We start from the raw sequence: 288,358 nt of genomic DNA on the forward strand, positions 1-288,358 counted from the left end.
ACTAATTTAAAGGGGGTGAAACAGGACTGAGGTTCTACCATGGAAGAGAGGTGGTGGTCACAGTTCAGATATGCGACATTTCTGGCTTCTGAATGCGCCCATTCCCAATCTAATGCAGAGCGCTCTGGGCCTCTTCAACCATCCTATAAGTGCTCTTGCTAAAGCAGGGCTGCTTACTTTCTAATCAATCGCTACCCCCCATTAAGGGAGTCAGTCTCCTACATTCACATTGTAATTCACCAGCAGACATAAAAGCTCAGGCAGCTGAGGCCTGCAGTTGGTACAAGGTGAACACTCATTGCTGGCAGCAAGGCTGAGCCGCTGGAGACAACATGTGCCTAAACCGAAAAGCAACTGCTGACCTCACTTTCCCTCGTCCTGATCTGATTCTGAAATGCAAAGGTGTGGGGTCTGCCCCCTTCTGTAGAAGGCAAAAGTGTATCAGGGAAGCAATGCGTGAGAGAAGGCTGAGAGTGAAACGAAGAGCCAATCTCTCCTGAAGGACCCCAGTGCCCTCTTACCACCTCTGTTTTCCAGGGAAATCCCCATCTAACCTTAAAGGAGCATTTTCTGTATGAGGCCAACCTGTCACAAGCAATCACTGCTTCAGTTGGGATGCACTGAGTGGAATCCAAATTCATTTGGATCAGTGCAGCGCAGCCAGGGTCCCTGAAGAGACTCACCTCATTTAGCTTAGGGAGGGGCAGAACGAAAGTTAGATGGAGAGAGACTCATTGCTTCCGCTGCCTCTTTGGATCTACGTATCCCCAGCCTGAGCTATTCTGAATGTTCGTGTGCTTTCAGAAGGACAGGGAGCACATAAAAAAGCAGACTGGTGGCTGCCATGCACAACCAATGCCTTCTTTTTTATAGCTAGGTTTCTATAGAACACCTGGGGATCTTTTCCTTCTGCAAACAAATCCCCTCTCACACACGTCCAGTACAGCCCATCCACCCTGAAAGCAGGTAAGCAGTGCAGCGTATGCAAGGCTTACAAGATTAACATCTGGATCTGTGGACAGCAGCGCTACATGGATTCATGCATGTCTTCTTGCTGTCTGTGTGCATCCATTTCCAAAGCTGGGAGAAAGACCGGAATCAGCAAAAGGATGAACGGCAATCACACCAAGTGATCTTTACAATTATTCCACTGTTGTGACATACATGACTTTAAACACGAAATCTTGATACAGCTACAGAAGCAATTTACAAGTAGTGGTTGGCGAAAGCAAACCTTCCTGTGTACAGACACACAACTCACACAGGCGGGGTGAGAGGCTTTCAGGACATTTCCATACGCACCAATGCAGCACTAGGCCTAAACCATCAGCTTCACGTTACACTCACGTTACAAATGAGACACGGAAACACCGCCATCGCAGTCTGAGCACCTCTCCTACCAGGTGCCCACGTGTCACCTGTTCACCACCACTCAGTGCTGGCTAAAAGCACTGAGAGCCCGTTTCATTGGAACAGCTTCCTGCGTTTACAGGGATCCCTGCTGCACTTCTGCCTCGTTTCCATGATCACAGAAAATTATGTTAAAAAAAAAGGCAAAACAGTTTGAAGCACAAAGTGCTTTGCATGAACTCTGCTGCTAGGGAAAGACACGAGCAAAACACTGAAAATGGCACGTGGGCAAAATGATTGCTTGGTGGAGCAACAAGGGCTTTTGGTATGCACGTGCCAGGAGGCATCACTGCATCTCAAAGAGGATGTTCAAAGCAGAATGCAAGCAGCTGAAACTTGCTAAGCTTAGTGAAAACTTACTGGAAAAGAGAGGTAGAAATCCCTAAGGTGGTCTCTCTTTGGAAAGAAAAAAAAGAGTTCATTATTTCCTGCAGCGTGCAGCTCACATCCATACAGCCAAACTACACCTAATGAAGGGAAACTTAATGAAGTACCTTTCAGAGCCCTCCACTTCTCCTCCAGAGTGAAGGCATTCTGCGCGTCAGGTCTCAAGTGAGCAAAGCATGGACTGCATTGCAGAACGCTACATTTCCACAGCCTTTTTGCTCACTTGCTTACAAAAAGCAGTTCGTACTTGGCAGTTTTCTCCCATGCATATTAATGCAAGCAATCAGGCTTCCACTGCTCTGCAGTTCTGTCAACTATCAGAATAGCTGCATTCAATTTCTCTTCCAGGCTTGCCTTTTTTCCTTCTTCCCCTGCATCCCTTATTTACTTATTTATGTATTTTCCACTGCTGACAAACCGTAGTGGAGCTGCAGAGCAGCAACGTGCTCACTTGCAGCCTGCGCTGCCCCCCCGTGCCACCTGGCTGCACAGCCCCGAGTACTCCACCCCAGGGCTTTTGTGCTCACAAGCATAACGCTACGCTGCAGAGCTAAAGGGGGAAGATCAGGGTAGGGCAGTAACTGCTCAGAAAAGCTCCCTTTCAGTCCCATCCAAAGTGTGAAGCCCGCACAGCGCAACATAAAGAACAAGTGGGAAGAATCTGGGTTCTCTCATAGTCACAGCTTTTACAGAAGACTCTGTCTTTTCCAAATGAATGTTCGTTGAAGCAAAAAGCCTTTGCACGACATCAAATCTTCCTCTGTCGGTGAGAGTTGCCACCAAAGGACTGCTCAGTGCCAAGATGCCATCAGCTGAAGCGATGTAAGGCTGTATTTATGAGAGAGAGAAAAAGACAGAAACAAAGACATTAAAAAGGCCTTTCAAGCAGTGCTGTTTGGTGTCGCACAGCTCAGTTCTTTCTTACAAAGCCACTGGAGAGCTTACAAGGCAGTGTGAAAGGGAAAGATCCTCAGTTCCATCAGCCTTGACAAGTACAACATACTCATCCCCAAGCAAAGCTCACCTCCCACAGCCATATTTCAAATGCTTCATTCATTTGTGAGGCCCCCACCCCAGTACCACCCAGTGGGGCACCCTTGGATGCTGGGCGTACTGGCACCCAAGGGCCAGACCTGGGATTTACAGCACCAAGGAAACCCAAATGCCAAGAGTTTAAGTGTCCTGGTGCAGGTACCAGAACCTGCAGCTGTTTTAAGGGATTCCCAAATACCCCTCCAGATGCCAGCCATAATCAAGTACGTGACTCACTAATGCCTAGAAAGCCAGTTTTGATTTACTATGGCAAAGAGCCGCTCCACAGACTACATTTAACCCTCTTATTCCAAACAAACAGCAGCATTCATCTTCTCCCTACGCATCTAAAGGGTTTTACTCTATTTTTTAACACTGACCTTAAGAAACTCAGAGCAAATACCAACCCTGTGCCTTCTTCAAATCGTTTTAATGAATGGCCTCTGAGATTTGGAACTTCAGAATCTGCCAAGGCCCAAGCAGTGCCGGTACCAAAGTAGTTTGTGCTCCCCAAGGGCAGGTGATTATTGTTAGTGCGATGTTTAAATGGGCCATGGAGAACTACTGGTAAATTCTAATTCAAGTTCCAATTCATTTTTCTTTTTGCTCATAGCTCCCAGAGTCACCAAAATGCAGAAATGCTTCAGCAGCGAGGTACCCAGCTGCACTAAATGACCCACACTGTTCGCCATCGTCAGGCTCTGACCTCGCCTAAGCCATGCTTAAAGCTGAAATTCACACTGGAGCCTGACATCTGCTTTATTGGGTGGGAACACAATGAACCAGGGAATGCAGCCATTAGTGCTGCTGGTGCCCACATGCTACACGGGCACGCTTTGATTACTCACCAAGCAACACAATGCCGGAACAACCTGTAGATCAGAGCAGGCACGCAGCAGGACAAGAGTGTAATCAGACAGCTCTGTGAAGGAGACATTAATAGGGAAAGATTGTTTCCAGTGCACACGGTACAAGGCTGGCTGCTGGAGCTCTGCTATGGGGCTCTCCTGCTGAGCAGCAACAGCGGGCTGCATTTCTGAAGCCCACACGTAGGTACAGAGACCTGGGAAAAAGGAATGAAGAGATTCTACGCCAAGGAGAGCTGTGACAAAGTGCTCTGCTGGACACAGGGAAGAGGCTGATCCAGACCTTTTCCATCTGCTTCCTAGACTGCAGAATTGAGGGGGATGGGCAGTGGGTACAAGCAAACCCCGCACTGCCTGTCCTTGCCCTTGACAGAAGGGTAGTGGTAGGAAATACCTGGTCTTTTTTTCTTTCCCCTGGTGTTTCTGGGAGCCCACAGGTAGGTGAACAATTCAGGCTCTGATTGAAACAAGAACCTCTGTTCTCCAAACCTGTTGGAGATGCTGACCTCAGCCAAAACATGGTTTGAGAGTAACAATATAGCTTCGATTTGAGAGGAATGATATAGCTGACTCTGCCCTGGGGCAGGGAGATGGACTGAATGGTCCCTGTGGTGCCCTTCAACTCTGTAACTGAAATCCCTAAGAGAAGCAACAGGCATAAAACAGCTCTTGGCTCTTAATCCAGTTATGGTTATGTCTGGACATGAGCAGGAGACATCAAGTCCAAAGCCAGGTGATAATGCAGCACGCTCAATTAACTGCACGCTGCTGTTAATAGCATCTGGCAAGCACTACCACACCAGGGGCTGTCTGTTTTCTATCTCTTTTCCCTATCTAGAAATAAGTTAAGCTTTCCTATCTGTGTACGGTTCATATATGGATGCAAACTGATACTCTGCATGGAGTCACATCTAGCGAATGCTCCTCTGTACCAAATCTAGCCTACATTGGACTGGATTCATTTGTTACCTTCATGTCAGGCAAGCCGTTATATATAACAGGGAGAAGAAAAAGACAGGAAAGAATCTATCTTGGATTCTGCAGGTGACTTGTAATTAACACCGTGGTGTCAAATAAATGCCATCCTCACCACCTAGTTGGTATTTATGTTTAATCTCCTCTTTCAGTGGCTGCAGAATAACTCTAATTGCAATGTCTCCATGTTAAATTCATCTGCTAAATATAGTTTGCCCCTCCACTATATATGCTGTTACAAAGGAGACACCGCCTCATTTCTAATTCTCAGCATTTGGGCAGGAAGAACTCTGGCATGCAGCGAGAACAGAAATGAGCTTGTCAAATGGGAAATGCCCACTTTCAGCAGAAACTAGAGTAGAGTAATCTTGAGGGAATGTGTATTTTACAGGCAAAATCTGCCAGAGATCAAGGGCTGAATTTAATTCACAGCTAGGAATGCTTAGCGTTGTACAGATCCCAGAAAGAGGAACAGAACCAATGACATTCCCTAAGCTCACCAACTGCTCAAAAGTAGCCACAAACATTTTACACAGAGGAATTTTCTAGAATGGATAGAACAAAAAGGTTCTCTCTTCTTCATTCACAACATACCAGAGATAGCACTGATGAGGAGGTGAGCAGCTAAAAGCAGTTCTTCATCCTGAAGCTGATAGTTCTGCAACAACAGCTCATCCCCTACACAGCACCCCACCAGCTGCAGGAAGTCAGCCAGGTCCTGCTGCTGCACAGGTTTTAACTCCTTCAGGTCTGGCTTGTTTCCTGTGCAGAGAGCATCCAACTGGAAGCCAAAGAAAAAGCACAACTTCCTGAGAGGGCTCCGGGGAAGGGGAGACCTCATTGTGGCCTTCCAATATTTGAAAGGAGTATACAAACAGGAGGAGGAATGGCTGTTTACAAGGGTGGATAGTGATAGGACAAAGGAGAATGTTTTTAAACTGAGACAGGGGAGGTTTAGGTTGGGTGGTGACACACTGGAACAGGTTGCCCAAGGAGGTTGTGCCTCGAGGCATTCAAGGCCAGGCTGGATGTGGCTCTGGGCAGCCTGGTCTGGTTGGCTGGCAACCCTGCACATAGCAGGGGGGTTGAAACTACATGATCAGTGTGGTCCTTTTCAACCCAGGCCATGCTGTGATTCTATGAAAAGAGAAAAGTTTGATTGCAAGGTAACTCTTGCTCTGTTCTGAAATTACTTTTAGGAAGCAAGGAAAAGTTTCTTTATCTTACCACATCTTCCAGGGCTGTTAATGTTTCTTCGTGCAGCAGGAGTTCAAGCAGACTTTTATATAAAGCTCTTTGCTTGTCTGCTGGCAGCTTCACAAAGGGTTGGAACTGAGCCTTCAGCTGTGACAGATCTTTCCCAAGAAAGCAGTAAAAAGTAAAACTAAGTACTGCTACACCAGTGCCAGTAAAAACAGTTAATGTTTTTGCTATGCGTTTCATAAGCTAGTTTATCACCACATCTTGTCATCCCGATTTCCATCAGTGCAAGTTATAATGAAAGGCTGGAACACATCCGAATATATTTCCCTAATTAGCCAACGGAACGGCCATGAAAATTCTGAGGAAAAAAATACTGCTTCTAAGGATCGACATTCCATACATTCTGTATTTTAGTAGTCAGCATTTTAATATTAACTGAGTTAACCATATATTAAGTGCACGGCCTGGATGTTCACCTCCAGACCATGTTCATTTTGAGGCAGAACGAAGTGCTCTGCTCATAACCTTACTTTTATTTAACAAAACCAGAAACCAGCTCACCCACCGGCAGATGGTTTTTTGCATCTGAGGCAATATGATGCATTTGGATGTAACTGACTATCCGAATAACAGCGTTAAGAAACCTGCTTTACATTGTGCTGGTGGAAATATTTTCCACTTTGCATCTAATTCAGGTTAATTAATTAAAGGAAACCTCCAAGTCTTCAAAAGAAGGCAAGAAGATGCATCAGGCTGAAACAAACTGCAAGAGCGGCATACTATTTTCTTCACAGAATGTTTTGGGTTTTCTTACAAAACACACAGAGAAATTTATTCCTTTGTGACAACTCAATGCTAGATAATAAGAAGAGATCCTTCAGGACAACAGACATCTATTTTGGTAGATATCAGTCTATAGAAGAGTCATGAACAAAGGGTGAAATTCAGAGCTAACAAAAGTAATGCTCAGCACCAGAAACAGCTGTAAGAGCTCAGCCCAGAACTGATGAAAAGCAAAGTGTGTTCAGAGAATGTTACCCCCCATTTTCCATTCCTCGTGTGCTAACCTCGCCCCTCCTGCACCCCTACAAAAAGCACATTGTGCCTGGCACGTTGCATCCATTTGCAAACTTCCACTTGTAGCATATTTAAATTTCATCGGCTTTAGTTGTTATGAAACAAACCTATCAGGCTTGTCAGAAAATAAGCATAGAATTATAGAATGGCTTGGGTTGGAAAGGACCTCAAGGATCATGAATCTCCAACCACCCTGCCAAGCAGGGCCACCAACCTCCACATGTAATACTAGACCAGGCTGCCCAGGGCCCCATCCAACCTGGCCTTGAACACCTCCAGGGATGGGGCATCCACAACCTCCCTGGGCAGCCTGTTCCAGCACCTCACCACTCTCATAGTAAAGAACTTCCCCCTGGCATCCAACCGAAATCTTCCCTCCCTCAACATAAAACCATTTCCCCTTGTCCTGCTGTTACCTACCCTTTACAAGAATTGTCTCCCCTCCTGTTTATAGGCTCCCTTTAGGTACTGGAAGGAGCATAACATGATGGAGGAAGAGTGGATGCCTTGGTAATTTTTGAGACTTTAGCTGAGGAATTTACTGAGAGTACTTTCCAAATCATGAACAGATATTTTCAGTGAAATCTTCTGTATGAAAGCACAAATTATCACTGATTTCATAGAGATTATGAAGAATATAACAGAACTGACATAAATACAATCATAAAATATTAGGGTTCTATGGCAAAGGGATTCAGTCATTCCTAGGGAGCAGTTCCCTGCATGTATCCATGTAAATCTTTCTGTTCTTTCAGTGCCTTCTCCCAGGACTTCCCGATAAGGGCTACAAAAATGAACTAACATCATTTCTTATGTACTGTCCTACCAGATTATTTCCTTCTATCACGTTGCTTAACTCTCTGTAATGTAATCAGTTAAAACATTTCTGACAATACCTTCTTTCAACACACGTAAAGAAGCGTGGCTGGGAATGGGGTTTTCAGCCCCAGAGTACATCCCACTATCAACAGCATCTGGGTGATAGAGGAACAAAGTATCTCTGAACAGCACTGAGTGGGGTGACATCGGACCTTCGGTGCTTTCTCTTTCAAAACCTCCCTGCTGTTCATCCAGCAGACAGAATTCTGCAATCAGAAATACAATTAAAAATATCATGAAATACACAAGCAATAACTGAATGAGATGCTCGCTTACATCATCAAGTGTTCTCACACATAATTGCTCCACACATCATCACTTCTAAATGGAAATAATGCCAGTGGTTGCTTGCTGCATGCTGTTACTGCAGCCCTAATGCACCAGCAAAGGCCCCGTGCTGCAGCTATCAGCCACAAAACGTGACATCAGTTTTCATGAATTCAAGTACCGAAGCCAGCAAGTAACACAAAAGCTTCTCATAGACACTGTGAACCCAAGTGCTGCGTGCAAGAGATGCAGATAGGGTTTTTCTGGTGATTTCTATCATTAAGAGATCAACTGGAATACAGGATCCACTCACAATGGAGGCACATGAAAGCACTTTCTGGGATTTATAATAAGCTCTCAGAGCGTCCCTCTCACAGCTTCTTCTGGTCATGGAATTGACAGACACCTCCTTTTGAGTCAAGACACAGATCCACACTCAAGACAAGTGAAACTCCATGGGCTCTTCTGGGTCTCTGAAGAACTTCTCCTAGGCACACTCACTAACCCTTCAACATACCGTCTCTTATGCAAGAGGATGGAGAAAATAACGTATTCTTGCTGGATTCCCCTTTCTGATGCACGTTTGTAACATTCTCTTGGAATTACGAGCACTACTCTACCTTACACAAGCAGGATTGCCTATGTCTTGCCGCTGGACTGTTTCCCACTGCCCCAGCTTTGTGAAGCTGTGGGACTCCTGGAAAGGAAGGAGCCTTTGTAAAAGTTCTGCTGAGAAATTTACAATATCAGCTTCTGCGCTCATGTGTCCAACTCTCTGAGTCTTTGGGGCATGACATAATCAAAGCCCTGTGTATTATTTGGATAATTTTTTAGCACCTTAAACGCAAGATGTTAAACCGCAGCCCTGGCACTGTGAGGCAGGTCTAAGGAGAGCACAGGCAGGTTAGCAAGAGAAAGTCAATTTTGAAGTAGTACCTGACAGCAAAGGGAAAAACGTAACTAATCAAGCACAGTGCTCACATGTACCAGGCACAGAACCTAAATATAACCTTCCTGCAGTTGTAACAGTCTGTCTCACCAAATTAAGGACATTCAAAGCAGATGAGAAAGCACGGAGAGCACTCCATCAGCAAAAAGCTTTTTCAAAGGGAGAGCAGACAAAGAAATCTCTGCCACGGAAAATGAAAGAGACCTTTATGCCTGCATAACCCTTCACAGAGAAAAGCAAGCTACAGAGGAACAGAAAGCGATTAACCCAAATTAATGAACTTCCCAAAGCAACAAGTCTCAGGACAGTGGCAAAGGCACCACAAGGCCAACACGCTCATGTATCTTTCATTGATAACGATGAGGCTTTCACATGAACCCTGAAGGAGGAAGATAGGGCTAATAAACTGCCTGCCCTGAAAAAGGAAGACGACAGTGAGGGAAATCAACACACAGTATCATGCCAAATGTATATCTGCTGTTGAATCTTGTAATAGGATTGTTTTGTTTCGTATTAACAAGGCTGTTAATTAATTTTATAACCTACTGATTTTATCAGAGAAGGAAAAGACATGAATGAAAGAACACATCTAATGATGTGCTATTTTTTTCTGTTGGATCCTATTGCAGATGTCACTGACAAATCTCCACTGGCACGGATGGATCTTGGCAGTTACTCAGAAACATCAGCAAAAAATAGAAGAAATACAAAGATGACCAATAAAAACGCACTGATGATGCACTGAGATGCTGTAAAGATTAGGACTGTTTAATTCACAGGCAGTGAATAAGAACATCACATATATATAGCAACGAAGAGACCAATGCTGGTCAGCCAGGGTGCCACATCCTGTTTTGAGAAGGGAGAGAACAAGAGGGCTCGCGGTGAAATGAAGAGAGAGAGAACTGCACAGCCTTTAATGGGAACAGTTCTTAGCTCAAGGAGAAAATTAGCCTGCAGAAATCAAATGTGCACAGAATGAGTGTAGGAAAACACTGTGCTAAAGAGATTGGAAAGGGATCAGACTTTTTTTTCCCCCTCTTTATGCTCAACAATGTCCAGTCACATTAGCCAGGGTATTTTTAAGAAAGCTTACACACCATTCTTCCATACCAAATAACTCCAACACCGCCTGTCAGTGACAAAGAGAAAGGAACAAGGAAACATAGGTACACCTTATTCCACAATTACCTGTGAAGAGAACCCCACTACGGTACACCTGCTATTGGCCACTCTCAATCCCACGAGAAAGGACTACATCATTTCCTAGCTTTAACTTCAAAGACCAATGTTATTTCCATAAACAGACACCAGCCACTGCCACTTGCTACAAACCCCCTACTTATGATGTCAGCTCCTCCACTTAACCTTCTCAGTGACACTGGAGCAAGGGAAGGCAGTGCTAATTGAAAAGTCAGGCGGACGTTGTTTGAGAGAAAACACGAAACAAGTGGTGATGTTTCTGAAGCTTGAGATATAACATTGAGTGTAAGAGGAAATGGCAAAAAAAACAGAAGAAAAAAAAAAAAGCAGAGAAATACAGAACATTAACAACACGTATTAATTATCAGCTAGAAAGACACGGGAATTTCCATCTTGAAATCATGTAAGTAGGCTATCAGCTATAACTTCATGGTTGTATATCAGCTGTCAGCTATACAACCGTGCTATCTTACTACTGCTTTAACTGCACCTGATTTCTATGAATTAGAGTTCTGTTATGACTGTGAAGTCAATGCCCTCTAGTGTATCTCTGTGTTCACTGTATGCCAGAGCAATTCCACAGATATATTTTTTAAAAGGTTATGTGATATTTACACATATTCCTGAACCTACTTCCTTCCTGAATATCAGAATTCACCTGAAGGAGAATGATGGAGACTATCATCTGCATTTCTTATAAAGTACACCCTGGATTTAAGTCTCTCAACTGTATCTCATGTTTCTACCTACACAACTCCCTTCTAACTTCCAGCCCTACACAGCCCATCCCACTCCTCTGCTTTTTGTGTAACATCCCCTGAAACCTCCTTTAAGTCAGGGAGTTTAACTGAAGACAGGCAAGAAAGAAAAACCCATCTGACACCACAGAGTTACCACCTCATCTACTCACCAAACCAGTTAAGATATACATTTAAAATAAGCAAAGCACAACCAAAAGACACGGCAAGGGAATTTCTGCAATCATTTAGTGAACAATCAATATACAAAAGTGTAAACTAGACAAAGAAAGTCTGAATTCTAGTGCTAGATTTTATGAGTAATTCTTCTCTTAGCGTGACTGCTGTTGTGATTCCTGGTTGACTCCACATTTAGATGAAATCTGAAAGGATTTCCAGGTGCCTTTGCAGCTCCTGAGGTTCCCTGCTACTGGGCTGTACTAGCAAGAGCGTAGTCAGGGGACAGATCAAAGTGGCATTTGAGCAACTTCATTTAGAGTGCTATGTCCAGTACAAGAAAGACATTTATATAGGAGCAAGTGTATTAGGCTGTCGATGACCCTGGAGGCATTCAAGGTCAGGCTGGATGTGGCTCTGGGCAGCCTGGTCTGGTGGTTGGCGACCCTACACATACTAAGGGGGCTGAAACTGGATGATCACTGTGGTCCTTTCCAACCCAGGCCATTCTATGATTCTGTGATTAAGTGTAGCAATGCCATCAAGACTGCTGGGAGGTGGAGAACATCATTGATAAAAGACAAACTGGGTTTGTTCAGCCTCAAGGAAATATAGATATGGGATAACCTTTCTGCTACCTACAGCAGACAGACTACTCCATATGATGGCAGGACAAGCACACAAGAGAGGAAAATTAAAGAAATTCTTGTTGGATATTAAGGGGAAAAAGAAAGTTCATCCTGATGGTGGTCAGATATGAGAAGAGGCCACCCAGAGGGGCTATGGAATCTGTCTCTGGAGATATTCCAAACTCCAATAGACAAGGACACAAACAATCTGATCTAATACTGAACTTGGATCAAACCTTAAAAGTTGGCCGTACCTTAGGGCTGGGCTACATGACTGCCTGTGGTTTCCTGAATTACTTAATGAGCCTGTAATTTAGGTAAACAAATAAGAAACCATTAGCAAATCAGAAGAGTTGCATTTCGAAACGGAAGTAACTACCAAGGCAGAGGAGACTATATAACATCATCACAGGGGAATGCAAAAACCAATGCCTAACAGTTTTTTCCCTAAAGCTCAATGGTGTGTCATAGAAAACAAGCTTTTACTTACCAAACTGCCCATCACACTTTATAAACAGTTCAATTACACCATAGGCAATAGCGGTTGCAGGAGGGATCTCAAGAATCACGCTGGAATCCTTCATCATACTCCCACTGTCACTCACTGAAACCTAAAATACATGAATTCACTGATTATTTCACTTAGCTGTCGTGCAGCTTAAACACAAAAACGAGTAAGGAAGAAAAACAACAGAGAAAGGACACACATTACTCTTCATGATGCCCAACCCACAGCACACATCTGATATCTGAAAAAAGAACAAAATCAGCAGCAGGGTAGGAGCACCAAAGTGCCAAGCTCAGGTCTCAAACTTAGACACGCTGTTCCAAGTTGAGTCCTGGGTGCAGCTTTTGCCACGTGAGGCTCCATCACTGAAACTGTCATGCTCTTTGGTATCCTGCCCTACCCTCTCCTATCCTGATATCCCTTTGCCCAACTAGCGACCGGTGCCAGGAAGATGGCACTTGCACAGAGTGTTGCTGAAATGCATTTCCCGGGTGTCTGCCACTGAAGATCTTGTACACAGAAGTGATTTGTTTGCACCTCTGAAAACATGATGAAGAATGAGCATATCTTTCAGCTTTGGCAATTTCTTCTCAATTCACAGCGTCCTCACTATGCAGTTAATCTCCTCTCCCATGATCAAAAATACAGTAGTTTCCCAAGAAATATTATTAAACTTGCTAACGCTGCAAACATTTCTGATAAATCATTCCTTGGCTGTTCAAATGAATTTGCTTCAGCAATGCTTTCTGCTCTTCGACTTTCACTGAACTGTCGGTTTATATTTTGCTGTAGACAGGATTCTGCAGAGAAACTGAATCATAAGGTTGTAACATTGATGGAAATCCCATTTCCACACTAAGAGACGACAATTTTTGCCAGTGAGGCAGTGAGAAATACGTTTCACATTTGTAAAGTTTCACAACTAAGTCATGTAGCGAGTTCTTGCAACTGGCAGAGTTTAAAATGTTAAAGTAAAATACTCTGAAATTTATGTGCCACAGAGAGATCAATCGCTACTCAGATGATCTGCAGATTTAACGAGACAAATGTTCTATTCCTTACAGATTGAAGACATTTTACCTTTACTATCTTCATGCTGCATCCCAGCAGACTGCCGACTTTTTCTTCTGTCTGGATATGTTCAGATATTGTACACCTTTGTGTTGTTATTATCTTTTCTCTCAAGATGCACAGCACTTCACGTTTTCGTTCTATTACTTGTTGCAGTAGACTGCTATCTAAATTTATCATTCTGAAACAACAAAAAAAGACACCATTAACAACAAATACCAGAATGGAGGCAACACGTCTTCTTTTGTTTCAAGAAGCTTTTAGGAAAAAATAACAATGGTTTCTGTATGAACAGTCTGCACAAAATAATTACGTCCCCTTTTGTTATTTGGTAGCAGCAAGACTGTAAATGTCAGTACAGCGCAGCAAGCCCTAAAATACATACTGAATTCCTGACCTCCTCCTCCAAAGAAAAATGTCATCTGGCTACTTTCTAAGCAATAATTTGATTAAAATATGCCCATTATATTATACTTTTTGCAAAATACCCACCAGAAAGGTCTTCACATGGGATCAAGTATTTTCTATGAGCACAGAATTCCATCAAGACATCCGGAAGGTCAGAAGATTGCTATCCCTGGCTGAAGTCTTATTTTTTTTAATGTCTATTTTACTGTAAGCGGCCATTCATGGGGCTAAATGGCAATTCCCCAGAAATATGACAGAAAGATTCTGCTTTATTTAAATCAAGATATCTCCACTTTTAATTAAAAAGTTTGAGATTTATTACATTGTGGAGTTTGGGATTTATGTGGTCTGTAAAAGCCTGAAGTCAGCTCGGCTCTTTATTAAATTAAAAATATCCCGAGGCAATTTTTGATCTTTGGAGAGTTACATGCTTGTATGAAAGTTCAATCAGTTGGAATGAACTGTCTGGAAACCTTAAAGTTGATTGTTTAAACACGGGAAAGAAAATACCTCTGAAGCAATGCAGCAGCCACCAGAAAAGTACCCCCAAACATTCCTGAGATTATTAATAGAACTTACTTTCTTTTGGTGAAAAGCCACGCTTTATGCTTGGAATGCAATGAATCTTTGGATTAAGAGAAACTGAAGAAATGTCACACAACCACAAACACCGCTGCTCTTAGAAGCGTCTGCCAAACGGCGGCTATTAATTACACTGCATCTTGCAGAAGACCATCAAGCCTATCATATACTTCACAATAATTATTTATGACTCTGAAGAGGTGTGCTAGGCATCCTGAAAACATAAATTAAGGCAGAGAGAGCTTGCAATTTTAATATTCGACATAAGAAACCACAGGTGAAGAAATATAATGAAGAAACAAGCGCAAAGGCCATTTGTCACTTGCTTTCATATGATGTGCTTTTGCCGGCTTTAAATCATAAACCAAAAACAGGAGCAAAATAAACAAAATACTCAAAGGCAGAAAATGAAACAGGTTTGCAGTTACTGAATGAGCGTGAAAAAGCGGTGAGGCATTGGAATGGGCTGTCCAAGGAAGTGGCAGAGTCACTGCCCCTGGAGGTGTACAAGAACTGTGTGTATGTGGCACTGAGGGGCATGGTTAGTGGGCATGGTGGGGATGGGTTGACAGTTGGATTAGGTTATCTTAAAGGTCTTTTCCAACCTTAATGATTCTATGAACCTAGGAGGCATATCTAAGCCTGATTCAATCATATCCAAATGAAAGACTGAAATAATTTTGAGACCTTTTCTTCCACTTATTTCTACAGTATTCTTTCTGAGGTAGATCTGGCTCAGTCCTCCTCATGCTCCTGGCTCTGAAGTTCAGCTGAAAAACCAACAGCAGAGCAGTGATGCGAGTGCCTCAGAATAGATGTCTCAGCTCACTGTGGTTCAGTGAAGTTTCTGAGCTGCTGCTGGATAAGCCACACCAACAGCACCGGGTACAGGCCTGCTTCAGTCCCTAGGATAGCACACCTCCAGGGACACAGCCTCAGACGTGATTCCAGGTACCTCGTGTGGATCTGCATTGCGTGCCAGATGCATGGCCACAGTCTCAGGTCCACGTGACTTCAGTGGGATGTGTTCAGCTGTAAAGCTGGCAGAAATGCCTCATCCCGTTGTGTTTGGAGAGTACAGGACAGCCAGTTTAAAAACCACATACCCTTAAAAACAGTCACACCTTTTCTTTCAAAACTCTTTCCATGACTTCTGGCAGCAAGCTTTCTTCCCTAGATGACCTCAGGCCTTGGTGTGACATGTGAGGGCACATCATGGGCATCACAGCACAGCCTGGAGAAGGCAGAACACTCCGTCCTCCTCACAGGAAGGCACAGGACAGTGACTCAAACAGGAGACAACACGAGGTAAACAAGTAACTGGCTTATCTAAATTAGCACTGAAAACAGTCACTGAGGGCAAACTGCAACTGGGTTAAAGTTTGACCATAACAGGAAGGCTGAAAGTATTGCAGGGCAATGGCTGCTCCATCTGAACCTATTTTTGCAAGGGCTGAACTCAGGTGCTAGCACAACACTCTGAATACCCAGAACAGAAAGATGATTGGGTTAAATCCCTGAGAACACAGGCATGTGGGTGCATGGAAATGCTTTTCTTTTATTTTGCAGGTCACACTTTAGAACTCTTATTCCTGCTCTGCATCACTCTTCCCATCTCTGTGACCATCTATGACACAGCAATCCTGAGTGACTCGTACTGTTGCTGCACTCATTCCACACTTGAGAAGCTGAGCTAAGGTGCGCGAAGGGAAATGCTATGAAATAAAATGAGATGCTGATTTCCTGTTATCAACACGCAGCATAAGTAGGTATAAAAAAGACCAATTCAAAAGATAAGGATGACGGGGGTTTTGTTTCATTATTTGTTTTTCTTAAATAACCTTCCTGAGGTCAATGATTTACTATGCCAGTCAAACATGAGCAGAAAGTTTAAGTTTTGGTCTCACTCACTTCACATCTAATTGGATTTAACACTTTCACTGACCCATAATGCAGAGGCTTTTTTCACTTTTATTATGTTTTTTTTTTCTTCTTGGATGAGGAAAGAAGCAGAGAAAGAAAGAACTGACACAAAGGCAATTTGCTGCAAGGGATAAACAGGAAAGGAGAACAGCAGAAACGAACAGACGATAAAAGAAAGCAGACAACACCTAGCACCACAGCAGGTGGTTTAAGTCTCACACTTCTCAAACTCAAGAGCTGAGACCTTGTTCTACCCTTGTGTAGAACACACTGGACTAGGCACAAACAGTGTATCTTAGAACTGTTTCTTCATCGAAACCTATCCCACAGATCCTCTAAGTAAGGTGTTTATCACCTTGCCCAAACACCACTTCTTCCCTGGCACCCACACCTCGTGGACTTGTGCCCTCCAGAACATCTCTCAGCTGCTTTGACAGAATTCCTTCGCTTGTTCAGTGTTCTCCACTTCCACCAGCAGTCTGACTTCTTCCATCCAACTGCTGCTTGTTGCAGTGTCAGCCCTTGCTCCACTTTGTTCCTTTTCAGGTAAAGACCTCTAGATCAGTGCCAGAGAGTAAAATCCACCAACGCTTCACTCCGCACTTTACACCAAGCAGAGACAAGTATTTCTTTTGTTAATCTGCTTCAGACATCACCTCTCTGACCTGCTTTTGCTCACACCAGAACCCAGGATCTGCTGTAGTCAGCTTATTGATGGCATTTCACAATTTTTCCTACAGAATAACCTGACAATTACTTTACAAAACAAGTTACCCAAGAATACCAAATACTTCAGAGAGTACAAGTGACGAGATAGTTCCTGTGTTTTCTGGTCAGCATCTTCCTTATGTTTTAAATCACAATAATTCAATGCTGTTTCGTAACTGTGACTTCATACAGCCTGTGTAGCACATTAAAGAAAGCTGATGAATGACTGTCTCATCATACTCATAAATGCTCGAGGAGTTGTCATGAATAAATAACAAAAGGTCTGCACTAGAATGAGGCTGCAAGAATGCCTGGACAGGTCAAGCCAGTGAAAACTGGGTGAGAGCATGATTAGTTAATGGGCAGAATTTTTACCACACTCAGATCAGGAACAGGCACCTATTTCTGTCTCAGTGTGAACAACAACTGGTCAAATCAATGAAAGCACAAAATAAAAGGCAATCTGCGACAGTACAAAAATATTTATTTTCAACCATGCCATATTTTATTACTATTTATCCTGTTTTTCTAATATGCTAATGAGCGCTAGGAATCATTCACAGGAGATGATGGAAGTGTGAAAGGCAAAAAAAGCCTTCTGCATCTGATGTGCACCGAATGCCTGCCATATGCTGCCACTACATCCTATTTCTTTCTCTTCTCTCACTGTCCTCCCAAAGCTTGTTTCCATCACCCAACACAACTTCATGAGATGGTAAAAGCAAATGAATAAATGGAATGCTCAGCTAGAGCGGACTGACCACTGCTCTGTCACCCACACAGTTAAAGTGCATGCCCTGACATTCAAACAGAGCCTCCTCTGTTCTGGTTTGTGCCCACTGTCTCTTGTCCTGTCACTGGGCACCACTGAAAAGAGCTTGGCTCCATCTTTACACTCTTCCTTTACATATTTGTTCACATTGATGAGAATCCATCCTCAGCTGAGCCTTTTCTTCTCCAGGATGCACAGACCCAGGCCTCTCAGCCTTTTTTCAGAGGAGACGCGCTTCTGTCTCTTCAACATCTTTGTGGCCTTTTGTTGGACTCTCTCCAATACATCTGCATCTCTATTTACTGGGCAGACAAGAACGGGATCCAATACTTCAGGTATGACCTAACTCAGCCCCCAACGTGTACTGGTGCATATGAGGTTACTCCTCCCCCTGCACAGAACTTTGAACTTCTTGTTTAACTTCATATGGCTTCTGTCAGCCCATTTATCTTGTCAAGGTCCTCCTAGATGGCATCACAACCCTCTGCTCTATCAGCCACTCCTCCCAACTGGGTGTTGTCTGCAAAGTGACTGACCTTGTAGCATTGATCATCTTCTTCCAGGACCAACAAGTTTTCAAAACACCTGCCTGCTCATCTACCCGTACTTCATCTGCCTCACTGTGAGGATCTTATGGGAGAAGGTATTGATAGCGTGTATTATTCCTTCTCTAACACTAAAACCCACAACAATCTCAGTGAGTTAAAGGCTAAGACAGCCCTAAACTCAGTACATTTCAGTACTTTGACCTAGCGACAAGGTAATACAAACAGCAAGAACAATGCATCACAAAATATATCAAGATCATATCCCTAAAAGAACCCGTTATTTCCGTACCACACACTACGTCAGTAAATGCATTCTGCATTCAGAATGTCACTGCTTTTGCAAATGAGGAGGGATGTCATCCCACACCCTTCAGCTGTCAGCCCCATTCTGAAAAGGAGAGCCAGTGCAGCATCTGGAATCTAATTAAAGATCAGCAGGTTTCTCCTTTATAGGGTTCACCTGAGAAGCAACAGGAAACTGATTTGCTGCCACTCAGCACTTCTGCTTTCTGAATCTCGAAGGCTGTATCAGCATTAACATTTTTTAATGTGTGCTTTCTGCTATTTATATGCAACCTTGACTTAAGCAGCCTAATACAAGAACAACAATTTCGACTGTATTTTGATTAGGTTATAGAAATAATACAGAAAATAATAATTGCTCTAAAAAGCACAAGCAATGAACGTCATCAGATGAAATCAAGAACACTTAACTGACTCTCATCCCACAAGGACTGACTGATAAACATTAGCACCATAATGCATTGCATCTAAAATCACTTGCTTCTAAGCACCACTATTCCCAAATACTGAATTCTGCAGCATGTTCCATGGAGATGACAAAAGCCAGAAGCCACAGACAGGATCTCTCACAAATCACAGATCATAGAGTATTAACCAATTAGTAACCAGGCTGGTTTTTTTGTAAAGGAAGGATGCCATTTCCAGTGGGAAATGTGATGCAGAAGCTGGGCTTACTGGATATCAATTATACAGTTCGCACTGTAAGTTTTAAATAATCTGTGAGCACAAAACATGCTGTTTGAATTAAGGAACTCGCTCCTTGTGTAAAGATGCACACACATTGAACTGGACTGTTTCACTGCCACAACCACTAAGCACCCCAGTGGGATTGTGCATGTGCCTACCTCCTGAATAAGAAGCCAGCATCTCAATGTGTTTCCAACTCCAGCATGCAAACACACTACAGATCTCTTTCAAGTCCTTACACAAACAAGTAACGAGATTCTTAGTCTTGGCTGATGATATTTCTCTGATAGTAGATACATACTAATTTTACAGGCCTGGTCTACATGCTTACCCCAGCTATTTTTTGCTTTTAATAGGGCATTTTGTACAAAGACAACAAAGTGCCTTTTCAAAACGAGTTGGGTGACTTGGAAAGGCTCAAGAGAAAAAGAATATCTGTCTCTCATTTATGTGGAAATAGAAAGTCGAATGTTTCTAGAACATCAGTGGTACTAAAGAAAATTGCACTGCTTCCAACAACTGTTATGCTAACATCAAAAAGCTATCATCTTTATCTTCAGAGCATCAAAGGCTATCTAAACTCCTTACACCACCTCCTACAGACAATGCTGTACAATGCAGCCACAAACGAACCACCTTCAACTCCCTGAGGGGGAGAACTCCAACTACAGAGCAGACCTCTGGCTTCTCAGCTGCTTGCCGGATAGTCTTCTGCCCATGACTTACTGCAGGACAAAAGCAATCAGATTTCAGAGGAGCACGTGAAGCGTTGCATTATTTCCTAAAATTAAAATGATCATTTGGAATGTCTGTTTTTTTCCTCTGTTATTACACCGTATAGCAGCGATCAATCGATCTGTGAACTGTATTTTGTTCAACAACTGGAATGTGCATTGATCACACTTACTCATCTTTCTCTCTTAATGTTTTCTACAGAAATATATTACAATGCTAAAGCTTCCATACAAGAATATTGCTAGTTCTGAATTCAGTTTCCACACCGTTTATCTCAGTAACATACTGGTTTCAAACCACTTTTTTCCTTCTTCAGTACAGTTCCCCCAAGCAGGAAGGACTCGACCCTCATTTCACCTTGTAATTCATGCCAGTGTGGATGGTGAAACTGCAGAGAGATGTTTATAAAATGAAAAGGAAAGATCTGACCATCCAGATTTCAAAATCTGGAAACTTTCATTTTGGTGGATGGCATTTTTCACCTACAAATGAGAGTTTAAGATGAAAGTAATTATTGAAATATGCCAGTGCTACAGAATCAGCTGGTCAGTGATCACAGCTGACTCAAGTATTTTATCTAATCTTTTTCATCTCAGTCATCTTTCTTGGCCATTGCAACGCCCACATTTAAAGCATACCTGTCCTTGACGTCTTTCATAAGCTGCTGCAAGTCAACCTCCTGTTTCCTCAGGTTCCCAAAGGAGGACTGACTTTCAACACAGCCCTTCGCTCCGGCTCCCAGGCTGATCTTTCCAAATGAAGCTTCAATATTTCCCTGGACAACATCTTCAAATTTTCCCATATATTTTGCAAAGTCGGATTCCACAATGACTAGGAAAACAATAAAAGTAATTTCTTACCACTAAGGCAAGTGCTAAAACAATCCTGAAGTCATCAGATTAAAAAAAACAACAACAAAACAACTTAGATAAAACACAAAGGTTTAATGTCAGTGAAGGCAAGAACATCAATGGGCAGGTAAATGGATAAGTTTACAGCTACGCAACTTCTGCTTCCTCTGTGTTTTCAGCTTTGATGAGCTATCTTTTATGTTTTGCCATTTTAGGAAAACATCTGAGAAGTGCTGAACTCAAATATTAAATTAGACTTGAAAAGCACGATGGAAATTCACTTCAGCTACAAGGAAAAACTGAAGTATACCAGCTTGTGCAACAGACTTATCTATGTTCAGAATTATGACATGCCCAGAAATACAGGATTCCAGATCATTGCTCCCACTAGCTGGTACAGCTGGATGGTGAGAAAAGTACAAGGATCAAATATTAACAGTATCTACAAGAAGAAAGGAAGTCACAGTAGGACTTGTAAGCATTCTCTGGGCTACTATCACCAGCAGAAAGAACAACTTGTCCAGTGCTTTTTCACCTGGAGCACAGTACAGTTTCATGCCATTACCGTGTACTAAAAACTCACAGCAATATTCCAGGGCAACTCCTGAGGCTGCAGAGAGCGTTGTTACAAATACCAGCACCGGGTGGCTTGACAACCTTCAGCACTCAGTTGCAGTAGCCCATCTAGATCTTTTTTAATTGAATATTTAATAGTACCGTTCTTAGCTAAATGAATAGCCAAGTGAGAAAACGATCCAGTCATCTCATTTCTAAAGAGGGAAAACACTTCAGAGCAAAGAAGCCCTCTAGTAACAGCACTGAGAATAACAATGAAAAGAAGTTAGGCTTTGTATTCTTTTCATGTGCAGTAATAGCGCTGCCTGAGTACGGCTTTACCTGGTTTTATAGGTCTGTCTTCAGTAAGCACATCACTCAACGAGACTGCCAAGAAATGATACTTAGGCTTCTGCCAGCACCAGAACTTCTTCCTCTTTGTAACTAAGCCCAGAAGCTGCAGCTTGTCTGAGGCGTTCAAGTGGGAGACAGGGATCAGGTCACCTCCGCTGTCCGTTTCTCTCACAAAATTCCTTGTTGCTTTTGCAAACATCTTGGTGAATCATTTGCAGCCTGAAAGAATAAATCTGTTTTTCAAATCTACAGTCAGAAAATACAAATATTTACATCTGCACTTTAAGGTGCACTTCACAGTACCGGTATTAATACAGGAAAATAGTGTTTTCATTCCACCATCTCCACTCTAAGCTGGGAATCGTGACAGTTGCCACCACTTCCCCCCAAAAGGTTTTCACAGTAACAGATGATGGAATTTGGGTTGAAAATTTAAATAAGCAGTAGTGAATAAGTAAAGAACAACGCAATGCAGGCATGATATAGGACACTTAAACACCTCAGTAATCACGAAATTCATGAGCACACAAATAGCAAAGAAAGAAATGTATAAGAAAAGAAGCAACCCAATTTAAAGCTGAACAAACTCCTTGACAGAACACCCACGGGTAATTAATCTGCTAGGGAGGAAAAAAAACCTACACGACTTACCTGAAGTTCTAAGAAAAAGCATCTCCTAATGAGCACCCTGTGGAGACTGGCTGGGCTCACAGGAACACAGGTGCAGCAGCAGAGCGCTCCTGCCTCCCCACGGGCTCCTTCTTTTATGACCTACCATAAAATCACCTTACTCCATAGAAGGTAACTGGGTATTATTCATACAAATTATCTTGTTTTAACAGTGCGTAAACACATGCAGGGTTAATAGAAGTTATTCTATAAGAAGAAACAAGTATTTCCACTGGTGGCATTGTGACTAAGTTTGCTTTCTGAACTTCACCCATGGAAAGCTCCAATTCTTCTGAACCATTTTTAAATATATATATATATTTATTTTTGCCTCCAATGCTTTCCAATTTTCTATTTCCTTTCTGCCCTCCAGCTGACACTGGAAGGTCCAACTACGGGCACAAGCTGCCCCAGGCGCCCATTTCTCTTCTTTGAACTAGGGCGCACGCACATTCTCCATTAATTACCTGTCCTGCTGAAACAGATGCTGGATTTGTCCGTCACAAACACAGGCCAGAATAAGGTAAGGCAGACTTCAAAAGGACAAATAGGAAAAGATATTGTAGTTGACACCTAAGACTGTGGGAAAATGGAAAAGTAAGTAAAGATATTAGCGGCTGGACTGCAGGGTTTGTGTTTTACCATCATCTGGGGAAAAGAAAACCACTCTTTGTAGACAGAAATTCAGCTTTCCATTAGCTTTTCCCAAATCCCATTTCAGATAATATTTCATGCAGCGTTTACCAATCCCCACTGAGATAGCTGCCTTCCTAGGAAACCTCTGTGGCCTACTCTCAGTTCCCCATGTAAACAAGCAAAGGGCATTACCTGACAGCACCTGCAGGGGAAGGAACTGACCAACACCATTCTGTGCTTCCAACATTTTGCTGAAGTCCACTCAGGCTTTCATGGTAAACTAGGGCTGCAACAAACTTGGAACTACACTGGGAGTATTTGGACTGACTTCTACCCAGTGCATCAGCTGCTGTTCCCCACCATAACCTCCTGCAGACATTTCTGTGCTTTATGTGATTGCTCACCCATTCTGATCCCATTCCCACACAACAGCCTCACGCTTGTACTCTCTTAAATGAAAGAGGCCCACCAGTTTCTAAGGAGAAACTGCGACAGAAAGTTCTTGCCATCTGTCTTCCTGTTTACACTCTCACTAAATCTCATCTGAAAAACCAGTGACACCATTCTATGAAACTCCATTCTGACTCATGGTGGTTTGACTTCGCTCCCAGCTATGAGGCTTCTGATGGGCAAAAAAGAACCTCTGGGAAAGACTACAAAGAGCCTATGAAGGCTGCAGAGACTCACAGAGATTCAGCCATCACCCACAGGATAAGAATATTAACACCTCCTATCCTCCACTGTGCTGGGAACATCTTTGCAAGGAGCTTATTTGCTGGTTCACCAATACCTGCAAAGTATTAATATTCTGTCCAAATTATCTCTTTTATCTCTTTGTGCATAGTGCTTTTAACATAAACTCTCCAATGCACTCCAGTATCTTTTGTACCACTAGTTCACAAAAAGACAGAGAGAAAGAGGAAATTCCCCACAGTCAACATCAGGGAGATAACACAGTGACAGGACTGAGGGCATCCTGACCACACGGTCACAGACGTAGCACTAAGAAAATGCTCCTTTTGGAACCCCTTGCTCTGAAGTTTTGTTGAGCCACGTCTGGATTTGGCAGAACTAGAAGGAAAGGTATCAGAGCTGGAAGGCCTGTCAGACTGAATTCACTCCTGCAGACTGACAGCGAGGTGTGAAGGAGGGAAAGGAAGGAGCGGGCTCTTTGCCCACCCGGGAATTTAAACTTAGCCTGAACCTGAGCTACAGGCAGGTTATTCAATGAAGAAGATGAGATCAAGCTAAGATATTTACAGCAACTTCATCGTTTATTGCAGCTGTAAAGGAATCCACTGGAAGGCCAGCGCCTGCAGGCAGCCATGCAGAGGACTTCGACCGACCTTATGCCACTCTTCTCATCCTAAGAACTGTAGAATCATGCAATCGCTTGAGCTGGAAAGGCCCTTTAAAGGCCATCCGTTCCAACTCCCCTGCAACAAGCAGGGAGACAAACAGCCCCATCAGCCAGGACTCACGCTGAAGGATGCCTAAGGGAGCGAGCAATAGCAAGCAGCGCGTGGATCATATTACAAAGCCTTGTTTTCTTCTCCTTTCTAGACAATTCAAACAAAAAGTCATAAAATCCCACTGATTTTCAGTCCCTGACCGGGCTGGGCCTGACCAGAGCCCAGACGAGGCGCCGGTCAGGAGGAGCGGGCACTGAGGCAGCTCGAGCGGGCGGCCAAGCACCGGGCTTCTCCTCAAACGCCACCCTGGGTCATCCTCAGCTTGATGTGGGGGTTTTGGTGTCTCCCCCCACCCAAAGAAGCCGGAGAGCACACAAGCACACAGCAACGCTCTCGGGCCTAAGAGCTCAGCGCGGGCTGTGCGCGCCCCGCCCTCCCGGCGGCGAGCAGCGCTCAGCGGGGACACCGCCCGCCTTACCGCCCCCCCGTGCCCGCCCCGGACTCACGGCCGCCCCGGCGATCGCCGAGGATGTGATGCTCTGCGCCACAAGGCCAAACCCCGCCAGGATCTCGGAGGAGAGCCGAGAGGAGGGGGCTGCGGACCGGCACTGAGGCGCGGCAGGGCCGGGCGGCAGCGCGGGGACAGGCGGGGGGAGCAAGGCCCCGCCCGGCAGCACGCCGCCTGTGGAGGGAGCGCCGGGCTCTGCGCCTCCGCCATGTTGTCTCCGGCACATGGCTGTGGGGTGCTGCCGTCGTCCAGAATAAAATACCGTAGGGATTGCAACAGCACCCATCCGGTGAGACGTTCGTGAGCCTACAGAAATACAGCGAGTAGTTCTTCAAAGCGTCGAAGAAGTGTTTTTGAGTGAGCCGTACCAACGAGAGCATTTGGGCGAGCAGCCACAAGGGTTGAATCACCAGAGCTTAATGCAGGAGAGCCCAGCTGGTCTTTGGAAAGAAAAGGATCCTAAACTTCCAATTAGCTTCAGTGGGTTTCAATCTATAAACCCTTTCCGATTCCCATAAGGGACATCCTACCCAGACTTCAACGCTTTGTCCCAAATACTTTTCTCCAAGAAATATTCCTTTCTCCTTTTCCGAGGAAGGGCAATGGAGGTGTGAAGGGTCTGGAGCACAAGTTGAATGGGGAGCAGCTGAGGGAACTGGGATTGTTGAGTGTGCTGATGGGCATGGGCTGATGGTTGCACTAGATGATCTTAGTGGTCTTTCCAGCCTTAGCAGTTCTGTGATGCTCAGTGAATCAATGATAAACAGATGACTTACGCTGTACCTGCTTTCAGGACTTCAAACAAAAAGCCTGATTGTAACTAAGTATCTGCATATGTGACAATTTACTTTCTATAAAAAGAAAAACTTTCTTTCTCCAGCCTCACCCTGAGAAAAGCACCTAGGAGTCCTCAGGAGATCTCTTTATAGGGTCAGCACCGAGCTGCAGGATTAATGCTCCAGGCATAATCTCCAGTGGCTGGTAACAGCACGTTTCATTAGCAGTCCTCATGTGCTTTTCCAAGGAGTGGCAGCCTGTGATTCACTTCCAATGCAAGTGTCTGCTTAAGCAGATTTTGAGAAATCAGGCCAGGAAGTGACACTGAAACACATTGCCATGGAAATGTTCGCTAGGGAGGGAGGAGGCAAGAACAGTGAAACTTGCCAGTCAGCTTAAGGAAGTCACTGTTGGTTAAGCGTGCACCAATTAAGGGGTGTCTGCACCAAGGGCATTTTCATGTTTTCAAGAGAAAACGTCAAACAGACACTTTTTATCCACTTAACAGACACAAGCCAACATAAGGCAGTTTTAAGGTGCCTCGCGTTAATTAGAAGAGACTGAAACAGGTCTGGACACTATCAGTTTTGAGGCGACGTGGCAATTAACGTAAAGGTTTCAAACACTGATATTGAAATTGGCTTAAAGTGGGAGACATTTAGGATTGAATACCTGCCTTGATCCTCCATTATTCATTCCCATGAATAATGAAGGATAAAAGTGATGAGAAGCTGGAGATGAGCCAGCAGTGTGCACTACTATATTCTGGGCTGCAGTAAAAGGGGAGCCCAGCAGGGAGAGGGAGGCGACTGTCCCCTTCTACTCAGCTCTTGTGAGGCCCCATCTGGAGTATTGCGTTCAGGCCTGGAGATGCCAGCATGAGAAAGACACAGAGCTCTTGAAGAAGGTTTGGAGGAGGGCTACTAAATAATCAGAGGGCTGGGGCAACTCTCCTGTGAAGAATGCTTAAGGGAACTGGGCTTGTTTAGCTTGGAGAAGAGAAGGCTCCATGGAGACCTCATCGCAGCCTTCCACTATTTGAAAGGAGCATATAAGCAGGAGGGGGAATGACTGTTCACGTGGGTTGATAGTGTTAAAAAAAAACTGAGTAATACACGTCCCCTGTGAGTAATTTCCTCTGTAGAATGGCTTGAAAAGAACCTTAAAGATTTTGTTGTACTACGGGACATGGTTTAGTGGGACAGGTGAATGGTTGGACTGGGTCATCTTGGAGGTCTTTTCCAATCTTGGTGATTCTGTGATCATCTAGTTTTTATCCCCCTGCTGTGGCGTCAGGTTTTCCACTCTCTATGTCAGGCTAACCAAGGCCCCATCCAACCATGCCTTGAATGCCTCCAGGGACAGTGCAGCCATAACTTATCTTGGCAACACCTTTTGATGCTGTTGCTCCATCACAGAAGGCCACCAGATTGATCAGGCGTTTTCCACGTTTTGGAACCTGTGCGTTTAGTTTGAAAGGAAAAACAAACAAGCAGAAAAGCAGGCAGTAGTTGTGTGCTCTTCATGTATTTCTATGGAATTCCTCTGACATTGTATTATGGAAAGAAATCATTGAGCACCACCAGATGTCAGCATTGCAGAATGGTTATTCCTACCCAGTACTGAAGGGGTCTGTGCACCCCGTCAATATTATATATTAGATCTTTATTATTCTTTTCATTGCGATAGCATAATCTGTCCTATATTTTCCAGTCACTGACATTAGGATAGAGTGTAAGACCGAAACTGTCTGCAAAGGGGAATTTCTTAATGGTTATTTTTTGTCTTATATCTTCAAAATGTTTAAGACTGCTTTCATGAGGGCAGCATCAGCAACTGCACTAATGGTGTACAACGCCTCAGAGCAGTCACAGCGTTGTTTCAGGATGCAGCCAGCCCGGCTAGAGAGCACTTGCTTAAATCCAGCCTCTACATTGGAAGGTCAGGAGCTGTTCAGAGTTCTCTGTTGCTGTATGCCTGTCTGCTAGGCTTTATTTAAACCCTCATGCTGGCTGGGAAAGGGTCTGCTGGCTTCAGTTCTGTGGAGGAAATGCAGAGAATAAAGTGTGAAATTATTTTACGCTTCCATTTGAGGGGGAGGTGGGGGGGAAGGACAGTTGGTAAAGCAACTGCTTTTGAAGGTGTCCAGCAACATAAGCCAAATCACCATTGAAAGGGTGAAATTGTTCCCCCCGTTTCCTGTTGCAAGAATAAAAGACCCGAACAGATTTTTTGTTTCTTTCAAACCAACTAACCAGCCTCATTTATATTGGACATTAGATAGGAATTGTGTAGTTTATACAGTTTTCACTGGTGCCAGTCGGTCCCGAGAAACATTTCCTGCTGCAAACAACAGCTTTCTCACTCTCCTGCTGGCAGAGCTGTCACCAGCCCCTTGGCAAAGCACCAGCAGCCAGGGACAGGCTCCACAAACAGCAAGTTACTGGATCCTGCTTAGTGGAGGACAGTCAGTTCACTCAGTCAGCTGGAAGGGACTGGGTCCATCAGAAGTAGCCACAAAGCCATTTGGCTGCATTTCTACACCTGTTTCTGTGAGCTGCTGCCCATGAAGCTCTTTTAGAAGGCAACAGGAAGGCACCCACTTTAAGCACTGGAGATTTTGACTGTGAGATTAGTTTGGCCACTGTTTAGAGGTGACCTGTTTTATTGTCAGTTTTATCTCTATTGCTTTTGTGGACCAGAATGAAAAGTGTTCAGTAGCGGATCTCTTAGTCCCATGAAAGGAAACTGGGGAGTGCCATGCTGAGAGCTGCAGAAATGTGGCAGACAGACATACATGTTCAGTGTAACTCGGTATTGCCTGTGCCAAAACTCAGATCATGGTGTCAGCGTGTTGATGTGCACATGTGAGACGTGACACTGTTCACCCTTCTGTAGTGAATATCCTCTGGCAATAGGGCTCACTTCTCTTGCTGTAAAAGCTTTCTTGTCTCCGCCATGACTTTGCTTTAAAGTAGCTGTAACTTTCTTAACATCTTCCCATGAAAACCTTGTGATTGTTCGATGATTTTCCCATCACCTTAAGAAAAATGGTAGAAATGGTAGGCTAGGATCTTTGTGGTTATCTGACCAATCATCTAGTGACATCTGTGACTATGACTGGGAAGGCAGCTTGCGTGAAGATGCACAAAGTGGTTCTAACTTAAACATGTAGATTAGATGATGGCCGCAGAATTTTGCTTCTTTTACAGTAACGGTAAATGAAGATATAGGGATAGATGATGTTTCTTGCGTGCCTCAAAATTCTTTTTCCATAGTAGTTTATTATGAACCATCTGGCCTCATTAAGGTTTTATCAGAGACCATCTGGCTGTTGTATTGTTCAGACTACTCGGCAGCAGAACTTGATCATAAGCTAACCGAATGGAATGGCTATCAAATTCTGCGCAAGAGCCCCAAACATTTACGCAGGTCCTACATACACACAGTACTTTTAAAAGCACATTATTCTACATTAGTCTACATGAACAGGTACATTGCTTTAAAATATAACTGTGCACCACAGAGCACTATTGAAAGGACAGTTGTACAGTACCTAGTACTAATTGCAGCTAAGTAGAATTGCTTCTAAATGATTACACGATATGCATTGATGTAATCGATTATACTCCAGTTAACAACTGTTTCACTGTTACATTTTCAGATCAGTGAAAACATGATCTTAAAAGTAGTGCTGCTCACGTTGTTACGGGGGGGTGGAAGAATCATCAGTCATCATCGAAGGTTGGAGAAGACCTCTAAGCTCATCAGGTCCAACCGTCAGTCCATCAGCACCATTCCCATTGAGCCATGGCCCTCGGTGCCACATACACAGAAAGTGCAGGACAGAACTGGGAAACCAAGAGGAGTTAAAGGATCCCTGGGAAAGAGCCTGTGATGAAGCTGCCTGGAGAGAGCGAGGCTGACTGTAAGGAGGAAATTCCTTGGATCAACTCCTAACTTTTCTCCTGGCTCACACAATTGCTCTTAACATCCTCTGAAAGGACGTGTGTGCACAAGCACTCTGAGATCCAGCTCTGAGAGCAGATCATTTGGGTGGAATTTTCCAAAGGAGCTGCAGAAGTTGGCAATTTCTCACCAGGCAACAGGCCGGATGGTGTTTGTGTTACAGTGGAACACAACTGGAGCACAGCCGCAGTCAAACCTTGCAAAATGTCCAGAAGCTAACATTAATATTTCATTGAACGACGCCAGACGGATGTTTTCATCTCTCGCAATGTTTGTAGCTATAGCTTTATTAGGATTTAAAACAAATTCTGTCCATCTTGGTTTTCGTGGCTCCTTTGTTATATTTCTCAATTATTATGCAATTCCTTAACCTTCATTCTCATTATGTGTTAACCGTCAGCTCGGTCTCTCTTTCTGAACTGAATTATGACTAGCGTTCCTTTTGCAGGGCAAAAATACAAAGGCGTCTCTCTAGGAGAATCAAGTAAATGCATTTTTTAGTACCTACAGAGCTGGAAATGGAGAAATTGGTTTTGAGAGCTTTGAAGCAGGCCACGGCTCATATATAAAGTGGATGTGCTGAGATGACTGCAAATGGCAAAAGAAAAACAAAGGGTTTTGAGGAGCTGTGAGGCTGCCACAATGGGGCGAGATGGGGCTCCTGGGGCTTCTCAGGGTCGCTGCAACAGGAACTGTCAGCAACCATCTTCATCATCTGCTGCAGGAAGGCACACGGCAAGTGGGGACTGAAGGTAAAAACAGACCCCACTTTGCACAGGGCTGATCATTGAGACACTGTGGTAGGAACATGCTTAGTTGTTCCACTCTAACACAAAGCAGGGTGAGAAAAGCACAGTTCTTGTCAAAACAAGGAGTAAGGGCTGGCAAGCAGCTCAAAAATGCGTGGGCTGCTAAGTGTGGATATTTATGCTATTTGTTATATAACAATTACATTGTAGACCAGGTATTAATTGTGCTGCAAATGAAGTCAGATATGAAATAGTGTTGCTCTGTTCTCTCACTGTTAAAAATACATTTTTCTGCACTCTGTCACAGGAAAAACTGGTGTCCTTGCTCCTTGCACTGCCCTTGTTTGTCTGAATGGCACACTGATTTGGATGAGCAGCTTCTGAAAGGGACAATGCAAGTGACCTGGGGTGGATGACTTTCTTATTCCCAGATCCATCTTCCTGGCAATTGGGAGACAAGGACATGTTTCCCTTCTACAGAATTGCTCAGTCAGCTTGAGCTGGGTTTTACTTGGCTTTTATGTGTCTGCGGTCCAGCTTCACCAGTACAAATATACTACAGTGTGAGCAATGCAAGTTGAAAGAGAGAAGTAAGGCCAGCTGTGTCCTGAGAGGAAATGGCAGCGCAAAGGGAAGCCAGTACCATAAACACATGAACTGCAGTCATTCTTTCAGCTAGGACCTCATGACGGCACACTAAAGTATTGCGGATCTTATTTCAACAATATATACTCCTCCCCCTCGTCCCTTCTCCCATTGCTTCAAACAAAGTCATTCCTATTGGCATCTATATTGGAGCCAGTGTCAAAGAACAAAGCATGCATACGAGCATCAGTTTTTTGAAGCTTTGTGGCTAGATAAAATACAATGGAGCTCCTACCATTGCCTTTCATGCAATGTGGCACATCTTCCCCAATTTCTGATATCCACAGAAGGTAAAAATACAACATCCCTGAGTTAAGGATGAGCTATGCTTGCAACTTCTTGTTACCTACAGAACTCAGACAGAAAAAGTCAGGTTTGCCCTCACTGACCCATTGCAGTGCTCTCTTTCAGGCAAAGTGCAAGCAGCAAACAATTAATACAAGTAGGATGATCTCTTGATTTCACTCCACCTCCCGTTTGACAACAGCTGAGATGATAACAAACAGTAAACAAAACAGTACATCTTTCTCTCAGTTATTGGACAGGTTCTCATCCATTGATCAACCTACATCGTCTGCCTTGCTCTAGGCAGCAATCAGTGCATTTCAGACATACCCTCATAACATCTCAAAAGGAAAAGATTGTTCAAGGCTTGTGCCGCAATAATTGAGTGTGGTTTCACTGCAGCCTTTATCATGGAGCTTTTTTTCCATATGAATTAAAAAAAAAAAAGCGAGTTTGTAATTTAGGAAATACAGTTTATTAAATAAATTCTTCATAAAGAAAAGCAATGTTAACTATGCAAAACAAAACAAAACAACCCCACATGTTTTCCAGTTCTGACAGCTGATCCTGTTAAAACAGAAACTGAACTATTGGTTCAAACAAAATCCGTGAAGAGGGACAGTACCTAATAGAGAAAGCCAAGTAATTCCCTGAGTCAATGATGTTACAAACAGGAACTGCAGCTGATGCATTTCTATGTGATGTCCTAGCTTACAGGAATTTATCATTGTTCCAAGAGCCACCAAAGATACACATCAGTGAATCCGAAGACTCAACTCGCAGTTAAATCAAGACACTGCTATACCCCACTCAGCAGAGGAACCTTGATTTATCTCAGAGGAAGGTTTACACACAGCAATTTCAATTATTTCCCTTGGAGCAGAGTAAGCAAATACAGAAATTCATAACTACACAGCAGAACTTGGTACCTGCGTAGCATTTAACATCCTTAAAAACCTGGACTGACCCTATGAGTTTCTACGTATCCTGCACTAGAAGTGGGGGAAAAGGGCCTAAGTTAAATATCAACAAATTGAGCATGGAAGGCAATGTATGCAAGAAATGTAATGGAGGCATTATAAAAAAAGGAAGAAGCAGCCAATATGTGACAGTTACTGTGCAGAGCAAACTTTGCCCAGCTGTCATTGTTTTTCCTCACGCTGCGGTGCTTTGAACCGTTTCGCGGTAAGCACTGACTTTTAAGTAGAGATTACTGTAAATGAACAGACAGCTGAGGTGAAGCATCAGTTGGATGCAGGTCTCCATAAGCCACGTTCACCTTACACTTCTGTGAAGCACAACAACACCCTCAGCCTGGGAAGCACTGACCACAAAGAGGGAAGCTGGCAACCACGAGGAGTTCACCTGTATCCAGAGATGTTCCTATTGCCTGAGGTCTTTTATGTTCAAGAGCATAAGAAACAAGGATCCCTTGCCATCTTCCTCTCCCTTTTATCATAATGGGAAAAAACCCATCACTAACTCTGTAAAATGATGGGCTTTTTTCTCTCTTTTATTTCCCCCAATGACCTGCTCTAGATGCCAGCTGTTTCAGGTACAATTAAAGCAGATTAGATCTCATTGAAATTAATTGGTAATGAAGTGATTCCACTGACAACACGAGTAAGTTCTAAATTAGAAACTCGATACACAATCAAAATGGATGGATTTCACAGAACAGGAGGCAATTCCTGCGCTCCATAAAGGCTGCATTTCTTGTGGCCTCTCTCCTTTTTCTGCTTCATAACGCAGCTGGGGATGTTTTGTGAGGTAACAGATTCCTTGATCCAATTTTCCCATCTCTTCCTGGAACATCCATGTTTCCACCTACCAAACCTTTTTTACACGTTGAAACTGGGAAGCACTACAGAACTGCAGTCTGCAATTACAGCTTCGTCAGGGACTATTCTTCGTGTATTTCCACCTTCCTCAAGACCCTAATCCATCCGTATTGCATCTTATATACACATGGTGGGACGTAGCTGACTAGCAGAGTTGTACCAAACCACCATTCTCTGAGGGAGAAAACATCACATCGATAGTTTCCTTCCAGCTATTTCTTTTAAATAGCAAACAGTCTGTTTCCTTGTTTTAGAAGTTGTTTTCTGGAGAGTGTGCAGTTTGTGGTCTGCACTTTCATGCTGATACACAACATTTGCGTTGCACATCTGTCTACTAAAAACTGCTTACAACTTAGTGCTGTAATTGAATTTTTCCTGCTCCGCTGTCTGGCGTAACAGCCATGCAAGTGTACCGTGCATGCAGGTAACCTGCAAACAACTGGAAAACTGCTGGAGTTGACTACTAGACAGATTGTAAGAGTAATAAATAAGACTTTTAGCAGATGGAATCTCTTTTGTACTCGCCATTTTAGAAGGCGTAAAAACCACAGCTAAGAAACAGTAAAAAAGCTACAGCAGCTCGCCTGGTTTCAGCTGTCACTACCAGCCACTGCAGAAAGATGCTTACAACTCCTGGGAAAAAGTGAGGGTGCTCTGTGGCCTTTTGCAAGTACGATTTATTCACATCCAACTAAATCGGTTACAGAGACAAAAATGTGAATGGAACTGTGCATCAAGGCGCTCTAAGGTTGTTACAGATTCCTGCAGTAACTGAAGCTGAAAACAGGAACGGTGCTGACCACAGAAAATATTCTCAAAAACCTGCAAGCTGGTGGTGACTCTAACACAGAGGATAACTGTCTGCACCCACAAAGCATTAATGCCTATCAAAACATACAACAAAGTCAGTACTTAGCAGCATTGCATATGTAATACCTTATACACGTGGCATGTTTTTCCAGTACTGGAACAATTTAAACACTCAATATAAACACAGTTCTCTGGAATACCACGTATTCTCACCATCACCCCAGAGATGTGGAGGTGAAAGAGCTCAGCATTCCTAGTGGATCAGCCTCCAAAACTTTCCCATAAGTTGTAATACAGTTTTGTTTTATACAGCAGTAACACCAACTTGTATCTGTAAGGAAAAGGGTTACTTAAATTATGTTTTTAACATACAGCAGCTACTTATGTGGGAAATTTCTCTTATTGCTTTCAAAAACCACAGCAAGAACAGCATCAAGAACTGAGCAGCACAGTAATGTGTTTGGTGATGAGTTACAGCACTTAATTAGTTTCGATAGGTAAGACAGATTTGAAAGTCCTCAGCGACTCCAGCTGCTGGACTAAGCTGCACCCACCAGTAGCTAGAAGATAGAAAGGATGAGGCAAAATCCTTGGATGAAAACATACCTAATCTAAAGAGCCTTGCAGTTTAGCATTTGAATAGCACCATCCAACTCCAGCTCGTGCAAGGTGAACTCAGTTGTGTGGAGAAGATGGATTTCACCCTTCACTGTTACATAGGTGTGGTAGTCTGGGTTTTGGATTCCTCTTCAGCACGCCCCCACTTCCTATAAGTTACATACAAAATCTGAACAAAATAAGATACGCTGAACATTTTCTGCTCTGAACTGCTGATCATCCGGAGACATTACTGAACAGATTCACACAAAAGCAGATGCAAAAACATGAACTAGGAGTATGTGGAGCAGATGTAGCTGCACGTTTACCAGGCTGTGGTCTGACACCAGAGCTGGCGCTATGAAGAAAAGCCCCATCCGCAGTCAATGGAAAAGTACAGAAATAGGCCACAATGCTTATGGAAAAAAAAGTAACTACATTTTGTCATTTAAAAGCTTGTCAGAATGGGATGGTCTACTACTTTCCAGGCTTTTCTTATTAATAGAGAAAATGGGACATTGAATAAGGACCTTTAGATGGCAGGGGGCCTAAAAGCAGTGTAAAAACAGCTGAGGGAAATTAAAGGGCAGAGACTTTATTGTTTTATTTAAGAACAGCACAGAACCTTTCCCCAACCCCAAGGCTGCCCCCAGTTGTATGTTTATTGTGTTCCTTTCCGTCCAGTGGCCTCACCTCAACAGCCTGAAACTCTTGCAGGGAAACTAAACAGTTAACTGCCAAATAATAAGGTGACTGTGTCTGCAACCACCACCTCCTCCAGGGGCTGGGTCTGAAAGGAAACCAGAAACCTGCTTCAAATTCTTCAGAGGACTCTAAGTTATGCATAAATGTAGGTTATCCAAGCTCTGCATGAAGAAACTAAGTACTTGACTGGATCTGTATTTCAAAAGCACTCCAAAAAAATAGATTATTGCAGGCAAATTAACACAAAACATATATCAGAGATTAAGAACGGGATGCAATGATGAATGGTACACACTACTTCCACTCAGTCTATACAGCACTTTGTACTACCAAGAGCAGCGTCCTGGACAAGTTACACTGTTTCGTAGCACCAAACTTTGCACCAAAATCTGATTCTAAATGTCAAACCTGTAAATCTGGAAGTACAGCTGTGGGTTTCTGTCCCTATGAAGGCTATTTCCCTCGTTTTTTTTCTCTCTTTGCTGTGCAATCTGAAAATTGAGTCAGCATTGCAACACTCAAATGCATGAGCTGCTCCATTACCTTGATGTGAATTTGTAGTTAACCTTTTTGCTCTGTGAAGGGGTGCACGGAGAAGGGGAGAGCTGGATGAGTGGCGCTCAAACTGTCCCGTTAACTGTTTGTTGTCTTAATCAATACTCACAAAGTCATCAAGTAAGAGTGCTAAAACAGGAGGCAGTGGTGTACTGAGTGGAACAGTGTGGGAATCACTGCTGTGCAGGAAAGAAAACAGTCAGTCACCTAATACTTTATTTCTGCTACAGCAGATCTCCCCTGGTGCATTGCTGGAAGAGAATGGAAGTTATGCACTGTAAAACATCCAGAGTTTTTTTGGGGAAACCCAAATTTCACATTTCACCAAGAATAACTATAGAGTATATCAAAGTTTGTGAACGATTAATATATTTTTATACAGAAATACAGAAATAACATCGAGACAATTTCTTTCCACTTCTTAATATACAGCTGACAGAAGCTTAGCGATTAAACCCAATTCTTTCATACAAACATAGGCTGGGACAACCGTACTGCAGCTGGAAACACTGGTCAGAGGATCATTCACCACTGGTTACACCAGATTGTCAAAAGGAGCTCCTACTCGTGCAACTATTTTTCTTTATCTAAGGAAAAAAAAAATAATGCCTAGTATAATCTTGGGCATTATTTAACTTATAAAAGTAGTGAAATTCTGATGTTCGCTTCTTGATATGGGAATTTTACTAAAGGAAACGATGTTTTCTATAAGGCACTTCCCAGCTTACTGCTCCTTGTCTTTAACTAAGTGTCTTTTAGACATTTCACATTGTAAGATACAGGAAAACAATGCCAGTTGGATTTCTCAAAACTCATGACTCAAACATCAAAATGAGATTAGTTTTTATCACCCACAGACTTTAATGCATTACAGCTCTTTATCTTTGCTTTTTTTTTTTCCCTCTAATCCCTTTATTTTGAATGCTATTAACTACTAGTTCATACAACAAAGTACGGGGAATCCCACTCCATACATAGAAAAACCAGCAGTCAGATCAGACAATAATCACAACAGCTGCCAAATACAACAATGTGCAAGTTCAATGCATCCACTACCAATGCTACTCCTTTACTTAAAAGCATGTTTCCTCTCCTTTCTCCTACCCTTCTTTGTTGCTAAATGCACGTAATTATTAGTTATAGATGGTAACTGCAAACAACAAGGATAATTACAAACATCCACTCATTTCTGTGTCAAGTTTTGGTAATACGAGAATAAAACAAGAAGGATTCGAGTCATGAAGAGATCTTCATTTTCCTTGAAAAGCCGAACAGTTCCCAAAGGTTAAGATTCCCTTCTGAAAATAAAAGCCCAGATTTTGTTTTCATGCTGACTTGAACCGCGCCTTGTTGCAAGCTGTTGGAGTGCTAGCTGAGTTTTTAAAAGACACGGTAAGTATAAGAAAATATACTAACATTTTTGGTGATAAATTACAGAAATGATAGTAAGCCCAGAGTTCATGGGCAAAGCGAGTAATAGTGAGAAAACATGTATCTGTGTGTGACACAATGAAGCTTCATGGTAGCAGAAAGCAAAACTTAAACGTACATCTAAACTGATACCACAGATTTGGTTTAAAATGGAAGTTTTCATAGTATTTACTTCATGTTACAAGTATTACATTGATCAATTTGAATGGGTTTTCTTTAGAACAAAGCAGCACACAGTAAGCTGTAAGCTTTTCTAAGAGTCACTCTTATCCACGCATCGTCCAACTGTTCCAGTCATAAGTCACATAAACAATGTTTATCGTAGACAGGGTTTACTTTTTGAAATGGTATGTAAGGAAAGAGAGTGATGGTGGACACAGATCTAAACCTGAAATCCGTGTTGATGCCAGACAGTCACAGACACACACAACAGATGTGAAGAATCACGAGGCAGGCTTAAACTGCGGATGGGTAGGAATGCAAATTATTCTGTTAATGAACACAGCATTGTGATTTCATGGGAAAATAAGATACTGCCCACCACTCTAATCCTGACTCAAAGCGAGACTTCTGCTATGCTTTTTTTCCTGTTATATTTTAATCAGCGACTTAGTGCTTTCACACATCTATCCAAATGTATAACACTACAGGAAAGAGATGCAACTGATTTAGTGCAAGACACTTGAATCTTTATCTGAATATAACAAACAAACAGAGGAAGATCAACGATTCCATACATTTCTCCATAAGGCAGATGGTCGTTTTTTAAATATAAGATCTTAAATATGTCGTTTATTTCTTAAGAGGTAGAAAATATCAAAATACTAAGAAAAAATTTCCAGCTTAAAACAATCAGTTAATTTGCTTACTTTTTAAAAAGTCTTACTGTTGCAGTTTTTAGGTTAATAAAAACAAATGAAGCTATGGAAGCACAGGATTTCGTGCTCTGTATACGTATTTCTTCCTGCAAAAAGAGAGAGCTGCTTCATCTAGACAGTGCTCAAACATTATATACAAAAGACCTCCTCGTGCCCTGCTGGCGACTATAAATTGGAAGATTCTCAGTGGAAAGTTTTGGCGATTCCTGAATTTCTAGCACTACTTTTAGCCAGGTGCAGCTTATGTTTATGACTTGATCCACTGATGTAACTGCAGAACTCCCTCGTCCAATAATGCTAGTAAGAAAGCTAATAGAAAGATAAACTTATTTAAATCTTTTCCGCAAGCAGCAAAAGATTATACTCAGATTTCAGCACTGGCTGATAATCTGTTTTAGCAATTTAGACCAGTCCATTGACAGCTGAATTACTCACTGAACTGTGGAAGCCTACTTACAGTTTGAGTCACTAAGGCTTGACGCTCATTTCTCAGCACAGCTAGGAGATGCTGATGCTACTGTCTTCAATGCAACTCGATAAGGCATAAGTTAACTCTTAACTGACATTATTACACATTGGAAAAGTAGTGTAAAGGCTCCTCTTTTCCCTCTACTTGTTAACATTCAGTGCTATTTATTAAATGTTTTATAAAAAGACGTTAGGGTATTTGTACATTCAAGCAATCATTGAAACAGAGTAGAGAAAACGAATTATCAGGTTCTAAATTAAGCACAACTCTGGAGATATGCACACTTGCACACATACACACTCCCCACACATATATTATATGTGTGTATAAATATATATATATATATATACACTTCTTTTAAATCAGATCCAGGAATACAGCATGGGATATCTTCACTTGGCTCCTCTTTCACCAAAGGACAGGATTGTCCAATTTGGAAAAACCCGGTTCTTTCCTAAGGTCCATGTAGGTTCCATTGCTCACCCAGGAGTCATCTTTGGATTTCCTATCAAAGATTAAACAGTTCTCTTTCAAATGTAAAGCTTATATTATCTATGTATTTGCTGTGTGATACAGAATATACTACTACGTGCAGGTACCTAATCCAGCCCATAAACCAGATGCAATGAAGTTCAGTAATACATTCAAACAAGGAGACATAGCTTGGTGAACTTAACTGGTATGTTTGGGCCTTGGGGAAATACAAAATACCCTTGTTTCACTGTCCTTAGCACTGAATACTACACTGCAGGTTTACTTCATGGTCTCAGATGCCATCAGGCAGATTTGCATAAGTTTCTACAAGAATGTGCCTTTTTTAAAACCTGAACAGTCATTGTCTCTGTCCTGACTGAGATGGGATTTGAAAGTTTCCTTTTTCCTCTCCAAAAGTAGCTCACCACAGTTATTGCAGCTCTCAGCCAAGAAGCGAGGCTCACCATTCTATGCACTGTAACCCTGAATGTATCAGTCTGTTGAACGCAGTGTGCAACATTTTTGACAAAACAACAACAAATTAATCTATTAACTAAACCAGAACCTGTGATTTATTGAAGGAAGAGATCACTATTGGAAAGCAAAATGCGTAATTCACATCTACTCTAATACTTGTTCACATTTTTACTACATAGTATTTTTTATTCTGTTATTTAAACATACAGCACTAATCTCAGCTTTCAAATCCTCATTGTAAGAATTCAAATCCTCGTCCTTATTTACAGTCCTCGTTGTGAATATACAATAACATAGTATTAGACCTTGCTTCTCTTCTGTCTGTGTAGCCTCCTGGTTTAGCCTCCTGGAAGAAAAGTGTGTCTCCATTTCCTTAGCTCATCAGCTCTTCTGACAGGCAGAGGTCTAAGCCCTTTTCTTTTTGCATCTATTGTCAACATTTCTGTGTTTCTCAAAGTCTCGCTCCTCATTACTACTGTGTCTATCTAGAAAAACAATTAGTAACCCAGATCTGTTAATTATGACACCTCTGCCCATACAGCACTCATCTTGGATCTAACTCTTTCACTGCATCCTGAACAGAGAAGCTGAAGGGCACAAGGCCATGTTGTCACTAGCATTCATTCTTGTCTTTCAACAGCTGAAGTCCCCTGTTATTTGATTTACAAAAGGAAGAAATAAAGTGACCTCTAAATCACCAATCTCTTGCCTTTAGATAGGGGAAATGTTCAAAACCAGCCCTCAAAATGAAAGATTCTAGCTCCAAACACTGCTGCGCAAGGCAGTCCCACTGAATTCAGCAGTTCAGCAGAGCTGACTAAGCTAAAACCACCTACACTTCACCTTGCTTGAAAGAATCAGCGATGCTACATTCTCTTCTCAGGCAAATCCAGACTGAGACCAAGTACCATTTACCTTTGGAGCGAAAATTTAGAAAATCAAAAGATCCAAAAATCAGGGATGTGGTAATAAAAAAGTGCATCCTGTATTCCTTAACTAAGTCTGGAGGGCTCCACATTGCTTAAGCGTAAAAATCAAGAATATGGAAGAAACCTGCGAGAAACTGGAGCCTTCTTTATGGCAGATCAGAACCAGATCTGTAGTAAACATTTCAATAACTGATGGCATATACTAATTATTACATATACCTGAAGAATCTAGGCTGATGCTCTAGATTGTTTTCTTCCAGCACTTTCCGCCGTTCCCTCTGTAGCTGCTCAATTCTCTGTTTTTGCATTTCAGCTGCTTCAATATTCCCTTCTTCTAGAAACCTGTAGCACCAGCAATGATAAAAGACACAGTTGGTGCTTCAGTCCATTATTTTTATTAGGTTCTCTAGAACTCCAGAATCTAATCTTTGCAGAAGACAGCTTGGTGTTTGAAAGATAAACAACTGTATCTATAGACAATAACTGCATTACCAAAAAGCACTTATGGAAAGGTAACTTACAACAAGCTCAAAGTAATGTCTGTATTAGATTTTTTTTCCCCTGAAAATTAGCAATGGTAGAAGTTCCCATCTAGAAAATAGAACATCCAAAACGAGTTCCAGGAAACACTGGTCTATAATGTCTAGACCATCTCTTGATAAGTGATTAAAACTCTGTTTCAGATGCAGAATTAATGTAGAAAGGGGAACATTCTGCAGGCACCTAAACAAATTAGCCTGAGCGTAGGGATAAAGTGAATGTAGAGATGCTGAGGATGATACTTAAGAGGGAACAGTTCTTACCTTTGGTCTGGTCTAAAGCGTGTGTCAGTGGATGGGAGTAACGACCGTGTTTGCAAGTCCAGTTCATTTAACTCCAATGCAAACTGAGTAAATCCATACCACTGTTCATAACCTTTAGGCATTGGGTCTACAGCAGAAAGAAGAACATTTAGAATTCCAGTAAAATGTTACTATCTTTAGAAGGACAATACCAAACTCCCCTCAATCTTGTTAAAAATCTCTGAATCATGACCTCAATTTAAGGGAATAAGTTGAATCAAAGCATAACAGTGATGAAACGCATTCTACAGTCATAGTGGTTTTTCAGACTGCAGTAGAAAAATCCCCACAAGGTTTGGGAGAACTTCAGATATGGTCCTCATTATAGAACTGAGCTATGTGTACAATTCTCCAATGCTTAATATACATGAAAACCACCACAGTTCTCTGCACACACAATAAAGTGTTTTTTTGTTTGTTGTTTTTTCTTTGCTTTTAGAGTCCTCGATACTTTCTTCATAGCCAGATATGAAAAGGAGGGAGAATGAGGAAAATACGGGAAGCCATGGGATTAAGTTCCCAACATGATTTGAATGGTTGATTTTTCTGGTCTACATTTTAAATCCTTGAAAAATTATATTATTCTTTGCAGGTGGCGCACAGTGTTAGAACCGCCGCTTGCAACACTGGAGGCCCGGGTTCGAATCCCCCCTGTGGCACAAGTGGTACAAGTGCTGCTCTGCTACACTAGAGGGCTCGAATCCCGGGAGTTGGACTCGATGATCTCTAAGGTCCCTTCCAACTCGCACAATACTATGATACTATGATGATATTAAAATAGAAAAGACATTCTCAAGCATATTCTAAGTTCTGTACATTAGCCATTCTGGTCACTAACTTGCTCTCCATATGCAATTTGAAGATGAAGTTGTCCCACAGTACAAACTTTCGTGCCACTTCCCAAAGAGTCGATGCACAACATTCCCGGTTTTATCCATGACACTGCCTTCTATCTCATGTGCATTTGGATTCCAATACTTTGCCTAGAATCAAAAGGTGCATAAGAGATCAAGTGAGAGTGATATCGCCATGCTGTAGGGTATTTTTTCTGAATTGAAAGCTATTAATTTAGGTGCATATTACAACATCATACACAAAGAACTGCTGTTAATACTATAAATCAGCCTACTAAAATGGGCTGTTGAGAATTATATCTGTTCTCCCTTTCTTTGAGGCAGCACTAGGTGAAGCACAGCTGACTTTCAACTTTGTCCAATGACAGATAACACTGATTCCTGACTTGGTTACCTAAATGCTCCCCGGATTTGCAGAACAGGAAGAGAAGGAACTGTTACTGCAGTGACCTCAATTTTAGCCAATTTATATTATCAAATATAAACTTGCAGTCTCTCCACCTCCAAACATCTACTACAACTCTGCGAATACATTACAGAACTTTGAATGAAATACCTAAAAAGATTACTCTAACGCTTCTTAGAAAGCATACAGTATTCAGAAAGACAAGCAAGAAAAGGAAAATGATGATACTCACTTTCCTTCTGCTGCTGAGTGCACCATGGTGCACAGGCATTCTGAAGTACTTACAGATAGACCATGCAGCCATGCAGATACAAGTTATGAAAAGCAGAGCCTTGCTTCAGCAGTCAAATACAGAAAACTCGGGTTAAGGTAAGTTTCTTACAATGCTGAGCAAAACTGTTTCTCGGGTTTTCAATTTTGGCATTTTGGCTTTCAATTAAATTTTCTTTTCTAGAAGAAGTCATCTACTGCCAAAAGTAAATTTTAATTTCAGTTATGAGGGCATTTCTTGAGGTAGTTATATATCAATGCCTTATACTGAAGCAAAAGCTCTGAACAATACAATCCCTCACTTAGCCTCCTCAAAGCACCTGAAGAGGGCTAGAAAGGTGCCCTGCTTGAAACACTCCGTGTAAGCACTGTTTCCATAGCTGCTGGATGAATGCAACCATAGCACATGCCAATGGATTAGTAGACACCTTGTGCCTAGTTCTCTTGTCAAACACAGACCAGGGTTTTGATGATATTTCTTCCTTTCCCTCCTTCTTATTTTTTTTCCCCTGCATCTCAGTTAGAATCACCTGAGAAGGCTGTTACTTTTCTTTTCTGTCTGGCTCTACCTAGTGAGCTGCAGTCCCTTTATAGTTCATGTTTCTCAAAGAATCACAGGTAATTACAGAACTACATGAAAACACAGCTTGTAAGCAGTTGTGCTGAGTTTCAGCAGAGAGCATCCATCCCCTGCTGTGTTTGCTGGATAGGACACTGCCAAAGTTGCTGTTACTGAAAGTCACCTTTATGAAGGTCAATTTGCAGTAACAAGTGTTGTCATTAAGATTTTTGATGATGATCTCTCCATAGTGTTCAATCCATCTTTGCCCACTTAAGATGTTATGGATGCAAGATGTCACCTTGTTCCATGCAAAATGGTCTCTAAAACTGTAACAAAATAAATACAGGAGAAGTCTTACGCCATATTTAAGGTAGCTTATCAAATCCTGAAAGAAACTGAAAGAAAACTCAAAAAAAAAGAACCCCAAAAAACAATTATCATTTTTTTAAAATAAAGTGTTAATATTCTTTAATACCTGTTTATTGTTATTAAAGCCTATGACAACAATTCAGATATTTTTTTCCACAGGGATACAAATAGACACATGAAAACCACGCGTGAATCAGAAAATTTTCCAGTTCATCAGCCTTAATGGGGACAATGGACACTAATCCATAGGTTACTTTACCTCTGAACCTTCACTCATATTCTAAAGACCCTGGAATGCACAGCTCAGTCTAGCCACTATGAACAAGAGAACACAATATCTTTTATACACGCTGCCTTTTGGATACTTTATTGCGTTGTTTCTCTAATTTTTTAAATTTGGCAGAATAATTAAATTCGTGGACTCTCTTTGGAAAACCAATTTAATTAGAACACTGCTTCACCTTTAGACCTGTGTTTCTGTTACCATGCTGGATACAGGGTAGTTTTTGAGAGATTCTATTTGTTGATCTATAGTGGACAATTTGACCAGCCAGCATAGGAAACATTGCAGATTTTTAGTTTTAAAAATCAGCTTAAACTGTAGTGGTTGTGAGCGCTTACTTCCTTGGATAATAAATACCAGATATGCTGCTGGTGCTATTTGTCACTTACAATTATTTTAGCAGTGAGGACAGCTATCAGCCTCAGCTACAGACCTACACCCCCACAGGGTTAGGGTCTGTACAAGTGTAGACACAAAAGAGCAACAACATCCCAACCTCAAATTCATATTCAAGCAAAAAAAAACATTGCAGCTTCCTTTACAATGCAGCTTTTCCATGTAACTAAAAAATGCGCTAAGCTTGAAATTCAACCCAAGTATGAAAATACAAACTGTGCTTTTTCACTAAAGCATATGAAAGTGATGGCTTTTATCTCATCATTGGTTTTACAGCATTTGAAAGATTTAGAGCTTGACCTCTGAAAGATTTAGAGATTCTGCTTTGTTTTTTTCCCCCTTTTTATTTCTAATCTTAATTGCTAATTCTTCTAAAGGTCTCATCTGCACAGTACGGGTTGTTCTCATCTGCAAAAATGAAGCTTTGGTACAGGTGAGCAAACATATGTGTCTGTGTGTGAACAGCAATGCGTGATCGCAGCACTTACGCTGGAAGAGTTACATGTGTTGTTCCAACTGGAACAATTTCCATGGACTTCCCCCAGAATTTATTTTTCCATCTTACATCTGAAAAAGGATGAGGGAAAGAAAAAACAAGAGGCAGGTTTAGTCATCAGCTTGGGTGAATCAGTCTACACCTGGGTTCTACTTTAAGAAACACAAAATAATGAAGCGTAACACAATAAGGAGTGTCCAAAATAATGCTGCCCTTCAAACAGTTAAATGTCTATTCACAATATTACTGGTTATTTAAATAGAGAAGCACCAGAGTTGTCTCTTAAAAACTTTTTCAAAAGAGAGGAATTTAAATAAGCTGTAGGCAGTGTACATTTATATCTGTAATTCAATTGCTTGTGAATGAATGCAGACATTTCAAAAGCCATAAATAAAATTCCAAATACAAACAGATAACAACTAACAACATCCACAGGGCAGGAAATCGGACAGGAATTTAGTCTGACTTCCACTAGAAGTTTAATTGGCCTTTTAAAATCTGGTCTGAATCAGAAGAACTGTCCAAGTCTCACATTATTTCCTCCAAAAATAGATGATGATAAATCTCAATGAAAGTTTATATAAATATCCCAAGGAAGCAGTTAAATTAGCGATTTATTTCACTTCAGAGTGAAATAAACATGGACAGAGAAGCACAGCATAAGGGGTATGGAGTTTAATTAGGCTAGACAATCAGACAGTAACTTTCACAGTGACTTCAGTGCTTGCAAGGTAGTATCCTTGCTGTGCTAGACACCAGGACCTCCAATTCCATTCATGGATTCATTTGAAAATAAAGGAAAAGATCATCTCTAGTCTCAAAAAGATGATAAGGCGGAAAGAAAACCAAACTACAGCTTCCAATGCAACTGCCCTTTGCAAACATGTCCTACAAAAGTAGTGTTAGTTTCTTAAGTAAGGGAAAAGAGTTTCTGAAATAACTTCCCCTGTCAGAACCCACTCTCCTGGCTTTCTATAAATGATCCAGAGATTACTTGATGTTGAAACAGGAACTAAGGTCACTCAGTATCTGGTGGGATGACATCAGTATTCTAGCAGAGTAGCTGAGGGCTGACTCCTTTCAGCAGAGGAGACAATATGATAGGTGGACGACAGATGTTTGCACAGAAAGAACTTATCTCATTGACAGATATCTTTATGATTAGCATAATGCTAATCTTTCCACATAAGTTAATACAGCCCTCTAGCAAGAGGCCATTTACAGACTGCATTTATATTAGAAAGAATCATTGTTTCTCCAACAAGCTCAGACAGACACATTTAAAAACACAACAAAAACCAAACCAAAACAAACCCTGCTGCAACCTGACTGAGTTTTCTGGGGCCACTGGGACCAGACCTCAGACTTTCTCTAGTTGACCAGATTCTGTCCTTGTCCTTACAGAACAACTTTGCTCTCTAAGTGCATGTTACAATAGCTAAGTGACATTAGCTTTCCAAGATCTGTTAAAGAAACGTATCTTCAGTTTTTAAGATAGGCTGTTAACTAGTCTTGTATACAAAGTACTCAGCAAATGGATACATTTTTGGTCATCTTTGCTTTTCAGCTAAGAACAGAAGGGTTCTTGCCCTGTATGTGTTTACAAAGCAAAGGATTAGACTAATAACGAAGTTGCAACTTCTGTTCAATGCAATTCCACCTGTAATAGCTCTAATCAAGTCAGCAAAGTCGATCCTAACAGAATTCAAGGCTATAATATGCTACATAGTAAATTGATGAAAGTCTGGGCAAAGGATTTTAACTGAGTTAGAAGGCTTAGTTATGTTCTGTGTACACTCCAAAAATACTGGATTGTTCAGGTATTGTAACTGGCCGACATCTTCACTAGACTTGCACAGCAAACAAAGCTCCAACACACCATATTTTGAAAGACAATGTTAGTAGTGGAACAGCAGGAAATCTTATGCACTGCAATAACACTAAAAGAGAGTGACACGGTGAATGTGCTGTCCCTGCTGTTACACTTATTTCTGGAAATTATTTTCAGAACAGAACTGCAAGATCAGTCACGTCTCAGGATTCAATACATAGTTTTCCAAGTTCTATTCTAGGTCGTCTTTATAAATATCTTCCCTTGTAAACAAACCTCTCACCAAAAACAAACATAAAAACCCAAGATAGTTATTTGATAGATTTTCAATACATGCAGATAATTGTACATGTAAGGGATCCTAAATAATATTAGAAAACACTTGTAGATTTTTGTAATGGCAGAAGATCCAGGTAAAAAACATACCAGTAAGCAAAGGATTTCTTAAAGCCATTCTGTTATGATTTAAGCACAGAAATTCACCTTTTCCATATTTCTGGATGTTTCATGTTAAACATACAGTGAATTATTATCAAGGCTGTGAAAGTAAATGATAGACTGAATATTTACCTTGCCAAAAAGCAAAATTCACAGATTCAGCATGGCATGCAGAAATGGGTGGATGGTGACTGACCTAAGAGCAAGACATGAAAGAAGGGGAAAAAAAAAAAAAGATAAGAATGTTAACCCTTGAAGAACCATTTTGTTTTGTTCTCTCCTTTTTCTTCCCTTTCATTTTTCATTCATTTCTTCATTTATCTCATTCATTTACAATTTGAACATTTACTTTCCTTTCGCAGTTGTTACCTTAAGGGGGAGCCAGTGAGATTTGTAATGTACTGAGACCTAAGAAGCCTTGAAAGAAAAGGTAAGAGCTGTTTAAAAGGCCTGAACATTAGTTTGTTGAAAGAAATTAACTATAGATTTTGTACACTGTATCTAATGTAATAATTACACTTCACCCAAAGGCCTCATTCATATAATAACAGAAGACGCACTTTAAGCAGAAAGATAAAAATTACCCACCAACCAAACAAAAACCAAAGGCCAAAAAGTTCTGTACAGCAGATCCTTACTACACCCTGACTATGGGGAAGGGACAACAATCAGCATCACTGAAGAGGACAAATGGTGGAGAAATAAAACCATGAAATTCTGTCTGCCAACTTCTAAGACTGCACGAGAGACACATCCCATTTTTCTTGTGTGTAGCTCTAACCACACACACTGCATTTTATCAGATTTGGGTAATAATAGCACATACATGGTAAGGCAAGGACTGAAACAACAAAGTGAGTGTTGTTAAGTAAATAAATAAATACACTATGCATACTGTTCAAAGAAAATAGTAAATAAAGTGACTGCACAAAGCAAAAGCTCTACATTCACCCTTCTGGGTGAGTAAAATCTGACCAGGACCAACGCCTTGATGTGTAACGTTCTTCAGACAAAGACAACTTTATTTTCAAGTCAAGTTGCTAATTCCAGCTACGGATTTCATTCTATAATCACCCACAGGTCTCAAATGCAGTTTTACAGTCTTCTTTGTTTCTCATTTTGCAATTTGGTTATTTTCTGCAGTTCCCCTGAGCAACCTCTACATAGTTAAAAAAGAAATAAAGTAGTCCTAATTACTCTCAGCTATGTCCTAATCCACTGAGAGCAACACTCTCTCACATACTGCACTCAGATTAACCCCAGATGTCACTATAATTCCTAGGTTAAACTTGGCTCTCACTTAAACTGTGATAATTCCAGAGTAAGGTCATGGAGCTAAGTAGTGTTATTCTGAATATATCCTAATAATAGAACAGATCTCTATAACTTTATACATTCTGCGTACCTATTCCACACATTACGTGGTATCTGCACTAACAAGTTATCTAGGGCAAGCATCAAAATGCTTGCACAAACAAGCAATAAAAAAGAGCTCCCGAAATATTTAATACTTGCAAGCTGCATGAAATTTCTTTCCTTCTATGCCACCCTCCTTCCCAAATATTCCTCCACCCCATAGTAATATAGTAAAACTTTACCACTCATGTCACTTACTGCATATATTTGAACAACAGTTATTAACAAAACAAGAACACTCATATTTTAAAAATCTCCTTTAGGAAAAGTGGCCTTTGTAGCGATTTGCCTAATATTTAGGGGAAAATCTTCTCCTTTAATTCAAACTTATATTAAACTAAGTACCAAACTTTATTAGCTGCTTTGCTACTCCAAGTTGATGTTACACTGGTAACTCCGCTGCTCTAAGAACTAACTCATAACTAAACACTGCAAAGATTCAGACACACTGCTTGAACTTTAGACTTGATTCCTACTTTGACTGTTCTGCTTTTTTCCCCTCATTTTTACTTTTGTCTGTGATACTTCCTAGGCTAAGGAAAGATCACATAGTGCAGCTTCTTGTCCTTTGTAGAACATGATGTACAAAGTGCATCAAAAACACTTTTCATTTACTAATAGAAGTCTCTTACAAAGCTTTTACTGATCAAATTTCTAGGTTGCACAGCCTTGCCTACTTTGCTTTTCTAATGTTTGTTGTTGCAATGTCTAGACTGAATAAGACAGCTTTCAATCCTTCTTACATTCTGATAGGAACCAGACTCTTTAAATTTTACCTCACTTTATCTAATATCATAAGATTAGCAATTCTGGTGTCTGGACTGGTTCAAATATTATACTTATTTTACCCACATTTAATAATCATAGTACAGGGAGACTATTCTCAGCAACACTCAGATCTTGATGTGTTGTATGCATCCTTCAGCTACTAAGCTGTGGTACCAGATTTGACAGGCTTAGCCCACAAAGTATTTGAACAGGGAGAATAAATACTCATAGAATCATAGAATTACTCAGTTTGGAAAAGACCTTAAAGATCATCAAGTCTAACCACAGCCTAACCATAGTACCCTAACTCTAACAACCCTCTGCTAAATCATATCTCTGAGCACCGCATCCAAACGGCTCTTAAGCAGATCCAGTAATGGTGACTCAACCACCTCCCTGGGGAGCCTATTCCAGTGTTTAACTACCCTTTCTGTAAAGAAGTGCTTCCTAATGTCCAACCTAAACTTACCTTGGCACAACTTGAGGTCCTCCTGTCACTTGTCACCAGTGAGAAGAGACCAACCCCGCTCTCACTGTAAGCACCTTTCAGATGCTGGAAGAGAGCGATAAGGTCTCCCCTCAGACTCCTTTTCCCCAGACTAAACAGCCCCAGCTCCCTCAGCCTCTCCTCATAGGGCTGATTTTCCCTTCTCTGGACCTGCTCCAGTACCTCCATGTCTTTTTTGTACTGAGGTGCCCAAAACTGAACACAGTACTCGAGGTGATGCCTCACCAATGCTGAGTACAGGGGCAGGATGACTTCCCTAGTCCTGCTCACCACACCATTCCTGATTCAAGCCAAGATGCCAGTGACCTGGGCCACCTGGCCACACTGCTGGCTCATATTCAGCTGACTATCCATCAGCACACCAAGGTCCCTTTCCATCAGGCAGCTTTCCAGCCACAACTCCCCAAGCCTGTAGGGTTACCTGGGGTTGATCAGAAACTGTGCTCTGGTTAAACAAGTTACCTAGTTACTGGAGTAACAGCCTGCCAGCCTTTGCTTCTGACTGTCAGTGACTGGTTTTCACATTCTATCCCAGCATTAGCTGCCTTTCCTCAAAAAACAAAGCCATTTCCTTCGTTTATAATTCTGTAACATCCCTCGAGTTTTGCTGGGCTAAGGTTACACAAAGTAATTTTGTATTTTGCTATTAGCTCTGGGGGATACCAGCCATGCATTCAGAATTAAGTAGTCCATCAAATAGCAAAATAAGTGTTGTAGCATACAGTACCTGCTCTGCAAAGAACTGGAAACCCTTATCTTCACGAATACATTCATAGGTTTCTCCAAGAACAGGATTAAACGGTTTACTTCCAGCTCGGTAGTAACTGGATGCATATGCAGATACTGCAAATGCAGCTATATATACCTGGGAATAACACAGAGAGAATTCTGATTACTTTATCACACTCATGCACTTTTTTCCCTATAGATTCTGACATAAGAGATATACGAAAAAAGGCCTTATCCTGACACCAGACACCTATTTTTTCCATTATCTGCAGACTATAAATTTGTATGCCTCCTCCTGGGAGTTAACCATTAGCTCATACGTTATAGAATGTTTCAGTTTTCAATGAATCATTCAAGAGGCCAGTGATGGACTTAATAGCATCAAACTCTGCAAACTAATCAACTGAAAACAGCGTCTCTGAAAACAGTTTGAAACAATTCAGTATGTTGGAAACACAGAATTGAAAGCAGTGAACTTAAAAAACACTGATAGATTTGGCACTGTAATTGGCTTTTACAGTTACGGTCCATTATTCTATGGATCTACTCACTATCCTTTTCCTAAACATGGCACAGGAAACACTGTGAGAGTATTCATGAAATTTGCTATGTTCAATGCAATTTGTATCATTTTTCTTCCTTTTCATTTTCTTTTTCACATCCGGTAAAGAAGTAGGTGCTTTCCTTTCACAAATTCAGAAACTGAGTTAATAAAAGAGCTACTCTGAAGTAAAATGTTGCAATTACTACACAACAGCTAATGACAATTTTACCTCAAGAGTTTTTCAGAGTCAAAGAATACTACATTCTGACTCAATTTCCAGATGCTTGGTGTGGGAAGGAGTGAAAAGGTTTATTTTCATTCCCATGCAAAGACCCACTGTTCATTTTCTTTTATGGTGTATTCTTAACAAAAACAAAAAAGAGTTCTGCACCTAAGAACAAATTAGCAGCCACAATCTCTATAGCAGAAATGCTGTCGTGGCTCCAAGCAGTGATTGAGTAGCCGGTAGGAAGACAGAGCCAATCCAAGGGAGTTCAGGTGCATGCAATGGACCTAAGTGACTGGAAGGGCTGGATCCACCCCTTCTCAGACCTCATTTAAGGGCTGGCAGTGAAGGCAAGGGTCTATATCTATGATCATGACTGTTGCATTTGAGCAAATCCTCACCTGCCCTAGCCTAGGACCTTGCTATTTTGCTGTTGTTACTGTGCTTTCCATTGTATTGCACCCTCTAAATCTTGAAGACAGACACGAAGTAATGATCCTCGTAGAGTTTGTCAGGGTGGAGCCAAGTGTCTTTTCAAGCAGTATTTACAACATAATTATTTACTTTCATTAATAGCCTCATTTTAAAGTAAGAAATATTGATCAAAAGACTTAATTTAGTGTAAGGTGCAATCCATAACTTCTATTTAAAAGAATGCAGGGAGCTTTAAAATCCTTTATTTATAGGCATACACATTAAGTAGCTCTTGTGAATCTGGAAGCAAACAACTGAAATCAATATTTTCTTGTTATTTGTCAAATTCTGAATTCAGGAGTCCATGCTGGAGGAAGATGACATCAATATAGTAACCAACATATATAAGTATTACCTAGGTTTGAGGTCTGTAGCATCCCCAGAATTACAGAAAATCAGCTGGAGATCACTTAATTAACATGAAGTTATCACAGTAACGTAGGACTGGAAGACCCACTGTCTTCCATGGAAAACCGTGTCCAGATTAAGCAACTTTACATTGCAAAGATACATTGCATTGCAACTTCCATACTCATGAGAGAAGCACTCCTCTTTGCTCCAAGCTTTTAATCTTGGAAAATTAGAAGAGGGAGGAAAAGATGCAAACCAGATTTCAACTCGTACTTCATTTAACCTTGTAGGACAGGGCACTTTAGGAGATACACTTCCTTACAGAGTAACAGAAATTAGGCAGAAGAATAAAAGTCAGTGGGTACAGAAACAAACACAAACGTGTAAAGCCTGCCTCTTTCAGCTGGGTGGAAAAAAAAATGGAACAGAACACTTTCATGTATTTGACAGATTGATTTTTTACATTGTACTCTTCTGGTTATACTGATTATTACTAAGAATTTGGAATAAACTGTTTACCATCCGTTCAAACGGGTTAGGTGTATGAGCTGCTTTATCTAGTAGCTCACTGTATTCCAGCTCCTCACAGAGACGCTGAAGGGTGTTAAGTGGCTCATTCAATTCCACAGGCATGGCCACTTTGGAGAGATCCTTTCCTATGTTGTTTCTTAGGATATTCCACAGGCTGATGTTACTAGTATTGGGACATGGAGCTGGTAAACATGTTCTCCGTTTAGAATGGCATCCAATTCCACTTTCAGAAATACAGTCTGAAAATATACATGCAGAACAAGTTAATACACTGTTTACTTCCATTTTATCCCACTTACAAATTATATATAAAAATGTAACTTTTTGTTTTTCTTGTCAAAACCATCTTTCACTTTCACATTTCAGTCAAATAATTTCACTTGTGGTTTGAAGATAGCCTGCTACAAAGGGGTAAAGAATAAACACGATTTTAATACCTCTAAGTTAACTGAAGTAAACTGAAGGTAGGAAAGCAGCATGAAAAATTACCTCCTTTCCCTTATAGGCTAGGAGAGAGACTCAGGCTTTCTGCTGAATTTGAAAGAGTAAATATTATTGCTATCTTAGTTGTAACAGAGATGGATTCCTATCTGTTTAAGTGACATAAAACCTCCCTCCTTGACAGAGCTTCAATTAAGCTGCCACTTCTCAGAAGACAAGGAATAAATTACAGATCTAAGCACAAATATAACATTTTTTTTTTAATTTTTTTTTTTAAATAATGCTTCCAAGGAAATTCAGTGTAGCACAGATTTACATGAAGGCTTTTCTACAGTGCTTGTCATAGCACTGAGCATTTAACAAATTTTAAACCACATTGGCTTTTAGATGCATCCAAATATTGGTAGAGAAATGACCCCCTTAGCAGGTAGAAAAACTGAAGCAATTCTGGACCTCTGGGTTTGCTAATGATTCAAAAAAAAAATGATTTAAATAACAACAAGAACATCTGAGGCGGCCAGAGTTGTTATCAAAGCAGTCAGAACAGGATAAATAGTTCAAAGTTTGCATTGAGATTATATGTATTAAAATAGAGCTATGAACTTCTGCAACAGGTACACTGCTTAGTTATACATCAATTTTGATTCAGAGAGGAATACAGTTACTACTACACAAACGTATTCTACACATCCTCAGAAGCACCTAGAAAGCTCCTGTCTTACAATCCATTGCCATTTGTAAACCTTTGGGTATACCATCAGACCACCAACTCCCCTCCCCATCAGGCTTCCTTCTGAAAGCTTTGTCTTAGGGCAGCACACAGACCTCCAAACACTTTGAACTACCCAAATTTAAAGGGATCCATTGGTCCTTGGAGATGATCAGGTAACACTTGCAAGTAAGAAACAACTGGTCACCATTATTGAATGTAACATATTGATAGAGTGGAAAGAACAGTGTGATTAGCTGAAATGCATTGAAAGCAAAAGCCAATTAGTTTATTATGAGCCTCCATTTTTTTATTCTAATTAGTAAGACTTAAATAAGTGTACCCAGTAACAAGCCCATCATAATTAAAACAGGAAGAAAAGAAATGTGTAAGGTCACACACGAGGTGTGACAGTAAATAATTCTCATGTTCTTTTAAATAATAAAATCTGCTAAAAATGACAAAACTTTGAACACGTTTGTTGTATTGCAGCAAGTTACCTTCTAGAGAAAAATGAAACAATAAAGCAACTGAAAGCAGCTAAGCCTTCCTAGTTTGAAAACTCCTGTGGCCATGACAGGATCTAAAGGAGATGAAGCTGAGAGTACTACACCGGTGTTTCTCTGCTGATATTGAACCATCACAGAATCATAGAATGGCCTGGGTTGAAAAGGACCATAATGATCATATAGTTTCAACCCCCTGCTATGTGCAGGGTCATAGAATGGCCTGACCATCCTGCTTAATTGATGGTGCCCTGGCCTTTTTAATCAGATTAACCAGAATGTGCTGCACACTAAGGTGATAAGAGGAAAAAAAACAACCCCAAGCTGTTTACATCACAAAATCTGTAATACCAGATGTTTTCTATCAAAACAAGAAAAAATACCCCAAACAAGACACACAATTCCCAAAACATGATACAATAAAACCCTGAACTTACCTAAAGTTTGTCTTTCATTCTCTATGTCATTGCTTAGGTTATCTTCTGAGACATTATCACTGATATCACTTACGTATGAGTCATCATCTGATACCTATGTACAGAATGGAGTAATAAGACCGACACGTTACTCACTAACATACCCATTAAAGTAAATCCATGTGCACATAAAAATTGTTACTTTCTGCTGCAATTAATATTTTTTGCAGATCTGAACTTTTTAAGCTGTGCTTCAGTATTGGAGAAAAGTACTAAGTGGGCCTAAGAATTAGATACTTTGGGAATAAGTACCATTAGTGAGAATTCAGTTTTTATTTTAGTTAAAATGTGCTTCATCATCTTGGCTTCAGAGCTAAAAGGGCTTTCACCACATCAAACACCAAGAGTTTAGGGAGTCCCAGAGAAGTGAGCTATTAAATTTTAGTACGTGTGGTCTTGGCCCCAAGGTATACCTACAGGGCAGGTATAAATATATATTTCTATGATACAGTTTCCTTTATCTCCTGCATAATGACTCAAGGTAGATGACACAATATATGCTGTATCTGCATATTAGCTACCTGTTGGCCATTTTCCTCAATGCACATATAAGATTCTCCATAATAATTATTTACATTCAACTGCGAAGAGATAACAAATGAACACAAGCAGCATATTAACTTTATTTTTTTGTCATACCATCTGATGTGCAATTAGCACACTGAAAGGCCACATGTCGAGTAGCAGATAATGAACTAGATAAGAATGGTGTCAACCTTAATGCTCAGACCTCATTTTCTGAAGAGCTGGCAGACAGTAGGACTTCCTGCGCATCAAAAAATTCTGTGAGAGAGTCAGCAATAGACAGTCTGCTTTCATTGGAGATCTGGTGAACCAGACCTCTGTTTTCTTCTCTCGAATTTTCCTGTTTAAAAGAAATACAAAGTTATGAGGGGAAAAATACTACAAATAGCATTCATGCATACAAATCCAGTCATGTAAGTTAAAGGGTTGTAAAGCACTTGGGAGAAGATTACACATGCTCCTTTTCTAATGTAGTGAAAGGCAGCATGTTCTGAGGGGGGCATTAGAACCAAAGGAAAACAGACTAAAAAGAAGAAATAAAAATGTATGATTGAGTAGATCGGTTTATACTGTGCCATGTACCATTTCCTCTGACAAAAAATGTAAAAATGCATTGATACTTGAGAGGTTCAGCCAGATGTATATGCAAGCATTGCACTAAGAAAGCCCTTCACAGAAGAAAACTCAAACTTTTACATACTACATACTGGATCCTCATTCTTTGCTGATCTTAACAAACACAGAAGTCTTCTCCTTTCCTAGACCTTGTTTAATGCAAATCTGGTCAAGCAGTAGCATACAAAATTCAGAGGCACAAAGTTATTTTCTATACAACAGCAATGTTTTCCGAACTATCTCCACTAGGCTATTTTCCATGCTATGCTTTGGAAAGCTTCATGTTCACATCCAGGACCTGTGTGTCAACCCAAGTCAGCATATCATCTAAGCCACATCAATGATATTGCTTTTGCTGCTGCAGTTCTGTTTGAATGTTGTACAAATTTCATGACCCCCACCTACGGAAACCCCAGGTTTTCTCTATAGGTAGTTGGCATAAGCAGAGTTGCCAAATGTAGTCTAGTAAAGGTGGGACTCCCAGTGAGTACCCAGTGGGTCCCTCATATCTCCATCAGTACTGAAAGGGGCTGGCTGGTCCAAATTAGCATATTAGCTGCTCTAAAGCTTCTTCCTGCATGAGATGCATTCGTAACTTGTAATCATGGCTGTCCTTGCTATCACAATTTTGTAGGAATTGCAAAATGAAAACATTTTAGAAGCTTTACTTTCAGAACTCAATGAATAATCTGGTAAGTCTGCAATCAAACTGACAAATCTTTTGAGGCTTTTCTGCTGGTAGGTTTTACTACAGTATAGAATGTTATTCACTGTGTGCTGATAATGGTGACACTGATAACAGTTCAGTTTGTCACTTACAGAAGATTTCTGCTTTTTTAACTGCATAATCCCAATAAAGCTGCAAGAAAGAAGTAACCTCAAAATCAAATCTTCTGGGGGAAGGCAGTTACATTGGTCTGAAAGTCAAAAAAAAACCTTCCTATGTGCATGAGCAGTGCTACTGGGATTGTTTCCAACTCTATTTTGAATCTCAGAAGCAAAATGAGCAGAAGAGGCTCATAAAAGAACAGTTGGTTTTTATATTTAATCACATGAGAGCTTCACTTTGTCTTCGTTCGTGTTCCAATTGTGGCATGATAAACTACACCATAAACCACTCAAAATATAAACTAAATGTTTATTTTATGCAAAGGCTTGAAAAACTAGTTAATGCTGCTTCAGTTTTCAGAGGTCTATTATAGCACCTGATATATCATCTAGAGCCAAGCTTTGTGCAGTGACCTCACAGCAGCAGTGCTGTATCACAGTCCTCAGACAAATCTAAGAAGAAAATTTTCTAGTATAAGTGAATTCGTCTAGAAGTTCCATTCCAAACCATGCCAGAGGGAATCATCAACAAATATCCTAAAGGGCATTTTGAAAGCTAATTTTGTCACATATATATGCAGTGCATACAGCATGTTTGAGAAAAAACTCAATGTCTTCACAAGGTCCTCCACTAAACAGGAAGATTACCCTTGAAATTAAAAACCAATGTACTCATTCATTAATGTCTGTCTGTATAGCAGTGTTATTCAAAAATCCTCTGGGACTACAAGTAAAAGGCATTGGAATGATCAATTACCTTAAAAAAAAAAAAAAAAGAAAGAAAGAAAAGAAAAAAAAAAAAAAAGGAGGCTAAATATGACCAAAATCAGTACTTCTAAAATCGAACTAAAATAGAAATGAACAGACTGAATGACTAAACTGCCTTTAAAAATGAAAGGAAATAGTATGTTATATAAAACCCCCAACACTACATCCATTCAAGTTCTAATGCAGGATTTATTACACAAGCACGGCAGAAGTTTCCATATCAAAGAGCACGTAGGAAAATCCATCAGAAATAACAGTTTTTGCTTCCCCTACTAGAATCTAAAGCATCCAGATCCTACGATCTATAAATACACCATATTCATATGCATTCTGAAGGGAGCCAAAAAACTGTCAGTACTTCAGTGTATCTCAAACTGGCTAACCGGATATGCAGAAGACTCCCCTTCTTCAAACACACAAAATTAAATGGCTAAAGATCCTATATATTTCTTTTTTTCTTTATTCTTTCATGCTAAGTCTAATAATGGCTCTAAACCTTAAATCAGTCATACCAGTAGCTAGTGATTTGGGCTAACAGTATTCAGACAGGCATGAAAGTTAACAGGGGAATGCAAGGAGAGAAAACCACTGGCAGCAAGGTGACAAGACAGCTTTGTTCATGCTGAATGGGAAGTGGGAAGGAGGTGAGGGAGAACACCAAGAGCCATTAGCAAAAGCAATGGTGGTATGCTCAGGAAAACTGCTCACAAGGAAAATCTTTGAAATTAAATATAACACAATGCATCACCAGAAATGATTCATAATCACAAAAGCGGACTCATTTTGCTAACACAATACACTGTAGGGAGACATGAAGAACAGGACAAGATGTAACACCATCTAGATGTAGGAGCTGGAGGAAAAGACATCACTGAAAGAGGAAATCCATACCCACCTTCACCAAATCTGGACTTGATTTTGCATTAGATGCTGAATCAAGGATCATAGATTCGGCATGTATTCTGCGTAACCGGTCTTTTAGATCTGTGTTTTGTGCTATTGCCTGGAATATTTAACAAAAATATTGGGTATATAAAGTTCTCTCAGCTAATTTGAATGGTGGTTTCATTGTGTTTAAAAGAAAGGGAAGGAGTATTTTAAATGCAGTACTAAACACACAATTGGTTACTGGTAGCAAATTATTTGTTAGGAATGGTTCAAATCTTGTACCTTGTCTCTAAAAGTAAAATTATTTTTGTCCAGTATGAGGGAATAGACAAGTGGAGAACAAAAGCCAGGATGGCAGTTTCAAGTTACAAGGTCATGCTAGGTGATATAACAATTTAAGAATGAATGAATTTTGTGCATCTTCTTTTTTAGCACCCTTCCCTCACCTCTACCTCGTATCTCTAAACATTCTCACTCTTGCCACACTGAAGAATGATTGATTTTTCATCAAGCTGGTGTACTGTTTCCTTTGCCTTCCAATAGCAGAGAAGTAAGATTTTACTCCAGACTAATTAGTAAGACAAATTTCCACTTTTTTCTTGTTGCTGCACCCCAACTGATGTGATGCTACTGCACTAGGCAAGGAAACAGAAAATGCAGTCTGAATGAGTATAAGACAACCCTTGTATGTGACATTGTTTTCCCAGAGACAATTCCAGAAATGGCAGGGGGCAAGTTTCACTGGATATAATGAGGCCCTAGGGGAGAAAGACTTCTCCAAACCATACAGAAAAGCTATGAACAAATAACATAATTAAGAACAAAACAAACAAGAAAACATCTTAGCTCTGTTTCTTGCTGAGAAAAGTTCTGCATTTGTATTTACTACAGTTGTACTATATTTGTTTTTTAATATTGCATTGCAATACTAGTTCCTATTCCATTGATTTATAAATATGTATAAGCATAACAAGCATCGTTTTAAACACACTCTGTTAAAAAATAACCCTCTAAAGATATCGATAGTAAAACAGCCCTTTCTTTGTTCCATTTCATAAACTGGGATGCTTATGAACAAAAATGAACCCAATTCTTCAGTTTTACAAGTACATGTGGCATTGTAAGACCAACCGTACTTATGGTAACACACTTTTTTTTGCAAGTGCATGGAGCAGAAAGTTACACTGAAGCAGTTACCCAGCTGTACAGCACAATTCAAACATCACACTCTCTGTGAAGACTGCAGGAAATCCTCCAGCCACAGCTGGACACACTGCAATCCTTTAGACAGTACTTCTGAGATCAGGTGAGTTTCCCCTCATGCTCTGTTAGATTTACTGAAGGTGCAGAAGTTCTAGGAGCAAGTTCATTGCTTGGCGATTAGCCTGAGTCAGGAGTTTGACTAGATTTCACTCTGCTGGGGTGTTTGGATGGCCCCATCTAAGATCTTATTTATTCCCTGAAACCAGGGATTTCTTTTGTTACGGTGTATTACATGCTTCCCTGTTTCTTTGGCTGTGTCTATAATTCCTGAACATTTACTCAACCTCTGAAAGGCTCCTGTCTCCTCTTAGTGACTGTCAACCATGAAATCACAGAATGGTATGGGATCTTAAACACTATATTGTTTCAACCACTTTACCACAGGATCCTTCCACTATATCAGGCTGCTCAGGGTCCCATCCCACCTCCAACAGTTCCTGGGATGGAGCATGCTCAGCTTCTCTAAGCAACCTGTTCTAGAGCCTTATTCATCCTCATAGTAGAGGTATTCTTCTTTATATCTGACCTAAAATCTACCTTCTCATTTAAAAACATTATTATCAAGACATACCCCAGTAAAGAGTCTCCCCTCATCTCTCGTGGCCCTCCCTCTTAAGTATCAGAAGACTGCAATAAGATCTCCCCAGTGACTAAATCCCAGCTCTGACGGCCTCTCTTCATAGAAGAGATGTTCCAGCCCCAGCCCTCTGATCATCCGTAAGGACTTCACAGATGAAGTTCAATTTAATCACACAGGGAAGCAAATATAGGAATAAGCATAAAACCGTAAGTTTTTTTGTCTCATCTTCTTCAAGAGAACCAAGAAGGTCACTTAAGTTTCTACTGCATCAACTGGGGCTATGTAGACTACTCTGACTGCTTATTTCAACACCATGTGCTTTAAAAGCTGATACAGAAGAGGTCACTTCCACCTAATCATCTTCACATTTCTTCTGTAAGGACAGAAGAACAACAGTGTGAAGTAGAATCTTCTTCCTAAGATCCATCTGAAATACATTCCACCACAGAGCATGAATGGTTTGATGTAGAGCTGAAGGAAAGGGGTGACTTTGGATAAGAGTCTGAGGAATAATTTTAGTGCTTATTCATCCTGCAAAGTCTAAAAAATCTGTGTAAATTCTTAGATCGCTAGATGTGTCCAGGAGCATGAGACATATTCTCAAGTATTTGGTCTCAGCTTTGTATCAAAGTAAAAATGGGAATGAAGAAAAGATTCCCATGTAATATTCTTGTCCCAGGATTTGTTCCTTCCATACCAAATCTCTTCTCAAGTAGGCTGCTTTAAGCTGTATTCCAAATAAAGCATATTTTGACTACTTTGAAATATTTCTTCTGGCAAAAGTAGACAAGGGTAATCTGAACATTTCACGTCATTCTCTACAGCTAGCAGAGTTGCACAACTCTTTCTAACACTAAATCAAAGAACAGCTACCATGTGTGTCCTGACAGCCTTTTATTGGAAATAAATAGGAAAAAAACAAACAAACTCTGAAGCAAACTCTAGTAGCTAGTTACTCATGTTGAATGCATTTGATGGTCATATGTCCCTTAGGAGGAAGAGAACGTAGCCCTGCTGCAATGAAAATAACCTGTGTTACTAACTTTAACCTTAAAAGGAATAAGATAAAAAACCTCTGAGTCATAGTTCCTGTACTGCAATGCAAGTCTAGCCAAGCTCATCATTTTAAATAATTACAGTACAGAAGTGAAGATGGTCCCACAGCCCTTACAAAACACTGTTTCCCTATTTGTGTCTACTGAGTTGGGTAGAAAATCAAAATTAAAAGAAACAATCCATCCTGATGGCTGGAACAAAAACTGAAGACTTACTGCCTGCTTCTGCTATCTGAATCAAAACTAGAACATTGAGAATGCTGCAGCTTACACACTCACTCACTTTGTCCAAGTCTGATATTTATTAATTTATTTTTGGTGTTGGGAGTAGGTAAAACAGTAGGTCTGAAGTGACCGTGAATGGGGGGAAAGAGTATTCTCTGGCTTTACATTTTTGTGGTCTGGATTCAACATACTAGCATTTATCACTCCTCTTTCAAGTGCTCAAGTGGACAATCTTATGTATTATACCCACATCATCAAATAAACACAACAAACAATTTATATAGCCTTCCTGTATAGCATGCTAAATTTTTCTTCCTTTTCTTGTATTTATCTTCTTCTATTGTGCTTTCTTCACTTACTTTTTCTGTTCACTTTTGTCTATTCGCTGTGTGTAGGTCAAAGAGAGAATGTTGATAAGTGAAAAGCAAAGGCAGAGATGCTTATTTTTTAAAATATGTCTTATGCAGTTTAAATCTATTTTGATTTATTCCCCTGCCAGCTCAATAAGAGCCTAATAGTTGATAGCTTTCAACCCGTATGACTTTTGTTCCTTATTCAGTTGTGAACTGAGTAAGAATTGAAATTAAAAAAAACTAACTTAAAGTCCTCAGTACAAGGCTCTCTTGAAAGGAACAGTCCTAGAGTTTATCGTATCTGTGCTTCCAGAGCTCTTCAAAGGAAGCTTATTCTTTTCTCCTACAGGATTCTCTGCTGTGCATGGTGAGAAAATTTCTGTTGGCATCACAGCTTTACAGATCTAAAGGCTAAGGAATAGCTTTCACATAGATGTTAACTTCTGCTGAAACTGCCAGAGTTCAGAAATGACATCTGGATGGGTTACAGAAGGGTTATTAAATAACATAAGAGCAAAGAGCATAATTTCTAAAATACATTTAGAGGATGAACAGAATTTCAGCACTCAGAAAAAGAATCCAGGTTTAGCTGAACGTTCACTCAGTTTACAAACCTTATAACTGATTTTTTTAATGTAAAATAGTAAGCAAATAACATTGAAAAAGTGGAAGTCGCCCAATTAGATGTTCCAAGTGGAACAGCTGAAAGCCAAAAACAGACGAGCAAACACAGTTTTATGCAACAAGCTTCAGTTTTCTCCAAATTCACATCATAACATCTACAGGTCTAGGGAAAGAAATATTTCAAACTAAAATGCTATAACCATACACAGCTTTTGTAAAACAAAGCACAAGTTTTTATACTGAACTAATTCTACAATGATCTATACCACATTTAACCAGAGTCACTCCTGCCTCTGATTAGCAATTTGAAACATAGACTGAGATTTTAAGGGCATGGTAGTGATGGCCCTCATTGTTCTGATATCCGGCCACTGTTTACTTGATGTATTTCAGCATGAACTGGTCTGAAACTGTTTCAAAAAGTGTACCAACAGAATCCAACCGACTTTTTAACGAGCACAATCTTTTGTCATTTAGAATTTTGTTCTAATTGTTCCATTGCTGGTTTTAGATGACTAACAGATGAAGGTGGAAGCCAATATAAACAAGCTGTTCTTGAGTTTGTTTTTCAGTGTTTTGGTGCAGAGCAGCAAAGCTCTCCAATAGAAAGGAGAGCCGAGTGCCTTCAGCTGCTCCTTCTTTATTTAGTGCCAAGTTACAGTGAATATTTGGTGCTACTTAGGAAAAGAAAATTCACAGCCTACCAGAATGGAATGACTGATCCAGACAAAGTAGACTCAGTCACAGAACAACCCTCATACTTAGCATCAAATAATACAGATTTATTTAGGGGCACAGTGTGATCTGTCAGGTCTTCATGATTTCCCAGTACCTTCACCATTTAGAAAAGAGAGCCTTTGTAAAATACCATGTATAATCACGACTTGTTATGCTTCAATGCTGTAAATTTTAGAGCAGACACTACGAAAACAGAAATAAACTACTATAAAATTTGAAGGTAATAACTGATGATCATGAAACTTGCTGAAGTTCAGCATATCACTTACAGACGTTAAGGCATTCTTCAAGCCAACTATTTGTGCAGATGGAGATGATGATGCCTCATGCTCCAGCATCTGCTTCAGCTTTTCTCTCTCTGTAGATATGCTGCTGAAAGCTGACTTCAAGGTGAAGTAAACTAGAACCATTTTGTAAAAAAACAAGGTTAAAAACAGCTAATACATAATACACCAAATTTCAATGTAACATCATTAATAGTGACAGAACAAGAATTTAGCTTGAGAGATCCACGACAGCATATTATTCAAGGTTATCAGATTTCTTTTTTTAAACCAGGAGAAATGTTTATGGTAAACGCTAACACGATGACTATATTAGCCACAGTCAAAACTGCTTTGATTAATTTGTGACAGATGGCAACAAAGCTAACTAACCACGTCTGCTCTTCACTTGCTTTTGTTTCCCAATTAGCTTGAATCTTCAGATGGTCATGATTCTACTCCACATTCCTTTATGAATCCAGTGGGGGAGGAGAGAGAAGGAAAAAAATAAATCAATCAAGAAGGCAGCTATAACACATACAGTGTCACAGCTATAGGGTTAGTAATTTCACCACAAGTTAACAGTGGTGATTCATTTTGGATACAATGACATTTCAGCTTGTTAGATGATGTACTGACTTAACGGCCCAGATCCCGAATGTGTTGGTACTTCCACTTCTTTCTGAGTCCATTTCACTAGTCCAAAACAGCTTGCATGGTCTATTGTCTGATTTGCCTGTTTTTGAGGCATTTGATCTTTTACATAACTATGAGGAATAAAAATTTAGCTAGGCACATGTAGTATTTCAACATTCATTTTTCTGCAGAGCTAGCAGATTTTTGAGGGACAACTTAAGTCCTACAATAAAGTCACAAGAATAGGCAACACAAAAAGTTACTAGGGAATTTTTTCAGTGAAATGGAGATAAAATCTGAGTGTGGATATGTCTTGTTCTTTACTTTTTCCATATCTTCTTCTTATCTCTCAGATTTCACCTGAACAATTATTACCTCTTCTAGAATCTCAAGTAACACGGCAACCTTATAAACAAAATAATCCCTATGTATAATTCAGCATCAGAAACCATTATCAAAGCTAATTTTCCTAATTTAATCTACATGAAGAAATCTAACAACATCTCAGGGGGTGACGAGGAAGATGTGTCTGTTACGACCTATTTTACAGCAGCGTTTCACATGTAGGAAACATGCCCACAACCCTCAATGAACTTAGGTCTCATTTAATAGCTGGTATACTGACATAAATTTTCACAAACTTTTTACAGAATAAAGTACTAATGATACATTTTGGCTGTATCAAACATTAAAGCATAAGTCTTCTTTTTTCCAGAGAGGTGGTGGAATAAAGTAGCTTTTGTATTCTTAATAAAATGATACTGTATTAAGTATTATGAAGTCCTTTGTCCCCTTAGTGCATAGTTGAACCCAACCAAAACACAGACAGTTAAAATCATCTTGAACAGGAGAATTCCAGTGCTCCTGTAGGTAGCAACTTTACTAACTGTACCCCAACCTTCTTTTCTACTTTCAGAAAATATGCATCAGTTTTCATTACAATTTATTTTATAAAGCTTACTGCTAAGCCAGATACACTCCTTCCATAATGGAGTTAAGATGAATCGGCACCAGAGGGCAAAAACAAGGAGAGAATGCATACTGATAACATCAACTCATCCTGTGCAAAAAGGGACAACACCTAAATTCCCAAAGTCTTTCAGACATAAATGTACTTAAACAATAAAAATGTTTCTGGTGTGAGGGTGACAGGGCAAAGTATTGATAATGAAGAATGACAAAACATTTACAGTCAAGCTGCCCCTCCTGCAGCTTTACATGATTTTTCTCTTATGTATTCACTAAAAATAGGTTACTACCATAGCAACCTTTGCATCACCAGCAAATGGTGAACTCCAAAATACAGTGAGCCAACTTTAGTATATATACATACTTGTGCTCATCTACACATGTAAATACAACAGCAGTTTATACTCTTCTGTGCATCTGTATACAATAGTGGGGATTTTCACCTTTTGGCAACAAACAGAATCTTGGTTTAACATGTTAAATAAAGGGAGGTCCTTCATAAAAAACAAAAGTAGGATGATTAAGTCATTTTTTTTCCCTAAAGACTCAAGACATCAACATTCACAATTCCACAAGGGAATTAAAGGGAGGGTGTTTTGCTCTTTTTCTAAATATTAAACAGGACCTGTTTTCAGAAATCACATTAAATTGTGATGACATAAAATATTAAAGACAGACTTTATTTACCTTTATGTGCAATATGAAATAAGTCCTCCTGCATTTTAGTAAATTCTGATGATGTTTCAGAGCCATCAGAGTAGTTTTTCTCTTCTACAAAATCTATTGTAGATAAGTTAGGATTGGAAGCATGTAGTCTCATAGGGGCAGAAAACACAGAAGGCACCTGTAAGGATAACAATAAATTTGTGATTGTCTCTGTTTCATATTTAAAACAAACTATAAAGAATTTATATTGTTTGTATCTGGGACGCCAAAGCTAACAGAACTACTGTCCGTTACCAATAGGCTCGGAATAGATGAAAACACTGATAAAATTTTGCCCAAGATTTCATAGTTGAAGATTTGGCAAAACTCCAAGAAACCAGCCCATTGAGAGTTGTAACATATGCAATAGAATTTCTTCCTTTGCTTGTAAGTATGTAAGGACAAACACACTGCACGCAAATATGAGCAAAACTGCCTGGAGAATTTGCAAAAATAGGTATTGCTAAAAAGAGAAAAAACTGCCAGATATGCCTCCCATGGCCCTGACTGGGGACAAACTGGAAAAAATGGGTGAGAGGTTCATTTCCTGAACAAATTAGTACAGATCCTACTGCAGATTTTAACAAGGACGTGTTTGTGTTTTGTCTATTATATTACTGCTTAAAATGAGTCAGTGTAGGACAGTACTTCAAGAGGATTCTTATTTCCTAAACTGGTTATGCCAAGAAATTACCAATAAGTGAGAACTGAAGAAAAGATACTGAAAGGACTGAAGTCACCTGTAATGTTCCTTTAGCCTCTTTCCCAACAACTCTAGATCGCCACCTCCTATGTGTTCTCTTTTCCTTCTTTGGGCTTTCAAAAGGTCCAACCTTTTAATAACAAGCAAGACAAAATATGGATTGTCATAAAAGTAGCAAAGTTAAGAATAAATAACTTGATCATTTAGACCTTGGGGTTGGTTTTTGGAATAGCAAGGGAAAAGGGCATGGTTTGGTTTTCAAACAACAAACCTGCATAGCATTAATAGCAGGCGCTGAACAGGTCCTGTGAAGGACATCCATGCTCTGTAACAGCTGGTTCATTTCCAGTAAATATGCATGACAAGTGGAGAGATCTGCTTTGAACAAGAAAATATTTTCAGTTGCTCTGAAGTAACAAACATAATGTTTTTTTGTTTATAGGTTAAATTTGCTTGTAGCTGGTTTAAGTTATTAATTGGCAAAAAAAAAAAAAAGAGTAGTGGACAGTGGCTAAAATAGCTTGTATCCTTCTGTCTTAAAAATATTAAAATGCCTCTATAGAGCCTGTACGGTGATATACGGTGTTCTGTCATAGTTGGTTGTAGAAATAAAAGATAAAGTGGGTTACTGCCATCTGGGTCTAGTTACCTAAACTAGTTACTCATGGAGTGGGGAACAATGCCATGGGCTTTGAGACTGAACAGTTTATGCAGAGCTAGAGATGAGATGCCTCCTGGTAGGCAGAAAACATGCATCATACAGACACTTTCACCAACATTAAAACGATCATTATTTCAGGAAAGCAGGAGGTGATTTTGAACCTAGCTTAAGGCAGTTCAAGTTTTACTAAAAAGTGTGATGTTCATAGAAGAAAATATATTGGAATATACAGGTTCCTCTAAGAGATCCTCAAAAGTGGTACCCTCTTCGTTCACTGGCTCTTTTGAAACCAAGCAAATAGGAAGGAAATCAACAACTACCCCTTTCCTCCCTCTTGTTTCAGAAAAAAGCTGTAATGGCTATTTATGCTATTGTAGTGTCATTGCCAAGAAGAAGGAGGGGAAATATTAGTTCATTTTCATCTTCCTTCAAATGGAATTACCTCTTGAGCATTTTTCCATGTCTTCAGAAGACTGTAGCCAAGAAGGAATCCTGGACTCATTACTCGAAAAGGAAAACGACAAGTTACCACCAGCTGACAGCGAGTTTTGTTTGGTCAAGCTTCCTGACTGTTCCAGAGTAAAACAAGAAAATTAACAAATAACATTATAAAGTTGTAAGAATACATTTTGATAAGCAACAATTGAGATCCACAATCAGTGACAAGGACTGAAGGCATTAATAGCACAGTGGTAAAAAATAAATAAATAAAAAGTATATGACTAGATTATGCATTGAAGTCATAAAAGCATACTGTTAGGAAGTACAACACACAAAAGCAGATACAAAAGTAACAATAACATTTTGATGAAAACTGAAATTTGAAGAAAAGTGGAGCTCTGCATCAATTAAATCAATTTAATAGATTTAAAAAACCAAATACATTTAAAGAACCAAAACAATACATTTTATTCCTTTTATATGCCCCCTGAAGAAGCCCAGAAGTAACTGAAATGTAAGATGCATACATTTGTTTAGAGCTGTTTTTCAACGAAGAAAGCATGATCCTAGATGCTTTACTCTAGGTCACATGACTTTAGTATGGATTTAGCTTGACAGACCTTAATACATGTATGACACACATCTTACTTTGGTAAAGACTAACATTTTGCAGTGTCACAGTAATCCTTTTCAAAATTCCAGGAGCGCTCACTATCAGACGCTACAAGAAATGCTGGAATCTATGAGTAAGAACTAATTGAGCTGCACAATTAAGTAGTTTCCAATGGAAATAAATTTCCTCTCAATACTGGCTATACCAGTGCACAGTGGCTTATAAAGCTGTTTCCTTCTCTAATGTAATGACAAATAGTAGCCATAAAAACATGTAACTATTTTATAAACCTTATTAAACCTTTTGTCTTTTACTAATATATACATCAGGAAGTTGTGCAAAGCAATTAAATACTCTTATTTAAAATTAATAAATCTTAATTAAAATCAGTTCTTAAAACGTTGTTACATCTTAACTGCCGTTACGTGGCCACTTCACTGATGATGAGAAGAGCTGAATAAGTTGTTTGGCTCTTTTCTAACGGGCCCATCTTTTATCAAAGCTGAGGTAATACTCAATTTAAAGTTATTCATATGAAACATCATCTGTATCTCATTCTGTTGCTGTTTTCATAGTTAGTTTTCTAAAGTTTGTAATTCATGCTTCAGTTTGAGTTGCAGAATACTGTCCAGGTGATGTAATTCAGTACCATATCAATTTATATATCATGGAATAACAGGAAGAATTAATAAGCATAATTGTTTTTAAATTAACCTGCACAGTTCAGCTGTTTTATTCCTACATAAAACAGTATGAGTTGCAGTCATTTACATATGTAAACACAAATTATTCCAGTACCCTTAGAGCTCAAGTACACTGAATTTAAATATAAGCAATGTATTGACGTTAGGAGAAAAATCCCATGTTTATCTCATGCAAAGTAATTCTTCCAGAATATATATATGTGAAGGGCATAATTAAGAACAAAGAAACAAGAAGACACTGTAAAGAAACAGTCAAGAGAGTTTGTGAAGCTTCAGTTAGCATAATTTCTATTGTAATCAGTATGGTTATGCATTAGAATCCAAGAACTGCACATAAATATACATAGATACATAGATACGTTCATCCCCCAAGAACTATTTAAAAAGTGTGAAAACTGACCAGGTGTCTCTAAAGGCAAATTAAATGCAATGCAGAGTTCACTTGTGATGTTTTTCCCAAAATATTCATCTGCTGGATTGATATCAACGACCATTAACCTAGGGCTGGTGTAAACTGGCAAACCTCCATTTAGCTTCAGCAGAGCTAAGGTGATTAACTGGAGCTTAAGAACTATCCCCTTCTATTTTTCACATGAAAATAAGTAGGGCTTCTTTGCAGTGCAAATCTGGATTAATAAATTAAAAGTGAATTACAGTCCCTCATGCTAAAGAAGAAATGGTTAATATCCTGACAGCAAGCACAGATTTTAGATATACTAGTCACACAGATCCATTGTATATTTTCTATTATTTTTTGAGAGCAAAGGCATAGAGATATAATGGGCACTGCCATGTTCTATTTTTGCTCTCAATCTTGTACTCCCCCTTCTATCCAAGTTCTCTTGTGGGAGAAAATAACTAGAGTGCCCCAGAAGGTTTTCCATTTCCTTGCAGATACAGAAGAGATAGCTGTCAGAGACACAGAGGTGCTGGCTCCAGAAAGCCACACAGACTGCCCTTTGCAGAACATTGCTGTTACCACAGGGCAAGTCTGCTCTTTCAGCTGCCATTTTGCACAGATCCCCTCCCTCTCAGCCACTAGCAAAAAGCAGTTCTGGCATGTGCTTGTGCCTGGTAAAAAACACTGTCATTCAGCTACAGCATTGTCCTGCCAAAGCAGGTTCTCAGATGAGAGAAGGTTTGCTTTTAGACAGACTATAAGCTCCATGTTGCTACAGTCAAACTTCAGAATGACATTGGTCCAAATGATACTACAGCTATCCGGCCCCCATTCTAATGCAGCACAGATTTAGTCTTACGCAGCTGTTATACTTTTACCAAGCCAGAGACACATGTTTAGCTAAATAAGAGATGCTGTCTCATCTTTAAGGGTCAGAAGGGGTAGAGTCAACACTCCACATTTGTTTCCTACACTTTGTTTTGTTGTTTTTCTTTTCTTCCTGTTAGCAGCAGAGGATACACTCTACTTTGCATCTTTGAAGGCAACGAAGATGTGTGAGAAAGAATACCGGGTAAGTTGACAAAGCACTCCCAAACATCCACCTAAAATTTGACAGTTGGAGACTCCTCAGCACACAATGATAAATGTGCTGCTGACTGCTCAGGAGGAGTCCCATCAAAACAGTAGGAAGAAAATTCTCGAACTATAGGTAGTGTGAAATGAGCCCACTCAGACTGTACGGCAGTTTAGTCAGGAAAAAGAATACTTTAGGCATTAGGACAACAAAGAAGCAACTGCTGCAGAAGAGGCATCTGTGGAGTTGACAGAAACAGAAAACGGTTACAGTAAGTATAGCACAGTATTGCTAAAAAAAAACCAAAAGCATTTTCTCAAGAGAGGTCTGGTTCTACACTACAGCAGAAGCGTCTGTTTGGGTGAACATCAGCCAGTCGATATGCAAACCATTGGAGACAGTCTGTGTTCAGGTGCTGAATAAAATCACTGTTTTGTGAGGCTACCTCACAAAATGTAAATAGTAGTCATAGGTTACAGCTGTTCAGTAATTCCTGTCTACTAGTTAAGCACAGTCAGATGTATTAGTGTACAAAGGGAGAAGTTTTATTAGCTAGAGGAAAAGTATATAGACACAGCTGAGTGCTCTTATGTGACTCACATTAACATTCACCAGCACGTATCAGACAAATAATGGTATATTGTCAAAAATTATGAGGATTCTACTTTAATATCCAGTTTTAAAAGTCACTGTGAAAATATAATGTACTTCTTTAGAACACTGGGATAACATTAAAAAAATAACCAGCATTACAGAGAAAAATACTTGGGAGCAAATTTATAGATAATATTGTTTTGCTCTTCATAGAGCAAAATGTTTTACACCACAACTTAAACCCATACAAATTTTCATCACGCCCTTTACTTCAAAACAAATCAGTCTAATTTAATCACTGATAAAAGCTCATTGTTTATAACTCATCACTATTACCTTTCTACTTGGAGTCAAATCACACAGACCAGGGCCAGAGTCCACTGTAGTAGATACTGGGAAGAAAAGATTATTGACGTCATGAGGAAACATGGAGATTTCATTCTGACGATACATTCTGTGATGACGAAGCTTTGATACCCATTCATCAAACAGCTCCTGAGATTTCACCTACACAAAATATCAGATATTATAACACCCATATTCAAAATTGCTAGCAAAGAAACTAAGACACCTTGTACTCATCAGACAGCTATGCCGGCTGACTTTTATAGGTACAATACCAGGAAAGTTTTTCTAAATATGCGCCTACTAGAAGATACTACGCATGAGCTTAAGAATGACAAAGTCAGTCACTGGATAAAGTAGAAACAAAAAAGAAACTTCAGTTATCAGAGCTATGACTGTAATGCGAAACCCGCTGCTTAGCAATTTCTAGAGGAAAAAAAAAGCAGTATAAGCAAAAATTGTCACCTCTTAGTTACAAGTTTTAAGGTTTTGTCAAGGTTCAACTACCACTAAATGTAATGGGGTACCCAACTTTGGAACAGTATGGTAAAGCCTCTCAAGTCATAAAGTGTAAAAACTAGTCTGCTGAGACTAAAAATTAAGCTATTAGTGAAATTAACAGACCTCCTGCTGTTAAAAATAAACACGGTCTCCATCATACAGACTCCATGTTGTTATGCTCCTACAGTTTGGGGAGCCAAGTTTGAGCAACGTTAAAGACTTACCTTCAGATGATATATCTGCTCTTCGGTATCTAAATCTATACATTTTGTTGATTTCTTTACAGACATGACAGAAAGTCCAACATCAATACAGCCATGAAGTTTCCCTCTCTCTATCTGCAGAAAGAAAGAAAAGAACACCATAACCCTACAATAAAGCAAGATGGACATTATCTACTCCGATCATCATTCTTCTGCATTCAATCTACTGTTAAGAGCTGCTGAAACGCTACTTCTCTTTACTATCAATATGGAATTACTGTTTTTTCAGATAAAATACTATTGTTATCTTATACTGGCTTTAAAGGGTTTTAAACCACTTACATCAGCTTGGCATTTCGAATACTTCAAAATCCCTCTGTCCAAAAAGAAGTATCTCTGCAAACAGGAAATGAAGAAAATTAAAAGAAAAAAATAAATTATCACATGAACAGCCAAAAAAACAAACAACCAAACCAAACAAAATCAAAAAACACCACCTCAAACACCCATACACATTTATTCAGAGAACATTTTTCCCTGCCCTTAATATTTATTTTCCCACCCCAAGAGTAACAACACACTCAGTATGTCACATTTACATGGTACCAGATTTTCATACAGACATTCCTTTATTACCTTGTGCCAGCCCTTCAAAGGCCATTTTCTTTTTTTCAGCAAGCAGCCTTCTTGTTTCTGTGGTTCCTGGGTACAATTCATTGCTCCCCGGAGTCCTTCTACAATTTCCCAGCTGTCCTGCTTAAACAGAAAATATAAATCTAGATCTCATTTCTTCCAACTAACAGAACTGTTAAGACAGATCTGAGATGAGGAATAAAAAGTCAAACTATAGGGTTTCCAACATCAGTAACAACTGTTTCAGCACCTCGTTACGTGGATGTCTACAGTAGTAAAGGTAAGAAACTGTAACTAATAACAATGCAATAGTAAAATAAACACATGATGAAAAATAAAAAAGGCTTATTAAATTAGTCTTTTTTCTACTAGATAAGAAATTAAAAGACTTACATACTTATACATACTTATACACATCCACAGCCTTGTCACAATTTACCACAAAAAGATTTCTGCTGTCACATGTACAAACAGCCTATTGTAGATTATGAAAACAAAATAAAAGACTCTAAAGACTGTAGCACTTTTTAGTCTATACTAGGTAACTCAAGGTTCTGTATTTTCTTACAAACTGCAGCCCTCCTAGGAAAAAAAAAAACTGAAAAAGAAACAGAAAGCTAAGAACCTATCTAACTATCTGAAATATTTGAGGAGTATAATGAAAAGGAAAGAGTATAAGAAAAGATTCTCCTCCAGATTAATCACGTACACCTCTAGTTAAGAGTGTCTCTTGCCATCAACAAGTCTTGTATGAAGTATTCTGCAACAACACAGCAGAAAAGAGAGAGTATTTTTTACAATTCTTTTTTTGTGGAAAAACTGCTAATGACCACATAAAACAAATTTCAAGATGTCTGATCATTAACCTTGTGAATGATTTATCAGCAGTTACCATGGGATTTCATAGATCCATAGTTAGTGAAAACTCAGAAAATTTCATGTGCTTGTACATAGGAATGGTATATATATATATATATATAGGAATGGTACAAGCACATGAAATTTTCTGAGTTTTCACTAACTATATATATATACATATATGAAAAGGAGAAATACTGAAATCTGTAGAAATTAACAATATGAAAGATCCCTGTGAAACACGTAGGTGAAAACAGAATACTACACGAGTGAGTACTTGAGTACTTGTGGTTGTGGTCCTTTTCATTTAAGCTAAAATGAAGTATTCTCTTTTCCCCCTTCCCAGATCTGACTGACTCAAAAACTTTAAAACAAAAATTAACAAAGGCACCAGATGTGCTCATTTAACCCCTCCAAAATCATTCCAGTTCAACCCAAAAAATAATAAAACAATCCCACAACAGGAGTTACATCAGGTTATGCATACCTACTACAGGAGTAAAAAGACAAAATGGCAAACCATCTTCAAAAAGACATTCATTAAACGGCTTAAGCAACGTGATCTCTCATTCCAAGATGTCACTGGCAGCATTCCACTATTTTGTCATTCTCTTCCTTGCATTGGACTTCATGGAACAAACTGCAAAGCTGGTCAGCTTCTCTGACTTGAGTTCACTCTACCAACCCTACACAATAGAGCTCAAGCATTAGAAACTTGCGTTGCCCAGCTCTTATCAATCAACACTCTACAGATCACCCACTGATCACAAAATCAAGACATCCAAGATCACCCAAGTCCAATTGTTCACCTGCCACCAATATCTCCCACTAAATGATGTCCCTCAGTACAACATCTAAACACCTCTGGTGTTGGTGACTCCACCACCTCACTGGACAGCCTGCTCCAGCACCTGACCACTCATTCTCAGAAACAGTATTTGCTAACAACCAATCTAAATCTCCCTGGGACAACCTGAGGCCACTTTCTCTAGTTCTACCACCAGTTACACAGGAGAAGAAGCCAACTACCATCTTGTCACAACGTCCCTTTTGGTAGTTGTAGAGAGCAATAAGGTCTCCCTGAGCCTCCTCTTCTCCAGACTAAAGTTCTGCCACCTGAAGGTAAGTCAAAACTACAGTCACTCTAAATGAAGCTATTATAGCATGGTTCTTTAATTCCCCCAACCTAGAATATTCTGAGAGCTGGTTAAATATCATGATTTCATGGCTACTATTTAGAAATAATATTTCTAAAAAATAAAACCAAACCAAAAATTATGCTCTGTATTCTTTATTCATTTTTGTTGACTTGGAATTCACTTAGGACTCTGAATAATCAGGGATTTTCTCCTGCTTAGGGGTGAATTACTAGGTCAGGGAAGAGAAAAGGTACTCAAACATGAGGAGTTAATGCGCTGAATGTCAAGCAGAAGGCTCCCTGGGCTGCTGCCAGCATATCAGCTCATCACGAACCACAACAGTGCACATTCTGCTGCAAGACACCAGCAGAGCGAGTCTTTTGTGGGGTGAAGCCGTCAGAGAATGAAGCAGAGCCAGCTTGTGCCCTTATAGTGACAGTTAGCTACAGCTTGCTAGCTGCAGCTTGACAGCTATTGAAGTACAAAGGCAGCTACAAGCCTCCACAATTAAGGACTTTTTTTTCTTTTTTGAGGGAGCCTTTCAACCTTGAAAGCAAAAAAGCAATGATATTCCACCAACTCTTTTACCATAAATGGAAATGCTTGGCCATCAAATGCTTTCTACAGTGAGCTTAGAATTCTTTTTCTAGTTAAAGATTACTTAATTAACACTTCCATAATTGCTAGCATTAGGAATCTATGATGCCTGAGTAGCCTCTTAAAATATCAAGTATAGTGTAATGCTATCATTTATTTTAAGTCAGTAACTGCTGAACTTACTGCTGCTCGCTATCCACAGGTGGATAAAATTCCCCCTCCTTAGGAAATATGTTCTGCAAATGAGCCAATAAAAAACTAATATTGACATGAGACGTTTTCAATCTGGGGACTTGAAAAGAGGTAAACATTAAAATGTAATGAAACCTGATGGAACAAGTGAAAGATGATTCTAATTAAGAACTAATAGGAACATTTAGAAGATTAAGAATAATGGCATGTTCACGGTTGTTTCTTCCTTCTTGAAATTAGCCAGAAGAGTTTAAAAACTGTATTATTACACGATTACCAAGCCTGTTATTTCCACTGCCTCATCCAAAATATATTAAATTGCAGTATGCAAACAATTTTTCCATTGAAAACCAACCTGATAGCAGTCAAGACTAGCAAACAGTATTCTTATTGTTATGCCTAATGAATCACATTTCTTGAACTTTGGATCCAGTTCTCAAAGTCTTTGCTTAAGGTTAAACACAGTATATTGTCAATAGAGCAGTCTACTTGCAGGAGACAAGAACAAATTTGAGCACAGTCGAAAAGCAAGAATCCAGATTCACCTCCTTTTCATAGGGATAAATTTGGAAAGAAAAAGACTGCTGAAATTAGACAGATCCACTGTACATTGAGCATATGAGGTAAAGACAAAGGAAGCAGCTGAGATATAGTAGAGCTGTAGTACAGCCATCTGGAATATATGCTGTGTCAACAGTTTGGGTAAAAGGTTTAAATATAGAGCACATCCTGGGCTGTATTTCAAATAAGGGTTACTTTGAGCTGCTTCTGCAGTCCAGGCGTAAGAGGTATCCCCTATTCCTGAAGAAGATCTGCATTTCTCACTGTTCCTTCTGGTCAGCGAGCTGGTAAAAAAAAAGGCTTTCACAATGATGAAGTGTGAAAATGGAAAGAAAAGCAGAAGTAGGAGCACCATTTCCCTTTGAGTGGGACCAACAGCTTGCCAAATCTCAGGGAATGGCAAGGTTCCTACTCTCATTTCTGTTAATCTGGGAACCTCACATTTTGACTGCATACTTTGCATAAAAAGGTAGCTTTAGCTGACCTGGAAATAGGTCCAGAACTTTTAAAAGCACAGGACTATTTAATCAACTTTATTACCCAAGGAAATGCAATGAATATTTCAGAGAATTAACAGCTTGGAGAAGTACTGGATAACTACAAGACAACACTGCAATAACAGCAAGCATTTGTTTCTCTCAGCCTCTTCTGGCTAGAGCCTTTCCCACCCAAGCCTCTGAACTCCCACAGTTTCCACAACATTGCACTGTGACTTATTTTTGTCCTTAGATCTGTTCAGGATCTAAACCCTACCAAGACTTTCATCAGTATTTTGTTCTTCTGGGTATCTGATGCTACGTTTAATGAGTAAAAAGTATCAGCTGGCTATTGCTGGGAGCAGCTGCAGAAGCAAGAAAACAACAACTGCTTGCTCTAAAATGAAGACAAATTACTCAAACTGGTCAATTATCATCTGTTCTCATCTGTCTGAAATAGCTGAGGAGCAAAATGGAAATACAGGATTTCCTGAAAGGCACTGGAAGTATTCAGATTATGGTCTATTCTGTTGATTCTTATCATACATAGGGAACTGGAAAAGTTACCCCAAACCACAATACTCAATTGAGGGCAAATGCCCACAAAATGCTACAGCCTCACAACACCCACCCCTTCCTGAAATTAAAACAACAACAACAACAAAAACAGCTGTATTGCTTTAACAATGCCCAGTCCAATGGCCAGACTGGTAATGTTTAAAGATAACAACCTTACCAAAGATTTTGCATTATTACGGACCTGCACAGAATGATCAACTCCGCATTTGCTGCCTGAGGCAGAGATTTCACTCAAGGCTGTGGGAGGAAGCACTATTGTTACATTTCACAGGTTCGAAGATGCTCATTTTAGATCAGCACGGAAATTCACACTGTAGTTGAAGATGATATATGCTCTGTGGCTGAGGAAAAAAACCAAACCAAAACACTTACACTTCAGTCTCCAGAGTAAGTCTGCCATTAAGTAACTGTAGTCATTTTCTATATTTAATAAAAGCCTTCCCGCTTTCTGCAATACTGTGTACCATACAGCTCCTCAAGGTGAATTATTTCAGGAGAAAGAATGAAGTAATGAGTTTGAACGGCTCTCAGACTGATGCTTGCACTTGCTACTTCCCAAACGAAAGAGATGACAGTGCCAGACTTTCTTCCAGTATAAAATGCAGTCAGTCGTACCGAATATTTTAAAGTGCCAAAAATAGAAGCTCGCTTTGTGGAGGATAAGGGCTGGCATCAGCTGCAACTAAATCATTTGTTACGGTTCAGAAAATTGGCAGAAATTATTCAATTTTCTTTTTTAGAACATGGAGTATTTTTAAGCAGCTCTCCTGTCATAAGGCTTTTCCCTATTGTATTTATTTAAGAAATTCATTAGCATATTAGACTTGGAAATCGTTATCAAAACGTAACTTCTTTTGCACATGGGTCAATTTGAAAGTAATGACCAATATCAGTTTTCCTTGCTCACAAAACAGTCTGAGCTGTGACTTTGTAGAAGACAGCCCTTCCTGTGACTGATGGAGAAGGGCAGAGAGACAGGCCGTGGCAGCAGCCTCCAAGCTACTACGAGGCTTCAAGGTGAGGTGTACATGGTGAAACAACATGAACTGTTAGTGTCTTCAGTTCACACTGCAAATGCCTTGCACCTGACAGAAAAAGGCCACCAAGTTTAGCAAATGCAGGAGCAGGCCTCTCAAAATCCTGCAGGTCTGGTTCAATTGACTCCTATGGCACAGCAGCCTATATTCGGTATCACAGGTCTCCATTTATGCTCCACGTTGCTGACACATGTTGCTGTGTGAGGAGCAATAACTACATTTCAGAATCCACTGGAACCTCAGGGGCAGCCTTACACATCTGCGGTTTCACATCCCAATCATAATTTGCTTATTATTCAATACAGGTGTGCACTCTGTGAATAGCTGGAACCTCAGATCCCACTACTATGAGGAAAAAAAAACAAACAAAAGGTAGCCCTCCTCCTGCATTTTTCCAGGATTCACTTTTACTTAACATTGTATATGTGATACTTTTAATATCAGGTGATACTTTAGAAGTTCTATAGAACTTCAGAATGCTGCTATTTTCTTCACAGTACACCTCTGCTTCTGTTTAAACCAACATGCAGAGGAGAACGACAGATAACCCTCAGTTGGTGACTTTATTCATTCCCAGTCTTGTCAGGCACCTAGTTGACAACATCCACCAGGATGTGTATATTACGGACAAAGCTCCAACTTACTAGCACAAGAGGCTGAGAAGAAAAAGGAGCAATTAATGATAAAAACAATAGTATTCGATGAAACATGACAAGAACTTCTCTGTGAGAAAGGAGAGAAGGGACTGAAAACAACAGAACTCTACATTGTCACAGCAAGGCAATTTTACATTATTATACTACAATCCACACTAGTAAAGGGAAGGTCCCTCTAAGAAGGTGCAGGTCTTTATAAGTTGCAAGACTAGACTCTCTCAAAGCACTAGTGTGCCTAGGCCAGTAAGTGTTGCAGAGGATTGCTTCTGTTAGAGCTAGAGGACCATCATCTTCCTGCACACAGCAGAGATTAACATTCATCAAAACTGTCACTGAAACCTTCTATCAAAGTAAATTCTAATTAACAAACGAACTTTAAAATCATATGAGAAAATTGACCCACGTAAGTTATTTTCAAGTAAATATTCGGAGTGCATACTGTACAGGTTATTTAAATCTTTGCTTTCCACAGCAAAGCAGTTTGTTTTGTAAGCTGCATGACTACTTCAATGTAAAAAAAAAGACAAACAAACAAAAAAATCACATGAAAGATACAAAAAACATCAGGGAATAAAATAAGGAACAACAATATACTGCTACACACATAAACGTCGTGTAGAAAAACACGAGAGGAGATAACCAGTATTAAATTACCCACAAAAAAGGATGATGGTTACAATCCAGTTAAAGAAAGGTTTACTTACTCATCCCAAGGGTCAGGGCTCACCGAATTCTCCAAAAGGAGAGATCTCCTGGAAAACATCCCTCCCTTGTGGTATCCAGCCCTTACATGAGTACGAGGGAGGGGTGGAACCAGGTTCTAGTCCTTCTGGTTGCATAGGTGAATTGCTTTTGCCTGTACTCCCAGTGCTGGCTGTGTCCCTTCACCAGGCGCTCAATCATTGGTTCAGGATATGACTTAGCAATTCCCATACAACACTGACAATCTTGAAAGAAACTGTAATTTAGATTTTGTTGTTGTTGTTTTGCACTGTAGACTACTTTTAAGACCTCACGATCACTTCAGCAGATGCAAACAAAGTTACAGGATAAGACTGGAAGTTATTATATTTCGTAAGAAAAGGGGTAGATAAGTATTAAAGAATTCCATATGAACAAAGAAGTCTCTATTAAAAAAGAGAAATCATAAAGACACTAAGAATGACGTTATTTCAAAAAACAAGTATTTCTAAATTTTCAGTGCATATATGAAAAGGACATAACAAGTCATGTGAGCTGCCCCAATTCATGCAGGCTGGCTTACCATCAAGGTTTCCTGAAAACACGGACAAGTCATTTGTCTTGTTTAGGTTGCTTAGATGCAAAATAATCCACTTGCTTACTTGGTACTGCAGTGACTGACATGAAAATTGTAATACTGAGACTTAATCAAAGTGGAGATATTTATCACCATGCCTGGTATGAAGAAAGATGAACTGCACGCCTTCAAAATAGACTGGGAAACAACCTACTTTACAACTTCATTCAGCTTGACCTGATAGGTGTGTGAGGCAACTTAACCATCTGCCTGTCAAGGAACACAGATGTACCTGGAATACAAGTAAAACAGCATCTCCCACACCTATCAGGTATATCTTGCATTTTTGTACAGATGATCAAGGGATAAAAAACTGGGGACAGACAAAGTGATATTAAGCCTTACTGATTTATTCCTTTCCTCCAAAGGATACAGATGAGAAAAAAATGGGTAAGAAATAGGATCCACCAAAAATAGTATCAAAAACCTCAGCTCTTCTAAAGATTCCATTGTGCTAAATGGCAGTAAGTGATTTTCTTGCGTAAATTGCTCCTGCGTAAGTATAGTTGATTTTACTGGCTATGTAATGCACCAAGGGATTTAGACACACTCATATAAATCTTATTTAAAAACTATGTGATAACACATGACTGACTGGAGTTACTGGAACAGACAATACCAAACGTTTTAAATTATGCAGTAATCTCACACTGAGGATATAAAAGATGATGTTGAAGGAAAACAAACAAACAAAAAAAAAGAAAAACAAACAAAAAAAGTGTCCTGAAAGCAAGGATTTACTTGCTTAGTGTATGAGAAATGCACAGCAAATTCTTACAAGCATAGCACTTTAAAATGCAGAAATTGCAGACTGTACGTGTGGGGTCAGATGTCCCAGAAAAGCAGGTGCTCTTTCAACACGCAGCTGAGGTCTCCAAAGCTTTAAAGGGATTTGGATGCTCAATTCCAATTAACATTTCAACCTGAAGCAGCTCCAAGAGCTTCACTAAAGTAGTATTTGTACAAATAAAAGTTTATGTACGGTGAGGGTATTGCTCATCATTTTGCAAGCATGGTTTGAGTGTATTTAAGCTTGATTTTCAGCATTGCTACAGGTCAGTGATTCTTGCCCGCATGCAAAAGCTGTCTTCAGCAGTTTCACTTGTTAAGTACAAATGCTTACCATCAGGTTTTCACTGTAAGGTTGAAAGAATAGCATAAATGATCACTTCTGCAGAAGACAAAGTATGGTTTCACGATTCATACAGAATCAGGCATCTAGATGCATTATGCTATACAAATATGTATTTTCTTAACTACATTTCTACTACAACAACCAGCATACAGGCACCCACATGAACATTTTCAATGTCAAGTTTCAGAAAAACGCATTCTCTTTCATGCAAACCTTTCCACGGAAACTTGAAATAAGCAGAACTGTTACACCATATCCTACCACAGAAATGTTATCTTCCAGGGAGGGCTTGGCATTTCAGGATCAAGCCTCCACAGCAGTAATATTTCACTACAAAGATGCACTGTTAGCGTTCCAGTTTTAGAAGAGCCTGCTATTCAGGCATATTATATATGCTATTTTTCAAGTGATATTTGTAAAACAGGTTCAGTGCATTTCACTAAAAGCAAGATGCTACTACGGAAATTAAACAACAACAAAAACCCAACAGGTAAAGAAACCAACGAAGTGATCAAATAAAATAAGCGATAGGAAAACAAGAGTTTTAAAAATTCACCAATATTCAGAAGCAAAAATAAGAGCCAATCTTGTTAATGTGTTCAGTTTGGTTGTATTACCTGTCGACTTCCCTGCTTAGAGGAGCAGCTGCTTGTACTTCTTGAAGGAGACAACATTTTCTGAGATGCACCGAAGTTTTTTTCTTCACTCATGATTCAAGGTCATTTATTTCACATCAGCTCACTTAGAATGTCATTAAAAGGTAATTAAGCAAATGTATTGGAAGACTCCTGAGAGAAGCGCAGAACTCATCCTTTACCCAAACGCACTCCAGTAGCATGATCTGCATCCCATAGAAATTCCTAAAATGAAAAAGAAAAAAACAAAACGCCAAAATCATAATATAGCTTTTGGTAATGCAAGATGACAACATTACGGTACACTACTAGAAACTGACACAAAAGTCACGTCATGATAAATTCTTCTATCATCAAATAGGACTAGCAAGAATTGCACGGTTTTATAGTCAGTATTTATGCAGAAGACAAAGTACAGTACCAAGCATCATTTTTAAGACTTAAATGAGGAGAAAACATCTAATAAATTGTCTCCCAAAAGGGATGTTGAATAACTAAAAAACATTTTTCCAGGTTGTTTGATAAGTTAAACAAGTAAGCACAGCTACAGATTGTAAGGAAAAAGTAACATATAATGCAAGCAATACACAGGAGTGGAGAACTATGCAAACTTGTTCATGACCACTCTTACCCGGAATCAAAAAGTTGTAGCTATTTTCACATCACCCATCTAACTCAGCAACTGGAAGAACAACCAGCAGTCTGTTTAATAACACTGCTGTTTGCAGCATATGCAAATAAAACCCAAGCCAGAAACTCCTAATAATGGATTTCCAGTGTGGGCAAGAGTTGCCATGGTAACAACACTGTTTTTTTTAAAAGGAGCAGAGGACATAACAAAAGGGTAATGCTTCACAAAACTTGGGGTGGCGGAGGAGCTTTGTGAATTGTCTCACACTTAAGCTTTTATTGTCTTGGGCAAGGAATCTGCACATGAGGAATAGTGCAAAACCACCACTGAGGAACATAAGACACTTCCACAGGTAAGAGAAAATTAATTTCCAAAACAGGGAGGCATTACTTCCCAACCCACCTGCCCGCTTGCACTATAAGTAAAGCCCTGAACTAAGCTCACTGGTTGTTGAGTTATCCATTCATTTTTTCTTGAAGAGTCACAAAATCCTATTCAGAGAGGAGCAGTATGTTAACACCCCTAGCAAAATATTTTCTGTTTCAAAAATTCCAGTTTGTCTTAAGAACAAACAAGCAAAAAAAAAAAAAAAAAGACAATCTGGTGCTGCATTGAAGACAGCAACAACACCATGTTGGAGTTAACTGTGCTAAGTGCTGTAGTCTGAGGCGTCCAACTTCTGAACAAAGACATTTTTCAGCCTACAGTGGCTCTTCTGCAATACAGCTTGGTGTTACAGTTCAGCCAAGTTACTCTCTTTTTAGCTGGTCTCTCTCTTAGCATTTATTCTATCTATTTAGAAATACTAGAGCAAATCTATGCAAAGTAACAAACTATAGAATCATTAAGGTTGGAAAACATCAGTCTGATCATTTAGTCCAACTGTCAACTCATCCCCGCAGTGCCCACTAACCGTGTTGCTCAGTGCCACATCTACATGTTTCCTGAACGCCTCCAGTGACAGTGACTCCACCACCTCCCTGGGCAGCTTGTGCCACTGAGAAGACATTTCTTCTAATATCTAACCTGAATCAACCCTCCCTGCCCCCCAGCATAACTTAAGGCCATTACCCCTCATCCTATCACTGATACCTGGGAGAAGAGGCTGACACCTGCCTTGCCACAACCTCCTTTCAGGTAGTCGTAGAGTGCTATATGGCCTCCCCTGAGCCTTCTTTACTCCAGACTTGAGGTATGGCCTCGACTACTGTAGAAATAAGCCCCAGTTTCCAAAAATCAGGTGAGAAAGCAAGCTCTGCTAAGTCTATTTCATAAAGCCAGTGAGAATGATGCAAGAACCTAAGAGAAACAGCACAGTGATGTGATAACAAGACCAGATTTGGGCCTTGCACACAAGTTTTGCGCTGAAGTTACTGCTGAGATTAGGAAGCATGTGCTTGGAGAAGATAAGGACTCTTCCCATCTGAAAGACTGTGTGTGGCATTCCACCAAAGACTAGCACATCTAAAAGGTTTAAACCACTGAGTAAGCATAAAGCATAACCTTATTAGTTTCAAGGTGCATTTAGTAAAACAGTTTAATGGAGTATCTCTATTTATGAGTGGAGATCAAACACTCACAATAGGAATGTAAAAAAGTTTCTTCTAAACTCATGGTTCAAATATCCCCTCAAAATTGCCACACAGCAAGAGTTCAACTACTGTTCACTGCTTATACAGATAGCTACGTGGTCCTCTTCACTGTTCCATGTCTAAAATGGTTAAAGTCATCAATATAGCACTTGGTTTTCATTGTTCACTACCTTGCATTTTGGCAGAGGTTGGCACAGTTGATGAAAAGAAACAGGCTCTAATTTGTGGCAAAACGCACTTATTGTCATCAGTACCTTGCGAGCATATCCCCAGGATATGCCAGGTTACAAGACGCCCTTTGCTTATCTGAACACAGCACTGCGGTTTATTACACCCTCAAAAACTTCAGATAATGGAAAAAGAAAATGGAGGGCTCAGCAATGTTAATACAAAAAGAAGCTGCGAAGTCAGAAGAATCAGAGAATTGCAGGGGATGGATGGGACCTCTAGAGATCATCTAGTGCCTGCCAAAGCAGGCTCCCTAGAACAGGTTGCACAGGTAGGTATCCAGGTAGGTTTAGAGTATTTCTATCATCTTTTTTTTATTTATTTTTTTTTGCCTGTGGAATGTACAGAAGAAAAGGTGTGGCTACATTTGTATTTCAGAACAGATCAGAAGAACACTTACTCTTCAAATCTTATCACCATCTGAGATCATAGTTTGCCTTAATCTGCAGGACAGTCTTGGAGTTTGGACACCATATTCCCTACAGAAAAACTACAGCAGATGTGCTCCAGGAATTAATCCAGTGATGGCAGCACTTTGTCCATGGCACCAGGCTCAAGCTCAGCCCGACCAGTCCTATCTCAGTGCCAATGTGGGGTAATAGCCATAACTGAATCACTTGAAAAGGCCTACTTTTACTGAACTGCTCTGCTCACTTGCTCACTAATGTTGATATGGTCTAGACAAAGACTTTGGGCATTTAGCCAAGCACTTCAGAACTCCTTTGGCAAAGTCATTGATCTTTTTTAATCAGAGACGGGAATGTTTCTAGAATTCAAATGATTTGAAAGTGACTCAGCCACCTAACCTGGGGTACGTAAGCAAAGGGTGGGAGTCAGGTAGGACAGATCTGACAGAGAATACCTGAAGTATTTTGAGAGTCTACTTCCAAAACAGGGCTTTTCAATTTCTTGTATTCTCTCAAATTAATTTACTACATGGACCTAAGAAAAGGCTTTTTTTTTTTTTTTAAACTGGCCCCAAAGAAAGCAAGAACCATGTGTGCCGTTTGTCCAAAGTCTTATTAATATTTTAGTAACGTTTCACTCTGATTTAAATGATTACCTTGAGAATTCCCAATTAGAACTTGAAACTGTACATGAATACTGAACGTGACCCCGACCCATCTGTCAGAACTGCTGTGTCCTCCAGCAACTGCTTTGTGTTCCTTTTTAAAAATTCCTTTTTGTTTCAGAAAGAAAAAAAGAAGAGGTGTTCAAGGCCAGGTTGGATGGGGCCCTGGGCAACCTGATCTAGTAAATGTGAAAGTTTGGTGGCCCTGCCAGGCAGGGGGGTTGGAGCTTCATGATCCTTGAGGTCCCTTCCAAACCAGGTCGTTCTGTGATTCTCTAATTCTGTGAAGACATGGTTGCCCTTCAAAAATAACCATCTCAGTGCTTCCAGAAAGGTGTAAAAACACCGATCCTGCATCCCAAACATACACTCGTACTCTGGCTGCCAGTAGCAATGACTGAGCCTTTCTCATATTTTACATTACCTGGAGGGCTGAAGGCTACAAAGATACGTGAGCAATTAAGACTTGATAGCAGACATGACCATCAGGGTTATGCAAACTAAGCTAAAATTGCAACAGACTCTCATGGTTGGAGGTCATCATGATTCATTTACTTCAGGTTCATTGCTTTCTGCTCTTCCCTATACCACAAAATGACTTTGGAACGAATGATGCTTGTTCCCACCTTTCCTCTGAAGTACACAGTACCAGCTACTTTGGTCTATTCCAAAAAGACAAATCCGAAGTGCAAGGCTGAGGCAAATTCAAATACATTTAGGACAGAAATTTGCACAGGTGCTAAGTACTTGCCTAATTCTTCTCTACTGAGTCAACAGCAGCAAAAGTAGGCCAAGGCTACTCATGCAAATGACCTTACCAGGTGCACTTTAAAGAACTAAGAAAAGAGAGAGTCAAATATTATTTATAGCTGCTGTATCTTAAATCCATAAGCAGCACTTACCTCTACTTATTATCTGTTTTTAGGAGCCTTATTGTTCAAAATTAATTAAGGCAGATGTAGACATATGACAATATGTACAACAGGAAGACGTGAAAAATATAAGTGTACTGTCTCCTATGTTGTCCTCATTGCCCTAAAATCTCTCAGGCTGCACTGGTTCAGAATGACTTTGCAGCATCATAACTCATTTCCAGCAATTCTCCAAGCAATAAGCTTATAGCAAAACCCCACATCTCACGAGAGAAGAAAGGCAGAAATTTGGAAAATTCTGGAAATCTGCAGTAGTAAATCAACATTATGCAATTATTTTTGTTGTGGCTTTAGAAGAAAAAGACTTTCGGCTGTTTCAGAGCTGAATCAGCATCAAAAGAACACTGCAGAGAAAAATCAAGTAGCAAATCTGGAAGTGTACGTCTCATGCTATAACTGCAGACAATAGAGATTGTGTGGATAGAAGAATAAGAACAACTGAAAGTCTGACGAAAGCCAAGTGGACACAGCAAATGCAAGACAGCAATCCAAGTAAGAGCTGCAAGCAACACAGTGACTTCCACTGAATTAAAAAAGAATCCACATTGAAACCTTTGCTCTGTATCTATTATTAAATTATTAGGTTATATTCACTCACATCCACTTGGATAAAGAAAGCAATAGTCTTTTCCAAGTAATGCTTTCATGGCTTTCTCTGTCGTACTTCAAATTGCCAGCTTTAATCTATCCAGCAATCTCATTTGGCTCAAAAACAAAAAGAAAGAATTATATATAGGCTACAGATATGCCATGTACAGCTACTGCAAATGTCTTTTTCAGGAAGGTATTTGCTATTCCCGAATTACTGTAACATTCATACTGTGAACGACACAGCACACAAATATACACACATATTTACATATATATATATATATATATATATACATATACATGAATATATTTAAGGCTATTTTCTTTAGGGAAAGAAAATTTGCAGATATACAGTAGTTAAAAATAAAGAAATTATTAAAACTATCTTTGAAAGCAACAATTCAAACAACCTAAGCAAAGTAGCAGTAACAGGAAGCTTTTGAGACCCTCCCTCAGTTAGGTGCTGTCCTAGACACCATCCAAATCACAGCCTCTTGAGCAGGCACTTTCATTGGCCATAGACATATCCTACCCTCTGAGGTATTCTGTGATGCAAAGAAAGTTAGCTCCATCTTGCTTACTTCCTTAAGGAGGCTACTGTAGTAAGTAGTTAAATCATACTAATTAAATGGCCCAAGAGAGGAAAAATTAGTTCAAACAAAACCTTCCTACTTGTGTAATAAAAAAAGACATAGGGTGGGAAACCAGACAAACAACAAACATACTGCATGTAACACTGGACTACTTTTCATATATAATATTCATCACTTAGTGAAAGAACACCCTGCATGTTCCAAGTATAAAGAAAGCAAATACAACAACAGCAACAAAATCATCAAAAAACCCCAAACTCAACCACCTGGAAACAATCCACTACCATGTATCCCAGCAAAGACACCAAAGAAGAACATGCTTCAGTGTCAGCTCTAGTCAGGCTTTCCCAAAGCAAAGCAAGTGTCTGCAGTTTCACTAACCCTAGGGGCAAATAATTCAGTACCCGGTATTAGAAAGACCTTATATAAATTTAGAAGTAGGTCAATATGCATCCTAAAATGTAAGTATATATAAAAATATCACCTTCCCATTACATCTACTGTTGAAATTTACTTTAATACTGCTTGTGACATGATTAATTTTAAATGTCTAATCTTGACACTGTTGCCCCTCTCCCTAAGGAGATGTGAGAGATTGCATTTGTATGAAACTCACTGTACACATATTCTAGGCAGATATGATAAAAACCTTTGTGATGATTTACACAAAATATGTATTAGCAACGGCAGCATTATTATGTTAATTGGTTAGCTGTCATATCACCTTTTCAACCCAGCTTCTAATCATAGTCGAGAATGTGACTGCATTTGCAAATACAAATGACCTAGCTCACAGGCACATCCTAAATAATTAATTCCTCCTCTTCCTCCACTCCTTTTGGAGGGAGCCTTGCCCAGGGCCAGGCTGGCAGCTCTGTGCTCCTTAGCACACGTTGCCCAGAGGAATGGAGTCCCACGTGCCCCCTTCTGGCTCCAAGTACAACTCACACACATGACCGAGATGCCACAAGCCTGGAGACAGCAGGAGCTGCTTTGTGATGCTGGAACAGACGGGTCCACAGCCTCCCTGTCAGGAAAGTAAAAGCTACTGAGCTGTGATCAAACGCTATGCTGCGAGCACACACACTGCACAGAGCAGTGCTAATGAGCGCTGGGAGGGCTGTCAACCTCAAGTAATAGAGAAGCAGTGAGACTCTTCACAATGGAAATGCTATTCATCCAGGGGTTTCACGAGCCCCAAGACAAAGGATGATGAAGGAAAGGGAGAGAGAAAAAGGCTTTCTGTTTTCAGTATGAAAAAGAGCGGGTATACAGTAACATTTCACAGCCTGCACTGAATCTGTGGAAAAGAACACCTGTTAATGGTCTCAGGGCTGGTATGAGTGGAAACACCATCAGGCACAAGCATGGTTGCCTCTCATTTTACTGTTATCTGTTACTATTTAAAGCTTTGCTCACTGAAACAAAGATATTCCACTATTTCTCAAGGCTTATTCAAAACCAAAACTCAACACTCACTGCTGATAAAATGTTACTGAAATGCACACGGTTTTCTTAGATTCAGTTCTGATGGGCACCTCATTCTGGAAGTCAGAGCCTTCTTGTGGAAATAGCTGTCAGTCTGCCATGATGTAAGTAACTCACCATCTTAAGACAATGCTGTCTGTACGTCAGCAAGAATACATTACTATTCTGTGAAATCACTGAAGGCATCCATGTAATTCTGTACAAGACTATCTCTTTATGACCTGATAAGCTGCATAATGCTGTCAGATGCATAAATCTACCAAGGCTGACATCACGCAATATATTTTATTAAACCTGCTGACTTAGTTGGTTTAACTATGGAGAAGCAAACTCAGTCACCCGTGGTTTCATGTAGAACAGAGATTAGGACTATTGGAAGAAGAGTTTCTACAGCCCAGGAACTGTTCCAACAGAGGCCTGAACGAAGATGGCACAGAGTGTGTATCAACAACAAACACAACCCAGAGATCCTCTAATCTCACACAGAAAGTGAGATGCTTTCTTTAATGAGTAGCAGAACCTAAAATACCTCCCTGCTGTTTGATGTGGTGTTTAAGTTTTCACACCTCAGCATCATATACTTTCAAAAAGCTTTTAGTACTTCTCTCCACGGAGATACCTTTTTTCTCATGATACTGTCCCGTATGGTTTAGTGTATGTCACAATTTCTAAGTGAAAACAAAAAAGCAGCCCGGGAAACAACACTTCATTTTAAGAACATTTAATGTTTCTCCTCTCTAAGCAGGCCTATTTGCTGAAAAATTTAATCTCATTAACTTTAATGACCATGGTAACAAGATTCAGTTCTTGCCCGGATAAAGACACGTTTGTATGCGCACTTTACAAAGTGTAATGACCACGGACTACAGAAATGGCACATTTCTTGATTAGTTTAGCATAATTTTACAGATTGCTGCAGATAGAGCTACAGCTGTCTTTTAAAGCTTATGTATAGATTAGGTCTTTACAGATGGTCTTTCATATTAAGATTGCTTGAAACATCAAAGGAGATGTGTAGTATTTTGACAAAAGCACGGGCTTAGTAAGTGCACCAGTGTTCACCTTCTCTAACATTTTAGATTGAGGGCCACTAACTTCCCTACATGATGCTTTCGAACACAGCAATTTGTGACTAAACTTTGACACTTTAGAGATGTGTTGCAAGAAACAATTAACATTTAGAAAGCATCCTGAGGATAATTAGTGCTACAAGTGCAAGGACTGATGCTGTTAATGCCAAGAAGGAAGAGCTTGTTAACTCCAACCTTTAGATGAAAAGAAAAATGCAAGCATAAAGCATATACGGAAATGTATTTCTTTCAAATCAACATTAAATATATAAAGGCTTGGGATGGATCTCCTCCAGGATAAATCGAATGATGCCTGTGAATGTCCTTTTGCTTGGAAACACATCATGTACACATATGCAGATACAAAAACAGTGAAAAGCAGCTGCTGACTGAATCGTTCTCTTGGAAGACATGTATACCACTATTTGCCTTAATATATGAGTCATTATTATACAGTTGGTCATTCATATACATGACCGTAACAAACACCCTGACAGTGGGAGCCAGGAAAGAGGCTCTGCAGATCAGGTTTTCTGCAATGCTATCCTTGTGGCATAGAATAAAGATGAACTGAAAGAGACCTAGAAGGAGATGTGAGATACGTGATTACATGCAGTGTTTTGTGCCCACATGGAGAAAACCTGGGGAAAGAATCAATTGCAACAGCTGGGTCAGCAGGAAATGATGCAGGCAAGAGATGAAGGCCTGCAACTATGTTAACAGGCTACGTCCTGCACAAGAAAGGGACCATAAAATGGATCTTTTCCCCAGCTAGAACAATGTAAGCCCCTGCAAACATTGCTATCTCCTCCTCTAGTTTACAGCCACTGAAGATGGACCTGAATCCTGTTAGGAGTTACCTTAAATACTCAAACAGAGCTGGTAGGAGAACTTTTAAACTTGATAAAGAAGAAGGTGAACCCAAAGTTTCAGAAGAAGAAGCCATGCTAGGGTAGAACACAAGGCTTGTCTCATTAAGAGCTTTCATGTCACTTCCTGCACAAAGCTACAACAGAACAAAATCTAAGAGCAAGTCAGGAGATTGATCAAAGCTTCAATTAAAAAAAGAAAGTTGTAAATAATTTAATGTTATTACAGACAATCCAGCAGGAAGATGTATGGAGTTCTAATGCACTGAACTTTTTTATACCATTCAACTACAGTATGGCATCTCATTGTAGAATATGACATCCCTCCAGTAATGATGCTCATAGTTCATATACATCTGCTGAGGACTTTCACAGCTCTCAACAGTAGCTCAGTGCTCCCCCACTGATAGCATAAAGCTTAAATTCATACACACTATGAAAAAGATCAAATCACCTTAAGATATTCTTACTCCCAAGCAATTTGTCACTGTACTTTTACTGAAGATTCAGCTACAATCCCATTCTCAAGTATTTTCAGAGGTATAAAAGATTGGAGTTTTTAATTAGGATGCCTCAGCAACATGAAAGAATGAATAACTTACAAGGAACTTGATGTGGGCTTAGTGAAAGGGTGCTACAGCTTAACAATCCATATTTATTACTTCTAATGAGTACAGTCAGTTTTTTCACTTCAGTTCCAGTCACTAGCCAGGATACAGATACAGCAAACAACAACGTGAAGATGTTTGTGATGTAGACTAGCATTGTGGTTGCTTCACAGCATTTCTGACATCAGTTATACTCGAGCTATGGATGAACAACCAGGATTTTAATTATAGACTATAAAGAAAAGCAATGAACAGAAGTGTTTACAAACAAGGCAGACTCCCCTTAAACTTCCTCACCGTAGAAAGGCGCCACTAGCACTGTTCTTCACCTCCTATCTCTCCATAAGCCTTTTTGGGTTTGCTTCTAAAATGCTGGCAGTTGTCGCTGGCTTTTCTAATCATTGTGGCTCACAACAGAAAAATAAATGAAACCTGTGCTTAATTATGAGCAGCGCAGCATAAAGTGCACCCTGACACTTAACACATTCCCCACAAGTTTTTTCTATGATGCACTTAATGAATTTTTGAACATGAGAATGAAGAAGCAATTTCCTAAAGGAAGAAGCTGAAATACTTTAAATATATATATATATATATGTTTCAAGTAGTAAAATATGTGGTATCAGGAAACATAACGTTGAAAGTTGTTTTCTTAACAGACAGCAGTCGTGCCCACTTTATTCCGGCTGACCTATATACTTTTTCCTTACTTGTGCTCAATATTCATCTCCCATTGATTATTTTCAACACTTTTTTCAGCAAGCAGCACTTTTAGGTTAAAACATCTGAGAAACCTCATCCAAGTACATCTTCTTTTTATGACAAAATAGGGACTGCATGAAGGAGGAAAACACTTCTACAAAATCTATGCCATAAAATACTTTTGACAAAGTTGTATTTTCAAAGGCTCATGTGATTGAAAGTATGTGCAAAGTTTTTGTCAAGTCTTGACCACAGGACTTAAACTCTGCTGAGTCTAAAGCATCTTCACAATTCACTTTTATTCCTAGAAGAGTATCTATGCCCTACGCACAGTAACACATGGTGTCAACACAACACTTAAAAAATGAATTATTTTGTTCCATACATTTCATTGTGAAAAGGTGAAAAACTAAATGTGTTTCAGAAGTGAAGAGCTGGGGGAGGAACGTGAAAAAATTACTGTGAATAGTTACCTAAGTTGAAAGAATTATAACACTTCCTCCATGTGTAATGTACATGTTCATTCTTGAGATCACATCACAAACCTGCTCCCATAACTAAGCTCACACAGCCAATTCATGTGGAACATAAAGACAATCCTAGGCAATACCAATGGCAGTGGAAAGCATTACTTCAGAAGTTATACCAGCAGTAACTGCAGTTTTCCAGTCTTTCATTCTGTACTCAAAAATATAAGCCAGTTGCCTGTTCCAGCTGCAAACAAGAAGGCAGCTGGATCCTGTGGTCCCACAGTCCCTGTCCCAGGCTGTCATCTTCAGACACGAGAAGTCATCAGCCCCCTGATGCCCCTCATTGGAATGATCTTTCAGAATGGACAACCTGCACCAATCTGGAGAACCACAAGACAGTTGCTGAAACTATTTCTACGCTGTTCCCAGAGTGAGATGATTGTTGCCTGTTCTCCGTGATTTTACAATACCAACCAGGCAGATGAACACTGAAGGTGTTTATTACTTTTAATTAGTAACCAAACTATAGAATAAAACAGTGACAAAGCAAGTAGGATCTCCTGTAACATTCCAGTATCATTTGCAACCCCTGGTGACAAGATTTTAAGAACAGATCACTTAATAAGCTTAATGGTTATCATACTTCTATAAGATGACAAAAGTCAGACAGAGTACAGCACAACATAACATTATTTAAGCACCTGATCTTGTATTCTGTCTCTTCGTTTTGATGCACTGTAGGAATATACTCTCGGAACAGCATGCCAGTTTATTTAGGAAGCCCACAAATCACATTTCAAGTAGTTTACATTTGCATAAAGTATCCCAAAAGTTACTGAATTACTTGGATTTAAAATAGTCTTATCTCTCTTTTATGTTTCTCTCCATTCAGCACTATTACGTTTTCGAAGATTCTGAAAGTAGGACAAATGAGAGCCACATGCCAGGCCCTAAATAGCATCCAGAAAAAGCTGACTGCATCTTCATGCTTCCCAAAACATCCACTCTGAAGTACAGTTCATTTAGACCGACTCAAAGCAGCATTAAACTCTCACACTTCACATTTTGCTTTCACCATGAATAATATTCCCAGACATACAAAGTCCTATCTAGTACCAAGCTACTCAAAAATTTAGTACCTTTCCTGAAAAATTCAATATAAATTTGCTTTTCCTGCCTGTGGTGCCTACCAACTTGTTTTGAAAAGCCTGCCATCTTTTCTTGCAGTTTGTTCATATAATTCCAGTATACAACGTTTGGAATAATCAGAGCTTTCAGTAAATGCTGTGACGCATTGGTTTGGCTCTCTTGTGCAGAGAGATCTTAGTAAATTTGCCTGGGGACTCAACAGACTGCTTGAACCAGAGCTTACATCTGCTGTGAATTTGTTCATACAGATCCAACTCTTTCCACCTTTCTCCTTGCCCCACTTCCTGCACCTGGAATACTTCTCTAGAGCTAGACTAGGACATGGAAAAAGTGTGAGGCTGTTAGAAGTTAAAACCAGCAGCTTAACCACCTTACACGGCAAATTTAAGAGGCTTAAACTCATCAAGTGCAGGAGTTGTCAAGTTGGATGTTATGCATTAAGCATGGGAAACTAAATACATGTGACAAATGCATTTCTTTCCATGTGAATTTAATGATTCCCAGCTAATGTATCCAAATTAAGTCACGCATCAGTTATGTCTGAACACAGCAAAATGACAATTAACATTATGTACATAATCAACCATAGGCTTTTTTTTTTCAGTTCAGAACTGATTCCAGGCGTGCTGCAGGCCCAATTTTCCTTCAGCTGAGCAAGTAGTGATCTATTACTTGAGCATCACCCACTTAGAATAATCAGTCAGCACATCCACATTCATGGAAACAAGATATTTCACAGGTAGCAACTTAAATAAACCACTTGAAAATGAACAGCTCACATTAGGTTGTCAGTTTATCCAGCACTATAAGCAACCTTCCATTTGACCTTCCTGTAACATACAGGATCAGGACTTGTTCACAACTGTAAACAGGTGGAAAAAAAACCAAACAAATCACAAAGTCAGCAATGCTTCTTTTTTTATTATTTTTTTTACAGTAATTTCAGAATACCCTGAATCACAAGTGCAGAAATATTTGTGACAGAGGTAAAATATTCTTTACTAAAGAAGCTCCATCTTCTTTCCCCTGCACTTGGAAATAAGCCGCTCTGTCTCACAGCAGCTAAACAAGTAAAGAACTTGCTGAGGATGCTTTGTGTGATCTCAGATATAGCTACCCCAACTAAAAAGAATGTTGTTCTCTGACTGCAGCCCACTGACAGGAATTTTACTGACTAAAACTCAGCTGTGACAGTTGCAGCCTGCTCCTGCAAGGCTGAAGGGCAATTAAAGGTCATTGTCTGTAAGATTACACCGACCACACAGAGCATATCTGGATGTTGAGGCTGAGGACATCCTGCTTTGAGTCACTGCAGTACGAATAGAGCTGGTACTTCATTCCACGCACTCATCACTTGTGCTTTCACATCTGGTCACACAACCCTAGGCCTGAGAGAACAGGGTGGGCCCCATCCTTCCCCAACTGAATGCACCTTTAACAGCTTTATTCCACTTGTAAGAACATTTCCAGCCATGGTGCATTCCACAGCAGATCACACAATTCTTTCTTCAGGCATAAAACTCCTTTATTACCAACTACATTAACATTTACATACATGCTTTCTGAACGTGCATGTACAGGAACACCATCATCTAGTTAAAGTGTCATTGACCTTCTTTTAAATAAAGCTTTCTTACTCTTCTCACAGATGAGGCGTTGAAAAGCACAAGTGGAGCAGGAGTTTCATCCCCACTCAAGCTGGCATCTTGAAGAAGTTGTCCTTATCCCCTGGAGCCCACTGTTAGAAGGGCCTCCAACCACTTTCCATAGCTCACAAAGGTCCCACTTCAAAATGGGGGCATTCCTCAGATGGTTTTTTGCCAGTTGTAAGTTTGAGGTGCTAAGAGAAAGCCCAAAGTATTCAAACTTGTCTAGACAGATGCACACTAAGTAACTTTCACTCGTATTTATATTAGCTATAAATTAGGTATTTATATGCTCCTGCAATAGGACTTCAGAGAAAAGACACTACCAGAAGAAACAGAGTCATTGACACTGACACAGTTCCATTTCAGTTTTAATGGAGGGTTTTAACTCTGAACAAATCCACGATAAGACTAGCATAAATGAAATGCCCTTAAAAATAAGATTTCAGCTTGCTTATGTTTTATAAAAGCCCATAATCAGTTCCTAATTTGAACATCTGTATAACATATTTTAAAGCAGAAAAAGTACAACATATGACTTTATGTGCAAAAATACAAAGTTGTAAGAATTTCTTACCACTCCTTTATTTCCCTATATTTCCCTAAGGCTTCCAGTCACCATCCTTCACACTTTTCAGCCTGGATGCCCTTCACATTTACCACCACCATGAAGAAATGACTCCTATCAAAGTGTAGTGCTACTTTTGTTCCGAGGTACCCATATCTGCTAAAGCACCCTCCGTTCCAGTGACAGTGTTTTGGTGCACTGACAGTCTGAAAGATACTTGGGATTTAGGAATGCTGCGTGTTTCTTCTTTTGACAAGTATTTCTCATATTGCTCAAAAGTCTTCCATCTGAAATGTAACTCCAGAAAGAAAGAAAAATGTAACTGAACATAACCAAAACCAATGAGAGATTGAAAGCATTTCAGTGGGCAGGAAGAAAACAGCATGGAGTAAAAAATAGTTTCTCATTGCAAAAGCCTTGAACCACACATCTCATCTTTATCAAGTGTGATTTAATAATACAGTGTAAAGCTAATACACTGTGGGCTTGCTTTGTTTGCATGCATGTTTGTTTTTCCTTTCATTTCATTGGCCCATTCCTCTACAGCATCTGCTACTGGCCAGTGCCAGAGATAAGTACAGTAAAACCCCAGAGCACACTCACAGTGGCAGTTCCTGCCCCGTCTGCCAACTCTTCCTTCATCAAGGAGTTTTCAGGTACAGGGTAGGCAGAAATCTCATAAGAATACAATTGTCTGCTGCAGAGAGAGATGCTGAATCATGCCCTCAAAAGCTGTTACTGAGCTACAACCAGCTATTCTAAGTGCTTGGTTTAAACAAAAACAAGACCAAACAACCACAAACCGCGTGTGATATTTTTACAGATGAAGTATAAACTGCAGCTAAGCCAAGTAGAACAAATACCCATCTAAGGTAGAGCATCCCTGGGCTTCCCTAAGCAATCACACTTAGGGAAGCATAATTTCACATTAAGAAGATGTTCAAAAGATTCGGAATTTCTGGTCATGGAGTCTACAAATTCATGGATGCATCAAATTTGGGATACGAAGCCTGTTTCTTTAAGAGAGCCCATGCAGAAAACTAAGAAGGCAATTAACTCGAGTAATAAAACCATCAGTTTTATTTAGCCAGATGACCACAGCCCTGATTCATCACTGCTATCATCCCCTTGCCTTCTCTTCAAGTTATCCTCCAATGACAGTGGGTGAAATAAAAACAAATATGCATTTTGTCAAGGATTTATTACAGCAAAGACAGAACACAAACAAAATTCTTCAGTAGTCTGCTGAAGAAAAATCCCTCACTGCTTTCTGACATTTTTATGTTTACTTAAACAGAATGATAAGTGAGCAATTGAACTCATCAACAGTGAAGCAGAGAATAAGTGAGCAATTGTACTCATTAATACCCTTTTCAAATTATAACACTAGCAGATCATATATCGAGACTTTGACCAGCTAGATTTAAAAGCCTTCACTAGTTACTGCTTTTAAAACATATGATTGGAAGTAAATTACCATCTCGTTATTTAGACCGTGGCAGTCTGAGGTTTTGCATATTTTATGACCCGTTGTCTTTCTCATTAAAAAAACAGGAAGGAAGAAGGCAGGCGTCCTCCACTTCTCAAGAAGACAGGGGAAGCCATCAACCCCAGACGATGAGAAAAATCAGAACCACTGAAATTCTCGTTGCCATGGACAGCCGGAAAGATAAAAAAAACAGTACCGTCAAAAAGTTTTTTGACCTTGAAATTTGATTTCTGAAGTTATCATAGTATCATAGTATCATAGTATCATGCGAGTTGGAAGGGACCTTAGAGATCATCGAGTCCAACTCCCGGGTTTTGAGCCCTCTGTGTAGCAAAGCGGCACTTCTACCCCCTAGCGCCACAGGGGGGATTCGAACCCGGGCGCTTTGGTGCCGCAAGCAGCACTTTATACCACTGCGCCACCGGGGGCAGTGCTTGATGATGCCATCATTTAAACTGAAAAAAAGCAAATAAAACAGCACATTCCTAAAGATCTTATAGGGACTCTAACCATGAGATTAGAAGAGCTGCTAATCAGAGTCATAGAATATCCCAAGTTGGAAGAGACACATAAGGACAATCAAGTCCAGCTCACCTACAGCAAGGAGATTTAAGCACAAGCTTAAAGCACATTCTTTAGGGTCTTCTCAACCAGGCCCTCTGTGGGATCCATTGCTTGCTTCTAAAATGGAAAATTTAAATTTTATGGATTTTTGCCATTACTCATTTCTAACCCACTGAGATCCTAGGAGTTCATGCATTTGGCATCGGGAGCAGTCTGAAAAGTTAAAGAAATTTTATCTAACATCTTCCTCAGGTATTATGTGATGCCTGGTCTCACGGGCTGCATGTCGCTGACTGAAAAGTGGAAGGCTGAATTGGAACTAAAAAAAACCTGCTTGTTTTTCACCTAATAAGTAAACAAAATATCACCGACAAACCAAAGGGGGATAAGTTCTACAACTTCTATGCTTCCAAAGCAGAACTAGAAAAAATCCACAGAACACCACTGGTTTTGTGAAGCAATTCTCTGCATACTGCAACTTTTTAATACAATACGTTCAGGATTTATCCAATTTCCATGCCAATGCAACATAACAACATATCAACACAGATAATGCACAGGATACCATCTTTGTCACCTTTTTAAAAAGGTGAGTTAAAGTTAAGAATCCAACTGGACAGGGACAGATACTTTTTATGGGCAGAGTGGAACAATCCTATTAGTCTGCTCAGTTGTACTTTTGCGTCCCCATTTGGTTAGAACACGCTCAGCTTAGTCAGAAGTTTACTAGCTATGAAAACTCATCTTACAGGTCTAGAAAACTTACAGATTTGTGCTACTCCTATGACAAAAAAAATCCACTGAACATTTCTGTTCTGAAATTCAGCAGCATATCTCCCTTCACACAGTGAAGAACCAGTAGTTTCCTTAAGAGTCCAAATGCCCCGGTGGCGCAGTGGTATAAAGTGCTGCTTGCAGCACCGAAGGGCCCGGGTTCGAATCCCCTCTGTGGAGCAGGGGGTAGAAGTGCCGCTTCACTACACAGGGGGCTCGAAACCTGGGAGTTGGACTCGATGATCTCTAAGGTCCCTTCCAACTCGCATGATACTATGATACTATGATGATACCTGAGCCAAAAAAAGAATGCTTACCCCCTCGCCCCTCTCTCCCCCCTTTTCCTGAATCAAATATTTTCACTCAGAAGTTGTTGACAAAAACTGAATTGTATTACAGGCAAAGCTGTCAACTACTGTGTCTTAGGGCACCTTTTACCTTGCAAAACACATTTTCTGTTTGGATCACTTTTGTCCAATGACAACAGTAAAAGCAACAAGTAGGGAACTCCTTGTCATTCACTAAATGTTAAAAACTGCATTAACAGTTTCAGCCACTGAAGGCAAATGTAAAACCTGGAGATAGATCTGCATTCAAAGGAACAGTGCACTTTTTGAAGTCCTCCTTATCCTTATGAGCAACAATTCAATTTCTATTATGTATCTCAATTACACTGAGCTTTTGCACTCTATACACAGTCAGCACTGCTGCCTTTTGACTATTACTGTAGCTGACAGCATCGCTTTTTAGTTAACGTGACATTAAGGCCCAGAAGAACTAAAATTATTTCATTTTATAGCACTTGGCAGTTTGCTAGCAGTTCAAAACACTTTTAGACTTTATTGCACTACAGAAAGGCAATTTTCTAGTATCACCACTTTCATCAATCATTCAGTAAAAGACTTTCAAAGCATAATAGAAATTTCTTTGATTTTTCTGAAAGCAAGGGACCTGCAATTTAGAATGCACTGCCACTCGCACAACACTCAAACACACCTGCAGATAGTTGTCAAATTGCTCAGATTAGTTTTCATATTGGGAATAAAAACTCATGGGAATAATTGCATGTTTGAACAAAACCTAGGGGGGAAAAAACAAAAACAACTAAACAACAGAACCAACAAACCACCACAACAAAATAAACTGAGAAGAAAAAGGGCTTGGTATTTTATAAGGTAAAGTTCCCTATGAAATCTACTCTTAGATAAAGAGCCTTTCCTTTTCTTCAATAATTTGCCATCCTTCAAAAACAGAGCAGCTGAGCCGTGGCAAACTTTGTGGTCTAAAGCCACAGGAAAAACAAGGTTTGCAGGCGAGCTACTACACGTGACAGCAGTAACACCTTGGGTGGGGCAGAGGAAGAGATCTCTTTTTTTTCTTTAGGTCCTCTTTTGGAGCTGAAACAAGAGTGACTTCAAAGAAAGGTGCAAAATAACGTTCAGATAAACCCTCAGTATTATTATGTGTATTGTAATACACACACACACACACATATACACACAGCTCCGTGTGTGTCAGTGCTTATACTCTGTACACAGCTGCCAGCCCCAGACACTTCACATTCAGCCTCCAGCTGACTTAGGGACCAGAGAGGGCCCTTCACATCAGGTCGTGCCCCAACAAAAGGGGCTCATGCATGGTGTACTTAGAACCCTCCATGCACCTCTTTGCTCAGAAGCCTCAGGAAGTAACAGCACACTGGAATTTCCCTTTACACAGAAGTAACACCCAGACCTCTTCGGGGAGATAAGGCAACGCAGAAGTTACCTGGACAAAATATAAAGACCATATAGTCAATCAGACAGCTACACAGAAATCCTCCTACAGCCTGCAAAGGTAATTCTATATTGGATTACTTTGATGCACTCTGTTGTGCCTACAAAGTTACCGGGCAGCCTGTTTTACTCCCTACCAGATTACCTACCAATCATCCTTGGTCAGGATTTTTTTTTCCTCCCCCATCACTCGTGCTTTGATAATATGTATAATTAAAACAAAACAAAAAGACAACCTCAAAAACAGCAACAGATTACATTTCTGGATCAAAGTGATGATAAATAAGATTAAAGCACACCACTGCAGAAGCACATTGATGGTAAACTGCCCACAGATGGTTGATATATAAATGTGTGTATATAAATATACTGTTTAAGTTTCACTCAGTTTTAAAAGTAATCTCCTTGGAAAGTACCTACTTTAGTAATCATATATATATATTTTCTGCCTAGTGTGGGAAACTGCTTCAAATCTAGGGAGCAACACAATTTTCATTTCTTCTTCAAATACCTACTGCCACAATAACATTTCTCTCAAATTAAAATGAGGATATGAACTTTTTTCCAAAAGCAAATGGGAGCATAAGGCATTTAAACAAGAAGTCAGAGAACGAGCAAAGAAATCAAAGGCCAAAAACATACCTCATTCACAACAATATACGCCAGGATCACAATTCATTCCCACACCCCATTACCATACTACTCAAGGAGTCCACAAAGGACTACAACTCTCCTTCCCTCCTACACAATCAGTTTGCATGTAAAACCTTTGCCATTGCACAGCTGAAAAGCAAGGAGCCCTGGTCACGTTCAATGGCTGCTCTTCATGAATAAGTTTCCTCTTCAAGTTGTCCCTTGAAAAGTGACAAACCTTTTGCCTTATAATGTATCTGATGTATCATTATTATTTTTTCTTCAACTGGAAAACAAGCCAACACCTCACCTCAAATTTACAATAGCCAAAACAGGAAAAAGTGACTTGGTTTCTCTAGACAAATATAACCCTGATGGAAACATACACTCAACCATGCACTGAAAACCGAGATGCTGTGTTAGATTCACATTTAAAATGAGGGACACATTTTATGAGAAATGAGGGTTTCTGCGAGCACAAAGCTGATTTACATCAAAGGTTTGGCTTCATGGTGAACTCCAGGTAAAAAGGGAACACCTCTGCTCAGCGGTGAGGACATGGACTATCCAGATCACTTTCCAGAAACCAAAATACAGAACCTCGCTTTGTTAAAATCCTCCCGGTAGCACCAACAAAAAGGTAATTTGCCCCTTTTCTTAAAATGCAGAAGAACCAACGCAATTGCTTCTAGAACGACAAGAAACAGCAGATGCTACTTTTCTCTGTGTATAAGCATGAGGAATCACAAGTTTGGGTAACAGGAGACAAGACTCGTAATCCTCTCTCACATGTTACTTTTGGCTATGCTAATTACCTATAGCAAGCACTTGAGTTAACATCTCTCACAATGTAGGAATTAGTAACTACTAGAAAGCTCTGAATTTCAAGGCTGAGACATGCTGTGCCTCTTTTGCAAGAGACCACAGGGTCACAGATTTCAGTGTCTAACCTCTTCAAGCCCAACTTCAGTCCACGACACAGGTGCTGTTTACAAATCCCCTTAAGAGGCATTTAAGCTATTAAAAATAATTGTGACTGCACATTTGATCCACATTTTGTAACTTCACAAACATTTCATTTCTACTGAGGCAAATTCTAAAACTTACATTATTCTGGAATCATACTAAATCAGCAGCCCAGTTGTTCCAAGCAGCTCTTCTGTCTGATCGGATGTTATCTCTGTTTATAATCTAAGTGCCTATGACTAAAACAAAAACTATAAACTGCATTCTTATGAGGTAAAGTCATCTAGCTCCTCCACTTTTCCATGCATAAGATGCCATCCAGGATGCATATATGTATAGCTTATTTTAGTCCTTAACAACAAGAAAATTAATTTGTTTCAGTAGCAACTACTGAGACAGTGAAGTTACAAATAGTTTTTTTCTCCCCTTCTCCAATCATCCCCTTTCTTGTTCTCCAGAAACATCTACCTATGCGACTATCCATTGAACGAGTCAAAGAAAGTATTCCTAACCAAGTCCCCAAGAAATGCTTAGACATTCATCCAAGACACATAATGCGAAGTTACATGAACTAGCCTGAGCACAACAAAGAGCTAAGTTTGTGATCACTGGTTATTTTTGCATTTAGAAGCACATGCACACTAAGATATGACCTCTTTTTCTTTCAAGGGAAGCAATAAACAATATATTTTAGCACTGAATCCATAGTTCTTTACAAGAGTTTCTCATGTAAGAGTAAAGATACAGCAGACACTGTTGAACTGCTAATGTTCATAAGCTGAATACTGAGAAATGTTACAAAATAAATATTATGAAATATTATGAAAAACATTTAATTCAACCGTTATAGTGCTTCAAGTAAGAGAAGAACAGAAGTCAACACACGTAGTACATACAAGAACTGAACTTGGAATTTCAGGTTGGGAAAACTGAGACAAATTATCAGTGAATGGAGTTCCATAAAGGTCAAGAAACAAGGAAAACTTCCTTCACAATATTTTCCTATGTTCAAGGGAGTAGTAAATAATTCTTTACACAGTAACATATATAAACTGCTTCTATAATAGCCACAGATTTAGTTTTCAACTTCATAAAATGAACTACACCATGCACTACTGTGAGATTTAATGTCTCTTAAGAAGAGCAGCCTGGTCTAGCAGTTGGTGACCCTGCACATTAGCAGAAGGGTTGAAACTAAATGATCCTTGAGGTCCTTTTCAACCCAGGCCATTCTATGATTCTATCAAAGAAGGTTACAGAATCTTCAAGGATTCCAGGAACATATTTCAACAGGGTAGTACTATGCCAGTAAGAGAACAAAAATATTTTTGAGAAGTAATGGTTCTCATAGCAGCCTTTTTCCATACCTCTAAGAGACACAAAGAATTTCCTCTCTGTAATTGTTCAGACTCTGTTAGTTTTCTGTCTCAGTAAATCTGTTACCCTTCCTTTTAGCAACTATCAGAATTGTTTTTCCAACAGAGATTATTCTTGCACCAGAAGTCAGAGATTAGGATACACAAAGGGAAGATTTTGTGTGCTACTCCACAGAATTAACATACCTTGTTCTCATAAATCCCTTCTAAAAATAAAGTAGCCACATGTTGTACGTTAGGGTGTGGCAGGGCTATACTCATTTCTGCCAAGTACACAAAACTTTCTGCAAGTCTGTAGACAAGCACAAAACATTACTTCACTACTTACATACAAAGCATGGCAACATCATCAGTTAATGTTTTAGTAACCGTGTTTGATAAACTCTGTTATTTGCATAGGTAAAAAGATCCTATAGCTACTGGGTACCTCCCAGAATGAGACTGTTGTAGTAGTATAGCAGTACCTACCAAAGCAAATAAACCAAGTAGGAGCATTTTCCATTTGTTTCTCTCCTCTATTTTCCAGTCTCCAGTTTGCAGAAGCAAAAAATGCACATGGATGTTTATGTGATAAAGAGCAGCCACATCTTGCAGGGATCCAAACCCTGTGCCTGTTGCATATTTCAGCTTTCATGACTCAACTCTGACATTCCAAAGGAACACAAGTCCTTCCTGAGCAATATGCACCTCACAATACTTAGTACATGCACACAATAGAAACTGTGAAATACGGAGCTTGAAAGAATTTCTACATCCTTCAATTCTTTTAAACACAGTTGAGCACAGTCATCTCAAAAGGAGATGGAACTCCTGCCTCTATGCAAAAAAAAATGTAATTCTCTCTCCCTGTATGAATCCACATAAATGGGATCCAATAAAGGGTAACTATTCATAGCAAGAAGCTTCTCATACCACCTCTGTCATCACATCCCCTCTAGGATGGAAAAGACTCCACGTCAATTAAAGTTCTGTTTTCCTATAGAAAGGGAACAGAATCCACAACATAAAGAAGGCTGACTTACAGTGAGTGGGCAGGCCCTCAGAGCTGACCCTCTAATATTCAAATCTCTTCTTCTTTTACAGTGGTAGAAGTCCAAGCAATTCCATTAGGCAACACCTGGGAAGCTCATGTGGGTCTGCTGCTGGATCTGAAAACAAACATACCAGACTTAAAATAAACTTCCTGCTACTTTGTCCTCCCATACCTGGAAAGTATGATGGGGCTAAAGAGAATGATCTGTGAATATCTGGAAAGCTTTTTACTCTTATTTCACATTTGCTGAGTGAGTGGCATTACTGCCTTCATTTAGTATTATTCTTAAAATGTCAGCGTGTTTTCCAAAGAATCAGAAAACAAATCCTTTTCTCTGTTTTCAGCTCACTGAGCTTCAAGTAAAACATTTGCCTTCTTTTACCAACTGTCTACATTTAATAACTCCTAATGTCACGTTTATACTTAACTCCTTGCTTCTTCTGTTTGTTACACTCCTAGATATGCCACCGCCACCCCCAGCTGGTTTGAAATCTAAACATCTGTGATCTAATTTTAGGATTTGATCTTTTAATGTATAAGTTTGTGTATCAAAATATTAAGGCTGGAAAAACTGCGTTAACCACGATGTTTCATATTAATTCAAAGTTCCTTCATTTGTGCTGCCTTTTAAGATTGGTGACTTAAAATAGCTATTAATGCAATAGCCCGTTGACATTTTTAGCCTGTAGGAGCCTGCAGTGGGCAGAGGCAGCTGAAATAATAACATATTTGAGTGATGAACCAGCTTTATAATTTTATTAGTCAGACTTTCCCAGACCTATGGCTGGTATCTTTCCCAGTATCTCAAAAATTGTGTCACATTAAAAACTTCCAACCAATCACTCATGATAAACTTCTTATGTTCAAGGCAATAGAACAACCTGATGATAAGCCCCTACAAATAAACACAAACACCTAGCTTTGAGAAACAGGGCCTTTAACTTTTTGAGTTGATAATATGAACAAAGTAAGAAAAACAGAAGGAATCATCTGATATAAATTAATCTGAGAAAATTATGTTACTCATCAGAAATATGTTACATATTGCACTGAAATAGCAAGGACCCTAAAGGGGACCCACAAGGTCCGACCTTATGCAGCAATCCTAACAGGTCACAGGAAAGGAAAGCCAGGAGTAACGCAGAATGGTACCTACAGTTGTCCACTTTCTATTGCAGCCCCTTGTGCTTCACAACTGCAGAATTTGTGACCCACGTGCACATTGGACAAGCCCAGTATAGGGGCATTCACCTTGTACAGTGTTCCTAAAGGTACCTGAGAAGTCCATCAAGGAACAGAGGCATTTCAGACCATCTGTGCAAATAAAATGCACTTTTTTAAATGTAGGGAATATAGCATAAACCATCATCATCTCTGCTCCTAGGTGATAAAAATCAGATTCTAATCTGAAGGCCAAAAGCATTAGTTATTTGATCAAGCAGATATCTGTGTAACTCCAGTCCTTTTCTAACTCACCGAGCGAACAGGCCAACTGGTAAGAAGTTATTAAAAGAAAAATTGTTGCTGAGTATTTTGCAATATAGGTGCATATTTCCTAAAAGTCATCTGGGAAATCCAGACCGGATAAACTGCAACACTTCACAGCTTGTTGGTCAATCTATGGCTTGCATTTTTTTTTTGTATTTCTGAAAGAAAAAAAGATAAAAATCCCCACTTGTGGGGACTCAACACGAAACTTCTCACTATCACTTTCACAGACATCAGAGCAATTCGAGTGTGATACACTGGAACAGAATGACAAAAGGAAGACCAAACATAACTCTCAATGGGGAGCTACAGCTCACATGAGCATCATAGAAAGATGCTCATTTAATGCAGAACAAAGGAAATCGATTATTTGGCACCTAAGGCCAAACTGGCACCTAATAATATTATATTATTATATATATTACATATATATGCAGTAGTAGATTTTTCCATAACTCCACAATTCATTCAGCTGTTTTACATAGCTTATCCAGAACTGGTACAGTGCATTTCTAAGTATTTCTGGAAAAGCCTGCAACAAACAAACAAATACCAAGTCTGGCAATTAGATGTCATTTGGTACAAGTATGCAGCAGGCAGAACTAGGCCCTTTAGGGCTGACTGGCCAATTCTCTCACCTTCTCTATGTTTGTCATTTGTTCCCGCTGCAATTCCTAGTCAAGCCAGTAGCAACATGACTGGAATGAGATTGGGAAATAAATCCAAGTAACTCAAGTAATTGAGGTAATAACTCAGACAGGAAAAAAGCCAGATTTGTATCCACACTGTTATCTGAACCAGCTCATTGCATGGATGCCAAAATCCATGCGATAAAAAGAACAAACCAAGCAGCTGCACGCAGGAACACAGAGAGCAGCTACCCCATTTTTGGAAGCGGCATGAAATTATGCTGATTGACACTGAAAATGGAACTGGGAACAAAATAGCAGTAAGAAAGCAAGCATCTTGCCAAAATCAGCCTGCGATAAGCATTGTTTCTAAATTCAGTTCGACGCATGTGAGCAAAAGCCATCAGTAATGCCAGGTCTGACTGAAACCACACATTAACATCTTACAGTTTGCATGATAGATAAGCTAGTTACAAATGCCATAAAGTTGTGCTAGCTTTAATTGCTCCAAGCTAAATATAACTGGGAATCTAATAGCTCCCCCTCAGCTTTTCTGTCTTACAGAAAGAGGAAAAAAATAAAAATTAGTAAAAGCAAATAGGTATAGCCAATTGGACATCATCACAGAGAAAAAGGAAGAAAATCACAGGGACAATTAAGCTGGAGTCTCAAATACTCATGCAGTGCTCCTGGTCACATTAGGCTGCTGTTTGCTCTCCCACCAATCGCTCTGGCTCCAACTACAGTCAGCAAGTGAAGCACACATAGCTGCTCTCATCCAAGCACTGCCTTTTCTCTGCTCTACTAGCAGGCTGTACTGAATCCCACTTGCCTGATGCTTCCAAAGTACTGCCCTGGTACCCAAGTGCTTTTCTCAGCTCAGCAGCACAGGGGAAGAAGACAAGGGCAAGTGTCCTCCTGCACACGTGTGCAGCTTGATCCTCGCCTGCTGCTTTTGTATTGGCATTACATATACGAGGGGTCCAACATCTGCTACAGCAGCAGAGCCTACACCATCCTGATAAAGGCATGAAACAAGTTATTCTGCCTTCTTGCACCACATCAGGATTTCAAAAAAACTTAAATGCAAAGCTCTATGCAGCAGGCTTTAATTTCCCTCTCTGAGCTGATAAAGGCAGAAAATTTGGCTGACAACTAGAAATATGTCCTACAGATTCAGCATTTTTGTTGACCAGCAATATAAATCATTATGTAACTGAAGTTCCCCACTTTTTCTACTGCTCAAGGCCGGGGGGGGGGGGGGGGGGGGGGGCAGGAATATCAGTCACTGCTGTAATGACAGACAACAGACTTCCCACTGACTGCAACACTCTTTCTACAACGCCCTCCTCACTGTGCCATCACATCATCACCTGCCCTTTCTCCCTCCTCCACCTGTTTTTCCTCTCTGGCTTTATCTATCCTCTGCTCATTTTTAGTGAGGTGAGGTCTTAATTTAAAAAAGCAAACAAACAAACAATGCTCTCCCCAAAATAAAAACCCCCTAAAAAAACCAAAACAAAACAAAAAACACCCTCATTTTTAAGAATTCTGGATGTCCTCATCCCTTGTCTGTGGTGCGTGCAGTCAAGAGCGTTGCTATTTTTGGAAAAAAAGTATTCATCAGACCATAAGAATTACTGCATGTGGCACTAAAGACGAAAGAGGGGCCAGCTGACTCCAGCCCTGCTTGCCTTGCAGAGCTGTGCACGCACTGCAGGAGCACAGCTGGAGGTCTGCCAGGAGGAACCTCCTGCTCTGAACAAGCCCAAAGCCAGTATCCCACACTTCCTGTCCCCTGGCCTACCACTTCTGAGACAAGGAGCAGGCTGGATAGAGCAGACTAAAGGAACTCTGTGTATTTGTTGTTTATTGTGAGAAATGTTAAAGCAAACCTCCTGACATGTGCTGTTCTACATTAGAACATCCACACTCTGCTAGCAGAGCTGACACAGAGCAGAAGACGAGAAGGAAGGCTCCCTGCTGTCAGTGCAGAGACAGACTTCTTCCATCCACTTCTGGTAAATGCAGTAACAAAGCCAGTAAGGCTCTGCTTTCCGAAGTAGCAAACCAAGATATGGATAAACAATACAAAACACGGGGATGAATTTTCTAGAGACTTAATACAAAGACCTCCTGCCACAGTCACAGACAGCATTTTTGTTTTAAAGTCACAACAACCTATTCGGTAATTCAGCACAGTTGAACGTCTAAAAAATACCTGCACACTCAACACCATGAAACTCTTGTGGATAAAAGAATTCCTGGTGTTATACAGTAACTGCAGTGACCCAGGACTCTGTCCCGCTGGCTGGCGGTGGAAGCCAGGCACAGGCAGTATGGGACAGGGGTGGCTGCACAAGCCATCTCCCATCCATATTTAAAACCAGAGTACAAAATGTACACAACTACAATAATATGTGACAATCCAGTAAATCTAGATCTGAAGATTAGAGAGAAAAGATACTAGAAAAGGGTGATTTGTTTTCTCGCCCGCAGTAACACTGGCGAGGTTTTACTTTCCTCTCCAAAAGCAGAACATCTGTATAAGTATAAGCCTGTTCTCCTTAGTCTCACACCCGCACACAGAAACCCACACAAGCAGAGCACATTCAGTTTCAAGTCAGGACAATTGAAACCTCAATGTTTACCACACGTCCATGGAAACAGTAACAGAACTGTTTTTCCATTAATTAAAACAATAAAACTCATGAGAATAAAATCTCTGTCATTGTCCAGAAGTTGCAGCCTACTCAAAGTTGGCTTATTCAAGGAATTTTTCCTGCACAAATACACAGAAATAGAAATGGCCAATTACGTGTCTACGCATTCCAGAATGCATTCATTTACCAGATGCTTTTCTCTGCATCTTGTGACCTGCAAGATCGCTGCATTCAGCTGTAATAATAGCCCAGGAAACAGCTATTGCTATATATGTGACATTATGGGGAAATAACAATATATATTTATGTATTTTCACTTCTATATGACTTGAGACATGTTTTCTCTCATACAAATATTTCTCTGTAAATAGATGCGCACTTAATGTGTATTTAGATAGAAAGATATCTCAGGTTACATTCAAGTGAATGTTTTCACCACTATAGCAAATAATTCACAAATGAAGGCCTTTTACCCTCCTTTTTGCACTTTCGGTACTTCCCTGCTGAACCAAAGCTGTAATTCTCCTGGCTGTTCAAAGTTCCTCAAAATACAGTTGAAGAACAGATTAGGAGGAAAAGCCCTGAAGGTTATTTATATAGCAAGACCACAAACAACTGATCCAGATGCATCTTAGGTGATTTAAGAGAAATTAAAACAACAAAGAGAGAAAGAAAGGTGAGTGAAACTCCAGAGCACTCCCAGTTACTTGTGGTAACTCTCCTCATGAATGGACCATCCATGAGATCAAAATGCTGAACCTGGGGGACAAGGTGACACACTCAAGAAGGGACTGACAGACAGAAGTGAGAAGTGAAAGTTATTGGGCACCCACACAATGCTGTCATGCAGCCTCACTGCACTAGCAGAGGAAAATGAGGATGTGGTCAAGAAGGATTCTTATCTCTGATCATTTGATAGAAGACAAAGCCCTAACACAGATGGCAACAGGGGTCAGGCAGACCAGTAGACTGTCCAGTCCAATTTGCATGACCACATCAAATGTTTAGAAGTATCGGTGTGCTAGTTTAAAAGTAATAAGAATAAATAAGGGGGGGAAATAATTAAAAAAAAAAAAAAAAAAAAAAAAAAGGCCTGTATCACAAAATGGAAGAACTTGAATTGGGTATTAAATGTAAGGCTAAAATGAACAGGGACAGGAGAGCCTTAGCAGCTAAAGCACATCTTGATATTCAGAATTAACAGAAGGGTATGTATGGTGCACATCTATACAAACTTACAACTGTGACAGACTAAAATAGATACATTATATAAAACTGAGACATTACAAAGTAAGAATACGCTCTGTTTTGGTCCAAAAAGGTAAAAAAATTGTCTTGTATGGAGCGCTGCAGGTCTGCAATAGATCCCAAAACTCCAGCTTCATTACAGATTTCATTATAGTCACAGGGAAGTGAGCACTGTAAGAGATTAACTTCTCCAACAAGTGAATGACAAGCAAAAGGAATTAGCTGAAGAAGTCGGGCAGGCTGAGAAATTCAGAAATCCAAACCAGAACTGCTGAGCTGCTGCAGAAACCAGCCTGGAAATGCCTCGTGGGATGCAGTGTGCAATGGACAACTTCTAAGATGAAAGAGCCCGAATAGATAGGCCTAAACATCCCTAAATGGCAGGGAAGGAACTGATTAAAGAAGTTGCACATCATATGTTTAAGTTCAGGAATGAAGTTAAAACTTCCCTTCAAAAACTGACTTATATGTAAATTTAAAGTGAACATTTTCACCAAAACATCAAAATTTCAACTTTACTCATGAATCTTTTTTCGTGAAGGCATAACAGGAAGGAAGGGGGTTAAGAATGTTCACAGAACATTAATTTCAAAAAGCTACAGATGAGAGAAATAATACTTCTTGGAATCTTACTTCTCAGAATGGGTGGTCAGGCACTGGAATGGACTGCCCAGGGAGGTGGTGGAGTCACCGACCCTGGGGGTGTTCAAGGAAAGACTGGATGTTGTGTTGAGGGACATGGTTTAGTGGGAGCTATTAGTAATAGGTGAATGGTTGGACTGGATGATCTCTTAGGTCTTTTCCAACCTTGGTGATTCTACGATTCTATGATCTATGTTTAAGCATCTGAGCACATGTAGCATTTGACATGAGATTTGTTGGCATTTTCTTACCAAGTCAAGGACAGATTTTCAAAGGTGAGAATACTTTCCACGCTCCCATCTCCCGAATCACTGCAATTCCCAGAGTTCTGGAAGGTGGATACACAGCAACAGGCATTTTTAAACCTCTGTGCAGGGATCAGAGCTATTCTCTTCAACTCCCCAAAAAGAGAGCAATCAGGATGAAAATTATAACTTGGTCATGAATTATGGGAACCATTTAATTTATTTTTTAAAATGTAAGCTACTAAAAGAATATGAAGTATTTTCCTCTTTAGTGCATAAGGCTCACATTACAGACAATGTCAGATGAAACTGACTTACATGCGCAGGTTTTACTTTTGGGAACTCAGCCATATCCTTTTCATCTCCATCTTAACAAGTAGTCCAGTATACTTCCCTCCACAAAGACGTGACTGTTACTCAGCAAATTTCCTTACAATCACTTCATGCGGTCAAAAGCATGAGAAGAGATCATAGTTTTTTGCTTTAAAGAAAAGAAGACTCCTGTGCTTCAGCCTGTGAGCCTTTACAATCTAACCTGTAAATCCAATGCAAATCTAACATTTACCATTACAACTCAGTCAGCATGGACATGAGATGTGCCAGAGTGTCTCTTTTTATGGCTTTTGTTGTTTGCTTTTTAAAATATATAATGCATTACTTATTTATTCCAGTCTACAACTCATGAATTTTGCTTGCACTTTTCCTGCCTTCCACAAAACTTTTTTTGCACACAAGTGTTGCAGAGGCATTCATTCAGTGGTTATCAAAGGCTTTATAAGGTGACTTGGCTTTGCTCATAAGACACCCATTATTTTCAGAATGAACCATAGGGAAGTTAAAAAAAAACACAAAACAACAACAAACCAAAACAAACACACTTTGGGTCAACTGGAATAAGAAGCTGTATGTATTCATATAGAAAAATCTGGATCCTCAGCCTTCATCTCTAGTTCCCTTAAATGGTTTTATCCACACTACATTCTACACCTCCTCTCTCCCAAAGTGACACACTGCACAGCTGACCGAGTGGCAATACACTTTGGGATTCTTGGGCAACGAAGAATGAAATTTCCTCATTAATTTGAGTTCTGCATGATGCAAATGCTGGGAGCTGGGAGACAATTTGTCCCGGGAGAGGTGTGATATCTTCCTAACATCCAACATTTTATTTTCCAGAAGATAAAATTCACATAACAGCAAATAAAGGCAATCCTTAGGTAGAAGGGCTCTGCACACTAAAATTCTGTTTAATAGTTTCATTTGAAAACAGCAGAAGCGCACAACTCTTGTTCTGCACAAGGGATATTTCTACATTTAATATGACCAGAGTGCACGGTTAAGTAAATGATGGAAGCTTATTTGGCAATAAACATTTGGTAATTCAATACAAACTGTCATTATGTCTGGATTACCAAGACTGATACATCATCCAGAGTCAGAAAAATGTTTATGTTTTCGAGTATTGAGCCATGCCACAAAGGCAAAGATTTGCTAGGCCTCTATAGCTCGCAGCAGCCACCATTACAGAAGCTCCTCAAGTATCTCCTGAAGTGTGAGCACTCAGGCACTTGACAGCCAAATACAGTCACTGTATCATTACCACTTACAATGGAATTGAGAAAGTCATATGCTTTAAAGTAAGAAGAGGAACAAAGATACAGGCAGGAATAAATGGGAAGATCTTCCCCGTCCAGCTTATCACAATAATCAGCCAGGACTAAAAGAAGGTTGTAGAAGCTTGCCTGATAAAAACACAATGACCTCGCGTGCATTCAGAACAATCAGTGGTATCCCATTACTTGAAATCTGATCTTTTGAAATGTAAGATTATCACCAGTAAGGGATCCTCACTACACCAGCAATTCCACATATATGACGTAGCAGAAGATAGTGACCTTGTATGCTTAAGTGCTCCTGCAATAAAAGAGGGGAAAAAACCATTTTACTAACCGCTCTTATCAATCATTCTATTTTGTGAAAGTCTGCCAATATATATATTTTTTTTCCAAGAAAAAAAATTAATTTGCCAGAGTAACATCCTGGAAATGGCTCAGCTGTGAATTTACAGGAAGTCTTGATCCCGCTGAGTTTCAAAGGATAAAATACAATAGAGTATAATATATAGGGGAAAAAAAAGAAGCACGTGGAAAAAAAGCCTGTGATTCTGCCATTCTGTGGAAAATTCTAACATCTGATTTTTAAATCTGACATGAATTTCCATATTTATTCAGTAAATTGAACAGAAAAAAAGCCAGTTGTGCTTGTCTATTCTTATTGTAGGAAACAGAATAAGAAAGAGTTTGTTCCAGCTACACAGCTAATAGGCCATATAGCTGGACATCAGCTAAAAGGCAGGGACTTTATTTATTCATAACAGCGGTTCTCTACTTCATTACGTTCCCTTTTCTCAGCCATTTGTAATTCTCTGAGCTCTGGAAGACATTCAGTGAGCCTTCATTTTATAAGGTCCATAAGGTTAATGTGATACTAAATGCTTCTAGTTTTATTGCCTTGCAGACAAGATACGTGGAATGAACTCTGAGATTGTGCCTTTCTTCTTAAAATACAAAACAAAACAAACAGTAAAAACTCTCATCACAGGAAGGAATGAATGAATGGGTCTCATACTTCCTGAATTTCAGCAGCTGTGGCAGTGGTGTAAGAACTTTTACCCAGCAAGCAAGCAATCTATAATAGTACCAGTCTGGGCTTAGCTTACTTCTGACTAACCAGTTCTGGAGATGCTAAGCTGCCTATCAGAATTAACACACAGCAGTCTTTCAGTATAAATTATTATCATTATTCAGTTAAAGATGACAAGAAGCCATAGTAATATTTTGCCCCACATTTTTACTCCATATACGAATGTTGTGTTTACTTTGCATTTTGCTTCCCCAGCTGCGTGCCCTCTCAGCCTGGCAATGGTATCAACAGCACAGTGGTAGGAAAATGAGGGTCTGTGATCAGTCTTAATCACCTAATATTTTATTCAGTAAACAGTACATGTTGATGCTTTTAAGGGTACACCTACAGAATTCACTTCCCAAAAGCTGGTAACTTTCTTACTAGGACATAACAAAGTCCAGTAGACCAGTACTAAAAGATCTCCTTCAACTGTTGGGACTTAAAAAGGAAATATCAGCTCTTCTTCCCCCAAATGGCCGTTGCTAGACTTCAGTAACAGAAGAAGATTTAGTCTAGGTTATCCCCTCTCCATATACAATTTCTTGTTGTTCCTTGTTTCCCACGTGTCACTTTGTGCCCATCTTCTCTTGTCCTGCCCTACATCTTAACAAGTGACAAACCCACTAACAGAACGCTATCTTTTAAGGAAACTGAAGATAACTGTTCTGAGATATTCCACAAACCCAGTTAACCCTGCCTAACCGCAAGCAAAACCCATTTCTGAGAATTTCCAGGACATCACAACACCAGCACAGACCACAGAGGCTTATTAATCATTCTTGCTTGTTAGCAAAAACATGAAGGAGAAATCTCACTGTATAGCGTTGGGGGAAAAAAGAATAAATGCAATAGGACGTTCTTTTGTTCCATTCTCACTTATTTAAAAAGCAAAGACCTGCAATTTGCTGGACCCAAACTGTGCGATACATGCTACCTTGCTCTTTGAACATCTGCTACCCAAATGGTTGCACAGGTCACGTACCGCTGAGCAGCAGACAGATACATCCTATTAGAAGAGGGAAAAAGGAAAATAAAAAGTTTCTAAATTGTGGAATGGAATCTCTCGGCAAGAATCAACCTGCCTGTCTTTGGCACACAGCAGGGTATGAGGGAGGGAACCTGAGAGAGGCACCACAAACTCCTAGCAGAGTCATCTCACCACGTGAGCAAAGGCTCTCTGCAGCCCACATCCTTTGAGGTTAACTGCATCATCCCCCCAGTAGGCAGATGGTAATGACCAGGAGGTGCCTGGGGATCCCCACTGCTACTGATAATCTACATAAAATGCGCAAGCAGCACCACTGACAATTAAGAGACACTTCCTTTTTCTTTTAATTAAAAGATTTGGAAGAGTAGTAACAACTTCATAATGAAACTTCCCTTTTACCCTGCCAATACATTGTAAGTTGCACTCAGATTCACAGTTCATACTGTCAGGGTTGTGTCTGGGGGATCTCAGCACTCCTATTTATCACACATGAGGGACACAGACACCATTCACTTTAACAGCAGACAGGATTTTATAGAACTATTAAAGAAGCTTCTTTAGTTGCAGCCAGAGCAGCTTCAGACACCAAGATGAGCAAGACGTGTTCTGCATCTTGTTTAGCGGAGATGTTGCTGCTCTTCTGCTAGTGGCGGAAGCCTTGTGACAATAAAGCTTATTAGGACTGGTTTTAAAGCCATCTCTTGCCATTACAGACAAGACTGCAAAAGCTCTCTTCGAACAGCGTGTTCTGTGTAAGGCATCGTGGCTCTGAAGAAACTCTGTCTGTTCCTTCTCAAGGCTTTTCTGGACACACTAAAAAATAATTGCACTGAAAGGAACAGAGACAAAGCCTCCAATACTGTCTCCCCTAGTATTCTCCTGAAAAAGCCAGCAGCCCACAGCTTGGACAGATACACTTTTTGTTGGGTAAAGAACTGGCTGAATGGCCAGGCCCAGAGAGTGGAGGGGAATGGAGTTAAAGCCAGCTGGCAACTGGTCAAGAGTGGTGCTCCCCAGAGGTTGGTACTGGGGCCTGTCATGCTCAATACCTTTATTGATGACCTGGATGAGGGCACTGAGTGTACCCTCAGTGTTTGCAGATGACACCAAGCTGGGAAGAAATGTCTTTCTGGCAGGGGGTAGGAAGGCCCTACAGAGGGACCTAGACAGATTGATCATTGAGCTGAGGCCAATGGGACAAAGTTCAACAAGTCCAAGTGCTGGGTGCTTCACTTCAGCCACATCACCAGCCAATGCTACAGGCTTGTAGAATAAATGGACCTGGGGGTATTGGTCAACACTCAGCCAGCAGTGTGCTCAGGTGGCCAAGAAGGCCAATGGCATCCTCGCTTGTATCAGAAATAGCATTACCAGCAGAAGCAGGGAAATGATTATTCCCCTGTACCCAGCCCTGGTGAGGCTGCACCTTGAGTACTGAGTTCAGTTCTTGGTCCCGCACTACAAGAAAGATATCAAGGTCCTAGAAAAGAGTGGTCAGGTGCTGGAACAGGCTGCTAGGAATGTGGTGGAATCACCAATCTTGGAGGTGTTCAAGAATCATTTAGACGTTGTACTGAGTGACGTGGTTTAGTGGGAAATACTGATGATAGGTAGACAGTCAGAATGGGTGATCTTGGGGGGCTTTTCTAACCTTGGTGAACCCACAGTTCTATTCCATGGATTCTATGATTTCAACAACAACAAAATAATAATAGTATGAGTAAATGGTTGTTAACACAGAACAAAATTGTGCCAGAGAGCAGTACCCTTCTCTGCTCATTTAAAAACATGAAGGGCAAGACAACCTTCTGTAACAAGCAGAATTAAGAATGACACAGACGGGCTTGTGTGCTGAGAAGGATAAAGTCTCCCACACACACCACTCCACTGGGGACTGACAAGCCAGTCTGAATTTGTCGCTTCTGTGGCTTCAGCTACTGTCCAGGCAGAAAGAAGCAAACGCTTAAGGCAATTGTGTAAACCCACGCAGTTGTTCTTTATTGGAACTGTTAAGACTGGAAGATTTATTCGGTTTCACCAACAGTCTATGAAAAATGGAACAGACAACAAGCAGAACAATAACGTGCACTAGGAAAACCCTCCAGAACGTGGGAGAGAAAAAGTGGCATAAAAATGACAGTGCCAGAGAAAGGTGACCTCCAAGTGAATAAGTGATGATGACCATAGATCATAGAACAGCCTGGGCTGGAAAGGACCACAAGGAGCATGTAGTTTCAACCCCCCGGCTATGTGCAGGGTCGCCAACCACCAGACCAGGCTGCCCAGAGCCACATCCAGCCTGGCCTTGAATGCCTCCAGGGATAGAGCATCCACAGCCTCCTTGGGCAGCCTGTTCCAGTGCACCGCTACCCTCCGAGTGAAAATAGATAAGAGATAACACTTGGTGAAGAGTCATAGAGGTACTACCGTAAGTAGTGATAACAGAAATGGCAGAAATTAAGACAAGGAAGGAGTGAGACTGCCTTCAGCCAAGGAAACATTTCAGACTTCCACTGTAAAACCATTAATGAGAGGATATATCACGTGGATGGAAAGCCCAGTGCTTCACATTCTTCTACGGGCAGCAAAGTCACTAATGAAACTCAACAGTAAAGTGCAACATACAACGTCACCATAAACAAAGAACAGATCTAAAGTTAATATGGGTGCAAACAAGGATTATTAGTTTCTCAGCTTCATTATTTTGGATTATTATTGTCTTTCTTCTAGGAACCACGGTCCAACACAAGCACTGCTTGATGCTCATAGTGCATCGTACTAACATTTTTGCTAACTTCCTGGGGAGGGTAGAGGTGTTCAGTTTAACCAACATGCAGGCAGAGTCTGAAGCTATCACTGAGATGCTGGTACTGTGAAGAGATAAATCAAAAGATTAACAATTGATGCTCTGCATCAGAAGAAAGAAGAAAAGTTGATTTGCTTGCGCTTATATTAACACAAGTGCCAAAGAAAACATTCAGAAGGAAAGAAATCATTACAGTGGCAGCATGTGTATTCGCCAACCTAAATATGATTCAACCAACAAAACCCCCACAGCTGAAAAATCAAGGAATAAATCTTCAGGTCAGGTGCTCAGATCTGAACAACTGGACATGGAAAAGAGAAAATCTGGAACCAAAAATCCACACACACTTCTGGGTCAGACAAGGAATACAGAGCTTGGCTAACGTGCTGTATAGTGACTGCAAAGGACGAATTGTTCAAATTCAATTTAAGCTGTTATAAAACTGAAGAGCAATAATGCCAGAGGCATGTGAGGAAGCACATATGCTGCCTTCCTCCTGTGACTTACTAAGATGCTATTAGGCAGCCACTGTATCAGGCTTTCTTGCAGTTAGACACACAATTAGTACGTTCAGAGATCCCTCTGAGCTCCCAGCAATTCTGAACTCTCCCAGTGATTCTGAATGCACTAGTTCAACTCGGGGCCCAGAGGTCAGCAAAAGTCAGTTCTCACTCATTTCTTCTCTTCTGTTGCACATAACAAGGATTCCCATCAAGCTACATTTATTGGTATTTATCTTCCTCAGGAAAAAAAGCACCTCACGAACCACATGTAGGACAGCCCTCAGCCAAAGAAAGAATTCTCAGCAAGCGCACGCTGCAAAAATTGCTCAGCGCCTTCCATGCCAGAAGTCTCTTTTACTTCTGTGGTTAGCACCACGGAACACCCAGATACTGAAATAGGATTAAGCACCGTTGTGCTCACTGCTAGATATTAACACGTGACTTGTACCCTAAGGAGCTTGCATTGAGTCAGCGGAGCTGTGCACACTGGGCAGGCAGGGCCGTGTGGGCTGAGCTGCAGTGCACCGAGCAACCTCAGCCAGCACTGTGCTTTTACTGATAATGCGTGTGACACAATTGCCACTAAATCTGTACTAATACAAAGGTTATCTGAGCGGTGGGCTGTTCTTTAGCAGTCACCTCAGTTCAGACACTTAAAGTGATAAAGAATTGGTGTGAGCTCTCTGTTTTCTTCCTTCACTCTGAGGCTGTCCTCAACTTTTGTTTCAGTTCATGTGAAACAATATGCCGTGGGCTTCACACTGACGGAGCTCCATAACTAGCACTGAAAATACTGCATTAATTCATGTCATAACTTCATCTGTAACAATCTGGTGTTTCTACACACATGATATGTGCTACACGAAAGCCACAAGCAGTAGGAAGAGAAGTCTGCAGAAGGTGCAAGCTAAGACAGACAGGAGAATGAGTTATGGGCACTGGTTCTTTCAGACACCCAGCAGTGTGTTACTTGACTGTTTTGTTTTCTGTCATACTTAGGCTGCCGTATTACTATCAGCACCCTGATGGCAGGCAGCGTGAATTATTCTGAGGCAATTAAAATACATTTGACAGTGTTCATTTCTACGTCAGCAGAATACAGACAAGTACCCACAACATTACATACACAACACCTCCTCATCCTTCAGACAGACAAGGAACTAGAGCAATAATTCCAGGCACAGTGTTGGAAGATTCACATACTGGTACCACAAGTGGCCGCTGCATGCAACTAAAAGCAATGCCTGTCCCCACTTGATAAATCCAGTGGCAGAGGACAGGCACCGAAACCCCACACCTCAAAGTGCTGAGCAGCAAATCAAACTTAGTACTAAAATACATCAGCTACAAAAGGAGAGAAACCTTCCTGTTGGAAGTAGAGTTCCTATACAAATTGCTTAGAGTAGTGTTTGTAGCAAGTGAAACCATAAGATTCAAGACAGCCACAACAACGTCACATTTCACCACAGAGAGCATGCAATAAAACTTCTAATATGCGTTAAACAAAGGAAAACCTATTAGATATACATGCATAGGTGTTCTAATTAGACCCAATTCTTTAAGATGATATACATGCTTTCAAAAGTAAGCAAGCTGGCTGCACACACACTGTTGCAATAAGCCAACTCCATTAGAGCTCAGCATCACTTCCTGCCCTCAGTGACCGTGCTGCAGTGTCAGCCTGACCACAGCTGCTCAGCAGCACCCCAGAGCACAGCACGTACCTACACCTGCACAGAGAGCATCTCCCTGCCCTCCAGTTATCCTCCCAGCTTCCAGACCTGAGTCCTGTACAAAGCAAATAGGACAGTTGCGGCCTAATGCAGCATGTGGTTGGACATCAGAGCAAGGAGAAAGGTGATACAGGACCGGGAACTCTACTGGTTAGTCATTGCTAGGAATAAGAATAATAATTATTGTAATAATAAAGTGAAGCTTGCAGAAATTGAAGCTGTGGTTACCTTCATGCAAAATGCCAATGCTTTAAGTGCGTGAACCAGACTTAGAAAAGTAGAATGAGGCATCTGGAACTCTGTGATTGATCAATGAGAGTCAAGGGACAAAGACACAACCTGTGTCCCTTCTCGGGTCTGTTACAAACATTAGAGCCCAAGAAAAACACGGGACAGACAAATCACCCCACAGGGAAGGAGTGCGCTCGTTAAGTGCCCTTTCTCCAGCCATTCCACATCAGCGAGTGCTGGCGAATAATTCCAAACGGCTTCAAGTAACGGAGCATTTAAATCTCAAATTGCTTAATTCTCCCTCAAACGGGCATTTCATCAACTCAGCGCCATCCTGAAGCGCCTGGATTTAATTAACCTATTTTCTTGAGACGTGGGCAGGAAAGCAGCGCACACACAGCAGGAGCAGAGCCGCCAACACGGGCGGACCCCCAGCGGCAGCTCCCGACGGAGCGCGGCGGCTGCGGGACGGGCGCGGGGCCGCGTCCCGGGAGCGGCGTTCGCTTCAGCGCCTCATCCGGAATCCGACCGACCTCAGAGCTAAAGCGCACGGAGCGGGCACGGAGCGAAACACACAACGAGAACCCCACCGGAGAGGGGAACAGATTTACGTTTAAGCGGCACACCGCCCCGAAAAGCACAACCGAAGACATCAGAGGAGCGCGGTGCGCGGCTCCCGCTGCCCTCCGGACGGCGCCCGACTCCTCAGCCCACACAGTCCCGCCGCCAAGTCCGCCCGCGCCTCCCGCCCTGCCCTGGCTCCTACCTGAGCCCCACACCTGCCAGCCGCAGGGAAGAGGAGGGATAGAAGTCGGACAGGATCGGCGAGCACAAGCGCAAAGCGCGACTCTTAACTGCGCCGGGAAGAGAAGGAGCGCCGACAGCAGCACCGCATCTCAGCACACCGGCTCGGCTCCGTAGGGACGAGCCCGAGCGGGGCCGGGGGCGGGGCCGCCGCTCTGGATTGACAGCCGCCCCGGCCAATGGGAAGATCGCATTCGCCTTCCTCCTCCCGCCCGCCAGGGGCGTTATTGCCGCCCGGCCGTTGAGGACGAGGGTGTTTCCATGACGTCACGGGCGGCGCCTCGCGGCCAGGTGGGGCGGGCTGTGCTGGGGCGATGCGGGGACGTGGAGCGGGATCGCGGTGCTTAATCGGAGCTGAGCCCCGCGACCGGGCAGGGCAGTGCAGGGCAAGGCAAGGCAAGGCATAGCATAGCATACTGAGCGCCCCGGGCGTGACGGATGGAGCTAATCTCGCTGCGGCTTTGCGGCGGGCTCCGCGGTGAGGGATTGGCGGCGGCCCTCAGCCGTCCTTCGCCCGTGGAGCGCTGAGGAGAAGCGCGGGGTGGGGAGCGGCGAGGCGGGGTGGGCTTCCCACACACACACACACATACTGCCCTCAGCGCTGCCCTAAGAAACCCTGTTCGGAAAGAAACAACTCCGATGAGCAATCGGACAAGGAGGGCATTTGGCGTTCCTGCGTTCATCACAGCGAAAAACGGGCTAAGCACAGCTCTGGATTTGCTTCTTAGGCTTTTGTTCCGCCCTCCTGTTGGACGGATACGTGAAGTAGTATTGGATTAGTGGCTTTTCCCGGGCTAAAGAGAAGTTTAACAGTGAATTGGGAATCAGACCGTTCTTCTTTCTGTTAGAGAAACCAAAGCACAGAGAAATAGCTTCAGTCTTTTAATATGGCAAAATTCATGATGGTTGCGTACATCAGGGTGTACGTATAGGCAGAAAGCCTCTGTCTGAATATAGGTTGGTGTTTTTCCTTTTCAGTAGATCCATATCAGCACAAAGCCATCTGGTTTATCATCGTTTTCTTGTAAAAAGTGGTTAGGGTGTTCCCCAGCCCTGTGCACTTAACATCCATTTATCCTTGCTCTTTGGTTTTTCTGTTCTGATTGATACGGCCTCAATCTTTCCAGAGCTTTTAAGAAGAGGAACTCCATTCTCCACAATCCAGTAGTTTTTTGTTGTTGTTTTTAATTCAGTTTCCCTTTGATCTAATGTAATGCGTAATTAAATTGCGTGGTCTGAATGAAAACTCCACCATTACGTGTGCCCTTTTAACTTGCTCTTTCCTGTGGTTTTCTGATGCCAGTTCACAGCAGTGTTTCCAGTGATTGCAATGAAAAGAATTGTGTTTGCTTTCCACTTTAATTATTAGGCGAAAATAATTACTATATCTCTGTTGAACTCAATGACATGCAATGATTTTTCATGTTCAGGCCATCTTAGTCTCGTGTTGATGAACAAGTTCCCATACTATGTGTATGGACCAGACAGAGAGAGGCATGTTGTAAGAGACATTATGTCCTGGAACTTGAGTTGAACAACTGAGACAAGTCTTTTGAAGACCTTCTATGCAGAGGAATGTGTTTATTGTTATTCTTCTGGCTGAGGTGTGAGCAGCAGAACTGTGTGCAAAGTCATTGGGTTAACCCTTTCTCTTCTTATAGCTTAGCACATACATCTTCAGTCCTAGACAGGAGCCATCTGTCTTGCAATTCAGCAATATCTTTCCTCGTCTACCAAAATAAATCTGTCCTTCTGTCCTTGGTAGCTTTCCTTTTCCACCAGCCCTCTCCATCAGGTCATTTTTTGTTCTTAATCTTGTATATATATTTTTTTCCTTTCCCTCAAAGACCTCGAGAACCTTCTCTCCCACTGACAGTTCTTTGGCAAAAATGCCTGTTGTCCTGTTGCATATCCAGGCTAGTATTATGCAATCTACTGGCACTAGCTTTTGTATGTCTTGTATTTATAAACGCTTATCTATCATCTCCCTAATCTGCCTATCCCTCTTTTAATATGTCTGTATTCTCTGGGCCCTCTTTCCTGGCTCTTGTATTTCCCAGCCAGAATTCTCCTGGTTAAGCTGCCTTTGGAGTGCTTTTGAATACCTCTGAGGTGCAAAGTTTTCCTCTCAGGTGCCTGATGCTGCAATGCCCATGTGAAAGAATTGTCTCAACTGTGTTGCACAATTCATAAGTTGTTGCAAGTTCTGCCTTTCATTTGTCCCATGGCAATAGCTCAGGGAGAACAGACTCTTGTCCCACCAACTCTTCTTTTCACAAGAGGCTTAACTGGCTCCAGTTTACTCATTTAGAACAGGAAGATTACAGACTTTGTATGTTGGTAAAGCAGATGTGCGGCCAGAAATTAGTCAAAAAAGAAAGGAGAAAAACTGAAAAGGAATGAATGTCCACCAACCTGGCACACAGCAAGGAATTATCCCAGGAGACTGTACCATAGTGAAGAAAGTAAGTGGCTGTTCCTTCTACCGTACCAAAACTGTTCTTCAAGTGAGTTCCTGTGCCAAATAGTCACTCTGACCCTAAAGTTACAAAGTAAGGGTAGTGTGAAACAGGCAGCAAACAGTAGGATGTACAGATCTGCTCTGGGTGCAGTGACCGTGCGTGGGGTGTGCCTGCTGACTAATGTGACCCATTGTAGCTATACAGCTTTTTTCCACAGCACTACTAATCTGCTCCTGGAAGGCATCAAAACACACCAGATAAGTAAAGAAGGCATGCAACTTAAGTCTTTGGGTTGTTTTTCTTTGCATAAACAAGTGAAAAATGCAGACTTTGGAGAACCCTGCCTTAGAAATAGTTGAATTCCAAATAGTAGCATTCATCACTAGTACTAAATGTAAATTTCCTGCTGTTGATTTGTCTGTTCCATCCAGCTGCAGGGAAAATGAGAGGACCCAGCTGTGGGTCTAGCTCCCAGCCTTACTGCAGCTGAGGGCCAGTTTGTGAATGTCAGCTGGTTACCATGTGATGAATGAGTGAATTTAACACCCAAGCCACTGGAGAAGCAGGCAGTTAAGAAATCTCTAAGCTTCCACTTCACACAAACAAGGCTATGTAACTTTGATACTGACTTGGAAATAATTAAAGAGAACTCCAAGGTTTTCAAGACAAAACGATTCTGATTTTTAAAAATATTGTAGCCTTTTCCTTTAAGAATAGATACTAAACAAATTTGCCATTTCAGATTCTGGATTTGCCAGTTTCATACTGGTTTCATATATGCCAGACACTGTTTTACAACATTGATCTTCCTCCCTCTGATTGGTCACTGTTATTCATTCTTCCAAGTATTCTTGGATTTCAGTATTTATCTAAAATAAAATCAGATGGAAAAAATGTCATATTTTTTCCCATATTATTTAAGGCAGAAAAAAAACAAACAACATGAAAGTTTATTATTTTCAACAAATGTATTTGCAGAGACGTGATGCAGATCTCTGCAGAATCTAGCATCCAGATGCCATTCAGTTGGAAAAGAAGTCCATGCAGCTATTAAAAAACAATCTCAGTGCAAGCTGGGCTACAGTGTCCTTCCCTACTGATGCAAGCTTATTTGTTCAGGTTGCTAGCAAGGAGGAGAGACAAATCTCCTGCGGGGCAGAAGGGATTAGCAGAGAGATTCCAACACTCGTTGCCCTTTTTCCTCTATAAGTTTTATGTTGTTGCAGATGGAAGACTTGATGTATTTGTCCATTGCAACCAGAGTTTCTACTTATGTTGCTGGACTCTGGGTGAAGCCCAGGCACACCCTGTGTTCTTCTTTTTCTTCATCTATTACACATGGTGCAGAGCTCTTCAGGTCCAGAGGCTGGACTGTCCACTTTGTTATTCTCCTGTTGAGAATAGGATCCATATTCTTTTACTAATGTGGGTCCTTTTGCTTCTTCCTTTTAATACATGTATTGAGGGGGGAGGGGAGAGGGAAGTCACAACTTTAAGGCAAAGAAATTGCTGATACTGTGTGATTTCATTCTTTCAGGACCATGAAAGGCACTGAATATATCTGGAAGGCTGTGGGACAGATGCCTATATATTTCACTTGTTAGGGAAAACAAATGATGTTGTTCAAACCTTGTAAAATGTACCTAACCAGGTACGCTTCCTGCCAGCATGGGTGAAGTTTTCCATTGTGTAAACTCCTTGAAGATGCTAATGCTTTATTTGAGTGCATGTGATACTTGGAAAGGTTCCATTATGGCAGTAACAAGCACAACCCTGAAAACATGTACAAGTCCAGTTACAGAAATTAAGCTTGTTAGCAAACAGTAATTCCTGACAGACGGATTGACAGAGCAGAGAAACAACTCTCCCCACAGATGCTTGAAAGTCAGACTTCTGGGCTCCAGCCAAGAGCTCCTCCAGCCAGCCAAGAGCTCCTCCAGAGCCTTTCTCCTCCCATGAGCAGGCAGTCTCCCAGCTGTCAGAACAGGCACTGGTTCAGCCAGTTTGTGCCTATTGATAGTTTGCATACCTCCACCTCAGTGAATGGTTAATGAACCTATCTAATGTGGTAGCTCTTAGATATATAGAGGTAAGAGTTTCAATAGAGGAGAGTAGAAAGCATGCCTGTTGCTGGTGTGTGAACTGACTGCATTTTGCATCAGGTGTTTGCCAAACAGAAAAGCTGTTCATTCTAGCTGCCAGGTTTCAGTGAGGAAAAGATAAGCAGGTTAATTTCAGCTGATGTACACAGTAGCAATACCTCCTTTTTCAGACAGCCATTAGTGTCAAGGTCTGAGCTTTAAAACAATTCAGAAGTGTGCAAATATGGCTTATTTTCCATTTTCCCCACTGGCAGGAGCCCTGATTTGACATAAAAATACATCTTCACAGACTCTGTACACTAGACTCAACACAAAAGCCAGTAAGTTCACGCAGATGTTTTTATTATGTTTTGTCTTGTTTTATTTTGTGCCAGAGGCTAGTAAAAGTTCCAGGCAGAAGGGATGTCCAGGAAACAAAATCTTCACCTCTATATGGAATAGCTTTGCAGTTCCAGGCGGCTGCCTCAGACCAGTTGCAGAGCTGTTTAAGTCAGTGGAAAAATCATCCTTTGGGTTTAACAGATGAGTCAGGTGCCTCACCTAATGGCTCAAAATGTTGAGTAGCAGGAATTTCCATTGGATCTCGAGGCATTCGTGAGAACGCAGGCAGAAGCTGGGAGGACAACACCTGCCCTCACTGTTGTCCCAGTGACAGCTGAGGCAAGGCAGCCTACCTAGTCCACTGCTCAATGCATCTTTTCATATATGCTGTTGTTTCTAAACGTTTGCTGCTAAGGAACGAGGTTCAGTGAATATAGAAGTTTTGACAACAATAAAGCAATGTAAGCTTTCATCTGAACTCAGAGGTGATTGCTGCAAAGGAGAATGGATGTAATTATGGCCTTATTGTCAATCTGACACGAATGACCGACAAAGTAAAATAGAGGAAAAACAAACCTCCCACACAGTGTGCCATGGGCAAACACAAATATAGAGGTCAGTAGGAAAAGACAGGAAAGGAAGTTTACTTACCAGCAGTCCAGGTACAGCCAGTTCATCATTGCCAACCTCAGTCCAACCAGTCACTGATCACACAAGTAGCCACTTTGCACTAGTTCAGTTAACAGTATCCTCAACTGTGACAGAGGTATTTGGCTGCCTTCCCAATTTCTTGCCTCCAGAAGAGATCTGGGAAAGGGAATGAAACTGTTCATGTACATTCATTCTCACACTACTTAGTGTAATGGAATGGGAACTCAGAGTTCTGTCTTGGATGTTAGAAGTTATGCAGGCAAAAGACTCCTGGAGACGTGTTGGAAAAAGATGAAATTAAATGAAAATTGAAAATAATAATATTTACTCTTCAGAGTGGATCTCATACAGGTTATGGAGTTATAGTTCAGTGCTGAGGTAAAGTATTAAAGGTGCACTTCTTAGGCAATTGGGGGACTGATGCAGGCTGGAATCAAAGAAATATAGTGATAGGGGAAGGAAAGCAATCAAGCATATAGACCTCCCATGCACTGGTTTTGGTAAGCCAAAATGAAGTCACTTCCTAGTGGTAGGAAAAGTGTTTCTTTTCTGAGGCATAAACATACTGCAGTATTAAAATAATGGAAGGATGGGGGGGAGGGGCGGTGCAATTAATTGAAAGCCCTGAGGCTCTGTCAGTAAAATATTTTTCAAAGAAGCTGTAAAGGAACTTGAGAATCAGAGGTGAAAGGTAAAGTTCTGTCATGAATTAAAAACTAGCCAAGAGAGCCTACAAAGAGACACAATAACTTCCTGGTTCTTAAAATGGAAAAAGGTTAATAGCTGGATGCTGCAAGGACCTCAGCTGGTGCCAACGTTTGGTTTATTATTCAGAGTCTGGGAGGATGAATGGTCTGCTAGTAAAATTTGCTTGTGATACACATTGTTTGGGTTTGGAACAGTTTGAGAATTATGATGGATACCAGATGGATCTAATAAAGCTACTGTAAATGTTTGGAAGCAGTATAATGGTAAAGGGAATGCCAACAGAGAAAGTTTAAGATACAGCTTTTTGGAAGAAATATAGGCTGCAGCACATGTATGCAGTGGGCTCTGAATGAATGAAGGAAAGCTGTAAGGAACAGGCAGCAAGGTTATACAAAAAGCACCTGTACAATTACCAGTGTGATTGCTGTCATTTCAAAATGGTTTGCCAGTGTGAATGGTCTGTGCCAAACTGTTTCCTCCAGAAAAAAAAACAAAACCATAAATATTTTAGGATCAAATTGAGAAAAAAAAAGAAATAAAGTAAAATCGTAACCAGGGAATTTGGAATGATGCAGGTGAACCAGTTCACCTTCCTTTCTGGTGAGGGAGGTGCATATCTAGTAGGACAACTACCAGGGCTACCAGTGCATAAGTTGTGCCAAGGCAGGTGGGCTGAGGGGTTTCATTCTCTCAAAGCAATAAATAAATAAGTAATCTGTGACTCTGGCAGGGATTCCTAAGCAGATGACTCTACCTGATGTAGCGTGTTTGTTTAGTTGTGAAAAGTTTGATTCAGCTATGCAAGAAAACATTTTAGACGTGTGGTTGGGGCTCCCACATCACTGGTGAGTGTTTTCTCACTGAAGAAGTAGGGACAGTAATGTTGGAGGGTTACATTACCTCTTCTTCTGTCTTCTTTCTAAGCAAAGACTGTCTTTGAAGCTGAATGGAATATTTGTGTCAAATGAGCCTGTGCTTTTAATGTTTTAATTTGGTGAGCAGGAGGTAGGTTTCATTCTTCATTGTAACCTATTTTTATTTAAATTATCCAGTTCAGCCGTCAAATCGATTTGCGGTGCCCAAGATGCAAATGCATTTGCTGACAGCTCATCCAAGACGTCTGCCAAGTGCTCAGCAGATGTCAAAGAGTAAGTAAAGCATTACAATTTGTAACAACAAAATGAAAGGTACTGAAAAAAACAATATGATACCATGCAGTTTTCCTCTGGGGATTCCTCTGTCAGGTCACAAAAGGCTGCTGCAGAGAGGGTGCTTTGCAAAGACTTCTCACGTTGCTTTCCTTTGCATTATTTTGCACCCCCACTCCCTCATTTCATCAACCCCTTTTCTTCAATCCTTCACCCGACTCATGTATACCACAAGCACAACCTCAAATATTCCCATTACTATTTTCCCTCTATTTTTCCCTTTCTTCCCCTTTCACCTTCTCAGGTTGCCATCCTGTCCCCTGTGTATGTATCTGAGATAGAGAAGATCTTAACTTTGAAAAGCACCTTGCTTAGCAGGTACTTGCTAAAACATGTGCTTGCAATTCTTAATACTTGACACGAGAAACAAACCAAGCATAGCCAGCTGGCACTTTCACAAATCATGACATAATCACCATAAAAGTTCCTCAGTTCCAGTGAAAGATGTATATTCAGTATTCATTCTTCCAAAGAAGAAAAGGATGAAAAGTGATGCAGACAGCTTGTGAGTGAGGGGGGTGAATGATGTGTGCTTTTGGGATTCTGTGTTCCCAAGTAGTTGAGGGAGGAGATGCCCGGAAAGGTGGCTGTCATTTTTATCCAGCAAATGTAGGCTGAATGGCAATGACATCTTCAAAGTGCCAGCTGAGAAGATCTGAGTCATTCAGGTGAGGTTTCTGAATATAAATGGCAAAAAAAGTTCAGAGTGAGATACTCCTGGGGGAAAGAGAGGGCAGTGTTTCGTAAGTAGCAGAACTACTGAAGCCTAATCTCTTAGGGACTTGTTTCTCTACCTGATTCCTACAAAGCCCCCAACAGGCCATCAGTAACCCTAGTTTTCACCTTTCCATATATCCCTACATTCTCCTACAGTAGTCTCACCTCACTGAGTGCTATAATTAGCAGGCAGAGAAGGGGTCAGATGTGCTGTAGCTGTATTAGGCCTTCGCACCTGACTAATTAGTAGCACAGATTAATGGGCCAGGCTGCTCTCACCCAGAAGAGCAAAGAATGGCTGTTTTTTTCTGCATGATGAAGGAAATAATAGGCTCTTTCTATCTAACCACGTGCATTTAGACAATTTGCAGGAACACAGCAAATTTGCCAAATCTGGCTGAAATCAGTGTGCAGGTTCATAGTTATTAGAACCAAATTGATAGATGGGTGAACAAACAACTTGGCTGAGTGGGCACGGTTTCCTTAAGCAAATGAACTACAAACAGTTCTCTCTTTTGAATGCCCCAAACTTGGGGCTGTTTTCCCAATGAATAGATGTAAATAATTTTCTGGCATTTTAAGAGAAATAAAGCTTAGCTATCCAATCTGGATGAAATAACTCTGGAAATGGAAATTAGCTCCTAAAAAAACAATGGAAGGAAAAGGCAAAGGACTCTCTAAGCTGGGCTGAAGTATTACAAGTGTGGAGCAGTACATTTCTGGTAAAATGCTGCCATCCCAGCCACCAGATCAAGTAACTCTCATCTGTTTTAGCTTGCGCGAAATACAGGCAAGAGGGTTTTAGTTGCTATTAACTCATCCAAAACCAAAACGATGGTAATCTCTTCCTGGTTATCTGGGGCAGAAGTAACCATGTAGCACGGTAGCTGTGCTGTCTTTGCAGTAACTGCTATGCAGGCTCCATGTGAACCAGCCTGAATGTGAAAGCAATATATCTGTGATCTCATGAGGACACATTCCAGGCTTTAGTGCATTAAGGTCACATGGGTTTGCAAAGCCTTGTACTGCCGCATTGTCTGCTACACCAGTTTGTGTGAGCTGATGCCAAGTTTTGTAATGTTTCACGGTACCTTACAGGATGAGTAGCTCGGATTTTGAAAGCCTAGACATTATTAGCCCAAGTCTTTTCAAGTTGTAGTAGCCCACCACTTTCTTGGAGTATCGTGGAAGTGTTCTTGTTGCCATTTGCTTTACAACTTCAGAAAATCTGAAGTCCTATAAAAACACTGAACCATAAAAGGGTGACAGTTTCCTTGACAATAGAAACAGTATGGCAAATGTTATTGCTGGAAGTAGGTAACTGACCTAGATTTAATCTCTGGTTGATACTAACTCCTAACCAGGCACACTGCCAAGTGAAAAATACCTCCATTCACTAAGCAAGTGGGTAAGAACTTGGTGGTGGACTGCTATGACTCTGACACAAGTGCTGTACAAGCATAGTCTGTTTTCTTGCATGACAGCAGCTCTTTCAAGGCCACAGGCTTGATAAAGACTATTCACATTTGCAGAACACCCACACTAGACAGATCAAAAGCCAAGAACAGGAGAAAGTGTTAAACACCACACTTCTGGTAAGTATTCTGCTAAAATGGGCTGGCTGTTCCTGACTTCTGCTTTTAATTTGCACAGATCACTGAGCTAGGAGCTACTGAAATGCATGCACAGACTCTTTAGGTCTGGGACTCCTCCGTTTGCTTAATCCAGTTGTCAGGGAGCTGTTCTCTTGCTAGGAAATGCTGTTTTTGTCAGCCTAAAATTTCAAGTGTCCGTGAAAGATTGTGTCTGCCTCTCAGGTCATTGCTGACGAGGGAGCCAGTGCAAAAACAAAGCAACAGCAATTGGGACTAATGGGAGAAATAACTTATTCCACTGGCAGTAAAGAAAATTAAGCCTGATGCCACACAGATATATTATTATTGTCCCGAGCTCTGATCTGTACATGTAATCCAACTCTCAGCTATGTTTCTTTTAACCTTGCCATTATGCCCCTAGTCTTTGCCCTAAATCCTTCTTCCCTCAAACTCCTTTTACAGTCTTTTCATCCAGAGCTCTCCTTATGTTACCTGCTTACAGCCTGCAGGCTTCTGCCCCCATCCAGTCACCTCATAGACCTCCACACTTCTGAGATCTCTGCCCAACTATTGCTCTTGGCTGAAATTGGCCAACAGTTCCACAGCTCTAAAATACTTTATTTCCCGAATAGATGAAAGTAAAAAAAACCAAAACAACAACCAGACCAAACAAAACCAACACAAAAACAAGCCAAACCACACAAACAAACAAGCACCAGGAAAAACAAACAAAGAAACATGCTACTCTCCCTTCTTCTCTTTCTCTAATAGGAGTAAACCACTAAGAAGGCTGTGCAAACTTAGCATCCTTAAACACTGGAGAGTGAGAACCAATGGAAGTGAGAACCTGAAGAAGGGTTGGAGGTGCAGGGTGCTCCAAATAATAAAAACAAAATGTTGCCCCAAACGTAGGGGAAAATATTCTTAGGCTCAGCTCTTTATTTCTTCTTATCAAGGCCATAGTGTCACTTATGCCAAGGGTTTTTCTGAGGCAGAATTGAGTGGGACAGCATTCCTGCTGTCACCCTGGACTCGAGAGTGTGATGGTAGCTCCTCTGCAGCAACAGCACCGTTCCTCAGCAGGAGAGGTGCAGGGTGACATCCAAAGCATTACTCATTCCCTTCTGCCTGCAGATAAGTGATGCTGGCAGTCCCTAATGCAATCCCTGGGCCCTGAGCCCAGATGGCCCCTCAAGGCTGAAGCACCGTGCAAGTTCTCAGTCTCAGTTCTGATTCTTCCCATCCCAGCCTCCCCAAACTGTAGGCATTGTCTGAAATGTCACAGATATCTCAGTCTTATCACCAGTAAACAATTCTGAGCAACTTCTGGTCATTACCAGTGTTCGTGCTGTCTCCCTGTGTGTGAACAGCAGCAATACAGATGACTGTTGGATTGCTTCTTGTAGGGAACCTCAGCAAGATACACAAAATATTCTTGTTAACATACTTCAATAATAATAGCAATAACAATAATAATAATAATAAGCTATTTACATCAATACTTGTGTCTCTTGTGTAGCTAAATGTACAATGGGTAGAAATGTCTTGCTTCCCAAGAATGTCCTGGTAATAGTCCTTAACACTCTGCACAAATACTTGTGTCCTGCAGGTCCCAGGACAGGAGTCATGTAAGTGTGAAACTCAGCTGTCAGCTCTGAAAACCAAGTCCTGGTCACAGTCTCAGCTGTCAGGCATATGTCAGGGAATAGAACAGCACATACAACATCCTTGCTGGGGGAGTTTGCTAACCCTACTGTTAACATCATGGAGGAAGAAAGCGCAATAAAGATGATTCTTACTTTCAATATTTCCCATGTAGGTATGCGAGAGTAGCCTTAACTTTTAAACATAACCTAAATTAAACAACAACAACAGCAACAAATCACAAAATAATGGCTTGTTTCCAATTCAGTATCAGAAGCATACAGCATTTTAAATTAGCCTGAGAAATGAGAGGACATAGTAAGATGTAATTCTCTCCTCTGATGCTATATATCCTGCAAATTCATTATATTTACATGCTGTATTAAGCAGATTGAAGAGCTGCTGTCAGCCAATAGCAGGAAATAAATGAAAGGGTGCAAGGATATTTTTGGAGAGTCATAAGGAGAGAAAACTTTGGCAGACTTCTGACTAATAAACATCACAGCAGTTGTGAGGTCTTTCTAAGGATATGCTGGCTGTCATAAAATCCTTTGGCTTATAGGAAAACAGAACAGACAACATTCTCAAGTAAATATCAGTACAAATAACCAGATTTAATGACCTGGTTTCCTTAAGCAGCACCAAACATGTTAATAAGCTCCTGCTTCTAGACACATTTATTTGCATAGGTAGTATGCTAGAAATCTGGATCACAGAGGTCTGCTTTTCTCCTCTTCATGCTAACAATGAATATTTTAAGTGCTTGGTTGTTTATTGAGCACTGTCCTTGATCTGGAAGATGCCGACGAAGGCCAAAAATGTACAAAAACTAGAAATCTGCATGTGAGAAACTAAGCAGAAGCTGTGGCGTGGGAGAATGGCGATATCAAGTTAGTGATGAGTGGCAGGATGGGAATGCAACTTCCAACAGCACCTTGAATTTGGAATCCACATCCCAATTTTTGTAAGGAAATGTAGGCACTTTTGAAGAGACGACTGCAAAATCTAACTGAGGAGAAGAAACAGCTGCACAGCAGAAGTGCAACTGAAGAAACCAAAGTTTCTGGAACTGTTGTTGCCAGTAGAGCTTCACTGAAAGAACAGCTTAAAAGGATACATTTCTCTTTATTCTATGCATTTTTAATCACTGTATAGCCTGTCGCCAAATGCGAGAGTTCAAGCTATTGTAGCTCTAGCAAACTAATGGAGATGAGCCAGTTTTTGCCACTCAGAGTCCTGGCTCTGTTTCTGCATTCCTGTCCTCCCACTTGTTCTGTATTGTTCCACAAAAACACCTCATGCTTAGGCTATTTATTTTCAGATGTGAAACTTTTCTCTCTAATTACAGTGAGAGAGTAGATGGATGTGACTGTTCGGTGTGAAATAATCGAACTGTAACATCACCTGTATTATTTCTGAAAAAGTCATCGACTCTGAATAAAGAAGGCAGTGAACGAAATAGTGAAGTATAGGCACGTGCAGTAATTTCAAGGCACGAAGTAGCCCTGATCAATCAGGAACGTGAGTCAAACGTTTCAGAAAGTTTGAAGATTTGGGCAAATTGTTTTCTGATGCTGCATAGAAAAACAAATAAACAGAAAGCAAAATATCCCCCCAGGCTGCTTGCTAATACAGTTGAGCATAATTTGTTTCTTTATATAGCTTGCAGCCTACAAACTTTGCAAAGAGAGTCAAGAGTTGATGAGAGGGATGAGTCAGTGACTTAGGGAAGGAAAGAGGATTTTAGGCACGTAGGGTAGCAGGTGTGACACAGCGGTCCTTTGCTGTAGGACACTGCAAAATCACAAAACAAAGGAGACTAAGGGTTTGTCTGCAAGGGGATGCTCTGTCAGTTGAGCCAGTTCACCTGACCATGGGAAGCCTGCGTGTATTAAAGCCCCAAACGGATGGCCTCATTTAGGATTAAAGTGGCCCTAATGTGACTGAAGTGGTCCTTAATCCTGAGGGACTTCCATGGTGAAAGAGTTGAACCTAACTGAACCTAATTGAACCTAATTGAACCTAAGAGTTGAACCTAAATTGAACCAAAGACATTTTACAGGATGAAATCTTCAACACACAAGTCTCTCTCTTGTTAAGTGATGCCAGCTGACTTCATGCTTCTGTTTGACTCACCATAGCATTGCTGATTCTCCCCTTGAAATGTGACCTTAATTTAAGTAAAGATCATTTAGAGTGACAGGACAGAAGGAGTCTTGGGCAAATTACAGCCACATGTCGCACTGGAAGTACTGTAGGCCACATAATATCACTCAGAGAACAGGTAAAACCAGGCAAAAACACTGACCAAACATGCCCTGAGATAAAAATTCCAAGGCAAAAGCCTGGAGCAGCACATAAAATTACTGTTCTTAGGGTAAACCACCTCTGCTGACATAGGGATCACCCTCTGTTTTTGCTGGGGCAACATTTTCCAGCCAGAGCAGATTTGCCTTCATTCAAGAAATTGCCCCGTGTTTTCTGGGGTGGAAAATGGGGAATAGAAGGTCGGTAGGATTTTCTAGAGGCACTGTATGTACACATCCATAGCTCTGGGTTAGTTATAAAGTGGTTATGATGGTGCTTTGGGAAGGAAATCAGTGCTATGATCACTTCTCTCTCTCATGCAAAATATACTGTGGTACTTATAGATGGAGAGCATTACACTCCTCCCAACATCCCCCCATAAATCCACCTCTGCAAGGCCTAAGAAGATAAACCCCAAGGAAGACAGGACAAACTGATCTCCAGGGCATATCCAGCTTTCAGCCTTTTGCACTTGGCTTCAGGACGGATGTCAGTATCAGATGCATCAGCTTGTGCAGAGCAGTACCCGTCTGCTGGAGCCTGAGCATGGCTGGAGCTCATTTTACATGGCTCCAGCAGCTGTTCCAGTCTAATAGCTTCCTTATGAACAGCCAGAAAATGAAAACTGACATAATTAAAGGAAGAAAATGTCAAATTCATAGTGGCTTCCAAGGACACTGGCAGCAGGGAGAGTATGGAGATTGTTCCTGACACCTGCTCCGCTCTTGTTTTAAACTTCACCAATGATGAAGATACAGAAACTCGTATTTCTAATGAGAAAAGCTGAAACTCAGACTCTTCTAGATACCATACTGTTTGCATCAGTGTTTGAATATTTCAACATGCTTATCTAATCTCATAACGTGCCCTTACTTGCAGTTTGGGATTGACTACAGTCTACTTCTGCTATCAGGTACAGCAAATGTTTTCTCCATTCTGGCTTCTGCATGACCTGAAGCGTGTGGGAGATATTTCCATCCCAGCTTCACTCATGCTGAAGAATTAGGCCCCAGGCTCTGCAGATCAGCTGCATCCTCCAGCAGCAGAATATAAGAATTCCAACAGTGTTCTCATCTGCCTACATACTGGCTTATAAGTGAAGGATGTTCCTATGGCCAGAGCTGAACTAATTTCAGAGGTGAAATGAGAAAGATGAAGGAGTGGGTCTTGAACAATTAGCTTTATGTGTGACAGTAAATAGTTAAGGGCAGTTTGGAGTGATGGGTTCAACCAGTTCTGCTCAGTCCCAGGATGGGAGCAGATTGGTTACAGGTAGGGGAATGCAGCACCTGCTGATAGTCTCGATGTCTGATGCAGCTTGTCAGACACAAAAAGCAGACTCTGGGGGCTGTTTTGGATCTTGACTGTCTTTCACAGTGTGGGATGTCACTGGACAAATCTAAGCATAGATGAAAGGAGAACTTCCTTCCTCTATGCTATAGCGTGCTGGTGTAGCAGTCAGGCCCAGAGCATTGGAAAGAACAGGTAAGAAATTTGTGTGTGTGTGTTTGTGCATGTACATTTGTGACTGTAAGATGCACAGAGGGGCAAATCTGATTTTCTGTGCATCTGGATGGATCACTCTGGCCTGCCAGCATTGAGACAGGAGCCCTTCTTGTTGCACTTCTCTCATCAGGGAGGAGTTTGTAGAAGAGCAGACAGCATGATCTTTCACTGTCGCTGTTGACAAATCAGTTGTGTTTCTACAAAGACAAGACAAAGTGCATCCAGCAGAAAGAAAGCACCCTTGCAGCTAGGTTAAATCCACAGCCTGCAGAACTGCATGAAATGGTATTAGCATTGAGCCTCTTTAAGGCACAGCTTTCTAATCCAGGTGTCATGGAGAAAAGTCTTACCTGCTCAAGAAAAGGAAGAGGGAGAAGGAAGAATAACAGGTATGGAAATGGAATGTAAGGAAGGGCAATGCAAAAAGGACAGGCTGGAGAAAGGACAGTAAGTTTCAGGTATAAGCCAAATCCAGTGGGCATGATGATGTCTTCTTTCATTTTCTTAGCAGAATTAGGATGATAAAAGCCCATTACTCAGGAAAAAGTAGATGGGAGCCCAGCTATATTACAGTACATTTCAGGAAAAGGTAAAAGTAGGGTAGTGCTTGTCAGGTTGGATTTTGAGTGCCAACTTGGACCTCTAGCATCAGTACCAAACAGCAAACTCAAAGGGCGCTAGCTAGAATGGATAATCCCCTCCTCACTCATTTTCTTCAACATTATGGCGAAATTTGGAATTTTTTAGCAGGAGTCAATTTTACATCTCGTTGGATTTCTGTTTGCCAAACATTATTTTAACACAGGCTGGAGGCTGCATATTCTTTACAGACTAAATACTGTGGGCTTTTTAGCCTTTTCTGACTTATATAAAAAAAAGATCACAGAGCAAGCAGAGATTGACTTTCGCTGCCTAAGACCCCTTGCAGTATTGTCCACAGACAGAACACCAGCTATGCCCTTGTCGAGAGCACCCTGCCCAGGGTGCAGTGCAAAGTTGCCCTAAGGAGGGCTGAATCTCATCCAGGAGAGAGCAACAAACAACAGCAAGAATTAATCATGACCATTTTCATTTTAGTTGTCCTTTAAGAAGCGAATGTCCAGAACACTTGCACTGTGTTCTTCAGAGGACACAGTGGCACTATGTACATACTGGACATTGAGTTTATGAGACAAGAGGGAGAAGACATTGCCCTCTTCTCAGTCTGCCCACTATACCTCTGTGTCTAAGCATTAAATGCTGTTGTCTAGATGGAAGTGATTTACCTCAAAATGAATTATATGGTCTGTGATCAGCAAGCTACTGTTCAGTGTTAGATCAGATCTGCCCATTTATCTCTGCACTTCAAAACTTGCAGGATCATTACCATGCAATGCCAAAAAGGATTTCTTGTCATTTGGCTAGAGGAAACTGAGTGTTCCCCAGGAAACAGCTTCATTACTGCATTTACGGACAGCATATCCAACACGCAGCCCTTGTGTTGTGCAAATCATACCTCATGCATAGTTAAATACACACTATTGCTCATTTAGGCTGTTCTTACTTGCCCATAGCTCTAATAAGCTAAGCATTAACAATGACTTATGGAGCTGCACTCAGGATGGAATTTGGCACAGTACCCTCTCTATTAGGACAGGCAAAGCCTGGCATAAAATAAATAAATAAATAAGTTTCAGCCATCACAGGGAAAGTTTTTACACTATCATCTCATCACATTAGGCCCATCTAATCCTGCAAGCTTTCTGAACAACACATGGAGGTGCAGTGGATCTTCTACTAATGACTTTCTAATGCAGCTTTTAGGAGAACTGAGCCTTAATGCAGCTTGGTGTCAAGAGAGTGGAGCAAAATCAATAGCATGGCATTGCAGCACAGGCTATGATGCCTACAGAGCTCCTCAGGCATTCCCTGACACACTGCTCTGCCTCAGGCCTGCTCTGCTTCTTCACTTGGAATGGAGGAACAGAGTCCTGCTGTGCTCAGGATGGAGGAAGAACCATCCTGGTGCTGCAGGGCAGCCACTGCCATCCACCAGCCTGGCCTCTCGTGGAGAAGCTTAGTGGAGAGACAGAAGTGTGAAGATCTCCTGATCTCACTGTGAGTGATAAAGTCCTTTGGAGCTGCTGGGGCCATTTTGCATGAATTGCCAATTGGCAGACTTTTCTGGGAACATGCAGGCAGGCAGGAAGGAAGGAAAGAAAAGGATGGAGAATGAAAGAAGGAAGAGAGAAGAAAAAAGGAAGAGAAAAGAAAGGAGGAGGAGAAAGGAAAGAAGGAAGGACAGGGAAAGAAGGGAGGAAGGGAGGAGAGGAGGAAGGGAGGAAGGGAGGAAGGGAGGAAGGGAGGAAGGGAGGAAGGGAGGAAGGGAGGAAGGAAGGAAGGAAGGAAGGAAGGAAGGAAGGAAGGAAGGAAGGAAGGAAGGAAGGAAGGAAGGAAGGAAGGAAGGAAGGAAGGAAGGAAGGAAGGAAGGAAGGAAGGAAGGAAGGAAGGAAGGGAGGGAGGGAGGGAGGGAGGGAGGGAGGGGAGGGAGGGGAGGGAGGGAGGGAGGGAGGGAGGGAGGGAGGGAGGGAGGGAGGGAGGGAGGGAGGGAGGAAGGCAGGAAGGAAGGAAGGAAGGAAGGGAAGGGAGGGAGGGAGGGAGGAGAAGGAAAACATCAGCATCTAGAGGACTTTTTAACCCAGCACAATTTCTCCCACGCCATCAACCTTCATGTTAGAAACATACTTCATGCCACGACAGGTTCATGAAGATTAGAACCAATATCACATAGAGTGGTGTTTGCAGAGCACCTCCACTTAGTACAGCTTATCAACAGCATCATCTAGTGTAACATGGATATTGAGTGCAAGAGTGAGTTAGTGGAAACTGCTGACTGTATTCAAACGGAGTCTATGGAAGGAAGCAAACCGTTAACCATTCGCTCATGGGGCAACACGCTGGATAGGCCAAATGTCCTACTCCTGCTATGATTCTTCCTTTCTTCTTTGGTTGTTTTATGTCAGGGTGAATTTTCTGTAGTCTTCCATTTCTCACACTTCCCCAGGAAGTCTGGCCCTTTTAAATTTTATTTGCTTTCCCTACACCCCTTTCCTAAAACCTTGTGCTTTCCCTCTCAGTAGGTCTCCCTTCAGTGCTGTCTCTCAATAGATGTTATCAGGTCTGCCTCTCTAATTTCCATACGATCACTTCAGTATCTGTTCTCCCCTCTCACTGTCTCATCCTTTCATCCTTTTCTTCCTGAGGAACGGGCTCTTGAGGGCATTCTTTCTCCATGAAATTTCTTAAACTTCCCTTCACGCCTTTCCTGTTTCCCTTGCTCCTTTCCTCATTTTAGTTTTCACCCTTTTATTCCAGTGTCTCTGCATTTCTCCATCAAGAAGACCATTTATTTTCCTGCTTTCTTCTCATATTTCTTTAAACTTCATCTTTCATCCCTTATACAGTGCAGTGACAGTATTCAGCTCCCTTACAGATGAGATCCCTGCCTCTGTTAGGATGTGATGACAGCAAGTGACAGTTGCGCAACTTCTCTTACTGCCCAGGAAAGAAGTCTACCTTTGCATCATCTGCTCCATGTCCAGGCATGGCAAAGGAAGCTCCTTACAGATCTGCAGTGCCTTGGGTGTCTCAGCTGCTGAGAGGTTCCAGACCCTCTGGGTTCTCTGTGTCACAGTGAGATGTGCTTGGTCTGTGGCTACTCAGCCCCAGGCAGGACACAGGGGCAGCCAATTGGCCCTCGCTCTCCTCTCACAGTCCCTAAAAACATAGGGAAGGCTTGTGCAGATGGTTATCTTCCCTTTTCAGTCTGCAAGTGGCTCATCTGTATGTTTTCTTGTCCAAAGATCTGTACCCAAAAATATACAACTGTGCAGAGAGTTGGCAGGGACACCAAACCAGTTACCTCTAGTGCTTCTCTGCAGGATTTGAGTTCCAGTTCCTACAACACTTCAAGCTTCATCGTCCTACTGTCTTTGCCCTCTAGGCTTCAAACATGCACTTTATGCAGCCAAATTCACCACCATTACACCAGCATACATTTACATTACGCCTTACACTTATGCCTGATATGTACCACTATAGATGAGAATCAAGCCTTGCAACTGTAAGCATGAATTTCCCAGAGATGCAATAGCATTCTTACCCACTTTGATTTATTTTTTCTATAGGTAAAAGGTAATTGGATAAGCCTAATTGAAATTGGTCCCGATTTTCTGAAACATTGAATGATGAGGTCTTAAATAAAAATTGTAGCAATTATTCATGCAACAGTCACAGAGCCGAAGAGAAAAAAAAAATACCATAAACACAGCTAAGAAATAGGATCACCATTGTTTTGCTGGCTCAGGAAATAATAATAGTCTTTGAGAGTGATGTGTCCTTATCCATTTAGGTGACTTGCATGAGATCTGTCTCACTGTCTCCAGAAAGGATAACGTCACAAAAGCTGAATCTCTTGGTAAAAGCAGCTGTGACAACTGCCTGCAAGAGGACGCTGCTGTCCAGATGGAAATAAGAGATCTTCACTCAATCCAGTCTGCGGTATAGAGATGAGAATAGAAGAGAACCACAAGGACACAATACAATCCCATCGTCTCCAAACTGAGCCATCCCTAACCGAAACTATAAAAGCCACAAAGGAACAACATTTAGAACCTGTTTCTTTTTCTACAATGAAGAAAAAATAAAAGAGCAAGAGTTGTTTTTTTTTTCAGAAAGATGCGGGGCAACAAAATTAGCCCAGAGACCAATGGTCTTGGCTGTGGTTTTAATTATATATGAACATAAGTAAATACTAAACGTTCTGGAAAATGCCTTTTTAAAATTCAAAACAATGTAAGTGCAATAACAATTCTCTGTATACGCTGCTGTAGTCTTAAATGCTTTTAGACCTGTGCCCTAAACGAGCTGTCGATGAGTGTTAGTTTAAATATTCAAAAAGTTGTTGCCATTTAATGAGATACGAGCCAAAGCAGAGCCTGCCTTCCCGTAAATGATAACTTTTAATGCCGTTAATGAAGTCATGTTTTGCTAATGCATTCAATAATTCTCTTGGAGCAGGAACCGTAGCTTTCTGGAATTCAGTCTATATTGTGGTGTCATCCTTTTTGATTCTCAGAGCTGCTCCTAAGTTGTAGAGTAGCCATTAAGCTTAACAGCAATAAGGGCTTTTGGAAAGACAGTAAAGCTGTATGCTGGAGATGATTACCAAAGCCTTTATTACTTGAATGCTTAGAAATAGAGAAGCACTGCAAGCTCTAAATCCCACAAAAGCTGATTATTTTCCACTTGAGCTTCATATACATTGATAAAATGATGCATATGAAAAGTGAAAATGGAGTTGCAAAAACAGGATTTCTGAAAACATAGACCAGAGCGGGGTGTCTTTATCCAACATCCTATTTATCACTTCTGATCTACCAGGAGGCTTTACTTTAAAAATATGTATGAAAAAAAATCAGTGCAGCAAGCCTGAAATCATCATCGTAGTATCTTACATTGTGCAGGCTTTTATCCTCTAGTACAAACACTGAGGCAGCAATAGAATCACAGAATCACAGAATTGTAGGGGTTGGAAGGGACCTCTAGAGATCATCAAGTCCAACCCCCCTGCCAAAGCAGGCTCCCTACACCACGTCACACAGGTAGGCGTCCAGGCGGGTCTTGAATATCTCCAGAGAAGGAGACTCCACCACCCCCCTGGGCAGCCTGTTCCAGTGCTCCGTCACCCTCACCGTAAAGAAGTTCTTGTGCACATTCGTGTGGAACTTCCTATGCTGAAGTTTCAGCCCATTTCCCCTAGTCCTGTCCCCATGCACTACTGAAAACAGACCAGCCTCGCCACTATGGCTCCCACACTTCAGGTGTTTATAAACCTGGATCAAGTCCCCTCTCAGCCTTCTTTTCTCAAGGCTAAACAGACCCAAATTACAGAATACAGCTGTATTTGAGATAGCAATCAGTGAGCAAACAGCAGAGCAATACAAAGACAAGATTTCATCCAGAGAAAGTAGACAAACCACCATTTCAGAGGGAGCTCGAGGAAGAAGTTTGTTACCCGTTCACAGTAGACAAGCTCTTTCTGAATTGACTGTTTAATGCCTGATAATGGAAGGATGAAGAACTGATCCCTCTAGAACAGAAAGCTGGGATTCCAGGTAAAGGATGTCTTTAAACAAAGTTGTTGCTTTAGTTATTAAATGAGATTTTCTGGCTATGAGAGACTCGAGACAACAGCAGTGAAGTGTTAACTGTCGTAAGTATTGCACTGCCTCTGCTATTTCTTCCCTAAAACAGAATTCAAACAAGGAATAGAAATATTGATGTCTCAGTGTTTCCAAGGCAAACTTTGAAACCATAAGGAAAATAACCTTGAAAAGGATATATCAGCAAGTAACTATAAAAGCTGAAAAACTAAACCCTAAGCCTTCAAGCCTGATATGTATGCATCAGCTCTGCAAGCCCGTATTGAGATGTCCTGATGCCATGATCTACACCCGGCTTTCCCAGCCAATACAATGCTCAGAAGCGAGCTCTCATTTTGGTCTTGGTAACAGGGAACTAATTCTAACTAAGGCCAACTGTGGAGTAAATCTTCACCACTGAAGCGTGAGTATAGCAGCCAAATTTTAGGCATCCATGTCTGAGACAGATGGCTGCAAGAATTTCCAGTTGGCATCTGACATTTTTTATGGATTTCTTAAGACTGACATTTGAGGACACAACTTTAAATGGGTTTAGCAATCATTACAGCAATATGTTTGATTTTCTGTGGACGTGTAGGTGTAATATGAAACTCCCATGTTATAGAATCCCATTGTGCTAGAATAAAGCTTTTGCTTAGATTTCTGCATCTGCTTCTGAAAGTTAAGAAAAGCGTCTCTGAAACCTTTTGATTTTGAATGCTGCCATAAATCATACGCTTAATATTTACTATTATTTTCAGTGAATTTATAAGCTCATTACATCCAGAAATGAAGAGAAAATGAGACTTTTGACATGCACCAATAAACAGAACTTCTGCAGGTAAAGTAATAAGTATTTATTAACTACTAATTACCCAGTAGTTGAAGTCCCTGAGTCACTTTCCAGTAAGATAAATGGGAAGAAATACAAATCCCTTGCCATTATATTATTACATTCTTCTCCCACAATGAAGGGATCGATGGAGACATTCAGAGACTTTACAAATTAAAAATGATTCGCTCTTGCAAAAATAAATACATAAATAACTAGAAATTCACCTAATCAACGATAAAAACCACTCAAACCACTTCTCAAACTTGGATGACGTTAAAGAATATGATGAGCCCAACTCTTCCAGTAGAACAGACAAGAGTAACTGGATTGCCCAAGAGAGACCCAGGGAAATCAAAGACTAGGCAGGAAGTCATTGCTCCGGAGAGCACCCCGTGTTGCTCTCAAAAATAAGAACCAAAATCTGTAACCCTAAAGATAGAAAGAAAGGATGTTTGGAAATTGTAATGCAGAAGAAAGAAAATCACACCCAGCAGGAATATCAGTGGAGACTCTCTTCCTTTTGGAAGGAGCCAAACATGCCCAAGAGCTGGTAGAATTCCTGCTCAGCCATGCAGAAGAGGAGATGCAGTGAGAGGAGACAGAGGGGCAGTGGAGATGCTAATGCTAACAGGCAGTGGGAAGATCAAAATCAAAGATTGCTCTGGGTGGCGAAACATCTCACAGCGTACCAGCCCAAACTGGAAACTCTCCCAGGCATGACCCTCACATCACAGTGCACCAACTGGGAACAGCTTCAGCAAAGGTAGTTGTGGCCATTTTTCCTTCTGGGAATACCAAAGTGCTGTACACAGCACTGATGTACACTAAGAAATCATTATCTATGAAGGGCTTTTTAATTCTCTCCCAAAAAGCAGTCCACCCCAACTCTTCTCTCTTCCTGAACTGAAAGAATCGAAGTGTTTTTCTCTTCTCTGTTTGGAGGGAGATTGGATAAGGAAGCAACCACTGTGTGGCAGGTATTTTGTCTAAGCACGTAAGCTTGGAATGAATCTGTTTTCAGAATATGAACAGCAAGCAAGCTTACAAATGTATAACCATCCATCTATTTATTGCTTGGTCTCAGGACAGCTGGAGTAGATGGAACAAGAAATGCACCCCATGTCTAAGTGTCTACCTGTAGACTATGTATCTTTCCTTCATTTTTCTTTTCCAGAATGATTACAGAGTCTGAATGACAGACACAAACAGAGATATATACAGTTGCTGTGAATTTTGATTGATAGGAGAAAGGTAAAACCAACTGCTTTACCAAACTAATAAGCTTCTCAAAATCTTGTAATAAAGAAGAGAAGCTGTTGGAAACCATTTCCTGAGAGAAAAATAGAAATCTGGCTAATCATAGATTTAGGATACTTGGCTTAGGAACAGAAAACTAACTGATTAAGTCAGCTAAGAGGCAGACCTCACCGCAGCCAGTGCAAATTCAGTGTGCTTTGTGGCTTTTTATCTTTGTTGATGAGAGGACTTTCAAGTGATTCCTGTATGGGCATGGAGCAGCTCAGAGAATTAGCTTCCATAAATAATAACAACTGAAAAAACCCGCGATGTAAATATAATTTAGGCCATATTCCCTTCCACACTGATGTTTATTTATTTATTTTAAATTCTAGCTAAGAAACAGTGGTTGTTTTCAATGCTGGTTCTACTGCATGACTACTTTGCGCTGTCCTTGAATCCTTCTCCGCTGCCCTTTTACCTATATTCTGCTAACAATAGCTAGTGCAGATCATTGCCTCGTACTTTTCAGGTAGGATCTGAAGCTTGAAGTTATACCATCAACTGTAGCGTAACTCAAGTGCATTGTGTAAGCAGAGACGTTGGGCTCCAGTGTTGCAGAAGAAAGATCAGAGCTTCCAGCCCTTGTAAAATATCATTTGATACGCTCACTGAGTAAATATCACACCATGTCTCAGCTGGCTGAGTTGCTAACGTGGAACATATTGCACTAAAATAAGTGACAGCAAAATACAGACTGCTGGAGACAGGTAGTCTCATCTGGGTGATTTCACCAGCTGAAGCAAAATTAAATGCATCCAACCAAAGGAAAATTCACCGAACAAAGGGAGTTGCCAAACTTTCAGCTGAAGGCAGGTAAGTTTATTTCTTACTGTTTCCAGGCTTCCATTGCTTCTCCTTTCAGACTGCAGTACCTGGCATCTACTAAGTAGGCCAAAGCACAGGCACAGTGCTAATCCTGATAAATGCTGAACGTGTAACAAGGATATGCAGCATCTCATCCTTTACTAACCTTGTTTCATTTCCACTTTGTTTCCCCTTTCTTTCCTTCATTTATGCCATCTTGATTTCTATCACATGGCCCTGTTCAGATGTTGAAGACTTTCCTCTGTCCTCAATAGATTTTTCTGATGTGGAAGAATCTTTCAACTGCAAAGCAAAACCTTTGGATTGCTTCTGTCTATGGGGAGTTGTTTCTGACGTGTCACCAGTGTGCTGGTGTAGAGCAATGTGTCATCTTTCTGAGAGCTCAGAGTGGCAGCACATACACATACAAACTAAAATGTTAATGTCTGCTCACCCGTCTTCTAATAGGCACTGAAAAACTTAGACCTTATACAAGATTTGAGCACTCACAAGGGCTCAAAGCCTTCACTATTGCAAAGCTGGCCTTTTTTTAATAGAAAATAGTGGGAGATGGGATTCCCAGTTGGTGCTCATATTCAGAATTTTAGCTTGAGTTGCAATCAAAATGGTTCAACATGAAAAACAACGTGATCTTGAAGCTACAAGTGCCTTATATTTAGGTTAAGTGCCAGAAAAGCCATTCAGGTGGTTGACCAGACAGCTATATATCCTAGCTAATTAAGGTTCTTATGCAAGATTTTAATCGTCTGTTTCCCAGGACCTTAAATTGCAACAATGCTAGTATATATATCTGTATTATATGACATATCACGGTTTTCCAAGCAATTGGAGTCTATCATCAAACATTATTTATGTATCAGTATTAAAAACAGAACACAGCTTATTTTTAACAAAGATTGGTGCGTTCCTGCCTAAATTCTAGTGGAGAGACTACTACAATCTGTGTATCTATTTCAGGCATGATTCTTCAAATGACAATATCAAGGGGAGCTCCACGGCAGGAACAAAGCCAGAATATGCATTGGAGATCCCCGCTTGTGATTAAGATTCTTTTAGCAGTCAGCGAGTAACCTTATCCCTTCTAACTGAATGAATCTTTTACAATATGAGTAAGTTGAAATTTAATATAAGCGACTTCGAACTTGAGCTAGCCTGATGAAATATGAAGCACGTATCAGTTTAAGAACTCAGAAGACATTTCAATGCATTCATCTGTACTAATAATCTCCAGCACTTTTTGCCGAGCACTTCCAGTAGAAGTGCTTTTTGTACAAACGAATGTTGCCTTTCAAAAGGTTGAAGGCTTGTTCAAAATTGCCTTCGAGCGCACGGTATGAATTTCTTCTGCTTTTTAGTACATTGGCTCCCTCTTCTGTTCATTTGGTGTAAGCAACAAAGCGACCAGTTACAGATGTCAGCACCAAAACTGATTGATTTTTGGAAGTGAGTTCCAAAGACTCACAAGAAAATATTATTTTCAGGTATCCTAATGGATTTTTCAGAAACTTTAAAAAAAGTCCACTACAGAATGAAGAGACATTGAAATTAAAGAGTTCATTTGAGCACTGAAGTGCCTGCAGTTCAGCAAGTATACGTTATAAACGTAACATGAAACAAGAAAAAGACCTAGTAGGTAAACTAACCAATGAGCACTTCTACATGAGAATTAGGATTCAAAGTTCGTGACTATGGCAAAAATCTGTAGAACTGAAAATGTAGGACCTTCCCTATAAAATAGCACTGGCAAAATCTCCAGGTGAAATATCAGTAGAAGGAAGCTGACAACTCAATTGGAAATAGTGTCAGAGTCCCATAAGGAACACGTTACATTATGTAGAAGTCTGATTTCCATTTCCTTCTGAGCAACGAATGATCAGTAGAATCAAAAATGCAAGAAAAGCGGTCAGGGAAAGGCTGGTTCCAGTCAACATCAGCACTTGGCTGCAATGAAGTCTGGGTAAAAGCACCAGGCTCTTGAGGTGACCGGTTACGCAGAGGTGACACCAATGAGATACTTTGAATTTACCAGACGTAGTGCATTTTTCCTGTTTGTCTGGAAGCGCTACATATCAGGTAAAGTGGAGCCGAATTACTGCTCAGCTCTCACACTGCAGCTCACCTTAAATAAGTCCTGACACAGTGCAGCTAAAAGCCGTGTAAAATCCTAGCTGCTCGCTAGCCCAAATAAAAACTGAGTGAAAGATCAATAGAAGTCAATGGAAGACCAATTAATAATGTTAAAAGAAATTGTCATCAGTCACAACTGACTGAGGTCAGTACATTTCTGCAGGGTACCATAAGGATGAGAGCACTCTTCAGTGTTTCTGTTGAACAGATTTTGGGTGCTTATGACCCAAAGTCAGTGTGGTGAGATGAGGGCAACGCAGTCTAACAGATAAAAGTATGTTTCAAGACCTGGACAATGAGGAGGGAAAAAAACACATCCAGAAAGTGCGTGATTCTGGTAATAAGAAAACAGGGGTTTGCATCGCCTCATCAAACACAGGCCCACAGCAGAAAGCTGCAGCAAATACTGTTAGTGATATGTAGAATGCCTTGACTTTTGATTTCTGATCTCCGCTGCCAGGTCTATTTTTATATAAGACTTTAAAATTAAATCCATAAATGAACTGTAAAGCACACAACTTCCTTGCTCCAAGGTACGTGTTTTGAACACCGTGCTACAGTTAGGTCCACACTGCTTGTTTTCTTTCCAGTTCTGCTTTTCCATAAAGACAGCACCAAAAGAAGCAGAGAACATTTTTGTTCTAGCACGTGTTCACTCTGATGCTCAAAACGGCATTCTAGCAATTTAGGGATGTCAGTTGGCATCCTGTCATCAGTGCAAATGTAATCCAGGTCTCCCACCTCTGGTGAAACCCTTAAGAAATTATTAGAAAACCGACCATTATATTTTCTCCATTTCAGAGCAAAGTAATTGTGGGGAAAAAAAATAAATCCATGCAGGTACTTACACGCAAGCAGTGAATCACAAGCAGATGGATGTAGCCACTCGCAGTCCTGATTCACCAGGATCTGTAACTAGTAACTTCATGATTTCCAAATTCTCCTGTTTCAGTCTGGTTTGGAAAAGTAATAGTTTGAAAAGGTGGATGTTTGATGGTGCAGCCCCATCAAACTCCCATCCTTACGGGACTGCGCAATGTTTGGTGCCTTGATTCCTCAATTTCTAACCATAAGTTACTGAAATACCACATATGTTTTTAGACACTTGCTACTTCATAACTTTTCTGATCAGTAAAACTTGAAACCAAAGAACAAAATATTGATTTTACAATCAATCTTAATTCCTTCCCTGGTCGCATCCCCTTCCAGAAACAAATCAAAAACCTAACCAAAAAGCCAACAAAAAAGTACCACCTGGGTATTTGCATTCATATTAACCTCAATAAGTGACAACTTTACACGCTTCCATTTCAATATTCGGCCTATCCAGCCTAGCTTTGCTGGTTCTAGTTCAAAACACTTCCTGACTCTGCCACACTTCCAAGTACCTTTCACACAATCTCTATTAGCACTTTTTTCATGCTGAGCTTTTGCTTGCCTTGTAGTGACATAAGGCCCGTATGACCCCACCATTTCTGTTTCAGACACATACAGCCAACAAGACTTTGAATTCTTTTAATGTACAAGATTGATCACTCTTAAGTTGTGCCTTACTGTTGATACACAGTAAATACATTCATCTGAACAGTTTGCTTAGTCTGAAAAAACAAAAAAAATAACAATGAAAACACTAAAATATTACTAAACACTGTTAATGACACACGCTATAACCAGGCACAGAAGACTGTTTCCCATTAGTCTACCAGTGCATTCATTGCTGTGCGTCTCCATCAGCAGCTGCGTGTGACAGTAGATTTGAGGTGAATGCTACTGCTGAAATAAGATTTATCAGCTCTCATCTTGGCTTTTAGTAGTTACCTTTCCAGAAGTGTTTCTTCCTTCATTCATTATACTACAAATGTTTGTTGTCCAGAGATCTACTGAACAGAGTTTCAATAATATTCAAAAGGACATTATGATGACACTGGAGAATTCTAGTCTACTGCTGCATGCAACTGTGAAAGGCGAGATAAATCAAGTAACACGTTTCTCCTAGATCAAAGGATCTGGGCACAAGTGTCATTTTTACAAACAGCACTTGAGAGATGCATTCTTACCCCAAGCTTTAGATAGATTAATACGCACCACAACACCTAGAACTGATCAAGTTTAGAAAAATATTTAAGCCTTTCATTACTTTTAAATCTTTAGTGTAACGCAACAGAAGACTTATGGTGGAAGATGCCAAGACCCACTTTGCTTTTCCATTTTAAAGAGTTGGGTTGTCAAAACTATTAACGCTTTTGACACTTGTTTGATACATTTTTTGTTGTGTGTGTTAAACAATAAAGAGGCAGGACTTTTTTTTGGTTTTTGTTTTTAATTTCATGATTAAGAACAACTGAACATTATACTCATTTAAATCAACCCAGTTACATCGTTTTCATAAGTTAACGGCTGCCAAGTGTGTTCTTCAGTGACCCACCACGAGCAACATCATTTGATGGGTAAAACTGATTTTTAAGGTTAGACATGGTATATGTAAAAATAGAAAGCTTAAAAACCAATCTTGTCACAGACGTTTCCATTGCCAACTCCTATGTGAAATAAATAAGGCAGCAGATAACTTTTACTTTTTAGTGGCGTCTTTGAGATATGCTATTAAGTCTGCTCTCTCAGATTTCTTCTTGATACCCGCAAAAATCATCTTTGTTCCTGGGATGTACTTCTTTGGATTTTCCAAATACTCCATCAGGGTATCCTCACCCCAAGTGATACCTGGCAAGAAAAAGAAAAAAAATAAGAAAAAACAAACAGTGACTTCAAAATGAAATAAATACATTTTCTTTTTTCCTGCTCATTCATGTTATTTTTGCTTTCCGCAGCTTTCAGTACTTCTGACCATCCCCAAGAACCACCAGCAGCTCAGGAGGAGCTGCTTTACATTTACCTTTGTTCTTATTGGCATCTGTGTAAGAGAAACCCTCAGCTTGCCCTGTTTTGCGTCCAAACAGGCCATGAAGGTTGGGTCCAGTCTTGTGCTTGCCTCCTTTTTCAACCGTATGGCACTGGGAACACTTCTGGACAAAAATCTTCTTGCCCTTCTCAATATCTCCCATCGTCGGTACTAGACCAGGAACACAGACAGAGGTCAGTATCACAATATCAAGGTCAGCTATTCAACAGAAACTTTAAAAGGGTTCACATCGGTTTACAGAACTGCAGCTACAGTCCATCCATCTGTGAACCCTCCTGAATGCCTTCTAGCCATGACTTATAGCTCTTGGGTTGGAAGATTTGCATAGAACCATTAGACTACAAAGACTATTAGACAGTAGACTTCAGGCTTTACGCCTGAAGAACAGGAAACAAAACGCACGCCTCAGCTAAAGTAATTCCCCCAGAGCATTGAAGAAGCACCGCAATGGCTTTTGAAGTGCAAATCCCACGGGATTGCTGACCTTGAGGCGCCCGGAGCGATCACCTCACCAGGAGACGAGGACCCGGCAGCTTCGTCCACAGCGAGGCCCGCACAGCCCCCCCGCACGGCGCCCCTCAGGACACGGCGCCCGTGAGGCCGTAGGCCCCGCCGTGACCTTCCGCTGCCAGCTCAGGCCGTGCCTGCGGTGCCCTCTGGGCCGCAGTCTGAGCAGGAGGCAGAACCGAACCGCACGGCCCCGGCCCTCCTCGCCCCTTATCGCCCCTCTCCCGCCTAACGGCCCCGCCGGGCCGCGTAGTGGCACCAGACCCAGACACCGCCATTTGGAAATCAGAACCCGATCACCCCGCGGACCCCGCCTGTCGCCGCCCGCACCTGCCCAGCCGGCCGCTCCGCTTACACCGCGCCCGCAGAGGTCACTATCAGTCCGACCGCCCCACAGCGCCCAGCTCCTGTGCCCAAGGACACGCCGGACTCCGCCCTATGTAAGCCGGTGTCGCTGCAGCCAAACCACGCCGGTACTCCACCCGCCCTCTCCGGCTCAGTAGGCAATCAAATGCAGCCTGCTGGACTTTTGATTGGTTATAACATCTGTCCGTCAAGGATGACGTCACGACGCCGGTGACTAGCGGGGTAGGTTGCAACGGCGGGCGCCGGGTTCCCTCTCCCACTACTTCCGGCGGAAGACGTCTGGCGGAACTGCTCTACGTAAAGCGCGGGATGGTCTGCGGCGCATGCGCACAACGGAAGGCGAGGCAAGGGTCGCGCGGCGCCGCGGTCGCGCTCTGTCCTCAGCTGGCGGCGTGGCGGTGGGCGGGGTCTGGGCGGGGTCCGTGACGTCATCGGAGGCCCCGCCCCTCCCGGCGTGGAGGGGGGGGGTGGGGATGGGAGTGGGGGCACCAAGGTGCAAAGGAGCTGAATGGAAGGATCACCTTTGACTTCTGCCGGTGCTGAACTCCAGTCTCAAACCAGAGTCCCAGAACTATGGCTGGAAAGATTACAGGCTGAAGGCAGTGTGTTCAGTTTGGCGTTCGGTTGGGTTTTTAATCAGGCTTGTGTGTCTGCAGTGCTTCTGGACGTTTCTGTATATAACGGGATCCTGAAGCCTGTGGTAAGCCTTCCGTCACGGACAGGACGTGCCTTTTAAGCTGCCTCAAGAACTGTCAGGAGTGTCAACTCTTAAGCTTCTTTAAGCACGCGATGAGGGCTGATGCAGGCGGCTTGGAGGACTTGGTGAGCACTGGTGCCCCCGCAAAAGACTTGTGCTCCAGATCCATCACCAATGGCATTGCCCTTCAATGGACACATTACAGGGCCTCCATGTCTTGCTTGTAGTGAGGGGCCCAAAACTGAACACAGTACTCGAGGTGCGGCCTCACCAGAGCTGAGTACAGGGGGAAAGTAGATGTATTTTCATCAGTAAGGACAGGCAAGTCACATAGAAAGAACCTGATTTGCATATGCCTTTGCTTTAACTAAGTGTGAGTGTGTGAGATGCAGTGGGAACAACTGGTGTGCTTGTGCAGGCGATGGCAGCAAGAAGGGGGTGGTTGTTCATGTGGTTTGCCTGGAACAACTGTGTTTTAAGCTTTCAGTTATTCACAGTGGTTATACCTTAAACAACTTCATCTTTTTATTACTTCAGACCCTTTCAAACTGGAATGATGATTTTGCAGTCACACAGGAAGGGAACTTTAAAGGCTATCTGATCCAGATCCCTTGCAGTGAGCATGGACACCACAGCTAGACCAGGTTGCTCAGGGCCTGATCCAGCCTTGCTTTGAAAGTCTCCAGGGATGGAGCATCCACCACCTCTCTGGGCACCCTGTACCAGTGCCTCACCACCCTCACTGTAAAAGACTTTTCCCTTATATCTAACCTTAATCTCCCCTCTTTAAGCTTGAAACAATTTCCCCTCATTCTCTCCCAACAGGTGCTGCTAAAGTCTGACCCTTTCTTTCCTGTAGCTCCTCTTTAGATACTGAAAGGCCACTATCAGGTCACCTTGGAGCCTTCTCTTCTCCAGGCTGAACAGTCCCAGCTCTCTCAACCTGTTCTCACAGGGGAGGTGTTCCGTCCCCTGGATTACTTTTGTGGCCCTTGCCTGGATGTGGTCCACCAGCTCTGTGTCTCTCCTGTACTGAGAACTCCACATCCGGATGCAGTACTCCAGGTGAGGTCTCACCAACACAGAGCAGAGGGGCAGGATCTCGTCTCTCACCCTGCTGACCATTCCATGTTTGATACAGCCCAGGATACAATTGGCCTTCTGGGCTGCAAAGGCACATTGCTGGCTCATGTCCGGATGCCATCCACCTTTACCTTCAGGTCTCTTTTGGCAGGGCTGCACTCAGTCCTTTCATTGCCCAGCTTGTATTGGTAGTGGGGTTGCCTTGACCCAGGTACAAGACCTTGCACTTGGATTTGTTGAACATCATGAGGTTCACCTGGGCTCACTGCTAGAGCCTGTTGATGTCTCTCTGGATGGCATCCTGTCCCTTTGGTGTGTCGACCACACCTCACAGGTTGGTGTCATCTAAACTTGCTGAGGGTGCACTCGACCCCCCTGTCAGTGTCACTGATGAAGATATTAAAAAGATATTAAAAATAAATGCTGCTGTACTGTTGTGTACCTGTGCTATGAAGATGACATGATTGGGAATGTATGTGGAAGTATTTTATGTACCCAAGGATTTGATCTTAGCTCTTAGAGCTCTTTTTTATCTACTCTTCCCGTGGTTTTGCAGAGTGAATTTTGTAGGGCTATTGATGCAGCTATGTGGCACTAGGGGAGAGAAAAAGGCTATCCTGCTATGAGAGGTTTCAGGTGTACAGAAGGACTGAAAGTTTAATCTTAGTCTCATGCTGTTGTGGAGTCTAATACATCTTATTGGAAAGCTACGGTTAAAAGAAGTATGCAATAATCTGATTCCATCTGGTAAGCAGGCCCTATGTCCCAAACAATAACCCCTTGGTCTATTATGGTTAGCTGTGCTGGCTGTGTTCCCTCCCATCAACTTACACACCGCCACCTTGCTCACTTGCAGAAGTGTCCTTGATTCTGTCTAAGCACTGCACAGAAACAGCTAAAATACTGACACATTATCAACACTGTTCTCATCACATATCCAAAGCATAGCACCGTACAAGCCACGATGAAGAAAACAAACTCTATCCCAGTCACAAACAGCACAAAAGAATAGACCGGTTGTATTGAAGTACTTTATTTGTTACTATTTTTAAAATACCAAGGAATGTATCAGTTATGGAAATAAAAAGCATTGAAACCATAGAATTCATGTCTCCTTCCCTCGCTAATGTTATCTCTGAGGTCTTTTCTCTCTCCATTGATAGAACCATGAAAATTTTGGTGTGCTGCTGACTTCGAGAAGGAATCCTGCAGCTCCAGCAGCACTGTTTGGCGCCGAGCAACCTCAGAGCCAGGGATCCACTCGGGCAGCGCCGCTTCTCTCAGCCTGTCCTCTGCTCTCCATGCAGGCTGACTTGCTTCTTGGTTCCAAAGCTTGTGCAATACGATTTTACTCTCCTCCCTGTTCTCATCCTGTGGTAAGACCGCCTTACTGGGTGGGTTCTCCCATACTGTACGTTGCTTAAAATCTTCACAGGAAAAGGACTGAATTTCAGGCCTTCCTGAAAACTGACCCTGGTAGAATGCTTCTGCTTGCTGTCTATCAGTGATGCTCTGAAATCTGCTTATTGGCAGCCCTGTATCCAGATAGTGGTCTTTCTGGTAGGATACCTGAGGCGGTTTGGCCTGCTCGTGGCAGCAGCACTGTTCCCCAGATTCACGGGGACGTCTGCCTTGCAGTCTACGTGCTATACGCCCTTCAAGCGGCCTCACTTGTGAGAGACTAGACATGAAGGTTTCTTTCTAAGGGAAGAAGGAACAGAATGAACACTGTAATCAGCATTTTAGCAGCAATTGGTGCAACTGTTGTCTGAGACTAGTGAAATTACTAACTTCTGGGTCTGTCTCTAACTGCCCCACACTGTGGGACATGAGGGAAGCGTGATGACTGGAGATTTGCTATAACTTGCCTGCTGTGAGTGCCACAGCACTCTTGGTCACTTCTTTGCTCTGACAGTATGCAATACATGCTGGCAAAGGAAAGCAGCCCAAGTGTTTGTAACAGCCCTACTGCTTAGAGAGGTTGGAGTTGGTCTTTTTGCTTTGGAGAAGACGAAATATTCTGCTTTAACTCCATGCATAAGATATGAAGGGTTATAAACATCTCGTGCCTTCATCTCTTTTTATCCATAAGCAATTATCTTCCAGTTTTTGCTCTCAAAAATAATACTGTAACATGAAGAGTGATTTGCAGGGGGAATTGTTGGTAGTGGGTTTGAGGATGTTTACTGGCCTGCAGCTTTTTAGCTCTCTCAACCACAGTTTGACCCCATTGCTTGAATGCTGTTACCATGTATTCGTCATTTATTATATTGAAGCTTCAGATACTAGAATGAACTCAAAGCCATATTGTGTAACAAAACATGTTTGTGTTTTGTTCCCAGAGAGCGCACATCAGCAGTTACCGTGCTGAACATTCTGAGTATTTGATATTTAGTGTATGCATCTTTGAAATAGGATAGGTTTTTTTTAGATAAATCAGCATGGCACAAAGTAGATTTCTAGCAATCGCACTTTGAAAGACAGAGGGCAATAAAACTGCTCTGAACTGATGTAAGCTGTGACTGGATTTTCATTTCCAGAGACAGGCTATTGGAAGTGTTCTTTAAGGCGTTCATAATCACAAAGCAGAATGTTTGTTTCTTCGTCATGCTGGAGAAAAAGCCAGACAGCTTTTCCATTTCAGATTCAGTGATTCAATTATCAACAACTTGTAAATACCCCTTTGAGGGAGATTTCATTTCTTGGATTTAAAAAATAAATAAATCCAGTAGTAAAAAACTTTGGGGACTTTTTACCCAAGACCTTTTTTGGACTATAAGTTAAAAATAAAAAGACTGCATTTGACTTCTTTATTTCTTGTGTAACTGTGCAGTCATATCTGAAAGCTTTACAGGCTTGAAACTGCAAGCCCTGTAAAACCAGCAGTACTGTGAAAGTGTGAGCAGGAATCTGTTCTACCTGCTGACTTGCTTAGTCAGTTCCAATCAATTATGCCTTTGTATGTACTGGGCATGACAGCATGCAGGTGTCACTGACAGGGCTTAAGCCATTACAGGTAATGATGCGTTAGCAAGAAGCAGCTCAACTGGATTTACTACTCCTATATATCATGTCATGCTTTGTTTGCTAGGATAGCATTTAATAAAAACAGTATGTTTTTACTTTCATACAGGTCATACTAAATACCAAAGTTGTTGAAGGTAATAAGGGTAGGGTTTTCCAGTCGAGCTTCTATATTCTTGAAAATAAGTATTTGCATTAAAATACAATTTGGTAATATTGCTGATGCACTGTTAGGGAAGAAAAGCAAACCACTCACATAAATGGAGAAACTCTCAAAGAAACTCTTCCAGACTTAAACTGGTATAGTTAGCAAGGACACAACAGTCTGCAATGGTACTAGGTCACTTATCAAATAAAGCAATGGGCAATAAAGTCATTATGCTGATGAGTTCAGTGCTGCTGTGCTGATTAACGCCAGCTAAATGTCTAGCAAGTGTATTTTGGTTTTTGCAAGACTGCACCTTTTAGAGAACTGCTAACTCTTTTTGTGCAGGTTGTTACTCATATTTCCCCAGGCAAAAGGTGTTTTGAGTTGATAGCAACTTTAAATGATAAGATAAAATAATAAGCAGATGATCACAATAACCTGACCCCAGCACCCCAAGTCCTGAACAAGGCACTAATCCATCACAAGCATTCTATCAAGCAGCTATGTCAGGAAGGATTTAGCATGCTGAACTTTTGCCTTTCTTTTAGAGTGAGTCTTGCCTTGTCTTTGACTGGTGTAAAAGGGAATTACTTTGTTCTGGTAATAATCTTGTCCATATTACTTGTGAGGAGAGCACCTGATTCTCAGTAAATGCTGTACTTACAAGTTCCACATCTGGACCAAGTTCTCCAGTTAATCTGCCAACTGCTTTCATGTAGTAGTCATCCAGGATAAAGGGATTCATGGGACCTCTTCCTTAATGGAGACATATTTTATTATCATATATATATATTTATTGGTTAGGAAAATGAGAATTAGTGCTCTGAAAAAAATATCATTTGCAGTTAATGTGACCTTGGATACTAAGTGACAAAAAGTGAATTTCTCTGAGAGAACTAGGGGGTAACATCGTGTGGTCTTTAATTGCTATCCCAAGTAAATGAACAACAACAACAAAATGCTTACCTGTGAAGTTTCGATTGTATGTTGTCATCCTCTGAGCTCTTTCAATGTTTCGTAGTATATTGGTTGTTCTTTGAGAGAGCTGATGCCCTCTAAAAGTAGAATTAGGGGCCACAATTTTTGATGGATTTTCTTCAGAGAATTTAGGAAGCTAAAGGATAAGAAGAAATAGGTAAGGTATATACCAAATGTGTGGATAAAATGTTTTAAAGGTTTAAAACATCCCACCTGCCCCAACATAATCTGTTTAGAAATCCTAGTAAAAATCTTTTTTCCAGTATTACAACTCAAGTGGGAATATTTAACAGGTACATGACTCAGCTGAACTCTGCTCTAAGAACTTGGAATCAGCTTCTCCGCAGTAGCCACACCAAGGCAGAACATTGCATGCTATATAAGCTTTCTTTTGTGGTCACAATAGTAGCCTGCCTAAAAATGGACTGCCACTTTGATTTTCCTCTTCTGTGTCCTTAAGACTGTGTGTCTTCAAAGACCTTTTCTATAGCTTTCTTTGTTTACCATTATCTTTTCCTACATTCTTCATGACTTTTATCTGTCAGTATACTTCAAGCTACATCCCTCTGGGAAGAGAACTGCTGTTTATCTGGGCTGAAGAATAGTAGAAACCCCATCATTCACAAAGAATTTTGCTCTTCGGTTTCATGGATCAGGATAGTCCCCATCATTAAATCTGAGGAAAGCAAGGTTGGAGTCCATTCAAAAAAAGATGTTTATTTCCTTCAGGACATGAAAATAGAGTCTGTATAACACCCTGTCAGTATGCTAACAGGACTTTTGGAAAGGTAAGGACTGCAAAGTGTAATCTTATTCTCTGATCCAAAGGCTCTCCCCACCTCCTGCAACCCTGAATGCATCAGCAGCAGCTAGTATTGCATCTTGTTCTTATCTCCAGAGCTGTTCAGCTAGGACCAGTGAGAATTAGTCAACACTTGAAGGACTTCAGTCACAAGACAACCAGCTAGCTGCTGGTCTTTATATGTTGCTGAGGTGGGTGAAAGCCTTTCACTCTTTCTATGTGTGATGCTCAATGAATGACCTGAAAGTATTTGGAACAGTACAGCACCTCCCCATGTAACACTTTTTCCTCCATGAAGGATATATTGAAGTTTGATTTAAAAGGGAGGGAAAAAAAAGACATTCTACTCTTTGCTCTATGACATTCTACTCTTTGCTCTATGAATGACATACTTGCAAGCATGCATGCTGTCTCGAGCAGCACAAAGCCTCCTTCAGGGAGTCAAAGGGAATGTTGACAACTTCATGCCTGTATGGGCTACCTGCAAAAGTAACGCCCTTGGTCAAAATGACAGATGGATCTGCATTTTAAGCTGTAGATGTTTGCTTATGCTGTAGACAGCTGTGCTGATTGCAGATGTTCTTTCTGGAGCTACCTCTAATGTCTTTTCTACCTAGAGAGACTTAACTTCACAGATATGCAGACAGAACTACCTTCACTCTTCTGTAACAAAATCAGCCGGGTTAGATCAGCCCATCTATTTAATGAGCTGTCTTTCTGTAAGTTCTCAAACTCTGACTTGAGTGGAGCATTCTGATCTGAGAGAAAGTCAAATTACATGGAGGGAACAGCAAATGAAATTAAGGTGCTCCCTAGGTGCCAGCAGCACCTGTTCCCTTAGTTAGTAATTCTGAACCTACTTAGCTTTTCTGGAAATAGATCTTGGCCTCCAATGATCCTCCCGTTGTGCAAAAATAGACTTTGTTAAGTCCACCTCCACGTGTGCGATTAGCATTTCTAAAACTGAACAACGATCACTGGAAAGTGACTAATAAAAGCCACTCCTGGCATTAATACTCTGTGGAGAATTTTTTTGATAAATAAGTACTGCCCTCCTCCACCCCAAACAGAAAATGGTTGTATACACAATTATATACATGAATGTACAGTTCTTGTAATGACTGAGAATACCAACTAATTAATGCAAATTGACCTCTTACTTAACATTATCAGCTTTTACTGTACTGAAAAGCTTATCCATGCCAGTGTGTGCTACTTCTGTTTCTCACAGTTATTGCGAGAACCATTCTGGAGAGCCAAGGAACAGAGAGATGGTAACTTTCTTCTGTTCTATCTTCCCCGTGAGTCTGTGGGGTCAACAGCTGCCAAGTATTGCTCATCAGTTCATGCAAGTAGTCTGGGGAGTCATCCAAAAGAAAGTACCTGTCAAAGTCCCAATGTAAGCTGCCCCAGAAAAAAAAAGAACAGAAAAAGAACAAGGATATCTTGCCCTTTTCATGCAATGTATATTGAAGCCACTTTCAGGACAAGATGCTGCTAGGGTTAAACACTAGCACATAATGACAACTTACACCATGTTCCTTAAAAAATAAGTTGCTTTGGCATTCTAGACTTCATTCTATCATCTCTGTACTGATAAAAGATTTTAGTCATTCAGTACTTATTTCAGGGAAACATCTTTTGTCCTCTGCCAAGATATGGCAGGCATGGCTTTTGCCCAGAAATTGCTAGTTTTTGAATCCTCTGATGTGTTTTTCCCTTATCTACTGTTCCCTCAGACTGTGAAGAACTGTTTGCCTACCAGAAGCCATCAGATGTGGTCGATGATAGATCTTGCTTTTGTGGAGATTAACAGTAATTTTAATGGTTCTGTTAGCTTCTGAGGCGACAAAGTCTTTGCACTAATCAGAGGTTAACTCATCACTCTCACTGCTGAGGTGTTCCCTGTGGAGACTGCATCAGCACACAAGATGCTCAACTTGACCATCTGTGTTCTCAGATCCTGGCTCTGCTAAGCTTCATTTGAAAGGAGTCATGAGACTTAAAGCAGAGTTCTAAATAAGATTCCTGAATAAGTGGTCAACCAACACAAAACCATCTTACCCCTGGTCTTCCTTAGAACAACCACATCAGAAGCCTTGCAAGAGATCCCAGTGTCTTGATCCTCGGGTGGTCTGAAGTCTGGGAATATGGCATACTTAGAGATGTGTGTCTGGTAGGGATGAGAGGTGGGAAACGGCAGGCTCAACGGTCTTGATTTGATTTCAGTTGGCAGGAGAATGAACAGAAAGAAAGAATTCCTTATTTCACATTTCACGGAGTCTTAGCATTAAATATAACAGTTTGCAAGAGAAGTAAAAAAGCAGAAGTGATATCTTTGTTCTTTAATCCTCCTCTGCTTGTAGCCTACAATGATTTCACAATGATCATTCCCTTGCCTTGCCCCTATGTTGTCTACTGTTATAAAAGAGAGCCATTCAACCTGTATTTGCAGCTTGCAGAACTGCATGCATGGACCACCAGTGCTCCTCAGGCCAAAGCACAGATGCGTTGCCTTTTGGACATGTCCAACACTGAAGTGTAGTATCTACTGTTTTCAGCAGTTTCTCTCTGATGCTTAAAGGTGGAACCCAGTCAACTGGGATACCTCTGTCAGACCCCAAATGCAAATAAATATATTTGCTTCTATCACTGTAGCCTTCTTATTAGCTACGATGACCTACAAATAAATTTCTCAGATGAAACAATTCGTGTGAGTCTATCAAAAAACAATATTGAATATTGTCAAATTCAGGAGTTTACTTTGGTCTCAGCGGGATGCAGGGCAGGATTGCTCTGCAGAGACAGGTGCCCGCTTTGAAAACTTTAAATGACCAAAGAACTCGTGAGAAGGATTTCCTGCAGGCTCCACAAGTGGCAGAGGTGAAAGGGTTAAGAAACGCAAGGCTGTCCGGAGAAGCAGTGTGAAAAGAGAAGTGAGGGGAATAGCAAGTGAAGAACATCCAACACAACAGAAGCAATCTCATTCACAAGTGCAACCTTGACTGAGAAATTTTGACCTTAGGAGGGGACAGGGAAGGATTTCAGATGCAGTTGCGGTATCTAAAAGAAATGTTCATGCCACTTGTTCGTGTAGAGCTGTTAAAGGGGCCAAGACACAAAGCAGAAGGAAGAGAAAGGACAAAACTCAGTGAATGCAGTTCTTTACATTTCCATGCTGTACAGGAGAATATTGTACCTCTAGGCGTGATTAACTGTGGGTGTGGTTTCCTGTGGTAGTAACTGTTCTCTATGCTTGGGGTTTTCTTCATCCCCTCAGGTGTAATTACTCTAAACAAACCTGGGGCTCAGTGAAAAAGAATTCCAGTGCTAGTACTTTAATACTAGAAGATGTCTGTCCTAGTGAAGCCGAGAGGGACTGACATAAATTAATATTTACAGAAGGATTTCTTGTTACTATTAGACCAGGATATTGGTTGCTATTGATGTAAAACCAAGATACTTTGTTCCCTTGCTAGATCTGCAGCTAACCACTGTGGCTTTGGTAGCCAGCTATTTATTACCATTAAAAAATCAAATACAAATAGTGCATTCTTGCAAATATTGCTTTTAATATGGTGTTGCACAAAAGAACATTCCCATTGAAGAAAGTAGAAATGAGAAATATCTTCTTTATTGCCCGTATCTTTCCTTAGCAAGAAAAGAACCACAGCTTTTGTTTATAATCAGTCATACCAATTCATATTTACTTTTATGTGGCTTAAGGAAAGGGAAGTGTGAACTTCTGATTCTCACAGAGCTGAAGTTGAAATTAATAGTAACTGAGTTTGTATGTATGAAATCAAAATTTGTGTATAAGCAGGCACTTATTTCTGGGAGTAAGGAAAATGAAGCTAAGCTGGAGAGTTTTATGGTATTCTGAGAACCAGGACTTCACAGTTCCTATGCTGCTGCGGCTGTTCTTTTCAGCCTTCAGTTCTTCATGATAGAGTAATCAAGAAAGTAATTTGAATCCTGAAATAACAAGAATCTTCTGAGAAAAATGAAAGCTATGCTTTCTTCCAGTAGGAGAGACTAGCACCCCATTTGGATTCTTCTAAGCTCTACCAAAACTGCATGCAGCAGCTTACTGACAGCAAATGCCATCCCCCAGTTGCTGTTGAAAGCAAAGACTTGACCTCAGATGGGAGTAAAATTCATTCAGCTCCCCAGATTGTGCATCATGAGATAACAAATTGTCTTACCAAGTTCTTCATAGGCTTCTCTCTTACAGATTCACTTTATACATACTTTAGATCCCTTAAATGTTCTTGGTAGATGCTCTCAAGCTCTTTAAATCACATCAGGTAAAGAGGCCATGAACAGCACATCCAAGAAAACCCAATTAGTCCATAGGCAAGTCAGCAAGAGGTATTTATTAGGATATTTATTAGGAGAGTGGGTGTGCCAGGCAAACACCACTACCCTCCTGAACACATCATTATTTGCTTCATTCGAGAGAGAGCTTTTTGTTGATTAGCTTTGCTGCCAAGGGCCTTACACTGTGCAATTATGGCAGAAAGGCCTTATCTTTTTATTTCATAAAAGAAGAGATAAGGTACAATATAGCTGAAATGTACTTACTTAGCCGAACTGCTTGGAGGCTTACAGAGTCTGTATTAAAGAAGAAAAATAATGTTACGTGAAATGACCCATGCTCATTTGCACCTCCCACATTTTATCTGAATCTGTGCTATCAATATATATTAGAGACAGAAGTATGTGTAAGCAGTGCATACAATATTGTTGCCAGTATCACTTATTCCATGATAAATGCCCGGTACTGCTGGGAGCTAGAAATGGTGCCTACAACAAGTGGTAGGGAAAACGTCCTTTTAAAAGGGGTGAGGAAAAAAACCCTAGGATTTTATACTTCTACATAATAAATCCTTTATTAATTAACGACTGAGAGCAATATCAGTAAAAACAAATCAGCAAAGCGAATCAGAAAACTTATCCTTTTCATATTTGCAGGGAAGGTACTTATTAATTTCGTACTGTAAACTATTTATATTTTACCTTGGAGACTTTCATTTTATGCTTCAAATAATTTATTATTATTATTAATGTTGCACAGGAACAAAGAGGAAATGCACTCCTTTACCTAAGGATGTTAAATGCAGACCTATGCTCAATTTTGCCCTATGCTGTAATGGTCATTTTGAAGATAAACTTCCAAGTGCCCTATGAATTCTGTTCACGTGTTATTCTGATGCAATGTGCAGCATTCTTGCTGCACTGCAAAATCTCTGCTGGGATTCTGTGGGACTGAGTGTGGTCACCATGATGTATTATGTCTCAAAAGTTACCATACCAGCATAACTCGTGCCTCAGCTGAGCTGAGTAAAAGATCCGCTTTCCTTTTCACGTGTGATCCTACAAAGACAGCAGCACTTTCACAAAGTGAAAACCATTTGTATACTGTTATAATGACCTATCTTGGAACATGAAAACCTTTACAGAAATAGCCATGCTTGCAGAAAAGGAGGTTTTTTCCACTGATAATTAGTTTTCCATTTCTACAGTTAGAACAAGTTTGTTTGGCGCTTTAGTCATGGAGGAAAAGTGTGTTTATTCTCTGTTCACACTATGATACGGTGTGAATTGTTACATTCTTCATTGCATTCGCTGGTCATACTCTTGATACTGACATGTAAATATACGGAGAATAAATCTGCTTTGGGCTTCATCATTGCACAGATCTTTAAATACCTTTGTAGAACACTTTTCATTGTAATATCTGCACATAAAGCAGAACAGTACCATAAAGATAGCTGCATTTTCATGTCTACCGTGTTGTAGTGAAGCTTTGTTGTAGCAGCAAGGATAGCTTTACTCCTTCAGTGGTGAGCAATGATTGTTCCTTATATCTTTAAAACTCAAACTGGATTATCAGGTCTGGAACCACTCATCCTGAATGGTGATATAGAAAGGTGGAGCTCCAACAGGAAAGGAAGAAAGTTATAGTAATTTTTCCAGACTTCAGTCTGAGAGGCTCCTGCTTGACTTCAAGTAGACCAAATTGTCCCCTCATATGTTATCTGCACAAAGAAAGTGATTCATTCTAATACAGAACTGCACAAGGATGCGTACTTAAGGCAAAGGCTTAGCTGTCTCATGAAGGTGTACAGAGTTACTGCAGATGCCTGGTAATTCATTTCCCGCAAAAGACAGTAATGGCTCAGAGGAGCCCTCACAGGGCTATAAGGTAAATAAACTGTGTATTAACAGCTCCCAGGTAGACCTGCAGAGCAGCACTCAGTGAGCATTTTTCAGGAACCTTTCCATGTGGCTGTCACTGCTTAATAGTCTCTGACAGCAGGAAGACTATTTGCTCTGAAAGACCTTGAACTTTGAACACGGCAGAATTGTTTGGCGTATGTTTCATTTTTCATTTTAAAGGATGTATTAAGTCTTCAAAAGACAGACAGAATACAACCTTAAAGGGAAAAAAAACACAAAACACCTCTGCTAACTAGGACTAAGCATGAACTGTAACATATTCTTAGAGATCTGGCATGTTTCTGATGAAGATGTGGGTTCAAAATGGTGGAGAAAGTACGTCAGTGTGCTAGTAATCAAATAAGGTTGTATCCAAGGTTATGCATATCCCGGTATGTGTGGGGGCAGAGTCTAATGCATGCTTATTTACCACCTCCTTCCTCATTATACAGCCAGCACGAGGCCATACAGTCAGAGCAGTCCCTGATTACTTTCTCTTAAGGAAGCAAATGCCCAGAAATGTGCCGTGATCTCCATCCTAGCCAGAGTATGTGGATGATCCACTGTGGTGATGAACTGGCAGTAGGACATCTCTTGCTGTGAGGTGAACAAGTTTCTGAGTCCCTGGGCTTCATTTACCAAGATGTACTTCAAACTGGCCAGCCTAGAAAATACCAAAAACGCTCCTACCTTATGCAGGGAGCAGTTTTTAATTGTAGTCTGTAGTCTACCTGAGCTTCTGCTGTTTCAGGGACACCAATAGAGATGTCATGTAACAGGACACTTTTTTGACCAGCAGGTCGTCATGGGCTCATTGTTACCTGGTATTATTCTATTGCAGTTGATGAGAGTTATATTGGGAACAGATTAGGAAATAAAACAGATTCAACTGCCTTGACTGTGGAACGTAAGAGAAACAGAAATCTGTGGAAGTGATTGGTGTTAAGGAGTGGGTGACCTTGGTTCAGCATTGATCTTATATCTCAAACTTGAGATGTGTGCACAGCATGTATATGCACTGGGCTCTGCTAACCTTCTACAAGATGCTGGCTTTAAAAAAGAGCTCTTAAAGAACTCCATTATGTCACAAAAGTGCATTGGCCAGTTCTTGCTATTTAGTTCCTAGGTGACGTGTAGGAAGAAACATGCAGGAAAGCTTGCTGTTTCCTTGTGGCTGTAATCAAACTAGGCTAAAGCAGCACAGCTGATATAGCGAATGTGCACAGCGCTGGCAGAAGGCCACAGCCTGTCCCAGTGAAAAGCAGTGCACTCCTGTAGGTAACCGAGTTCACCTCTTGCTTACTGTAATGAGGCAGTAAAAAGAGGAGCTTGCAGGGAGCAGCGGACTACAGGGGCAGCGTGGCAGCTTTCCTTGTGTAGCTTTGTGGCCTGTTCACAGTAAGCTCTCCTGCTTTTCTGGAGTGTTTTTTGTCTACACAAAATGGGCAGCAGGTAACTTGTGTGCAGGGAGGCTAAACAAGGTCAAGCACTACCCCTCACAGCCCTGGAAAGATAACTGAGGAAAGTCATTGCACAATTATTCTCAGGTTTCTTGTATGCTCTACCTACTAACAGCAACTTGAGAGGTGTAACATGTTTCATTATCTGCTTTCGATGAGTTCACATTTAGATTTCAAATTAATTTAATCTAAAATCGCAGTTGTTTGATCACATTTAAACGTTTTGCTGGTGCCATCAAGTGGCAAAATGTTGGATTGCAGAAGTCCAACTCCATGTGTACGTCAATGTCTATATATACACATGGTGTCATGGTTACTGCAGTTAATTCAGTTTAATCAGAATTCCAGCTAGCAGAAAGGCTGGTATTTTTGTGTATTACAGGTTGGTTAATATGGCCAACATGTAAAACAATTACAGATCCCCTTGTTGGAGACACACTAAGCAGAAAGAACACAATGCTGCCTCCTGAATTTCTAGTCCAGCTGTTTGCTCTCTTTTGTTACAAGCTAAAACCTTTTCATAGAACATGTCCTTTCAGTGTACATGTGTTATACGTGCATTTTATATCACATGTGCCACCATACCAGAGTGGAATGAATATTCAATTTGCTGCTATATTCACTAAATTCACAGGTTGAGTAGCACAGTTTAAACTTACAGGTCGTCATTCAAACGCACATCGCTTTTTTTCAACATGGTGACATCGTAGTACTGCTCAGTGGGAAGCCCTCTGTGAAAAGAGAAAACGTAAATGTAGAATGCTTATTCCTTGTATTCCTCTAAATATTTGAAACAACTGATCTGGTTTCATCTGGATTCCAGAATATCAAAGCTCATAGATGCTACTTATTTAGAAATCCACTGATGGTTTCAAAATCCAAGTCATACAGGGCTAGATTTTGAGTGGTGTTGAGCACCTATTCTTGACTCTGAAGTTCCTGAGAATCTGAGTATTTTCATCCCTGAAATCTTGGCTCTTATAGCCCCTGAACACCAACACTCGGTAGGAGCTGTGGGACCTGGTTTCACACTGGTATATTCTGAACCCCTCAGGGAAGAAGTGAAGAAACACTATGTGTCTATCTCAAAGAGCTGTGAGAGTGTTGAATCATATACTGTATTGAGAAACTGTACTTCCTTTTAGCTAGATGCTTTTTACATGTCTAGAAAGAGTTATCTAGGATACAAGCGGGCTTAAAGATCATAAGGGCCAATGAACATGACTTACAGTTGGGTTAAAAGGTAATGCTGAAGGGCTGACTCAAGTAAGGACCAGCTGGTTATTTTAGGTCTGCCAGCAGGGATGCTGGATTAAGGCCAGAGCTGGGATTTGAATTTGGCTGACAAGGTGATGAACTGAATTTGAGGCTGGTTTTACATTTTTCCCAGATAAATGCAATAGTTACTCAGTTTATCTGGGACAACAGACACTTCTGGGCTAAGGCCACTTGTCTAAGTAGCCTATACCTCTAATGCTGAGGTCAGGAAGTGAGAAAGGAAGAGCTGGACTCAAGTTCCATTTGGGACCAGAGAGACTGTATGTATAGGTGTGGTGTAAACAGGACCCTTTCTTTAAACTGAAGTGTAGGCAGAAAGTACTGGGTTGGGTTCTGACCTGGCAGGGAAGAGTGGGGTTTATGACTTGGTAGGGGAAGTGCTGCATGTTTTGACTTTCAGCACTAAGCTGGTAGGCTCTCCATGTGCCAGGTGAAGTCCAAAATCCAGAAGCCAAAAGTCACATTTACTGTTCAGCCCTGGAGTCAAGGTCAGGGCCTGGACAGAACAAGGCCAGGGCAGGCAGACATGCCCTGAACTCATCTGATCCTGGGCAATGGCAGCACAGAGGGGACGCTGAGAGGGTCTGACTGCATCATGATGGGTGAATGGTAGCTTTCAGTCAGAGCTGTATTGTCCAGCACCAAAAGAGCAAAGTGTGCTAAGGGTTTGAGAAGGAACCTTGAGTCAGAAAACAAACCCCTCAACCCCTCAGCTGTTGCCTAATGAAGACAGATCACTTTCTGAAAAAGCCGTGCATCTACTTGTCATATTTTATGTCTATGGGATTTGTGGATGCTGAACTTTAGTGTAAATGAGGCCACTAGTGACACTTCTAATGCCAGGAAGGGTGCCTGGGACAACAGTCAAATCATTATCAACAGGTGGGCAAAACAAAGCAAACAAACAAAAAGGAATTCTGGAAATGTGGAATTCTAAGTATTTTCCAAACAGTACTCTGCAGAGATAATGTGGGTGCCAATATATTCACACATCAATATTACAGGCTTTGTGAAAAGGGTGAAAATTTAAAATGCTCCTTTCCTGGAATTCAGATATTTGCATGTTTCAGTCTGCATAGCTCTCTAACCTGTGAACTGCCTATTGCTATTCTTGTTAAAATCCCTTTACTTCAACAGTTTGACGGTGAGAAGTATTTGTTGAGCTTACCTTGGCCAAGGGAATACATCACTACCAAAATGATGATGTCCTCTCACAAGTGTGCAAGGTGACTTATGGTCTTTTGGCAATACAGGCAGAACAATTCTTCCATGCTCCCTTTCTGTTCCCCCAGGAAGCTTGCAGCAATGAAGGGTTTCCCCGAACTCTTCATATCTGAAGGAAAGAACACCCCAAAACAATCCTTTTATAACAGCAATGGTGATGGTTGCTCCAACAATGAAAATGTGGTTTTATTACTCAGTTACTCAGTCTTATTTTGGGTGATGCTATTGTGATGAACTGGCACTAGAAGTACAGCGGTGACTGGCAATTGTCAGCAAAGGTTGAATCAAATCTGTTATGTTTTGATTAGTATGAGGAAGAAAGAAGCTGATACATGCAGCATGTCCATCTTGTAAAACCTTACCTGCCAGCATGCAGATTTCTACACTGTCCCTTCAGTAAGTACTATGGAATGGCATCTGGACAATGAAAATATACAGTGACACAGAGGGAAGCTTTAGCATCTAATGCGCACTGATTTCAGAACTTGCTGTTTGTGCCTTTGGGAGCCATACCTCTCAGTCTTTAGAGAGGGGTGAGTGAAGCATCTGGACACAGTTGCATACCAGGAAACATTTATTGCCTTTGGGGTGCTCACTGCTCGGCTACCACAACACAGGACATGGTGAAGCAGGATGTGGTAAACCATACAGGTATTGCAACTTGCTCCCAGCCAGCTTGGACTTCTCTGCCATGTGCTCCAATGTATGGTATGGATCTAGGTGCATGGGTATGATTTCTGATGTTAGGACGGTATATCAGCTAAAGAAGCAGAGATGCTATTAATCCTTGGGAATACTGATCATTACTTTGGAGCCAGATGGGGAGAGTGTTTGGATTAAACTATACCTGGAGAGTACTGGCTGAAATCAGGCTTACCGTGTTTTTCAGGTGAAAGTTTCTCCTAAGTGTGTGACTAGTCTTATATTGATTCAAAGGTAGAATAATAACCCTAAGTCTGCATGTTTTAAAATATAATGAGAAATCGACCCATTATTATGTGGCTGTATTTCAGCGAGCTGTACAATCCTGACTTTTGCTGTGAGTTTAGACTTTTAAGAAGGAAAAAAGAAATAGCCACAAAAACAAACAAACTTCTCCAAGTGCATTTAGATCCCAAAGTTCTCCTGGTGGAATCCTGTATATTCAAACAGATCTGAAGGAACTCTAGGGGAGAGATGGTGATGTATGAGATACGGACACTGCTGCTGTTGCGTGGTGGTTTGTTCTCTGTGATCTCCTGGCAGTGTACTGCCATCCTGTCATTTGGTATCCTTGGATATCAGCACCACTCTGCTGCCACCCAGTGCTGCTCCTTTTCTTCCAGGGAAGTTTCAGGTTGGATATCAGGAAAAAATCTTTCTCCTCTGTATGGCTGTGGTATTTGTATTCATTAAACCACTCTCGTTGGAAACATTAATAAATCATTCCTGTTGGCTGCTAACCTAATTATCATAACAGCCATTTTATGTAAGCAGTAGGATGAAGCATTGTGCATACAGATCCCTGAGTCTGATGCTCATTCAGCCCAAACAAGGCTCTGTTAAGCTTAAAATGTCTCCAAGTCTCATTCTCATAAAGAAATATTTATAGTTGATATTGATCCAGTGATATTAAAGATTTTGAGGACACAGAGAAACAGTGTCTCTGCCCAGAGAAAATCAATTGCAGCCTCAGATGGATTGACTTTTAAAGAAGATACTGTGAACAAAGGACTGTTCATTCAGCATCTCAGAAATACAGCCAGTGTTTTAATACAGGTTTTCTGTTACTGAAATCTATGATTCTAGATGTATTCTGAATGCTGCCAGACAACTTATAACTTTCTAGCTAGAAAGAAAAATGAGTTAATATTCTGGTATCAGAACATCTATTTGCAGGCACCTTTTTTGTTTTAGAAAAGTTGCATTTTTGCCTTCAAATTTCTTTTTGTTGTATGAGGCTCAAACCAAAGTGTATGAATAAAGTGTCTTAGATTGTGAGCTTGTGAAGGATGCCAGTAACTGATCTGATCAGCACATGAAGCCAACACCACTGAAAGTGTGTTGCCAACAGCTTCCAGATCTGTGGGAAGTGTTTTCTTAGAATTAGAACTCAATTCTGTATGAGCTTACATAGGATCCATTGGCACAGGCATTTTAATTTGCATCAGGAGTGCACTTCTGTTATGAATCTTGTAATGGTCTCTATTTTGCAGTGCTTTGGCTTGGAGTACATGAAGTGGGTTCCTTCTGGATGAAACTGACTGGAAGATGTGCTCTAGGAATGCATCAGGAGTATAATGCTGTACTCAGTCTCTGGAATCATACTAGAGGTAATCTAAGCTAAAAAGCACCTGAAATTCAATTTTCTCAGAACATAAGAAATAGTGGAATACGTGAGCAATAGTTGTAAAACAGAACTCTGTATGTTACATGAAAACTCAGAACAAAATATTCTAACAACAGAGAGAAAATCTCATGTCAGAGAATGCTGACAGACTTGAATCCAACCCCTTGAATTTGTTGTCTATCTATAAAAGTAGAAATGTAGATCCAAAAATAATTTTGCCATTAGAACTGAGCGCCATGAAGACTCAGACTGGCAGACATTTAAAAGCTCTTGGCATTCTGCCGCGTGCTGACCCCCAGCTAACAGTTCAACTAGCCCATAAAATAATAGAATGATGCACTGGTTCCAAAAACTTTCTTACTACATGTTAATAACTACCAAAGCAAACTGCAGGCTTCCTGTCATTAAATTTTAATCTTAAAGTTTATCTCAGTAATTCCAGGTCAATCTGTGATTTAGAAAAAAAAAGGGTTCAAAACAGGACTAGATCAAAGAAGAACATGATAAACATTGGTGATCCATTTGTGAAATATCCTCCTTATTTTTTGGTTGTTGGGGTTTTTTTCCTCCCAAATTGGAAATACAATATACATGTCATTTTAATTCTCCATGAAAATTATTTCAAGAGATATTTGAACCCTAAAACCACAACATAACATATTTTCAGTTATAATCATGTTTTCCGGAGAACTGACAGACCATAGTATTAGGCTATAATGGAAAGAAAAGAGTATGCCAGAAAAATACAACCCTTAGAAAAATGCTTTTTAGTAACAACAGTTGGATATCAAATGCTTCTAATGAAATTATTTTTCCGTGTAAATTTGGTTCTTACCTGTCTTGAAAGTCACTTGGAGGTGAAGGAATTTGAAGTGGAGTCAGTACCTCATTGGACTCAAAGGTTCTCGATAAGATTGTGTTCCCTCCCGTTTCTCTGTGGTAGCGGAGCAGGTCATGCAACATCATTTTTCATATCTGATGTTGTAGGGGAGGATAAAGGGATAAAATACCGAATAATCAGAGTTTTTTCTGTGCATACAGGTGCTAAATAAGGAACATAGATAAATTCTGCAGATTTCAGTTGTGTAGACTTAGTTACTGGAGTGACTGTTGCTTTTACTATAGATACTGGTCATTTCTACCAGGTCATAGAACAAACCAAAACTGAGAGGCAGATTAGAAAGATGTGATACAGTTGCTTTATGTTACCGGTGAGCAGGAGCTAGAAAATACTTCCTAGTGATGGCTGAAGGATGTTAGGAGTTGCATTCAGAATGTCTCACTTGTGATCATTTGGATTCAATGTAAAGTTCCAGTCCCACTGTGGGAAAGGTGATACTGTTCCCTCAGAATTTCTCATAGGAATTTTTTGCTAGTTGTCACAATTGTCATTCTACCTGTGTGCTGAGGGGAAGTACTTCAGTGCTCCTGTCACTTGTATTTCAACGCTGGTGGCAAAGGCACATAATCTAATGAGCTCTATGTGAGGAGAGGTATTATACCAAGTCAGCATAAGCATACTGTCAGGTTCAGACAGCATTCTGTTGTCTAGGAATTCATACAGGTGTTTGTATCTGAACAGGTTGCCTCTGTTCAGAGCTGCTATGGTGTGCAAGTGAAAAGTACTGGGACTTTTTCTTGTTATTTGTTAAAGCTCTGGTTGACAGCACTGGTACCAGCAATATCTTAGATAAAGTGTATGAAGAAGCACTACTGCTTTCTCCTCCTCCAACAGGAGTCATCAGAACATTCCCTTGTATCTACGCCTTACTTTTTATGGAAGAATTCTGCATTTTCCATATTTGCTCTGTGACAAGCCAAGGCAGGTACATAACAGATTTTAGTAGAATTTTATAGATTCAAAAGGAACTCTGCTCTCCACAAATGGTGGTAAGGCTCCTTTTGATTAATGACTAATGGCTCACCATATTTAGAATGTCAAGATGTCACCTCACGTTTTGACTCACACCTGTAACCTTTTTCTATACTGTTTTTGCATGCAGAACTTATAATGACAAGAGGAGACGATAAGGGTAGTATCAGGAAGAAAGGAACAACTTAAGTTCATCTCACTGGTACATGTTTGCTATCCTGTCCTTGGCAAAGATTTGACAGATTTGTTATTTTCAACATGCTCTCTTCAGGTATGCGTGGGTGAAATGCAAAATATTTCACTTCCACTTACTAAAACAGGAAAATAATTTGTAAATATTTGAAACATTACTATTCTAGGATGTTTAGGTATTTAGGCCGAATGTATCATATGGAAAAAGCTGCTATAATATGTTCAAAAGAAAAAAAATCAGAATGAATTGTGTCTTGTTGGAAGTTTCCAAAGTGTTGCGTGGTATCTACATGAGCACTATAGGGATCTCATGCAGATGATTCAAATTCAGGTACTACTGCCTTGCAAAGAGAAAAATGTTCAGAGCTGTTGATAGGGCTCTGGGCAGCCTGAGCTGGTGAGTGGCAACCCTGCTCATGGCTGGGGTTGGAACTGGATAACGTTTAGGGTCTCTTCCAACCTAAGACATTTATTACTCTATACCTGCAAACACCACACTCTAGACATAGTCTCATGTGTGTGGAAGGACCCGATTCTCTTTCTTATTCTGCTGCTTGGGAAATTGGCTCAGCTCCTCCACAGAAGAAACCAAGAGTCTTATGGCTCAGTGAGGCCAGCAAAGCTAGAAGACTGGCAAGGGATGGAAAAGGATACCTTTAGGAGAGAGATAATGGTACAATAAGCCAGGTGGAGCTATGTGCTGTCAGGACCAAAATCTCAAGTCCTTCCTAATCCAGGGGAAATCAATTACATAAGTTAGCCCAAAAGGAAATCACTAGTTTCCAGGATTATTTCTTTTCCAAAGCAGGAAGCACAATCCTTCACATTTCAGCCTCAGAGCTTTCAGAAGTCCACAGCTAAGACAATAAATCATCTCACTATGAGCCTTCAGGTTACAAAAAGCTATGAAGGCCAGTTAGGAAGGCAGGAAGAAACAGCAAAACTAATCTGAAGAATCATATCTGTATAAAAATTAACTTCTGAATGTAATAATCTTTTAAATACAGTGTTTAGCAAACACCAGAGAGATCTGCTTCCAAAGCAGAGGATTAGTCCCTCTTTTCCCTAGCATGTCTGTCTGTATCCAGAAGAAAAGGTTAGATGGAAGTCGTAGAGCAAAAGCACAGGCTAAGCCTACCTTCTTGTTGAGTGTGACACAGTGTGAGTATGCTCTGGCCCATGTTCTAGTAGTGTTTGACATCACTATGAGAGAATGTTGGGGATCTTCTGAGGTGATGCCTGTAGTGAGGCAGCTGGTGATGTTAGCTGCTGGGTGCCTAAAGCATGAAGGGATAGGAGATGTCACAGCACATTTGGGAGCAGGGGTCTGAGATACAAGTAGCTGATTATATGTTTTACCTATCCTGAATGAAGTAGTAAGTACCGCTACAAACCAAGCCAAAATACATTTCACTAAGAAAATGTGACCATGTTGAATATAATTGGGAAGGATTGAATGAAGCTGTAAGGATGTTACTAAATTCTTCCTAAACTGGCTGAGCCTAAAACACTTCACACGAATCAAGCAGCATGGCATCAGGTCATCTATGAGTTATAACATCTTATTTCCATTCCCAGAGACACCAACACCCTTTGCTTATGTCTTTTGTGGGACTTTCACACTGTCTTTCAAAATAGTTGGATCTGGCACCAATGGACTATGGGTTCTGGTTAGTTGGTTTGCTGGACGTTTCTGCATACCTGTGCTTGACAGACATGGTGATAGATTTTGATCAGTTTTACTTTCTTCTGCTGACCTTTTCTTTTCTCTCAATCTGTTTTTTGTTTGAGTTGAATTACTGTCAAAATAAATGGATATGTTTGAAGAGAGTGTTTTTCTACTGTTGTTTCTTTCACCAAGCAGAGTAAAATTAGCTGGAGATCCTACTTGCCATGGAAAAAAGTGGTGGGAAAAAAAAGCTGGAAGCAAGTCTTTTGGCAAGTGATAATACATAAATAGGTTTTCTGAATACCCATTAAATGGACTGTTGTGTTATAAGCCAGTGGAGCTGGTAATTGGTTTATTATGGTTTTGGAACACTGGTTTGTTTTTAACGTGGATGGCTTGGCCATCACATTAAAGGGAACTGCACATTAATGTCTTTGCTATGTACAAGTGTGATAGCTCTATCAGTAATTCCCAGAGTTCACAAGTTCAAAATATTCCGAAAAATAATATTTTAATGCTTCTTTCTCATGCTTCAACTTAGTCTAGACCAGAACGTATGGAAAGGCTTAGAAGAATCTTTTCCTTCATTAATTACTCAACTCTATTATTTCCTTCCAAATATGCCATGCAAGATTTAGGGTTGTGATTTTAAGATACCACAGGAATGACATTCGTTATTTGTCTTTATGGAGGGGGTGCTGGCTGGGGGTAACATATCTTAGATCATCACTTGTACCCTCTGAATCCTCACACAGAAGAGATCTCCCAGCATGTAAACCTGTCACGGCCTGCCAAGAAGTTGGTCCTATCTCTGCAATGTGATCATCTCCCACCCATATCTGCAAGTTAGTGAGTTTCTTTGGGAAACAATTGCCTGAGAGGACTAAGGTCCATAAGACCTCTTTTTATTGCCCCCTTACTAGGCTACAGGGGTTGTTCTGTTCTGACGTGATGAAAGAATTAGAGAAAGATGGATGTCACAAGATCACAGAATCACAAAATGATTGAGGTTGGCGGGGATCTCTGCTAAGTTCTTTTGCCCAAATCCTGCTCAAGCAGTGTCACCTAGAGCAGGCTGTCCAGGACCATGCCCATGAATCTGTATCTCCAGAACCTGTCTGGGCAGCCCGTGCCAGCACTCAGTCATGTTCACAGTAAAAGTGTGTCCTGATGTTCTGAATCTCCTGTTTTTCACTTTGTGCCCATTGCCTCCAGTCCTGTTACTGGGCACAACTTGAAAAGAGATTCCCTTTAGGTATTTGTATACACTAATGAGATTCCTTATGAATATTCTCTAGGCTTAACAGTCCCAGCTCAGCCTTTCTTTGCAGGACAGATGACTTGCTGTCAACATTCTTTCTCATGTAGTTCAGGTTAGCTATTGGCCATCTTTGCCTTATGTTCAACAGGAGGTCCATGAGGACCCTCAGGCCTTCATCTGCAAAGTTGATTTCCAGATGGATAACCCCCAGCAAGTAGTGATATTTGGGATTTTTCATTCCCAGGTACAGGACTTTGTTCTTCTTGTTAAACTTATCTTGAGGTTCCTGCCAACCCATCTTGTGTGGAATGTGGAGAATAACTTTGTCACAGTCAGATCTATTTCTGAAACCCAGTGGAAATCAGAAAGGAACAGCTGAAATGAGGTGACATTAAGAAGCATGTGAGGTCTTGACCACATTTTTCACTCGTTACACCAGTGGCCAATTGACTACTTGTTCCCATCACCCTACAAACCAGGACTGGCGAACGTGTCCCCATGCTGGGGGCAGCTTTGTGGAAAGTGTGAACAAAAGTGATCCCCTTTTCTGGAGCAATGTGAAGAAGGAGCTCTGCAACAAAGCAGCTTATAAGCTGCAGGTAGTTACCTTGTTAAGCACAATACCAGCTCCCAAGGCATAAAGTCACTTACTAACTCTGACAGCTAAAATAGCTGCTTGTGTTTTGCAAATGCATGTTCTCAGATCAGAGCTGTTTCAAACTTTTCATTAACTAATACAGAAAGGATGAAGATTTGCAGAACAGTTACTAAACCAGCACCTTTCCACATGGAATACACGGAATATGATAGCATTGTAGAATCGTCTCAATTGGAAGGGACCCCCTTAAAGGCCATCTGGTCTAACTCCCCTGTAATAAACAGGGACACCTACGGCTATATCGGGGTGCTTAGAGCCCCGTCCAGCTCTCAGCTGCTCTGTCAGGCACTCACGGCGACCAGGAGCACAGTCTGTAATGGAATCCGTTTTTGAGTGTTCTTTCTGCCCTCAGGTGGCCACACGGCGGTGCTGCAGGTTTGCCGCGACGTGATTTTCAGAAGCTCGCTTTGCTCTTCGTTACTCCTCATGTCTGGCTTCTGCTTTAGAAAACGAGCATAACATGTTGTTGTATCCCCAGAACAACTTTCCTGTATGCACTGTATTTACTTATGCAATTTAGCTGAGCATTAGACAATCTCAATTGTCAAATTCATTACATACAATTTTCTTAGTTTTGTATGGTAACGCAGAATACAAAGATGTGATCTGCATATTAGGAGGAGCAGGTAAGAATAACTTCCTTTTTAGCCACTAAGGTCATTTCAGGCCAAGGATCCATGCCTCACTTTTGTATGCATGACACACGTTGCACCATCGCATACAGCAGCTCCTTCACTTCTATGACTCTTCAGTTACAAAAACCCCACTCAAAGTTTCTTTGTTAAATCAATCAATTAATAAATGAGCTGATTCCAGTGGAGCTCCTTCAGACTGATCCCAGAGTGAGGTGAAGGTCAGAACATAATGCCAAGTTGTGTTTTACAAAGGCTGTCCGCCAGCAGCACCAGCTGCACTTGGCATGAGAGGTAAATAAGACCCAGAAGACATTTAACAACACTAGTTGTAAATCTAAGATGGGTGTGGACTGTGCAGTCCTCCAGGCAACCCTTGGGGATTCATAAATTAACATGCAGTATAAATACGTGCACGCATGCCTTTGTAAGGAAAGGTCTTCCTGGATGGGACTTGAAGCAAGGAGCAGTAGCTGAGCTGGTGTGGGAATTGTGTTCTGACAACAATCTGCTCTTTCCCCTCACCTGCTCTTTTCTCATATAACTGACATTTCTACTTCAAGAGCAATTCAGAACCAGCTGCATTCACGCTTCCCTGTTTCAAGCCATATGTGATCCCAGCATAACAGCTCAATAGGTACTCCGGTTTACCTTCCCTAGCATTTAATTTCCTTCTAGGCATACAGATTAAACTGCTGCCTTCTCCTTTCTGGCTGCCAAAAAAAAATCAGCTTCAGAATCAAGATGTACCATTTTGTTTGAGATGTGTCTTGAAAGGAAAATTGCAGCTTGGCGCTGGCCTGTAAGGGCAAGTGGGTGCTTAGCCAAAAAGTTCACCACTCTCTCAAAGATAAGCTCAAGACTCAGCACACTTTTATTTTAAACTTGAGCTTCTCTGTTTAACAGCAGGGTTCAGAGAGAGTTTATCCTTTTACAAATAAACTTCTCCATATTGGTTCTATAACGTAGTTAATTCTCAACACTTTTATTACCCCAAGATACAGATGTTCTTTATGTACTCATAGAGTTGAGCAGCTAAGAGAAGCATCTGATTTTACAATGAACAGTACATGGAGATCATCAAAAAATGCTGCCTCTGTTCAGCACCTACACAAATTGTAAATATATTTGTTTTCAAGTGAAAAAAATTGTTTTAAAAGCTCCTCAGAGATGTAAGATGATCTACTACATGCTTTGATTCTCGGTGATGCGAAGTAATTTAGTATATTCTCTTTGATGTGACCCAGGATGGATTTAGAGACTAAGGGTCAAAACCCAAGCAGAGTTTTGAATTAGGATATGCTGCTGCTTTTGAACCACTGATCATCTATCACTTATTATGAGTATATGTCAACTGTGATATTTGCAAAGTCAGATACGTTAAGTTAGTGTGCACTACAGTGTATGTATTTTGCTGTTCATGCTCCTGTTTCTAATATTTAGCCATTTCTTCATTCATTGTATCTGAGATGGCAAATATATCTGAGGAAAAAGAGAACACATGTTTTACAATAGGTAGAATGTGAAGTTGTAATTGAAAGGATTGAGAATGTACACTGTAACAAAAAAATACTGTCCCTTTTGCTCTACAGCAGAAAGAAACAGGAATCCGGAGCTGCCTTCTTTGTGATTCTGTGCACATTTCACTTCCTGAATGCCTTCCCTTTATTTTTGGTAATCCTGAAAACGTTAAGGGAAGTAAAGCAAAGCAAGTCATTGAATGACCATAAGAGTGACGGCATGTCTGTACCGATCCTGTTATATGAATCTTCTACAGCTCTCCAGCCATCATTTCAAAATTTGCTTCTTTAGGCAATATATATCAGTAAGTAATCAGTAAGTAATCCAAACTTCCCCCATTACCAAGACCTAAAGTCCCTGAAAAGAGCATCAAGGATGAGATTTGAATAGCACTAACATAGAGAAGCTATTCTTTGGAAAAGCAAAATATTATCTTTGATACCATGGAAGAGAATCTAAATTCCTAATTTGATATGCAGTTCTCCTAGATTTGTAGAAGGGAATTTGAAGTCCATCTCACTTTTCTTCAGATTCTGTTGACATCAGAATAATTTGATCCTTCCCTGAAGCCCTATTAGCTTTCATTTATTAGTGGTATTAGAGTGTCATCAAATGGTTCCAAGTACTGCTACTTTCCCAACAAGACAAGTAGTGCATTTTTGAAAGACATGCCTTGATAAGGACAGTCCAGATGACTTCTGATTTAGAGGTAATAATATCATTAGAAATGCCGATCGAGCCATGTTCTCTTGCTCAGGTCATTACTTAGTGCTAGAAGCAGTACTTACACATCCATTTGTCTAGATACAGAATGAACAGAATTCAGGATCTCATATCAAATGTTCCTTCTACAGTTTTGCAGAACAACTCCTATATTTTTACACAAGTGGGATCAGCCTTCTAAAGCAATGAGTATCTTCATCTTTCAGCACTTCTCCATCACATTCTGTATAAGGGAGGGTTTTATCACCTAAGCAAGGTAAAACTTCTTAAGAGTTTACCCAGACCTTTGCCCAACAGCAGCATGCACTGAAAGTACAGTGTTTAAGCTCAGAGTCTGCCAAAAGGTATGACATCAGAACTGGATACGTGACTAGTTTGAGTTTCAAACTCAGGCAACAGCTCATTCAGGAGCTGTTCTTAGGCTGGGTCCAAAACCAGAAAGGCCTTAGTGGCCAGCACCCTATCTCCTGTAGAAAATTGTGGCAGATATTGGGAGCATTCCTTGGTGATGAAATCCATCATTTGCATATTGTCTGTAAAGATCTTCTGTTCATTTAAGCTAAAGACTCTCGTTCAACATTTTTTTTCATTCCATCTGTTCTCACGTTAGCAGAAATAAAAAATAAATTTATGTTCCTCTTCTATGCACAAGTCATGATTTTATATCTCCTTGTTATTTCCTCTGTTGATCATTTCTTTTGCCACCGGAGAATTACTAGTCTACATAGATTTACCTGTAAAAAAACAAACAAAACACTGGGGATTTTGTAGGGTGTTTCCATTCCATTTCATGATACAGGCAATGGAGACATGGCGGGGTATTACAGACATAGGGTGGAGAGCAGCAGCATTGATCCTTTTGCCAAGAGCCTGCAGCCAGAGCAGTGTGCCAAGTGACCTGCATGGCAGATGCTTAATATTAGGACAGAAATGGCCTCCGTTCCACTGACCACCTTTGGCTGGCTCCTTGGGTCTTTGGAAGTGTGAGAGGCTGATTTCCTGCCCCTGTGAAGGAAAACTGACTGACAAATGGGAATTTTCAAATGCCAGATGCCCAAACCTTCGGCTCCTTCTGAGGGTAAAACAACAGTGTCTCTTTACATTCCACTAAATCTGTCCAAATGACGTATTGCAATCAACCACAAGATGAGCCCTCAGACTTTTAAATTAATCAGTAGATTGTCAGCTGTCCTCACTATGAGCTGAAGTCAGAATCTAAAATAAGCCTGGTTTTGTTTTTGCATGGGAGCTTTAATAACAGACATAAATACTACATGTATGGCAGGGAAGGCTGGGAGCTCCTGAATCCTGCTAGAATTTGTGCTGGTGAGCCTTGATAGTCTGCCGTTTGATTTACTTTAGTCCTTTCCTTGCTTTTGCTCAATTCATGAATAATATCTATATACAGATAATAAATAATCCAGTGAGTAATAGCTATAGCAGTCAATGTTGCCCGTTGTGCCCCTTCTCATTGCACTATCCAGTGATTGTTTTCTTGGCTCACGTGCTCTCAAACCAAACAGAAATTTTGCACAGCATAGCATAATTCCTCCTTTATGTGCTTTTCACCTAGCTCTTCCTCTGCTGAGGGAAAATAAATCAACAGCCATCTCCTGTGTCCGTGCTGTGGAGCTTGCAATAAGAGGGTAACCTAATTGCACTTGCTGCTGGGCCATTGTTTGTGCTTCTGCTTTCCTCCCACAGCAGCCATCATTAATGCCAGCTGATGTGTACCCCTTCCCAATTGCTTGGTGATATGTGTCTTAAAAAAGCAGCTCCTATTGCTGCTCAGAGATTCTCACAAATCTTATTTTCTCTTGGTTCACATGATATGCGTTAGGGTTTGCAGGACCTGAACACAATTCAAAGTTCAGGGAATTTCCTTCTGGTATTCATTTGACCATAAATCACTAAAAATTCCACAGTAATCCTGAATACAGAAAGCATAATATCCTGTTCTGGTGGCAGGCAATGACCAAACTACTTCATAGGCTAGGGTTTGGACTTTCCACCATACAAACAATTCTTACCAATATCCTTCAGCATCGACTTAGCAGCAGTGCTCAAGTGCTGTGCTGCAAAACCAATATTCACCTGCATTTATTAGGTGAAGTGTTTTCTGAAACTCAGAAAGAAACACACGTCACAGTATTTTTAGATCTCCCTTTCTCTTTGGTGTTTCAGTGTAAGTGAACAGACAGATTAGATATTCTCAGGACTTTTGGAATATCACAAAGTTTGCACCAGGTGGGTCCCATGCACGCTCACACAGGAGCAGAAAGAGCCCTATATGAGAATTTGTGAAGTCCTGCTGAACCAATAAAAGGCTGAAGGTGACAATTTCCTGGATCACACTGTTACTGGTGAAGAGTTGTGGTGTCACCACTACAAGCCAGAGTCAGAACAGCAGTCTATGGAGTAGTGAGGAGTAGTGACGTTAATTCTCCATCAAAGAAAAACCAGCCATCAGTGATAAAGAATAAGTGACAAAGAGTAGGTAGAGATGTGCACTGTTTTCTGGAATAGGAAGAGGATGTTCCTTCTGGATTTCTGGATTCCAGATAAACCATTAACTTTGGCCATTACATCTCAGTGCTGACTGAGTGGAAGACTTGTACTGCCTGAATCAGGCTGGAAAAGATGACAACCTTTCTCTTGCACCACCATAACACCAGGACCCTTCCCAGTTAGAAGACTGGGGAGTAGGTTGCCAGTCATGGCTGGATTGTTTTACCACACCTGACATATAAATTAGACTTGGCACCTTCTGTTTGGGCCAACGAAGATGGACTGTGTGGGAAACATTTTCTTAGCAATGATGTTGTTTGTCATAGTAGCTGTGAAACAGTGGGTAACCTATGCTTTTGCAGACTTTTCTGAGCATGGCATGCAGACTCTTATGCATTGCTTGCAAAAATGCATAGCTTATGGTGGTGCCTATGTTAAAAAATAGCATTCTGTAGCTGATAATTCGTTCTATCAAGTAGTATTATTATCCTCTTTATATCCATTTTAGTTTTCACTGAAATAAATAGGAGGTATTACTTTCAGAGTGATCTGTGCAGATTCACCAGACCCAGGCTGATTAATTAGCACTGTCTATCAAGTAGCCTCATTAACTTTGTAGAGGAATGGCAGCTCAGACTCTGTCCCAACTACAAATTTATCTGACAAAATAATAAAAATAATAATAACAAAAAATCCATTTGATTGTGATTTCTTTGTTTTTTGAGGTTACTCTAAAGATACGTGGAATGTGGAGATATCAAGTTGCTGGTTATTCAGCATAAAATGCCAAGACAAGAGACAGGAGAAGTAATAAATCAAACACTCAGATATCCAACCCCCGAGGAAGAGGAGATAACTAGACAGTAACAAAGAGCAGAACTCTTAGATCACTGATTGATAGGGCCATAAAGAACTTCTTAGAGCCTCAGTGAGGCTCAGCCAGAGCTTTGTAACTGACTGTCATGGATCTCATAATAACCATGGGAAAGAGCAAACTTAAGATGGGATATTTGAGAGGGCTTGTGGGATCACATAAAACTTAACATGGGATATTATAGAGAGATGTGGGAAAGCACTAAACGTATTTGGGGATGCTTAGGGGAGGGTCGAAGACAGTCAAAGGAAGGGATCAAGATAGCTGAGAGAGGAACAAGCATGGGAAAATAAAGAGTGGGATTAAAGGAGGTTTGTTGTGTGCAAACAGTCTGCTGTTGGTATCTGTCTGGTCATGCCTTGTGCCTGAGCATCACAGTTTGCTCTGTCTTCTTGTTAATTAATAGTTATGTGCTTTCCTATGTGAGTGTGCTCTCTGTTTTGTGTGTTTATGTATGACCCACTAGAAAATTTTAAGCTAGATTAGCTTGAAGGAGTAAGTAGACCGTTCTGGGTTCCTGCAACTCTAGGTGGAATCTAGAATCCATGGGTCAGTGGAATCCATGGGTCTGAGGAGAGAATAATCAGGGCACTGGCTAATGGAATGATCCTTTATTTGTGCTTCTGTGTGCACACAACCTTAATATGAACTTAAATCTGGATTAGCTGCTGAGCTGGAGAAGAGAAGTAGGAGCTCTTCATAGATGAGGAAGCTGGAGGGACCAGGGCTGTGTGAGTCAGATGCTGGAGGGACCACAACTCAAGAACCTGTTTGCATGTGTCTGGGAGGAAAATCCGCTAGCAAGCTCTGAATCTGATTGGCCAATGAATGAGAAGAGTATCAGGACATTTTATGCTTGTGTGTTTCCTGTTGGTGCTTATGTTGTTCCTTCAAATGCGTTGCTCTCATTTGTTGGCAGTTAGCTGTGGCTCTATAGGGTGTAGGCATGTGTTGTGTGTGAGCTTTTGGAAATGCCTAGTGCTACCACTGGATGCACCTGCCATCAGGATAGTGAGACCTCTGGGGGGCTGGAGGGAAGAATCCCAAACATCTTGAGTATAGTCCACCACAGAAGACTTCCAGCAAACAGGTACAAATTCACCTTATTTTCAAAACTTACTGGAAATTTACTGACATTTTGGAGAAAGCCTGAACTTATAATATTCCACTTAGAAGGGAATGTAATTTTAATAAGAAAAATGAAATATAAGTGTGGGCTTACAATGGAGTATCCCCTTCTGCTTGTGTATCCAGCAGCAGTAATGTTCACATTAACAGAGGAACCAGGACTCCCGCAGAGCAGATCCTGTAGGATGTTAGAGAAGATATTGTCTCACATATAAAAGAAGGTGATTGCACTCCAGCATGACTGTGGTTAGATGTTATTCCTCTGTGGGTGTCCTAGAAGATTTTTTTTTTCTGATTATTGGTCTTTCAGATTTATATCTAACATGACCCATTTACAACAGAAAAAGTGCTTCCTCTACATCTTACTTGATTTTCTTCAGCTACATATGACACAAAGATACCAGTGATTTTGGTTCTACATCTGTTTGTTATTCACACAGTAGGCTTCTTTTTATTTGTATCATGCTTCTTTATTTGTACTATGATGTTTCTTTTAAATTTGCTTAAAATGCTTTCAATTCTACAACTATTGTTTTTAAATTAGTTTTTACAGCCAACAGGATATCAGTCACTCAGAAGTCACACAAAAGTAAATAGAGTTTGTGCTACACCACCACTGTACAAACAGGTACAACATTCACTACAGTTATCATTGCCTTATACATCAATTGTTTGTGCAGAATGCAGACATTGTAACATAATAATAACATGACACAGTTCATTTCAGTTCTCATATACATTCCCTTCTCAAGATCTTTAGTTCTGAATACACGGTGCATCTTTTCTGAGTCTTTCAGTTTCCATCTTCATAACTTGATAACTTGAATGTGATTGTTAGAATTCACATCCCTAAAAACATCAGAAAAATAAAACCAAATCTGTTATTGTCAGGTGGGACAGTGAGAAAGGAATAAAAGAAATCCAATTAAATACGAAAGAACATTGTCTTCTGAAATATCAATAATCTATTCTGCCTGAACTTCCAATTTATGCCTGTGTCAGAAGTAAGTTGGGGTAGCTGATACCAAAATAAGTAGATGGTTCAAATTTAAAACAGCAGATATGAAAAGAACTATTATTGAAGAACTGTTATTTAAGAAACATTTTATATTATTCTTACAAACGGACTGAAAATATTTTTCCCATCCTAAAAAAATTGAGACATCAAAACGATTTCTCATTTTATCTTGGAATAAAGAAATCAAAATCTCAATTGTTGCCTTAGTGGGAAAATCTGGAAAAAAACAGGTTTGGATGAGGAAAAGAACCTTTATTTATTTATTTTTTTTTCTCCTGACCATTTCAACATGCTGCAATTAAGTAAGTTCTGAATTTTGACATTTCTGCTACTCTAATTTGCATACATTTAGAAAACAAAAGTAATTTTTAGATAACTTCATAGCGCCGAAATGGGATATTTTAGTGATTGTTTTGCACCAAAGCTTTAAGCTTTCCAAAATGAAAACTGATCTAAGATAACATTGCCTGACTCAACCTTTTCATAAGAGCTTTTTTGGCTTTGATTACTTGACATCTTCCCATCCACAAAGATTTCATGAAGAGATTCTCTACTAGATCTTGTAAAGGCTTTTTGATTTTGTAAACTGCAAATCTTTCTTATGGCAATTTGGGCTCATGTAGAAATGCTGAGGGAATATCCCTGAGGAAGGCTGGCTATGTTTGATCATTGCCATGCTATGCTATCATACGTTTTAATACATGACTTGAACACTAGCTGAATGTTACCTGGTTCAGATTCCTGGACACCTTGAGATAGACTGATGGGCACTGACTTCCCAAATCTCTGTGGCAGATTTAGAAGGGATTGAATAGAACTTCTAGCAAGTGGAGATCTCCCAGGCCTGTTGGATAAATTTGGAGCACGCCTAGAAAGGCTCTCTCCAAAAGCTCTTCCAAATCTCAGAGGCAAATAAGCACTTGGCTTAATGCTTCTTTCTTCTGGATTGCTTCTTCCAAATCTAAGAGGCAAATTAGCAACTGAATTTGGCACTTTGTTTACTGTAGGGGTGTTCACTTTAATGAAATTTTTTGATCCCCAGTCTTTCATTTCTTCAAAATTCAGACTCCTCTGCTTTTCCTCCAAGATACTGTCTTTAATCTAAACAAGAAAGAAAAAATAAAGAAAAATAGAAAAAGTGTCATTCCAGATACCAATCAAAATGTTTATTTTCCTATCTCCATAGAAAACTGATGGATAACACATTCTTTTCTATTATCTAATGTTTTTAGCTGTATTTGCTGGACTCCATTCTAGTGTGGATTACTTCATTTGGAGATGTTGTGGGCCTTTTTAGTCCACTGGCCTCAAGAGCACATCTTTGTATCATCTTCCACAACTGCTCAAATGGAGTCAATTGGAAACATTTCTGGTTGTTAGTGAGGGTAACTCTGCCATCAGCTCTTTGTGGACAGGAATAGTTATCAGGTCCACATTTGTTAATATCACTGGTTGAAGTTGTCTGTGGGGAAGGGCCAAAGCATCTGGAAGTGTACCTTGTTTCTTCCTAGGTATTAGGTGGATGCTTTTAGCCCAACATCCCAATGAGCTAACAAAACAAAAGGAAAGTATTTGAGTTAAGTCCATGTAAATGCTCTTCTGGCCTTGCAGCATAGCAGTTGCACTGAGCTTTAAGTTGCTTTGATCCTCCATTAGTATGCAACACACAATGGTTGCTTCTGGGCCACCAGAGCCAAGAAGCACAAACTATGGTATAAGAACATGGTAAAGAGCTGACCTCAGTATGCTACTCATTTCATAATGTCAAATGCAGCTGCTACCTGAAAAATTACTATATCAATGTGACCCTTAGCTATTTATTAGTGTTTCCTTCCTGGATGTATTGAAAATAACTCCTACTAATTTATTTATTTATTTATTGTGACAAAAATGATTTTCTCTTCCTTAGCAGAGAAAATATGATTTTTTACTTCAGCTGAAGACACAAATCCTACTAATCCTAATTTCAATTTCCTATCTGCGTTTTGTGGCTTCCCCAGCTATCGGGAGAGAAGGGGAACGAGCCATTCTAGTTTATACTCCGTGATTAAAATGTTAAACAAATGATGCCTCTGATTGCACTTGTGCACCTGAAGTATATCAAAGAGAGATCTAATGACCAGGAGATTTCACTAAAATAATTAAAGGTGTATTTTGGCTTGAGGTATCTTTATTACACTAATGATGATGAGACAAAAAGAAAGGTTGGCTCTTATTTTCCCAGTGAGTATTTGCAGGAGAGACAGGAAAAAATGCGCACAGATGAGCTGTACAAATTTGATCTGGCATCTACTGAGATATAACAAATGTGCAACCCTGCAAAGATATTTTTATAGCCAATTTCCAGAACAGAATTTGAAGTCTATTAACTACACTAGATTTATAATGGTCTCTGTTTATCATTATTCTTTGAATATTACAAGCATGCCTTTATTAATTTTGGATTAATAATGCATTTGTTATATTATGGGCATAAAATACGTGTCAGGAATGTTAACTGGGGCCCCACTGTGTTAAGTAAGAAACATGTCAGAAAAAGTCTCTCCTATCTCAAGGCTGGATTGCAAGAAAATAGAAACATGCATTGATTTACACAGTATGTGTATGACAGCAAATGAATTTCCTGAAAATTCTCTCCACAAGACTTTTTTATACTGCACTGTGTAGAGCTGTGCACTGCGGAATGAAGTTAGCAGAGCCTTTATCAGAAAATTCAGTGCTCAGGTTTTGACCCACAGTTCCCCCAAATGCTACCTTAGTAACACAAATCTTACCTCATAATATTTATCATCATCATCTTCTCTGCTTTCCAGGCTGGATTTCATTAGTTCATCTAGGCACATACCATGCGGTGTTAGAAACGCCACTGTAGCCAAAGTAAGTAGAATAAACTTCTGGGTTGAAATGACTTCCATTTCTCTCAAACGAAGCTTAGTTAGGAAGCTCGGGATCTCTACAGAAAAGCAAGCTGTCATCATTTTATATGATCGGAAAACAAAAAGATGCTGTTTCCTATGACATCAATCTCAAAAGCTTAAATTCCTAATATTAATTAGGAAAGTAATTTGAATGTATTTGAAGAATGTTGGGAATTTCTTTTGTGAACGTTTTTAATCAACATACCTTCTTGTTAGCTGACTTTACAAATATTTTCTTCTAATGAAATGCATCTTAATTAGCTAAATTTGAAAGCCATAATACAACAGCCTCGATGCATCACAACTATTTGTATACAAAACCGCCTTACTTCTTTCTTTTGCATCAGTATCCTCAGACGTACTGTGAAAGAAAGCTTTTTCTATGTGTATATTCTTTAGTAGTTCTTTTGCTTTATGAAATGATTTTTTTTGGATGCATACAACTGAAGACATTCAGCCCATTGAAATCAAGTGGTTGTGTTTGAGGTTGCTGTTCAGATCGTAAGAGGTGCTTCTCATCAGTGAGATCTATTGACCTACACAGTATCTATACTCTAAATGTAAATGTTAATTCACACTCAGACTGAAGTAGGAACATGTTTTTAAAATCCTGCCCATCACTTACACTTTTAGACATTTCAAAGGTTGTGTTTTATGTTCTTAAGGCCAAATTTCCAACAGCAGTTTTTAAAAAGACTTCTGCCACTTCGCTGCGTGTGATGACAGCACTGGACTGTCTGTGCTTGCTCTGTCCTGGAAGGTGATTCAGGCTGCATATTAAACATGCCCGTAAGGCACACATTGAATTGATTGCTAGGTAGGCCAGTGAGCCAAGCTGCCACAGGAAGGCATATCGTGTTGTTCTCCCATTTGTTATATTTAAATTCTGAAAAAGATTGCCTAAATCTCTTACTTTAATACTTAAAATCATCTGCATAAGGAGAAATCTGCTCATGGTAGATGTCCAGACTGGTAAAATCGACTCCAGGCAATTTGATAGTATTTACTGCACTGCAGATCTGATGCATTGGGAAATAAACTCATTTTAGAATTAATATGGCTGCTTGTATGTGTTTAAAGCTGGCACACGTAGAGTCATTTCTGCTTTAGCTTTTCTGAAATGAAGATCCTGGAGGCTTTAAACTGCTTTGTATTTGAGTTAAAAAATCTCCCTAAGGACTCATGAGTACCACAAATCACGTGTAGGAAACTGCCCTGATAGAATCCTAGAGTCATTTGAATTGGAAGAGACCCTTACAGATCATCTAGCCCAACACCCCAGCCAACACCCCTGCAATGAACAGGGACACCTATGGCTGGATTGGGTTGCTAAGAGCTCTGTCCAACCTGACCTTGAGTGTGTCCAGGGATGGAGCTTCCTCCGCTTCTCTGGGTAACTTGTTCCAGTGCCTTACCACTCCCACTGTAAAAAACCTCTTCCTTATGCCCAATCTAGTTTTCCCCTGTTCTAGTTTTAAACCATTTCCCTTTTACCTTGAAACCATTTCCAAGTTCCCGTAACTACATAAGTGGAAACACTAGACATAATTTGTGTCATAGGGCTACATTCTAGTGAAGCATCTGACATGTCACCCTGAAGGAACAGGAAATAGTGGATTAAACAGGCTGTGTGTCTTGTCTTATCTGGTAATTGCTGAGATATACTGCTCTTTTAGCCTAGCTTCAGTGCCAGCCCACCTGCTGCTGCTCCCTGTGCTTATTCTAGATAAATGGTATAAATGCATCAGTGGAGTGCTGAATGCCTTACCTTAAGTTATTTGAACTAGGGGCTGGAGCTCAGGCATCAGGTGCAATCCTGTCCCCGAGATAAGGACCACTAGATTTTCAGACACTAAGTTGTTCATCTGCTGTGTCATCAATTCCTCCAGCAGGGCTGAGACAGTGGGGTCAATCAGGTAGGAGTGCTGGCTTGGGAGCACAGCTGTGTGAGGTGAGTCATGTGTGGGGACCTGTGCAGGTGTCTTGTCAGATACAGCAAGTAAGGATGTGTCCCCTTTCTCAGATAGAAACCTTGTTCACTGAGCTGGAAGTGGAAAAGTTGTAGTTTCTCTCAGGTGGAGAGTGTGTGGAAGATTCTGCACATTTTGTATGTGACAGGAGAGCATCAATTTGATTAATTATGTGAGAATGGTATTAGAGAGCTAATTAGGAGTTCTTGTGAGAAAAGAATACATTTTAATTAGTCACTGACTTTTGTATGCAGCTTTCCCTTGTTGTTACAGACATTATTTGCATTCATTTTCTCTTTGTTCCTCCGCTGTGTGTTTGCCTTCTGGCCCTGTCTGACAGCAGAAAAGGTTGGGTTCAAAGATCTGAGACTTCCTTCAGAAAACTGTTGGAAAAACTGAAATGTAATGGGAAAATAAGCGCAGTTTTGCATCGAGACAATGCTTTGCCTTGCAACCTCTGAGCCTGTTGTACAAGACGTGGTTTTGGCGTGGGATGTGGTGGATGGGCAAGGGAAAAGATACTTGACCAGCAAAGATTTGTGAAGCATAGTTGTTGGTATTTATTTACATACACAACGTCTTATAGGAAGTAAGAAAGCATCACCTTCCCTTAGAATGCCTTGGTAACAGCCCTCCTCTCAGAACAGGTGAATTCTTTTGTTTGGAAAATAATAAATATTCTTGGGGTGGAGTGGAGATTTTGGGGTGCTAGAAGCCAGGCCAAATTCTTTGGAAAACAGAGGGAATAAAGGGACGACCTTAAAAGGAACCTGTGTCCTCTTGGTGCTGAGGCAGGTTGGGGCAGCAGTTGTCTCTTATCACTGAGGACTGAGTGTGAGTTTCGGACTCTCTGGAGCCTCATGTCATGGGGCTTCCATCTGCGGGAACAGATGGATTTTCCAAATTCCTTTTCTTTATGCTAACAATAAAAACAATAATGAATGCAATTCCTGTGCTAATATCTATTGAACATGTGGTCATTTACCATTTGGTTTTCCTTCGTTACTGCTGGATTATGAACTTCTCCTGATCAATGGTTTTTCAATTAGCTATGTGCAAAATTCTGATCTCTAAAAAAAATGGGATTGGCAAGATCCAAAAACTCTCCTGCACTGTTTGGCACAAGCACAAGTTCTGTTTTCCCTAGACAGAATACGAAAAATTAGTGCTGTTTTCTAAGATGTACCAACTTTTCCTGGCATTCAGTTTGTCTCCTACGTGTGTTGATTTTCTAAGACAATGAGCAATGAAGTTTTCAGGTATTTTGCATGCCAGGCAGTCAGAGAGTTGTACATACCCCATACCTTCTCGTAAGTTAATTTACCTCTGATAGCTCTATGGCACTAACTCTGGAAATTTCAAGTCAAGCATTTATGATGTCTGATCATCTTTCCTGTGGTAGGACTTCTCAGACCCAAGAGCTCGAGTACAAGAAGAGATAATGAGAGCAGTCCTTATCAATGTGACTGCAAATTCTGCTGTGTTTAGACCATCCTCAGTAGTGGCATAGGCTGGCCAAGCTGACTTGGAAAGTAGGGAGCATCTTGGGGTGACTTATTAAAATTATTCATTTTGAGAGGAAAACCATATTCATTGGTGGCACAATGCTGGGGAAGAGGGCTGCCCATACCTGAACTGCTCCAGAAATCCACACAAAATTCAGATTAAGGCATATGTGGGCCTCTAATTACTGTTAAAAACAACTTAAGTGTTCCTAATCTCTTGTCCCAGACTTGTTTTGTCTTACTGTCTTATATCACTCATCAGCCAAGCTATTCAGAGGACTTGACCATAACTGAACTTGTGCTCTGAAAATTACCAAGACAGTTAAATAGGAATGAGCCCACCTATCTGCATGTGAGGTAAGCTTCACAGAGCCAATTTTAAGAGTTTTCTTGCAGGTGCATGTTAGAAACAAGGACAAGGAAGTGCTTGCTTCTTCTCTTCATTTAGTGAAGGTAGGCGTAGGTAAGAGCATTTATTTTACCTTATTGGTACAACAGTAAGTTTAATCTGGTCTGTGATGGGTTACTGCAGTAACTTGATGTATATCTACTTTAAAAAATTGACCTTAAAATGTAATTAGCAGTAATGGCACGAGTAGCTCAATTTCATAAACAACTCACGGTAAAGTAAATTATTTGATTCCAGTAAAAGAACAAGTTTTAATATTGTTCTTTCTGTTTCTTATAATAATATAGTGATAAAACCTTATCTATTATTAACAACATATATTGTGAAAATTGCATGTTATATGACTCATGCCACCAATAAGCATCTTTACATTTCCATAATGATTAATCATTCATAATATATTCATTTTGCCATTATGTATTATACGCCCTATTCTATGGCTCATTTTGAAGTAAGAAGATTTAAAAATGTGTAATTTTTTTCACTGGAAAATAATTCCATTTGTTTTTCAACTTCTCCTATGGAATGCGATAGTGGGTTGTGCTGGCGTTGCTATGTTGTGCTCCAGTTCTGGTATGCAATTCAAGGTGTATTTGCCTGTATTATGTATAGATTTGCCTGTATTATGTATGGATCTAAGTACGTTCATACCTTCACTGCAGTCAGTACCCTGACAATGTAAATGTGTGCAGGCCTAGTTTCCCTGTCATACTGAGAATAAATATTTAAGTGATCAGTAGAACCAGTAAAGCTTGGTTTCCCATGACTTTGTGACTGAAGAGTAAATGCCAGTGCGGATTCTCTGAAGTAGGTTATGGATTAGCCTTTCTGCAGGATCCTTGCATGAACAATGTGTCTGTTCTCTCTTGCTTTGTCTGTTATCAAGACATAGAATTTCAGTGACACTTCAACCATGCCAAATTCAACTGAACTTAGCTTGCAGATTTGAAAGTTATAACGGATCACTGACAGACACACATTTCTGCACAGAGAAACAGATTTGCCTCATTTCATTAGGAAATAAGTACTAAATCAGGAAAGGCTCTGGTGAAATACCACAGGTATAAAGCCTCAAAAGCTGTTCAGTTACTGTTGGTATGGTGAGAGTTTCTATCTTCATTAATGAGACATCATGTCAGCTCCTGTGATTTTGAAGGGAAATTGGGAAAGTTACTCTTCTATGAAGGCACTCTTCTTTCTGTAGGGTGGATTGGCAAGGAAAAAACCCACAGCTTGGTGAAACAACTCCCCCTGAATCACACCTTTGCCTTTAAACCAGATGTTCAAGTAGTTCTGAGCTTTCCTATTAGCTGAGCAGTAGTAGACAAAGGACAAATGCATGCAAACATCAAGGTATAAATAATCTTATTTTAAGGCTAGCCCTTGTGAATCAGTCTACAGTGTCCAAAGATATTTCCACCATCATCAGCTAAATCCAGAATATATATATAAAACTTCACATTTTAATTTATATTTTTCCCTCAGCTTTTGGAGCAGCAGAACAGCATGAGAGACAAAAACCAATAACAGGCTTAAGTTACTAAGGTAGCAGTCTGAAAATGACTTCATCTTCCTGTTAAAAATGGTGCGATCAATTATTTAAGGTTAGACAGGTTTTTCAATTATACATCGGTGTTCGTAATGAAATAAACATGTTTTCAATAGCATTTGGGATATAAATGCATTCTTCCTTTTTACTAACAGCTTTGTAGAGTGTAATACTGTACTTACCAATCTAATACAGTGTGTAGCAGCTCTAACGCATTCTTGTATATTAAAAATTAAACCTCTTTACCATGCATTATTAAAAGTGCTTTGGTTGGCTGCAAATCAAAAAAGACTTCATAAAGTCTTATAGGAGAAGGAACTAAAATCTGATTAAATCTGATTAAATCTAGGGTCCACAGGCAGTGACGGAAAGTACACAAGAAAAGAGAAAAAAAAGCAATATTAAATTTTTTGTCTTAAAAACTCTTTCATGTCTTTAAGAACATCACTAACAGCTTTAATTCAAGTTGTCTTCTAACAGATTCATTATTCCAACTTTCCCCTTCTGTTTTTCAGTTTTGAACCTGTGTCTGTTATAGATATCAATGTCTTTTCCCCTGTTCTTTCCTTTTTTTAGGATGACTTTTTTCTTTTAGAAATATGGTGCTCATCTAATGGCTCCCCTACATCTTCTATAAGAACACCGAAGAGCATGAAGACTGCACCTTTTGTTAGCTGAGTTGTGGATTGCAAGGTCTGATTTTCAATTTAGGAAAAAATGTTGGCAATTTAGAAGAAGGAAAAATAAATAAATGAAGGAAAACATCTTGTTTCCTGTAGGAAGAAAGAGTCTGCATGCATTTTACTGACAAAGCTGGAGAAGGAAGAAGGTCCAGCTGATTTCAGGTCATGTTTCTCTCTTTCTTTCTTCATGTAACTTTCCAAAGGGAAGTGGGAGAGAAAAATCTGTTCTTTTCATCCTTGATTTTTCTTATCAGTAATTGTAACCTTTAACAGGAAGTAGGATTTCACTGGGAAGTACCAAACACTGCAAGTCGTGGTGCAGGAGGTGACTGTGTCATCAGTTAACCTTGAGCTGAGCGTTATGTATGAGGTTGGCAACATCTCTTTACATTGTGAGAAAATAATAGGGAATGTCACTCTTCTCCACTACTTTCCTTCTCTATTTTTCATTTAAATGGTCCGGGCATATCTGCTCATCTGAGATAGAGAGGACAGATCTCTGTGAAGGTCTGATCCATTGGTCTCGGTGGTATGAGCTTTGGATCTCTGAGTTTCTAGCAGGAAGACTGCAAGTAATGAGGTGCAATTGGGTGCTGGAATGCATATACAGTCAGTTCCATAGCATTCCAGAACCATTTCACATTTATTGATCCTGCTTGGAGTCACCGAAAGTGCCCAACATTTCTGTCATAGGCTGACATTGGCCTGAGGTCACATTCTAATTCTTGATACATTGGCTTGGACATCAGATAAATACATGCTAGAGGAAGCACTCCTCCTCAAAATCTGTATCAAATTCCAAGTCAGCTTATTGCCATTCAGTTGTCCAAATCTCTGTGCAGATTTTCTTAGAGACAATCTGATCTACCTGTAATGTCCCTGTTCACTGCAGGGGAGTTGGATTAAATGGCCTTTAAGAGTTTTTTCCAACTCAAATGATTTTATGATTTTCTGAAAATTAGGGGATTTTTGCTGTGGTAGCAAAGGTGTGATAATGTCAAGCATGCATGGTATGGGAGAGGGGAGGGCTGCCTGTGGATGAATCAGAGCAAGAGGCAGAAGCAGAAAGAGAAGGAACTGAACTGTAAACTTGGAAAGCTTGTGCAGGGCATTGATCCTAAGCACAGATTCTTGCTCTATAAAGTGTAAGAAGTGAGTAAATTTTGAGTTATATGGCTATAATTCCATCACTGGATTGTGGTGACTGTATAAGGCCACTTGAGTTTTGCTATTATAGTTTATGACATCACCACAATCCCCGGGTGAATTTATAGCAGTGTAATTTTTTACACTGGGCTGTTTATTTTTCTATTTACAGCACTGCATGATTGGAGATACTGATAACACTCACCTAGTTCTATCATATAGTTCCCTACATTTTTGCATATTTATTTTTTTTGCAGAAAAAATTAAAGCCATTCTTTAAGAGCAGACTGCTCCTACAGGGGGGAAAGCTGCATCATCTGCCTCTCTTTGTCTCTGTAAAGACTGTTTAATTTAGCAACTGTTTGTCCAGACACAGGAAGGCATAATGACTACCAATCTCACACGGCAGTATGACAAACAGCTGTATGACTCCCACAGTCATGTGTTTTCTTTTCTCTTTCTTCCCCCCTGCTGCATATTAATTTCTCAATTAAGGTTCATCTCGCCTCTTGCACAGGATGCCACCATAATAAAAGGCTGAGTGGTAGCCAGCATGGTGTGTTTATGGCAGAAATGGGGCTTGGTCTTGACCCCACACTACTGCAACCCCATGGATTTGGGTTCAGAACAGATGGACTTAACAGTTAATTTGATTAGTTGTGTGTATGGCAGGGAGGTAATCACAGTGAAAGGGGAAGAACATGGTAGGTAGCTAATTTAAGTGTCATGCTCTAGGCTGCTGCAGCGTCACAACCGTGTTCTGCTCCACAGGTAATTGCGCCGATTATTTAGTGCAAGTAGATAACTTGTGTCTAACAATGAGCTCAATGGGACATGCACCCATTATACCCTGAGAGTGGGACAGCACACACTTGGCAGCAGTGCTGGGCAGCTGTTTAGGAGAGTTAAAAGTATTTGAATAAAGAGGAAGGGGATGCCCGGAAGCCTTTGGTTGTGATGGAAGTAGCTGACCTTGGCATTTAGAAAACTCAGTGTCCCTACTTACATCTTCAATATGACTTACAATGATTTCACCGCAGGTCATAAGGTTTGTCTGTGGCCTCAAGAAACAGAACTTCTGTCTCCACAAGTAAACTGACTGGACATACTGCAGGACCGTGGTTTTAGATAAACGCAAATTATCAGAAAGCAATTTTGTTATGAATATTAAGTTATCTTCAGTTCTACCCCAAAAAATTACCACCACAGAGCTATTCCTGACATTAAATCCACTCATTTTGATCATAATTCATATTTTTAGGATGTAGTTTTAATTGAATACCTAAAAGCTAAGATGGCTAGACATTAACAGATGGGCTAATGCCCTTCTAAACAATGGTCAATACAATACGTGTTGCAGTTTCAAATGAGACAGTTTTTGTCTGATTTTTGTGCACTCTATCCCAGGCTTTGTGCACTCTATCCCAGGCTTATGGTAGTGCCTAAAACAGCACAGCATTTTCTAGATTTTAGTTATGTACAGACCTTCAATATTGATAAAATATCTAAATTAGGAAACTATGAAGTAAAGTATCTAAATTAGGATAATGTGCAGTTTGGTTATCATTCTTTTGGTGCACGCAGTGCTGCGCACTGAACGATGACTGTAAAAAAAACCCAGCTTTAAAGAATTTATTTAGCATTCTCTCAGTTTAACCACAAGGGGGCATGAGATATTTATTTAAGAGAACTTTAGACACAGGATCGGGAGATAGAAGTAGGTAGGAAGCTTTACTGGTAAACATATAAGAATTGTCACTTGCTCATTAGCTTTTTGCTTGTAATCAAAAATAGTCTGCAATTGTGGTAAATGACCATAACCTAAAATATATCTTAAAAAAAAAAAAAACCCAACCAAATATAAAAAATACAAATGTCAATAGGAAAGATTATGAAATGAGGTTTTAAACACTCCCATTAGTTAACTTGGCCTTTAAATATATATTTTTATGATGCTATTTGGAATTCTAGTGGCACTGTAAACAAAATCAGAAATCATCCATATAACCCTACACATCTGAAATGGATGTGTAACCTGGACATTTAAGTTAAATTAAAAGGAGGCTGCTCTGATATATAATGACCTAGATCCGGAGTAGATCCATTTCATTAATTGCTTAGACGATGTTAATTTTTGTCATTCACTTGCAAGATGAGTAATATGCTCATTTAGTAATATGCAACATTTAGGCCCAGCTCCAACAAAGCACGTAAAATCATATCTAACAATGTTAAGTACTTGAGTAGTTTTCCTTGAACATATGCCGTAAGCTGAGTACATCTTGAAGTACATTCCAACACAAGGAAAGTGACACAATCAAACCTTTAATTAGTTTTAAAATGGAATTCAAAATGCAATGCAATTCTTTGCACTTTGCACTGAAGAAAAAATGCATGCTGTAAGACTCTCTTGGGATAGAGATGACTAAACCTATTTATCCACTTTGGTCTCCAAAAGGAATCAATGCTCATTGTTTTCTGACGTAGTTCTAGCCAAATATATAAAATTATTTTACTCAGACAACTGGTTTATTTAAAGCAGAATATTTACAAGTCTGTTGTTTTATGAACTTTTTCATTTACAAGATAATTTGTGGGTTTTATTGGTATTTAAGAGAGTGGAGTAATTCTATGTTTACTTCTGTAATGATAAACCAAAGCAAAATGAGCAGCAGTAACACCATATAAGCCAGTGTTTGCAGTACCCGAAGGTTTGTTCTTTTATCAAAATAAGCCAAAAATCAGGATTTTGTACTGCACATTTCCGATTCTTATATTTAATGCTCACTAACTTCAAAAGAGCCAGAAATTTAGGCCTTTTATTTGGAGCAATTTTATGCTTTCCTTACTGTGTGTCTCTGATACACCAATCTCCACCCAAGCAAGATTACTGTGCACAGGTGAATTCTATCAGGGAACACTGTCCTCCTGTTCCTTGCACAAAGAATAACCTGAAAAAAGCTCTTCTGAGTTCAACCCATATGTCATCAAAGCTTGGAGTACTTTGGTATAAAACCCTCTTTGCTGTAAATATATTTTTGCAAGGAGACAAAATAATGCCTGGATTCCAAGCAGGCAGAGACAAAATTATTCCTGAACATAATGTAGCTGGTATAGCACAGTGAAATTAATTCCTGAAATAGCAGACTACAGCTGTTGAATATCTTTTCGTAAGCTACAAAACCTTCTTATTTCAGTGCCTTGTTTTAGATCCATTTTACTGCTCCAACATTTTCTCTTGACACCCTGCATGTCTCTGTGAAAGCTTGGCTGAAAATCCTTCCCAACAAATGCTGAAATAATCAAAGACTGTTGTTTCTCATGTATAACAAAGAAATGCACGAGTTCCCTGATTGTGTTATTACTCAGAATTAAAACAGACATTAAGACAAACAAGCATAGGACTAGTCCATGTTGTGGCCTTAATTTAGCAAAATGCCCACTGACACCAAAAAGGCAGTCTCTGTCCCCAAAGTAAAGTCTTTAATATGTTTGACTGTGTTTATATTCCCTCATATGCCTGTTTCTTGCTAGCTATGAAGCATTTGCTTGTTTCAGTCACTAAATCTATCAGTTCATCTATAGGCTTTCTGGAATGAATGGGGCAGTGAACATGGTGTCAGATACTCCTTTCCGGTAAGTTTTTCTGATCCACTAATGCATCAAATATATCTGACTTTACTATTCCCATAACATTTTATGGAACATTATTAAGCCAATTTGGCTGATAACTACTGTAACCTTTTTCGTAAGTTACAGCACACCGAGGTCCTTATTCATGGACGTGGTTTACTGTAACATATGCTATATGATGATTCCATGACATCCTTCATACATGAACAGTTTGCTGTTATGGGTTTTTTTGTTTTGGTTTTGGTTTTGTTGGTTTTGAAGATTTCTTCTTCTTAATTAAAGAAGTAATTCGAGAGAATGATTTCATGTTGCTTTGCCTCAAAAGCAATGGAATCCTGGGAAAGGATCAGATTGTCCCCCTAAACTGGCTACCACCGTCCTGACGTCATATTGCTTTAAAATGAAACATCTGACACATTCTCCAGCTGGGATGTTATTTTCATTCTCTTGACAAAGTGATTCAAAATTCACTGAAAAATAAGCTGGATGGAAGAGGGATATGTTGTTTCTTTTTTCTTTTTTTTTTCCCTCATAGACATCTGGAGCTTTCTTTGAAAGCTGATGTGATCTTTCATCTGGACAAGAAAGGCTTTGATCCAAGCTCTAAGATTCCCCTATCTCCCAGTTAATTGGTGTTAGCGAGGTAGGTTTGACAGTCCCTAACACAGTCTCTTGAATGCCTTACTCTGTTAAGACCTGTCTTTTGTGGCTCAGTCAGCTCAAAGACATCAGCTTTCCCTAGTTTGACTTCTGCCCTGATGGTGATGGTTACAGGTTTTGTTTGCTTTCATTATTTTCTCTTGCAAAGCCATTGAATGCCAACAAAGAAAACAGACACCCATTTTCTTGTAATACATTTATTAAATGAAACAAAAAAAGCAAAAAGAAACCAAATCTTACCTTGCCCACTATTTAGCCACCAGTTTTCCAAAGAAACTAATTGCGCTTTCTCTCAGACAATGTAACAACATCAATTAGTGAGACAAATCTAGTTATGAACAGTGTGCATTTCACTCTAAAAACATGTTGCTTTTATTCAGAACTATAGAAAAAAAATCTCTGCCTAGAAGAGTGACTAACCTTATATATTATGCCTTTGCTTTAATCCTGTCTACTTCTATGCCATTCCAACTACAACAAAGCTACAACTTCATCAGACAGTGCAATTGTTTTTCTTACCTGTGAAATACTGGGAGTTGGCATCTCACATAGGAGAAAAGAAAGCTTAAGTAATTGATTCAATCTGATTCCATCGGAATGTACACTGTCATGTTCTTGAGCACTGACAATTTGCCAACTCGTCTTCAAGGTACAGAAAAGAGTATGAACTGGAATGAGTATGAGTACAGATCAACTCTTTCCATTTAGGTACTACACTGAGCTGTTGTTTTGCTTTGGTTGCTGGCAGACAGTCCCCAAACCAATGGCTATTAACTAATTCCATTACTGGAAAGAGTCTTTGTCTCCACATCAACTCAACAGAGAAGAACTGTATTTTGGAAAGAGTGTAGCATCTTAGTATCTGTTTGTTATCTGTGAAGCTAGGGGGTAAACTCAGTCATGACCCTGACATCTGATCATGAGAGAATATTTGAATTTGTGTTGAAAATATAGATGTTGAAAGTAGAGATTCTTCATCCAGGAGACAAAAAAACACACAGCAATAGGCATTATTAGCTGATATGTTTGAGAAACTATGTGACAGCAATAACCCTGAAGCTATTATTGATCTTGGCAGTTAGTGGTTTCATATTGATTAGAAACTGATATATCTCTGACACACAAATATCCATTTTTTCTCAGAATATATCTTGTCGTTTGTCTCCAGGTTCATCTCTGGACTGAAGATCTCAGAGTTCAATGAGCTACTCACTATTAGGTTCTGCATCATACAGCTTTTTTATTTTTTTAAGCATTTCTTCTTCCAGAAGGCTGATAGAAAAGTAGTGATTTTGAACTGCAGCAAACATATCTGCAGTGTACTATGCATGACTGTAAGTGGGAAGTGCAACTTCAGAGGGAAAAAAAAGAAAAATTAAACGAGGCTGTAAAAATACTTTTTACCAAGATTGGAAAATAAAATATTGTAAGCAATAAGAAAAGGCAGGATGTAAACGGAGGTACTGTTTGACTGATGATTGCTATTCAGAGACAAAACAAAAGAGTATTAAAATAGCCCATTTTCTGCTTATCAAATAAAAGGTATTTAAGGATCAAACCTCTTCTCACAAGTAATGCTGACATGCCCAAATTTAAACTCTCAGTGTTGCGTGGACATGGAGTTTATTCAGCAGTGGCTCATTTCAGGTTTTGAGGAGATGGGAACAGGCATACATGTGCTACGGTAAATGCTTTAATTAGGTCAGTCACCCATTGCTGGGTCCATGGTTCTGGCACCTGATGGAGGGTTTGGCCTGCTCTGAGCTGACCTGTTCTCTGCACACATGAGCTTCTCCTCCATATGGAATGGAGCATCTCATCTCTTTTTACATGAGATTTGCATTTACATGAGATTCTAGATGCCATTTGTATGTCAGGGGCTTCCTGGCTTTTTGTACAATCTCAGACTCACATTTTTGCCGGTTAAGTACGAAGAAATGAAGGGCTTGAAGATCACTGAACCAGTTCTGCAACTGTTAATCACCACTCTGGAGCATGAAAAAGAGAACATACAAAATTAAGTTCATTAAGCAGCCACTATTTAGCGACTGGAACGATTGGACGTTCAAGGAACAACTGGACGTTATGTTGAGGGTCATGGCCTAGTGGGAGCTATTGGTAATAGGTGAACGGTTGGATTGGATGAACTTTTAGGTCTTTTCCAGCCTTGGTGATTCTATGATTCTATGATTCTATGACTGCCCCTGGCTTTGAACTGGTTATTTTTGCTTGTTGGATTGTTTTTAAGGGGTGCAATAACTTGTCTTTGGCACGATAGGTTTTAATTTTTTTTCACTGACTGACTTGTTTAGGAAAGTATAACAAATGTAGTTATCACATTCTGGCATCCTGAGACAAGTTCCAGATTGTTTCCATATCAGTACTGGAATCTGAGACCAGTGGAGATTTTGGCCAGTTGCTGAGTTACATACATAAGCTCAAAATCTCCTACATGAGCTTAGAGTTTTTCACGTGTTTAAGTACCTAGGATTGATTCAAACTGACTTTGATGGAATAACCAGGCTTTATGTATTAAACATGAAAGGCATTTCAATAAATTCCAGTTTGGTATTTAGGTCTAGCATTTTCAGGATCTACTCTTAGCTCACTTCCTTTCAACAAAATTGGAACTATGCTTTACCCAACCTTTCAAGAATTTCCAGAGAAATACCTTTGGAGAAAAGAAGTCTGACTGAAGAATGTATTTGCTTTCTTTACTTATTTGCAGTTTCAGAAACAAAACCAGACAGCTTTTCATTTTTAACCTCTTTAGGTCTGAATGTATAAGAAAGTTCAGTTACAGTTGGAGAAGTTTTGGTTACCCATAGCTATCATCATTAGAGTACTGAGGAAGACTGACATGTACAGAAGAATAACATCTATTGTTAATTTTTACTATATGTTGGGATAATCTGTGAATCCCTAGTGGAGCTGTAACTCTGTTCATGCTGATTGGAAGCATTAAGGAAATTAACATTAAGCTCTATTAATGGCTTGAGGGAATCTGACTAAACAAACACTGAGCAATAAATGCAAGTCTCAGACTGCATGACTTTCCTTGTAACTACTCTAATTAATTGCTACAAAAGATTAATTTTATAATACTGCATGGATATCACAGGGAAATGGCTTAATGATTTAAGTGTTATGTGTCTCTCTGGGAGATGCAGGTTCAGTTCTCCAGGAGGCTATTTTTAGCCTTTCAGAATAGAATAGCTACAATGGATTTCTTGTATTTTTGGCAGCTTTCTAATAGTTTTGTGTCCTTCCTACATTGTGGCACCCAAACTGCACCCAGTGCTGGAGGTAAGGCCACATAGTTCAGAGCAGAGTGGGACAACACCTCCCCTTGCCAGGTGGCAGTGCTGGGCACCTCAAAGCACAGCTGGCCCTTCAGGTTGCCAGGGCACGCTGGTGGCTCACGTTCTACTTACCCCCAGTTTCCTTTCCATGGGGCTGCTCTCCAGCTACTCATCCCCTAATTTATACATTACTCTGTGCAAGTATAATTAGCTGCAATTTATTGCACTGGCTTCTGAATCAGAATGTGACAGAAGCATAATTTAGTGTGCTTGGAAGTTCAGCAGAGCAGGATCCTAGGTAGGTTAATGAAGTTTTTTTGTGAAATACATTAGACAGATGAATGTAGGCTCCCTTTGCATAACCTCTCTTTTGGTCACCAGTTCAATTCTGCCCTCGAGGAGCCCAGAAATGTAATATAGCCTGGGTCAGAAAAATAGTTTGAACCCAGAACGCACTTTCTTTTTTGACTGAATTAATGGAGTTCAATGACACCTTTTTGTATGCTGCTCTGCTACTGCACAAAAACCTGGATATAGGAGCCCAAACATGAGCTTTCAAGCTAGACGAGAGAGCAGTCATCTGGGAGCTCAGACAAGCAGAACAGGACTCATACCAGGTAATATTATTTACTTCAAATCTATCTGTCCATCTGAGGTAGCTGAGTTGGCTCTCTTTGTAGCCTGGAGAGAAAAATGTCACTTTTTAGTACAATTTCTCTGAATTTGAGATGTGTACTTTGTGACAATTTAGATGACACCCACACACTCTCAGTAACAACCCTGATTTTGGCTATATGAATTCCTACTCCAATACTGCAAATCAGTCTGGTGCTTTCAATAGCTACCAGTATTGTCTGTCAGTGCCATAACTAAGCCATGCAGTGTTTACCTGCATGGTTTTAGTGACAGCAATTGAAGACAACATGCTTTTGATTAGCTCCAGTAAAGGCAATGAAGCCAAGTCACATTATTTTGTGTTTACAAGGCCATATACACAGGAAGCATTTTGATAGCTTAGCTGATATGTAACACGCTAGCTGCATATCTGAGCCCAAAGGGTCATCATTCAGGCTTGTTAATCACCTCAGTGAAGAACTGTCAGGCAGAACAACGTCCCTCTACTTGTAGATCTTGGCTGGAGCTGTTCTTATTTGATGGCTGGCCTTGTCTTTCCTCTCCAAAAACTTGTGAATTGAATCCAATAATTATTCTTGGTTTATTTTGACAAGTGTTTCAATTGCTTCCTCCTCACAGAATATTTATCCACACGAGCCAAGTTGGAGCCTTATGTTTTAAAGAAAATGAATGGTAAAATAAAACTTTGCATTCAGAATTAGGCACCTAACCAGCCGACCTGATTTTCAATAATGCCAATTGCCCAGAAAAGACTTCCAGTTCTATAGACCTTTAAAAATATCTTAGCTTTCTAACTGTTATTACAATGATAATTTATGGTATGTATTAACATAGCACACTGGCGATGGATAACGCCCCATTGTGCAAGGCACTGTATTGCTATGGAGAAGAAAGTTGCATGGATTGAAATTCCAAAGGTCTTTTCCATAGTGGAAACAAACACAGAATACACCCACCTAACACAGCCAACCCCTCTTTGGAAAATGTCTGTCAACTATTCCGATATCCTACTGTCAAAATGTCAGTCAGTCAGTAGCCTTTGATGGGCAGAGGAGATCCAAGAAACTCTGTGCTGTCCACCCGGTCATTCCTGAGATCCCCCTGGACACCAGTTAGGGATCCTCTCTGTTGCTCTCCATCCCCAGGCATGTCACAGTCTCACAGCACTAATGGCTTTGGCTGAAGTGAAAGGTCCTCTTTGTGGCTGTTTCTGTGCCTTTCACATCTAATCAAAAATGTTTACAAAGGTGCAGTCAGTGGATGAAGGTGGGGGGGGGAGCAGAAAAAAAACACCAATTTTGTTTGGAAACATTTTCAGAGCTTAATTAGTAAGGAGGGGGGTTAGAAGGGGGGACGAACAGGTGGTGTATTATTCTGCCAGGAACCTTCAAAAACAAGGGAGAGCACATTGTTAGTTTGCTGCAGAATGAAAAATGGGAAGTTCAGCAGTACCTGGATACCTACGAATGGGTGAGCTGCAGAGGTAGGGTCAGAATCATGCACACATACATACTCAGAAATCTGCATAGGAAAAAAATAAATATTCCTTTTTGCCCAGAGGGGGACAGATCACGGCTCTGCATCTGAGATTTACATGGATTCATATTCATTACATTAGCAGTAGCCACATTTAGCAGCGATTCCCAAAGGAGCAGGAAAATGATGGCCTAGAAGAAAGCTGCCACATTTCAAACTCTCCAGCTGTGCCTTGCCACTATTACTACATTCCACTGCCAAATGCAGTAATTTATGAATTTGTCTTTTTTATCTGCAAAAAATGTTAATTTACAGAATGAAAAGAAGAGTAGGAAAGGACTAACATGATTAGGAATGGAATGTCTGTATTTCCTCTTAACTGCTTTGTAACTATTTCTCAGATGCTGTAAATGTTATTTGTGCTCACCAGATCATCATTATTTTGCATTAGATGCTTAAAAGAAAGCAGGGGTGCCAGCAGATATTGCATCTCAGCTTACAAAAGAGTCATTTTAAAGAGATGGTAGCCCAGCAAGACTACAGCAGAGTTTGAATAAATAGAGAATGAATTATGAATGGTAATGATATTTTTTTTGTTTGGCTTTGTTTATTTAAGTACTGAGCGTGTGCCATGAAAGAACAATAGGTATTGCAGTTGCCTCAGAAAAGCTGTTATGTGCTGTAATGGACAGAACTTTCCACATACATCTGTTTTGGCAGGGCAGAGTATGAACCATACATTTACTGTGTGAAATTACTCAAGGAAAATCACCATAAGCTTCTCTGATGGCAAAAGGAAAATTATTCCTAATTAAATATTTTTTCTCTTCCTCAGCATCGTTGCTGAAAGTATCGTGCTGAGCTACCTACAGTATCACTGAAAGAATTGACTTTTGCAGGCTGAAAAGCGCAGTCTAGGAGTCTCCCTACTGCTCTCGTTCTGTTTTACAGTGTTTTCATTTTCAAACTAAGAGGAACAAGTTACAGTGTTTACATTTGTGAATTTTATGGGATTTCTTAACACCGGAGATTGTAAACAGAGCTTCCTGTAAAAGTTTCCATACCTCATAAGACACCGGCTTAGTAGAGTTCGGGGGCAGTTCTGCCAACACTTTCTTAAGTTATTGTTTAATAAGTCAATTCAGGACTATCACTGAGATGCAGAATAAACCCTTCCTAATTCAAAGAGGCTGACTACTCTGTTGTCAAAAGGAATGAAGATCCTTCTGATAGAGCGGTGAGAGCAGTTTGCACCCATAAATGACTTCCACTGGGTCAGTGCATAGAGCTGTAAAAAACCCTCATGTGCTCCTTTATGAAACCAGGCATTCATAGTGTTGACTAAACCTGATGTCTCCCTTCTGGTACTCAATGATTCCTAATTTTATGGGCTCCTTAATTAAGCAGATTTTTCATTTTAAAGTTTTTTTTCCCTTAATTTTCCATTTCCCGTTTTTATAATCTCTCTACCAAGAGACACAAGGGCTGTATTTTCAAAATGATACATTCTTGGACCTAAGGATCACACTCTGTTGACAGAGTGAAGGTACAGAAAGGAAACAAACAGCTTGAACCTCCAGGAAAAAATGGTATGTTTTGTACCTTGCTTGTGGAAAACAAACTGCACAAAGGTAAAACAAAGTTCTGCATTGAAATTCCGCCCATTGTGTTCTGCACAGAGAAAATGTGAGTTAGCTTTCTGAGTGGAGATGGATCCCTCTTTATTCTTTGTTCTCACATCCACGGCACAATGGATGAGAGGAGCCAACCCTCTACCATCCCTGCTACGTGCTGCCTACAGCTTAACAGCCAGGTAGCATCTACAAGCAAAGATGCTCGAGCGCTCCATAGGCAGGCATAAAGTGTTTCATTGTGAGGCACAGATGAGGCTGGTGGTGTGGCCTACCTTACAGGGCTTAGTCAGCACTGAGTTATCTAAGGTCCACCTAGATTTCCTGGCCAGTGATGATATGAAGAAAAGAGTAGTGATTTTGTGTTCTACCTCAACAGGTCATTTAAATATCTTGTTGATTGCTCTTGTGGAGCATTTCTCTTTAACTCACTTCGAGGTTTCTTCCATTCACTTTGTGTCATTCCTTTTCCTTTCTCCTATAGTGAGTGCCAAAAATAATGATCTTCCAAGTAAGTTTGTTCACTGCAAGTATTTAGGGACTGTGAACAAAAGTCTTCTTTTGCTTATAAACCTTTCAACATGCCCCTGATTTCAGTCAAGGTATGTAGGATTTACACCAGTGTGAAAGAAATCAACACATGACCCATGACAGAGGCTGCTTATCAGTCTTTTCTCTAGGCTGTGTAAATTAATTTTTCCTGAGTCTCCTCTCAGGGTAGCATAAATTATGAGACAAAAGCCTGTAATTCACTGCTAGGTGAGCAGCAGTAACTCCCACTCTACCACTTTCCTGCCAAAATTATGGGAGAATAGCTGGTGATCTCAGCTCATATTTGCATGGCATGAACAAGAACAAGTCAGAAGAATGATGGCTCAGATGGCGCAAAAGACCTGGACCCATTGTTGCCACTACCTTGCATCCAACAGGGGGAGAACAAAGAAGCACTGGTTGTGCACTTTTGATTCTTCTTCTATTTTAACATGAAAAGAGAAGTATATTAATGTCATATAGAAATAGTGTGCTTATGAGTACACAAAATATTGAGCTGGATGTTTCTAGTTACTGAATTTACATCACCAGGGTTTCCTTTTTTCTTCTTTGATTCAAGATCTCTGTGTAAATATTAACTATAGCTATCAAGAAGCAGAATAAAGTTTCAAGAGACCTGGCCATTTGCTATTGTCCCTTTAAATCATGATAATATTTCTCCTACAGTGTGTTCTAATGGTTATGCCTGAGCTCACCCCATGTAAAGAGCACTGTCTCATGAAAGCCTAAAAAAACACACGTATTGCTGATTCTCTTAGTCCAAGTGCTACATGGGCAGGCGCTAAATCTGCCTGTGACTTCTGGCTGCTCACCAACACTGGATTGGCCATTCCCTCAAGAGAGCTGGAGTGGCATAGCTGTCAAAGAGCAGATCTTGACTGACAAGAAGCCCTGCAAACCCTCTCTCCATCTCACAGCATCACTGTCACTGTATAGGCCGTTGAATCAGATGGTAAAAGCAAAGAAGCTGGCAGATGACTATGTTGGCTGACATACCGCCTGTTGTATTGAAGTCTGGCTGAAGATGCTCCTGGCTTGTAGCACAAATCCAGTAATTCCTTGCATTATGCAGGTGGAGGTTGCAGCAGCTTGGATTTTCCTGTTGTTTTGGCAACCACACAGCTCTAATGCTAATGTATCACCGCACTTCTGAAATACATTTAGTTTTCTTTATTGGCTTCCCTAACATAAAAATATTATTATAATCCCCCTCATATTTGGCAACAACTGAAGGTTTTCTGTTGAGGTTCAGCCCATACTCTGCTGAACTGTGAGAGTGAGTTACTACCTTGTAAGTGACTCACAGGTATTTATTATCCTGTATATAAAGGTCAGGTTTTAATGTTCTGCATGATATATGCACATGGCTCAAGATCAGGCAGTCTTGAACGATAGATCTTAAATTATGATCCAGTGGAAGAGGAAAGAAATGAGAAATCACAACTTTTGTTAAACAAGCCTCAAAAAGCACTTGCACATATGCGAACTGGTGGTGGAAGCCGGCCAACTTCAGAGGCTGGTTTACAGAGACATGGTATAGTGTCTTATGGAGCGCAGCTTGGGTCTCTTGTTTGGCCTTCCTGTAAAGAGAATTCTGTGACAGATCCTGGGTCCTGGTTTAGAAGGATGTGTACGTGGCAGAAGGACAACAGAGGCACATCCCTGCTGTCTGCTTCCCACCTTCCTTCCCACAGAGGCAGGAAGTGGTTAAAAGAGGTGTGTGAGGAACCAGGCTTTCAAATCGCAGAGGTAGGATTGGAGCAAGAGACATCTCCTGGTGCTCCACAAGGTTGGCAGTCCCTGTGAGGAGTTCTGCCAATAGTATAACACAAAACAGTCCAGGACATTGTAAGGAAAACAAGGGTGGGAGCTGGCCCAAGACTGCCTTCTTTCCTTCCCTCCTGAGCTGCTCTAAGATTGAATTCCATACAGTTGAAGATTCGGCCCTGGGCTTTATATTTTCAATGTTTTATGCAGAGTGCCTTGTTCACCCTCAAAAGGCCACAGAAATAATTAAGGAATTTTATGTGGCTTTATGTCTGATGAGGAGAATGACTGAAATTCGGGGCTTCTTGCTGCTGCCCAGATATTGGAGAAAATCAGCTCGTAACTTGCTCAGTAAAGTTGTAGTTTCAGGTGTCATAATTATAATATTGCTGTGACTGTTTAGAAATGACAGACCTAAGAGCTGAGGGTTCCATATAGCTGTTGTGGGTATGGCTATGTGGGAAAAACAGAGAACTGGAGGGGAATGTTATCTGCAAACTGTTTTAACCTAAAGCTCTCTGTGTTCTCTTATGTCTTTTACTTCCTGAGAATGGGATTATTTATTCCAGGACTCTGATATGAAAAGTACTGTAGTGTATAATGGATCAAAGGCTGGCCAAACATTTTTGAATTTGGAAACTGAATCTTGAGTACAAAACTGTGTGATGATGACCTTTGAGACATTCAGCTCTTCATGGAGGTTTCTGCTATTGCACTCTCTTTGCCCCCTTCGTAGTGCTGAGATTAGCCCACATTTATGACACTGTAAAGGAGAGTAGGATTTCATACAGATTTGCCTACTGCTGGCTAAATGTGCTCTATAATAAATAAATAAATGTGGAGTTGGAGTTGAGCTGAAAAATTCCAAGACCTTTTATTCTTATTAAAAAAAAATATAGAAAAAAAAACAATCTAGTTGCTCTGAAATGTATCTGGAAATATGTCTTTCTTTTAAACTGAAGAAGGAAATTACAGTGGTGATGTTGGTTTTTCAGACAGGGAAATGTTAGCTGCTTATAGAAAATGGAAGCATCCTGCCTTGTTCATTTTGAATGCATTTTACAGATGTGCCCCATGTTGATTTTTGTCTTAGATATTATCATCTAGGTTTCATCTATGGTTGTGATACTTCTGAGGCCATAAAGACATCAGAACTGGAAGTTTGTAGAAAGATATTTCATAGTGGTTCTTAAGTATAATTTGTAGGAAATTAAAGTGGAAATTAAATACGTCATAAAAATGACGGTTTTACACTGTTGGCTGAGTTACATTTTTATACCTATAACTCCTGTAAACATATGTTCAAAATCAGCATCATCACCTAAATTCACATTTCTTGCATCACCCAACTTTCTAGCTGACTTAGACATAATCCCTATTTCAGCTAGTGAATCGCTGTGTTTTAGATTATTTGTTGTGCATTCTAGCAATCAGATGAGCTCTTGTTAATCTAAACTTATCCAAAATGAGCTATTTTCTTTTCATGTGGAAAAAACAAACAAAATGAAACCATCATTTAACATTCCTTGCAAACTACCCTTGTTAAAGCATTGCACTTCGCTTGCATTTCCTGTCAAAATGTTGGTGAGAGATTAACATTTTTTTTAGACCTAATTGCTTTCATTCTTCTGGACTCCAAGTGAACAGATAAACCTCATTCCCTTACAGTAGCAACTTTACTGCCCTGATCTGATGGTCCTGGTTAAAAACCAATTACAGCTATACTGACTTTAATACATTTAATCCCCAAAAGTTAGTGTACACATACGCTCTGCCTGAGTTTGAGGAAGGTCAGGAAGTCCCACATAGATATTATTTCTGTGTTTTTGAGAGGTGTGACAGCCTGGCTGGTGTTTATACGACCTTGGGACAGCACTGTACTGTATGGGCACTGCTGGAGCACGTCCAGGAAAAGAAGAAGGGCCAGTAGATGATGAGTGAAAGGAACAGAAAAGAATTTTAAGGCCAGCCCTAGTGCTGATTCATGCTGCCTCTGAGCATTCTTGACTCTAACATTCAACACAGCTCCTTTGTGAACGCTGAGACTTTCAAAGACTGGTGTTGCAGATGAAGCTATAGAAAAGGCAGGCTGAGAAGAGCACCAAATACAAGGAAACACGTGGTGGAAGCACCCGGGCCAGTAGGACAGACTGCTGCCTCCTAAGATGAACTACAGTAGCACTGGAAGAAAGGAAGAGTGACAATGGGAGGCAGGTTCTGGTTGCAAACTCCAGACCATCATACCTTTTCAAACCAGGTATGTCTTTGCTTCCTACCTCCAGGGAAGCTGTAAAACCAGAGCTGCAGCACTTGTATACGGAGAAAATATCTCACACCAAATAAGGTTGTTCCTTGGCCCAAGACACCGGGAGCTAGAATATACTCCTCTGCCTCTGCTGCCAACCACAGCCTGATTGCAGAACCTGCCTTATTATTTATTCATTGACATCTGAAGTGTTTCTCTGCAGTGTAAAACAGTTAATGGAGATAGTGTTAAAGGCAAATAGCTTTCCCCACTTGCTAGTATACCTAAGCAATATCATTTGATCATATTTATAGAACTCGGTCATTGCAATCTAGCTTTGGGTTAGTTGGGAGTAATACTGTGTGGAATCATCGGAAATATTTTCTCTCATTATTATTTACAGAAACAGAAAACAAAGAAAATATCAAAATCTTTCAAAAACAATCACAACTCTATTATATAAACATACAGGAATCCTTTTTTTTTAATTCTCTTTGTCTCAAGTTTTGAGGACTCTTGCATTATCTGAGAAATTAAATCCCAAGCCTTAGCTGTGTTCTCATTTTATTTGTGATGGAGTGATAATCTCACAAGGATCTTAATGAGAACAGGAGGAAAAAAAGCATCAGCAAAATGGGGGGACTGAAAATGTTCCAGCTCGATGCTATTACATAGGTCTTATGTGGTTTTTTTTTCTGCCTGTTCCATAATAGGATGTTTTGCACATTTTTCTCTCAGCAGGTTTTGAACATGAACTTGCATTACTATTCCTTACAAAATAATAAACAGCTTTGGGCTATAAAATCTCGCAGATTGTTTTCCACAGAAGGGATTTGCATGCTGACTCATTCCTACTATATTTATAACCTATCGCCAAACCACCGCAACGGCAGGATTTCTAATAAAGCTATGGAAATTACATGTCTTGCAATAGGAGTTGAATACATTTACATTGGTAGTATTTTAACATTTCAAAATTTATGGCAGATTACCTTGTTTGTGCATGTCTGGACTTTAATGGTTATTTTTTATAGCAGAAAATAGTAGTTTACGGTGGTATTCCCAGTAGAAGTATTTTATGAATCCGCCATATGGAGTATTGCATAAAACTAAACTTGTATCAGTGGTGATTTTATGTAAAGTGAGGCAGTGAATGTTGTAAAGAATTAGTGATTATAGAAAATATTGGAAAATGTGGTTTTTTGGATTTTTTTTTTTTTTCCTCCCAGCGATTCTTAACTGGTATTAACAACAGTCTGAATCCCTGCTTTTATCTAAAAGAAAAATATCTGTAATGTTTGCGGCAAATATTGGGCATTCCAAACAACGTTTACTGGAGGTGATGTCCCCTTCCCTGCCACCTCTTTAAGGCGTGCTTCATGGAGTTGTGATGTTTGGTGTTACAGAGGGACATGTGGTGCTTTATGGAATCAAAGAATCGTTTCAGTTGGAAGGGACCTTTGAAAGTCATGAAGGTCATCTGGTCCAGCTCCCCAGCAGTGAACAGGGACACCTACAGCCAGATCGAGTTGCTCAGAGTCCTGTCCAGTCTGACCCGGCAAGAAAAGTCTAAGAAAATCCAGGAAGTCTTCTGCTTTTCTCAAAAAAACCTCCATCTCTATCAGTCCATATATTGTAATCAGAGCTACTTTCTTCATCACTGTGGTCAAATGTTGGCTTTTACGTGTGCCTTTCTACCAAGGGAAGGAACAGGTTTCTTCTAACAAAAGTTGCAGACAAGAAAAATATCACAATTCCATAAGAAAGCTTGAAGAAAAGCAGGGCTATTTTTGTGAAATTATGTGTTTGTGTAAGTACTGACACCGGGAGGCTGCTCAAGCCCTTTAAAAGAGCACCTCTTGGACTTCAGAGTCATTCAGCTGGAAAGAAGAAATGTGCCATGACAAGAACGTAACCAGCCACACCAAAAGAGCAACAGATGGTGCATCCATGAAACAGTTGTCACCAGCAGTAGCCTGGAGCGTTCTAAAGGCTGAAACATGCCTGCCTCATTAATCTACACTTGTGCTGTGAATGTCTATGGACATCGATATATACTAGTTGTATCAAGCTGTAAGGTTTGTAGAGGAGGTGTTAAGAAGATGGGAAGAGGATGGGAAGAATGAGCTATAGGTATCTAATCCCACTTCTTTTCTTGATCCCAGTCCTAGCAGAAGCTGCTGGGAAGTTAAAAGCTAGTTTTACCCTCAAGACACAGAGCATTAAGGATGGTGATCTGGGCAAGTACAGCTTCTCTGCACTATACTAGTTCTTGCATAGAGGCTCATCTGTTGCACCAAAATGGTATAGGAATGAAGGCATAAAGTCAGCTCTGATAACTAGACTGCATTTACTGGGAGACATCCACATCTAAAGGGATCTGAGAGTTTTCTTAGAAATGGAAAACGGCCAAATCTTGAATAACAGTCCAGCTCTTATGACTAGAAAACTTGAGCTGGTACATTTGTGGGAGGCTGTCAACTTCTGAACTATTCTGAGGACAAATAGAGTCATTTCATCATCTTCTTTGCCATTTCGTTAGTAGCAAGGATGTTTTGTAGCTCATAAAGCTTGATGTTTATATCATGGAAAGGATGCTGTCCCAGCTCTTTTCTCAGGGACAAATCCTTCTCTGAGGTGTAGGCTCAGAGATCCAGAGATGATCCTTCTGCTGTTCCCACCAGCAGAGGAGATGCCCCTTGGCCTTTCTGGTTGTCTGAATTGTACTCTTCACTTTTTCATTAGCTGATGTATCATAATCCTACAGCTGTCTTCTCTCGGTCTAAATTGCACACTAATACTGTACATTATTGATTAAATGAGTCTACAAATGTCTTTTTAATACTGTATGGGTTGATCAGTCTTCCCTGTTAATGTGCAGCACCTCCAGTGGGCTTTAAAACCTAGTGAAGCAGCTTTTTACCAGGTCTAGCTGGGAATAAAAAAACTGAGTGAGCAGCCATGCTCACATGCACTCCAAGGTATGTGCTTTAGCAGGGGGGAATTAGTCACAATTTCACTTGCTATGCTGAAAATCTTCCTGTGTTTACAGGTTTAGATTATCATAATCACAATTGCTGATCTAAGCCTTTGCACCAAGAATTCACGGGTGATATTTGGTGTATAATCTGGTGGCAAAACTGCAATAGCAGAGCTGGTTTAGCAACCAGTTTGTCTTTTTCTGTGATTTTATTTTTTTCTTTTCTCAGAAAAGAGGTTTCAAAGCTTTCTGATTTATTTTTTTTTTTTCCTTAATTTTTTTTAACTGCATATGAAGGGCTGATACAATTACCTTTCCCAGGTATGACACTTCATGGTAAAAATAACAGTGCATAGTTTGCTCTGTTTCTGTTTAAGTAAGGTTTCCTATTTATGTCCATGGAATCAACAACAGATTCAAAGAGGACAGCAACACTATTTGATAGAACAAATTCTTAGCTAAAAAATACTATTTTTCAATACAGTCACCATTAGCTATTCATTCTTACAGTGATGAACAAGTGCCTGCATGCCAGTGGCAACCCACTGAAACACACCACCTCTGCTTCACTTGTGCTCACATCCACCATTTGGTTTCCATCAACTTTCAGCAAGTATAGACATTTGTCAATGGATGCCAGTTTTTTCCACATTGAGGAATTCAATTCCACACCTATTCTTCATATACATTTCCATGTTAGATGCCATTCTGTCAGACTGCCCCTCTGCTGCCATCTGTTGCATGGCAACAACATGTAATGGAATATTGGTGGGAAGCTTCAACTTCTCCACCATACTACCAAAGTTCACCTCTGACCTCATGGGCCAATACAATGAAATAAGAGGCATTATTTTTGGAATAGACACAGTATTTTGATTTTTATGAGAGATTATTTTCATTACAGAAGCAGCAATCGGGTGAACAAACAAACAAAAAACCCTCTAAACAGATAGGGTCTTTATGAGTTAGTGAACAGAGCTTTGAAAAGCAGTTAGGTGGATTAAGTGTTTTCAGTGTTTAAACAGGAATCGCAGTAGGGGATGGCAGCCTGTGTCTGCTGGTTGGAAATTACTTGTTGGTGCTTTCCTTTGGGATGCTGGATACGCTTTTGTGGTGTTACAAAAACACTGGAGAAAAGAACAATGATAAGAGACAAAGCTTCAAGATAGAGCATGTGGATCTCATTTAAATGAGATAGTAGCAGCTGTGGGCTGGAGAGTCGGGCAGTGGTGAGAATAATGTTGAGAAAGTGACATCTTGCTGCCCTGACTCGCAGGTGACAGGCAGCTCAAGAATGTTCTGACTTTAGAGACAGAAGATTTTACTTTCAACTACTGTCAGGTAATCAGACATTTAGATCTTTGTCAGATCACACAGATTTTCTGTGCTGTACATTAGCAATGAAGGAGTGATATTGCCACTCTCTTCCTTGATGATTCAGCAAGGAGCACAACACGATAGCCTTTCTAACAAGGCAGTTACTCAGACATATCACTCAGAGTTTGCACTCTAACCGCTGACTGGTTCAGAGTGTTAATGCTCTGCATATTGTGCTTAATAGAATTTTAAATTATTTTGATTAAAGTGTCAAGGGATGAGGATTTAAGATTGATCAATGCTACTTGCTTCTGCCATGCCAGTTGTTGACCAGCCACTTCTAGAATGCTATTACGCAGAAGGCTCAAGTGATATAACATGCAGACATGAAATTATGAGGGAATATTTTCCCTAATTTTATACTGGTAGACTGAGAGGGCAAGGAGGAAAGTAAGGAGATAGATAGGAGTTTTGTACACAGTAACTGACTTCAGGTCCTAGTTCTATGGAAGCTGATGGGACCTTAACCATAGCCTTCCATTCAGTGGTGGTTCAACCATGGGTGAGCAATGACAAAAGCAAACAAACAAACAAACAAAAAAATATACAGAAAGCCTTTACTCCTTTGAGCAGAGACTGTAAACTTTAATTTATGCCTTGTCTACCTCTGGAGACAGGCATTTAGAGAAGAGTTGGGATGAATCTTACCAATGTATGTAAATACCTCAAAGGAGAGTGCAAAGAAGACAGAGCCAGGATCCTTTCAGTGGTGCCCAGAGCCAGGAAGGACAAGAGGCAATGGACACAAACTGGAATACAGAAAGTTCTGTCTTAAAACCAGGGAATACTCCATAGCTATGAAATTGAAGGAGAACTGGCACAGTGGCTGTGGAGTCTCCTGTTAGGAGACCTTCAAAAGCAACCTGGATGTGAGCCTGGGTGGTGGCCTGATCTGAGTGGTGATGCTTGAGCAGGGGTTGGATCAGATGTCAAATAGTCCCTTCGAATCCCAACCAATCTATGATTGAGTGATTCTGTGATTCTGTGTTTCTATGATTCTTTGGTGTTGATCAGCAGTAAGCTTTTGCTTACAAACTCAGTTGATGGGAGCAGAGTTGTTTTGTCATGGCAACAAAGAAGGAGTCACACATAACATCTGTCTCACAAAATACTTCAGCACAAACATAACTCAACTATGCAAATAAATCCACTGAAACTAATGTAGAAGAAAATGCACAATTTTTAAACAAATACAAGTGCATCAGAGTTGGACCTGAGAGTACATAATGCTCAAACCATTGTCACAGAGAGAGTATTAATGTTTTGAGCTGAATCAAATAGCCTGGAGTCTGAATCTCTTGCCAAGACATTTCTTCTCAGACTTAAGAGACATTAGCAGTGCTAATCATTCATCCTATGCTGCTCAGTGTGATGGGCCTGTCTTTAGCTTTCATTTTCAGTTTCATTTACATTAGAAACTGGGGAAAATAAATGGGAGATAAGGAACGAACTCAAAGAAAATGAGATGTGTGTAGTAGGAATGCTAAGATTATAACAACCCAGATAGCTGCCCTGGAATGGGCTTGTCAGTTTGGATTCCTTAGTAGTGGAGCACAAGGTAAATGGAACAGAGAGCAGTAGGGATTAGCAAAGAATAGGAAATAACATTTTTATTATTTATTTTTTTTTTAAGATATGGCTTGTGAAACCATAATCTTTTCTATTTCAATCCAAGGTGAAGCTGTGCTCTTCTCTACTTCATCTCTAGAATAAAAGAACAGTCTGTACAGATCTTGTCATGATAGTCCTTTAATAGATAGTTGCTTAAAATCTCAATAGAGTTTGCATCCACGTCTGTAAATGATCTTCCATAAATGCATTTTATGAAAGAATATCCCATGGCAGACTAATTGCTATGCTCCAGCTGCACGTTGCCTTAGCAATACAAAATGACCATAAACTCAACTAAACTGGTTCATTAAGTCAGGTCTACAGCCACTCTGAGTGACTGCACTGGTGAAGCCACATCTTTCACACAGTAGCGCATTGTTTAAACAAGTACTTTAATTAAATGAAAAAAACTGTTGTGATTTAAAGTTGTTTTTTACTAGATGTATATAGAGAACTATAGTTATTAAAGTAGCTACTGAAGAGATTATTCCAAAAGTAGCAATTTTTTTAAATTGCTCTTCTGTTATGCAATTAAGCAGGACATATAACAATAGTCAAAGACCATTTACCTAAAGCGGGATTCATTTAGCTTGATGATAGCCAAGCCATTTATTGTTTGATGAGTAAATCTCAGAATAAAATCAGAACAAAAGCTGGTGTTATGAAAATTGTTTAGTAGATTAAAGAATATGGAAGCTAAAAATGAAAAAACAGAGTGAAAATCTGCCTTGATGGTTCTCGGGTGGTGTAAGTCAGTGCTATCAAATTCACTGCCTTTTGCAAAACAGAGAGCAGGGAAACAGCATTTTATGTGCCGCTCTTCTTTCCAATAGATTCTTCTTTAATAGTTCCTCAAAGCACTCTTTCAGAGGAACAACAAGTAGTATTCCATATCAATCTACAAAAAATAATGATATGAATATACCTTCCTATTGTTGCAGGATAAAAAACTCTGTGCTTATGCACCCATTTCCTACCATGAAACAGTGTGATATGCTGGAAGCATCTGATGTATGAGGCTCATCCTGTTTCCTGCATGGAAGTCCAGGACCACAGCCATTTAACTGCCAAATGAATATACAGAACCATTAAAATATATTAAATACTCATGTATGTGTTTAACTGCAAGTACATGACTAATCTTTTTGATTCCAGGATCAGCGTGGCGTACATCTTACATGGGTACTTAAAGAATTTTGTTGAACAGACACAACAGAACATTATTTTCCTTCACTGCTGTGTTAGATGGCATAATTGCACGTGGGTTATTGCTCTTACGTGGAGGGCAGGAGACTGGGCTGTGGTTACACTGCCCTCCTTGTGCACTGCTGCTGTGTTTGCTGCATAGCTATATGTCACCTGTGGTCTGTTTGGGCCATGTGTAAGAAAGACCCTTCAGGAAACATACGAGGACACTTGCGAGTTGACAAAGATGGCCTGACCCTGGGAATGAGAAAAGCTTGAGTAAACAGAAATCAGAGAACAAAAGGAATTCAGAGTTGAGGGGAGCTGCAGGTAGTAGAAATAATGAAGGTTTTGTGCTGTATTTCACAGTAAGAAGCAGCTCCTATCCCTGTGCAGGTGTCAAGGTGCAGTGAGCACCAGGTCAGGGCTGAAGTTGTCAACATTGCTGCTGCTGGTCAATATGCACCATGTGGCTGCTGCTATTGAATGCGCTCAAATACCTGCTAAACCAAGGCATGCCTGAAAGTTGCAGGTTGAATCAATGAGCACAATGTCTGTCATTCCCAGACCTTGGCTCCTGGCACAAACAGGGGGCTGATGCTGCAAAGGCAAACAACTTTGCAGGAAAAAAAGCTATATTGTAATTTACTGAGTAACCTTTACACCATGTGGAAAAGGATTTTCATAAGACAAAGACATGGACCTCATTGTGAAACTTTCTATTCCATTTAGTTCTGTCCTCATTTAAATGAGTTAGGGGGACCTGCTCACAGCCAACAAAATTAGCTAAAAGCTATTCACATAAAGACAGAGATTTTAACGAAATCGAATCGATATATTATCTCATAGGAACAGTTGTCCAAAGTTAATTTCCAGGTTAATAGCTGTTATTGCCATTTTCGAATAAAGCAATTAAAAGTAATATTCTTGATAGAGTGAATCAGCAGCACGGTGTGATAAGATGGCTCGCACTACGTTGGAATGTCAGTTTATTTTGTTCAGTGCCTTTAGTCAGACACTTTCTAGCACAAATTATTTAACTAAAGGTGGAAAGAGTCTGCCCATCAATTTTTTTTTTTTTACCTCTCTGAGATAAAAATGTAAATTTTCTATGGAATTTTGGAGTAATAACCTCTACTCACTAATTTGTGGAATGTGTAAAATGTGTTTTCTAAGTATACTTTGGCTTTATTGGATTCTCTGAGCTGAAAAGCAGAGGTAAAACACAACAAAGATATTTAGGTGTAAATGTTAAAAGCTCTCCATGGAGTACATGTAGTATCTTAAACCATAATCTCTTCCACAAAAGCTTTCTGTGAAACTCCCTGGATATCTCCAGTTTTTTGCTGCAAGATCTACACCATACAAGCAAATTATTATTATTATTAACATTAGTAATAATAATAATTATTATTATATATTATATATAATAACATATAATATATATTATATATAATATATAATAAATTAAAATTGAATCTAGGAGAAAAAATGTCATTTGTCAAGGGGACTTACCATAATATATGAATAAGAAAACATTACCTTGTAAAATGGCATGACTATAACATGTGTCCTGCTTCAATTAGAAACTGTCTCTTTTAAATTATCATCATGTCAACCTACACTTGTGAAAACAATTTTGACATAACTGGGCACATTTAAAAGCAAAGGAGACAGCCAGCCTTAGCATTTGTAAGCAGGAATTAACTTTTCAGAAAGGATAACTTTTATCTCTTTGGAAATGACAGAGTTAAGCAAATTTTCCTTATTCGTGCAACTTTGCAGGATAAATGTGGTTCAGAACAGCAAAACAACTAAATATAGTTACTTTGAGAGACTAGAGTAATGCTGAATTCCTGACTTGGCATTCTTCCTGTTTAGTGAAATCTTCTCCAAGTTTGCTTTTTCTCTAAAGTGAATGTTCTAGCAGAAGAGCTTGTAGTTGTCACTGTGTTGGATAAGCTGTGCTGAACAGAGTGATTTGATTTTGGCTGTAGTCAGCCATCAGTCACAGGCCACGCAGGGAATCCTGACCTGGGAGTGGGCCTTGTGGTGATGAGATCCTGATGTTTCTGTGTCTTTGTGGATCTACAGCATAGATCTGGAGTATGGCAAGAAGGAGTCCGTTCCTGGCATTCCTGTTTGCAAGCCTCCGAGACAGTCTTTGGATTTATGGGAGACACTGCTGCAACATCCCCCATGCCAGCAAACCTTTTCATCCCTGAGAAAACACCTGTGGCTCATGTTTAATCCTTAAGACCTGTGAAAGTTTTGACACGTGCCTAAATAATGCCTCACTTTGAAAGGTATAAAAAATGACCCCCTGGTGCAGCCTTCCCAGCCAGACATGTATTCACCAAGTGGCGCATCATAAATAAGGAAGCAGTGAAGGTTTCTCAACTTCAATCATTCCAGTATGTAAAAACCTTGGTTCATCTTCTGGGTTCTGATTTAAAGAGAAGTGCACCGATCCTTAGGGATGCTGGGTGCAGCCTGTGCCAAGCTAACATGACAGCAAAGCTAGACTAAGCCCAGTCTCAGTACAGTTGTGTCTGGAGGGCACAGAGTACTTTTGTGTTGTGCTGCATACGAGTAGGTGACATTACTTTGTTCCCAAAGGCCAGCCTGAGACCTGTGCTCTTCTCAGTTCACGTCAAACTTTTTTTAACAGTATAAATTGTAGATTTATCTTTGAGTTTGCCTTGCCAGAGAATCTGGATGGTACTGAATGGAATGCAGTCTTCTGCTGTGCACAGAGCCTCAAAATCAAGAGGAGCACAGGAGAGCTCTCTGTCCGCAAGTGACACTTTGTCTCTCAGATTAGAGTTTTTAATTAAAATGAGCATTTTTGGCCTGCATGTTGGCAGCCATAGGACTGCTGAAATGTGACATCATTTATAGCTGCAGTAGTCAGGAGTTCACTGGCCATGATCATAAAACAGATTCCGCTCTTGATTTGATATTGATTTAGCAGTCAGCATAAGTTTGCTCCTTAATGTCAAACAAAATATGTCAGTCTGAATGAAGCACTAGCACTGCTCTTCTTCATATACCTCCTCTAACTCTGCCAGGCTGTGGTGCCCTGTAGAGAACAGGGCTGTGACCCCCCTCCTGTGCTGCACTTGCACATGGCCATCCCCATCACTGCCTTTTGCCCTTAACAAGGACTAAGGCTGTTTCTGGCAGAAGTCTTCTGTTACAGAAGTTGCCGAAGATTTGTGAATCCATTCTTCATCTAGTCCTGTGCTCAACTCTTCTTGCTTCCCAGCCATGCCAGTTCTAATGGCTTCAGTCTATTCTCACAAGTCTCAGCTATTTCCTTGCTTCCTTTTGACACATGACCTCTGACTCGTTTGTATCCCGCTCCCACATTTTTTATATTCATTAAGGAGATATTCACTTTTCCAGCTCTGCTTTTCTCTTCAGTGAGCTACACTCAGAGGCTTCTGTCACTGTCTCTTTCAATGGCAGATTATTGCTTTTGGATTTGAATTTCATCTCCTCTTTTAATTCCTGGTTTTAGCCATAATTCTTCTACCACCTTTTGTCCATTGGTTTGAAAAGTGTCCCAAACTTTGAAATAATGGTTGTTCTTTGAGATGTTAGGACACATGCGGACTTTTCAGGAAAAACAGCTGTAGAACTCGTAGAAATTACACCTTTAATTGAAAGGATACAGCAGTCTGGAAAATTAGTATTCATGCTGCATCCTTGCTATCATTTCCTTTTGTCTACCAGAGTAAAATGAGATTAATTTAATCAGCCATAATCCAGGCCTGCTTGGAGCACTGACTTTCTGAACACAAGAAGCACTTCTCTTTGGGACAACATGCTGTGAGTGGTTTGTAGGTGAGGGATGTGTTAACTCCACTTTGGGCCTCAGTTTGGTCTTATTCTCATTTTAAAGCCAGAAGTGGAAGGAGCTGTTTTGTCGCACTTTCCGGCCTCATGAGTAACAGATCTTGGAAGTAAATCTCTCTTTAAGTAAAAGCATTGTGATCAGTTTTCACTGGCCTGGGAGGAAAATGTGGAAATGGCAAAAAAAATCAAACACCCAAACAAACCCACAACAATATAACTAAAGATAGACAGAAACTAATGGATTGTAAAATTATTTCTAGGTTAATTTTCATCACTATTAAGACTACAGAAAAATCCCAGTTGCTAATGTCAGTGCAGGGGCTACAGCCCACACTCTGATGAATTTTCAGTGTTTGCTCTTTGTGTCCTGAGATGTTTGCCTCCTCACCCCTGGCATGTGTTCAGCCCACAGTCAAATTTTGCTCCCAAATTTCATCCCAGGCAGGGTCTAAATCCATTTATATGAACAAAGTGCTTCTGTGTTTATAACCTGATGCCCAGAAGTGATACTTTATCCCTACTCCTTATAACAATCCAGACATCCTTTGATTGCTCCACATCATCTACATAGCCCCCAACTGGTGAATGAGTTTAATTTTGTCCTATGATTACCCATCAGTGATTTGGGAAGGCATAGCCCAGTACTGATGTTTCCATCCTCTCAGAGTGATGACAGCTCATGATTTACACGCAGCAATATAGTTCTGAGGGATCTCAAAACTGGTGAAAATAAAGGTTTAATGATTGAATTATATATTCTCTTTCTGTGGTGGAAAATAATATAAGACAACTGACTCGGCTACCAGACAGATTACATAAGCCCAAGTTAAGTGGTGGAATAAAAATGAGTGATATTCCTCCTTGACTTAAATACAGCACTAAGTAGTATGCCCTTGAATTCAGCATAAAGCAATTTCCTCCTCCTTGGTAACAGCTAGGGGGCATTCTGAATGCAAATAGAGTCAGCTTTGCATTTTTAATATTTCTTGTATACATAATTCACTGCCTCAGTTTAGAAACGTTATTGGTACCTCTTCCGTGCATTTAAATTATTTTGCACCTCTGAACTTTCATATTAACTTTAATGTCAGCTCTTAAAATGTATTTTGTATGGGCAAGCTTGTGCTTATAGCTCTTGAAATTCACAGATTGCACAAATGTGCATCCAGGCACAAATATGCTGTACCAGTTAACCTGAATCGTTCCACTGAGACATGGGGATTTTTACTAACTACTGACATGGTTATGCCAGAGCACTGAAAATCAATAGATAACAAATGGGAGCAGACCAAGTGCAATCAGTATTTAGGTCACATTTGTGTGAGGTCTACTCCACATATGTAACCCATGGGCATAATGAGAATTCTAGCTGATCAATAGGAAACAATGCTTTTTCTAAGTAGAGAATAATAATTACAGATGGAAGAAGATATCCACAGTGGGAGGAAGTCCATCCCTATGCTAAGTAAAATTAATTAATGCATTGCACAAAGCCAGCAAGATGTCTTATAAGTGTGAGATGGTTCTGAGCAAGCTTTAATTCACCGCATGTTACAGAAGAGAGTAGTAGTGGTCCAGGTAATCTCCTATGGCCACAAACGCTCATGAGAAAATTTTCACAATGAAGGAAACGAAGATGAAGATTTACAGAAGATTTACAGCATCTTGCTTTACTCATCAAACTTCCTCAATCACAGGCTGACATTGTCAACTGCTTCAAACCAAGGATCCCAGAAAGATGGCAGGGTGAGGGCTTTGCTCAGCTCGGTTCTAACTGCCCATGATGGCACAGCACCATTGGTCTGTTCCATGCTTCATGCTGGAAATAGAGCCACTGTCCCTGTTGATCTCACCTTTCTTGCAGCCCCTCAGAGCAGGTGGGCAGGAATCAGTTGTGTTCCTTCTGTGGGGAGATAACACCTTTCCCTCACGACAGCCTGTGATGGGAGTGAATGGGATCATCTCGCCTCTTGCTCCACTCCATGTGTTTCGAGTGGAAAACCCAACTCAGATTGAATCAGCAGCAGTGTTTTGAGTGCAGACAAATGTCGGCATGACTGGTACTTGTTCATAAAGTTTGCATTTGCAAAAATATAAAGTTTGCATATTGCAAAATATATGGCCAAGTTCTCTACTAGTGTAAGTCTACTGACTTTTTCAAAGCAAATGCAATTTGGAAACCTAAGATCATGACCTCTGCCTTTTGCATCACAATCAGTAATAGATGTCCTTCTGCTAGCTCTAACTTCCCTCAATTTATACCAGCGTAACCCTGTTGGCACTGATGAAAAATGCACCCCTAGCTTTCACAGATCTTCTGCACTTCACACAGGCTGCTGGAGCTCTGCAAAGTCAATGTAAGGGATGTAATGGGGGTAACATTCATGGGGATGCCGGCAAGCACTTGAAAGTATTCCCTTGCTGCAGATGAGGGCCATGTACTGAGTCTGGTGGCTGCTGTTACTGAAAAGAAGGCTGTTTCAGTGCTGATTGTGCCCTGGCAGTCAGCAGCTTGGAACCCGATCCTGTACATTTTTGGCAAAATGGCTGGTGAAATCCACCCCCAGTTTGATTTCTCTCCTCTCAGCCAAAGTAATTGCTACTGATAAAGTGACAGTGGGAAATAAATGAACTCATGGCTTACACTGATGTTATTGGTGGCACTGGTGGGACTGCAAGCCACTGTAACTCAATTTCCAGGCAAACAAAGCTATGCTCGTTTTGATCACCGCCGGCGCTCCTTAGGCTACTCATGGTATTTGGTGCAGGACAAACAAGGGAGAGCAGCTAACTCTGTAATTGCAGACGCCGTTTCACAAATGAATACCTGCCTTCATCCTTAATGATTTGGCTTGCTGGACAAACACAATAAGAGAAAGATTCAATTTGGATTGAATCAGTTGTTCCTATTATTACTTTAAATGATGGAATAAATCTCCTACTTCAACCTTTGCCTTAATTAAATGGATTCACTTAACACAAAATAACCTAGCTGAGATGTAAAACCAAAGACAGAATCAACAAATAAAATATAAATGTTTTTTTTGGGGGGGGCCTTGTGAAAGAAGGCCTTGGGCTAAATTCAAGCTATAGTTCAGTAGCCTAGCAGTTAGAACAGTCACCTATGTTTGGCAATCTACATTCTGATCTTCTCCTCACCCTGAAGGCAGAGTTCTCTGTCCTCAAGAAAAGCTGTGCCACCTGCATGGCTATAGAGTATGGAAGTATGGCCGTATGTTCTTCTATAGGGGCATGATGGGTGTCTCCAGTTGATGCTACTCTCCTTTTAATAAATTCTTTAAAACAGAATCAGTTTATTTCATCTTTGTCTTAGTTTCAGCTGTGATGAAATTATTTTCTTCAGGAAACTTCAGGCAACTGAAGCTCGTTGTCAGTACATTTGGAGGAAGAGGAACCACATCTTCCAGTATATGCACTCCTTAAGAGCAAAATTCCTCAGCTGAAGATTCATATCAAACTTTAGACAAATCACTCAGCTTTTTTTTTGTTGTTGTTTTGTTGGTAAAATGCACTCCGTTTCTGAGAGTTTGGGGAATAAATTACCAGTATGGACAGAACTCCATGCAAACTTTAGGGTAAATAATGTTGCCTTTTTATTCCTCAGTAGTCTTTTGGTAAAACACAGTGCAAGGTGGCACAAAGACCTTGTTGTACTAACAGCCACTGAGTTGAGCCACACAAAAGCCAGTAATCTTGACAGATGTTAGTCCCCAACTGCCCATGTATTCTCATCTCCCTCTGCTCTAGAAAAAGCTGGGATTCTTCAAAGAGCGACCTCCTAAGGCACTGGCTCACTTCTTATTTATTTCTCACTTCTGCTGTCATTCATTACGCTTAAGGTTATTTTTTTAATGAAGCACAGTGAGTAGGGAGAAAGAACTTTTACCTTCTGTTCTAACTGATGAATGATGTGTGAACTAATCAGAATGCTTTGCTATAGCCGCCATTAAAGCAACAGATGTATGTGGCTCAGGAGAGATTTGTTATATAACTTCAGCCTTTAAGTGTAGAGGATAAATGGGTGGTGACATCATTATACCTTGACAAATAGAAATTATATCATTCTCTTTCTTTCATTGCTGATGGATGATTTCTTTCTATGGCTTCCATTTTTATAATATCCACTAATTGTCTCTAAAGTTAAAGCCTTTAAAAAGTGAAGTATGCAAATGAAGAGGTTATAACATTTTGTGCACCAGCTGCAGTGTGTTGTGTTCAGAGCTGTTCTCCTGAAAGGTACTTCTAATAGAGCAACACCACGATGTGCAGTATGGTAAGATAGAAGGAAACATTTGCAATTTACACTCGGGCTTATTTTTCCACCAGCCACAAAACCACTGTGTAACAAGCCAGAGAGCTCTCAGTATGACTGTACTGCACCTCTATCAGCTGCTGGAGGTTTTCTATCTTTGCAACAAACCTGACACCTGAGAAGACAGAGAGAGCTGTTCTGTACTGCAGATCAAGGCTGTAATAAACAGGCAAATGTTTATTTCATCCACAAATAGGCAAATGTTTATTTTCTCGTCCATATTCCCCCAGTATATTTTGGGGTCTTGGCTTGTTTGATTGCACTTCTCATATAGCCAGTGAGATGGACCAGAATTTCCCTGAAAATTGTGGTTATTATTGAAGACTGAATTGCTTCTACTTTTACCGCAGCTTACAAATCAGGAACTAAAGTATGCAACTGTTGGGATAATCTATTCTCTCCACAACAGATTAAAATGACAGAATAAATCTTGGAAGTTCTTGGAAGAGCTTTGAATGAATTATAACCAGAGATGAAAACAAGGTGAGCTTTGCTTGGCTGCAACCTAAATGGGGGAATTAAGCTGATGCTGTGTCAGGGCAAAGTTTGCAAAATAAAATAGGAGTCACTAGCATGTACTACAGAAGAATAGAGAGCAGATTAAAGGTGACATTTCTGCCAGCGAGCCTTTGTATGTGCCAGGGAAAACAAGAGATCAAGGTTACTCAGAAAATAAAGAACCAAGAAGACAAAATTCACATAGAAGATCTCACGGGTGCTGGCAGGGTTTCCCTGTGGCCACAGCTGGTACACTGTGGGCTGAATAATTGCCTGTGCTCTTACCCCAGGGAGAGAGCAGGCAAGATATGGCCAAGACACGATGACAAGTACTCTGATTCATCTGGTGCCGGGCAGGAGCTCTGCAGCCAAGCCTTTCTTATACAAGAAACTGCTTAAAAAGAGTCCCTGAACACTTAATCTGATCCTCAGAAAAGCTGATAAGCTAGTCCCAGTGTGCACTCCATTCTGAAAGGATACACGGCCCAGCAAAAGCAGGGGCTGTTCCTGCTAATGATGCCTGCAGCCACTATGTTGCTTCTGTAAGGAGCTGGTAATTGGGCAAAGGAATGGCAAGGATTCAGCTCCAGGTAGGCTCTGCTGGAAATTAACTTAAGTTTCTGTGTATGTCTGTGTGTGGATTTAGGAGTCAAATCTTAGTATCCCTGTTGCTGTCAATCAGCTGCCTTAAAAATGGTAAATTATCCTAAGTACAAGAAAAAGAATGGAGAGGCAATTTAATGTAAATATAGAAAATTTAAGTGCTGCCACTAAACCAAACAACCTACAACAAAACTCACTTTGGAAAAATCTGTATGTAGCTTCTACAAAAGCAATGAATTTGCTTCAGGAACAACTGTGAAGAAAATCACTGTGTTTTTACAAGAGAACTGATGCTCGTTCAGGTCCCTTCTGGACCTAAAAATCTATGAATCTAGGAAATGATGCCTCATTTCACAATCTAAGTCATTAAAAACACACTTGAAGTAATCACATTTCTTGGAAATATGGCTACTGTCTGCTGAGACAATCAGTGTTTTATTGAAATTCATGAAAAGAGCAGAGTTTGTTACCAGAATTCTTCCTTTTTATTGTTTTCACAGGCTCATTGGAACTCCAAAATACACAAAACCACTCAGTATTAGGATGTAAAAATGATGTAAATGAATACACCAAAGTTTCACATGCCTCTCCCCTCCCCGCCCTCTGTAAAAGTGAAGAAGGCATGGAGCCCTCCCAGACAAGCAGAGGTGCGTCAGGAAACAGTTATTTTATACACCTGAATAACACACATAAAAAAGAGAGGAGCAGAACTGAGCATGAATTTGGATTTCTAAGTCATCCTAGACATATTTCAAAATGCTTCTCCATCTGTTCTGGAGACTGGGATCAACCCCACCATACAACCTTTTAACTGGAGACCACCTCCTTTTCCTCCACACAAAGAGGAAAAGTTAAGAGCACAGCTGAGTCTCAAGCAATGGTGTTTCCTATCTTTAAGGCACTGTGCTGGGCCGGATTACATTGTTTTATTACATCCTCTTATGTTTTGCTGTGAAAGTCAGAGAGGTGCCCTAAAAATCAGGAACTACTTAAGGAGATACTGCTCATTTCCTACATACTAAAAGCATGTCTTTACAGTAGAAAACATAGGCAGACTTAATTTTGTCTCTCTCAGTGTCCCTTCCAAGGGAGGGGAGAGCAATTCAGCTTGAATTTCATAATGGTGCTGTAAAACATGACCAATTAAGCACATCTGATGAGCCACCTGGTGAGCTCCACTCTGGGACCATGGAACAGCATTTACTACATTCCTGCTCTGGAGGCTGTGGTAGAGAATCAGCACAAAACTCTTCTCTGTAGAAATGCTTCTGGGTAAATGATAATCTCAGTTAAAGAAGATGAATAAAGGAAAGATTTATATATATATGTGTATATATATATATATATTTAATGCTGAATGAGTATAAGGTAGGACTGAAGTAAATGAAAACATTTCCTTGAGAAAGCGAGCTCAGTAGAAACTTCTGTTTTTGATGAGCTGTCTCTCTGAAGAACTGGATGTGCTTTAACAGCATCGTTTCTGATTTATCTGCTGTTGCCAGATAAATTTTCTTCTAGGGGGGAGAGTAGAATTCTCTTTATTTAATGTACCATGTCTGGAATGTGGATAGATTCAGCTACATGTCGCTTATAATTATTTATGTAACTTATTAATCACCAGTCTGTCACTCACTGTTTATAAAACACAAAAGAACACTTGGAGCCTGAAAAATTACATTTTTCCTCCCCTGTACCTCCCCAAAGGCCCCTTTGCACTGCTGAGGAGACCTCCATTTAAATGAAAATCTGTTGCCCAGTCTATGCAACAAGGAACTCTGTAATGATAATTTAAAGAACATGCTTGTGCTTGGGAATTGGAGGATTTGCTTTAAGGTGCTGTTAAAACTTTACTTTCAACTTTTCCGGAAAATGCTGTTGGCTCATCATTTAGGTGGTTTTTCTTTGTGTGTTTTTCTTTTCCAGATGGGTTATGGATGGGGTTCCCGTTGTGCCTGCTCAGCAACTTAATTCTCCCAACACTTAATACCTGTAAAAGCACAGCATCTCCAAGATTGCTACCTGTGGATAGTGCCTGCTTGAAACTGGCCAGTGCCTTCAGAAATTGTTAGAGTGCCCATAAACAGACTTGCGCAGAGCTCCGCACCCTACTTTTTGAGCCTTGTTTCTCTTGTAACTCTATGGTAAGTAAGCCAAGTGTGGTTTTGCACGGTTTGCTTTTGAGCTTTTGTGCAGGATAGCTCACAGTCAGTCTTTCAGGAGAAGGTACCAGTTCACAGAGAACACTCTCATGGCTTGTAAATAGTACAGAGAAGAGCAATGACTCCACTCAGCTGAATTACATTTAAGATTTGATTATGAATGGCATCTTTGAGGCAGCCCATTTATCATTTGGCATTCTATGTGGGTCTCAGTGTCTTGAAGCTTCATAAAGGCAATTTATTAAACAGCTTCAGCCACATCGGGAGGTGACTCAGTGAGCTGGTGAAATCCACTGTCTGGTGCCCATCTCACAGGCTGTGGTACCAGCAAGGTGCTTATCCTCTTGGTGCCTCAGCACAGCCAGCAGTGTAATGGTTGTTCTGCTTTTTATCTGCCTTCTTACCTTTTTGGTGGGCTGACGAGCAGCATGTTTTCAGTCTTTGCATGAAAGGCTTCCACACTAATCCATGCCACAATCTGCTTTGTTTGCTTCCACCATTAAAATTACTTGTTTCCCCCAAAGAACTGCCATCTGTCACTCTTCACCTTTTACATTTTTTATGCTCCATAGCTGAGCAAACATGAATGCCTGGATAATCCTATTTCCCATTATCTGTGCCTGGAAGTGCCCCGAGGTCATGGTGATGGCAAAGCCTCACTCCTGCCTGGGTTCCCTGGGACACCAGGGCATTCCCTGCAGCCCTGTCCAATTGCAGTTGCTAATAGCACTGTGCATTTTTCATTGTAGTTGTAGCCCAATCTTAAGAAAACTATTTGAATTTGGGTATTTTCCCAGGAAGAAGCATAAAATTGATGGTGGCATGGGCAAGGAGATGAGGCATTAAATGAGGGAACGTGGGTAGTCAAAGGGGACGGCTCTGTGCTCTCAGCAAGGGTACTGATACTAAGGTGTTGAGTTGGGCACCTTGGCACTTGACAAAGGGCCAACCCTTGGGTGATGGCTGGGACACAAGCCACTGAGTCACCAGTTGCAAATGATTTTTGTGTTTTCATAATCCTTGTGAGTAATATCCTGTCAAAGTCTCATCAAAAGTTATTAGTCTCTCCATAAACTGATACATCAATATGTAAACTTGCCTCGTAATTAATTTTATGAGCTATACCCCGGCACCACAGAGCTCTTATTTCATTTTGGGAGCATAATTGATTAGGCTTCCTGTAGCTATAATGTAGACCAAGGATGCTGCCACCAAACAAGGAGCAATCTGTGACAGCTCATTTGCAGGGAGCTATCTACTTTTTGCCAGTGTTGAGCATACAGAAGGCAGAGTAAAATATTTTGTATTGCTACTGCAGTGCTTTTCTTGGAATTAAAAGAAAGGAAAAAAACAGGCTAATTAAACAGACAAATTAGTAAGGTAAATTTGTATGTATTTGAACAGCAGCTTTTATTCTCCACTGTAAAGGTTTTTCTTCTGCACTGAATTCCTTTGATAATATTTGCCTCACTATAGCATCAGATGACATTCCCATTCGGGCAATTAGATTTTGCATTACTAACATTTCCCTGTTACAATTGCATCAGATACTTTCCTCTGCTTTCTGTAACTGCAGTGTCACAATCAAATCTCTTTCTCTGATCTGCCTCTTAGCAATTACAGAGCCCATTTTTATGCCAACGCTTTACTAATAGGATTTCCCTTCTCTGTCCCTGTTTAATATTTGAGTGAATGTTACCTGAGAGAAATATGTTGGACATGCAGGCTGTACTAGCTTAATTTATGACTAGCATGAAAGAGGCAATATTTCCTGTGGATAAGGTCAAAAGGGCTTTGTTTTCTATTAATTAAAAATAAGCTCATATGGGACGATGAGTGTAAGTAATAAAGACATAACGTGCATTTGTGTGGCCATAAAGAAGAGGAGTGGGATTATTCACAAAGCAGTGATCATAGTCAGAGCCTTGCTTTGACCCTGGCAAAGAAGCAAACAAGGGGAAAATATGGATTATTTTATTCCTTCCTGCTTATGCCAGCTGGAGAAGTGAGCTGAGTGCCCAAGGGATGCAAGTCCTGAGTTGTGTAGCCCCTGGAAGATTACAGGCACAAGGATGAGACTAAAAGCATCTGATGCTTGCAGCTCCAGGGAAAGCTCTGTGTGGCTGAATGTGGTAGGAGTTCTGTCTGGAGCCAAAAGAAAGCAAAACCTCAGAAAGCTGTTTAAAGATGAAACGAAGAACTTCAGAGGGAGAGTCAGAAGAAATGAGAAATGCTTCCCTCCAAAACAGCAACAGAATGATAAATTACTTTTGCCTTTCTGAAGCCAAGCTAGAAAACCTCTGTTCACCTCTATTATCTACTTCTGGTCTCTGAAGATGCATTACCATATTAATTCATTGCATTATACAATCTGAGCAACTAAATGAGTTTACCTTATGCCCTCTTAATGGTATTTTCTCTTAATGCTAGCTTTAAGTGATACATTTTAGGGGATACTTGAAGTAGAATGCATCAAGAAAATTTATTTAAATTCAATTTTGCTTACAAATTATGACTTATCCCTTCTTCATGAACCAAGTATGGAAAAACCACATAGCCTCTCCATGGGGGAAATCTCTCGGCACTGAATCCACTGCTACCTCACATGTAACATGGGGTTTTACTGAGGCAAAAAGCAGCATGAGGCAAGAGGGACTGTTCCTGTCAAAGGCATCTGTGGCAATGTGGGCTGAAAAATGCCCACACACATGGATCAGGATGGTTCCACCTACAGTCTGCTGGAACACAGGGGGTGTGCTGTGATGCTGTGCTGCACATCATACCCAGTGTGTGTTTCAGGGTGTGTGTGTGTTGTTGGATGCGTTGTTTGTCACTCAGGCTCTTGTGCTGGTTTTTTTTTTTAATGTTCTACTATTTGCTATTTACAACACCTGATAGAAGTAGCAATAACTTGCTGCTGGTTGGAGATCAATTCCTATCAGACCTCTCAATACATAGGAAGCAGCTTGTGACTTCAGAGGGAATTTCATCTCATCGTTGTGGCACTGGCGTAAATTAGTCAATAGAAAATATCTTCATTCGACATGTTCCAATGTAAGCACATGATCAGCAGTCTTACGTTCAGTAATTTTAACTTAATAGGTTTATCCCTGAGCTGGATGTGCTATTCGTTTAAACTGACCTTGCTTTATTTGAATTATTGCTCAGATTCACACAAGTACAAATGGCCTAATCTTCCAAAATACATTTTCTGATCGACATAAGCAAACAGTCTGAAGAAGCAATTATGTAAAAGAAATGGTTTTAGCAACAAATGGGTCTATAAATAAACGAATACATCCTAATCGCAGGCTAAAAAAGTGTGACACTTCTCCTTCGATAGTAAAAAAAAATAATGATAACTAAAAAAATATAGTTAAAATCAATGAAATTTGATGTTTCTGAATATAAGAGTCCAAGACTACTCTGAGAAATGGAATACAGTGAAAGCAGAGGCTGCTCCAGCCTTTTGCTGGTGCGTAGCCTGCATGCATACATCTGACCAGTATCACCTATGATTTCCCAGGTCTACAGCATCAGCAAGAAACAACATGGAAAACCTGCCCATTTTTTTTATCTACAACCTATAGGAGGTAAGGTTTTTTTAACAAGTCAGAAGGTCTTTCTCTAAAGCAAACGTACTGCAAAGGTTTGCCGTGATACTCACCTTTGGTATTTTTTCTATTTTTTTTCCCTTGCCGAAGCCCAGAGATTATATTATTTATTTGGATTTAAGCACTTTTCCCTAAATGCAAGAGGGATGTGGGGAAATATGTGTTAAAATGTGTCAGAAGGGGAACATTTATCCACTTATGCTATTCGGGGGGGAATGTATTTGATAGCTGATAGAAAGATATTGCACAGGCATGTACTATCAATTGTGTCAATGGGTACAAGAAGAAAAGCAGTAGATGAAGCTTGGTGCTGGGGAAATCAGTATAGACAAATGATTTTCTCACAGTGAATAAATCAGGACTACTTACTGAAGATAATGGGTAGCTACACAGTTGTACATTGGTATGAACAGAGTATTGAGACAAGGAAGCAGAAATTTGTTGAAAACACAAAAGTTGCTTGGGACTGAAGAAGGAAGAAATTATATTGCTAGAGAGAGAGGAAGAGCAGTATGACAGCAGTCAAAGAACTTTGTGAGAAGAAGACAAAGAAATACAGTAATGGAGAATGCATGATGTAAGGAAGATGAAAGGGAAGGAAAGAATCTGACGAAAAACAGAGATAAACCAATTAAATGAATGAAAAGTCTTAAGTTTGAAGGTGAGGCCATGTGCTGCTCATCTGTATTTCTGTGGAATGGTGTAAAAAGCATGCCTATATGAAGGCAGAAAATTGACTTTATACCCTTAAAATGATGACTTTTTATCTGTCAGAATCTTCTAAATCTTTTGCAATGACCATTACCAGCATTCTGGGATTCAACTGCATTCCTTCATATCTGCATCAGAATGCCTTGGGGCACATTCAGTTAAGGTGTTGGTTTCTGAGCATGCAGAATGCAAGGCTCCACTTTTTCCATACGGAAACACAAGAACAGGCAATAGCATTTAAGAGAGTGACTTCATTAATAGGAAAGAGTCTGGCAGAAGGTGATATATGTTTCTGTCTCCCACTGTGTTGACAGAAAAGCTGAGTTTGGAGATATGCCTCTTTAGGATTTAGTCTTAAATCACCTCTTGAATTTGCTTGAGATTTGAAGTCGCACTAAGTCAAATATAAGACTGGAAACAAAAACCGCAAATGAATCAGACATTGAGTGTAATTCTAAGTGTAATGGATTCTTTTCCTACTGCATACCACAGGAAGTTTATAGACTGAGCAGCCAGGTTCAACATCACTCCTTTTCTAGCCGTTAACTTCTGCCCCGCCTCTGCCTGAAGCCCAGCAACTGTGTTTTAATTGAGTGATCCCACCATAACACCTTTCCTTCCTAGGTTCAGATCCCTCCTTACTTTTCACTTTTATTTTCAAGCTGTTTTTCTGCTGTTGGCTCACACCTATGCAACCCCAGCAGCTCAAACCTCACATTTCCATTGTCTTCCAGAGGTGGAGCATAGGTAGAAATACAAAAGTTCTTTGCAGTCAGCCAGTGGGTTAGCTGCCATTGCACAGGGCTGGGCTCTTTCTTTTACAGGGGAACACAAATGCTTCTAAATAAAATGTGCAAGGCATGGCACTTTTTGCATGATCCTTGGTGTGATGTTGGCTTCCCATAAGGCATTATGCGGCACATGGTTAGGATAAGCTGACACAGCTCTGTCTAGAAGTATTCATGAATGTTTTCATGGAGGGGGTTATGTTCTAGGAGGGGGTTATGTTCTACTGGGGAGGTACATCTTCCCAAATCTGTGGGTTGTTTTTTTTTTAATGCTTAGAAACAAGAGTAGCTTTTTACACGCACCTTGTTATTTGTCCAACATCTGCAGGTTAGCATAACTTATATGACAAAAGACTCCAGGAGAATAGGCTGTTTTCACCTTAATCCTGCTATAGCTGCTACAGAGGGAATGCAAAAGGAGGTGTCTAGAACCTAAGCATCTTATATGCTGTGATAATGAAGGGCATGTGGCTATGAGGAGCATAGCTCTGTGCCAGCTGGCAGGGCACTTGATCTTTGTTGATAGCATCAGTCCCCAGAAATGGGGGGGGACATGTTTGTCCTGTCTGCAGGTGGCTGCCTACACAGTGTGGGCAGGAGAGGGGCTTTGCTGATGTAAATAGATACTTCGCTGATGTTGCTCATGGCAATGCCTTTCTAACTGGTGCACAAGATGAGAAGAAATGCGGTGTCTCTGGAGAAACAAGTGCCTTTTAGATGTACAAATAAAGCAGTTATTTACAAATCCCTTGCTGGCAACAGGGAGGGAGGTAGCGCTGGGCACAACAGAGGCAGCACATTAGGCAAATGTTTCAGCTTTGTCTCTAAGATACACGGTGCCCTTTCTAAAATAAATATGTTTGTAGCTTCGGGAAAAAAGGAATCGAAGTGCTTATACTTACAGGAGGCACACAACACCAAGTGCTGTTTTGTATACTTGCTCATTTCCTCAGACTTCTGGGTTTCTCAAATATGTCTCCTTTGCATACTTTGGACCATGGAGGATGTTTCCATGGTGACAAATAGATGTTATGTTTATTTACTGGGCAGCAGGGAATGACAATGTCGGTAAATGACATTTCTTTCAGTTCCTTTTCTTTTTTTTTCATTTTTTCTTTTTCTTTTTTTTTTTTTTTCATCTTTCCAAAGGAAATTTGGTTTTGCTAATGAAGCTGGCAGCGGAAGCAGCAGCAGTTTTTCAGATACCCTTCATACCCTTCATCCCCATTTCAAGTATGTGAGACAAAAGTAGAGAGCAGTTACCGTGGCTCTGTGATTTTCCAGTGATCCCTCCAAAGCCTTTCTCTATTCTGCATGCAGAGAATTTGTGGTGAGCAGGCACTGCCTGCAGAGTGTCAGGGAGATTTCATGGGAAAGGATGTGAACATTTCTTGCATGGCTTTTTTGTCAGTCCTCCCTCACATCTGTTCCTGTCAATATTGTCCATGATAACCATCTTTTAGGTAAAACTCTTCTAGCCCATACTGTTCTGGGAACAAAACAGAAGAAAAACCATAAACAAATAAAAACCAACCAACCAAGTAAAAACAAAAACCCTTCATATTTACAATAGGTTATGAAGAGGAGGAAAGTGAGATTTCTAGGAGGACGCTTCTGTGAGAAGCTGACCCACCAGGTCAGGCTGCCCATCCAACCTGGCCTTGAACACCTCCAGGGCATCACAGCTTCTCTGGGCAGTCTGTGCCAGTGCCTCACTACTCTCTGAGTAAAGAATTTCCTCCTAAAATCTAATCTAAGTCTTCTCTTGCTGAGGGAGTGAGGTTTTAGTAGTCCATCTTTCCTCTCTCCTAACATATGTGCTTGTGCTGGAGCTGGCCAGTATCTGGCTGTGCCTGGCAAAACAGAGGAGCCAGCAAGACAAGCAGTTTCATGCAATACTAACAAGCAGGGGAGAGAAGCTGATAATACTCATCAGTGACAGACTAGATATAAGTTCAAATGTTTGACTTAAACTTTTCAAAGTAAGCAAGCTCCTCTGGCTTTACTTTTCCTTCTGTAACAGTTTTGAGGTTTTTCCACTTGAGCTTTTGTTGCATGTGCTGCTGCATACATTGCCTGTACATGTGTGGCTTGATGCTAAGAAAAACACACACCAAAATGGTACTTGTGTTCTTCACAGCCTTAACTGATCTCAGCAGAAGCAGAATGTGGTCTCCAGTCAAAGGATACACAAATCTGCACCCATCTGTATGTAGACAGCACATTCCTAGAGCTTTTTTTTTTTTGTTTTGTTTTGTTTTTTTAATAGTCTTGCATAAATGTACAAGGACTGCTCCAAAAGTAATGCCTCCTATTTCATTATGTTGGGCCACCATTTCCGAGTTGGATGTTGGTGGTATGGCAGTAGAGGTTGGAGCTTCCCACCAATATTCCATTACATGTTGTTGCTGTGTGACAGATAGCAGCAGAGGGGCAGTCTGACAGAATGGCATCTGACATGGACATGTGTGTGAAACAAAGGAATGGAAGTGAATTCCTCCTTGTTGAAATAATGGCACCCACTGACGTTTATTGAGACTTGCTGAATGTTTGTGGAGTGACAGTGGATGTGAGTACAATGAGGTGCTGGTGGTGTGTTTCAGCAGAGGTGACAGGGACGTGAAAGTCAAGCCACATTCTGCTGTCCGTGCAGATACTTACGAGCATGGCACACAGGCTCTTGTTTACCACTGTCAGAAATGCACAGCTACTGGTGGTGACTATGCTGAAAAATAGTGTTTTGTAGCTGAGAATTTACTCTATCGAACAGTGTTATTGTGCTCTTTGTATCTGTCATAGTTTCCATGGAAATAAATAGGAGGCATTACTTTTGAATCGTCCGACATATATATATAATATATTTATACAAAATGCCTCACTGTAAATAAATACAAATTCAGAACTGTATTTACTTGGAGATGTTTAATTCTTGCAAGTGTTTTTTGTCCTTTTTGTGTTTTTTTTTTTTCCTCCAATTGTTTTGTATTATGCCTATCCTCATTTCCTGAGCAGCCCATCTGTGCATTGGACCTTGGACCCTGGATCTGGATTTGCTGCCTCCACTCACACTTGCAGAATGCCTACCTAGAAAATATTAAGTACAAACAGAAGCCCATTTGTAGGTCGTAGCAAAGGCACAAAAGAATATGTTCTCTCCTTTAAGATGCTGTAACCCCAGTCCTGCACTAGTTCTTATTGCCAGCAACTTAAATATAGAGATTTGATACTTACATCCTGAAAATATTTTTGCAGGGCTTTTCTCCTCCCTTTTTGACTGTTGGGTCAGGCCCACCTAAAGCTGGCAAATGCCTACAGTCACAGGAATGAAAAAGGAAATTCTCTGTGCTGCATGAAATAAAAAAGATGTGGAGCTCTGTCCACATCAGCTCCTTCCAAATTGTATTAGTGTGCTTCAGCAAGGAAGTCTTCAGACTAATGTCAGATGGATCCCTTGGATGGTTATTACATTGCCCCTGTCATGAAAGGTCCGTGCAGTTGCTTTTGGCTCTGAGGCAAAAAACCTCATGGCATGGTGACAAGAAAAGGAGGAAAGAATAACAAGGAGACAAATGAAACAACTTGGAGAGCCAGAAAGTGTGAAGTTGGAGCCAAGCCGGCGCTGTGACACAACATGGGCTATGAAAGGTCCCCGGGCAGCTGGCACGCTGCTCACTGTGGAACGTGGGATGTCTGCACCCTCCTCCAGATCCCAAGCCCTGGCTGATCTCATTCAAGGTGGGGACATGCAGCACAGGGCCCAAATGAACTGGGAGCCAAAATGGGAAGGGAAAATCATGCAGAAAATTTATGGGGCCATTTGAATTTGAATGGCTGACAAGTTCTGAGGTGTCAGAACTTTTGTTGTATTTGAAGGAAAAAGTGGGTTCTTCGCTTCACTCTCGAGAAGAGGCCCTGAAGAGGAAGCTGCCCACTCTTGTAGTGTAAACTGTTAAGGAGAAGCTTTGGTGAGACCCTGCTCTCTGCGAAAGGCAATTTTACCACACAGGGAAGCTTCAGATAGCATCACTGCTTGCTGTAGTACTCTTCAGCTTCTCCTTGTCACAAAATCCTTTGCCTCTTGGAGCTCATGAACTCATGTATTGGAAACGACATAGTTATATACTTGCTTTTAAGTCTGGTCCAAATACCTTGGAAGTCTTTCAGTCCAATGTAGTTGTCAGTTGTTCCCGGTCACAGTGCTTTTTATATGACTTTAACCAAGAAATTCCTAAAGATGTGTTGACACCTCAGACATCCCTCTGAGGTTGCCTTTGCAAGTAATGTGCACTCTGAGCTCATTTGTTCTGATCATTAGCTCACATTGCTTTTCTTGATGAAAAGGGGAGAAACCGTCTGCACATCCAGGTTCTGTGGGCTACATACAGAGGTGGATAAAAACATGTTTTGAAAAACCAGTCCTCCCACTCCTCCCACAATGGAACCTAGAAAAATCATTTTCTGACAGTATTTAGTCATCTCAGCTACATCAGATACAGGAGAGGCCAGCTTCAAGAAGAGAAAAGAAGGAAAATGAGGCAGTGGTGCCTCAGCTGGAGAAAAGCACAGAAGGCAGTCTGAGATGGGCTGGCATGAGAAAGACCACAGAGAACCATGAAATGGATCTCAGCATTGGACAGTGGCATGATCTGATGGGAGTTAGGATGATACAAAAACAAATGTTGCGTAGAATAACTGGACTGGACATCTGAAAAAACATCTGTTCCTGTCTTAGGTAGGAACCACCTCACTTCTACTGTTGTGAAGGCTTTTGTTTCATGGCATAAGATGTCACTGGCTGGCAGAATTGTTCAGGAAAGCCAGTGGCCTTTCTTAAATTGCCTAGGGTTTCTGAAGACTGAGGAATCGGCATTCACCTCTCTGTGACTGAGCTATTGCATTTCTTGATGAATAGATAATACGTTTTCAAATCCTGGACATTTATTTAGATCTAAATCCAAGAAAAGTCTATAGTGTTCTAAATCTCACAAGGGCACATGAGAAGAGAAAAAAATCTTTCTATAGCATATGAGCTTTCTTTTACCTACCTACTCCTTTTCCTCTGCCGATATTCCTCCAGACAAAAGATAAGTCTTCTCTGTGAAAGTGAGATCTTTCCCTTAGTATATGCCCAGATTCAAATTTGACCAAACTAATTCTTAAGAAGCTCAGAGGAAGATACAAATGGGGGCTTCAGTTTAAAAATTGCCTTTTATTCTGTGAAACACTTCTGTCTCTTTAATCACAGCCTTACCCTTTGAGCCCCAAATTCTTACAGTGCTTGATCTTCACTGGGAGAAACAGGAGTTTCAAGGCTCAGGATCCAAATGTGACTCCAGTTTGGGCAGACTGGAGTTCATCTCTCCAGTGGGCTGATGATAAAGATCATTTAAAAACCATCTGTGTGAGTAGAATATAAGTGCTGTTAGACACTTTCCTTGTACATATCAGAAAAGGTGGTGCTGAAGGTCCAAGGAGGATTACATAGTTTCTTGATCTCTGTATAATAGGCTTTCAGCAAGGCACTCTTTTGGTATAGCCAGACTGCAAGTCAGTGCAATATACATGATGTACAGCCATCACCTGTAACTGGAATTGCTTTTTAATGTTAGTGATGTTTCTGAAAACATTAAACATTAGCACAGCAACTGCAGGCAGAGAAACCCAAAAGGAAGGGTTAAAATGAACAAAACTTGCACTATACACGATCAGTCAAACATAATTGTATCTGTCAAGCAACTTCAAATTCACAAGTTTTTTCCAAATACATTTCCAAGAGCGGCTCCGGTCTCCAACACAGAGCACGGTGCTGCGGCAGTCATTTAAAATTCTGCTAAATCATTCTGCAGCTCTCTAACCAGTGCTAATACTTTTTAGGCTGGCTAGCAACCTCATGCCAACAGGAAGCATTGCACTGGCTTCCAGGTCTTTTATGTGTATGGGTAAGGAAGAGAGAGCACCACAGATTTAATTCAGTGCCCTTGGTGGCTTTCAGTAGAACGTGTATTAATCACTTGTGACTTCTGTTTTGTGGGGCGGGAGTTTGTCTGGAATAAGAGAAAATCAAATGAAACTCATAAAGTTGAAAGTTTCCCTGATTTCATTTGCTGATTTTAAGCAGCAAATTGTTTCTTACCCATCCTTGCATGATAATTGGTAAATGTACTGAAATGGGTTGTTTGAGTTTCGATGGACTCTCTGGGCAATCACATGATAACTGGAGCTCTGAATGTGCCCTATAGGTACAATTGCTAATTGCATTGCTCCGATAATTTCTGTATGGGAGAAATGCATTATATTTCAAACTTGGCATCTTGCAACAAGGAGGCAGGGCCATCTCCAGCTGCGTCTGGCACAGGGTCTCAGAGCAGAGGAAAGGCTGTAGCACAGCCCTGAAAACACAAGCCATCAGCCCAGCTGCAGGGAGTAAGAAATGCGAGTAAATTACATGAGATGAATGAGGCTCAATAGGTCTGCGGGCAACATTACTCTGCAGATGAGAGTCACTTCATCTAACATTAAGCTTTGAATGCTACACTTTAATTTAGTTGAGTAGCAGCTTTCTGTTGCCCGGAGAGAGAGGTACCCTTGGGGGGCAATTTATCCTATACAGTGTTAATGACTTGCACTTCCAGAGCAGAAATCATCTCTTTATCTGTAGGTGAGATAACTCACCTCCTGCAGGTGCCTATGAGAGCAGACGGAAAGAGCCTGGCTTTGACTTGCACACTGAATGTCTGGGTGATCCCAGGTAGAATCAGAGGTGCCCTTCTGAGACCTGCCTTTGACCCAAGGAGCTCTAGGACTTTTTAACCCCCCTGTGTTGGGAGCAGCTCTGCAGGAAAGGAAAAAAAAAAAAAGAGAAAGAATAAAAGGAAAAATAATCATCTGACCACAGCTGCTCCTCTTCCACGTAGCTGCTGTTGCCATGACAGCAGTCATCCCTGATGAGGATATTCTGTAAGGTCTCCTCCTCTTCCTTCTCCTTCTCCTCTTTCTTCTCCTCTTTTCCCTTCTCCTTTTCCTGGGAGCCCCTGCAGGGGCATTTTGCAGGGTGGGTCCATTTATTTTAGGGTTCTCCCCTTTCAGATGTGAAGAACGAGTTTTCTATTCCACTTAGTGTGACAATGACAAAGACTGCCTGCCTTTGCCCATTTTTGTGTCTTCATTGCATGGTGGCAGTGAGTATGAGATGTACGCCTAATTCTCCCAGTTCTTCCTCACAGGCACACTGACTCTTCCCTGTTTGAACTGCTAAGACAGACTGTTGAATTTGGAAGCCCTAACAACTCTCAAACCCTGGCAAATGCACAATGGAAATGTGCTGGTGGGGTCTTGTTAGTAAAATTCAGAGTACGTGGGATGATGGAACTTGTGGGCCAACCAACCCATTTCTTGTCCAGTAATAAGCAGGTCAAAACAAAGTATTTCAAAGCTATTTCTGCAGCTCGCTTCTTTTCTCACTGCATTTCTTTCTTAACTAGAAGAAGGTGTGAACCAGACCTAGGTCCAAGCTAACAGCACACTTATGCTTGTGGCTACCAGGGGCCTTGAGTGGTTGTGGTGGGTCCCAGCATGGGTATTGTCTTCTTATTCCCTTTTCCTATGGCTGGTTCTCATGCATGGGAGACAATACAAGGGTGATCTGATAGTCACAATGGCAGATGTACAACAACAGAAGCTTTCTGGGCTTCCTGTTTGGGTATATTTCTTTCTCTCTGTCCCCAAGGAAAATTTTAGTTTTGATTTTGACAGAATTAGAGAATTTGACTATAAATGTAGGCAAGCTTAAAGTGGAAACATATCTGAAGAGATACTTTGCTGTTTGCATCCAGATGAAATCTAGATTGTCCATTCTCTGGAAAATTCAAGCAATAGATAAATAAATAAACTAAACCAAAATAAAAACCCAAAACTTCAGAAATTCCCTTCTGAAGGGATTTTTTTTTATTTTCTTTTTTCTTTTTTCTTTTTTTTTAGATGAAACAATTATAAAGACATCAAAATGTCTTACTTGAATGCCTTCAGAAGGAAGCATCACTGAGAATGTTAAGTTCAAGCTCTGGTACCCACAAGTCACTTCTTCCCAGTAGTTCCTGCTGCAGGACCCTGATCTGCCCTTGCACCTTGTTGAGTCCTGGTGCAGGATCTGTGGCTATGAGGGCTTTTGAGCTCACAATCCCTGTCTGGGAAACCTGAAGATTTTTTTCAGCCTATGATTTTGATGACTGTTAAGCTTCACAGAGAAAAACGGAGAGGGAGAAATGGCAAGAAAGCAGACGGTGCTCTGCTGGAGCCCCTGCAAGGTGAGTGAAAATCACCATCCCTTTTGCTGAAAGGGCCTTTTTTAATGAAAAATTGCTCTGTCAGGTTTTTGGTTTTTTTCTTCCCAGCTCTCTCCTTTGAGTTTTTAGTGCCATTTCTCCATGCTCCTGCTCTTCCCTGTAGGCTGGCATGCTGCCTACCCAGCGAGTCCTGGTCTGCCTGGTGGACCCAATGTATTGTAGATATGTAGGGAGGTGTCACCTCAAGAGAAAGGGAACAAGCAGACAAGTGCTTCCTAATGGGGTGTGAGAGTCTGGGGCTGAGGGGTGCTCATCCTGCGGTGCCCAGGAGGCGCTGTGCAAGCATTTCCAGGTGAAATAGCTAGTGGATAGGAAGACTGCTCAAAGGGTTTTTTGGATGAATGGAAGAATTTCATCCCTGGAGTAATTTTTGGAGGGTAAAACCCACCCTTTTCTCAAGGAAAGGAAGATGTTTTTCATTAATAGTTTCATAGATCTGAGAACTAGATTGTCAAAGAAAGTGAGAGTTTGGATTAAAATTATGTTAAAATGATCACGTGGAGAAGGACCAGATATCTTTATAGGCAGTGAATCTTTAAAGCAAACTTTTGTATTTGCTGCAGCCAGGATTGTAACTCAATAATATTGTCTCGCATAGAGGCTTGGTAGGATTTAGATGTAATCTCTGCTAGGTTTTCTGCCTCCAGTTTCAAACTGCAGTAAACTATATTGTTGCAGGCCATATTTGGCACTCAATTAGTGTAGCTATATCAATATAGTAAAAAAAAACCTTCTGCAAATAACTAGTCATTCAAATAGGAATCTCAGAGTTATCTTTAGCCAGAAACAATTACTGCTGCTGCTGATAGTGTCATCTTTACAAGGAAAGAAAGACTGCACCATGAAATGCCTGAGACCACATTGTACTGTGCCTCAGTTCTTGTGGTAGGGTTTGAACCCTGCTGTCCAGAAAGACTCTTGGCACATCCAGTCTGTGCTGTTCTGTATATCATGCTGTGTGCTGTTTGGAGGAGATTTTATCCCCAAAATGGAAAGAATGGTAATTCTGTGATTTTGCAATACTGGTGGGGCCCAAATGGCACCAGTATATCAACTCAGTCACATGGGGACAATTGCTGGACTCTTAAAGGAATTATTTTGAATGCTTCTAATGTACTCTGTGTTCTGTGAACGGGTGGTGTTGCAAAGCATAATTAAAGCTAAAAAGATAGATATACAGTCCTAAAACACGTGATCTCTCACATCAGTTACAACACCAGTGTTATTGCAGTGCACTGGAGAAAAATCAACAGTGTTATTAAAAATATGCTGATCACAGGAACTGCTAACCTCCTTGACAGGCTAAGTATAAATTAAATTAAATTCATTGTACAAATTGGCTGTTTTATAATATTAAAATGAGAATGAGATTAGCAGAATTAAAGAATACCCCATTTCAAGCGATGTTTGTAATTCTGAAGCAGAAGGGCTGGTGACATTATCATTATTATTAGAGCACTTCCTGCAGTAGTTCTGCTTTGGAGGGGAAAAGGGGGAGAAGCAGTCTAGCACATTGTAGGTAGTTAAGGAATTTCCTGCTACTTTATCAGCCATCTTGAGCTGCAAATTTAGATCCGTCCGGGGAAAAAGACTGAACTAGATCAGTTCAGCAGGGAATCCATAAAAAAAAGGAAAGAATTTTAGTAGTCTAGCAAAAAGGAAAATCATCACCTCAAAGAAAAGAATCCTGCACATAAAGTCTCAACTAAAGCAGGAGAGCTCATGCACGAGAGTGGAAGCAGAGGAAGTGTCAGAAGAATTACCCAACAGTGATGGCAATAAGTATATGAGATATTAAGCATACTCTTCTGGATCAGACTTTCAAGCAGTTGTATTTTAAAATAATAATTGAAATAACATGGCTTATAAAAATTAGCCAGCCTGGTTCTGAACACAGTTTTAAGACCTAACTGATTTATTGTGTTCGCTTAATCTTCTTGTATTAATTGGTTGGTAATGGTCTGGTAAAGAAAATAATAAGCCACTTGATGAGAATAAAGTACGTTTTCAATCTGTAAACTGTAAGACATCATTTAGTCACTAAGACCAAGTCAACCTAGGCAGCTTACACTGGAGTACCGAACATTCAGTTATCAGAGACCAAAGCCGACACTAAGGGTAATAGCATTACTCTGCAAAGCAAGAAAACTTGTTGCAGGGAATAGCCGGATAGCTTGGAAAGTGCAATGGGAGGAGATCAGGCTGTGAAGGGAAAAATGGGGGTTAGTGCAATTGTTTAATTTCTCGCCCCAGACGTCTCACTCTGATGATGCTGAACAACATTGGATGTGGCAAAAGTTCTCTTCTGATCCCCTGAACTGTGATTTAGGTTTTAGACATTACCATTAATTATTGAAACTCAGAAGGCTGCAAAAACATCTTGATTCATTGGCAAACTGACAAACATATGGTGTGTTTTGCAAACCTCTAGGTTTCTGTTCAGAGGAGAAGAACATTAATTGCATAGAAATCCTACTGGGAGTTCTGAAACCAGCCATCGTTAACATTGTTAGACATCGTCTCTGGGAAGCTCAGTGCATTTTAAAATCTGAGTGAAAAATTAACAGCTTCTTAGAACTTTTCAGAAGGAAAGTGCTGAAGTGTAATAAACTCAAAAGCAGAACATGAGAGAGTATCTGGTGTTCTTCAGTATGTAGTGTTGGTACATCAGCAGCTTTGCTTGTTGATGGATGACAGGTTGGTATTTGTCAGCACGTGGAAACTGGCTATTACCTGTTGTTCCATGTTGCCCACGACCTCCAACCAATTCCACTTTGGCCATTTGATTGCCACACTGCCATCTGAAATCCTATGAATGTCAAGACTTCAGGTCTAGATTCATAGATTCCCTGAGCACAGAGTTTAATCAACACTGGCAATGGGCCTTTGATAAAGGAGACTGCTGTCATTATTGGTACAACCCAGAAAGCCTCACCAGCAAATGCTGCAGTGTCACATGAAAAATACACCACCCTCCTTTTCATCTAGTTTGTAATATGGCTGTTCTTTCTGGCTCTACTCTCTGCATTATTTAAAACTGTGCACCAAATTTATGGCAGACGGTCCAGCAATACCCTGGGACCTACTGTTCCTATTGTTATGGTCATTTCATTGTTTGCTAGAACCAGAGGTACATGAAGAACTGTATGATTTAAGGATCTAGGGATTTAAGGACCTTTTGACCAAGATGGTAACTCTTCTACTCTGCCTTTTCAGATTTTCTGGATCACAAGAGCATACCCTAATTGCCTGCTGACCTGATGAAGAAGCCCGCTGTCCAGCCTTTCTGACTAAGGATGGGTACATGGATGTGGCAGTACAGATGGACAGGAAGGGACAAGTTCATACAGGTTGATGTGAAGATTTCTGATTTGATTAAGGGCTGTAGCATCCTCATTGCTGGTAATTTACCCAGAAGATTCACCACACTTGTATTACAGAGACTGGTAGAGCACTCACTACAGGCAAAAGCTTTCAGGGAGGTTATTCTGCTGTGATGGGTCTTTAAAATCAGGAGCAATGGACTCAGTCTTGAAGGTCTGTCTGAGATGCTCACGTGCTTATCTTGTAGTCCCAGGGTGCAGAGGAGAAAACAGCACTGTGCAGAAATTCTCCATGACACACCACAAAAAAATCCCAGGCCATTTTGTGACACGGGGCTGGAAAAGGATCTGTGTGCTTGACCAGGTCATTCCTCCACATCAATGAGTGTCACTACTTTCCCACTCTGAAATGCCTTCAGCAATTCCTCTCTTTCAAAAGGGTTAAATTCCATGCCATTTAGCTACTTGTGCGTAGCCCTAACAATTTCCTTGCTGTGGGCTATCACTGCTCTCTTCAAGCCTCGTATTTCAGAGCCAGTGGTCAAACTCCAGAAGAAAAGCAAATTTCAGTGTAGTTATGTGTGTACCCTCGAGAGCACTGTTCTGCAGAAGTCTTTGAAGTTGAGACTATTGGGTGGATTTTCTTGCTTTCATCTTCCATCGCACATTCTTTATATGTGTAAAATAGTTTAAAACTGAGCCCCAGTGTGCTTATAAAATGCCAGGTCATTGACAATTGTAACGCTCATTTGCTGTGGTCAATTTAGTACTAATAAGCTGAAACTGTTCTGCAGGGATTCTTCTACATGGAACATAAACTCCTTTTCCCTCACTTAAGAACTCTTTCCTATAAAAGGATTGCAACCTAATAGTTTTCCTCCCCATTTTAGTAATCAGTCTCATTCTGTATCAGTGCTGTTTCTCCCAGCAGCTTTCCCTATCAGCTCTCTTTCAAGGCATCAAATCAATGATTACATGGTGTGTAGTCCATTGAACGGTCCATCCTGGGAACCCAGCATGTAATACAGTCCCTAATATCTTGGTGCCATGGTAGAAGCAGAATTTACTGCAATAGGCTAAATTCAATGCACAGACTCTTTTTTCTTCCTCCCTACCTTCCTTTCTTCCTTTCTTTCTTCCTTTCTTCCTTCCTTTCTTTTTTCTTCCTTTCTTCCTTCCTTTCTTGCTTGCTTGCTTTCTTGCTTCCTTGCTCCCTTTCTTCCTTTCTTCCCTTCTTCCTTTCTCTCTCCCTCCCTCTCTCTCCTTTTGTCTTTCTCTCCTGTCTTTCTTTCTGTCTTTCTTTTCATCCAGATATTTTAAAGCAGGTGAGACATCTTCTTGAGGGACTCTCATAAATGCTGAGTCTGTACCTTGGCTTCCTGACTGTGCAACTGCAGTAGCAGCAATGAAAAGGAAGTTTCTCACCCTCTTAAACTCATTACTCACTCAGCTCTGAGGACTGCAATCTGTATATATTAATCAACACTGGTCACTGCATTTCTTTCCCTTTTTCCTTGTCCTGTCATACCCAGTTGATTTTCTGAATTCATTCTCTTTTGTCTTTGCTGACACTTTTGTGTTTTTGCTATCCCTGTTGCTTTCTGATTCTTTATATTGCAGTAAATCATTCTCCCCTCTACTATACTCTCAGTCTTTCAAAAATACCCTCTATGCTTATTCCCTTACTTACTTGAGGTTTTACTGAAATGTGTAATAAAATACCTGAAGAGAACTGGAAACAAAACCCAGACACATAATTTAGAGCAATTGATTCCCTATCACTGTAGCACCCTGTTTACACAAGGCATTACTTTTCCGAGCAAGTTGCCTTCCTGTACAACTTTGTACTTGCTGTTGGTACTATATGTAATTTCACCAACTGCTGTCCAGATCTCCCTAATGAGATATTGTGCATTATGTGAAGTCAGTCACAGCTCAAGGGGTCTAGAGCCTCTGGTTTAGTGATATTAATAATCCAGTGAAAAGCTTTCCTGCAATGAAGTTACCTTGTCTGATCTCTCTTTTACAGTATAAGTGGAGTCTCTTGTCTACTTATATTCCACGAAGAGAACTATATCATTCCCTGATAAAATGACTCTAGCAATTTTACCCTCAATAAATTGACTGCGTGACATCATTAACTTCCCGCATGTTCCGTGTGGCCATAAATAATCACCACTTCCACATGGAAAATGGCAGAAGTGCTATTTTTCTGATGAGCTAGGCACTGTTACAAAATTAAAAGGAACAACAACAACGACAAAAAGACTTATTAATTTTACATTAATTAAACCAGTATTTTAACAATAACATCATCGCCCCCCTTTTTTCCTCCACAGTAAACAGATTCCCTCATTGTGATAAACTGCCCGGCCTTTGGCCTCATAGCTTATCCACTTGGGAGCTGAATTATTGCTTCATAAAACAGAGGGATGATTATATAATCACTTAATTAAATGTTGTACTCAGTCACTGCTGAGCTATTCCTGAAATGCATTTGGCATCTGGGCTTGCTAGACAAATTTAAACATTGGAAGAGTTATATTTTTCAGATGTGCTTCTTTAAAGATTATTATTTCCAGTGTTCCTTTGTCTGTGTGGTCTGGTTGCTTTCCACGTGTCAAGCTCAATCCTAATCACAAAGGAGATGAAATGCTCTCTGTGTTCCTTGTGTGACTAGCAGATTGCTGTTGGATTCTTGCTGTTATCGTTTTGGAACCATTTTTCTTGTTTCTGTCTGCAAAGCACTCAGAGGGAAAGATCTCTCACTCACTTATTTGGCAACTCTGTTCTGAGCAGATATTCAGGACCTTACCAAAGACTACTGAATTACCGTTATAAGCTGTGCATTAGGCATGGGAAGGAAAAAACAGGCATTTGCCCAAGCCATAGGTGAATCCCCTCCTGCAGGCAACCCCTGTAGAGGTGCTGGACCTTTCCCTTAGCAACAACAAATGCCAGTGCCAGCGTGCATTTGTAGGGCAGGTGCAGCTGGTGTAGGTCCCCAGGCTGCAGAGGGGGCAGGACCCTGAGAGGTCCTGTGGCCTCAGAGCCTCACCCTGATAGACTGCGTGGGATTCACCATGGGGACTCACTCAGGACAAGTGAAATGCTGGCCATGAGACTGTGCTTCTAAATTACACAAACACACACAGACCAGGAAGATGTGACAGGCACATTTGGGAAGGATATTTGCACACAAATCTTCTAATTTTCCTCATTTCATTCATTCTGTCCCAGATCTCCCTAAGAGCAGTGGGAACCAAGTGGGAACTCCAGAAAGTCAGAACTGGTTTTATTTGTTGTTGTTGGTCCCTTACAAGGTGCCAGTTTCTTCTCTCCTACCAGGAGGGAGAAGATGCTCAACTTGTAAGGCTTTCCACTGCCCTTTTCCAGCTTTGGTTTTGCCTCATGATCCAGCCTGTGAGCTTTGACTTGCACAAATCAGAAAACCTTACTTCTTTTCAACATCACAGTCTCGCTTCAGTGAATCTAACTGCAGGGTCTGACTCAGTTTCCTGCCAGCTCTCATAGGACTCTCTGTTAATGTCCATGGGAACAAGAACAGATCAGTGCAAGGAAACAGGGCAGAAAGTGGAGAGTTTCTTCAGCATCAATTATTTTGCTGGTACAGAAAGAAAACACAAGAATCTTTGCTCTCTCTGTTCCCAGTGCTTTTAGGAACAGGGAGACCTTGGACGGAAGGACACTGAAATCATTTATTCTGATATGAAACCTGAACTTCCTTGCGCACGCTCATTTTACTTGACAGTAGGCAAGTACAGCAACTGAAACTCAGTCATCTCATTGCTGAATTAGACTCAATGTTCCTCTCTATTTCTTTATTTGAAGAATTTTTCAGGGTTGCAAGACTCCGTGGCTGAGAGGATGAACAATCTTTTCATTAACCGGAATCAGTCATGTTTTGGATCAGCATTGAATATTTCCAAAAATCATTTCCCCTGGATCTTTTTTAATTATTTCCCTAGGATTAACTACTTTCTATTCTGTGTTGCTTTCCACTGCGGGAAGATCTACAATGGGTAGTGTGTCTTCTCCTATTATGCATTTGCTTGCAATATAAATTGCTTTTCAATCAGGTCTTTGCATTTCTAACATCTTCTGTACTGCAGCAGGTGCTTTCCCTAGTGGTTACTTATGTGGGCTCTAATGGCATGTCATCTGTCTGTGCAGCAACTTCTCTGCCAAATATGTAATAGAGGAATTTTCTACTCGCAGAAGCTTTCAACAGATTTGGTCCTTTAAAGGCTGATGTTTTTTATGTATTTTTTTCATAGCTCATTTCACTGGGCTTAAATAAACTAAATTAGGAAGGTTTAAAAAGTCCTCCTGGAAGCCCTGTCTCATTTCAAATTAAATCCCTCCCTTCTCTTCAACATGGCTTCACGAGAGGGTCAGAAATTACTTTTCTTTTGCTTCCTTTTCCTCTCTCTTTGTTTTATTTGAATTATTTTGATAGATTGACTGACAGGAGATTAAAATAATAATAATAAAATAACTGATTTGGGTTTATTGTTTTTTGTTTTTGTTTTTCACACAACAAGCACAACTGTAAAACTCTCACCTGTGGGTTCTGGAGACCAGGAATGAAGACAGATTCCCCTGCACTGTGGCCAGGGCTTTGCAAGCATCTGCATCCTACTCACTGATTGGGAAGGGGTCCTGGGCTGGATGATCATTTAAGGACGCTGAGTGAATAAAAGTCAGGCACAGGGACTGCCCCCTCGGAAAGAAAGCAGGTGCAGTACTGAGGGCATTGCTATCCATGGGGAATGAGTGGTGCACCCACTTATTGACTTAGTTTCATTGATTTTGGTCCTTCAGTTACTTGCTGGCCTTTCAGTTAGTCAAAGCAAGCCGATCATTTTGACAGCGCTGAGGTCACTTTGCACCAGTTTATGTGTATGACCAGAGGCAATGGGACAATCGCTTCTGATCCTAAAGAATGCTTCAAAAGACAACAGCCAAAAAAAGCCCAGACAAACAAATGAACAAAACAACGAACCAAAGAGAACCTCAACCAACAGATGTTTCTAGGGAGAGTGGTAGTAAGGTTAGAGGAAGAACAGAAATAACAAAATAACAGAACCATGTGTGTCCCTATATTCCCATATAGGAACATACGTCTTTCCCTTATGTTCCCATTTTGTTTGTGGCTGTGCTACTGTGATGCCAGCAATGACTGCAGCCCTCTTTCATCTTTTCACTCTGATGCCGAATCTTCTGTTCGGCCCAGTAAAACACTTTTAAACTGTAGATTTGAACTCTACAGAGTGGCAAAACAAAAAGAAAATGTTCCAGTTCTTCGTAGCATTAGGTATATTCTTTTTGCCCCATATGTACTAAAGGAATAAATAATTGCTATGTGCAGTGGCATTTGAATAAAACTAAAATGCTGTTCTCAGTGCATCCAGGGCAGCACTGCTGCTTTCCCTGTGTAGACCAAGGAGGTCCGAGGCTGCTCAATCAGATGGGGATCTGTAGGCTCTGGGCTTTAGCTTTTGCCCAAAGTAGTCTATAAAGGGGGGAAAGTATGCATCATGGAATGCTCTGACCTGCCCCACCACTTGTCTTGTGTATGCAGAGCAGCCCATTGTCCCTGGCTGTATGTCTGTACAATGCCGAGCATGAAAACGAACAGGTGGGACTGAGATAAGCCACCTGCACATCTTCAGGGAAAGGATGTGAAAAATAAAGCCTTAGAGGGCTTAATACGAGCTGCAACTGCACAAATATGGGAGCGACTGGGAAAAACCGCAGTGCGAGCAAGGCTTGGGTTTGATTATCCTCTTTTGTTGCCAGGCTGATTTCTGCTGGGTTGAATTTCCCACTGCTTGAAATTTATGCTTACATGCTGCATTTTTACTGGACACCAGGGTGTAAGGAACTGGGGCTGAGGCTCTCAACAATAAAAATGAGAGATAGATGTAAAGACGCTAGCTTTATTTATTCTTTCACCAAAGCCTTAGGCTCCTCTGCTCCAAATCTGCTTTTTTCTTTTTTTTTTTCCACACTCACGTATTTCAGAAGTAACTCCACTTTGTCTTAATGGAAGTACATGGATACACTATGTATCAGAAAAAAACTAATTCAGCTAACCCCTTTCTTCCACTTCACTGTTACCTCTTGGGACAGCGATGTCTATAGATTTTGAAAGGTTGTAGCACAAAACAGTAAAATGGGACACTTGTAAAGCAAAGATTTCTCTTAGTTCAGAGGCAAAAGTTCAGAACCAGAAGGACCAGCTTGGTGTTACCATTTACCCGCTTTTACAGCTTTATCTTATAACGGCTGTTTGTTTGTGTGTTTGTTTTAAATACGTGGCATCAGCTATAAAACAGACAAACAGAAACCAAGAAACAAAGAAACAAAACGAAGAATCAAAAACCCCACAACCAAAAAACCCCAACCCCCTAACCCCCAAAAAACAAACAAACAAACAAACAAACAAACAAACAAACAACGAAGCAAAGCAAAATAAAACCCTGGAGGTGTATAAATCCAGTGCAACATAGGAAGAAAAGCAATTCTAACATACCCCAGGTGGTGGAGCTACTCCATTGCCGGTGAGAACGCAGCGCTGATTTAGTTTTACCTGATGAGCTCTGCAGAAAGGAATCATCACCACCAGAGAAAGTCCCCAGATACCTCTGCCACCACACCCCGGATCTGCACTTTACAGACTGAATCATAAATCCATAAATCAATGCACATGACTTTCCATGTGTCTTTTCCAAGCAAAAGTTTGGACTCCTCTATGCTGTTTTCCCTCCAGAATATATATATATGTATGTATATAAAACTTGTCTTTGCTTCTGCTTTTCCCCGTAGCTCCATAATGAGCTACATACAGGACAAAGTGCACTTGGTTCTGCATTCTGCAAGGATGACGTCTATACAGCGTCAGAACTTTTCTTGATAGCAATTGTAAATATTTTTGTTGCAAAGGGTACACTGTAATTTGTCTCTGCTTTGCAATGTACATAAGATCTGTAAAAATGTGTATTTTGAGTTGTGGTTTTACACATCTATATTAGGATGTCTTCTAAGGGTAAGCCTTCCTCAAAATAATTTAATTCCTGTCTGTAATTCTAGGAAACGAGGAAACAAAAATCTATAGTTGGCTGCTTTCACTGCGACCTCCCTCAGTTTTAGTCTTTAAAAGAGCCCAGCTATTGGTGTCTGCTTGTAAAGTTGCAACAGAGTAAAGGCTGCCCACGGAGGTGGTGTGGTCATCATCTCCAGGGGTGCTCAAGGATAGATGTGGCACTGAGGAACGTGGTCAGTGGGCATGGTGGGGATGGGTTGATGCTTGGACTGGATGACTTTAGTGATTTTTTTCAACTGTTCTATAATTTTACAGTGACATAAGACTGTGAGTTGCAGGCTCTGTTCCCATTGTGAGCTAATGGGAGACATTCCTGGTGCACCAAAGAGAGATTAAATGCTTCAGACAGCACGGGTAGAGGCAGGCCCTCCACATGGCCCAAAGGTCATGCAGAGCTGGATGCAGGCTGTTTTGTACCATGTCACATCCCAGAAGACCTGCTGAGATATCAAATCACTGCAGCCTTTCTCTGGGGCAGCAGAAAAGTCTGGGGTACCTGCCTACATCCTTGTTAGCTATTACTAGGATTTATACTGTCATTTGGGGAATGAGTCCGGATGGCTTTGAGGACTGGATATGGGATGTTAACTTTTCATCTTCAAGTCACTTCACAGCTGTTGGATGGGACTACAGCATGTGTGACATGGTCTAAGGAGGAGGCGCAGTCCCATGCTATATGCCCATGAACCTCTGTGCAATTAGTACTAACTGACCCTCCCCTTGGAAACCACTGTTGAGCAGCCTAAGTGGCCACATGCACAGACCTGAATTGCTGCACATCTCTCTTAATAAAACTCGGGTATTTGGCTTGAAAAATCTATTTTGGAGCTCTTGGTTTGAAAAGGTTAAGTATGCCTTGCAGCCAATTTCATGCCTTCCTTAAGTGTCAACATTTGGCTGGTCAAATAATTGGGCAAAAAAAAAAGACTGGATAATTTCCAGTGAGTTTATAGGACAGATGCTCTGAAAGCCTTCTACCTCCCCTATCAGGCTGCCCTGCTATCTGTACAAAAAAAATGAGCAGATATAAGTGCTAATTAGAAAAATAACACCAAAGAGACAACAAGATAAAACAAGCTTCATCCTCTTATGGTAGATATCTGGACTTCAATGTAGAACCTTAAAAACACCATTCCTCTCTGTACTTGTAGAGTACATTTTGCCCAGCTCAGGTTCCCAAGGCTTCCCCAACCCCTCCATCCCATAAAAACACATTTTGTTTCAAAGGCATCTGAAGAAGGTGGCTCAGCATTCTGGAAAATAAAATGGCATTTGAGCAGCAGGTTCTCTTTCACAGTGAATTTTGTGAATATTTTGTGGTTGCTGAAGGCAAGGAGAAAACAGACTTTGAAATCCACTACTGACGCACAACAGGAACCCCATTCTGCTCTCTTGCCCCAGTACATCGTGTCAGGTAAATTATTTGGGGCATCATTTTGTTGATCAGCCTCACCTGGCACTGACCTGCAGCCTGAGCAAATGCCCACTGCTGTCCATGAGATTCAGAAAACTCTTCCATGAAGGCTACGAAGAGACCTGGCCCCAACTCCCCTTTGAGAGAGGCAAAATGAACCTCACTCCTTGGGGTGAACCAGGCTGGGTTCAATAGTGCCTGTGCTCAAATTGCTGCACCTTTCATAGGGTTTACTCTGTTGCTAGTCAGGAACTCCAGAGTCCTGTGGTTTATCTGCAACTCCTTCAGCTCCTGACAGCATGCCTTGGGCAGATCACTTCAGTTCACAGCACCTTTAATCCCTCTCCTTTTTCACACCAGCGTCAGGCGTAGCAGCTGATGGCCTTTTGCTCTGAGGGCTCGTTCCCATACAGTGTACTGCTGAAGTGCCTGACAGATCTATATGCTGCTATCACAGAGTTCAGGCTACTGTTTTATGTACACATATTTATATATATTTATTACTATTTCGTTTCATGTTTGTTCAGCTTCTGTTATATTTCTTTTCAAAGCAAACTGAAATCTATTTGAAATTATTACCATTAGTACCCATGACCAAGAAGGCAGTGTTGCATACTGACATAGTTATGAAATTTCCTTAGTTCATATAAGGTGAAGGTTAATTTTAGACTGCAGGAAAAGTACCAGAGCCATTAAAATGGTATGGAAGAACATTTCCAGATGAAAAACTGTACAAAATAAATGTAAACCATGATTTCAGTCAGGTCTTTCTGCACTGCTTTGATACTAGATTTTTTTTCTCTTGCCTGCAGGCCTGCCTGAGGTTTTCACAGCAATCACACTCATTTCCAAGGAAGTCATTCTTTCTTAGCTTAACAATAAGGACTGTTTCTCAAGGTCTGTGAAGATATTGTGCATAAGCAAAATAAACCCAATCCTATAAAAAAAAAAAACAACACGTCCATTTTGCTCTTCTTAAAATAGTGGTACAACTGCTGATAAACCACCATATTATCATGCTGGTACAAACACAATGTGCTGTGTTGTTTTGATACTTCTGGATGTGTTTCTTCGTTCCCGTCTCAGCTTTGTTATGTCACTGTCAAAATAGCTGCTGGTAGCAAATTTTATGACTTGTATGGCAAAGGCTGCAGTGCCACGGAGATGAACAAAGGATGGATCAAATCAAAGATAATCCATCTTCCCTCCTCAGGGCTGCACTCGCCCTTTCTTCTCTCCTTGGCAAACTATGAGGCTCTGCGGCAGAGCACTGCACTGCTGCAGGAGACACAGCCACACTAATGCTGCGCTGGCTGCCTTCATACGCTGTTCATCCTTGTGAGGATACTCTTGGTGCAGCTGTGATTCACTGGATCTAATTTAGCAGGATCGGTGTACAGGTAATTGTGAAAAATAAAGCTAGCTTTACGCTTCATGTTTTATCTCTGTTGTTAATTTTTTTGGGAGAGTTTCCACTGATTTAAAAAGGATTGGTGGATGTTCACTGGTTTTTGAAACAAGGCTTCAGGCTCAACTGCATGCATTTCCTAGTCACTGAAAGTACAAACAAGATGATTTTTTATCATTCCTGTAGAAAGGATGATCAACTCATATTTTCCTGCAATATTTAGCATTTCTGTTGAGCAATACCCACTGCACAGCCTTGACTCAGGGCAGAGTTTTTATTGCAGCACAGACTGAAGGCACTTTGACCAAGCAAGACAGCCTCCCATAGTCTCCCCTTGGAGCAGCAGCAGTGCCATAGCCTCCTAAAAGTAGCTGTGCCTTACCTTAAGCTGGCACACAGGTTAGAAGGACTGCCTCCTTTCACAGCTGCTTTAGCCTATCACAAAGGGCAGGGCATAATTTTTGGGACAGGGTATAATGAAAGGCAAAAGATGTAGGTATAATTGGGATGCAAACGTATCCTGTGTTGTAAGTTGTATGGTGGAATACTCTGCATACTGTTTTACTGCTGTGTTTGTCTTGTTGAGTTGGAAGTAGTTAAAATACAGAGATATAGAAAAGCTGGAAGTGCTGGCCAAGGGCATTCATGCAAAAGCTCAGCTGGTGGAAAGTGCTTCAGACTGGTCAGCAGAAAGTCCTTGTGTCCTGTAAGGCTTTTCTGCCTCTCCTCAATTTACATGTGTCAACAAACAGCTTGTGCATGAAAGCAAACCAAGTATATCAGGGGGATAATGATAATCACATTAGCCATCATCAGTGATTGTGTGCATTTGAGAGCAGCTAACCAAAACCTTAATGCCTCCTAATGCCTGCATACTTGCCTAGACTTCATCGAGTCCCATCCTACACAAGGCAGCTCATCAAAGCAGGAAGGACTCCGCTTCCCTCCACTTTTCAGTCCATGACAGACTTTGACCATGGAATTATCAAGTTCTTTTTCTCACCTTTCTCCCCACTCTGCTCTGCCAAAATGCAATTAGGCAAAGATTCTGAAGGCAGAGGCTGCTACTTGCCAGAGGACACATTTGAGGAGGCAGCATATATTGAGGTTGCTTCAGGGGTGAAGACTCTAACAAGGACTTAAAGGACAACATATTGCCTTTAGAAAGGTTAGGTGCTTTTCATCTGTCCTTTTGCATGCACTCAGCTTGCAGGGTGACTTGAGCTTCAGCAGTTATTATCAAATGATGCATTATTTTATCAAATGAAATTTGATTGTGAGGAGGAAGGCAAGGATTTTGGTGCAGCAGTGGCTCTGGTGCCCACACTCAGGCTGATGGGAGCGGTGCAAGCAGCAGTTGTCAGTGCTGGGTGGAGCTGGGCTCTCCCATCCTCACAGTCACCTTTGTGGTGATGGATGAAAAGCAAACAGCTGTCACTGCATGGGCAGGTCGTGATGACCTCCAGAAAGCATTATGGGGTGTCTGTGGTTTTCAGTAACTGTTCCTTCAGTAGTTACTGAGTCCTGAGTAAAACATCAGGAAGGTCAAAGACGAGGCTGCATCTCAAACAACGCTGAGAATATCCTGAGCACATAAAATGCACTGATTTCATTTCTGCAGAGTGCTAAAGAAATGCTTACAAGCTCAAGTTATGACAGTATTTGGTCAGTTGAAAATGAAGGTAGACAAATGACAAACAAAAAAAAATCATACAATGGAACTAGTTGTTCATTTCCTCACATGGAGTACTGATTCTGTATATGAGGAAGGAAAATCTAACGTGCATCCAGGTCTTCAAAGCAGCAGGCTTTGGATCAGCAGTGGCTGTGAAGATCAGCTCCGGTACAAACCAGATATTGCTTGTGGCAGGGAGAAGGGGTGGAGAGTGCTTGTTACTAGAGTACAGTATTGTTGGATCACTTAAAAAATCACATTCACTTTGGCTTGGACTATGGTGAAAAAAATATACTAGCAGAAATACAAAACTTCTCAGTAGAACAGAACCATAGCGTGAGTTGAAGAATTAACATAAGAATTGTTTTGTTTGGAAGACAGCTGAACAAGATCCAAGCAAACACATGACTTAGGTCAAGGACCGTCTTGTTTTCCCCTTTCTAATGCAGGTTTCTAGTTTAGGATCCCTATGCATTACTATAAACACAAATAATTTATGTGTTCCTATAGCACAGAAACAGAGGCATGGTCAGTTTTCTTGGAACATGACTATTTAACATGAATGCAAATCCAATTTGTACTTATACCAAAGGAAATCTGAACTAATACTCTAGAAGTGTGATAAGAAATTAAGACCTGACCTATTTAACTCACAGTCATTTTCACGGTGTTTTATGACCTGGTGCAAATGTCTTTAAACATTTTTAATATTAAATATTTTTACAAACAATAAAAAATATATACAGTTACTTTGTCAAGGCTGTAAGTTCACGATGAATAGAAAATCTTTATTTTCAGTGTGCAGGTCAATTGCTGGCTGCCTGCATGCAGGTAGAAAATATGTTACTGCCAGTTGTTCAGTTAAAATCTAAGAAATGTGAAGAATTTATAGGAATCACCTTTCTACTGCTGGTGGCATCTCTAGTCCCTTGACTTTTTGACCTATTTAGCACTTAACTTTTATCCGTCCCAATCTGCACTCCTTACATGCCAATTTTAAGTGTATCTGCACATATGGATTGGATAGATTGAATTTTTCTTCTCTAGTACCCAGTTGAAGAATACTGTAGAAAGCAGAAGGAATGGCCACTGATTTTATACAGAACAAAATCTTTTGCAATTTAAGGTAAAGCTCATGTGAGAGGGAAGCAGTATTGCAACCTTAGATGTACAAAGGCACTTACAGCAACATAGGCTGTGTGAGCATTGAAGTGTGTTTCTGAAGAGTCATTTTAGATCTGGGTTCTCAAAAGTATTTAGGCCACCAAAGCATTTTGAGAATGTGGAGCCTTTCTGAAGGCAAATGGGTTGCCGACAGGGGAAAATGCTATTTAATACACAGATGCAATTCTCTACTTACTTGTGGGTTGGCCTTGATCCTTCAGCAAAGTGCCAGATCCTTGCCAAATTAAGGTGATTTAACATCTACCATGATAATATAATTTTTGGCTACCTATTCCTCTCTTCAGCATGGCTCAACCCAAGCTGACTTACCTAGGAAACTGTAGGAACACAATGCCACATCAATGCCACATGCTGTTTGTACAATGGTGTCATCTGTGCAATGACTTGATATGCAGCTTTTCACAGCTTTTCTGTTAACACTGCTTGCAGATTCACTTGCCTGGAAAATCCACGGAGCTGTGTGAGATTAAGTTTTGTTTCTGCTGTAACATTAAGAGAGTCTAATGGTTGTATCATAGGACCTTACACAAATAAGTATATGAGAGTCCCTGTGGTGGTCAGCAGAAAGAAAATTGTATAAATCAGAAATAAAAGTAGATGGAAAGAACATCTGAGCTCCCCCCATTCCCATCACAGTTCTGAATTAACATTTTCCCCTTCAAGTGCTTTAGAGCTGAAGTGGATCTGTAGAGACGAGACACAAGTTTCAATTAATATCCACTCCTTCATGAGCAGAAATCTCTAAGCAGAGGTTTTTCATCAGTAATAGTATGAGCAGAGTCAAGAGCAGATCAGAGCATGGGAGATTCTTTCAGTGATGTGTCTGCATTTGGATTCACCATCCTCATGAGTGCATATTCTGCTCTCAGTCCCTTCAGCAGGGATCTACAGGATTTATTTGGAAATTATGGCAACATCTATGATTTATGTCTCCAAATCAGACCAGGTTGTGGTCCATGCACACTCTCTTACCAACATCCTTCTTTGAATTGTGGGAAGAGAGGCATCCTACTCTGATTTCATTTCCTCACTAGTTTTTGTCTCCAGTGTCTGTATAACTTCAGTGAGGTCAAAAGCTTGATATTAGATAGAGGTCACAGCCTTGATATTGCCCCAGGGCTGCGCAAGGACTGGGTCCATTCTGTTGAGCAGCAGAGTGTTACTGCCCAGCCAGCCAGGGAGTGCCTCACTGCTCTAAAACCGGGAAGTGGCACTCAGTCCATCTGCTGTTGACTCAGGTACCAGAGAAACTGCACAGAAAGCTTCTGCTTTGGTAATTCAACCTAGCACCCCTACATGCTCATCCCCTCTATGCAGACCAAGGCTGCTTCGTGAGTGAAGAATCAAGGGATCTGACAAATTAGTCCAAATTAGTCCCTTAGGCCAAAGCAAAACTCACATTCCTATGAAAATCGAGCGCTAAATCTGTTTTCTCCCAGCCCTTGTCACAGGCAGTCTCAGCCCAGGACAGTTGGTGCTGTTCCCATCACGTAACAGATCTGTACCTTCTTTTTCACTCTGCTCTGTGCCCATCCTGTTTATCTCTTCTGAACTGCATATTGTTTCCACTTTAACAGCTCCTGCCAGCTGTTTTCTTTTGGTACCTTTTATTGCAGATAGAATTTCAAGGGCTTCCAGGGGGAAGCTGCTGAAAGCACTGCAGCTCTCAGACTCACTTCAAAGTAACTTTCATCATTTTTCACGCACTGTTTTTAGGAGTCCTCTTCTGTTCTTTCCCCAAAACAGATTCTCTCAAAGATCACACTGGGAGATAGCACTATTTATGGCACTTCAGCAGGAGACATCATGGTTTTTGTCTGATTTGGACATATCCACTGTCCTGTAAAGGTTAACAACAGAGAGGTTTCCTCCCCCTCTCACTTGTATTTATTGTTGGTGGGATTTTATTTATTTATTTATTTATTTATTTTCCCAGCGGAATGGATAGAAGAGAAGGTTACTGCTGGAATTTAGCCACCAGAAGCCTGAGGGTCAACTTTAATTTAGTCGAACCTCCCATCATTAAAGAGATTGCAGCTTCTGCACTGGACCAGACAGACCTATCTGTGGGAGGCCCTGGCTTCACACCAGTGCTAATTGTGGCTGAATTATTCTTACAAGCTGTGAGGTTTTGCTGCTGAACTTGGAGGAGAGATAACCCATCAGTTTCACAGTTATCTCTGGCTGGAGAGCAGGAGGCAAAAGACTGCCTGACCACAGAGAGCAGTCCACTGTCCTCATCATGCTGACTGGGCCCAGGGCAGGCATGCTGTCCTGAGGAACTGAGGGATGTGTCCTTAAAATGGGGTGGGTGGAAAGAGGATGATGTCTTGAAAATGAAGGGTTGAATGAATGGCTGTGTTGGGTGAGAGAGGCTAGTTCCAGCTCTGACATAAAGGGGGCCATGACCCCCTGATTTTAGTGCAGATACACATCTGCAATTGGGATGCTTTCAGAAAGACCAAATAAGAGAGCAGGATTGGAAGAGCTGCTTGTGGTACCATGTACTGTTTTGTGAATGTTCTTGAGCAGCATAACACAATTTGAGACACTCAAAAACCAACAAGCGAACAATAACACAATAAGTAGCAAAACATTATATATAGATCTGTGTAATTAAATCTTTCTGCTTGATAGATGTTCAAAATCCAGCTGGACAAGGCCCTGACTTTGAACATGAGATTGGACTAGGTGGCCTTCAGCAGTCCCATTGTTTTTCTGTCTGATTTTCAAACCACTTTAAGCCACTGATACTCCAGTAGTACAAAAGAGACTAGGTCTGGCTTGGTAGTCTTGTGAAGGCTCTCACCATGTAACCACTTGCACAGGACAGAAAGTGACAACAGTATGGAACAGTAAAACAGTGAACATCAAACAGCGTGGAGCCCTCCCTTCCAGTGGATTTGAATAAGGTGCCATTGGCTCATCTCTCAGCCCTTGTGTCTTGATTCTTAAATAAATACATAAGTGGAAAGCGACCTCCATTTGTCCCTGCTTGCCCACTCTTCAAAGAAATTAGCTTAACAATTATAGAACATCTTGATGTTATAACTACCAAATGTTCCTGAATGATACTGCCTGCACACCTTGGTGGAAGGCTGCCAAACACATCATAAGTATGTTCTTTATCCTTTAGCATATAAGTTTGAATGTCATATTCAAGTTAGTTGCTGGACTTGTGCCTTTGGGACACTTTCTTCGGGTTATGTGAAAAGCAAAAAAACAAGCCTTTTCCTGAATTATACCTGCAAAGGGAGGGATAGAAACTTTAAGCTGAGTTTGAGAAGGTCTCCAAGCTGTTTGCTAGCATGGGAAGGTGGTGGTGTGATGCGATAAAGGAGATGAATATTAGAGGAAGTCCAGCCTGCTTCATGGGTTTGGAGCTTCTGCACTGCATTTAAAGCCTGATACAGAGTAGTTGTGCGCCTGCTGGTAGCCTCTTTCTTTTGTAGCTACTATACTATTTGGGAATACAATTTTACAGCTTGCTTTGTAAAGTACATAAAAGTTTTCACCTCTAAGTGTCAAACTACACAGTTTTTGGGTTTTTTTGTTTGTTTGTTTGTTTTTTTATGATCATTAATAAAATGATGAAATCTGCATTAATCTGTATTTTTCCTCTTAATATAAACTCAGAACAAACCCACATTTTACTATTCACCAGTCTGAAACAATCTTCTTCAGATGAACCTGTGGCAGAAATAAAATATTTTCTTGCTGTATAATCCCTACATATACTATAGGATACAGATTCCTGCAACTCTGTTCTTGTATAAATAAACAGCTGTGGGCAAAATATTCCATAAAAATTGATGAAGTTCTCAGAAAATATAAGCACGTATTACGAATAATGAAGTCTTCTCCCAAGGGAAGGCAACAGTAGCATCATACTGGCAAATCTATCACATCATTGGACTATGACAATTCTAAGAAAGACATATTCTAGGATACACTAGTATATTAAAACAGGAAGCCTAGGGCAATGGTTGAGACTCCAAGAGCTTGTAGCCTAAGGCTTACTGTGATTGCGAGGAAAAATGATCTTGTCTTCAATTTCTCAAGATACAAACCAAATGCCTTACAAATTGGTCACATTCCATTTAGCTCATATTAATCTACATCATGTTGCCTGGGGCAACAAAAACAGGTTTTTGTTATATTTTTCTTTTTTCCTTCTAGGCTAGATCTCTTTTTTGTTGTTGTTTTTATGAAAGATGCTGAAAGCTGTACAAGAGACAGTCCCAAACGTGCTCCTCATTACCAGTATACTCTGTACAGTAATGTCTATGCAATCCTGCTAATATGTTTTGCTTCAAGTTCATGTAAATCAGGCTTGTAGCTTAGCCCATTTCAACTGTATTAGCACTGCAAGAGCTTTGGTCAATACAAGAAATTATATTGGACAGGCTGGCATTGCTTTTTCTGACTCAGAAGATATAGAGGTCCCTTAAAGGTAACAACAAGCTCATTAACTGCCATGTGTAGAGACAGTTTATCATGAATTTCCAGCAATTCTAATGTACATCATGCAACATACGGCTATTCAGCCTCCAAGGAGCACCTTTTGGACTGGAAAGTAAGCACTTTTCCTCTAAATACCTTCTCCGTGAAGCACTGTGAAGCATCCACTGAATGTTGAAGTAAATATTTCAGACTAATAAGAAAGGTTTTAAGTCATTTTAGGATCAAACTGCCATATTTTGTATGCTTGGGGGAAAAAAAAAACACCCTGTCCTTCATGCCAGGGAAAAGAGAGATCTTCCTAAGCTTGTCTTTTGGCCAGTAAATACCTTCTATACTGAGGAAAGCACTTCTTGCTGTACTGGCTGGGATTTCTCTCTGGTGCAATTAGAGCATCTAGACATCCCTGTCAGAGGCTCTCCTCCCAAGGTATGGGCAAGTCAAAGATCAGTCCTCACACTCTCCTTTCTTACCAACATTTCCAAACATCCCCAACCTGGCAATATTTCTCTATTGCACAGAAAAGGACTTCTGGTGGAGGAGTGAAGTTAGGGCTCATCAGCACGGCAACACCTTTGTTGATGGTCAGGCATCCCTTTTGGAGGTTCCCACGAGGCTCCAGGGGACATAAGAGTAGTTTTCCTAAAGTGCTATGAAACACATTCATCTGGATAACACTTTAGAAATGGGTAGGCTCTAATTTGGCCTTTAAAGGGAGTGCTGAGGTGCCCTCAGGCTTTTCACACCACCAGCAACCTCATTTGTCCCTCTGGAGGGCTTAGTGGCTTACATATGTCTCAGCATGGAGGGAAGCAGGAAGGCATGCAAGGACCCAGTGCTCCTGGGACAGCCCAGCAGGGCAGACATATCCCCAGACTTCATGAGCATCACTGTATTTTCCATAATGCATCCTGAGATGAAGATTGAGCAAAGGACTTGCCAAGAGTTAGCTGAAGTCACGTACATGGTCAGCACACCTTCACTCCATTTTACAAGCCCTATCCTGACTGAATCCCCAGACATCTCCCTGAACACTGGATGGAACAGCAGGGAAGAACCAGGCTTGTTCTATGCATGTTCAGACCCCACTGTGACAAGGCATATTTGCCTTTAACCCAAGCAAAGCTTTTACCTGCTCACTGCTTCTTGATAAAACTGCATGTGAAACACTCATCACCACAGATATGAACAGACGCAGAGAGGAAAATGGGAACGACAGCAAACATTATGTTCCTCCCAGAGCGGTGCTCCTGTCGCTGCCTGTGTCACATCTGTGTTTTTGAAGGGAAATGTCATAACATCGCTAATCAATAAGAAGAGTGACAGGACCATTTGTCACAAGCCAGCCAGCACTGCAGCTGTTGTAGCCATCCTCTCCCTTGGCTGTTCAATGGGGAGCTGAGGGAAGGCTTGCTTGGTAACACACCACACCGGCCATGCAGCCACTGGACCAAGTGAGTGGGCAGAAGGCTTGGCAGGAAGTATAGAGTTTCCAACAATGGGATGTAAAAGACACCAGACACCCAGCACGGGAGAGGGGGTGCTGGGAGTTGGAGGAGCCTGTTGACCTTTAATCCTCAGACTGCTGTTGCATATGCATCACGTTTGAACTGCAGATGTTCCTCGCTGCTCTGCCGGTCAGGGCGACAAGCCGCTGATCTTATGGTGGAGGAGGCAGGGCTCAGGGAGAAGTTAATGAAGACTTTAAGCTGAGGGTTGCAATTAAAATGGCCTGGTGGTGTGAGCATGTGGGGGGGTCTCTCAGCTGCTGCAGCTGCTCTGCCAGCAGTAATGGCTGAGGGTAATGGCCTCCACAATGAGTGCAGTCGTGCATGCCGGGGGGCTGCTGGCAGAGGTGACAAAACTGAGATGCCCTTTCCCACCCATCAAAATAATTCTTAAATTAGGAAATTTATCTTAATCTGATGGCCTATCTGTAGGTCGCGCTGCCACAGATAATGCTTCACCACTTTCCTCTAGACAGTAAATCGAAAAAGAATAAATATCATTGTGTCCAGGCAGAGGGAAATACACCTTTTGCAAACCACAGCCTACTTTTTCACAGGCAGAATTTGTGCACTGATATGATCCTTGAAAGCAAAGAAAGCCGCCTCCAGCAAACAGAGATCTGCTTCTCTGTACTCTATAGCAGCCAATTAAAATAGAAGCCACAAATCACTTACAGTATCTGTACTCAACTGCCAGAGTGTCTACAGGCTTAAAATGATATATACTCATACTCAGAATCCTCAGTTATCCCCATCAAGATACAAAAATAGCATTGATCCCGCAGTGGTTCTTGAGTTCAACAGCAAATGCTTGTTTTGTTTGTTAACAGTGAAGACCAGGGTCCATGCTCAGTGTCCCCTTAGCAGCAGTTGATGCCACCTGGAAGTCATGTCCCAAGGTTCAGGTTCAGATCTTGTTGCTCAAGCTGAGCAAGTTACAAGCAAAGTTTCTGTTTTGCAACCAAGTTTCTTCTCAGTTAGATGTGCCCTTATTCTCTTATTCACAGTGTTTTGGAAAAAAATAAAACAAAAAATGGTCAGTTCTGGCAGTATTTTGTTTCCAGAACTTCTTGTCCCAAAACAAAGCATTCCCAAAAGGTTGAAGTGGCCCATGTGAACGTTTCTGGCATGGAATATTTTCAGTTTTCATTTGGAAATAATTTTTTCCCACATGCAATTTGTTGTTATTATTCTCACACAAAAGCACATTGACACGTTTTCAAAGGACAAACTTGGACCAGAATGCTCTACTTTCATAACAGCTGAAAGTTTTGATTGACCCCAAATAACATTTTATCAGACCTCCATTTCACACAGAATTTAACTTGCAAACAAATGTTTTCATTTTGTTCAGAAACTGGAAAAAACCTTTTGCCTCACGGAGAGGTCTGGTTTGTCTTGATCTTACCAAGTTCACCCTGCATTTGATTCTCCATGCTGATGCCCCAACTCAGGACAAGGCTCTGGCACTGCCCACTTCTCATTGCACAATCTTACCCTTGCAAAACCACGGGTGTTGGGCTGCTGGACCTCACAGCCACCACGAAGGGCAAATTCATTAACGCTGGGAGGTCTGATCAGAATGCATAAAGTGCCACACAGATTGTCAGGCTTGGATAGTCTGTCAAATTATTTGTCATTTCTCATCTTTTTAAACATGCTGCAGGTCTGAAGGCATTTGAATTTTGGTCTGGTGGACCAAGAAGTGGTTGTATTATAAGAAAGGAAATTGTGAAAAAAAGAAGTAGGTCAGGAAGGTTGAATTCATTTTAAGGAACGATATAGTTTCCATAACAATATATCTATCTCCTGTAATTTACAGTCCAGACTCCCATAATGCTCCTGTATCCTTTTTTCTTTCTGTGGTTCCAGTTCACTGAAGAATCTGAGCACGTGCTTGGATTGACAGGACAAATAGTGTTACTGTGTGCATTTATTGTAAACCTATAATTTATCTTTTTAAAATTCTGTTCTTTTTTAACAGATTACTAGTGACTATAAAGTTTAATTGGCCTTTTCACCAATAAATACATCACTGGTGGTTTCTGTGGGGATTCTGTTTTTATCTGCCAAAGAAAAACGGAAGGAAATCTCTTTACTACACCCCTTTCTCTTTCCTTTCTCCCCATGAAACAGGATCCTGGAAGGAAAATACATGCAGGGGCGGAATGAATGCCTCTGTATCTGTGTAAATCAAGGGTTACATCAATTAAAGAAATGGGGTTACGTTGATTTAAATTGGCCATATGGTAAATTCTACCTCCCAAAGTCCTGACATCAGTGGAACTGGGATTTTGTTCTGGGGCTTGGTTCCCATCTCATTTGCACTGGGCTTTGATGGCATGCTCCTGCTTCAAGCTATTAGGGAAAGCAGCAGGTCAGGATGGATATATTTGAAACTGAGAAATGTAAACCAAAAACCATCAGTCATGGAAACATTTGATGGTAAAAAAAGACTATGCTTTTCAGATTCACATTTTTTATTTTTATTTTTTTTTTTTTCACAAGGAATACATGATTAACAGACATTAGAGCCCAGAAGAATATTTAGAGAGAGTTTTGAAGGGCCAGCCAGCTGCACTTAACCAGAACGGGCTGATGTGGCTCACGACTGTTCTTGAATGGCATGCTTCCTCTCAGCTTGCTTGTCTCCCTGATTTAAGGCTATCACCTGACAGACTTTCATTTCCCCTCCAAGCACTTCAAGCCAAAACCATTAAAGAGGAGAAAGAGAAAACTTGGTTTGGATATCTGAACCTTTCTGTTTAGTTAGTTCTGGAGGTAAGTCCAGAAGGAGGGAGGAAGTCCAGAGTCTGGGAGGGGGTGCTGATCTGCAAAAGGGGAGAAAGGCACTACAGAGGGACTGGATCGATGGGCCAAGGTAAACTGTATGAGTTTCAATAGGGCCAACTGTTGGGTCCTGCATTTTGATCACAACAACCCCAGGCAACTATACAGGCTTAGGGAGGAGTGGCAGGAAAGCTGCCTGATGGAAAGTCACCTTGGTGTGCTGATGGACAGTTGACTGAATATGAGCCAGCAGTTTGCCCAGGTGGCCAAGAAGGCCAACAGCATCCTGGCTTGTAACAAGAATGGTGTGGTGAGCAGGACCGGGGAAGTCCTGCTCATTTTGTCCCTGTATTCAGCACTGGTGAGGCCTCACTTTGAGTACTGTGTTCAGTTTTGAGCACCTCAATACAGAAAGGACACTGAGGTGCTGGAGCAGGTCCAAAGAAGGGCAAAAAGGCTTGTGAAGGGCTTGGAGAACATGCCCTATGAGGAGAGACTGAAGGAACTGGGGCTATTTAGTCTGGGGAAGAGGAAGCCGAGGGGAGACCTTATTTCTCTCTTCCAATGTCTGAAAGGTACTTACAGTGAGAACAGGGTTGGTTTCTTCTCACTGATTACAGGTGAAATGGCCTCAAGTTGCACCAGGGTAAGTTTAGGTTGGATATGATGAAAAACTTCTTTACAGAAGGGGTTGTGAAGCACTGGAATAGGCTCCCCAGGGAGGTGGTTGAGTCACCATCCATGAATGTCTTTCAAAGCCATCTGGATGTGGTGCTCAGAGACATGATTTAGCAGAGGGCTGTTAGGTGGGGCAGTATGGTTAGGTTGTGCTGGACTTGATGATCTTAAGGTCTTTTACAATCTGAGCAATTCTATGATTCCGTAAGTCCATCCAACCAGAGAAAAACAACCCTCCTTTTCAAACCCAGGAGTTCATTAAGGAAACAGTCTTAAGAATCTACATGCAGTTTCAGAGTGCTGGTATTAGTGTCAGATGAACAGGCAGGTGTCACAGCTACACTGGTTTTACTGGAGACAACTAACCATGATGAGCACTGAGCAGACAAGGAGGACTGCCTTATAACCAATACAGATAGATGTTTCCATGACAGATTTCATGCTGTGTTTTACCATCCAATTAATGGTGCCATGGCAAGCAAAAATAGGCAGTAATGGGCTGACTGCTCTGGAATGGTTAGAGTCTTCATCTAAGAGAAAATACAGCAGTATTTCTTCAGAACATTTATTGGAATATCTTTTCTCTTTCTTTCCTATGGAATGGGAATAATTAATACTAAGTGTTGCTACAACACATTTAAGCAGGTTTAACTAAGCTTGGGAATACCTTTTCTGTACGTAGTACTGCAGAGCAAGTACCTGATCTTAGCCCAGTCATAGAAAATCTTGCATACCCTTTTCCCTGGTCTACAAAGTCAAGTGATATCACCCTGGTTTCTTTTCTGAGTACCTGTCAGGTCTCTTGCTCTTGTGGAACAGAAATAACAAATTTATTTCTCTGCCAAAAGTGACTCGCTAGCTAATGTGCCTTAACACAGACACACTATATTCTCTTACAGCTGCAGTCCAGGTGGAGGTGGCTGTGACTCTCTTCAGATAAAGGCTGTCTCCTTTCATCATATTAGCTTTAATGCACTGAGGTACTCCTAGGACAACTTATCTCTTCTTTAGCATCATCTTAGCTATGAAAAAAGGTTCTGCTAAGTGGTGATGACAATGTATGAGAGCTTTTTCTCATACCAGAGGAGATGAATTAGTGGAGTGCTTCAAGATTGTAAAGCAAGGTGTGGAGCTGGCTGTTCTTGAGCCATGAAGGCAGGGGAGTAATTGCTTTAACTTCAAGCATGCAAATATTTGAGTGAGATTATGCAAGCTGGTAATGTTTTAATCATAGAATCATAGAATGGTTTGGCTTGGAAGGGACCTTTAAGATCAATCTATTTCCAAGCCCCTGCTACAGTCAGGGACACCTCCCTCTAGACCAGCTTGCTCAAAGCCCCATCCAGCCTGGCCTGGATGTGAAGACTTGCTGGATCTCAGAACTTGTTAAGAAAAGGAAATTCTCTATGATTTCATTTTCTTTTAGTCCACCTACCAAAATCTCAAGTTCATTAAACAACTCCCTGCTGTTCTGGCAAGCAACATGATGTACAACACAAGCCTCACAGTTTTGAATCCATGTCTGAATTGGAAGTAATTTTATTTTCATGCTCAGCTCCACTTCACCTCCAGAGATTCATTCTTTTTGTTTGCTCCTTTGTTTTCCTATGCTTCTCTTTTCTTAGAATCAGCTCTGAAACTTGCAGAAACAATGTGCAAAACCAGCAGATTTCCTGTAATATTCACATCTTCCACCTTGCCGCAGCAGAAGTTTGCAAAATAGGCTACAAAACTTCATATTAAATTCTTTTTATTTTATTTTACAGTAATGAGAAGAAGAGATGAAGATGTTAAAAAACTGAGTAGCTCCTTGGATAAAACCTTTTTTGACAAGTCAGCTGGTTTAGAAGTAATCAAACCAGAAACGTCGTGCCATTAATTTCATTGAGACTGTGCCTAAACCTACCACTTCATCTCACTGATGTTGCACTAAAACACAAAGAACATTTTACTGTCCCCACACCTGCCTGGGCACAGTTATTTTACATTGTGACTCAGTATCTTGCAGCCATACTCTGGACAGATACAGATTGCAAGAGGATAACTACAGTTTTCCCTTGTCCCATTGATGTGACAGGACAGTCTTTAGGATGACACTGATTTTCTTTCCATGTTCAAAAACCTATCCCGTGAAACTCTCCTATGTCAATTAGAATGACCCAATAACAATATACCTTTACCAGTTTGCCCTGACTAGTGATGGAAGCCAGTCTCTGCAGGCAAGTTATGGCTTTGTGCCTCTCTCCCAAATGTTTCTGCATCAGGTAGGCACATGATCTACAAAATGTTTGTGCCAGTGTGGGCTTTCTGTGGAATGATAATGACATGGACAAGTTACTATGAGAACTGAAATAATTGCATTTAAAATTAAACACATGCCAAAACATGGACCACAGTAGTTTCAGTCTTGTTACAGAGGGAGTAAAGCCTGAAATCTGAGATCTACTGGGAAACATGAGTGCCAGTGCAGGACAGTTCCTGTGCTTGTGAGATCTGTTTTCTGAACACTGCTGCTTGCTAAAGGCTTAATCTGTGCCAGGTGAAGCAGGGAAATATCTAGACACAGACAAGGTGAGCACGTGAGTACCAGCTTGTCAGGGGCACGCTCCCCTGGCTTGCAGATAGAGAGCAAGCTTATGTTCTGTTCTCTTTATCTTGGAGGGATGCTAACTCTGCACCTGCAGATATGCAAGTAGAAGAATCTAGAGAGAAGGACACAATAAGTAGATATTTTCAACAATTATAAATATTGAGGTATTTATTTGATGATGGTAACTCTTTCCTTGACTACCAGTGCACATAACTCAACAGTTGAAGTGATAAGATGCTTGACATTCCATGTAGGCTATTTCAAGGCTAAATTTAATGGGTAATATCCCTCTGTTACAGAGGAAAATGGAAATTAAGACAAGCCTTAAGCTATGGATTGCATTTTCGGGCATCTATCTATCTATCTTGACTTTTGATACTTTTAACAGACGTAGGAAATGGACAAAAGAAAACAAACAAAACAAAACAAGAATAAAAGAAGTCTGCAGCACTTTGCTAACCTCAGCAACCACGGAGCACTTGTCACGTATACGTCTGAAAGAGGTACTCCCAGGGTCAACATGGAGAGATCATCCCCCTGAAAGAGTAATTGATGTGCTTACAGGTTGTATCACAGGCACACAGGTTGCATCTGCTACCCTGTGGCAGTAGGTATCAACATCTCCAGAACCACTTTCCCCATCATGACATAGTCTAACAACTGAGATCAGGCCCACCATTTTGGCAGATTTTTGACATGTCACTTGAGAGCAGTTTTCTTGCCTTCCATCTCCAGAAGATCCTTCAGACAAAACAACCCCAGCTCACTTAACTTGAGAGCAACTTTTTGAGCCAATCTCTAATCTCCCATGAGCACCATAATATTGCTACAAAGCTCAGAAAAATATCCCCCAAGCTCTCTGAAATGGGTTTTAGGATAAATAGTTTGCTCAAACTGTTTTCTGCTTTTTCTGGCAGACTCAGCTCAACTACGAGTCCAGACAGAGATATCAGACTAATCACCAGCTCCTGGGAATAGAAACCTTCTCCCTTTTCCAAATACACCAGTCCCTATTTGCCTACCAGCCATTTATTCTGCACAGAATTCTCAGCTAGAAATAATTGGCAGCTTGCACAGCTTCTGTAGCGGAACTTATAACCCTCAGCTTTCTTGATCAATCTTTGGGAAGCATTCATCTCACAGCCATTCCAAACGATGTTTAACATCAGCAAATGAATATTTTAATTCCAGAGAAAGGCAAGAGTTTGGGCCCTAGATTTCATTTTTTCTACACGTTCAGAGTTATGTGACCTGACCATGAGCTTTAGAAGAGACATTAGAATCCCAAGACTCCAGCAGGCCTTGATCAATTCACTTTACAAAGGACTAATGCAATCAAGCTCCACAGCAGAGAAAACACAGGAATATATACTGCCAGTGAACTGGACAGCAATAACATAACATTTATCCTGCTAAGCAGAAATATTGCCAATGCTGCTGATAGGTGGAAAAATCAATATTATATAATGTATGGTCACTGTATTACTCCTGCTTTAGATAGTAGCTGTGTCACTGAACTATCTCTTCCCCATCATGAATGAATGGTTAAAAGGGCATGGAGGGAAGGAGAGGAACATGTTGGAAGGATTTGAATGTGACTTTCTTCTGCACTATAGGTCTGTGGTTCCACTCTAATCAGACTCAGTCTATATGCCTTAGACTAATTGGTGTGGACCTGATAACCCTGCTGATAACTCTGTTCTTTGGGCATGCTTTTCTACTCTGGAGGAACAGGTTCTGTTACTCCACCCCAACATTCCATCTCTGTCTGATCTTTCAGATACTGAAGTATTTCATCTTCGAATGTACACCAGTTGGGGTGGTGCTTTATTTGGCTTGTAAGTGACCACAGAAAGTACAAATTGATAAGCTAGTAACAGCAGGTGTTTTGTTCTCTGTCTTGGTATTTCTTGCTTTACTTTCACACCAGCATGTACAGCCAGTAGATTACATTTGATTAGTGAGGTGAGCATCATATTAAGACATATTTAACTTTTCAGCTTGGCACCTCCTTAGAGCTGGATCATGTGAAAGTGACTTTCAAGAGAAGCTCAGAGCAAAGCTCAATGCAAACATCTGTCTACAACCACAGCAAAATATTTCTGTCACAGTATGCTCCAAAAGCACACAGAAGAATCAATTTGTGAAAATGCAATCAAGTACAGAACACCCAGCCCAAACCTTCTGGTGACTCTGCTACCTCTAAGAGTGCCTGGATCTCCTGTGTAACCAGCATTAGGTTTCAGAGGTGTTCTGGCAGTAATTATACACACAGGAATGTTCCAGATCCTAGTGCTCTACAGATACATAAGAAAACAGCAGGTAATTAAAGGGAGGCACAGTTATGTGGTTATCCACCTATACATAAAATCCTCTTTTGAAGAGCACTCCTGTGGCAACCTTCACCAGTGGGGCCAGATGCTGCTGCTTTAGTGTACTTAACATTGCTATGAGGTCTTGCAGGACTAATTACATTTCTCATTACTGCACAGCATGACTCTCGCATGCAGGACTCATATGCTATCCTTACAACTTCCTATGGATTGGACCTGAAGATGGGGCAGGTATGAGCTCAGAGGGCCAGGAAGGTGAGGTCTACTCTTGCATCAGGAGCAATGCAAGGAGCTCATCTGTGAGCCCCTGGAGGTCAGAAGAGAGCAATTTCCTGTTGCATTTTGGCAGCAAAATTACTCAGCATTTTGTGCTGTCTTGCTAGGTAAAGCACATCTTTATGCACTTTCATTTACATTTTCAGAAGATTTAATGTGGGATAACTGTCTTATTCAGTTTGCTTCATCATTGGCATTGCCACTATTTTATAGCTTGGAGTCGCTAAGAGAAACAGCCCTTTGCCCCTTGTATTCCCACACCTGAGTTGATAAAGGAAACAAAGCTTATGTATGAAATATAGGCTGTGTCCTGAAATTTGATGATACAACTAATCCCAAAATGAAAAAATATATAAAAATACAGTGATAAAACAACAGTAAGTCAAGTCTGCAGAGCAGAGATAGTACCAGTACTCAAACCAGAAAATAATTCCTTAGGTTCAATTAATAAAAAATAGTAGACAAAGAAAAAAAATATTCATGCTTTTACGGATGTATTTTACAAAGTGTGTTTTTGTTCCTAAAGTTTCTGGGTAAAGTTCAAGATCACAGTTTAGATAAACCGCTCATACATTCCCACAAGGCACAATTCCTTCTTCCCTTGAGAGAAACAAGAAGTCAACAGAAGACACTATTGAACCACTAAACACGTGCTCAGATCTAGCCAGGCTTTCTAAAAGGAAAGCATGCAACACCACTGCCTTAAGGATCCCTATTTAGAAATTTAAAGCATATCAGGATGAGAATAAAGGTAATACTATGAAAGTATTTAAATGTAGAGAAAAGAATCAAACATTTGATGGCAAAATGCTGATGAAAATAAAGATAATCATGGGAAGATGAATAGATGCTGCAAAAAGAAAATTACAAACCAGTATGAAAAAGAAAAGTAATTCTTGTTTGGTTAAATCAGGCTTTTTTATATTTCACTCCTTCTAGATTTGCTGAAATATTTCAGTACACTTCAAATCCCCTGCTACTCATTGCTTCAGAGCTTAACAGAAATTAAAAAAAACATATAAACCTATGATGTTAGCTTGTTATTTTCTGTTCCTTATAACACTCCATGTTGATAAGTTGTATAATCAAGATATTTCATCCGATTTATTTTTTTTCCCCTTGTCAGTACAATGAGTACATTTCAAATTGAGTTTGGTATTCACTTCCTGATTTTTTTGGAGGTCGTACAAAGGCAATATCTACATTGTCATCTCATTTCATTCCTTGAGGAGAATGTATTTTGTTTGCGCCAACAGAGAACTCCCACTAAGGTACAATAGAGAAGAACATTGTCCTACTGTGATTAAAGCTGTGTTCGGGGCAGCAGTTCCATTTGGCAAAGGATTTTGAGACTCTGACCTTTATCTTCCGCTCAAATTGCAATTGCCTCCTCCCCCTCCCCTGAATGAATGAGTTGTCTTTGAAATAAGAGAAAAGCAAAACAAAACAATGTTTTCAGGCAGATCAATAATGTTCTTTCCTTCTTTCCTTCTTTCCTTCTTTCCTTCTTTCTTTCTTTCTTTCTTTCTTTCTTTCTTTCTTTCTTTCTTTCTTTCTTTCTTTCTTTCTTTCTTTCTTTCTTTCTTTCTTTCTTTCTTTCTTTCTTTCTTTCTTTCTTTCTTTCTTTCTCTCTCTCTCTCTCTCTTTCTCTCTCTCTCTCTCTCTCTCTTTCTCTCTTTCTCTCTTTCTCTCTCTTTCTCTCTTTCTCTCTTTCTCTCTTTCTCTCTTTCTCTCCTTTTCTTTCACAGCCTTGAAACTTACTTAGTGATAGAGGAGACTTTTGCGAAGTGAACGACCATGTGTAGGGAAGCACTGGCTGGTGAAACCAAGCCATTCCCCAGACAGATACAGCCAGGAGAGGACCTCCACTATGGACTTTGCTTGCCTGGTTTCCATGCAGTTGGTTGGTGTAGCCACTGGGACACTGAACCTACAGAAACCCACAGAGTTCTGCACTCCTCAGCTCCCTTCTAAGCAGGACAGGAGGCTTGGGTGTGCTCAAAGAAACCTTGGAAATTTTAGAGCCACCAGGAAGGCAGGCTTTGCAGCTGAGTGTCTGGACACTGTTACCTCCCTGGCTTGTGCTAGAGCTATTGGGGCTCCTGGGGTCTTTGCATGATATCATCCTCCAGACTGAAGTGAGAAGGAACCAGGCTCCTGCAAGCCCTGAAAACTGAGCGGGTCAATAAGCTGCCTCTGGGAATGTGCTCTCTGAATGCATGCACTCTTTGAATATGTGTGACAAAATGGTTATTTTATATCTAAATGAGATCCTGTCTGGTTTTCCCTAAGTATATTCAGTGAGTGTATCCTTCCTGCTGAAGAAGATTCCCTCCCTATCCCAAAGTGCCTGTATTCATCATGAAACAGACATTCTGAATTTTGAACAGTCATAACATGAAACAGTTTAAAAAAAAAAAAAAACAAACTTTTTTTTTTTTTTCAAATTGAGACATAAAAGAAAAAATAAACCAACAAATTCCATGTAAAATATTGAAAGCATAGTGTAAAAAAATATTTCCCATTTCTCTTCCAAAACCTTATTTTTGCCAAAGTATTTGATGAAACTTCATGTCTTCAGTGAGTGATGGTCTGCCAAGGTGTTGGGGTTCAGCTTTAGCTATAGCTATGTCAGCCACCGCCACGCTGGAACTTAAGAAGGGTTGAGTTAGGCAAAATGCCATGGGTGGAAAATCCCACAGATTTCTGTTTCTTTCAAAGGATTCATCTGGCCGGTGACCGGAAAATGAAGCTCACTCTGTATCCAAGCCCAGGGGTTTGATTTACCTCTGTAGAACCTTGAAAATGTCTTTGGAGCCGTGTGGGTTTAGTCAGTCTGGCAAGACAGCTCACTCTGGCCCTTCCCCAGGAAAGTGTTAAAGCACATGCCTAACAAGAGCATGCGATGGGTCCCGTTGAGGGCTGCATGGGACGTTTCTGCAGCGCCTGGTTCTACAGAGCACATCTGGGGAACACATTCGACCGCGTGAACTGTTACAAGCGGCGCAGGTAGGGCCACAGCACAGTCTCGGTTGGGGTTGTGTCTAATGATGTACGCATATATCATCAAACATAATGGGGCCACGACCTGCCCTAATAGCTGCACACGCACATACGGAGCCTGCATAAGAAGAGCGTTGTTTGAGCTGCAATGCAGAAGTGCACAGGGATGACTTGTGGCCCATCTGAGCTGGAGTTACTTAATCCACTGCCAGAGGGCAGAGGAGTTGTGGTGTAATGGGGTAATTTATCTTCAGACAGGGCAACTAAGGGACTAATACTGGGAGTCAGCCTTCCTTGAGGAAGCTGAGAAAGGGTTTTATTTGCCTTTTCATACTAAGAACTTGAAACTGTTTGTGAATTTTGCCACCTTTTGCAAAGAAGAATGTCAAATCAGTAAATACATTACATAATATGTTCTATTTATGTGTCACTTATAAGCTTATTCAACCTCAGATTGCAGGTAAATAAAGACTGCATCTCTCAGTGTCCTCTTCTCTTTGAATATGATCACGGTCTTTGAACAAAGAACATTTTTACTACATCTCCAGCAGCAGCACATGGTCATCAATGATAAAACCAAAGATCAAGTCAAAGTTATCACATCCAGACCTAAAATTAATGAGCACCAACTTCACATCTCATTCCTTCAAAGACTCATTGGAATGAAAGTTTGCTTTAATATCATAACTATATCTCTTGTGTAGCACTAAGAACTCAATATTAGCCTAAAATGTACTGTGTTGTGTTTGGTCTTCGTTTTGGGAAAAGACAACTTGAAACGTCACTAAACCAGAATAACAAGACATGCTTTCTGCAATTTTATAAGAGCTTTGCAGTGTGATGGAAGTGAATAATTTTCGACAGAAAACGGAGACCTGCTATCCTAAACAGCTATTGTGGCACAGACACCCTCAGCACATACAATTGTGCAGCTGCAACTTAGAGCTTCCTTACTGGCAAAGCTGCAATGCAGAGAACAGTGTAAAAGTATTACGGGCTCAGTATTTTTTCATAACTTGACTTTGACAGGAAACACAGGTGCTCCTGACTCTCCCAGGATACAGCCCGTTTTGTTTTAGTACTCAGTATACTGCTTGTTGAGTTAGGGATGTCATCTTGGCTGTTAAAAAGGAATGTCAACAGCGTCTGTGAGAAATGCCCTGTTAGCTTACTGTGTCCCAGCCCCAGCTGCTTGGAATTGGCTGGAGACATTTCTAGCTTTTGAAATTAATAATTTGAAAATGATGCTCTCTCTGGCAGTAATGACTGCATTCTGTCTTCAGAAGTAAAAAAGAACTGTTCAAAACAGCAGTTGCTCCATCACAGTAGGTCTCATTATGTGATATTGTAATGCACAAGCACAGGTACTAGTGTCATAGATGCTATTTTATAACTCCTTAACTGCAGAAGTAATGATACAGCAGAAGGTGGGAGTGAACATTAGCAGCGATCTTTATTCTACTCGATGTTCTGAGGTCATATCAGATTTTCTCTTTGTTTTACATTTGTGGCAATGTGGCTACTTTAAATCTCAAGAGCAAAAATCAGAACAGCTACTCTTCTATGCATAAATGTGTAATTTTTGCATTTTTGCCTAAGTCAAGTTTCTGAAGTAACGTTATGGCATCCCTACAAAAATGCTGGAACCTCTCAAACCAAATTCAAGCCTTCTGTAAAGCCTTTTTCAGGGATAGACTTGAGGTTGCTGGGTTTTTTATTGTTGTTGTTTGCTTGTTTGTTTGTTCACTGTTTCTTTTTAATTGCTTGAAATTAGGAGGTAGAATTGGAAAGCGTTTCGCATTTAAGTAGTTCCACGTGCAGATACATAATTCCTTACCAACGCACTGTATAAAATACAGCATTTTATAATGAGATGTGTGCAAGTGCAGAAGCAAAGGGAAAGACATTTGCAGAGGTTATGGGAAGAAGACCTGAAAGGCTCACATGGAATTTCAGATCCACATCAAACACTGCAAGCAATAGAAAGTCCTCTATGCATATTTCACAAACAGCCAGTGGCTCCAGTTTTCCAGCGCCCTGGGTTACATTTAAATCCAAAGGCATAACACTCTCACTGTTTAAATAGATGATCAATCAGAAAGGCCATTCTTGGGTTCACTTACACTCCACATAGCCATGGTCAACCATTCAGTACCTTTGACCCGACCTTTGAACAGAAAAACGCAAAGGCAGCAGCAGCTGGGGTTGGAAAGAAAAGCACCCAACAAAAAGGCAGCGAAACATTTTCATAACAATAGGAACTGTTTCATAAAATGCTGATGCCAAGCCAGACGCAGAAGTTTGCCTGCTGCAAGATGTAACTGCTCACAGAGTTAGCAAAATTCAAGGGAAATTTTAATATGCAGCAGCTGCTGAAAGCAAAATCTTGCAGGGGTTAACTCGCAGCCATGAAAAAATTATGAGGTTAATGACTCTGGCATGTAATAGAAACTGTCTTTATGCTGTGATTACACTAGGATATTGCCTTTGCCATTTTTAAAGGCAGTGTTCTTGATCTGAAATTGAAAATACCATATACATACAGCACAGAAATAAGGTGGTAATTCAATCGGTCACATACAGGCCAGTGTTTCTTAAATCAGAGCTTTGAAATGAATGTGTCTCTCAGATCTGGCATGTGTTTGTTATTTGTGTGGGTTTCTAGAGGTATTGTGATTAAAATACCTATTTGCCAATTGTTTCATTTGTCTTGGTTTATCAGATTACAAGATTAAATTACACTCTTCCAAGCTTTAAGGGAGTCTCGATGTAATTCACTTTTTCTCTCTCCATCTCTCTCACTGAGATTACATTAATTTCTAATTCTGTGAATAAACTTTAGATTTCTTTCAGGAAAAAATAATCAAGCTGCTGATCTCAAATGAAATATCCAGGAAATTATATGGTAGATGTTTTCAGTCGTGGGGCTCCTTGTTTGAGTTCATAAATGAGTATTACTTTCTGTACGTATGATTTGTATGCATTTATTAGTGATGCAAACAGGTAAACTAAAAGGGTTTTTTGAAAACTGGGTTCCATGATTACACCTATATTGTAAGAGCAAAACGTTTGATAGGGCACATTGCTTGCAACAAAGTGAAAAACATAAGGATGCCGCATGTAGTAATTGAAGGTTTAATGCTATGGTATTCAAATGCAGTGCTGAAAAAAGTAGCTTAACATAAATCTCCCCAAAGTCATCTTCAGTGAGCTCTCAGCTGTGCACATTTCACATGTTGTTGCTTTTCGGGAAGGATTATTTACTTCTGGCAACATATGGGCTCTTTTAGTTCTATCAGTGTTTTTAGACGTGGATTTCTATGCTTGACAAGTTATATTCTGGAAACTAATCTGCAAGTTATTCAGTTCACACTCATAATGAGATATCGCAGCCATTTTACCACCAGCCTCCAAGAGGCATGTCCATTCATACATACAAGCTTGTGCAAATATCTCTTCCTATATATATGTGGTGGGGCAACCCCAGCTAGCAGCCAGTTTTGAATATTCATTCCTTTCCTGAACAAGCAGATAAATCAGTGGCAGAGATGTGACGCATGTTAATTCCTCTGCCTGCTCCATTCTCCCACTGCCTCTTTCCTTATCCTTTGGCCCCTCTTTGGGTGCCACAGGGACAGGGAGGAGGCAGGGAGCTGCTGCCTCACCGGTTACTCTTTCCCAGGAACGTCATCCTGGATTATCCCAATGAGGACAAAGTGGGGACAAAGATACACATCCCATGTCCCCATTCTCTCCCCTCCATATCAGCACCTTGTTGAGGATTCTCTTGCAGTGGCTGGCCAGAGGGACTGCCAGGGTGGAGTTCGTGTGCTTCCTCCAGGGGGATGAAGTGGGCTTTCCCCACCATCTCCTCTTTCCCCCACCATCAGGAGCTGCTAGTGTAGCAGTGACAAACGACCATGAGCATCCTTGGAGTGCACCCCAGGGCACAGGGTGTCAGTCTGGGCACAGAAGCAGGAGCGATACCCTGGGAGCCTGGCAAAAAGCAGGGCAACATGCCTTTGCTTTGTGCTCACAAAGCCTCTGGCAGCCCTGTCCAAACAATCCCATTTGACAAAAAAATGCAAACAACATTTCAAACAGGAGGTCTTCTTAAAAAATGCCTTTCATTTCCAGAAGGGGAAAGATTTGGGGTCTGGGCTGCGATGAATTAACACGCTGACCTTTTATCTTGAGAGGCCACCGGTGTTTGAAGACAGCCTCATTCTTGAATGAAATTGCTTTGGGTGGTCTTTGTCTGCTTAGGAAAGAAAATTTTTGTTGTGCTGAAAATAAGGGCATGAGAGTACACAGACATAAACAGCAAATTCAGTCTCTCCTTAGAGTGAGGGAGGGGGCCTTAGGCCAAAACAGAGGTGCATTAATGAGCTTGCATCAGCCAAAGGAAATGATTAAGTACCTGTGAGTTATTTCGGTATTAACTGTGATTGTCGTGTATGGCTCTATTGATTTAATGTAATAGAAAATGCACAGCACGATAAAGTAAGGTATTAATATCCTTTTATCAGCCAAAAGTAATTTTCAGGCATGAATATATTGTGAGCGTATGAGATTGAAACTCACTGACAAATTCTGAGAGAATTACTCTCATTATTGGCAATTTGAAGTAAAAATGGGAATGATGATACAGTTTATGTCCATTTGCACAGCTCCTCCCACCAGAAACTTTTCTGTACTACAGATTTGTACAGTGTAGGAAATAGAGGAACTCTGTAGCAAAACCCAAGCCTTCATTTGCTCATATACACTTCTCCAGAAGAAAAGAATATTTAGGAAATGTGAGGACTTGGTGCAGGACGTTGCACAACACAGAGTATCCCTGTTGCCAGATTTTGGGAAGTTCTTGTGTTGTGGTGCCCCCTCTTAGCACAAAGCAGAGCAGTATGTCTGATCACATTACCCTCTGTTACCATATGCAACTTGAAAAACAAATTTCAGAAAATCAGAGCAGTACAGCAAGCTTTCTGGCTCCCCAACCTGCTTTGACATATGCAGGAGAAGATTTAAAGCTGTCAGGTTGTTGGATGGTTGCCATGGGATTTCAAAGTGGGGGGAGAGAAATCCCCCCCGGCACAATGCAGATGGACGGTGTGCTGCAGCGGCTGGCTGACCTTTTCTCAGGGTACCCCTCCGAGAAAGCACCCCTGAAGATCTTGGTTAATATTATTACATTTAAGCCTTATTTACCTTGACATTTTGGGCAAGCTAGATGAGGAACTCAGCATATGATGTTAGTCTAAATCAACACGCAGACAAACACCTGAACTGCTGTCTGAATGGCCTGGCTGACCAGGGTGAGTGCAACTCATCCCCCCGGGGCAAATACACAATGCAATCCACGTGGGAGCCCTACATGCGTGCCCTTGCCATGTCTGCTTTCTATTTGGCTAAATGCACATGAAGCTGTCACCGGTGCTCCCGCTTTGGTTGACCTCTGTGCTATTTGAACTATTTGTCTTGCCGGTTGGAAATTTTCTGAGCAAAATAGCCTAATTGGCCTTGATTAACAAGCATCTGGTGCGAGTACAAATGGTTATTTGAGCAATAATGAGAAAGAACATGGGGAAGCGAGTTGGCAGACTAATTTCTTGCAATTGTTCCATTCCGCATCCCCAGCTGCTGAATTCCTTTTTCTGGCAAGGTGGAGAAGGCATTTCTCTGCAAGCAGCCAGGAACTCTGCCTTGTTAAACCAAACCCATGCCATTCCTTTCCATTGCTTTTCCATGCATACAGGGCTTTCTGGCACAGCAGTTCATGGGATGCACAGGATGAGGGCATGTGAAACTGGACTGTGTCTTTTGCAGCCACGTTCATCAGAGAAAATGTTGAATATGGCAAAAGCTGCATTAGTTTCCCCTTTATCTTTGTACCTAATCTCAAGCCTGTGAAATGCCTGTTCTTAAATAATGCCTAAAACACATGTGCTTCAGATGATTAAAGCTTGGGATTTAGAACTGTACAAGTAAATAAGCTTTCTGAAACTCCCAGCTACAAATAACTCAGTGTAGGTTCCAAAATTTATTTCTTATTTTCTTTAACTGGGCGGGCTATTTCACATTCCCTCAGAGGGGAAATAGCTCTCCTTTCTCACATATATCTGTATATTCTCCAGTGGTTGACTGTACATAAGACCTGCATAAGTTATTTGGAACCCGTGGAAAGAAAGGCCTTTGCACTGCCTTGAACATGTATAAAATCATCAGCAGGTATGATGTAGAAGGAGTGTAATGCATTTGCAATAAATGTGGTATATGTATCTAGCTAGTATATGTATACATGTGTAAAACTGCTCAGCTTTGCCAGAAAATGTGATCATGGCGTGAAGACTCCTACGGAGAACTGATTTCATCATAAAAACACTACTGTAGCAGTATGGCCATGTAGGTGTTAGCTAGCTCCTTTATCCCTCCTATCAGCAATGGAGGCATGGAAAGAAAAACCCAAGAAATCTCTGGTGTTTTGTCCAGTGGGGCTCAGAAAAACCTGAGGTCTTTTTTGGAAATGTTAGGAGGAGGAAGATTTGATTTCTTGTTGAAAGCCAAAATTGAAAACTTTAAAACTTGTCACTGATGAGGAAAAATGAAGCTTTTCTGAACTGTCAGCATTTCGGGGCTGAAGCGTGTCTCCCTGAGCAGCATTGATCTCTCTCACAGGCTCATACCTCTCATTATGGACCAGCAGACCCATCATGGGCCTAAATTACATTTCTGTAGCTGCACAAGTTTCCTTTTTTCATTCTATTTTTCATCCAGCCTGGGCTTTCACTATACACATCTGTAATATTGTTTATTAACAATATTAACAATTAATTTATTGCTAATAAACAATATTACAATAAATATTTTGCATTTCTGCTAGGCATACCTAAAAGTATAGACAGCATCTCACCTAGAGCTTGAGGTGCTGTGTGAGAGATACTGCTACAATGAGAGATGCCCAAGTCCAAGCTTCTGCAAGTACTGTATATCACCCTCACAATACTAAGAAAATATTGATTTTATCATAATCGCTTTGAAAATGAAAAGAAGAATAAAAAAAGGAAATATCCAAAACAAGTCATTCTTCAAATATCCAATGAAGCTTGAGTTTAAAAGTTCAGGCTTAGTATGTTGACAGTAACTTTACAACAGAGCAACAGGGATCAAGTGAGTGTACTGCAGTGTCCAGTGGCGTGCATTTCTTTAGGTATGTGTTTTTAACAGCATGAGCAGAAATTGATCTGTACTGAATCCCAGTAGCTGAAACTAAGAGCAGATTTTCATTCCAATTTTTGCAAAACTAATGTCAACTCAGTTGCATGGAATAAGCACAGATATGTGTGACTTCTACAGATGGTAGCAGTCAGTGCGTGTCTTTGTTGAAGGAATTTCTAATTGCTGCTTTGCATGCTTGAGGAATGGTGACTAGTTTCTCCCACAGAGCAGGTAAATGCAGAATCTACCCTGATGTCTTCCAGCACCCAATACCATCTGATGCAGTATCTGCTTGCCCAGAGTGCCCCTTCTGCAACATCCACCTTGGTACAGGGCAGCGGTTGCTCTGTGTTGGTAAGCCAACATGATGTGAGCTTTGTAATGAATGCTAAGGCTCTTGTTTTCAATGCTCCAGCATTATAAATCTCTTAGCTCTACTGCTGCTCTGGTGCCCTATGGAAGAAGCTGACAAGTAGCAGTTACAGTGCCACGTGATGATAACCTCAAGTATAAAAGTGCTGTGATAACATTTAGTCGTGATAGGCCTACAAGAGACAAAAATGTGCTTCTGTGTTTGAGAGACTGCCAGCTGGGGAAGGCAGAACTGTCAAGATAAAATGTCTAAGAAATGAGGTGTTTAAAAGAGAGTATGGGATATCCATCTTTCACTAAGATACATTAGGAAGCCATTAAAGGAAGGTAAGGAAGTTTATAGTTGAATTTTCTGGAGACAGAAATGTGTAAGCCCTACCATTTAAGCCTGATAATTGACAGAGCAGCACATCTGCAGCAGCTGAAAGATGCCTTTCTAAACAGCAATTCACTAAAAGGATGAAGGGGCTGGGAATTGAGCTAAATGGATCACTTCAGGAGCAAGCAGTTTGGGTCCTTTCATTCACTCTGCTTCTTACCAGTCAAAAAGGAGCATTAAAGCTTTTCAGAGTGAAAACTGTGTCTCTCTTTTTTTGTTTTCTCAAAAGGCCTGGGGGGAGATTTGAAAGGTGTTTTGCAGTTGGTTCAAAAGCTAGAGGAGTCCATCAGGTTTCAGCTCATAACTGCAAAGACACAAAATACATCTGGGTGTTTTATTTTTGTATATGCAAAACTCTCTGCTTCCTCCTCTCTCCCCAAGGATATGATATATCAATTAATTTACTTACATATACACATGTGCATATGTGCAATTCAATATCTGAGCAAAAGGTTTTATCTGGATAGCAGATAACAGACCTTTGCCCTTCCAGCCCTAATCTGTCCTTTTTGTCTTCATTCCTATGTATTTACCTTCGGAAGTGAAAATTTGTTAGTATCACATATAATCTTTTTAGCCTATGGATTTGTAAGAATCACTTTTCTCCCCTAACCTCGAGTCCCAAATATAATATGGCCTTGGATCTCCTAGAAAATTTGAAAATTCAAGGAACAAAGTTTTAAAAAAAAAAAAAAGCTAGTAGTGATAAAAAGTCTATTGCCTTTCATTGAGGAATATCTTTATTCCTGTTGCAGTCCTACTTTAGTGGTGTCAACCGCAAAGTCCAGGGGATTCAAAGGAAGATGAAGCTTGCGTTCTTCTCAAATTCCATATATCTATATTAAATAATTATCTTCTATCTGATCAAATACAGCACATTCTAAACTGCAAGGCAGTGAGTTTGATTTGAGGGCTGGAGGGGGGTGAAGTAGGTATTTTGAATTTTTAGCTACAGAAAGGATGAAATAGACCCTAAAGTTTTTTTTAACAGCGGGAACTCATGTATATATTCAAGTCTCACTCTGATAATCACTGTTGTATTTTGCCACTCCATAGCTTAAAAACTCCGTGCTACTTAAACACCTGAGCTACCCATTAAACACTATTAAAAGTTCATAGGCCTAAAATGCAGGGAACTATCTGTAATGTAGATTACCAAAGATTAAGAAACCAGATTCAGGGTTTAAAGAGCTCACCTTGTTTATCCATGTCTGAAACACAATGAGATCTTACAACACAATGAAATTTATTTTTATATTCATTTATTCTTTTGAGTCAATTATTTTTCCAGCACTAACCTCCAATCACATTCCTTTTTCTTTTGGCATCTGGCTGGAGCTGTGATTAAGAAATTATTCTTATCTATAAATATCCTTTTTGATTACAGGGAAATGATACAGCATTTTTATACCTGTCCTTGTTTTTCAACAAAGTGATTTTCGTTTTGTTCTGGATTTTCAGGAGACTCAACTGTGTGATTAACGTTTTTCAAGCAGCAAATGGTTCATGCTCCCATTTCTGTGCTAGAGTGTCACTTGGTTGATGGTTTTATGCCCATTTAGTTCTCTGGTTTGTTGTCAGAATGCTCACTGGGACAAATCTAGTGAAGGCACTCTGAAAGCCATTCTCTGCAGCACGTCCAGCAAAAGGAGTGTTGCATGCTTCTACAAGCTAACTGCATGGTCTTCAGCATTGGGAGAAATTTTAAAGGAAGTAGCTTTCACCAGCACTCTTAAGAAAATTATGTTTACACTCTGAAGAGCAAGGCCAAGTCCAGATGCAGCCAGGGTAAGCAGTTGCTTGGCTTGGGGAGGAAGTAAGCCCACATTTTGCTGCATCCTCCTCTGCCTGTGTCAGAGGGACAGAGGCCAGGATGGTCATCCTGCCAAGAATGGATTTAGGATGTGTGAGGGAGCAGCCACTGCTGGCATGAAGGACAGGAGGTAGGGAGATGAGCATCTCCTGTCACTCTGGCAGTGTCAGCTGTGCCTCCTGTCCCAGCCAGAAGCAATGGCAGGAAGCCTCCTTCTGAAAGGTCTGTGCTGGACATCCGGCCCAGATGTGTTTGTACTCCTTCCCTTCTTCTCTGTTGGCAGCAGAGGCCCACACTCAGACTTGGCATGGCTGGGAAGTCTGGAACCATCTCTGTGTAAGAGCAGCTGAAATATGGTCCAGGTTGGATGAGGCCCCGGGCAACTAGTGCCTAATTTAGTCATTGGCAACCCTGTCTGTGGCTGGGTTGTTGGAACTAGATGATCGTTGATGTCCCTTTCAACCCAAGCCTTTCTAGGATTCTATGATTCTATGATTTTCTGCTGAATGAATTCTTGTGGAGCAAAAAAAGCCAACAATGAGAGATCTCGTGAAGGACTGCAAACATGAATTGCACAAAGGAGCCATTGGCTTTGGGGCCCTGATTAGACAGGAAGAAATCAGTGTAACTTGTATGGCTTCCACCCCAGCCTCAGCAGAAGCAATCTTTTCAGTGCAGTCTGCTTAACCTGGACAAGAGAGCACTAAATTAAGAACAAAAGGGGAGAACAAAAAGAGGCTCAAATGAACATTCATTTAGCACAAAAATTAATATGTCAAGAAAAAATTAATTGAGACACCTAGGGATATCAAAAGTATAAATCCTCTAATAGCTTGTACACCATTGCCAGGGGTCTAGGTAATAACAGAAGGAACTGGAAATGGTCTTTTATGAGAATATATTCAACTTCAAGTTGGCCTCAATGAAACTAGAGAGGAAATTTTACTTGATCAGAATGTTAAAATCATCAGTTGCAATCTTTTAGGAAGAGTCAGATTGTGAAAAACAGTATTCCATGTACTGAATCACCAGCAACTCAGCAGCTTCAGTGTCTTCAGATAAGTGTCTTGAGATATAAAATGAAAGATGAACTGCAAATTGCAAAATATTACTGACCATTATATACTACCAGAAAACATGGAGACTAGCTCCTTATGCTTTCACTGATAATATGTTTTGAGGAAAAAGAGGCAACATTCTTAGAGACATAGACTGAAGGTTTCTCACTGTAGATGTTATGGCAGCTTTAGAAATCATACAAATCATCTTGGGAGAAGGAAAGGAACTGATCACTAAACTGGTATGGAATCAATCTTATTTGATTTTGTATATAAAACAGCATCTAATCTACATGTGTATTATCTAAAATAGACAACTCAGTCTCTTTTGTGATCAGCAGATCGAGCCAGATATCTCCAGGAGATGATTTAATCCATCCTAAAAGAGGTATGTCAGTTGCTTGGGGTAA

At 40.7% G+C, this 288,358-nt stretch overlaps 5 protein-coding genes and 1 long non-coding RNA gene across 19 annotated transcripts; 1 reads left to right on the forward strand and 5 right to left on the reverse strand.

Moving 5' to 3' along the window:
* Positions 1-1,099: 1,099 nt before the first annotated feature.
* Positions 1,100-25,156, reverse strand: GSDME (gasdermin E). 6 transcript variants are annotated; one of them, XM_072330215.1, is made up of 12 exons: positions 25,020-25,156; positions 22,933-23,044; positions 22,448-22,567; positions 21,785-22,029; positions 20,675-20,867; positions 13,380-13,551; positions 12,282-12,402; positions 7,847-8,035; positions 5,898-6,025; positions 5,265-5,451; positions 3,678-3,751; positions 1,100-2,625 (listed from the first exon to the last, which is right to left on the reverse strand). In XM_072330215.1, exons 4-12 carry the CDS (start codon positions 21,993-21,995, stop codon positions 2,383-2,385), a joined length of 1,518 nt encoding a protein of 505 aa, XP_072186316.1. In that variant the 5' UTR covers positions 21,996-22,029; positions 22,448-22,567; positions 22,933-23,044; positions 25,020-25,156; the 3' UTR covers positions 1,100-2,382. The 6 variants fall into 6 exon arrangements, with proteins under 6 accessions (XP_072186316.1, XP_072186319.1, XP_072186315.1 ...); XM_072330218.1 differs by having other exon boundaries at positions 1,101-2,625; positions 21,785-22,015; positions 22,933-22,998; XM_072330214.1 differs by having other exon boundaries at positions 1,101-2,625; positions 21,785-22,015.
* An 8,401-nt stretch (positions 25,157-33,557) lies between these two features.
* Positions 33,558-121,768, reverse strand: OSBPL3 (oxysterol binding protein like 3). 8 transcript variants are annotated; one of them, XM_072329311.1, is made up of 24 exons: positions 121,576-121,768; positions 104,938-105,063; positions 82,112-82,354; positions 72,950-73,069; positions 72,656-72,709; positions 72,335-72,448; positions 71,601-71,771; positions 67,880-68,006; positions 67,048-67,151; positions 66,814-66,906; positions 66,056-66,212; positions 63,770-63,900; positions 58,670-58,777; positions 55,769-55,903; positions 55,000-55,093; positions 52,895-53,145; positions 50,779-50,916; positions 47,492-47,555; positions 45,083-45,161; positions 43,728-43,872; positions 42,293-42,437; positions 41,416-41,542; positions 40,832-40,954; positions 33,558-39,237 (listed from the first exon to the last, which is right to left on the reverse strand). In XM_072329311.1, exons 3-24 carry the CDS (start codon positions 82,202-82,204, stop codon positions 39,141-39,143), a joined length of 2,670 nt encoding a protein of 889 aa, XP_072185412.1. In that variant the 5' UTR covers positions 82,205-82,354; positions 104,938-105,063; positions 121,576-121,768; the 3' UTR covers positions 33,558-39,140. The 8 variants fall into 8 exon arrangements, with proteins under 8 accessions (XP_072185412.1, XP_072185410.1, XP_072185415.1 ...); XM_072329309.1 differs by having other exon boundaries at positions 67,048-67,154; XM_072329314.1 differs by having other exon boundaries at positions 72,950-73,066; positions 121,576-121,767.
* Positions 121,769-121,782: 14 nt separating this feature from the next.
* Positions 121,783-141,586, forward strand: LOC140248512 (uncharacterized). The gene is made up of 3 exons (XR_011902849.1): positions 121,783-121,904; positions 128,910-129,005; positions 141,225-141,586. It is a non-coding gene; the product is annotated as an uncharacterized lncRNA (long non-coding RNA).
* Positions 141,587-149,602: 8,016 nt separating this feature from the next.
* Positions 149,603-152,299, reverse strand: CYCS (cytochrome c, somatic). 2 transcript variants are annotated; one of them, XM_072328444.1, is made up of 3 exons: positions 151,857-152,299; positions 150,993-151,169; positions 149,603-150,820 (listed from the first exon to the last, which is right to left on the reverse strand). In XM_072328444.1, the coding sequence occupies exons 2-3, from the start codon at positions 151,159-151,161 to the stop codon at positions 150,672-150,674; spliced, it is 318 nt and encodes a 105-aa protein (XP_072184545.1). In that variant the 5' UTR covers positions 151,162-151,169; positions 151,857-152,299; the 3' UTR covers positions 149,603-150,671. The 2 variants fall into 2 exon arrangements, with proteins under 2 accessions (XP_072184545.1, XP_072184546.1); XM_072328445.1 differs by having other exon boundaries at positions 151,882-152,150.
* Positions 152,300-154,740: 2,441 nt separating this feature from the next.
* Positions 154,741-172,103, reverse strand: SPMIP4 (sperm microtubule inner protein 4). The gene is given in 9 exon segments (XM_072327630.1): positions 154,741-155,373; positions 157,509-157,600; positions 157,811-157,897; positions 159,001-159,105; positions 160,689-160,837; positions 163,209-163,238; positions 166,966-167,037; positions 168,753-168,917; positions 171,973-172,103. Coding segments are annotated over 9 exon segments (1,464 nt in total).
* Positions 172,104-184,512: 12,409 nt separating this feature from the next.
* NPVF (neuropeptide VF precursor) lies at positions 184,513-188,417 on the reverse strand. Its single transcript, XM_072329524.1, has 4 exons — positions 188,318-188,417; positions 187,969-188,147; positions 185,923-186,295; positions 184,513-185,025 (listed from the first exon to the last, which is right to left on the reverse strand). Exons 2-4 carry the CDS (start codon positions 188,107-188,109, stop codon positions 185,018-185,020), a joined length of 522 nt encoding a protein of 173 aa, XP_072185625.1. The 5' UTR covers positions 188,110-188,147; positions 188,318-188,417; the 3' UTR covers positions 184,513-185,017.
* Positions 188,418-288,358: the final 99,941 nt, after the last annotated feature.

This window comes from Excalfactoria chinensis, chromosome 2, assembly GCF_039878825.1.
Source record: "Excalfactoria chinensis isolate bCotChi1 chromosome 2, bCotChi1.hap2, whole genome shotgun sequence".
Taxonomy (NCBI): domain Eukaryota; kingdom Metazoa; phylum Chordata; class Aves; order Galliformes; family Phasianidae; genus Excalfactoria; species Excalfactoria chinensis.

What these genes read in the sequence shown, in the direction of transcription:
- GSDME (XM_072330215.1), bottom strand. Translation starts at nt 21,995, where the DNA reads ATGTTTGCAAAAGCAACAAGGAATTTTGTGAGAGAAACGGACAGCGGA. An exon ending in AGACAGACCTATAAAACCAG is followed by an intron (nt 20,868 to 21,784) that starts GTAAAGCCGTAC and finishes TTGTTTTCCTAG; the next exon opens with TCATTGTGGAATCCGACTTT. An exon ending in GCAGCATGAAGATAGTAAAG is followed by an intron (nt 12,403 to 13,379) that starts GTAAAATGTCTT and finishes CATGTATTTTAG; the next exon opens with GTTTCAGTGAGTGACAGTGG.
- NPVF (XM_072329524.1), bottom strand. Translation starts at nt 188,109, where the DNA reads ATGGAAGTCATTTCAACCCAGAAGTTTATTCTACTTACTTTGGCTACA. An exon ending in ATGATGATAAATATTATGAG is followed by an intron (nt 186,296 to 187,968) that starts GTAAGATTTGTG and finishes TTTCTTGTTTAG; the next exon opens with ATTAAAGACAGTATCTTGGA.
- CYCS (XM_072328444.1), bottom strand. Translation starts at nt 151,161, where the DNA reads ATGGGAGATATTGAGAAGGGCAAGAAGATTTTTGTCCAGAAGTGTTCC. An exon ending in AGATGCCAATAAGAACAAAG is followed by an intron (nt 150,821 to 150,992) that starts GTAAATGTAAAG and finishes TTTTCTTGCCAG; the next exon opens with GTATCACTTGGGGTGAGGAT.
- OSBPL3 (XM_072329310.1), bottom strand. Translation starts at nt 82,204, where the DNA reads ATGAGTGAAGAAAAAAACTTCGGTGCATCTCAGAAAATGTTGTCTCCT. An exon ending in CCAGCTCTTCAGAAAATGAG is followed by an intron (nt 55,094 to 55,768) that starts GTCTGAGCATTA and finishes TTCTGTACATAG; the next exon opens with GTATCAGATGATGACTCATA. An exon ending in AAATTGCATATGGAGAGCAA is followed by an intron (nt 41,543 to 42,292) that starts GTTAGTGACCAG and finishes TTTCTGCTGTAG; the next exon opens with ACCCAATGCCTAAAGGTTAT.